This window comes from Pleurodeles waltl, chromosome 6 (genome assembly GCF_031143425.1).
Source record: "Pleurodeles waltl isolate 20211129_DDA chromosome 6, aPleWal1.hap1.20221129, whole genome shotgun sequence".
Taxonomy (NCBI): Eukaryota; Metazoa; Chordata; class Amphibia; order Caudata; family Salamandridae; genus Pleurodeles; species Pleurodeles waltl.
In genome coordinates, this window is record NC_090445.1 from 479,837,030 (window position 1) to 480,125,387 (window position 288,358).

Consider the following 288,358-nt stretch of genomic DNA (forward strand, 5'->3'; position numbering starts at 1 on the left):
ACCTTGATTCGGGTTAGCAGGGGCTCCTGTCCTCCCTGGACTCTTCTGTGCTTCTTGGACCTAGTCCCATTCTTCCACAGGTCTTTAGGTCCAGGAATCCACCCTTTGTGTCTTGAAGTATCTTCTGGTTCTTGCATTATCTTCTTTCTCATGTTCTTGTGTGTTCTAGGAAAGTTACTGTGATTTACTCCTGCTTTCCTGGGCTCTGAGGTGGGTTCTATTACTTACCTTTGGTGTTTTCTAATACTCCCAGCGCCCCTCTACACACCACACTTGCCTAGGTGGGAAACCGACATTCGCATTCTACTTTCTTAGTATATGGTTTGGGTTTCCCCTAGGCCCATTTCTAACCATTGTGATTTTCACTAATTGCACTTTTCTAACTGTTTTTATTGCTATTGCTGCATACTAGTGTATATAATTGGTGTATTACTTACCTCCTAAGGGAGTATAGTCTCTATGGTATTTTTGGCATTTGTGTCACTAAAATAAAGTACCTTTATTTTTGTAACACTGAGTATTTTCTTTCATGTGTGTGAGTGCTGTGTGACTACAGTGGTATTGCATGAGCTTTGCATGTCTCCTAGATAAGCCTTGGCTACAGCTACCCCTAGAGAGCCTGGCTTCTAGACACTGCCTACATTTCACTAATAAGGAATAACTGGACCTGGTATAAGGTGTAAGTACCATAGGTACCCAATACAATCCAGGCCAGCCTCCTCTAAACCACTGTACTATATAGGTTACTTTTTACATTTTTATTGTGATCAGTGACATTGGGTCATCCAGACAACTTGTGTAATGCCCGAATACCAGTCTTTCTCGATTTCCCCTGTTGATGTTTTCCCACTACATTTGATCTTTTATATTTTGATTGAATAAATGTATGAAACATTCCATTTGCATACTACTTTAATATCATTGTTTATGGGAATGGTGATGCATTTTATTCAAAGGACCCCTTTTCCTTTAAAGTTAGTTTACTGCTCTATTTTAGGACACTCTACTTACTCCATGACACTACGCCACACCAGTCGATGACACATCATTCTCCTTTATGCCATTAACTTTGAGCCATGCTGAATAGTAGTCTCACTAGTGTACAGCATGGCTAAAACACATTGGCAAAGGCAATAGACCTTGCATAGGCGAGACCTATTGGCTTTGCCAATGCTTGTTTATGAGGTATGAACTTCAAGGTGACTTGCAATATCCTTATGTACGCCAGGGGTATTTTACCTCATATAATACAATGGTCACACCTACAACTTTCCCACAAACCACTTAAAACCTTAGGGCATAGCTTCTGTCATTCCAAGCTATTAAAGTAGAGCAGAAGAAAGAACATTACATTTTTTGCTTTAAACAGCTGCATTAATTATGCTCTGTGACCTGATCTACCTTTTACCTTGGCTGCTAGCTCTGGCAGAAGGCACTGTAATGTCAGAACTCTACTGTAATAACCCTATCATAGTAATTTTCCGATGTCTTTTCTTTATAATCAGTGAATGTCTTTTCTTTATACGCAGTGACTTGGTGCATCACAAACAGCTGTTTCTAAAGAAATGCATGACTGCAGTTTATACAAAGTTTAGAGAATCTAAGTTTATATAGCCTGTAACTGCAAGAGCTTCTTCAGTTGAAATGCTTCTAGTTATGACTGATGTGGAGCTGAGCTGCCCAAGATCACACACAGGAGTAGAAGTGTTATTAGAACTATGGTTTCTGAGCACAGTTTACAACTCTTGTACCTAATCGCTTTTCATATCTCCAGTGCGGTTCCAATTGGCATGAGGTGAAGGGCATGGTGGGTGTGGGGCGCAAAGGGTATGTTCTTCCTTTTTACCCTCCTACCTTTATTTGTTTGGTGCATGAAGATGCAAGGTTAATCAACATGTTCTTTTCACATTTGAGCTAATTACTTTGTGAATGTAAATAACAATTAAAGATACTTTCAGACTGTGAAAACATGCCTTCCTTTCTCCCTATTTCACTTCCAATATATATGATTGTGTATATTTATCGGAGCCTGCAGTTCGTAAACAACGAGCGATTTGTATAGGGTTGATTGAAAGTCCCCAAGGCTGTCCCTGTCACCCCCAGAAATGTATTGTCTCCCACGCCCCTGGCCACATGCCAATTATTTAATTTACCTTGCTCGGGCCAAAAAGGCTATGATGGTGCAACAGTGACTGCTGCACTATTACGCAAAAGAGAGCCAGCAGTGAGTGTGTGCTCAAGATTTGTACTTGAGATACAACTGAAGAAAAACTCTGAACGCAAGGAAAACTACATAAGCCGCATGAAATGTGTAATTTCAAGGCAATCACACATCATCCACTTAGGAATGTTACACATTATTCCGCTTGACCTTGGTTTACACCTAAGTTCATTTAGCATTAGGGAATCACTTAAATCCATATACGTTTATTTGGCTCAGCATGAAAACCTATGAGTGTCTGCATCCTTCCATCCCATTTGCCTCAGCTATAGAGGACTGGCACTCTCTGATGCACAGCTAAATTGGTGTGGGCTTACATTATCTTCCTATGCATATTGTTTTTTTCACCTGAACTTGACTTTGGGTCTGACATTTGTGCCACTTTTCACCTTGAAGCGTCACCTCCTGTTGAGCGAGCTCCAGTGCAAAATTGTAGCAAATCTCGGACTTTGTGACATATGCTCTTCATTAGCTAGGGTGACCTGATCTTGAGACCCAAAAAGAGACATTTTGCAAAAATAGAAGGTCTACAATTTTACATTAACGTAGCGGTGCGGAATGACAGCTCTCTTCAACATAGGAAAAAAGAAGAGGCACTGTGAAAATAAATAAAATGTTATTTTAAAAAAAACACCATCACACCCGTTAAATACATTGCTGACTTATAACAGCGGCTAACTAGCACAGCTTTATAACACATACAAAGTGACTTTTCCTGTTTTCGGTCGACCCCGTGTGAAAACCGGAACATAAGCCAAATTTGCCGAAACCTGCCGGGACAGCTGGTAAAAAGCTGGGTCTGCCCCGGCAGTTCCGAGACGCCTGGTCAGCCTATCATTAGTCCTCATGTAAAAAGAGTTTCACCTCCTAAGAAATAGGCTGAATGGGTAGCTATAGGTCCCTGAGATTTTCCAATTACCTTGAGGTTATGCTCAACCGACTCCCTAAGAGTACATGTACCCTACAACCATCTTTTGTACTCTCACAATGGGTGCCCTTATATCGAACAATGTCCAGGTGTCAAAGCTGTGCAATATGTCACTATCTCCCTTCAGTAATAAAATATTCAGACTCTTTCTGGCTGCAGTGACTTTCAGACACGCACAGTCCACATGGGTCACATGATGAATGAGCTTGACACACTTGTAGGAAAATAAATCGAATACATGCTATTCCGTGGTTTATTTTGTATTAGAACATTCGAATGTTGGCATGTTCATTGAAGACAATGGACTGCTGCGGGCTTTTACAGGCCGGTAAAAGCCCGCAGCGCCAACATTCCAATGTTGTTCACAGCAACAGCTGTGAACAAAGCCTCACGGAGCCCGAGGGGATTTAAATCCCCTCGGGCTCCGTGAACATTTTTTTTTTTTAATAGAACATTCTGCCCTGTGTGGCAGAATGTTCTAATAGCCTTAGAACCCGCCGTAGCGGGCTCTACCGGCTATTAAAGTCCCTCTCCCTTGTTAAATGCCCTCGCCTTCGGCTCGGGCATTTAACGCGGGGAGCGGGCCTTTAATAGCCGGTAGAGCCCGCTACGGCGGGTTCTAAGGCTATATTCTGGATGCAAAGCTAATGCTTTGCTGCAGTCTGTTGAGGAAGATGCCAATTAATCCATATGTAGGCTGTTTCCCTTTATTATCATCCTTTACTTATATGTTAGAATTGTAACATTTTCGTTATTAATTAAACAGAAACATATATTGGCAAACTCAAATGTCTAGCATTGACTGCCGACCTTTTGGATTTGTCATTGGTTGTTTTGAAATGTTGTTTTCAACCATAATTATTGGGAAAACTACTAGGCCCTTTTCAATCGGAAAAACAATATGGTCAAAGCAAAAGTATTTCTTTGGTCTTAAAAATCAAACATTGTCATAGGAATGCTTGGCACTGAGGTGTACTACATTGTGTGTGAATGGGCTCATTGTGAGAGACCATAATGTACTTCTCACTCACAGTGAAGTTGGCAAAGAGCAGAAGTGGGCTGACCCACTGCCCATGCTCTATGCTCTAGTGGTTGGAAAAAAATGGAATGACACAATAGCAGACTAATTTAAGAAAAAAGTGTGTTGAAAGCCACTAAAAGTAAGCATATTATATATTCAATTTTGTAAAATGCAAAGGCCTAGACTACCACCAGTCTTAAAAATAATACAGTGTGTGGTTGTGAATATTAATCTTTTAAGCATGGGAGTCGGTTGCACACCCACTTTCGTGCATCCATTGGCCATTGACAGATGCTGGCGAGTGCTTTAAAGGAGCCCCAGGAATGCAACAAACCAGGGTCAATAATCGAAGACTCCCATTGACCATGGTTTGATTCGTTCTTGTCAGTGGCACTAGGCCCAGTCAGACAAGTAGGGTCATATTTTTATCAGGACAAGTGGAGGAACACTGGGTGAGAGGAAGTTTGTGGACTCGTGTTGAATCCAGAAGTGCACATCCCAGAAATGCAACAAAAATGTGCAATTTTAGGAAAATATAGATGTTTTCAGGGCATTGTATGTAGGAAAATATCATGGGATCCTTGAAAAGCATCCAACATTGACTCCCCCCAGGTGTCTGGTTTTCAGAAATGGCTGGGTTTAGGCTTCCCTGGGAGACCCCCAAGCCTAGCACCAAATACTACTACAGCTACAACGTTCGGGCTGTAGGCCCACCCACACAAGTGTGGTACTATTTCTTTATAGGAAGATATGGGGGAACCCTGAGTGGTAGGAAATGTGTGGCTCCCAACAGATCCCAGAAGTTTCCCTCACAGAAATGTGAGGAAAATGTGCATTTTAGCAAATTATTTAGGTTTGCAAGAGCTTCTGGTTAGGACCTGATGAAAGCCACACAAGTCATGCCATCCTAAACTCTACCAGATGTATAGTTTTCACAAACGAGCAGGTTTTTTAGATATACCTAGGTGATGACTGAGCTAGAGGCCACAATCCATAGCTACCGAAACGGCATAAAGAGGTTAGTTTTAGTGGAAAAAGTAATGTGTCCATGTTGTGCTTTGTGTCTTTTTCTGTCACAAGCACAAGGTCCTCCCACACAAGTGTATTACCATTTTCATTGAGAGACCCCCCTGGAATGTTGGGTAGTGGTAAATGTGTGGCTCACCATAGATTCCAACACTTTCCATTACAGAAATGTGAGAGAAATGTGCATTGTTGGACTAGGGTTTGCAAGGGTTTCTTCAAACCTTGTGAGAGCCAAGTAAGTCATGCCACCCTGCCCCACGAATGTCTAGACTAGTGCAATTGTGCTAGGATTCCCAAAGTCCACAGCCACCAATATTATAGAAAAGGGTAATTTTTTTGGTTGACAAGTTTGAGCTGTTCATGCTACATTTTGAGCCATTTACTGTTGCGGGCACTAGGGCCACCCTCGCAAGCGAGGTACCATTTTTATTGGAAGACTTGCAGAACTCTGGTAGGAAATGTGTGGCTCATCACAGATTCCAGAACCTTCTGTCACAGAAATATTAGGAAATTGTGTGTTTTTAAATATTTGAGGTTTGCAAGGGCTTCTGGGAACAAAATTCTGGTGAGATCCATGCACGTCATGCCAATCTAGACCCTCTAAACTGTCTAGCTTTGAGAATGTGTAGGTTTGATAGGTTTCTCTGAGTGCTGGCTGAGCTTGGGCTCAAAGTCTGCAGCCACCAACACTGCAAAAAGCGGTTGGTTTTAGGGTGGAAAAATTTGATAATCCATGTTGTGTTTTGGGCCTCTTTGTGTAGTGGGCACTCTGTCTACCTACATAAATGAAGTACCATTTTTATCAGGAGATTTTATCAGGAGATTTATGGGAATGCTTGGCGTTAGGAAATTTCTGGCTCCCCACAGATTGCAGAGCTTTCCCTCACAGAAATGTGAGGAAAATGTGTGTTTTTAGGTCCCATTCGAAGTTTGTAAGGGCCTCTGATTAAACACACTTCATTAGAACCACACAAGTCACACCATTCTGCATATACCATAGTGTCTAGTTTTTGGAAATGTCTGTTATTTTAGGTTTTTCTTGGTATCGGCTGAGCTCCAAAATCAGCCACTACCCACATTATGAAAAAAAACATGTAGTCTGCTGGCTAAAATATGATGTATTCAGGTCAAGTTTCTGGGTGCATTTTGTGGTAGGAGCTAGGCCCAGCCAGACAAGTGGGATGCCATTGTTATCAGAAGACATGTAGGAATACAGAATAGTAGAACGTTTATTTGTACTAATTACATTTCTCTGCTTTTGTGCATTTGACATGTAGCCAGTGTGCAAGAAAGGCAACACCTTGTAAAATGCCCTTTGAATAATATGCTGATATGAGTAGTCATGCATTTAAAGATGTACAAATAACCACTGCTCATAAACTCAGTATCTGGTGTACATTTCAGAAATACATAGGTTTCTTTCATGCCCATTTTACCCTCTTTATATTTTATGACTTGATTTTCTCTATACTCAGTACGCAATGAAAAACAATTATGGGATGCAGCTCAATTGTTGAGTTAGGTTCTTGGACAAACTACAAATTCTACATATCCCCACAACCAGAAGGGTCAAGCAGACGTGATGGTATATTGCTTTTGCAAATTACCCACTGTAACAAGTCCTTACAGATGAAACATTGTTACAGATGGCTGTTTTTTCCTACTCATTTTCAATATTCATTTTTATTTAATCTTAATTTCATTGGGAAAACCTTCAGGGATCTACACCTGTTTCCACTACAAACTGCAAGTAAGTTGAAAGCATACAAATTAGTAAAAATGGGGTACCTATTTGAAAAATGCCAAAACTGTGGCAACAAATGTTTTTGGATTTAGCTCTCCTTGTTCCTCAAAGCAGGGAAGATGGTGATTTTAGTACAGCCAAGTTTATATTCACATCATTTCTAGAAACAAAACAGACACTTTCTTGAGCAGCCCTTTTTTTCCCTCAAAGGGGCTCCACAAACCCCAACACTCTCTAGAATTCCCTATAATTTGGTAAAAAAAGATGCACATTTTGTGTGGAAAAATGTTATGAAGTCCTAAGCATGAAGTACCAAAATAGCCATAAAAGGGATCAACACTGGGGTGAAAAAGCCTAAACAGTTAAGGGGTTAAATAGCCTACCGTTCCAAAATCTACTTCCTCTTGGGGGCCCTTTGCATGATGCATGCAACTCCTAAGTGTAAAGAACCCCTTAATGAAGCTTTCACCCTCTTTCTCAGTGCTAAGAGACCAACATTTCTTCCCCTGCGCTTAAATCCAGTGGGGCTCCTCAAAGACCGTCATAAGGCGTTTCCTCTATAATTTTATTACTGGTCCCCTATGTTTTTCACAATGATGTTTGTCTGTCTAGCTTGTATTTGGGATTTTTCAAGAATTGCTGAAAAAAATTATTTCATACTCAACTGTGGTTGTGTATCTTACCACTTTGCCTATTCTAGCTGTAAGAAATTGGGTTATTGTTTGAAGGGAGTTAAACCCAACCACATTCCTTGTCATGGTAAAGTCACAAGAAATCCCCCAATTACCCTGTGTTCAACCTTCTGGTAGCTTGGAACAGAGCAGTCAGGCTTAACTTAGAGGCAATGTGTAAAGTATTTATGCAGTGCTTCAAACAGTAATGAGGTGAAAACACAACACAAAAAGAATCCCACACCAAATTAGAAAATTAGAGTGAATTGTAATGAATAAAACCAAAAGGAAATGACAAAGATCCAATCAGTATAACTATGAATATGCACGCTCAAAGATTTCAGTCAAAAAGACTAAAAGCACCAATTGTGGTTACATGGACGTCAATTCACCAAAATGGCAGGTGTAGCTGAAGTGACATCACAGGCCAATTTTAATCATACACTCCACTCACACACACGCTTATTCAAACTCACATACACTCATACACACAGCCTCTTTTACATGAGCACACTCTTACCTGCAATCATGCACACAACATACATTTAAAAGTGTTTTTTATTTCCCTCAGCTACCAAGGAAGGTCACATTACAGCTAACTGTACTCCATTTCTGTTACACTATTAGTGAATGATATATTATTCACTATTAGTGTATTGAAAACACTGATTGAAAACAAGGAAGTAGAGCCCCAAGCAATGTACTTAAGGACCAGATGCCCCTGTGTTCATAGCACTGATCTTGTCACCTCTGAGGCCAGGGGTTGCAGAGGCAGTGCCAGGGTTGCTAAGGGGAAGCCAGAAATTGCAGCTGCAATCCCTGGTGACCCCTAAGTGATGTCCATTTGTGGTTATTTGGTCGCGTTGGACCTGGACAAAGTCACAAGTTCCTTCTGACCTCGATGGAGCATGGAACAGCTACAAGCCCATTTAGGCCCACTGAAATAGAGTACCTTAAATCCTATTTGCGGAGTGCTGTGAGGTTCTGCATCGAGGATGTGTCTAGCAGCCGAGGCCATGCAAGGTCCTGGTCAGAGATGCAGCGTATAGTGTCAGTTCTGAGGAGTTGTGAGGCTGCAATGCAAGGTCCTGCATCGTTGTCGAGGAGGCCATCGACAACTGGGGCTTGCGATGTGGCTTACTACATTGAGGATGCTTTCCACACTGCCTGGTACCATAGAAAATGCAGGGCTTGCGATGCAAAGTCATACATCGCTGTCAAGGCTGCTGTCGACGAGGTGGTTGCAACGCAAAGGCCTGCATCAGGGATGCATCATGTGGTGGCAGTTTCTTTTTTTTTTGTAATTTTTTATTTCCACAATCCAAAACATCAGATATAGAGCAAATAATAAGCCATCAAGATGACTATGCCACGTACATCTTAAAATCTGCAAATATCACACCAAATGAAAAATAAAAAAACAGATTAAGGAATGATGACATGTAGCTGCAGATTAATGTCTTGAAAGTTCTTGGTACTGTGTATCCATATCTGGGCCAAATGGCCAACACTGTAAACAAACACAAAAAGTCACTCTAACACACGGATACATTAATACAATAGCATCTGATCATAATACAATGGCACAGATATATCGAATTGGATACCGTAATAATGATAAAACAGTGTTCAGATGTCACAGTGGTGCCCCTCCCCCCACCTTTCCCAGTAAACTTGACTGCGAACATTCCCAATAAACTCACAAACCTGCCATTCTAAGCCCCTCTACTCTAGGTAATCCAAAGTGCAAGTACTCCTTGACTGAGTGAACAGGAAGGGGGTGAAGAGCACTGAGATGTCATTCGCAAATGATAAATGCAGTGGCGGTTTCAATGAGGCTGAGGGCAGCAAGGGCGGTGAGATGTCCTTGTGCCAGGAAAGACTACACAACAGAGGTGATGAGCCAGTTCTGCTCAGGGTTGTGCCACACACAGGAGATGTGACCATTCTGATGGGTTGAGAGTGGGCTGGCAGAGCACCTTCAGGCCCACTTCCAAGGATCCAGGACTTGTTTTTTCCCACTTGGCAGGGTAGAACTCAAAGTTGTAGAGCCCAGGTGCTGGTTACAAGAGGCTAGCCCTTGGAGTCACTCTGGTAGTACTGGGTACAGGTTGCAGGACCAGTCAATCCCTACCAGGCAAGGGGGCAGGAGGTCATCAAAGCAGGGCAGCAGTCCTTCAGGGGCAGTGGTCCAACAGAGTGGCAGTCCTTTCAGCAGCACAGCTGTCCTTGTTCTTGGCAAAGTCTTCCAGAGGTCCAGAAGTGTACTGAAGAGTTGAGTCTAAGGGTCCAATATGTATACCTGGGGGCGCTTTGAAGTGTGTAAGCTTCTAGAGGTTTCCACTCCCCTGATGTGTCAGGCATCCACATTCCCCTGTTCTGGCCCCAACTTGTCTTGGGGTCACAAAAACCTAGTGACAACCCCTTTGTGAGAGTGCTAAGGCAGAGCCATTGTGATGTGCAAGTGTTGGAGGTGACAGCTACCCCTCCTCCTCCCCCTTGTTAACTCAGAGTGGCCCACCACGCCAATATTAGCTTCAATTTTCTCACAATCTGGAAGCATTACACAAAGACCGATTGTTGGGTATACCTACTCATGTGATCCAGGATCAGACTGCAGGCACCAACATGTTATGGCAAGAAAATGCCAACTTTCTAAAGATAGCAACACAACAAGATGATGGACGAAGTGCTGAAACTTTTGAAACACCCTAGTCATAGATCTGGGTTAAATCCATTGTTCTTTCACTCCTCATGCCACATCCTAAACTGAAATTGCATGGCAAGCAACAAACCTGATGAATTAAACTCAGAATTATGACTGGGGGTGAACGTTTGATTTGTTCCGCATTCTCCCCATCATCTGTTGTTTTTGCAACTTCCTAAAGGTGGCATTTTCCGAATTGTTACAAAAAATCCAACTTTAACTTTAAAGAAAACTTAAATACACCACACACTGTCTTCTGGGCTGTTCAGGTGTTCAGGGTCTAGCCTAGGGGTGACATATATATATATATATATCTATATATATATATATATATAGATATATATCTATATATATATATATATAGATACATATCTATATATATACATAGATATATATCTATATATAGATATATATATGTGTGTATATATATTATATATATATATATATATATATATATATATATATATATATATATATATATATATATATATATATAAAATATATACACACACACACACACACACTTTACAAGGAAAGGTTTGTGCCTGGGGAAAAGTTGTTTTGGCACTAGTAGCAGTTTATTGTGTAGGTCCTGGGTACATGTAGTACCACGTTTCTAGGGACCTATAAGTAAATTAAATATGCCACCTGGGTGTAAGCCAATTTCACCATGTTTTAAGGAGACAGCACGAGTCCTTTAGCACTGGTTATCAGTGCTAAATGCGCTGATCCCTAACACCCTACCAAAACTGGTTTTGAAAAAAACAGGGTGAATGCAAAAAAAGTAGGGATGACCCTGAAGAAAGGTCCAAGTCTAACAGTACTAAATTACATTAAAATGCAATAGCCCCGCTGGAGAAAAATGCTCAAACTACATTTATAAACCTCTAGGGTGATGATGTATTATTTCACTTATTTTCCTTTTTATTTTAGTTTTTTATAAAGCTCTGCTAGACCATCAAGAAGGAAAAAGCATTTTATAAAAATGGTGGTAGGATATGAACTTTCACACCACCTACAAGAAGAAGGGAAATGACAAGATAAATACATTAGTGAGGGAAATGATAGCTATAGATGTTTGTGTTGATCATTAAATTATATACGTTTTAAGTCAGCATTGATTAAACTTATACAGCAAACAGCACTGTGATAGTAAAGTATGTAAGATATGTACACACATTTGTAGCAAGCAACAGTTGTGGGAAAGAGGGAGGAGTGAAGGTCTAATTAGGACCATCTACACCCCAATATTTTGAGGGTCACACCCAGTAAACCCCTAGCACCAAAAGTAAATATCCAATTTTCAGAGAGGACAAGTGTTTCTCACGTCTCCTCAAGTAGGTAATTTTCTGCTAGGTGAGGAGTATCAAGAGTAAGACAAACATGTCAGATAATCTCAGAAGCCACTCCCTGGTACTCCAAATCAATAGACACACACAATAACTGAAATGTTACTGCTTTGTGGAAACTTATTATGCATCAGTTGTACACCTAACAAGTATCACAACCCACTGAGCAAATAATATAAATAGAATGTCAGAAGTTAGAAAACACAGTCAAATGTCATCACACATCACTAACCTGTTAGTCTATTCCTTGGCCATCTAAAAAGGCTGCATTAATTCACTAAACGGTATGATGCCAAGCCATGCATAGTTTCCCCATATACATTTGCTGTTTTTTGTTAACAGTTAGAAATTACCCCTTCAGCCTCTCTCCTCAGCAACTGGTCTATGTGCCTTAATTCTGCCTCTGAAATGTTTACCGTATATACCTATATTGCTAATTGTGTTTTATGGGGAGAGGAGAGCATAAGTCATGCTAAGCTCCTGCTTTGGTAAAAATAAACAAACAATAAAGCTGTGCAGAAGTTATGGAATCTAATGTATCTTTTTCTGCCTTCCTTTTTAGATTCATGGGGGTCATTATAACTTTGACGTACCTACCTTGGGACAGCCAAGCTGTGGGGAGGATGCCCCCTATTGTATTACAATGTTGCAGTCAAGCTGACCAGTGGGAAGTTCCTGCCAGACTGACCAAAGGAAACATTGTATTATGACGTTCCCCTGGGCTGGCAAGTTGGAACAGTGTTAGGGTATAGGTCTCGGCTCCCTTAAAGGAGCACAACAGCACAGAAACAAAAGCAGACAGTGCGCATTCTGATGCGCTGGGTACTGCTGTGACTGACAAGTCTGACTGCTGTCAACATGTCGAAAACCTTGTTCCTGGCAGTGACAGCGGTCCCCCGGCAGTCCAGGGCTGTAATGTGAGTGGTTGGACTGCCTGGAGTGCAGCGGTCTGACCACCACTGCGAGACTGACTGTTCTTGGACTGCCAGGCTTGTTATGAGACCCTATGGGGGTCATTACAACCCTGGCGGTCGGTGTTAAACCGGCGGTAAGACCGCCAACAGGCTGGCGGTCTTACTTTAGGGAATTATGACCATGGCGGACATCTGCCGGTTCTCCGCGACGACCGCTGGGCTGGAGACCCCGGTCTCCAGCCCAGCGGCTGTCACTAGACCGCCAGTGGTATTTGGACCCGGCTTACTGCTGTGGATTTCCAGCGGTTTGAACCGCCATGAAATCCATGGTGGTAAGCACTATCAGTGCCAGGGAATTCCTTCCCTGGCACTGATAGGGGTCCCCCCCACCCCAACTCCCTCCCCTACACCCCCCACCACCCCTGCCACCCCCCAAAGGTGGCAGGGCCCCCCTCCCCACCCCAACCCCCAACATCACATCACCCATACCCACACAACACGCACGCAGGCACCACCTACACACTTACACGCACACACGACGTCATACATGCCTACATCCACACACACAGTCAGACACGCACATCCACATTCAAACATACATGCACACATCCATACAGACATATCCACAGACATACACGCACTCATTCCCATACACACAACACCCCTGCAAGCATACACGCACTCACACACCCCCTCTACATACACAAACGCACACCCCCATGCGCCCACACAACACACAACACCCCCCACCCCCCTCCACTCACGGACGATCGACTTACCTGGTCCGACGATCCTCCGGGAGGGGACGGGAGCCATGGGGGCAGCTCCGCTGACACCACACCGTCAACAGAACACCGCCACGGCGAATCGCAGGATGTGATTCGCAGGGCGGTGTTCTGTTGGCGTGGCGGTGGAGGTGGAGCAACCTCCACTTCCCCGCCTCCCGCCAGTATGGCTGTTGGCGCCTTTCCGTCAGCAAAAGAACGGAGAGCTGCCAACGGTCATAATAGGCCGAGCGGAAAACCGCCACCACTGGCGGACTTCTGCACGGCGGTCCCTCGGCAGTCTTCAAAAAAGACTGCTGAGGTTGTAATGACCCCCAATGTCTTTAAGGTCATCTTCTGTTGCAAATACAGTTAGAATGCATGTATCAGAGAGGTGAAAAGCTTCCCTTCTCTGCCTTGTTGGTTTGAATAGTGTCAGAAAAACACTGAGCCCCTCATTACGAGCATGACGGTCTTAAGACCGACACACTTGCGGTGGTGGTCGGACTGCCGCCAAAGTGGTGGTCCGACCTCCACATTATGACCATGGCTAAAGCGACATGGTCCAACCGCTGACACCGCCACTTTTAGGCCACTGTAAGCCACGCTGCCCTGGGGATTACAACTCTTGTGTCCGCCAGGTTTTGCATGGAGGTTCCACCTGCATTACCCATGCACTTGGCATAGACAGTGCAAGGACCCCCATGGACAGCCCTGTAACGCTTTTCACTGCTTGATTTACAGGCAGTGAAAAGTTCAATGGGTGGTACCGCACCCAACGTACTGTAACATTATTACGAGCCAGCGTCAATGTTGGGGTGAGTTTCCTGCTGGGCCAGAGGGAAGCTCATCATAGGGCCAGCGGGCAGAAGACCGGAGTGGTGGTCTTCCGACCCAAATCAATGGGTGCGTGGCCTCCACCGCCTGCCAAACTCATAATGAGGCCCTGAATTTCCAAACTGCAACCATGGTGATTAGGCACACACTTGTTAGCATCACCATTCAAAGAGGAAGTCTCCGTTTGTAGGTCGTAGGTCCTATGTCTATAAGCATTCGCTCCTAAAAAAGTCTAGTAATATTTACATGCAATCAGACATGTAACGTAACATTCCTTATTATCATACAAAGCTTGTCACAGTCTTGTGCTTCAATCACAGGATTGACAGTTATTGCCTATACTTTGCAGCAGAATGAAAGGTTAACAAATGTAAAGCTCTCTCTCCCTACCGCTAATATAGAGTGGTCTAGTGCATAAGTTGTGCTAGTAAATATAGATCTTGAGTAGCAAAAGCAATGCTCTGTGGGTATGCACAAGCGGTTCTGGATGACTGGTATAAGAGTATTTGGCAGCTATAATGCTCCAATTGTCTCTAGGAACCCTGGTGTAAGACCATTCTTTCATAGGACAGCTCACATCCCAGAAAGATTATATTCAAAATTCAGTTTGTATCCTGACTCAGCCAGTGTTGTGACTATTCTGTCTACGTATTGAAGGTGTTCATCTATTTTATTATCTCTTCTGTACATCATCAACATAAGAAACCAAACTACATCATCTTGCAAAAATTTAATTGTTCGAGCTGAGAAAACCCCTGGGCTATTCCTATACTCTTGAGGCCATCTTGTGAAGCAACAGTTTGTTACTCTGAATGTCAATGAGTTAAAGTAATATGATTCAGGGTCTAACATTTTGATTTTTTTTGTGGTTTTGTATTTTTGTGTGAATTGGGTGAATAAACCAGCACTATGTGCATTTTGTACAGAATAATTCTTATAATTTTGGTTTAAATTGTGGTAGTTCAGAACTAAGCTCTGAGGCATATCTGACTACGAGAATTGGGGTGCTCATTGTTTATGGACAAGAGATGAAGACTCTCTGATTTTGAAATTCAGTTTGGATAATGCTTTTGCTCCAATCTACTTAGTTTTTATATCGCAGTCATGGGATTTATAAATCCCACTTTGTGATATAGTGCACCTGTTTTGAGTGGCTGTGGTACTAATAAAATAACTTCTTGGCCAACTGGGGCATCAATTATATAATTTGTGCTTGCCAATCCTCTTCCATAAATACTTTATCATAAAAATCTGCCAATTGAGTTAATAAATAATTGTGATTGTCCACTCAGTGTCCTTTTCCATTTGAATCCACATTTTTTAAAACAAATCTTTTCCATTCACATGCCATTCTGATGCTACAACCTAAAGAACGCCATTAGTCCCTCCAGGTTCAGGAGTGTCTTGAGCTGCACAAGACCTATTGTTCTTTTCACTACACTGTCTAGGACCAGTATTGCCCACTCCACACCCTAAAAAAGGATTCACATTCTGTGAAGCATCCTGTCTAATAGTAGCAGCTAACTTCTTTTCAGCATTCTACTTAGGTAATCCCAATCCCCAGAAATCCCCTCTCCCTTGCTGATAGGTCATCCCTTTGTCAGGTTCTTGAGAAAAAATGACCCCTTATTAGGACCTAGTCTCTTTTGTTCACAATCCCATGAACAGTATGATTGTCATCAGAGGATAGATTTCTCTCTGGAGCCTAATTTCCATCTGATATCTCAGGTTATACCATTCTTGTCCATCTTGCCTACACAGCAATTTGCTTTTCTTTTTCTCAAACCCACTCCAGGTTTTTATGATCTAGCTTTGGGACAATTGCATCTTTTGTTATTTCCTCTCACTGATTATTCTCATTCTCTGTTCCTAACTTTACTGAGCTTTCTGTGACTTTGTGATGCAGGTGTCTCTAGCAAGACAATGACTTCAGAGATAATCTTCAGTGACTCCACTACATTCTGATCTTGTACAGTTGTGTTAGTGCGTCAGACCTTAATAAATAATCTTACAAGGGGACGCAAATAGGTAGACGAACCTTCTGACCAACGCTTGAGATGTTCCCACCATATAAGCCCTGTACCAATGTCGATCAATAACCAATTGTCAATCATTAACATCAATTATCAAGAATAATCAATGACATTAGTAATCAATAGGCGTCAGTAATTGACGCACCATGACTTTGTAGTCATGAATGACCACACCTTTGTGTAAAAGACTAGAATATTTATTTCCCTATATTAACAATGCTAATGTTGCATAAATTAATCTCAAAATCAAATGATAAACATACAGAAACAACAGTGGCTGGCCAAAGTGACAAAGGAAACGCAATCTAATCAAGGCCTGATCTATTCTGATATTACAGTGCAAATTATTAGCAAGAATAACTGCACAAACGATATCACTTACATTTAGTTCCAGTAAAGAAGAGACCTCAAATGTTATTCCATATTGTGAACTTCATTTAGTGAGCTCCCTAACTAACATCAGATTAGAACTAGTATGTTAGGCTTCATGCAAAACAATTTAGCCAACACTAATTTGGAAAACATCTCACTATGGCTCTATCAAAATATTGTGGTTGGTACCTAGAAACAAAAGCAAGTAGACATAGCAAACATCATTACAATTAGTATACCTATCCTCAGTATGGATCAGCAAGCAGTATCATTCTTCGTCCTCAGGACATCAGTCTGGTCAGCAAGGATTAGGATTCAGCATCAAAGTTCAGAAAATGCAAGGTCTTTAAGCATTAAAGTTAAGCACGTCTCTTTTCAAGACGGAAAATGGGAAAAATGGGCTTGGGGAAAAGGCAAATGAGCAATGACAAATGCTCGAGTGGCAATGGCAATATGTTGTCTTCTCAGTGCAGTGCTGCTAAGTTAGATTTCCTAAAACTACTTCCCAGGTCCCTATTGGTGAAGGGATCACAAGTTCACTCTTTATCCAATAAAACTAAAACATCAAATCTACATTTCTACTAGTACATGGTTCACATGTCGATGATTGTCTCCTTTCGTAGTGTTCTCATCCATCCGGCTTGTTAGGTAACAATATTGTTGCAACTTATACTCCAGTCAGTATGGTTATTGTTCTCCTCCTGAGAAAGTCAGTCTTACACATGTTACATTTATATTGTTACATTCCGCAAGAACAACACATTCTAGCAAGCAGTTCTCATGAGAAAGACTTTTAGCTATGAGCACATTAGGTCAGCACAGAGGCAAATCACAATTTATTTCTCCAAGCAGACATTTTATTAAATAAATGCAGCTTGACATTGAGGCCGTGCAAGTAGGCCAAGACCTCCGCTAAGTTAAGGCTTTCAATTAATAAAGCTAATACATAATGCATAACCCTAAATATGACATATTACTACATTAATCAAACATGCGCAAAACTTTTCATGTTAATAAGCCATTAATAAGTACACTTCGTGAACATTGACGGCCACTCACGTGGTCATCCTTTCAAATGAGTGCATTATTTTTCTCTAGATTATTACATTTTCTACTCACATTCAACACTCAGGATACATGAGTGTTCATTAATAATTTCATTAAAAACTCCTGCTCTACCAGTTGCAGGCATATCTTTTGCGAATATCCAAAAAGTATGCATTGATTTCTAAGTTCCTAAGAACTATTTTAACTATGATATCAATATTGCCCATTAATTTCCTCCTCCACTCAATCTCGAGTGAAGTTCTGTGTTCCTCCTGTATTCAGCACTCCAGTCAATACACCTATGAAAGGTATGTTGTGCCTAATTACATATAAGGTGGTAAACATACTTCTCCACTAATGGTATTGCTGTGTATTTAATACTGTTTGTCTATCTGGATGTGATGTATACGTGACTCCTATTAGCCATGTTTGTCCTAGCAATGTTAACGTACTTAAGTATATAATTTGCATCACATGTGACTATGCCCCTTGAACTAGGCCCATGTGCTACATATAGATTATTGGCACCTCAAAAAAGCATATTGATCATTGTGGTCTATTTTGTGAATACACCTTCTGCATCCACAGCTCCAATTTCGGTCCAGGAGTCCAATATTTCATCAGTATATACAGGGTCTGCCCTCTATACAAATGCAATTATGCCTTCAGTTAATAGGAATCTCCTTGTTGTCAAATAGGCAGTAAATGCAGGAACTACATTCTCTGGCATTACTACTGTCTCCAGCTCTATACCCTCAGAATCTCTCACCGTTGTTCATAAAGACTGAGGAATCAGTGTTAGTGATTTGGGCAGATTCTTTGTATCTGATACGCGCTCAACAAATCTCAGTTAATCATGTGGGAATCCATTTCTGATACTGAAGAAGATCGAAAAATACCTCCAGACAACTCTGGTTAGATTTTGTGTCTGACTTCTTTTTGGGGTCCATGGACTCAAGTGGATTCATGGCCAATGCTCAATGTTGGGCACCAAGTTGTATTCAGCCCAATATTTGTTTTTTTTTGTCTGGTAGATATACTCTGCCCCAAATGTAAATACACTTTTTTCTGAGAAAAGGAAGTTTGGCCGGTGTCGCAAACCTTTCCTCTATTGGGTTATGCTGTACTATGTGATGGGTGTTAGGAGTCAAACAAACTGTTCCGAGAAACTCTTAACTGCCAGGTCACGATCCAGTGGAGCTCTGGCCTGGTGCCCCAAATCCATTAACACACATAATCATTTGTATTTTTATATCAGAAGGTTACTTATTCTCCAGTACTTGCCTACATAACAAGTGTATCAGAATGACACGATTATGAATAACCTAGAAGACAACATGCAGAAAATATGCAAATTATGACAACAGTTAAGACAGCGCCAATAATATGTTTTCATACATCCCAAACATGACTATTAAATGACCTGGTGTATTTCAGTCATACAAAGAAAAAAGGCTGTATTATTTCACTAAACTTTACTGTGCCAAGTCTTGTTTCCTTGCATACCTTATACTGCAATCGGCTCAGCAGCTGAAATTCAACCCTTCAGCATCTCCCCTCAGCAAATCGTCCATGTGTCTAACCCAGCCCCTACACTTCTGTCTTGTGTACCTTTATAGCTATTGGCATCCTATAGAACGAGTAGGGTAACTTGTGCTCAGCTCTTGCTTTGCTTCAAACAAATGTGCATACAATGCCCATTTGCTGAGGCATATGGACAATGCAAAGTTATTGCTACATTTTCCTCCTTCTTTGCACTGTGAATTTCTCCAAGGGTAGCTTACCTTACACACTCAATAGCAATTCGTGCACCATGGAAATGGAAAGTTTTCCTCCTCTGGCTTAGTAGTATGAACGATGCCACAAATACATTAAGGGGGTGATTCTAATCCTGGCGGGCGGCGGAGGCCGCCCGCCAGAATTCCGCCCCCACAATACCGCTCCGCGGTCAGAAGACCGCGGAGGGTATTATGAGTTTTTCCCTGGGCTGGCGGGCGGTCTCCAAAAGACCGCCCGCCAGCCCAGGGAAAAACTCCCTTCCCACGAGGATGCCGGCTCGTAATCGAGCCGGCGGAGTGGGAAGGTGCGACGGGTGCAGTAGCACCCGTCGCGTATTTCAGTGTCTGCAAGGCAGACACTGAAATACCTTGCGGGGCCCTCTTACGGGGGCCCCTGCCGTGCCCATGCCATTGGCATGGGCACGGCAGGGGCCCCCAGGGGCCCCGCGACCCCCCTACCGCCATCCTGTTCATGGCGGCTTTCCCGCCATGAACAGGATGGCGGTAGGGGGGGTCAGAATCCCCCATGGCGGCGCAGCAAGCTGCGCCGCCATGGGGGATTCTGAGGGCAGCGGTAAACCGGCGGGAGACCGCCGGTTTACCCTTTCTGACCGCGGCCAAAGCGCCGCGGTCAGAATGCCCTGCGGGGCACCGCTGGCCTGTCGGCGGTGCTCCCGCCGACCCTCGCCCTGGCGGTCGAAGACCGCCGGGGTTAGAATCAGGGCCTAAGTTTCCAAAGTGAATACCTGGTAATCGACCACACACTTGTTGGGATCACCATTCAAACAGTTTATAGGGCCTACTCACAAAGGTAAATTCAGCTGTAAACATTTTTTATGAATGAATTTGCCTCAGTTACACATACCAGGGCTGAACAAAGGGATTCCTGCAGGCACAAGCCCATTTATTTTTGCGGTCTGGATACCCATATACCCCACTCAAGTGCTGGGAATGAGCATATTCCAGGGTATGGTTCACTTTGAGGCTTGTTAAGGGCCATAAACTATTATGTTGGTGGGCATTCAAAATGTGTTACATTCCCCGTTCCAGCCTGAAAAGGACCAGAGATATACTCCTACTACGTGCTAGCATAAATCCATTTCAAGGGTGGAAAGTGAAATAGATCACCTACAAAATTGGTCGATGTGTAAGTGAAAGTGTTTGTTCAAGTGGAAAATATTTTCTCTCTGGAAAAAAACATTAAAAAATGTGCATTTACACAGGGGATTTAATTCTCCTTGCGTTCGTGGCCACATAGACCAACTACACAGAGAGAAATGAATCCCAGTTCATTTATTCAGAAAGTAAAATTGCAATGGCCTAGATTTAAAAATGCAACTGTTGTCATACTATTTTATTTGTGTATAGGCCAATGTGCCTTGTAGTACTATAAGTGACAGGTTTGAAACATTTAAGTACAGCAGTAGAACAGCAGTAGTGCACCAATGGGAATTTAATTTCATCAGCAGGCATGGACAATGTTTAGGTTTAATTAACAGGTAACCTTTTAGTTTGGTTTTAAGCTACAGAATGAGAGGGCAAGTCCTATATGGGTTAGCAAAGCATTGGAGGTAATAGGTTGATTTTCTGAGAAAGTGTGTTTGGCAGTAGATATTTTTGAAACAATGGCTCTCATTACGAGACCGCCAGCCTCGCTGTGGCAGTCCTACCGCTGCAGACATGGCGGTGAGGTCTGTCACATTAAGAGTTGTGAAGCTTGGCCCACGCCAGGCACCCACAACCCTGCCAGGGCCGCCGGTGCAGTCACACTGCCACAGCCGGAGGGGTACATCTCCAACGTGGCAGGACTCAGCCTGCCATCCGGATTACAAGGCTGCAAACTGTCAGGCTTTCCATGGCGGTCACTCCACCACGAAACCCTGGCGGTCACGCACCCGGCGACAGGAATCGTCATCCTGTGGCTGGCACACACATACACACATGTCCGCACACATGCACAAATCCCCCCACCCATCCACACACTCACACCCCCAACCACTCGCCCCTTCACGCATGCATGCATACACATACAAACCCATTCAGCATATGCATACGTGTACTCAGACACACCCACTCCCTCACCTTCATCAACGCAGACAACCCATTCACGCGCACATGCACGCACACACACATTCTCATTCACCCTCATACATGCATGCATTCAGCACCCCCCTCCGCAAACATGCACACATGCACCCAAACCCATAGACCCCCTTTCCCCTTTGGATACCTACTTACCTCTTCAGTGTGATGTCCGGGAAGGGATGAGTCCTGGCGGTCTTCCCTCGCCGCCACCACCACGCCAGCTGGACTCCGCCAAGCCGTATTATAGCTTGTAATGCAGCGGGACGACTGTTGGCTGCTTTCCGTCTCAATAATGGCGGAAAATAGCCAGCATTCATAAAATGGCAGTCTGATGACCACCAGCACTGGCGGTTTGGGCTTTGGTGGTCCATGAAATTGACCTCCAAAGTTCAAATGAGGGCCAATATCTTTTTAGAAGAAGCTTAGATTTATTACTTAGGTTAAGGGGAATTAAGGTGCATTCCTTTGCATGTATTTAAACCTATTTTTTAAGAGGAGTGATATTGAAATGTTAATCTCTATAGAAGTTTGTACAAGAGTAACTCTGTTGAATTTTCTTGTGTAAGTGATCAGCCTGGCTGCAGAGTGGAGGATACATTTGAGTGAGTATCTACTTTGTCATATCACATCTGATACACAGTTTGTCTTGTTATAAATACACCAGTGGATACTAGCACAGTTATTTGTGCCAGTCTATGTGTACGTCAGACAGTGAATTCTAGTTCTGGTGATGGTGGCAATGGGAAGAGAAATAATGTCAATTTGTTGTGTGAGGATTTAATATATGACTTTCATGTTATATAATTAGAAAGTAATATGCTATTTTGCATGCGGTAAGGATGAGGGGGGACCAGTATGAGCATGTGTGTGCAATTATTTGTTGCTGTTGTAAGAGAGAATTGTAAGGTGAAGCTCATCATATGGTGTTCTATCCAGTGTTGAGAGTGGAGGAACAGCAGTGATAGAATGTGGGATAGTGACACAGAGACAAATGTCCTTCAGGACAGAGATTGTCTTATGAAAGCTGAATGTAGCACCACACATTGCATTTATCTTTTGATGCAGTACTGCAAACTCAAGTTTACGGGTATCGATGAATATGAACAGACCAGGATGAACTTGACAAAACTGATGAAGTGAAGGAGTATGGCAAGAATTAAATAGTGGTAACCGGCATGGCACGGGAATGATGTAGATGAATGAATGCAGTGTTAGTTGTTGCAGGATTTGTTTCATGGGTACAGAGAGGTTCATGGTAAGGAGGGAAGTCATTACGAGAATGATAACTTTGGGAGTGTATCCATTGGTGTTAAAGACACTAGCTGAGTTGTAATATGATTTGTGGAGCAGCAGGTCAGAAGATAATTATCATCATAGTTAGCACTAGTCACTGATTGGGTTTTCATAGGATCGTTGGTGATGTTGGACACTGATTAGGTATCAGTTTGATGAACTAGGTGTTAAATTCTTTGGACAATCAAATTAATTTATGACAGGTTACCACCCTCATCCAACCCTCAGCAACATCATCTAATTATATTTAATGAAAAGCCTTGGGGCTTTTTTTTTTACTTCCAAGAGGATTCTCTGTCCTCTAGAGGCTGGCCAGTATGACCATTGTGAAAAACAGAATTGACCATTTAATTTAGCATCCTTATTTAACATTTTTGAAGGCAAACCCAAGTCTTTGATATTTTATGCAATAAAAGTCTATAATATGGCGGCAAAATAAGGGAAGGTTTTTAAGCCACTTCAAACCCACTGAAAGACCACTCACCTATGGGCGATGAATAACTATCTGGAGCTGAATGGGCCTAAAACAAACATTATATTTTATTAGTCTCAAAGAAAGAAGTGTAATTTACTCCGTCCCCCTGACAGAGGTGCCAACTATAAAAATAGGCTGACGCACCTCTGAACCTTCTAATTGTGTCCAAATATTCAGTGGCAATACATTCTATATTCAAGGCCACAAGAAGCCACTTTACTGGGTGCCATGAAAGAACAGTCATGCCATAAATAAAATAGCTCTGCATATCAACTACACAATCTGCTACACCTCCCTGCATGATCAACTATTTTACAGTCTACGACAATCACAAAAATACCATGGGCATCTGCCAGTACAATACCACCAAGACACAGCAATGGCTGGCCCTTTTACCTCTCATCAACCATTGAAAGCTACTCACCCTGGGGGGAAAACACATATCTGCAGTGTGCTGTACTGGGTATAACCTGCTGTATATGGCCAGGTAGAATGGTTACCCATAAGCTGATGTACAGGTCAGTTTCCACTTCACATTCTGCAGCTGTCTGGTGACAATAATGAACTACTACCTGGAAGATAACTTGGACAATATAAAGCTACACAGCAGACAAGATATGAGTCAATCAAAAGACACCCAACTGTCAAGCTAATCTGATATCGTGTAGCAAGGTGTATGCTATAGGAATTAGCTGTATCCCAAATATAGCTGTACCACAGATTTGAAAACAGGTGTCACTGCCATACCAGGGAATCAAGCTAAGCATTTTTGTACATGGCTCAAAGGACATCTAGCTGTCAAAGTTTCATACCACATGTTGCATTACAACCTGTAACTGTCTGTTCCACTTCTTCAACAGGTCACTTACCCACTGTGACCAGGGAGGAGACCCCTGAGACAGCCACTTTCCCCCGGATGAAGCCCTGAGTGAGGACAACACCCTGGATGTGAGGGCAAAGTGTATGATCTCTGGCCCGTCTGGGATACCTGGTCAGTCTACAACTGTCTGTCTCACCCTGCCCACATCGACTTCTCCCAGTACTGTTGCTTCTACATCCCAGGCAATCATTCACCCCCAAACCTGTGTCCCAAGGACAATTAATACCATCATGTGCCCAAATTCACCACTAGAGAACCCATACAGTGAAGGACCTGGCCCCAGTGGGAGTTTGCAAACAGTGCCAAGGCCAAAGGCATGTGAGTGTAGGGTGCATGGGAAGGATGGTGTGGGCCAGCAGATTGAGGCTGCTAGGGATAAAACTGACCAGGACATCATCTCCCAAGTCTTAGGATCCCACCAACATTCCCAAGGCATGATGGGCCAGTTACTTGCCATGATGGGGGAGATAAAGCAGCTGCAGAGGGACAACGACCAAAAAGTCATGCAAAAGTGAGAGGCCCACAATGCCTCTCTAAAAGGGGTGCTGAGATATATTAATACCACCTTGAGAGGGTTATGTCCTCAACAGCAGACCCCTTGCACTGGCCATGTAACATCAGGCCCTTCTACATCTGTGGCAGCCAGAGGAATGGAGGCATCAGTAAGCGGAAAGATATGACTCAGACACCCCAGCCTCTGTAGCTGAAGAGCCCCCCTGCAAACATGGGCATCCACCAAAACATCCAGGAGGAACAGATGCCAAGACTTCAACCACTTCCAGGAAGTGATCCTCTAATGACTGGTTCCCCTTGTGTGTCACAGATACACCTTTTTGACTGTTACAACCACTTTCTATTTTCCAGTGGCACAAGGGCACTGGACTTGAGACTCCAAATGTTGTAGCACCTACCCTGATGATTCCATCCACCCTGATTGAACCCTTCACTTTTTGCACTTTATGATTTGATCACATTCCCTACCTTTTCCCGTGCACTTGTAAATAAACACAACTAAACCACATTTCATGTTTGAGACAAATTTTCCCCTATTTTAAACAGTAAACTGTGAACATTGTTGCTTACACATGATATTCACATATGCATCAAATCTGTTATGTCACATCTCACTTGTACTGTTGAATTTGGGCCATATATATGTACAATTTTACACATAGAGACACTCCCAATCCCATTTATTGCACTTTCCTGCACATAGATTGACAAAATGCTAAGTATCACATAGTGCATTACAGCTTCACAATTTAATGCTTCAGCATAGGTGTGAATAACAAGCACCCCACAGATTAATGAAGTTAGGGACATGTCAGTCTTTGTCCGTACAAACAGAAAGATTGGTTCAATTTGTCATCAGCTAAAGCATTATCACATACCCATGCCATACCTTACCTTCCAAATGACTTTACCCCATAATACAGACAGAGGTCAGTACAACTGTCCCCAGTCATTGAACCTTGCACTTACCATGGTCAGGTATCCGTAGGCATGCTGCTCACCTATCTCAATCTTTATACACATGCACAGTGGGCTGCATTGAGGAAACACAGTTACGGCTACATGCAAGTTAAATAACAGCATCATCAAACCACAGAGAAGGTGAGGTTATGGATTGCACAAGATGACATGTATCAGAGACAGAAGACCACATTTATGACACCCTTGGACCCATATAACATGGCACACACTCCGATGTGTGAAACAGTAAACTACAGTCCCACTGTCCTGACAGTCTGGGCATGGAACTCACACTTCACCGACATGATGCCATACAGTACCTGGATCTATCCCTGTTCAGTTTACATGTCAGACTTGCAAATCCGACCAACCTGTGCCGCAATTCAGAATTGACCACATGAGGATGACCGTGTGTAGAAATCTGCAAAGTAAAATTTTTATACAAAACGTATGAACAGGTAATGGAAATGAAGGCCAATAAAGACATGTCCCAAATACAACAGTAACACTGATTGTGCAGTGTGACAAACATTAACAAAGGAGATCACCCCGATAAGCACAACTCCAAGTACAAATTTGCATGCACACCTGAGCAATGTATGCTAAGCAACTAATGAGCTGTCTGATGGTCATACAAAGACCTTTCTCAAACATTTCCAAGCCACCCAATAACCCACTGAGTCAATTATTTAACAGAACAACACATTCTTACAGTCAGTTGAAGTACTGATTTATGAGATCTTCCTGGCTATCTCCACCTCCTTCATCATCAACACTGTCTTCCTCACTTGGCATTTCTGCATTCTCAGCTGCTGGAACTGCTGGCTCCCCCTCATCTGGTATATATGGGATCTGACTTCTCAGGGCTAGGCTGTGGAGCATGCATCAGGCAATAATAGTTTGAAACATTTTGATGGGTGAGAAGAGGATGGCTCCACCACACTTATCAATGCAATAAAATTGAGCTTTTTAGGAGCCCAAAAGTCCACTCCATGACACGCCTTGTCCTACGTGTGCCTCATTAAAGCGAACTTCCCCTGGCATGGTTGGGTAACTCACTGGTGTAAACAACCAGCGACAGTATGGGTAGCCAGAATCCCCTGCAAAGAATCATTACATGTGTGCATATACAAATTTTTGACATCATTACATTTGGCAGCAGACATAAGATACTGACACACATCACATATATTACTTACTAATCAGCCAGGCCCTCTCTGTGTACTGTTGTGTCATCAGCAGTGGGATATTGATGTTCTGTATGATGAAGGCATAATGAACTGAGCCCAGGTACTTAGCACACACTTGGGAAATGTAGAGGTCTGCCAAACAGACTAGTTGCACACTTATAGAGTGGAAGTTCTTCCTGTTATGATACATTTGTTCATTGGCATTAGGGGGAAACAAGGCTACATGGATACCATCAATGGCTCCCACCACATGTGGGATATGTGACAAAGCATAAAAATCAGCCTTCAGATGGGCCAAATCTTTCCATTGTGGAAATTGGGTCTAGCAGTCCAGGTGTTTCAAAAGTGCTGAGAGGACATCCTTCAAAACTGAACTGAACATTGGCTGTGACATTCCTTCAGTTAGGGCCACAGTATTTTGAAAGGACACCGTGGCAGGAGGTTCAGCACTGATATGATTTATACAATTAGTGAAATGCTATTGGGATGACGAATGGCAGGCATCAGATATTGGCTCCAACTGATGACACAGATCCATGATTGTCTGCCTATCCTGGCGGTAGATCTGGATGACATGTCGATCCTCCATAGTCTGCAGGTCTGGTAGTGGAAGGTACACTGGAGGCTGTCTGGCCCTTCTCATTCCAGGGTAACTAGATGATGGACTATAAGAAGGTATGTCTATCAGTCATTGTGTCCATTGTGAGTGTGAAACTACATATGTCACACAGTTGGACATGCCATATGAAAAAGTAAACATGGTACACAGAACACAACTAGGGAAATAATGGCTTATTGCTGCAATGTCCATCCCCTTACCTCTATTGTGATTAGGAAATGGATACACAAGCAGCTGAAAGTCTCAGTGATAATAACATACCATGTTTCACATATAATAGGCACTAATACCATTGATCAAGTTGCCATGAGGGTGCAGACTATGCCACTAATTATAGATTGCTCACATATCATGAATATTATAACATGTCTACTAATACATGGTTATACAAAGCCAGCACTGAAAACTATGGTGTAGATATGTTTCTGAGCTCATAAAGCATTCTATTTTTACTATTCCAAGCATCTAAGGGCCTTAAAAAGGCAGATGCCTGACCTACTGTACTGGACATAAGAAAATGGCCTAAGTCCACCAGCAGAAGTTGTCGTTGCAGTGGGCCGGTACTACTGAGGTGAATATTGCCATTGGAACACATAGCTGCCTTCGACGGTCTTGGGCCAATGGCGTTGTCTGCCAGCGGTGATGGTGTCTCACATGGCTGACGTGACTGCCATTTCAATTTTTATCTCTCACTTGACTCCTGATACTGCTGTCAATAGGACCACCACAACTTGAGCGTCTGTGTACTGCCTCTGGGAGCAATCATGCCACGTCCTGAAGGTAATAAGGCCCCTGCCTTCTCCAACAAGGAGCTGGAGAAGCTGGTGGAGGAGGTCCTACCCCTGTATGAACAGATCTACGGTGCACCAGAGGAGCAGGTAAGTGTACCATGTGCACAAATATTTCCTTATCCCAACTATACTTTGTAGTATTAACCACTTTGCTGTCAGGCCTTTCCCCCCTCAGGTGCCAGGCCTTTTTTGGCTATTTGGGCAGTTCACACATCGGCCCTCATAACGTTTTTTCCACATAAGCTACCCACGCCAAATTTGTGTCCCTTTTTTCCAACATCCTAGGGATTATATAGGTACCCAGAGTTTGTGGGTTCCCCTGAAGGAGACCAAGAAATTTGCCAAAATACAGCTAAAATTTCTTTTTTTTTAAACAAATGGGAAAAAAGTGCTGCAGAAGAAGGCTTGTGGTTTTTTCCCTGAAAATGGCATCAACAAAGGGTTTGCGGTGTAAAAATCACCAGCTTCCCAGCGTCCAGGAACAGGCATATTTGAATAAGAAATACACATTTTTCAACAAAACTTTTGGCATTTTATTGGGACATACCCCATTTTTACTATTTTTTGTGCTTCCAGCCTACTTCCAGTTAGTGACAGAAATGCCACTCCATGGACAACGCCATCACTTTTTTTTTTAAACAAAAAAGAGACCACTAACTAATTACAAATAAGTACAAAACTACAAACTCAAAAGCTCTAACTAAATGCATGACAGTAATGCCAACCGTGAAACTGAACAAAAAATATAACACAAAACAGAACAGGCAGTTTTCATTCATGGTAGTTCCCAATAATTCTTTTTGGTGTGGCAACTTCTAAAACAGCCGGCCACACACAGCCCAGGCTTAGAAGGACAATCAGGGCAGTAGTTCTGAGTCTCCCTCTAGATACCTATTTGGGCACAGACTCTACATTTCTTAGTAGGAAAGTCTTTTTTAGGAGTGGGAGGAATGTGATCAGGAAAGTGGTGATCTTTCAATCTAGCCACATCCTCCACCACTGCTACTCTAGGAACTCTTGCCTGTTCCACCACAATAAGGCTCTCTATCGCAGACTCCTGAAATGCAACAAATTTCATGCTTGACTCAGGGAAACAATCCTTGAACACAATAAAGGCATTACAAATTGCTAAGTGAAAGATATGGATGGCCACATTTTTATACCAAACGTACGACTTACGAATAGCAATGTAAGGTTCCAACCTCTGGTCTACTCTATCAACACCACTCATGTGCTTATTGTAGTCTAAAATGCACACAGGTTTGGACACTTCAGCAACTTGACCCCAAACAGCCACAGGTGAAGTACTCTCATCATGTATGGTAGTTAACATGTAGACATCTCTTCGGTCTTCAAATTTCAGAGCTAGCAACTGATCATTCCGCAAGGCACTGCACTGTTCCCTCTCAAGTCTTTTACAGACAAGCTCCCTTGAATATCTTTTCCGGTTAGAGCAGATTGTGCCACACACAAAGGTGTCCACTCTGAACAATTCCTTGAACAACTGCACTCCAGTGTAAAAGTTATTTACAAACAAAAGGTGACCTTTGTTAAACAGTTGTCTACCAAGTTCCCACTCAATTTTTTCAGTAACTTCAAAAGTGGGCCGACAACTAGGGGGGTCAATACTGGAATCCCTACCAGTGTAGACCCGGAAATTATGCACATAGCCTGTATTACTTTTTGACAGCATATACAATTTAATTCCATACCGTGCCCTCTTGCTAGGAATGTACTGCTTAAAAACCAAACGCCCCTTGAACAGGACCAAAGACTCATCTACAGATATTTCTTTCCCTTGAACATAAACCTCTGAAAACCGATCTTCAAAATGATTAAGGACAGGCCTAATCTTAAAAAGACGGTCACAGTCAGGGTGAACTCATGGCAATGCGTAAGCATTTTTCAACAAAATGCAGCATCCGAAGAAGAAGCAAATACCGATTATGAGTCATGGTTGCAGGAAATATAGCCGTTGCTAGCCGGGACTAGTAGACCAGTAAGAAGCCAGCAACAGCTTCCTTATCAACACCATCAAAAAAGTCAAACCTAGGAATTTTTTCAACTCTTCCAGATTTGTGGGAATCCACTGAGAAACTCTAGACTGAGGCCTAAGTCTGGCAGCGTTGTCCCTCAAATACTGCTCTGCATACAAATTAGTCTGCTCAACAATCTCTTCCAAAAATGCATCCTCCATAAACAACTGAAAGAAACTGACAGGCAAAAAGTTTTCCGTATTGACTCTACACCCTGGGACACCAGTAAATGCAGGCAGCTGTGGTTACTCCATATTTGGGGCAATCAAAGTGTCAGGCTGCTGCACGATTCGCACATCAATGTCCTCCTCTAAAACAGGCCCTTCATCTGCACTGAGAGTGACTTCCTCATCAGAACATTCCTTTTGGACAGAAAACTCACTGCCAGAATCTCTCACTTCCTCCTCTGCCCCAGATGCAGAGTCAGTTGCATAATCATAGTCAGAAGATGACTCAAAAAGCATGCCAACAACCTGCTGAGCAATAAGTCTGCGGCTAGCCATAATCCTTTCTAAGAAGTGTAACTTGACAAAATCGCCAACAACAACCAGCGCTGTCTAAAATAAGTAATAAACAAAGTGTGGCTTTATCAAAAGAGTTATGTACTCAAAAACTATACCAGTCACGTGCCTGAAAAAGCTAGACTCACCAGCAACTACTCTGCACAGACACAGCAATCACCAACGATACCCCACTAAAAAGAAAAAAGAAAAGCAAATTAGACAGAAGACATCGCAAATATCATTATGCACAAATCTAAGAACAAATTCACACACAATCCTGCATTGAGTACACCACCTACAAACATGTCATTCATGCATGTCAACAATACTCCTTTGGAGTAAATTGCTTTAACTTACCTAAAACATGCAACTACGCAAACCGCAGGCCAACTACTGCCAAAACAGCAAGGATCAACAGGAAAGGAAGCAAATGCTTTGAACTAGAATGAAAAGGAGAACAAAACTGTCATAATCACAAATACAAATAATTCACCGGTTGACAAACACCCCGCCACCAAGCATTTAAATATTTTCCTGGGTGCCTAAGTGGTTTCTGCCCCGCTAGGGGGCAGATGGGCATACACAAAATAGTCCGAACTGCCCCCAAAAGAGGGCAGAAATGGCCATCAGTAATGAGGCCCCTTTGGGGGTCGACCCTTGCCAAAGGGGCTGCCCCCCCACACAAAACACACGCACACATAATCAAGATCCCTGGTGCCTAAGTGGATTCTGCCGTCTTTAGGGGCAGATGGCCCTAAACAAATAGGCTGATCTGCCCCCAAGGGAGGCAGAAATGGCCAACAGTTCTGTGCCCCCTTTAGGGTTCAACCCTTGCCAAAGGGGACGCCCCCCTCACAAAACACACGCACACACATACACAAGATCCCAGTGCCTAAGTTGACTCTGCCCGCTTTGGGGGCAGATGACCCTAAAAAAATAGGCCCAAATGGCCAACAGTTCTGTGCCCCTTTGGGAGGTGACCCTTGCCAAAGGGGGCACCCCCCAGCACAAAAAAACAAAGGGGAACAATACAAATAAATTCCCTGGAGGCTTGGTGGATTCTGCCCCCCTTGGGGCAGATGGGCCTAAAAATAAAAATAGGCCAGAAATGGGCAACACTAATGTCCTCCCTTTGGGGGAGTGACCCTTGCCCAAGGGGTGCCCCCAACACACAAAAAACACACACACACACACACACACACACACACACACTCACTCAACACAATCCCTGGGGCCTAGTGGGTTTCGACCCCGCCCGGGGGCAATATCGGCCAAAAACATGGCCGATCTAGCCCCAGGCAGGGCTGAAACTTATAAAAAAATATTGGCCACAGGGCAGCCACCCTTGCCTAAGTGGTCCCTGCCCTAAAACTTAATAATAAATATAATCCCTGGTGTCGAGTGGGTTTCGACCCCTTTGGGGGCAAATCAGCCAAACAAATGGCCAATCTGCCCCCAGGGGGGCCAAAACACGGATATGTTTATGCCCCAAGGGAGCGAATCCACTCAAAACAGGCACAGGGGGAAAGAAAAAAACTATTTTTTCCCCCTGTGTCTGTTTTCCCCCCTCCAAACCCTTCCAGGAGAAGGACTCACCTCTTTTTGGTCCTCTCTCACCATGTGCTGGAAGCAAATGGCTTTCAGAGCGTCACCAACAGCATTTGATAACTTTGGCGTGCTGTCAGCATGCTGATGTCATCAGATTGCCGGAGGGGGGCAGGGGTGGAAGAGGAAGTGATTCCCCTTCAATCCCTGATGGGGGGAATGGGCCGGGTGGAGGATGAGCTGGGATCGTCCTCAGCACACAGCAACCGTGGCAGAGCCCAGCTCGTCCAAGGCACCCAAGGCGTTAAGCAAAGGCTGATGAGCAATGTTACTGTTTTTGTCCTAAAGGTCTGGAGGGTAAAAATCTGTGATAGAATGGGATGGGATGAGTTCCCAGTCATGTACTTATGGTAGGGGACAGAGACACTGTGGAGAGTATTTGATGTTTGTTCCTTGACTCACCTTGTGACTGTTGCACAAGGTTAGTGGAGTTGGTATACCAGACTCCTCCCAAAATGCCATATTTGCATATGTGTTTTTGCTGTCTGGTCATATGTGATAACATGAAAGCTGGTGCTGGAGATGCATGTCGTCTGCCTGTGTTCACCTCACATCTGGCCTGATGTGCTTATCTAACAATGGAGGGGATGTTCAAGACAGTCAGTGTTGGGCTAGTTATACTAACCAGGTCGTGACCCCGCCTGTTTTAGTATGGAGCATGTGGACATGACAATCTTACTTTTTTCTATGTCAACCATGCAGGTCAACACTCATCAGAATTAGGGAATCTGGTGTGCCATCACCAATAAAGTGCGGACCCTGGTGGTCCACAGCCGGCAGAGCACCCACTGTCAGAAGAGGTGGGAGGACCTGATACACTGGACTCGGAAGACCGCAGAAGCCCAGCTGGGGATGTCCTCCCAACGAGGACGGGGGCCCGTCGGACTATGACATCCCCCCCAATGGCCCGCATTTTGATGGTGGCCTATCCTGAGTTGGATGGGTGCTTTAAGGCAGCACTGCAGCCACAAGGGGGTAAGTACAGACCTAACTAATGTTTGTCCCTTTACCAGCTGATTGAGTTAGGGAACAGTATGCCAACTCTGGCAATGTGGTAAATGCAAAGTGTCACAGAATTCCTGTGTACACTTTGATCTACTGTAGCCATCTATAGCACTCAGGTGTGCACATACCGAGGTATTTGAAGGCATGTCACTCAAATATGTAGTCCCCTCATTACAATAGCATTTTATGGTGCACATATGCCATATGACTGTGTCATATGTGAAACATTATACTGCATTTCCTACAGTGGTAATTGTACATCCCCACCAACAGGTCAATCCTCCCAATATCATGGTGGTAAGTTGTGTCGATCTTTGATTTCTGTCCTCTGCAATGTCTTTCCATGTGCAAAATAGAGGCATACATATTCTAGTCGTCTCTAGTTTTCTAATGCTTTGGGATAAGTGACAGAAGCATGTGATGCTGTGATGTCCATCTGACATGTCACATGACATACAAGGTTAACTCCTTCACACCTGTTACAAGGTTATCCCCCTTGGTAAGTGAGGGATGTACATATACATATGTGGAGTCTCATCAGAGTAGACAACATGCATGTTGAATACCATTGAGGTGTTGCAACATTTCAATAGGCACACATACATTGGTATCAAAGGCTAGGAATTTTACTACCATGGTAATGTTCTTTTAGCAGAAATTGGCCACACTTCTTTGTCCTAGGGTATATTGTACTAGGCATGATTCTTGGGCAATGATAGCCTATTCACAGTTAAATTCTTGACTGATATGTGTCAACATAATGTAGTAATTGAAAGGTTCAGTAATTGGATATAGTAATGTCTACTTGCTGTTGTTATGAAGGATGTGGGAATTGAGTCCGGTTGTTGGGGAATCTAATGTTGGCAATGACACCTATGTGTTGCAGGTGTGAAAGTTCACATAAACATGTGCGTTGTATTGTAAGTGTTTCTAGGCTTGTGGCCTGCATCAATATAGGTGTACCTGTCATGTTATCAACGCCATGTCTGATATAGATGTGGTGTTGTTTCCCCTCAGGCAGTGGCCTATTGATGGACTAATTGCATGATTAGTTAGGTCTGATTGTCATCTTTCTACACAGAATAGTAGTTTATATGTAAGATACAGTATTTTGTCATCTTATGTTTGAGTGTGGAACATAGGTCTGTACTTACTTGGCCTTTACATGACTAATAACGTGTTTTTTTTTTTTTTTACAGAAGACCAATGAGCTGGATGACTTGGTCCACATTGTAATTTCAATCCTTGATACGTCACTCTTGGTGGATGTGTGTGTGCCATGTGTTCTGACTCCTAACCGAAAATTGGGATGAATGGGAATTTGAGTTATAACAGGTTTCGATATGTCCATTGGTGTATAGTTATAACTATCTGAAATGAAGACATTATGGCTTGTCTACACTAGGCTTGCTTGCCTTTGCTTTACAACATGTATCATAGCATGGTATTTTCCATCAGAGTAAAATATTTGTATGTGTTGAGTATATGTTTTTAATTAGTAGTAGGCAAATTGACATTCCTAAACTATTGTTTGATTGGTGGTTGACTATGTTGTTGTGGATGGGGAGCCTGTATCATGTGGTAAAGTCACCTTGTCATGGTATGGTCAATGTGATTGGTCAACTTGATTCTTGGTATTGTAGGTGTCAGTTAGCTTGCTTAGCTGGTGTATACATTGAGGAACCTACTTCATATTTTGTTGTGACATGCTGTTGGCACTTAACTGCCCAGTATCATCTCTGTCTGCCACCCCCTCATTCTATCACTGCCCTCCCGGTAGCTCCCCACTCAGTTGGCCATGCACGTCCACCCAAGAGGGTGGTCCTCTCATTTTCTGCAAGCACCTCTGCTCCAGCACCTGTTAGACCTGCTGTCCTCAGTGAGGAAGCTATTGACCTCCTAAGGTCGATCTCTGTGGGTCAGCTGACCATCCAAGGACTGGCAACTCAAATACAACAGAGTAATGCGTTCATGGAAGGCATTCACAGAGCAATGGCTGGCCTACAGAGATCTTTTCAGGCTCTGGCCTCCACAGTGACAGCAGCCAGTCAGCCCTTGTCTACTGTCCCCTCTCCACCTTCCTCTTCCCAGTCCGATTCCCCCCTTCCCTGACCCAGCCAAAGCACACAAACAGACAGGCATACATCCACCTCAACGTAGCGCAGACAAACATAAGCACCACAAGACACACCACTGGCACTTACACAGACAACATCCACCTGCAGACACAGCAGCAGTCACGACCTGCCCTGACAACTCCACCACTCCCAGCATCACAGACACAACACCTGACACAGATGCAGACACCACACCAACATTCATTGATCCAGCCACTATACCTATCCTACCTGCGGACCGCACCCCAGAAGACCCTCAGACATACTCCCCAGTCACAACACCCACAGACACCACAACCAATGACACGCCTACATGCAACCTGAAGTCACCACCTCAACAGACAGCCACCCACCCACCTCAGCATCCCCCAGAGCCCCCCTTCTGCCCAAGACACAAAAATGCTCTCACTCACCAACCCAACAGACACCCACCACCCAGAAACATACCTCACACAAACACGTACCCAAGACACCCAGACCTAAACTTCAAACAACTACTCCCTCTCCCTCCACATCCAAACCCCCTTCTGATGACCATCCAGTATGTCTAAAAAGATTTTCCTTTCCAAATGTGACCTTTTCCTTACTCCTCCTCCTATGACACCCCTTAAAGGACTGTTTCCCTTCCCAAGACCATCCCTTCTGTCTCCAAGGCCTTCTCTGCCCTCTTGGCAGCACTCATGCCCCTCCCCTACCAATAAAAAGTCCACTCCTCCCAAAAAGGTCCAACCCCCTCCTAAACCAAAGTCTAAACTCCCGCTCCCAGGCCTAAGCACAACCCCCCCAAGCCTAAGCCGAAATCACTTCCTTCACCACCACCCCCCACGAATTCCAGAGGTGCCTGCCATCCCCTTTGATGCCCCTGCCTGTGGAGTTTACTGGAAGTCAGGAGCCAAGTGGGGGCACCTTTTAGCACCTTTGGTGCTGTTTTATCATGGACAATGAACTGGCCTATGGTCTTGCACAGACTTATTTTAATCACTATTATTAACATATAAATCACCAACCGGTTGTTGATTTTTTAATTACGTCTTTGTCCTGCATTTCCTTTCCAAGGTTTGAGTTGTTCCTGGATGACATTGGTTGTGTGCCAGTATATGTGTGTGTGTGCTGCCTGATGCTTCCGGTATTGTCTGAGCAGTCTGTGAGGTTGTGCACAGTGCTTTTATCCCTCAGGGATACAGTGTGGTTTGAGTAGTCGATATGTGTTTATAGTTGAAATGTTGTTGACATGGTGATGTCTTGTGTTAGTGACGGTATATGTGTTTGGGAGTGCTCTGTGGCTTGTTTGGTAAAACTGTTTGAGTCTGTGTGTTTTGTGCCTGGGATGATAGGTTTGGTGTACTATTTCTGTGAGATATTTGTGTCAATTGCTAGGCTGTGTGATGGTTTAATTGTGTGTGTTCCATCACAGATTGTTGTACATTGTGTTGTTTGTGTGTGAAGTTGCTATCCAGTGAAGGTAGTGAGTGTTTGACATGTGTTTATATTTGTGTGGTTGTGGTGTTGTTGTTACAAGATTGTATGTTGTATGTATATTTGTGAGGCTGGGCCTGTGCTGTGTTGCTATGCATGTTTGGGTGCATTTGTTGCTGTGTGTGAGTGTGTCCTGGCTGCAGTGTGTGTGCTGTGCATATGTGGGTGCCTTTGTTGCTGTGTGTGAGTGTGTGTGTCACTGCATTGTTAAGTGTGAGTGTAGCCCTCACACCCTCCTCCCTATGGTATTTTATGTTTCATTTCAACTTCATTCATTTTACATGTAACAGGTGAGTGTGTGTACGTAAGGTTGACGTAGTTCTCATCAGCGGTTATTCCATTGTCTTTCTGAGAGCAGGAGCAGCAGAATGACGTCTATTTGTGGTTCCATGGTGGCTCCGAACGAGTATGGCTTCCAGGAGGTGAGTGACTACTTTTATACTGTTAGTTTCCGCCTGGTGTTCTGTGGTGGTCGGACCGTGGCAGAAATTCTGGTGACGTGCAACCTTGTATTAAGTCCGCCGGACTGGTGGTGGCTCCAATCGTCCGCTGGCAGTCTGACTGCAATTCCGGTGCAGGAGGTGCTTTGGTAGTCTTCTGAGTGCACCACTGGCAAACTTATAATTTGGTGGTGTTGCCCGCCAGGCTGTTTGCGGTCAGACTGCCACCGCCAACATGGTGGTCCCTGGACCGCCAAACTTGCAATGAGGCCCAGAGATTGGAGTGATGGTGAAATTAGTAAACTGAAAAGAAAGACTTGGCACCGACCACCGTATCACCCAAATATCAACAAAAAGTGGAAGTGCACTGATCCGTTCGTTACTAGGATATATTCACATAACAATACACTGGTCAAAGTAACGTAAACAATCTAGAGTGTGTTTAAGGTTAAAAGTGTGCCTTGCTTGACTGGGGAAGCTATGAACTCAGGATGTGTTGACACCAACCACAATATGTTAATACTGTGTTGAAAGAACATCCTAATCCAAAGGAAATCACATGGCAACCAATATGTGATTGTTTTTTTTTTTTCTGGGAAAGTTGTCCTACCCCAACATGGAATAACCCTGGAATCATTAGTGCATAAACAATGATTGCACTATTGGTAGTGGAGTCATACAAGTTATAAACTGAATCCAACCATATCATGTGGGAGCAGGGCAATAAAATGATACGTTTTAAATGATATAATAATATATATATATATATATATGTATATATATTTATATATATATATACATATATATATATATATATAGATATAGATATATATAGAGGTAGTTATAGTTTGGACCTTGGGCCAGATGTATCAAAGGCCATTTTGCATTTCCTAAATACCACTTTTCAGGTAATCGCTATTTAGGAAATCTAAAATGGAATGTAACAAAATAGCGATTCCTTAATAGTGCATCCTACAGAGCGGCAATCGCTATTAGGAAATCACTATTAAGAAATGCAACTCCCTTCGTTCCTATGGGCCTTTAGGCCCATAGGTGTGAATGGTTTTGCATTTCCTAATTTGCAAGTCCTTATTAGGGAATCACAAATTAGGAAATGCAAAACCAAGGGTGCAGATGTCCCACGGCCCCCTTTAAAACACCCCAAAAATGAATTGTGCACATGTGAAGTGTACACATGCCCTAGTGGCATGTGTGCACCACATGGAACTTTTAAAAATGCATTTTTAATGCCTTCTTAAAAATTGCACATGGTTACCATCAACTTGGAGTTGATGAGAAAAGCATTTCCTAAATGTCCATTTCAAATTTAGGAAATGCTTGATAGATGTGCTTATGAAGTTACAAATAGGTAATCCCTACTCATGATTTCATATTTAAGGTTGCGATTCCCTATTTGGAGATGCAATTTTAGGGAATTGCGATAAATTGTGTTTCCCTAAAATGGGGCTGCCAATGCCTTTCATACATTTGGAAAGGCTATTTTGCATTTCAAATGGTAAGATTTTGCGATTTGCACCATTTGTGAATGCAGAATAGTTTGATACATCTGACCCTAGGTTTCCATAGGAAAAGCATTTTTTGTTTTGCCAATATCTTTGATGCGTTTGACAAGTGTGCACAGAATTTTACAAAACTAATTTGACAGTTAGTTAAGCTGTAGTCTTGAAAGTTTTGGGGTGATCCATCAAGCGAGGGCTGAGAAAAACAGGGGTCCCAAAACACATTTTCCCCATTCATATTTCCAGAGGGTCTTTAGATAGGCCTACAGCCCAAACTGCTGGACAAAATTACATCAAATTTGTCAGGAAGCTAGATCTTGGTGCACAGATTGTGCTCTTTGTTATTTGGATTAAATCTGTGTTGGAAAGTAGATTATTGGTAAGGGCAGGTAAATACCTACACTTAGCAATAGGCCGCTAACCTCCACTTAGGTCCAGTTAGGTCTCAATAAATTAAACCCAGGTCAGCCCTAGGTAGCTTGGCAACAAGCGACAAGGCTTAATTTAGGAGAGTGTGTACAGCATTTAAAAATCACAAAACAGTAAATAATTAAAACACAATAAAAATCCAACACCAATTTATACAATAGATTATATTCTGATCTTTAAAATGACACCAAAATGATTAAAATCAGATAAGGGGACCTAGAGATATGAATGTTTAAAGAATTAATGTTTTCTAGCACATAAAAGCAACTAGAGCTCAAAGGGTTAAAAAATGTCCCACTGGAAAGGGACAAAATCCAGATTTCAGGCCACCCACGAGGTAAAATTGTCATACTTACTTTCTTGACTCAGGAAAGTGGTCCACAACACCAGCCAAAGCTTCAGAGGCTCTGGTTTGCTTCTTGGGGTCTGGGACTACAACTCCCACAATGCACCTCTCCAACTTATGGAGTTGCTACAGACACCTTCAAACTTCTGGATCTTCTTCCAAAGGTTCCTTTTGGGTCCTTGAAGTGTCCACAACTTGATCCAAGGTTCCAGAGGCTCTGAGTTGCTCCTTGGGAGTTGGGACTACGATTCCGAGAATGCACCCGGTCAGAATCCTCAAATGGCCACTGGGCGCTGGTCAGCTGGGCTCTGCTTGCAGGACTTGATGCAGGGGACTCTGGGTAGCTCCTCTGTACCTGTAGCAAACAGGGAGTCCCTTCCTGAAGCAGTAAAAGACAGACAAAGTCCTTTTAGAACTGAAGCCCAAGTTTGCAGCTGGTACGGTCCTTCAGAGTGCAGCATCCAGGTGCAGGTCAGGGGTCAAGCAGGGCAGTCCTTCTTCATCTTTGTACTGTTCCTTGGAGGGATCTGTTAGGGATCAGAGGTGTGGGTGCAGCTCGCCATATTTATCCTTGCTCCTGGGTGGAAAACAGGGAGTCAGGTTCTCCAATCCAAGGCAGGGTCCTTCCCCCTGTGATGACAACGTCCTAGGAAGTGTGGCAAAAATTAATTCCAGGGAGAAACATTCTTCAAAAATCCATCATGGCTGAAAATCATTTTTGGAGGTTAAATCTGGCTGAGCCCACCTCCTGGTGTGTCTAAAAGTCCTAAACACACCCCTCTCCTAATCTGATCAAGAGGGCACCTAATTGTCTGGGGTTGCAGGATGTGCGGGAGATGCTGAGTTGCCCCAAATGTCCTTTCCTGCCTTTGAAGACCAGTTTGGCAGCCCTCCCCCATTCCTGCTTCCCCATATGCTGAGGCAGTTCTCCTTCCCCAGGCACATACTTTGTGTTCAGCCCAGGCCACTTCACACCTCATCAAGGCAGCCTGGTCAGGCTGCCAGAGGCTGGGCAATCAGAGAAGGGCATGACAGAGCTGAAGTTGGCAACTTTTTAGGTACAGTTTAAAACTCTTTACCTGAATTAGTTATAATAAATCCAACAATTGTAAGTTGCAGTATTTATTATAACAATTAATTTGATACCAAACTCGAGGTATCTGACACTTAAGTGGACTTTGTTATTTAAAATTAAGCCTCCCCATCTTAGCCTATGGAGGCCATTCACTACATTGAGGGAAAAACAAATGTGGCTATTTTACCTCACCAGGGCTTATAAAACAATTTTTATAAGGTCCCTGCTTATAGTTACATGGCACCCAACCCTATGGGCACATAGGGCACACCTTAAGGGTGACTTATATGTAAACACTAAGGTAGTTTCAGACTTTGGAAGTACTTATAATTCCAAAGTCGAATTTGCATATAACTTTAGTTTAAAAGCAGCCAGCAAGACAGGCCTTCCTGTAAAATGACACTGGGCGCCTCAGCAGTGCACCTATGGGTGCACTACCTACGCTGGGGTCCATAAACCTACACGCCCTACCATATACTAGGGACTTATATGTAGGTTGGCAAAGCCAATTATAAATAGCCTAATTTGCATATTCATTTTACACAGAGCACAGGCCCTGGGACTGGTTATCAGTACCCAGGGCACCATCAGTGTCAGAAAACACCAGAAAATAATGGGGGCAAAAAGGTAGGGGGTCTCTTCAATCATCCCTGTTTTCTCACAATCTGTTAAGGAGTTTTTGAGTTATTAAAGGTAAAAAAAATATAGATATCTACGGACATGCAGGCTCCGTGGATCTCAGAAATTTAATGCTGAGATCTGATTGGCTGCCAAACCTTCAGGGCAAAAAAAATGGCTAACAAAGATAAGGGGGGAGGATATGATTAACCCATCCCCCAAACCTTCCTCTTGGGGTCCCCCTGGGACCCTATCTGGGCAAGAAGTATTTTTCTTTAATTTTCGGGAAACTTCACAGAGGATCCGTGGTTCTGCAATTTTTTTTTGCTTTTTTTAGCCCCTGGGGGTATTGAGGAAATTATAAATAAATGGAGGAAGGTGCCCTCCAAGGGCTTATTAAAAGCCCCAAGGACCACCACCTCCCAGGGGCTATAAAAGTAATAAAATAACAGGGAGGCACACGGACCACCATCTCCCTGGGGCAAATACAATATCTTTGTGAGAGACTGTAAGGACCCTGCGATGCACTGGCGACCACCACCTCCCCAGGGACTTTTCAATGTTTAGAGAAGGAAGGGGGACCGCATGACACCACCTGGGCCATAAATGGCCCCTGGTACAACCATCTCCCTGGGACCAGCCCATGCATGACATAGGAGGGGGGCCCTGCTACACCACTCCTGGAGCCATATATAGCCGTGGGGACTGCCCAAAAGCTGTTTGCTTTTGCTTGGCAGAAGCTGTGACAGCAAACACTTCACTTCCAGCAAGCAGGAGCTGTCAAAATTCTCCCACTTGCTAGAAGTAGTATTTTCATATCTTTCCCAGCCCACAGACACAGGTAGAATGCTATGAGGTTATTACCTCAGATATGTACAAAACAGCAGTCAGCTATTTTCCAGATCGCTTGGTGGAATGGCAGGACCATGGGGTCCTAGATGATGATGAGAACTGTTTTCTTAAAAAGAATAATCCTAAGGTACAGGCATTCTATGTATTGCCTAAGGTAAATAAAAGTGCAACAAATCCACAAGGGAGATTAATTGTCTCCTTGAATTAGGGTTTCCTGGGAAATACTGCCATTTACATAGACTTCCCCACTGGTGAAGGCCTTACCAGCATTTTGAAAGGAAAGTGGGAACTTCCTTACGAAAATACACAATAAAGAATAGGATACCACATTCCTTATGATAACTATGAATGTGATGTCCCTGTATACTTGTATAGACCACCCCTTTGGACTACATGCATATAAGCATTTTATCAAAATGAGATCCCTTAGCTTTCTGGAACAAAACAAGGTACCTTTGGAGATGATACAGATTTGTCTAAGGGATAACATCTTTTTAAATGATGAGGTCTTCTATCGTCAACGGGTCAGGACCGCGATGGCCACCTGCTTCACCCCCAGCTTCACAAATCTCATGATGGGCTGGTGGGAGGATAACCAAGAATTTATACAGCATGTTTTAATTTGGACCCGTTATGTTGATGATTTATTTTTACTTTGGAATGGCCCTGAAGTGAAAGGCCAAAGTTTTGTGCAGAAGCTGAATGACAATTTTTATAATTTGAGGTTCACAACCACTATGAGTAGCAAGCGTATTGAGTTAGCTTATGGGTGGAAGGTGGGAGGGTATATACTACTGTACACCGAAAGGCAACTGGTGGCAACAGTGTACTACATTACAATAGCCTTCATTCCCAAAATTTGAATAACAGCACCCGTATGGGGAGATGCTCCGCCTCAAAACAGTGTGTAGCACTGAAGCAGGATTTAGCAGACAATAAGCACACATGAAAACTAGGCTTCAAGATAGCAGATATACATCCAAAGGGACTCAGTTTGGCAGAAAAGAAAGTAGCCCCACTGACTAGCGACCAATTGTTTTACCCAAATGAGAATAAAAATCAAAAAGATTTCTGAATAGGTTTCATTACAACATATAATGCCTCTTCAGGTAGAATTAGGGCACCAATGTGAAACTTTGAGACATTTAGAAAAAGGATAAAATTCTAGGTCTTGAATTAACGATGAAGCCTTCAATGACACTCAGAAGGGGAAGACCTTGGGAGATTATCTCACTCATATTTATTACACTTGGATCACAAATATTTGGTTATTTAGACATAGTGTTTTTTTATAAATGTGCCCCCTGTAAGGCTTGCAAATATATTTCTTATACTGTGGAGTTACTTACTCCAGGGGCACAAGAGAAAAATCAAACAATGTTTAACATGTGCCTCTGATTTCTGCATCTAGATCTTACAAGGTCCTTGTTCTTTGATCTATGTAGGAAGTACTATTTTCATTCTATGCCAGCGGATCTTAGAACACCAACAAGCAATGTGAAACTCAGATTTTACATACCCTGTGGCTAGACATTTCTCTGAAATGCATGATAAGGATGTGTCAAAGTTGATGTTAATTGCGATTGTAAGAGTGGAAAAGAACATAGGAGGGGGAGATAAGACAAATTGATTGAGACAACTAGAGTCCTAGCAGACACGTTTTGATCAACAAGATCTTCCTCACAGCCATATGCACCACAAATAGTGCATTATTGCCTTTAAAAACAGGCAAAAACAACAGAAACTGAAGAAATACTATACTTCTACATGAGGTAGTAACTATGGACCTAAAGAAAACTCGGAAGGAGAGTAAGAACCACTATGCTTAGAATCTTATGAAGAGACAGAAATTGGCATTGGACACTTTAGCAAAGGACCCTAACATTATTATAAAGCCGTTCAATGAGGATGGCAATGTGGTCCTATGGGACATAAATAAATAGCTACAGGAGGCTAAAAGACAGCTGACTATATCCGGTGATTATGAGTTGACTTGTCAAAGTGCACATAAACAAACCATTCTAAAATATCATGCCATGTGGGGGGATTGTTCAGAAAAGTTCTCCTGAGCTCAGAGTAATTCCAGTTTTTGTATGAACATGAGCCAGTTGCACCTTGTTTTTGTTTGCTGCCCAAAATATACAAAAATAGAGAGAACCCACGGGAAGACCAATCATCTCTGTGAATGGTAGCCTTTTGGAACCTACATCTATTTATCTTATTTATTTCCTATTACCATATGTCCTACATTTACGGTCTTACTGTAGGAACAGTACAGATTTTATCAAGAAATCAGTGACATACCTTGGAATCCAAACTATCACCATCCATGTGGTATCGTTGTACACAAGCATTCTTCACGCCTTGGGCTACGAGCCTGAAGACGTTTCTTTAGAGACAAGGCCATCCATATGTATTATCATTGGAAATGTTGAAGTTTTGTCTTGAGAATAATATTTTCTTTTTCACTGAAACTTGGCATAGGCAAAAGATTGGTACAGCGGTGGGCAGTTGTTTTTCCCCAAGTTTTGCAGGAATCTTATTGAGGTGGTGGGAGGAGAGGCATGTGTTCATAGAAGAGAATGAGATGTGGACTGTACACAGAGGCCCTCATTACGAGGTTGGTCGTCTTGAGATTTCGCCAGACACATGGTTCCCAATGGGCTGATGGCAGTTTGAGTTGTGGCCAGCCATGGTGGGGGCTGACTTTAGGGAGCTCAACCACCATTAAAAGGCTGGCAGAAAGGAAGTGCAGGAGGTCATTTGACAAATCTTTACAAATTGTTCAAAACTAGTTGGACAGTCAGTTCAGCTGGTGTGTTGAAAGTTTCAGGGCAATTTGTCAAGCGGGGGCCAAGAAAAAGGCGGGGGGCCCAAAATGCTTTTTCCCCATGCAATTCCCATTGGGATTTTTGGACACAACTACAGCCCGAACCACTGGATGGAATTACACCAAATTCGGCAGAGAGTTAGCTATTGGTCTAGAAAAGGCCCTTTTCTGATTTGGTGTAAACCCTTCAGTAGTTCTTGAGATATTAAAGGAAAAAATATATATCTTTATCTGGAGGTGGAGATCCTCTGCAAATCTGACAGTCCCTCTCCTTAAATCTGATTAGCTGCCAACACTTCATCAGGAAGTTTTGGCAGTCAATTGGGGACTCTGTCTCAGCTGAGTCCCCCCAAAGAAGTAAAAAATAAAGAAAAGTGTCAGAATAGAAATAACTTGACCTCTACCCCTAGTGCTTGGGTTCCCCTAGGACTCTGTCAGGGCAAAAAAATAATTTTTTAAACAAATTTGCCACAAAATCACAGCAGATCTGCGAATTCACAGCAAAACAAACAACAACAGGGGTTCCCGCACTTGTTATCAAAAGAACCCCCGGGTAGGCTAGGTACCAGGGGCATATGCAGTATTAAAAAAGTGAGGCGGAAACTTGTGGTCCCCCTTCTCAGCCTCCATTGAGCCCCGGGGACCACCACACCCGCTGTATCTGTATATTGAAGAGGGGGACAATATACAACCCTCGTAATGCACTGCTAATTACCCCAAATGTTACATCGCTCATGACATCTTCTATGGCATCTTGATATTATCATTGTAACATTTGCAGTAAAATTATTGATGGGAATACTGTGCATGACGGGAGTGCAAGTTACCTTAGGGCACGAGTCACAGTTTCTTGAAATAACTCTAACCATAACAGCTGATTTTCTATGGTCTTGTGTGTGTAAAATCTGAACCTAACTGTAACATTCCTTTTATTATAATTTTTTTAGTGAATTTCTAAGGTTATTGTATTCTATTTCCTATCTATAACATCCCTGAAACCTTTGTTTTTTACAGTGAAAAAATATATATATATATACATGTGTGTATATAGGTATATATACATATATATACTTATATGTCCATAGATATATATGTATATATACACACACATAAACTAAATTTGAAAATTCTGTTACATTTTACACTATTTCAATTAACTAAATAACTTTTAATCAAGTTTACAAAAAATTAAATAAAAAAATAGTTATAGTGAAGATGGGTAGTTTTTTCAAATTATTGTTCGAAAATAATATTTGTAAATGGATTTAAAACTTTTCAGTGGTTCTATCGTTTATTACAAATTTATTTTGAGGAGGTAATGTGTGGTAACATTTTATTTTATTTGTTCCAATTAAATAAGAATGATTTTACATTTTACAGTTTTAGTATACAATTAAGTAATTTCAATACTTTTAAAAATAATAATAAAATGTAATAAATGTCCGTATACTTTTCCACAGGGACAACAACAACATCAGGTCAACATATACTAGTAGTAACTTTATACTTAGAGATTCTGTTCTAGGCACTCCACTGCTGCATTTCAGGGGTGTAAACATGTAACTTGGAAGTGGTGACAGCAAAAAAGTAAAAGTTAGACCTTTGTGTAAGAGTAGATATACAAGATATTTATCTTTGTAAATCGGACCCAATGTGTAGGGCACAAACCACTATCTTTGACACACACACAGACTCGTTACTTATCGCTGTAATTTGTTGGAGTGCTTCATCTGCAATTCATGAGTGACTATTTTACATCTCAAAATATACATAATCTTCACATTGATATCACAGATGCAATGTATACCGGAAGTAATCGTTTTTTTCACTGCAATTGTTTTTTACATACTTTAGTCAGTACTAAAATGCACTCAGAATTATTGGCTTTGTCCGTGCTTGTTTCAAAGTACATCTCCTTGTGCAGCGTTTCATTGCCTTATGTTTGTGCAGTGAGATAGTGTTCCCTTGATTACCTGCATTACTCTTTTTTCGGATTGCTCGTTAAGTTATGTCAGAGGCGCTCTAATACCCAACCATATGACTGATAACGGTTCCGTGGTGACAAAGTACTAAGGCCATATTTAAACTATTTGCGCTGGTTTGCGTCCAAAATTTTACCGCCGGCTAATGCCATTCCTACATGCCATGCGGGCGCCTTATTTAAGGAATGACATTAGCCAGTGCTGCGGACTGGTCAGATTAAAAAAAAAAGACTCAAACCAGGCTGCGCCGGCATAGGAGAAAATGGGGCTTGAGCATCAAAAAATGGTGCAACTCCGGTTTGAGGCAAAAATCATGCCTCAAACCGGACCTGCGCCATTTTGTGATGCACAACCCCTATTGAAATGACTCCTGTCTTAGCAAAGACAGGAGTCATGCCCCCTTGCCCAATGGCCATGCCCAGGGGACTTCTGTCCCCAGGGTATGGTCATTGGGCACAGTGCCATGTAGGGGGGCCCAAATTAGGCCCCCAATGCTACTTTAAAAAAGAAAGGAAAATACTTACCTCAAATTTCCTGTACTTACCTGGGATGGGTCCCCCCATCCATGGGTGTCCTCCAGGGGTGGGCGAGGGTGGCAGGGTGTGTCCCTGGGGGCAGGGAACGGCACCTCTCGACTCCTTCCATGGCCAGAGACCATGGAAGTGAGCCCACATGTCCCTTAACGCCTGTGCGCCGTTTTTTAAGGCCCGCCCCCTCCTGTGCGTCAAAATGACGCAGGAGTATAAATAAGGCGCACAGGCCTTAAAGTCATTTTTGGTGCGGGAACGCCTACCTTGCATGTCATTAACGCAAGGCAGTTTCCCGCATCCAAAAAATGACGCACACAGAGAATTTTTACGTCCGCGGGCTTCAAAGTTTAAATATGGTGCACAGTTTGCGCCGAATGTGCATCAAAATATTTGACGAACATTCCGCGCAAACAGAGTATAAATATGCCCCTAAAGGTTCAGAGTAATCACACCTCAACTGGACAGTTGTTAATGCAATAGCCAAATTACCCACTACTGCAGAAGCGTAAAGGTATGCTCACCTTCTATAACAAGCCATACTATGGGTGATAATCCTGACAGAAGATCTCCTTAGTGTCACAATTTGCCTACAGAAAGGAGGCAGCAGTGATGACCACTGAATGAATGCCACTGAACGCACAGTATTATTCTCTCTGATTGCGTGGGACATGCCATCGGTGCTGGGAAAGAGATTTGAAGTCAGATCATCTGTACATTGAATGGACACTGGGCCACCTTGTGTGTAAAGCCTCGCATTCCTTTGTACCACTGTGACATCGCTTTATCCCTTTTCATTTCTCAATTATTTCCTTCCTCTATGTCATCAATTTCATTCTGACAGCAATTTTTCATAGTCTTAGCCAGTTATCCCTTGGGATGGTTTTTGAGACTGTGTCCTGCATGATGGATAGATGTGCAAGCTTGTGTCTGGCTGCTAATTTTTCAAACCCCATGCTATTGCTTTTCTTTTATACATACATATAGACCTATAAAAAAAAAATAGCTATCCAAGAAGGTATTTTAAGAGTGCCCATCATTTTTGCGCTGAGAACATTTTCAGGCACTCGAAATCGACTTCGTGACTTCAATTTCAGACATCTTATTTATTTTTAGGTTTTGTATCAACTAATTTGGATTTTGCATTTCTCACTGAAAAACGGCCCCAGAACACCATAAATAGGAGGTGCCAAGTTACATGATTAAAATAATCAGAATGCATAGGCGATTGGTGGAGACTACACAAGGCAAAGGAGTTCCGTTTAGTTTTGTCATGGATATAGTTTCAAACTACGGATAATAGTTTTAACAGAGTACTGCTATCCACAAGGTTGCATTTGTTCACTGTGCAGAATTGATACCTGTGATCTCAAATTATTATCCTGTATTACCAACACTGCCGTTGTTTCATTCACATTCTGTCCCACATTGGACCATATATATGTATCATTGATTTCCCTCTGTCACACGCACTTTGGTCCATCATTAAAAGAAAGTACTGATTGTCTGTGCATATGTGTTTTTTGCAATTCTCCCTTCGTATATGGGGGTTGATGTATCAATGTTGCAAATTTTTCGAGCATTTGAAATTATCCTTTGTGTTTTCTGAGCATGTCACTAGTTTGTTTATGTTTCTATCATAATGGGCCTATTCACAAACTGTATTTTGTAATATGCTTAGTATTATCAAAATAGTATAAGTAATGTACTACAAAATACTATTCACCAACCTCTATGCGGAGGTCTAATCTTCCACCTCCCTTGTCTTCTATGTGTGGAGATCTCTGTCCCCACAGCAGAGATCTTTGCACACATAGGTTTATACTTTAGTAGTAAATGTGAGGGGACTAGGGTATGTCTGGAAAATGGGCTATTTAATAATAAATGGATGGGTTTTAGGGAGGACTAATTAGGGGTTAGGGTAGGTTTGGGGGGGAGTTGAGGGAGAGCAAAAAAAACTCATCCACAAAAGAGTAAGTGTATTTCTGTTCACAAACCTCTCTTCTAAAATTACTACAGCCAAAAAGGACCCAAAACAGTATCAAATGTAGTCTAACTCAGACATGTAGTTACTCCCACTCATGCCCACTCACTGGTAGCACAACAACCTTCCACAGAAAATATTGGTGGCAGAGATTTAAAATTAAGCCGCATAGGATATATATATTTTTTTTAACAATTTAGTTCATTAAAACTTTTTAAATACATGTATACAATTATTTTGATGCTACACCAAAAATAAATATTCAATAGCAATTGTATTTTATTAAAAATATATATAATTACACTTTTAAATGCATAAACAAATATAACTTTAATGTAAATAAAAATAATTACATTCACTTAAATTATTCTGCTCATAACTTCTGTTAACTTTAATAATTAATTAATATATACATTGTACCATAGGCATTTGTTATTTGCTAAATCTTTAAAATAATTTTAATTTAATACACACACATGAATCAATTATTTAATTTAAAAAAGTTAAAAGTGCTGAAGCATTTTTTTAAATATTTTCTACATTTAACATAAATGTATAAACAGAATATACATTAAAAGTTAACATAACAATATTATAACTATTTTTAAAACAAATTTAATACATTTTCATAAAGTTCCCCATACTATATGATAGGGACATCTCTGCTGGAATGTAATATATAGAGGTAAATTCACTACTAATAGTGACTTTACACTTTTATCTGATGTTTTTACTGACTCCTTAATACTTGGAAGTAGTGAGTAGCCTAAAGTAGTAAAATTACTCCTAAGAGTAAGAATATCTTTATACGTGTAGATTTACTCACATGTAATCTACATTTGTGAAAAGGTCCCAATGTTTCCAATAACCTGATCTTGATTATTGGTAATTCTGAGTAGTCGTATAAAGTTCTGACTTCACACATGGATATAATTTTTCATTTTTTTTTGTGCTATAGATTGGATGATGAATACCATAATGTCTGCTGTTGCAGTCAGTGAACCAGTCTTAAATTCCTACTGTCCTCCATTTTCTTTTTTCTGTGGAAAAAAAACATAGTTACCTTAGTCAGAAAGTGGCATAAAAGGGTGCATAAAAGGAGTGAAGCACTGGTGATACAATGAAAACAGAGATCAAAAAGTGATCAATACAAGAAGATGTGTCATGCACTGTGGTAAAGGATGAATATTTACTAGTGTCAGGTGACTTAAGCCTCTAAACATCCATCACCATATGGTGGCCATGGAAATATTAAATTATTGCAGAAGTAGTATGTCATTGCATCATTCTAGACATGTCCATACCTGTGTACAAAATCAATTTAACTCAGTCACCCAAATGAAAACATCTTCTAAAAGGCTAACAATATAATCATTAAAATCAGGGTAATTCTAACTAAGGATGTACATATTAAATATATCTACCTCAGTGGAATGAATGCAGGCTGGTTCAGAAAGCTCTAGCCTGAAATCCGGAGAGAATGGGATTGATATCCTTTCACACACTTGTCCATATGAACAGACACCCATTCATAAAATTGATACATTTGCTATCAGGAGATCCCAGGAAAGGGGTATGAGATACAAAAGAGAAACAGATACTTGGAAAAACATCACTCTGACTCAGCACTCCTCTGTATGCTGAATATGAAGTGTGCAAATTTAATCTAATTTGCTATTGTGTAATTCCTTGAATTGCAAATTGGTAGAAATTGGGTCTCTAGTTGGCAGAGGTGTGCACTCTGTCCATTTTGGGAAAACAATCCTAGTCAGGGTAAGTCAGATACACAACCTAAAATAACCTGTGCTCACCCTCCGGCGGCTTGGCTCAGAGCAGACAGGTTTAACTTAATAGGCAATGTGTAAAGTATCTGTGCAACACCTAAATTACGGTAACACACTAAACATATCACACAAAGACTCCACGCCAATTTAGAACAATAGAGAATATTTAGCTGATTCGAACAAGATTAAAACAACAACAATCCAAAGTACTTTTCAAGTTATGAGCTTTTTACAGTGTAGGTAAAGCATTCACTTTTATTCGGTAATCTCAGTGCAATTACGATTCCAACCGGGGACTGGCAACAGGAATTTCTGAGCACTGGAGTGGGAAAGAAAAGCTTCACAAGCCTTTGAAGGATTAGTTTTTGGCCAGTCCCTCGAGACCGGTATTCATTACTTAAAACCAGTCGCCAGCGATGTTGCTAGGGTTGGCTGCAGAGACCTCACAGGACTTGGGATTCACAGTACCTTTTGTTGTGCAAGGCAGTGAGCTGCAGATGAGCTGCTAGCTTTGACAGCCTAAGGAGTGGGGCCACTGATGTTATGGTCTCCTCCCTGATGCCACAGCGAGCAGCACTGTGCTGTTTCCATTCAGCGCTGGTTGCAGCGAAAGGCGGACAAGGCCTCCCCTAGTCAAAGTTGTAGGTGGGGTGCGATGTTGCCCCGGTGACGCTTGGCAACAGGACGGCGGTGATCTGGGCTGATGCCCTGCAGCTAGTCAGAACTCCACTGCAGATTAGCAAAGAAATGTGGGTCCTTAGCTAGAATGACACACAAAACACTTATTGTTTGGAGATTGAAGAGCTGATTTTCACAACACTGAGTTATTTTCTTGTGCAGAGTGCAGCGCTGGTTTTCGCCGCACAACACTTTCATCTCTTAGTGTGCTGGTTTTCACAGAAGGCCATCTTACAGCAATGTAGTAAAAACAAAGACAAATTATTTGATGGCCCTGAGACTTCGAGAACAGTGGGCAAACCAACAAGCCCTTGGAGTTACTCTGGATTAATGGTTGTAGAGAGCAGTTTCAGTCCTTCTCACTGTAAGAGGCAGCAGGCTCTCAAACCAACACAGCACCGCACGCTGCGAAGTAGCAGTCCCTCCTGGTAGCATAGCAATCAGCCAGCAGCAGGCCAAAAGAGCAGAGCAGTTTGCAAAGTGGTAGTCCCTCCTGGCAGCACAGCTCCTCTTCTTAGCAACGTCTCCTCAGGACTCCAAAGTTAACTCAGTACATGGTGTCAGAGGACCAGTACATCTATCCACTTTAGTTTTTAAAGTAGGTACACTTCAAAGGGACCTTTGAACCTCAAAAGGTGCCTGCCTTTCATATCCTGGCTCCAGACACACTACAGAGGGGTATACAACTCTGTATGGGGACAGGCACAGCTCTCTTCAGGGGTAAGTGTGAGCTCCACCCTCCCAATCTACCTCAGGAATGCCCATAAGCCTGGTGATGGGCCGTCAGGATGCAAATGTCACACCTCTTCACCCTTTGTATGACTGTCTAGTGGGAATACACAAAGCCCAGCTATCACCCAACTGTGTATTCAAAGACAGGCAGAGGCACAGAATGGTTAAAGTAAGAAAAGGCCAACTTTCTAAAAGTAGCATTTTCAGACTTACAATTTAAAATCCGACTTCACCATAAGATGTGATTTTAAAATTACAAGTCCAGGGACACTAAGATCGGAATTTCTATTTGCCCAATTGGAAGTTACACTTAAAGGCTACTTAAAGGTAACCCTAATGTCAACCTAAGGGAGAGTTAGGCCTTTCAGTAGCGAAAAATGAATGTAATAGTTTTCACTACCAGGACATGCTGAAACTCAAAAGTACATGTCCATCTTTTTAATACACTTCACCCTGCTCTTGAGCGTAACCAGGGCTTACCTTAGGGATGTCTTACAGGTACTAAAAGGGAAGGTTTTGGCCTGCCAATTGGGGGCTCTTGCCAGGTCAAAATGGCAGTTTCAAACTGCCCACACAGGCTCTGCAGTGGCAGGCCTGAGACATGTTTACAGGGCTACTGTAGTGGGTGGCAGAATCAGTGCTGCAGGTGCACTAATAGCATTCAATTTACAGGCCTTGCTACATATAGTGCACCTTAGTAGGGTATTACAAGTAAATTAAATATGGCAGTTGTGGACGGGAAACATCCTTTATGCCGACTTTTTTATAACGAAGTCCTGGTTAACGAAAGCGGAACAATGCTTTCTTTAACCACGACTTCGTTATTTTGTGCCTTAACCACGCATGTCCTGAACAACGAACATGCATGGTTAAGGTACAAACAAGGGAGTCGGCTGAGGAGGACGACGCAGATGACGAGGCGATGACTCAGGTAAGTGGGGTTTTTAGGTTTTGGGGAGGGGGTTGGGGGTCGAGGGTTTTAGGTTTTGGGATGGGTTTGGGGGGTGGGGCGTTTTTGGTTTTGGGGAGGGGGTGGGGGGTCTGGGTTTTACGTTTTGGGGTGGGGTTGGGGGGGTGGGGCGTTTTTGGTTTTGGGGAGGGGGTGGGGGGTCGGGGGTTTTAGGTTTTGGGGTGGGGTTGGGGGGGTGGGGCATTTTTGGTTTTGGGGAGGGGGTGGGGGGTCGGGGGTTTTAGGTTTTGGGGTGGGGTTGGGGGGTGGGGCGTTTTTGGTTTTGGGGAGGGGGTGGGGGGTCGGGGGTTTTAGGTTTTGGGGTGGGGCGTTTTTGGTTTTGGGGAGGGGTGGGGGGTCGGGGTTTTAGGTTTTGGGGTGGGGTTGGGGGGGTGGGGCGTTTTTGGTTTTGGGGAGGGGGTGGGGGGTTGGGGTTTTAGATTTTGGGGTGGGGTTGGGGGGGTGGGGCGTTTTAGGTTTTGGGGAGGGGGTGGGGGGTCGTTGGTTTTAGGTTTTGGGGTGGGGTTGGGGGGGTGGGGTGAGGCATGCAGGATCAATGGGTCCTGTTACTAATGACTTTACCAGGAATGCCTTTACAACGAAATATCGTTGTTAAGGCATTCGTGGTAAAGGCATTAGTAGTAACAACAAGGTCGGTGTTCTGACCTCGTTGTTTAGGCACCCGTTGTTTTGTCAGTCGGCATTCCGTCGTACAACCGTTGTGGACAAGCCAATGTTATGTTTAGAGTACAGATCACCTGCACTTTAGCACTGGACAGCAGTGGTAAGTTGCCCAAAGTCCTAAAGCATACAAAAACGAATTCAGCAGAAAATGGAGGGAAAAGGCAAAAAGCCTGGGGATGACCCTTCAGAAATGGCCAGGTCCAACACAAATCTGCTATTTTTGGTATATGTTAACACATTGTGGGGGTCATTACAACCTTGGCGGTAAAAGCCACTTACCGCCGTGCAGAAGACCACCAACACACTGCAGCGGAATTCCGCCCCAGCTATTATGACCCACATCTCGGAATCCGACAAATTTCAGACACCCACACAAGTCCGCCACACCAAAGGTCAGTGATAAACTGGCGAAAAAAAAACCTCCACCGTCACACCAACAGAAATACGCCCACATTATCACGGCACATGAATCCACGCGGCGGTCTTTCAACCGCGGCATTCCATTGGCGGTACACACCGCCGTGCTCAAAATACACACACATTGACAAAACACCGCCACATTGCACAATTCGAAATACACACACCTGATACACATACACACACCACTCCCACACACCCATTGCAATATAAAACACACACCCACATCACCCACAAACCCCTACGACCACTATTACAGAGAGAAGGCCAGAAAGAGACACCACCATACACAAACTAGATGCCACAGGCACCCAACACCATCACCAACACAACTTCCACGCACAAAACACCACACACCACTACATATCACCACACTTATCACCACACACACCACCCCACACATCACCTACACCACCCCATGGCACGGCAAAGACACCCCAGGTTTTCAAAGGAGGAGCTCAGGGTCATGGTGGAGGAAATCGTCCGGGTAGAGCCACAGCTATTTGGAGCACAGGTGCAGCACACCTCAATTGCAAGGAAGATAGAGCTATGGCGAAGGATAGTCGACAGGGTCAACGCAGTGGGACAGCATCCAAGAAATCAGGAGGACATCAGGAAGAGGTGGAACGACCCACGGGGGAAGGTGCGTTCCATGGTCTCAAGACACCACCAGGCAGTTTAGCGGACTGGTGGTGGACCCCCACCTCCTCACCCACAACTAACAACATGGGAGGAGCAGGTCTTTGCGATTCTGCATCCTGAGGGTTTCGCAGGAGTCGGTGGAGGAATGGACTCCGGTAAGTCAAACCTTTAACAACCATATCCCCCACCCTACCTGCATGCTATCACATACCCCCACCCTCACCCCCACCCCTATCACTCCAACTCCTCACAAATGTACCAATATCACAAACCACGCATCCCAACACCAAGCCCTGCATGCAACAACAACGCATGGACACCCATCACTAAAGCATGCCCACTGCACATACCCATACACCCCCCTAAACCATCATCACACAAGCCCCCACACAGGAATGCCAGCACTGGGGTACACGGTCACCCACCCATTGCACACCATGACACACACAGATGCAATAATCATGCTTTTCCACCCCTGCAGGACCACTACCCAATGTCACCAGACAGGAGGGTCCAGACATCTCCACTCCACCCACAGAAGAGGCCCACAGTGATGACAGCACCTATATCCACCTGGATATAGATGACCAGCCCGGACCATCGTGGGCCTCGGGACAGTCGGTTCCCCTCACACAGGCACAGGCCACCACAGACCTTCCCCCCTCTGGTAACACCAGCACAGCACCCACCCAGCGGGCCCATACCTCCGTCCCCAGGACACGTCACTCAGCTGTGTGTCCACCACTACAGGGAACCCAGAATAACCCACCACCCCAACAACAACAGGGACTTTGGGGCAGTGGTAGTGGACACACGGTCCAGGGGACGGAGGCCCAGGAACACAGGGGAACTGGGAGGGCTGCTGTGCGACAGGGGGCGGACAGGCCAAGGGAACCCACTCTCCACGAGGCCCTCTCCTCCATCATGGGAGCATACCACCACTCCCAGGAGATGACGGCAACAGTCCTGGCCAAGTTTCAGGAAACCCAGCGCATGCAGGAGGAACAGTATTTGGGGTTCAAGGAGGAACTCAGAAGCATCAGCTCTGCCCTGGGCACCATCTTAGGGGTGCTGAAGGAAATACTCAATGCCAGGAGGGACACTGTGGCACTACAAGGGCACCTGACACTAGCATGAACGATGAACTGCCCACCACCTCTGCCAGCACTAGTGGACAGGAGGCACCGCCACAGGACCACCACACCAGCACCCCACCCCCTGCAGACAGAGAACCACCCCACAAACGGTCCCTGAGATCGAGGAACAAGACAGAGCACAATGCCAAGACCCCCGCCAATAAATGAGACCACACTGATTGTCAAGCCACTGTCCCACTTTGTCACCCTGTCCATATTGAAACTGCCCCAGCCCCACTTCCTATCCCCATATGGGCAATGCACCTGTGAGACAAATAGACTGGACTCTGCCATGGACACTCCTCCACCATCACCCCTCACCATTTGACTTCCGCCTCCAATATTATGTATGTAAATAAACACACCTAAAGCACCAAAAGATCTGCAGTCTGTCTGTGATTTCGAAATAGTGTTTTTGCAATTACAGTGACAACATTTTCAGGAAATAGTAATGTCAACATACCTATGTCACACAGCTCTAGTCCATGAGGAATCTAAGCAGATGACACACGTTGGGACCCACACCTGTGAAACCGTAAGGGAAAGTGACAACTCAGTGACCATACACTGAGTGAAATCGACAGACAGGATAGAGGTAAAAGTGTAAAAGTACTTGTAGTAGGCAGGAATGTATTCTCACCTGTGTTTCACTGGAAATATTGCTGGATGACTGAGTCCCTGTTGTCAATGTCTTCTTCCTCTGCTTCCTCCTCATCACTGTCCACAGGGTCCACAGCTGCCACAACACCGCCATCTGGACCATCCTCCTGCAGAAAAGGCACCTGTCGTCGCAAAGCCAAGTTATGAAGCATACAGCAGGCCACGATGAGCTGGTACACCTTCTTTGGTGAGTAGAATAGGGATCCACCTGTCATATGGAGGCACCTAAACCTGGCCTTCATGAGGCCGAAGGTGCGTTCGATCACCCTCCGAGTCCGCCCATCGGCTGCATTGTAGCGTTCCTCTGCCCTGGTCCTGGGATTCCTCACTGGGGTCAGTAGCCATGACAGGTTGGGGTACCCAGAGTCACCTAATAGCCACACACGGTGCCTCTGGAGTTGACCCATCACATAAGGGATGCTGCTATTCCGCATGATGTAGGTGTCATGTACTGAGCCAGGGAACATGGCATTCACATGGGAGATGTACTGGTCGGCCAAACATACCATCTGTACATTCATGGAATGATAACTCTTCCGGTTCCTGTACACCTGTTCACTCATGTGGGGGGGACCAAAGCCACATGGGTCCCATCAATGGCACCTATGATGATGGGGATATGTCCAAGGGCAGAGAAGTCACCTTTCACTGTAGGCAAGTCCTCCACCTGAGGGAATACAATGTATCTCCACATGTGTTTCAGCAGCGCAGACAACACTCTGGACAATACGTTGGAAAACATAGGTTGGGACATCCCTGATGCCATGGCCACAGTTGTTTGAAAATACCCACTTGCAAGGAAATGGAGCACTGATAGCACCTGCACTTGAGGGGGGATTCCTATGGGATGGCGGATTGCTGACATCAGGTCCGTCTCCAACTGGGTACACAGTTCCTGGATTGTGGTACGGTCAAACCTGTAGGTGGTTATCAAATTTCTTTCCTCCATTGTCGACAGGTCCACCAGCGGTCGGCACACCGGAGGATTCCGCCATCTCCTCACATGTCCCAGCGGACGGTGCCTATGAAGGACAAAAGTGAGCACAGAGTCAAACAAGTCAGAGGTATGTACCCACAGTCTACACAGAACACGATTCATACCCAAAATCTGGCCTGTATGTGTGTTAAGAGTAGGCCTAGTTATGTGTGACGCAGTTGGTAATTAGTCCATGTGGGCCCCTGAAATGGCGGCTGCCTGACCTCTAAAGTGGAACAATGGGATGTGAGGTAACTGCGCTGGCGTTGTACACCGTCGCAGTAGGCGGTCGAAGACCGCGGCGCAATGCTGCTTTGGTTAACATAGGACCCTATGGGTTCCAGGAGCCAATGACGATGTACGCCGGCGGTGATGGTACGCACCGCCGCGGACGTGACTGCCATTTTCTATCTGTTGAATCACTCGATACCTGATCTTCGACAGAAGAGGACCTACACTGCAAGTGCTGCTGTGACCTAGGTCTGGAAGAGACAATGGCTCGTGCGTCTGGGGAAAGGGCCCCTGCCTTCACATCGGAGGAGTTGGAGAAGCTCGTCGATGGGGTCCTACCCCAGTACACGCTACTCTACGGTCCTCCAGACCAACAGGTACGTACACAGGGAGCATGTTGTATGGGCTATGCCTGTGTGGAGAGGGCTGGTTGTAAGAAGGAAGGGGGCAGATTTCTGAGTGCATGAAAGACGGTGGGTGCATGTGCCACATGGCAAGGGTAGGGATGGGGGCCACTCACTTTGACGGCGCAGTTGGTAATGACTTCTCTTCTTCCCCAGTACATTTCATGTAGGTGAGCACCCACCAGAAGAAGGATATTTGGCGTGCCATCGCCAAGGACGTCCGGACCCTGGGGGTCCACCACAGATGGACCACCCACTGCCGGAAGAGATGGGAGGACATTCGTAGCTGGAGCAAGAAGACGGCGGAGGCTCAGCTGGGGATGACCTCCCAACGTGGGAGGGGTGCCCGTCGAACCATGACTCCCCTGATGTTCCGGATCCTGGCGGTGGCCTACCCGGAGTTGGATGGGCACTTGAGGGCATCACAGCAGACACAAGGGGGTGAGTACACTCTCATTCAGCTGACTTTGCGCGCAGTGGAGGGGTCTGGGTGGAGGAGGAGGGCTGTGGGTTTCCCTAGGCCAGGGCGAGTTCCATAGGCTAGGCCCCTTCGTAAGGCATGACCCTGTGGCCCCCCACCCCACCTCTGTAGAGTGCCAAGTACAGCTATTCATGCCCCTGTGTCATCTATGTGTGCAGATGTCGTCCATAGCCTTGTAGGCCATTTCCCAGGAATTGCACTGTAGAGCTCATCAGCGCGACGTAGTGCAGGGGCCTGCTGTGTCTGCCTTGTCCTCCGCCAACGGTAGCGGTAAGCCATGCACTCAACCTGTCTTTCTTCTGTCCCCCCCCCCTTTTTTGCGGTCTCCCTGTTCTTGTGTGCATTAGCATCATCAGACTGAGGAGCAGTGGCACCAAAGCACGAGGGAGCTGCATCCCACGTGGCCATGGAGGGCCACACTACGGACTCTGAAGACACCAGTGGGACGAAGGGAGAGGGGAGCACCACGGCAGTGACAGGAGCTGAAACCAGAGACACAGACTCGTCCTCCGATGGGAGCTCCCTTGTGGTGGCGGCAACATCTGTGCCCCCCACTTCTACAGGTACAGCCGCCAACCCCCTACCAGCACCGCCCTCCCAGCAGCCCCTCAGCCTTCGCCCCGTGCCCACTCACCCAGGAGGGTGGGCATCACCTTCGCCCCAGGCACCTCAGCCCCTGTCACCTCTGCTGCCCTCAGTGAGGAGGCCATTGACCTCCTCAGGTCACACACTGTTGGGCAGTCTACCATTTTGAATGCCATCCAGGGTGTAGAAAGGGAGTTAGCAAAGCAAAACACAAACGCTGTGGGATAGCGTAAGTGGATGGACGGAATGCGGAACCAATCAATCATTCACCCCCAGTCAAAGATCTGGGTTTAATCCATCCATTATTTTGCTCACCATGCCACCCCAGTTTGAACCCAGCCATATGCAAATCAGTCTTGACCCTGTTCCTCATGGGAACAGTCCAGCCCGAACTGCCAGGCCAGGTTCTCCCTGGACCGGAAACAAGCATCCTGGGACCGGTTTCGGGGAGTTGCAACAAAGCAATGCATTCCTGGAGGGCATTCATTCTGGTCAGGCGGCCCTTCATCGAACCTTTCAAACTCTGGCCTCTGCACTGATGGCAGCCATTGTCCCTGTGTCTAGCCTCCCCCCTCCAACTTCCTCCGCCCAGACCCAATCCCCTGTACCTCTGCCTATCCCAAGCACACCATCTTACCAGCCTTCACACACCTCACCACACAAGGGAAGCTCAGGCAAACATAAGCACCACACATCCCACAGGTACTCATGCAAGCATTACACACATACAGACACAACAACATACACTGCCTCCACTGTGTCCCCCTCCTCCTCGTCTCCCTCCTCCCTCCCAGTCTCTTCTACACTCACACCTGCATGCACTACCACTACAGCCACTACGTCCCGCACCAGCACACCCACCAGCACACCCCACTCACGTGCACTCACCACCCCCATTACCATTCACACATCCCGTGTCCTCTCCCAGTGTGTCTGTTACGCCCCCTCCAAAGATACACAAATGCAGGCACACACCCATCCAACATACATCCACCTCACAACAGCCTCCAGCGCATGCACCTGCACCCAAACCCACAAAACTTACACCTCCTACAACCACCACCTCTTCCTCCACTCCCAAACCCCCTCCCAGCTACCCGTCCCAGTGTCTCCAAACAAGTTTTCCTGTCCACCCTTAACCTATTTCGCACCCGCCCATCCAACTCATACATCCCGTACTAGCGCCTCAGCCACAAAATCTCCAGGACCAGTGGTGCCTGTTGTCACAGGTATGTCGAGTGCCAGCCAGTGTGTCACAGAGCCACAGCACAGCCAGTCCCCCCCCCTGTGAAGCACCAGAAGTTGGCCAGTGCCCGGCGGGAGAGGGGGAAGACTCCAGCCAGCCAAGCCACTCACAGGGGTCCCAGGGGGAGTGTGGACTCAGCTGTGACTCCTCCCAAGGTGGGGAAGGGGCAGAAGAAAGCCGCAAAGTCTGGGAGGAGCAGCACGGCGGAGAAGACTGCCATCATCCCCGCTGGCCAGGAGGCCACCGCCAGCACCATCGTCGCTGGCCAGGAGGCCACCGCCAGCCCCATCGTCGCTGGCCAGGAGGCCACCGGCAGCCCCATCGTCACTGCCCAGGAGGGCCCCGCCAGCTCCATCGTTGCTGCCCCATCGTCGCTGCCAAGGAGGGCACCGCCAGCCCCATCGTCGCTGCCCAGGAGGCCACCGCCAGCCCCATCGTCGCTGCCCAGGAGGCCACCGTCAGTCCCATCATCGCTGCCCAGGAGGGCACCGCCAGCCTCATCGTCGCTGTCCAGGAGGACCCTGCCAGCCACAGCCCAGATACCCAGGAGGGCCCGCCAGCCACAGCCCAGCTGCCCAGGAGGGCCCCGCCAGCCACAGCCCATCTGACCAATGAAAGGCCGCCAGCCACAGCCCATCCGACCAATGAAGGACCGCCAGCCACAGCCCAGCTGGGCAATGAAGGACCGGCAAGTCAAGCACCGCTGAACAGGGCTAGAACCGCCAAGTCAAGCACCGCTGAACAGGGCAAGGACCGCCAAGTCAAGCACTGCTGAACAGGGCAAGGACCGCCAAGTCAAGCAACGCTGAACAGGGCAAGCACCGCTGAACAGGGCAAAGACCGCCAAGTCAAGCACCGCTGAACAGGGCAAGCACCGCTGAACAGGGCAAGGACTGCCAATTCAAGCACCGCTGAACAGGGCAAGGACCGCCAAGTCAAGCACCGCTGAACAGGGCAAGCACCGCTGAACAGGGCAAGGACCGCCAACTCAAGCACCGCTAGCCCATGAGCGGCAGGGGCAGTGACACAACTGGGAACGTCACGGGGTGAGTGATGCACTCTGGGCACCAGTCCCCCTCCAGAACCAGTGGAGACATGCATCCACTCCGTCTGTCCTGCACAGGATTAAACACTCTGGGCACCAGTCCCCCTCCAGAACCAGTGGAGACATGCATCCACTACCTCTGTCCTGCACAGGATGAAACACTCTGGGCACCAGTCCCCCTCCAGAACCAGTGGTGACATGCATCCACTACCTCTGTCCTGCACAGGATGAAGCACTCTGGGCACCAGTCCCCCTCCAGAACCAGTGGAGACATGCATCCACTACCTCTGTCCTGCACAGGATGAAACACTCTGGGCACGAGTCCCCCCCCAGAACCAGTGGAGCATGCATCCACTACCTCTGTCCTGCACAGGATGAAACACTCTGGGCACCAGTCCCCCTCCAGAACCAGTGGAGACATGCATCCACTTGAGAGACTGTGGCTTTGCACTCCCCAGGATGGTACAGTGGGCAATCCACCCACTGTAGGAACTTGAGAGAATGTCGCTTTGCACTCCCCAGGATACAGCAGTGGGCAAACCACCCACTTTAGGGACTTCAGAGACTGTGGTTTTGCACTTCCCAGGATGCAGCAGTGGGCAAACCACCCACTGTAGGGACTTCAGAGACTGTGGCTTTGCACTTCCTAGGATGCAGCAGTGGGCAAACCACCCTCTGTAGGGACTTCAGAGACTGTGGCTTTGCACTCCCCAGGATGGTACAGTGGGAAAACCACCCACTGTAGAGACTTGCGAGACTGTGGCAAACCACCCACTGTAGAGACTTGTGAGACTGTGGCTTTGCACTCCCCAGGATGGAGCAGTGGGCAACCCACCCACTGTAGAGACTTGAGAGACTGTGGCTTTGCACTCCCCAGGATTGTACAGTGGGCAAACCACCCACTGTAGAGACTTGTGAGACTGTGTCTTTGCACTCCCCAGGATGGTACAGTGGGCAAACCACCCACTGTAGAGACTTGTGAGACTGTGGCTTTGCACTCCCCAGGATGGAGCAGTGGGCAACCCACCCACTGTAGCGACTTGTGAGACTGTGGCTTTGCACTCCCCAGGATGGAGCGGGGGGGTTGGGGAGTGTTACTGTAATGTATAGATATGCATTGGTGTGTGTGTTGTAGTGGGTGAGGGTGGGGGTGGGGTGTTGGTTGTGAGTGTCCCTGTTTTTTGCCTCCCCACTCCCCTATGTCATAGGTGCAGTATTCACTGTGGTCTTCGCCACCGGCGTTGGTGCTCCTGGTACAGGAGCAGGAAGACTAGCGCAGGAAGAACATGGAGTTCCGGCTCCATGGTGTCCTCCTTCCTCGTGGACTGTGTAGAGGTGAGCGTTTTTCCATCTAAATGCCTGTTTCCGCCGTGTTTTTATCTGCGGTGAATCCGCCCCGGAAAAGGTGGCGGATTGGCCTGTCATAATAGTGTGGGCGGTACATTGTCCTCCGTCTGTCTGTTGGCGGTGACCGCCGAGCTGTTTGTTTGTACCGAGGTGGCGGTCGGAGTGTTAAAGTGGCTGTCTTTGTTGGCGGTTTCCACCACAGTCGTAATTCCAAAATCTTTACCGCCGGCCTGTTGGCGGTCTTACCGCCTCTTTAACACCGTCCGCCAGGGTTGTAATGACCACCAATGTGTTCTTACATGAATATTTAGTACAAGGATGCATTTCATCTAAAGCACCACAAACAAAAGCCACTTGTGTTCTGTTGTTCCCATTCGTTTGCAATAAGGTTTTGTTGCAAATTGATCATTCCGTCTATTTTTTTTTACTACAAATTGTTTATATTAATGCAAAGTGGCATAATGGCATAACGTCTGAAGTTCCCCATAACAATCAGAACGTGAAATTCACAAAAGTACACAAATATTTGCCACATAACTTATTTTCACTCAGGCTTAGTTCTGACGTCTGCTCTGGTAAATGCTTATTCCCCTGGTGAGAAGGGCAATCTAAAGTTAAGATCGCCATCTTTAATAAATTACCTTTGAATTGAGTCCTCGACCTTAGCATCAGCGAATGATTTACCCCAGAAGAGCAGCTCATTGCCTCTGATTTTCTCAGACATTGGCCGAACTCTAGCATGCTTGGAACTGAAACATAAAAAGAATCTCATCAAATGATATATTTATGTTTTTCCATAACTTCACTCTCTTTATGATATAGTATTTACTTTGTGTTGTGTGAGTACGTCCCCAGTGGTTCTCCGATATTCTCAATGTTCTTTCCTAAACTGCAATATAAATGAAAATTAATCAGTATTATATATTTCACACTAATAGTAAATAATCACTTTCCCTAACATACAACAAATATAATAAATACACTGTGAAATTATCAACAGTCTTTTAAGGTGATGAGGATCCTTTATGTTTCTCAAGTAGATTAATATTGAATGTACAGCAAACATATAGTTTATAGTCCTTTAAGTCTGATGGTGCTTTAAACTATTCAAATTTGGTTCCAAAGTATGATTACATTTGCTATAATAGTCATCTGTTTTCAGATTTGATTTATAAATATGATTCCAAGAGAAAATAAGCAGTTTGCAAGATTTTTGCAATGTACGGCAACAAGGTCCTACCTGCAGTTCAAAGTATATAGACTGCCTAGCAAGCCCAATCTGAACCAGGAGGAAATACTCCATTAGGTCAAAATGGCCACCCCTCTTCAAACATCAATAGCATTATGTCAACTAACAAGTCTGGAGATGTGTGCAGTTCTCAAGAACTGCCTGCACCGAGGTTGTGCCAATCAAGAAAGAACGGGTGGTATGTGAAAAGTGTTAGCACCATCAGACAGAAGAGAAAGCAGTTGTGGAGAGCATGCTGTGTGATGGTGTCTTGCCTGTGAAATACAAGTCCCAGAATATTTGAGCTTTCACGTTGTTTGCAGATGGCAGCAGCTATACTGTTTACTCCTTATAACTTTCCTCATGTTTCACAAAGTCCTTGCTAACTAGGCAAGTTGCCGTGTTGCTGCACGCAGAACCTTTACTTCATGACATTGCTGTTCATGTTTTTGGAATGTATCTTCTTTCAAATGACTGAAGACAACTACGAATTTTGAAAGTCGACATGTTGGGGAAACTAATGATGCTAGTGATATGAATTCTTGAACTGTTTGTTTATTTATTACCAGAGGTGTTTTGAAAAAATTATTGACTTTGAATTTGAACTCTTTTGTAATGCAAAAATACGACTTCACTCTATATTGATAGTGTTATTTACCTATTGTGGACACTAGGCTATAAGTAAAGTACAGATTAGTTCTGAGTGACATCAGATAGACAACGAGATTTACCCTCGAGTTATCTATGATATCACTCAAAACCCGAGGTGAAAAACATTCCCCTAATTCACTTTTTACACATTGTATGTTATGTTTGCCCCTTCTCGCCCAAGTCATCTGCCTTTGATTCCAACAGCTACGCGGGGAGAGGGGGCGGGGGGAGGGGGGAAGTAATGCATAACATAAAATGGCCTCTCTTCCCTGCCCTAAATGTAAAAACAAAATACCTGGCATCCTGCCGGTCTCCCCATCACTCTCTGTTCCTTTCTATCTCTCCCATCCAGAAGCTGTGCTCCCTGCTCTCTAGTGCTGCTCTGGCAGGTTCTCAGAAAGCCTTGCCACAGCAGACTGGAATTTCTTTATAATGTGGCAACAGTGGGCAACAGCTTTTGTTAACAACTGTTACTACATCATAATGGTGAATTACTAGATTTAGAATCTAGCATTCAGGTAAGTGCTTCTGATTGAGTCATACATTTTTTTAAAAACATGTTTATTGGCATCTATAGTAAGAAGCACACAAAATTCCAGACATTGTATCCACAAGTCTATCTAAGCAAATTCTAACAGGCAGGTATGATGCTGTACCATTAAGGCAACGATCATATTGCACATGTAAAAACTAGAATCACCACAAGGTAACCTATAAGCTTAGAACATGTTAGTCTCCCAAAAGGTGCATGGCTGGGTACAGAGTCTTACAACAGATGTGTTGCCTGGGACTCACCTCTCCATTCCCTCCTGAAAGGGTCATGCCCGTAGTGTAACCTACATTTTGAGAAGTGTAGAGCATCTGTATGTGAAACTGCATGTGGCATTCTGGGCGGCCAGACAAACATTAGCTCAGGAGGGAGGGAAAGGGGAAACATGAAAACAAACATATAATCGAAAACCAAAGTGTCTCAGAATGCAAACTGCACGCAAACAATTGCGAGCATGGAGGGAGGTGGGCTCAGGTGATCCCAGAAGGCCAGGAATATCCATGGGTGCAGATATAATTGCCATGACTCAAGGGGGAGACTGTGGCAGGTAAGTGTGTTGTGTATCAGGGGCATGGAAGTTGATCTCCCCTATTATGTAGACTCCTCTTCCTCATCTCCCATGGTGGCCTCCAGGTCCCCCCCCTACCAAGACTTCCTGCCATTCAGGTCCTGACCCTGTGCCTCTCTCTGGATGTTCCCTGGCCTCCAATATCTCTGCCTACAGCCCCACCATCTGGCGTCATCTCACCACCTCCAGCATCCTCCCTGAGTAGCACCTTTTCTTCACCATTAGCACAAGTGATGACATCCCTTGTCATAAGGATTCTTGCAAAGTAATGAGACTGCAGGATTTGGGGAGGCAGCACCTCTGCGTTGTAGGCAACAAAGTCTGTCCCACACTAGATGCCAGCTGTCAGCCCAACCCTCCTGCCTTACTAGCAGTACCTCGCCAAAACCCGACAGGTAAAAGTGATTTGTGGCAGCCCTGCATGGACTCTGAAAACCCCTCAGGGGAATCATGCTGAAAACACGACTTACCCTTTTCTCTCCACTTACAAGTCTCTTGCACACACATAGGCAAGAAAAGAGATGTAGGACAGTTTTCATAACATTTATAAAAAAAGACTGCAATCTACAAAAAATGCATGAGCTGCAACAATTAGGATAATAAGAAATAACAACATCAGGATTGTGAAAACCAGAGATGTGAATATGAACAACCCCAACATATTTGTAATAGCATGAATATACAATCCCTATTTAAAAGCCTAATCTCTAACCTGTAAGTGAGAGCATGGCGATGTAAGCCAAATCTTTCCATACAGTGTCTATGAGAAGCACACCTCACCTCTGTTACCTTGATACAAGATCAGGCCTCCAGATCAAGATCAGGATCAGGGAGACACAAAGGCTGAGGTCAGCAGAAAACTGGCATGCAGCATAGATGGAAAATCTATCTGGAACCCCCCCCAATGCCCTTTGCCCTACATGATGTTTTTATAGGGGACATGTTTATGTTCATGCACAGAAGCCTGATGCAGGTATGTACCTAAGCACTGGAATGTTTCCCCAGACTTGGGGACGGCAATACAAAATGTTGTTCTGTGTGCCTCGCATGCCGTTCGTGTGATTCAAAGGAAAAGAACATGATGCAAAGTATGTCATCCATAGCACTGATAATGACGCTTTCGCATAGTAGCAGCTGATATTGAAATTAAAAAAATACAAATAAAAGTTTGAAGAACATAAAATCAACAGAGCATAATAACTGGGTAAAAGGGCAACGCCTGCAAGCAGAGGCTAAGCTATCACTGTGCCCAAGCAACTAACTAAAATGGACTCACAACACCCTGACTTAGGTCCACAGATTAGGGCCCACCATCGATTTCCAGGCCATTGCTATCCACCTTTTAGCCAACTCAAAGTATAAATTGAGGAACCTAGTTCCCACTTTCTGAGGCCTGGGAACAATCCCAAAGGATATGTTTCTATTGTATATTGCAGGGCGTGACTCAATGTAATGTTTAAGGTGCATATTACCACATCCCAAAAGAGCTGCAGGGTGGGTCAACTCCAGGTCATATGACAGAAGTCTGGATGTATGTGTTGACATCTAGGGCACCCACGTGGTTCTCCCTCATAGATGACCTGGATTCTGTGAGGTATCATGTAACTCATGCAGACACAGTTACATTGAATATATTTCAGCTTTGTGTTCTAAGTGACCTTTTTAGGGTATGCCAGTACCTTTCACCATTCAAAGTCAACAAGCTTGCATCCTAGTATCCCTCCACATCAATTCCTGGTTGCCAATAGGGATTTCCAAACCATCTCATTCAGTACCTTGGAAAAAATGTCACTAAGTGATGTACCAAACGAAGAGACACCAATAATAGAAGCACTGCATTGGTTGCAGGCTCCTCATGGCCTCTGGCTCAAAAGTCCTGGAAAGCCCTCAACAAGCCTCATACGTCAGAAACAGGCCCGGGATCAAGGTGTACTGGACTGTCATCTCCTCTAGAGGCAGCAGGGCACCCAATGACAGCAATATCCCACTGTCACTAGACTGGGGTCCATGCATTCTGAGAATTGTAGGACCATGAAAAAGGAAAAGGGGTCCAGATGAGGAAGTCCCACCAACTTCAGGATGGGGGCATAGAGTGGTGTTAGTCTTCAGTACACAGTGCCACCAGCATTTCAGAGTCACCACCCAGAACATTCCTGGGCGGGGAACTACCGCAGCTAGGTGGAGCAACCTTACCAGCAGTGCACCCTCATGATGTGTCATCCCCATTAGGCCAAGCTCCTCTATGTTTGCATCGTCAAGGCATGGGGTGACTCATTGGAGCTGTGCTGCCAGGAAATACAGCTCAAAGTGGGATGCCCCTAGACCCTCCTCCTCAGGCAAACGCAGGAGGATGTCAAGGGACACTCTTTGATAGCCACCATTCCAGATGATCAGTTCCCTAAGCAGGGTCTCCAGCTGCAGGAACCAAGAAGTTGGCACCCCAACCGGCAGATTATTAAACAAACAAAGTAATCACAGGAGTATCACCATTTTAGAAATAAATATCTGAACTATAATTGACATCTTGAGGGACCTCCAAAAAGGAACTCAGGATTAAAAGGAGCAGAGGGCCCTCCCCAAATTGCCCTCATGTAAGTCCTCCAGCACGTGGACTACCTGGCTGCTGAGGTACCTAAAAGATGTGGGGGACCAGGTCAGGCTCAGGGGGAATCCCTGTGGCTGATTAACTCCAGGTGTCACTGAGAACAAGCAGGTTTTGGCCTTAATGACCTCCAGAAGTTGCATCGCCTCTGCAGTGCCTGTCGACCAATCGGCTAGGTATAGCAGATGATCATCTGCATGGATGGATATTACGTGTTCATGTCTATCTACTAGTATGTTGTAGCCCATGCCCTCCGGGTGAAATAGCACCACAGGAGGTTCGATGCCCAAAGCGAAGAGGAGGGTGACAATGGGCATCCCTGCCTCATGCCTCTGTATATGTTGTATTGTTTGGAAATCGTGGAGTCCGATTTAACCCTTGCCATTGGATTAGAGTACAGTAGTTTAACCCAGTTGATCCAGCTCTTCCCCAGTCCCATCAGGCCCATGACCTCGAAGAGGAAGTACCAGTGCACCATACCGTAGGCCTTTTCAAGGTCCACTGACATAAGTGTGGCTCCTGTTATGGTAAAAATACTGCGTATTTTAGGGCAAAAGGGATTTTGAGTTAGTCCCACACCGTCTGGAAGCTTTTGGCCTGATTTCTGGCTAGCTGGAATTGTCTCACCCAAATCTAGAAAGTAAAAGTGAAGTAAAAGTGATTTGTTGCAACCTAAACATAACACTCTGGGGGTGATTCTAAGCTTGGCGGGCGGCGGTAGCCGCCCACCAAGCGGGAACCGCCAGAAGACCGTACCGCGGTCAAAAGACGCGGCGGTCATTCTGGGTTTCGCACTGGGCTGGCGGGCGACAGCCGAAAGTCCGCCCGCCAGCCCAGCGGGGAACACCCTTCCCACGAGGACGCCGGCTCAGAATGGAGCCGGCGGAGTGGGAAGGTGCGACGGGTGCAGTTGCACCCGTCGCGAATTTCAGTGTCTGCAAAGCAGACACTGAAATTCTTCGTGGGGCCCTCTTACGGGGGCCCCTGCAGTGCCCATGCCCCAGGGGCCCCGCGGCACCCCCTACCGCCATCCTGTTCCTGGCGGGAGACCCGCCAGGAACAGGATGGCGGTAGGGGGCGTCAGAATCCCCATGGCGGCCCCTGCAGTGCCCATGCCCCAGGGGCCCGCGGCACCCCCTACCGCCATCCTGTTCCTGGCGGAAGACCCGCCAGGAACAGGATGGCGGTAGGGGGTGTCAGAATCCCCATGCACGCTCCGCCGCCATGGAGGATTCTCAAGGGCAGCGGGAAGTCGGCGGTAAACCGCCGACTTTCCGTTTCTGGCCGCGGCTGAACCGCCGCGGTCAGAATGCCCAGCGGTGCACCGCCAGCCTGTTGGCGGTGCTACCGCCGACCTCCGCCATGGCGGTAATTACCGCCAGGGTCAGAATGACCCCCTCTGACTCCTCAGGGAAGTCATGAACAGATCATACCCTTTTCACTCAGTTACTCAAAAGACTCACAGATGCCAAGACACAACAAAGATGCAAAATGGATTTCAAATCATTGAAGCAATTGCATCTTATAATAAAAAACATGAACTGTAATAATTATGCACATTAAACATAATACAGAGATCATTGTTACCATCAGTGTAAAGAAGAAAAGCCACCCCACCATCCTGGTATGATCTTAAAAACCTAAATGATTCCTACATACACCATATGTCTAAAATCAAAGCATAGTGGTGGTAACCCCTCTGCCCATTCCGGTCCCTGGAACCCATACCTGAAAAGCCTGGCAAGGGTCTGCCTGCTGTCTGGATGACAGGCCTCTCACTTGCCTGAAGAGTCAGCACCACGATCAGTGAAGCTATCACTGGAATGGTGTATGTTGCAGGATGGCCAAGACTGTAATGTCATCGCCCCCCCTGAGGTCTATGTGTTTATATAATAAATCCTTCTGTATTTTAAGACGTAGCCTGACATGATAATATGTCAAAAATGGGGATAGACTCCCACGCTCCTTGAGTCGCAATACGAGTTAGAATATCATGTACCGGACATGACACCCTGGAACAGGGCACAAAGTGAAATACGTGCAAAGGGCTCATAGAAAGTGCAGTGCCAGCAACTATATCTTTTCAGAAAGAAGCAACTGATTAAATATAAACACAACAAGTTGAAAGCTGGCTGTGCTAAAAAATATGAATTGAATAAAATGTGTCTGTGTGTCAAAGACACAGGCTTCATGCCTAATGCAAAAAAGGGTGTACAACCCAGGCACTAAGGAGAACCCACAGCAATAAGACTGCACCTCTGGGTGGCAGAGTACATAATATAACTGCCTAAGACTGAGGGAGGTGTTGCAGGCCAGAATGAACCCATTTTGGTGTCCGTGGTTGTGCACCGGCATATGAGGAAACAGTTGAAGGGCCAAGCTCTTGCTGAGAATTTTGAAGTCCATGTTTAGCATAAACAGGGGTCAGAACACTGAGGGAGGAGCTCCCTGAACTTTGGTCTTGGGCAATGACATCACACCTCATCCTGAGTGGACTGAAGCAATGTTATTAACTTCAAGGATTCGGCATAAAGTGCCTTCAGCTTCGGGACCAGGTGTATATAACACACCACAGGCAAGCCATCCAGGTCTGAGGTTTTACATGTGGCCATTTCTTTGATAGCACATCTAATCTTCTGTTCTGTCACCAGACCTCCCAGTCCCCGGGGCAGCCTCCAGAGCAGACATCACTCCAGGTAAACAGTCTGTAGCCCCATTGAGATGGGCTCTGCGTGCCGATAAAGCATCTCATAATAGTCTCTAAAGGCAGCGTTGATAGCCTTGCGGAATAAAGACTCATGCTGTCTCCTGTTTGAATTTGGGTGATAAGTGCACCCCAGAACTCATGCCTAATAATGCAAGCTAGGAGTCATCCAAGCTGGCCCTCCTCATGGGCCCTAGCTACATAGTTTTTGTAGTTGTGACGTTCTAAGCAGTCCAGGGCAGCATTGTACTACTCCTTCACCTCCTGAAGCCTAGGAAATGATGTAGCATCCACTCCCAGAGCATTATCTAGCCTGTGCAGTGTGTCATCTGGGGACTGCAGTTCCCTTTCCAATTTCCTCCTGACTCTAATTGAGTGGCCCAAGCGGTGGCCACGAGTCACCACTTTAAATGCCTCCCACTCCACTCCGCCAAAATACTCCCAGTGGCCTACTGGAGTTTGAAATACTGTGATCTTGTCTTTCAGAGTATTTTGGGGAGTCCCTATAACAAATGCCTTCATGGGTCACTGGGTTAAACTGACACAGAGGAATCCCAGGCGCTCCACTACCAGTCTAAACTCTAGCAATATCGGGCTATGATCGGAAAGGGTATGGCTAAGATACTCGGCAGACACTGCAAGCTGACAGTCTGTTCAAGCATAAAAATCCGTCCAGATGAGTGTGTAGTTAGTAAATGTGAGAGTAGTAGGAATAATCTCAGTCCTTCATATGCTGGGTTCTCTAAACATCTACCAGCTCCCAGAGTTGTAACCACTCATGTATGCCCTCTGCAGTTCTGTGGGCCTGTGCCCCGGGTGAGGGGGGATGCAGGGACCTAGTAGACATCAGCAACACAATTAAAGTCCCCACCAAGGAACAAGTGGTCCATCCCCAAGTGCCCTGGAGGTGCCAAGAAGGACTAGAAGAATCCCAGTTGGTTCTGGTGTGGTGGACAGACACTTGCTAGTGTAATTTCCCTACTCAACAGTCTGCCCTTAACCAGGACATAGTGCCCCTCTTTGTTCAAAAGGTGTCCTGCCCTGATCTACATCAGTTCCCCGAGGTCATAAGTGGAGTAGGAGGTAGCATATATCTGGCCTTACCAACAATGACGCAAATGCTCATCCTCCAACCGTGAGGTGTTTTTCCTGTATCATGGCAAGGTGTACACACCAGCTTCTCAAATACCTAAGTATGCTGTGAAGTTTAGCTGCCAACCCCATCCACCAGATATTCCATGACATGAATTTGAGATCCCGTCATTGAGGTGTCATCTGATGTAATCTTGTCCAGTGATCAACCAAGGTCCACCCCACAACAAAACCTCCCACAGCAGCATGTAGCGCAGCCCCTGAGATATACAACAAAACCTCCAACCTTGAACTCCCCATCCCAAAAGCAGTCCAGCAATTGCCGGCCACCCACACTCAGAGTGTAGAAACACAGTCCTAGGTACAACTCCTCCAGCCTCCTGGCAGAGCCAGTTAGCGAGGGGCAGACAAAGATATCCAGGTACATCCAGTTTCACACTGGCCCAGTTGCCCCTTACTGTTCAGGAGGCAGGCCACAGCCCACACAGGTCATGCTGTGGTTCCCCTATTTGTCATCCTCAAGATCTCACGCCGGGGGCCCACCCCCATGCAAGCATAGGTATACTCAGTATGAGGGAACGTCAGGGCCCCATGGAAGTAAGCACCTCAAGCGGTGGGTCCTGTAAGCAGCTAATCAGCAGAGTGGGGTTCCAGAGGAACAACACCATCCCCAGTTGGCCAAAGTTCCAACTCCAACACTGAGTTGATCCACAGATTGAGGGAACACCTCCTGAAGGAAAACACCATCCACCACAGAGCTTTCCAATTCTGAATCTGCCAACTGCCGGTCAGAAATAGTACCTGTCCCAGAATCGGACATGCATGGCACTGTGATCTCAGCTTTTCCCTGGAGTCTGGCTGCCAAGTCTTGCTCAGTTTGTATTTTGGATGGTTTCTTTAGAGTCCCCCCATGTGCTGCCCCCACTGAGTGCATCCAGAGCCTGTGCTTGGGCTCGCCTGACGCAGATAGAGTCACTGGCAGAGCTGACCCCAATTTGTAAGCATCCAGCCAATTCCAAGCCACGCAGGGTCATCACAAATGTGTGTGGTGCCATCCAGCTTAATTTTCAGCTGGGCTAGGAACAGCAAACAGTCTTATAGTCCTTCTTCTCAAGGGCCTTCTGCACCACCATGAAGCATGCTTGTTTGGTCTGTACGCTAGCAGTGAAATCAAGAAATACTAACACTTTACTACTGTCCACAGTGAAAGTACCACACTTCCATACTTTTTGTAGTATCACATCTCTGTCTTTGTCGTGGAGTAGACTAGCCACCACGCACTGAGTCAGGAAGCCCGGCACATACAGTTAGGCCAGTACTCTGTTGGCCAGCTCCAAAGTAAAGAAGGGCACTAGATGATTCAAGGTGACCTCTGTCCGCAGCCAATGTTCAAGGTATGACACCATGTCCTCCCCCGTCCCCTCAGGGAGACCCACCACTCTGATATTGTTCCAACGATTGTGTCCCTTCACATCCTCCATGTGATGTTCCAAGAAGTGCACCTTATCGGTCAGGTGTGCAAGGTTTCAGCTTAGTGTCTGATCTTCTGGTTGCAGCTCTCCCACTGAGCTCTCCATGTCCGTCATCCTGTCTGCAAGTTTGCAGTGCTCAGCTCACAAGAGTCCTAGGCCCACTGAGACAGCGCTAATATCTTGTAGGAGGGTACTCTTAGCATCAGTTATGGCTTCAAAGATCTTGTCCAATTGTAGCAGTCTTGGGATCACCATGGGTTCAGATCCCTCTGCTTCCACAGTCACAGGTTGGGTGTGCTCCTCATTCCCATTTGGGTACCTGAGGGTCTGGTCCTTGGTTTCCCCATGTTTAGAATGGGTCCAATCCTATACTATAGCTCAGGCTGATCAGCAACGCACTCCTCCAGTCCACTCCTAGCTGGCCTGTAGAGGTCACCCACCCCCAGCGAAGAAGAGAGAGGGTTAGGGACACCCACTCACTCCTGGGCCAAACAGGCACTCTATGCCCTGAATAAGTGACACCATCCGAGCAGGTCACCAATAAAGTGAGGATCACAGCTACCAGACTGCCCATCTGGCTTTCCCCCCGTCTCCCAAATTCACTATGACTCATCAGGACTGTGCCTGGTACCAATCCGTGCCCAGAGCCACACCAGCCAGTCCAATAACGAATCACAGATTGACCCTCCGCTGCACACCCCTCTGTCATCCAAAAGGGCTTTAAGCTAAGAATCAGTCAGAAGGGCCCTTGGGAGGTGTCCCTAATCCCAGCAGTGTATGAATTTCAGGTTCTCCTCATCAAACAGGTCCCTCCTCAACCACTCCCTACCGCAGGCTTCTTAGTAAAAAGAGGCATATCAGTCAAACAGGGCTCAAAGGGATGTCTCCATGCCTCAGACAACACAACTCACCTACGCTAAGGAAGCAGGTGAACCCCTCCCCATCATTTGGCATGATAACTGCAGATGTCAGGCCCCACAGAGTTGACTGGGATACTGGGCAGGCCCTCCTCTTGGCCGCCACAGTGTAAAGGACATCAGCGTGGTGCTTGGAGGCTGTCTCTCATCTGTCAGCCCTGGCCCCTCTATGTAGACCGCCGCTGGGCCCCCTCATACCTTCTGTTTCTTGGAGAGGCACTCAGCATTGTGCCATCCCACTGCCAGCCCAGCAAGGTCTAATACTCCCAGCCGTTTCCTCCAAGAAATCTAGTGCCTCTGATCTCTCACTTATCCTACTCCCCTTTCTTGCTTCTACACTTTGTCTCACATATCATATTGTGTGTTGTCAGTAATTGAGTGCATTGCTCCCATTAGAAACAAGATACTAAGGCCCAGATTTAAGAACATTTTGCGCTACGTTTGTGCCATTTTTCTACGCAAAAACAATGCTAACTTAACAGCATATGAAGATTTTGATGCTAGAGCAGTATAGCGTCAAATTTTCAACTTGGTGCAATTTTTTGGGAGCGCTAACTCACCTAGTGTTGTTTAACGACAATGATATGCAAGGTAAGCGTTCCCTCCTAAAAAATGATGCTAACCTGCTTGCGCTAAATTTAGAACCTAATGGAAAAATAACGCATGCAAAGGACAGGTCCAAAAAATTACGCTAAGTCTGATTAGCTTCAAACTTTTAAGACCTGGTCAGACCAAATGTTAAAATGAGGCCCACATACTACTACATAAGGGAAACACACAGAAGGAGCATGGGAACGCAACTCGACACCACGGAAGTGTTACTCCTATAGCTCAGGACCCATAGAAGATGGCAGCAATGGCGCCAAGTACCACAGGACCACTGCAGCAACCACAAACACCACCACAGTAGCCACAAACGCAGGGTAGAAGACAGGATAGGATCTTTCGCCAGTGTGCAAATATCCTGGCTCTCTGAGAAGAGGAGATGATCTTACTCTAGCGTCTGAGACTGGAGACCATTGTAGGCCTGCTCCACTACATTGCGCCAGACATCACAAGAGTGCAGAGTCACACAGCTATTCCATCCATCACCAAACTCCTGGCTGTCCTCCACTTGCTGGTATCATGTTCATTCCAGATGACTTCAGCACAAGTGAGTGGGATCTCCCAACCATCCCTCTCTGCCTTCCTTACAAAGGTCCTGGATGCCATCATCAGACTCACACCCCACCTCATCCAACTGCAGCAGGAGACCAAGCAAGGTTTCTACCAAATTGCTGACTTCCCGCATGTGCTGGGGTGCAATGGACTGCACCCATGTCCAACTTGTCCCTCCTGTAGCAACCAAACACCTTTACAGGAGTCACAAACGTACCCACTCCAACAATATGCAGGCCATCATAGACCATCTTGGAATTATCACAAACATCCTTGCAAAATATTCCAAAAGGGTCTATGATGCTTGCATCTTCAGGCACTCCACTGTAAACCAAGAATTCCAGGATTTACATTATGGCAATGGGCTACTTGTAGGTAAGATACCAAACAAATATTAACACATATAACACACCAAACTTGTTGTACCAACAATACAAACACAACATCAAACATACATGCCCAGGGAAACACAGATGTATAGACCACAACACATATGCTACATGCCACACTACACTGCATGCAATGCACATCACCCTCACATAAGCCCATATCTACAAGTCCTTGGCACCACCTGCCTGACACATCACTGGACGAACAGGTGGAGGAATGTCCCTTATAAATAGAAAATGTGGACTCAAACAACTACATGTCTCCACAGGTTCACAACAAAATACAGATCCTTCACACATAACACTTACCAAGGAATTCTTCTGCAATGTGAATTGCATTGGCCATTCAAACGTCAAACAACTCACATATTGGCACTGCCTCACATTTATTATGCTGTAGAAGTCTCAGGCAGCACTGATATCTAGTGCCAGTGAGTGGTCCCATCACCATCTACACAGCAGCAAAACAGATATACTCATTGTGTAAAATGGTCCATGGTGTATTGCATAGTGCAACACACATTGAAATACAACATCAATGAAAGATCATGGGCAGGAAGGGACACCTCACAGCACACCAATAAACAGATCTGTAAATCACACATCTCCATACCATGATACAAGGGTACCAACAATGGACTGCAGCAAATATACTACTGACAGTTTACAGCGAGAGGCCAGAAAGGCACATGAATGAGGATACAGGGAACTTAGCAGGGCTGGACACCTGATGCAGGGCACTACTGAAAAGCACTGCATGCCTTGTCCTGTCCCAGAGCTGTCTGAAAAATCATGAATACATCACAATACATCCCATATAACTGTCCCACACTGGGCATATGAACCTCATGCACATACGTATGCCAGGCAGCAAATGCCAACAAGAAAACCTTGTGCAGGGGAGGTATTTCTAGGGTAAAGGGGTGGTATTCACATGCAACACACAGGGCCCTACACCTGTTAAATGGCACACAACACATAAATAGGCACACATGTCAACTACATCACTCTTATGCAGTTCTAAAGTGAAGGCACTAAGGGCCACATGTCAGAAAGGTTGGGCAGTATTTAAAGCAGTGCTACTTCACTTGGGCACCTTCGGGCGCCCCTATACCCAATGTGTGCTGTAGTCAACATATGGCACACCAAGCCACAGAGTTGGCACAATAGTGTCAACATGATGGATGCCATTGATGGACTGTATAGGATAAATACCAAATGTATGGTGCAAATCCTGCACAGTACATAGGGCCATATTTAAAGCAATAGTGTGCCCCATACTTACACCTGCTCTGTGCAGGCATCAAAAGTACCAGATGAAAATTACGCATTGGAACCTCTTTTATTCCACTGTACCATTTTAGCTTTTGCCCAATGGGGGAACATATCCTGTGCATACATGATGCTTTGCACAGGCATAATGTGTCGCAAAAGTTCAATAAGTGTTGCACTGCATGGGCAGTGGCACTTTGTTAACATGGCACTGTGATAATTTGCCTAGTTGACCCACAATAGTGTCTACAAAATGAGACTAATGTAGTACAAGGAGGTGCTATGGCTTTGTAAATTTGGGCCCCTGGCTCAAATATAGAGATCACCGCACACAGTTGGCATGGGTGAACTGTCTTACAAAATTTCCAATTAGAATCACCATGTACCTAAGCCACCACAGACAAATGCTACCATACATCCAAACACACAATACCAGATGTAAGTCTGATACACCACTTCACTCAAAACAATTAACTAATGTGCATGATTGACACATGTTCTCACATTCCTTTGCAGCTGACTAAGGTTACAGCATCCAGGCATGGGTCATGACACCTTTTGGAAGTCCTACAACGGATGCAGAGTGGGCCTACAATGAAGCCCCCATAAGGACCAGAAATGTTTTAAAGTGGGCATTTGGCCACCTTAAATCAAGATTCAGGTGCCTACATCTTACAGTAGAAGGATAGTTATATGCACCACTCCTTGTCTACAAAATTATCCTTGTGTGTGCCGTTTTGCACAACATTTTTCTACGCACGCATGTCCCCTGGGATGAACAAGTAGATGTCCCTGATGAGAGGATGACAACAATGGTGTACGACGGGAGAAGGGGGAACAACAATAACACTGCTGCTGGAGAACACAGAAAACAACTAATTGTGCAAAACATTTTCACATAGAACTGTACTCTTACTCTTTTACACCATCACATACCAACTGTAACTTGCCAATATGTCAGAGAGCATGACTACACCACAACAGTTGTAAACAAATTTGGGACACAGGCCTTGATTGAAGAGGACTTACTGCATCCTTGTTCAACAGTAGTGTCAAATATCTTATGCTAATGTGGCCAAAACATGCTAATGTCTAAGCAGCAGAAACTCATAGTGGTGTAAATCAGGCATTGTGCCACTTTGTAACACCTTGTGCCACAAAATGCCTGCGACAGTCATTAATTATGCAATGGGGTATACAGCTGGTAGGGGGGGGGAGCCAAAATGGTGCAGTGGAATCTAACAAAAACAACTGTGTCTTATATTGCTGCTACTTTTAACACCTGCTCATAGCAGCTGTGTGAAGGGTGCACACTATTGGTATCAATGGGATCCCGGGTATTGTTCATGGTAAGGGCCAAAATGTTAGCTCTGACCCTGAACAGTACATCGATTGCTTCAAATAACTTACATGATATTGGCCTCTAACTGTCCCATGGTGCAGAGTCTGTAAAGTACAGCATACACATGGAGGAGGTAAGGTGATGCTAAGGGGGAAAAGTAAAGTGGCCCTACACTGGCTGCACTGGCTGCTGCACCACTTTACTTGAACCTGCCTCATAGTCAGGAACAATAAACATCTCCAAAATAATTCACTACCACATGAATGTGTTGGTGGAATGTAGGCATTGACTGTAGCTAATACATTTTACATTGTCACACACATATTACACAAGGTGTTGGATTGACATATGCCTGTAGCAATCCAGGGAATATACATGGAGAATGCTGTACAGATGTATGGGCTAGGTAGGAAAAGGCTACCTGGTACCTACAATGGCAGGTTTGTGTCTGCTAGGTAACCTAGCTAAGTCTCAATGACAATATCACACATGAGTACTGATAACATGCCTCTCAGTGCCACTCACATGTATTAGCAAGATAGTGACATAGAGCGACCAATACACATAAGTATCTAGGTGTATAACACCCGATCAACTCGGAATGTGCATGTAAGTCAAGCAATGTACTAACAAGTCGCAGACCCTTGGCAAATTGTATATGTGAAGAATGACATTGAAAGCTTGATCGTGTTATTTCCTCTTCTCATAGCGGACATGAGTAATCACAGTACCAAAACACACTCATTGGGAAAGTTACATAGGTTGTAGAATGCAAATGTGAGCATGTGGCCATGTATGACAAATTATGTGAAGCCACAACAGAGCAGTTGTGAGAGAAGTTGGAAGACTTGGATTTCTGGTCCTGCTGAAATAATGTATGGATTCCAGTGGTACCTCTAAATACCAAGGGTCTGGCCATGGATCTGTTTGTGGACTATCTCATCATGAAACAGCTGCAAACATGAGAACCTCCAAACATCTTTTAGGTGGAGGGAGCCCCATGCATCCCAGATGCACCATGAAAGCCTTTTTTATACCCTTGTCCCATCATAGCAAGACTCATAAATGCCAATACTGGGATGTGAATTTTCAAGCAGCTCACAGTGCCCCGCCATTGCATATAGGTAAAGCTTGGGGTACCTTCTGATCCAATTTCAGTCTTTGGGTCCAGAGGCTACGCCTCAGTGTCCTTTAGGTGAAGAAGGTTCTGAGAGAACAATACAACAAGTAAACAATGACTTATCCAGTGCAGCTTTGATTAGTTGCAACATGCAAAACTCACTTTTTATCAAGCCCAGAAGCTGGTCTTGATCGGCTGGATTGAATTTTACGTAGCAGGAGGGTCAAGACACTGCAACCGCCTTAAGAGGCACCGTGGTGGCGGCATGGCAAAAGAGAATAGTGAAACACTTGAACTGGAGATGTGGGTCAAAACATATTACTCCTAGCCTGGGGCATCGTCCTGATCACCCGAACGGATCTTGGGACCCATGGGGAGACGAGAGGGGCTCGTGGGATTCTAAATGTGGCACTGGAGATGCACCCAGAGCATCTTGTGGGTGGGCTGGGAGCAGCAGCAATGGTCCTAGGTTGGTGATTGGGGGCAAGAATGAGACAGAGGATATGAGACACCAACTTGGTAAAGACATTCCAGTAAGGGGCTCAGTGTGGGCCAGAAGGCGGTAGTGACGCTTCCCAGTTAGCAGTATGTTTGGTTGGGCCAACTGGTGCTATGCGCAGTTGGCGAGGTGGGCAGTTTGGAATCTGCAGCGCAGTGTAGCAGGGAGGGTGGAATGATGATTGAAGAGGGGTAATTGATTAGTTGTTGTAGTTAATGTTCAGGCTAGATATATGCGGCCAGTCATTATAGCTGAGGCACACAGGATATTCACTCTCACAGTCTGACGCCAACCAGCATTGGCCCGGCACCTTCCATGTGTGGTCCATTAACCATATAGTGGGATGTTCAAAGTTACTATGTCAACCCTAAGGATAGTATCCTGAAATGTCAATGGCGTAGGTGACAAAGTAAAATGGGGAGTGGTGCTCAAGTACATCAATCCAGACACCCCTGAGATGGTTCCTCTAAAAGAGACTGAACTTCTAGGTAATACATGTCATGCCCTTGAACAATGGGGAAATAAAAAGGCTGCTAATGTGGGCCATATCACCTCCCCTAGCAAAGCAGTAATCTTTGTGAGGAGAAAGCTGCCCCACATAATTTGGCAAATATGGCCGGATCCGTTGGATCCCTATGTGGTGCTCTCCTGGACATGGGGTGGGGGCATCTTAAACATACCTTCAGTAGATATCACAATATGACTTCACCGACTCAGTACTACCAGTCCTGACCACTCTGCTACACAATCTTCCAGATGGGGAAGTGATCATGTGAGAGGATCTCAACGCAATGCAGAGTAATGGCATTCACCGACATCCCCCCAGGCCCCTGGACTCAGTCAGATGACCATTAGCAGAGTTCCTCACTGCCCTAGGACTGGCAGGTGTATGGTGTACCCTTAACCCAGCAACCCAGCACTTTATCTTTTTACTTGGGGGTGCATGATGGTCTCTCCTGAATTGATCTCTTTCTCATGACGACTCCCCAGCTGTTAAAAGTCAGTGAGACCACTAACTTAACCAGGGGCATTTCAGACTATATCCCCCTGTGCCTGGTGTATGTTTGGGGCGAGAGGCCAAACACTGTCCGCATCATATTGATATTAAATAGTCAAAATGTAGATAATGGATGTTAGCCCCAAGAGACCATTAGGGAAACAGCACTTCAGTCGAGTCTCCACTCACATTGTGGGAGGCCTATGAGACAGTATTCAAGGAGGTGGGTCTCAACATGATGGCACAAGGGGAAAAACTGACAAGGGCAAACTTGAAGGCTCTTGAATGTGAGTTTGTGTCCCTTGAGGCCAGCTTTTCTGATGAGGAGGGATCAGAGGGAGACCACATCCTAGCCCAGAAGCAAAATGAATACTGAGACGTGGCCCAGGAAGCTGCGAATATGCAGCGCAGTGCAACACAGCACCACATCAATGTAATGGGGGACACAACAGGAAAAAATATTGGCCTGGTTGGGCAGGTATGAGGCAGTGGATAAGTGGGTTCCTGGAATCCAGAAGGAGTGAGGGGAACTTGCTAGTAGTGGACAAACCATAGCCCAAATGCTTGCCCACTACTATGGGAAATTTGATTATGCAAGGTATTTCACCACAAAAAGCAAAGCAGGTGAGCTCCTGAGTGACATCCCCCACCCAAGCCTCACTACAGAGGGTAGGCAACGCTTAGAAGACACACTTTTCCAGGAAGGAATTGTAAGAGCCATCAGGGATGTGAAGCCCAGCAAAGCATCAGGGCACAACAGGATAACAATTGTACCCTATAAGTTGAAAGACACTTAGCTTGCCTCACATCTGAATCAGGTGTATGAGAAGAGCCATGAGGGGTGAATACTCATGTTACACCAGTGCCAGGCTTCCATAGTGGTCATATACAAAGAAGGGAAGCCCAGTGAGGACAGTATCAGTACCTTGGGTCTGCAGACAAGACCCAGTACCACAAATTATGAATGACCTAACCAAGCATCCTATGAATACCCACACTGATTCATGGAAAATCATATGAAACCATGGGAATTGATGAGATATGTCCTACACAAACAAGCTGCCAGTTTGCAGTATATGATAGGGCAAGCCTGACATCAAGTACCTCAAACGTAACAACATATACTTGGCCATGGGATCACAAATGTGCAGGTGTATGTCTGCAGGGGAATATGCATCGGAGTGCTGATGATCCATCATGAGGATGGTAGATCACCATCCAATGCCTCCTCATACCCCTGAGTAGGCTACATTGACACTTGACACAGTCAGGGGCCTGCTGATTGCACACAGAGAACTGAGCTAAGGTGACCACAGACAACCAGTGTTCATACATGTAGCAATAGCCCTGTATGGCCAATCAAATTGGCACAGGAGCATTGATGACTAGAGTATCATCACTGCATGAGAGCACCCCTACCATACAAATTGTATTCAGTTTCATCAATCTGCCAATAACATCTAAGCTTGAGTAAATGAACATTGAAAATGGATGTTGTTAACGCATAATAGGTAAATGTATCCACGCATGTCCCAGCTAACTGGACTGGGCCTGGTGTTGACAATATGCAGATGGACCGATGAGTACAATTTTCATTATAAGATGTGGATGTGTCACATGATAACTTACAACTTATCATGACCGGTACAATTACCCTCCCATTGTTAAATTACACAGATATGAGTACACAGCTTTGGACAATGGCCTACATACAAGATAGCTGGAATACAGATTTGGTATGTGTCCAAACCCTAAACACATCCCTGTATCATGCAGCACTTTACCAGATATGATGCATATATTTTCGAACTAAAAAGGTGTCACATATATACCTACAATGAGACATGTCAGCACTCCATCTCCAAAATTGTGCATGTATGGGGATCCATATGTTACATGTGTTGCTCTACATCATTAAGTCTGCTCCTTACAACACACCAGAGTGTGCACATATGTGCACTCACATTGAAATGGCTTGCAAGATCTTATCCCAGCCTCAGTCAACAGCATCCTTGCTAAAGATTTGTTAAGGCTATGATATGCCTGAACATGTATGGCACATTGCCTTTCTCATTTTATGTTGTGTATAGGAACGTACAATCAGAATTCTGACATAACAATGTGGTAGACCCACAACATGAGTAGCATTACACTAAGTACACATGTCACGGTTTCCGGCGGGTCTGATCAGGACTTTGGTTGGGACACGCCTTGAGGTCACCGAATATCCTAAAGAGGTAGTATACTGGGGCAGAAGAGCAGCTAAAGGCATACACAGAAAGGACAGCTATGGACAGGCATAGGGAAGTAAAAGTAGAGCAACCCTTGTGTGAACAAACAGGAAACAGATTACTAATGGACAAGCACACTGGGGTTGTACACAGAGTAAGGGGCAGAACCTCCCACAGTGACAGGGAATGTCAATGCCTCTTTGCAGTTTGCTCTTACCGATAGTCACACTGCCAGCCCCGTAGAAAGGAGGCAGCAGAAGTGATTCTGTCTCTGGGTCCTAGAGCACATACAAGGATAGTACTTATATACACACACAAGAAATGCTCTTGTGGGTCCAGCTGGAAACACAGTGGTGATTCCTGAGAAAACAGCAATAGCACACTGTCACCTTTATGCATGAAAGACAACGTATAACACTAGACAAGGATGGGGGCTGGAATTGCCTCCTGGAAACCCTAGTACAAAGGAGGACACTTATACACTGGTGAAGACTGATAGAACACTTACCAGACACAAATAACCAAGAAGAAACGGAAACAGAAGGGAACAAACTAAGAGGCAGAGGCAAGAACTGGGAATAGGCTCAGGCTGAAGCAAAGGCGGGACTAGGACTTGAAAACAGGGCGCAAACTTCTGGCTGGAACTAACAGAGATAGGACTGGGAAAATAAGAGCAGGCTCTGGCTGGAACAGGCAAGGACAGGGCTGGAATACAGGGTGTAGGAATAAGCAGTTAACAGGACTGGGAAACATAGAGCAGGTTCAGGCTGAAACAAGGCAGGAGCAGGACAGAGAAACAGGGAGCAGGCTCCGGAAGAAACAAACAGGTACAAGGCTAAGAGATAGGTAGCAGACTCTGGCTGGAACAATCAGTATCAGGGCAGAGAAACAGGAAACAGGTTCAAGCTGAAGCAGAACAGGAACAGGAACAGGACTGGAACACCATCCGATAAGGGGTCTGTAACACAAAGGAATCGAACTCCAATGCACGACGAAGGATCTTGAGGAAATGGCTGCTTATAAGTAGTTTCAAGCTGGGCTGCACAGGAGAGGTCTCAGGTGTGTGTAGTTTCATACACTTGCAAGTCCTGGAGGAGAGGATCCGGTGAAAAGGAGCAACTGGACTTCTCCCATAGAAAACAATGGGAAACAGAATCCAGGATTTCCTGACTACCAGGCTGTGTATTATGGGATTTGCAGTCCCAGGAAGCAAATGTAGTACTACACAAGTATACCATGGCGAAAAGAGAAACAAACAGGAGTCAGCAAGGGTCTCTAGATAAATGTTCAAGGTGATTCCCAGGCTACCGAGAGTCCCCTTACAGCACCCCCTAGAAATGAGATGACAGAGTCGTAACAACACATGTGTAAACATGTATGTGGCAAAGAGTCTTCATACACAGGCACATTTCCAAACTGTATCAGTCCTCACATGCATCACACACACATACATACATATGGTAATACATAACTATGCCACTGGTACACAATTAAATGCAGATGGACACACATGTAGCCATATTATGCATACTACATAGATGCATAGCCCCTGTAACAAGGAATGTGAATATGGGTGCAATGTCAGCCTTTCAACCAAAATCCATGCATGGCCATTATGCGTCAAAATAATTGATAATAAAATGCATATGGTATATCTCCATACATTGCAAATCACTAAAATGACACCTGGCACCATGTGCATGTGAACTGTCTTGCTGTCTCAGCCTTCCCTCCAAAATTCATGCATGCCCTATGTGTGACAAAAATATTGACGCATGGCATTGTCCTACAAACATCACCCCTGCACGTCAATTGCAAGTTGACAGACCTTGTCAGCCTTCATTGAATAAATCCACGCATGGCTGTCAAAAAAATGACGTATATGAGAAACGTGAGGCATATGCCCAGGAAGTGATGTAACAGGACTTCCTTACTACACACATGGTAAAGTGAATTTACTTTCACTTTTACTTTACAGACTTTTTGTCTGTGGTTTACAGAGATTGTGTGGAGCTGGTGCTGGTTGGGGAGTGGTGGTCTCTGAGAGTTTTATGCTGTGTCCTATTGATGTTCAGTCCAATTTGTTGTATTTGTAAGTTTTGTGTAGTGTTGTCCTTCATTGTATTTGTATTGTTGGCTCTTTGTCTTGGGGTAATGTAGTTTGTTGGGGTATTTGGGTTTAGGTGGGGTTATCATGTACATTTATTTTTGTGGGTTATTAGTTGCTGTGGAGGGAAACAGCAGGATGTCTGGCAAGGAAAGGGCACAGTGCATTAGTCCAGATGAACTGCACCTACCTCCCCAATATGGTGAAAATGGGTGGTCGCGTAATCATGGGCTATCATATGGAGGCCAGGAAGTTGTGCTGGGGGGAAGGTGTTGTTCCAGCTGCGCAGGAACTTCAAGGTGGAGAGCGCAGACCACCAGATCAAGCAAAGGTGAGCAGACATCATTGCCAGGGAAGGGGATCTCCTGGATCACCAGGTGGTTCGGGTTGGAAGACCTGTTGGTAAGTAAACCTGTAACATAGCAACATCCTCCATTGCATGTGCATGACAGTAGGGCATCGGGATAACTTTAGCATGTCATGAGAAAGGTGAGGTTTAAGGAAAGTAGCACTGCACCCAGTGCAGCATCCCTTTCCTTGCACCTCTTGGCAACCCCTATCGCCACCATGTGTGCCATATATCTAATATACGGTGCACCATGGCGCAGGTTAGGGGGCAATTACGTCAAATATTTTGCTATTGATGTACTGTTCAGGATTATTGCCATACATTTTCCGAAAACTCTGACTAGTACATAGTGGGCCATCCAAAAATAATGGTGTGCCCCCTTTTGACACCTGCTCTGAGCAGGAATTAAAAGGTGCAGAACAAAACCACGCAAAATGTTGCTTTAGGTTTCAATGCAGTATTTTTTCAGCCACCCTAAAGGGCAAACGCACACTTTGCATACATTATTAATTTTTGGCCCCTTAACAGGGGAAAGGCCCCCTTGAATACATCATGCATGGCACAGTCATAATGTAGAGGAAAAAGTGATAGAGTGGCACAATCCATGCATTGCGCCACTTCGTGAGCTTATAGGCAACATTATGTCTATGGCACGCATGATGTATTCAAGGGGGCCATTCCCCTGTTAAGGAAACTAAGAGAATTATTTGTTTAAATCATTCTGGCATTTTCTATCCCTGTTCAGACCATGCATCATAAGGGGGCACAACATTGATTATGATGGATCCCTATGTACTGTTCACGATTGGGCCAAAATCATGCCACTAACCCTGAACGGTAAATCAATAGCGTCCAAAATGATGACGCTATTGCCCCCTACCCTGCACCATTGTGCACCTTATCTTCAATACGGTGCACATATCATGGTTGTAGGGGGCTGCTAAGGGGCGCAAGGAAAGTGGCGCTGCACTGTGTTGTAATTTAGTAGCGATTAGATTAAGCATTAGCAGAAGACATCCTGTATTTAGCAACTATTGTGAACATGTCACGGAATCCATTTGTATTCATGGCAGCCATTATCTCTGCCACATGCTGCCATGTGCTCGCCATGTGCTCTGTCCTACCTTCCTGTTAACTACTCTTGAAAATCTGTCTAGTGACAAGTTATATTTAGCATCTCCCACTTTCGCACATGCCCAGTAAGGTCTGCAGTTGTTAGTAATTAGTAACAGACAATAATGTGTCTACTAGTCCTTGAAACCTGTTAGCCCCTCCTACCTGTTGACTGTGCATTTCCATATGACCTTATATGTGTATAAGTCTTGCTGCTATAATTGTACCACCTTCTTTTTAGCCCCTGCGTGGGTATAAAAGGACCATGCTCTCTTAGTTCAGTGTGCTACTTCAAACATTGCCGAAGGGTGCTGTTTGAACTGTAGTACCACCTCTTGAGGTTTAATAAACTTTGTCTTTTTTTTCAGTTTCTGTGCCAACTTCTTCCTATATGGTCTGAGGACCTTGTGCAGAGAAGGGTGAACCCCTTGCACTAGTAGGCCTTGCTGAGGCTTCCTTCGACAAATTGGCACCCGAACAGGGACTCATCGGCGACTCAGACGCCCAACGGATTGGTCGCAACAAAGGATTGGGATCTCGCTGCGGACGATCAATGCCTGAGGAGACCCGAGTCTTGGCAACCATGGCATTTTTCCGTTCTTTCTGATTTGACCATCCAGGTGGCGCCGGTCCTCGACTGAGATCCTTTTTGTTCATTCGTCGTGCAGTGACCATTTGGTCAATTTTTGAACTTGGCAGTTGGAACCTGGACGCCCTGTGATTGGTAAGAGCCGTTTTATGGCACTTGCTGTGGGTTTTGATGCACCACTTACTGTGGTTCTCTTGTTTGGGTGACTAGTCAATTTGTGTCCTTTGAATTGATATATAAATTGCAATTTATATAGGCAGGTAATGATGAGAATTTTCTCCAATTTAATTTTGAGTTGAACGGCACATCGTACTAGAGGTACCTTAAGTGCTACTTTGATTATAATACTGCATATTATGGGTAAACATCCTTTTTTACGACTTTTTTATTACGAAAGTCGTGGTTAACGAAACCGTAACAACGCTTTTTTTAACCACGACTTCGTATTTTTGTGCCTTAACTACGTATGTTCTGAACAACGAACATGCGAGGTTAAGGTACAAAGAAGGGAGTTGGTGAAGGTAAGTGGTGGGTTTAGGTTTTGGGGTGGGGTTGGGGGGGTGGGGCATTTTTGGTTTTGGGGAGGGGGTGGGGGTCAGGGGTTTTTAGGTTTTGGGGAGGTGTTGGGGGGTGGGGCGTTTTTGGTTTTGGGGAGTGGGTGGGGGGTCAGGGGTTTTTAGGTTTTGGTGTGGGGTTGGGGGGGTGGGGCGTTTTCGGTTTTGGGGAGTGGGTGGGGGGTCAGGGGGTTTTAGGTTTTGGGGTGGGATTGGGGGGTGGGGTGTTTTTGGTTTTGGGGAGTGGGTGGGGGGTCAGTGGGTTTTAGGGTGGGGTTGGGGGAGTGGGGCGTTTTTGGTTTTGGGGAGTGGGTGGGTGGTCAGGGGGTTTTAGGTTTTAGGGTGGGGTTGGAGGGTGGGGCGTTTTTGGTTTTGGGGAGTGGGTGGGGGGTCAGCGGGTTTTAGGTTTTGGGGTGGGGTTGGGGGGGTGGGTTGAGGGATGTAGGGTGAATGGTGCCTATTGCTAATGATTTTATCAGGAATGCCTTTACAACGAAATATCGTTGTTAAGGCATTCGTGGTAAAATCATTAGTAGTAATGACGAGGTCGGTGTTCCGACCTCGTTGTTAAGATTAGTAGTTGTTTTTAATTCGGTGTTCCGTCATATAATCCATATTATGCACTATTTTTGGCATGCCTGTTTTTAGCACACTTCGTAGGATGTGTTGCTTTTGTAATGGTACCAATTTGAGACTGGAAGAATCGAAACCGGCACCCCCAGAGGGGACGCCCAATAGAGATATGTATGTTAAACATGGTCTTTCTTCTATAATGTACAGCAAATTATGGAATAAATACACTTGTGCGGATCCTGAGTTACGTTGGCCTATCCATTGGTCATTTGATTTGCGAAAGATTGAGTATGTGGAACAATGTATGTGTAAGCAAAGGTCTAGGCAAGATATGTTTGACTGTGTACGAATGTGGGAGAAAGAAGTGCGTGGACGAGTGAAGCGTGAGCAAGCCTTGCTTGAGAAAGAGTAGTGGAAGAATGTATATGTGAAAGCATTGGAAATGAGAAAGAAAGAAATAAACGATTTAAAGGAGATAGAAGAGAAAGAACATAAATTACAGGTAACTGGCCAATACACTGTTCGGCAACCTCTCTATCCTAACGTTAATAAACCGCACAATGATTTTTTGTTACTAGATTGCCCTCCACCTCCGTATGTCGTTCCTTCTGCCCCTCATGAGTTAGCTGAGGTCTCCGGTTCGGAGCAACAGAAGATATGAGGCAGTCGCTCTATGTTGCCTGCTGACCGTGCATCTGAGCTTCGATCTATTGCTCGTAAAGCAATTTGTAGTGTTGTCTCTGCTTCTGAACTTTTAGACAACATGAAAGGGTGGACGGAAAAGGAGCAGCTATATTTTACTGTGGCATTTGGCACAGAAGTTATTGAACTATTTCGGAAATATTCTGATGAGTTAGAGCCCAATAATGTAACAGCTGATCGTAAGCAAATGCGTGATGGTCTTTTTGTTTTCTCCCAGGTGGCTGATGCAATCAGGCGTTTGGTGAAATTATGTGTTGCGGCAGTTCGTTTGCGAGAGGAGAAAAGGGCCGCAGATGTAGTTGCACGGACATCTCAGACCGGTGGGGTGCAAGCTTCCATCTTCGGAACAGATAAGACTATGATAGTTCACGCGAAACCAATGGGGGAGGCCGCGCCTTTGTATGTTCCTCCTAAAGGATCGGGTACAAGTGATGATAAAACTTCTGTTGATGCTAAGGGTTATTTTATTTATAATTGGGTGTATACTCCTCGGAATAGGGCAGATGTAATGGCACTTAAAATAGCATTACCTGACCCGCAGAAAAATCCTGCCGCATTTTATGAGGAAGTTGAAGGAGAAATGAGTTCTTGTACTATGACTTCGGCTGGCATTGATTTATTTTTCGGATTGATATTACTGCCAGATATGTGGAGAACTGTTCGTAAAGTTGATGATCGTGTAGCTTTTGGGGCGCCATGGAAAGATTTAGAACAGATGGACAGGGATAGGAAACCTGCAAAAAAGCCATATTAGTTGATTCTCGATCTTCCCGCAGCTATAGTAGTTGAGTTAAAAACGATTATTCCCCCTAAAAAGATATATTGGACTGTTTTAGCGTCTTGCAATCAAAAGGCAGATGAATCGGTCTCTGATTTCTTTACACGCTTTAAAGAAGCATTTCATGATTTTAGCGGCCAGTTATTGTCAGATGATACGTGCAGACATTTTTTCGTTGTTAAATATGTCGCAAATCTGTTACCAGGAATAGCTAGTCGTCTAAAAGCTAGTTAAAGTTCATGGACTACCTCTACTCCGGTTTCTCTTTTGACTATGGCTCAGTATTATGAACATCAGGAATTAGAAGCAAAAGGTAGCGTGGATAAAAAGATTAAAGAATTAAAGACGAAGGTTATGTTGGCTCAAGCTTATGGTCCGCCTTTTAAAGGTAGTGATAGAGGTGGACGTGGATCTTATGGTTCTTCTTACACTCGTTCGAATTTGTCTGTTGATCAGTGTGCGTATTGTAAGAAATTTGGGCATTGGGCTGCCGATTGTCCAGCACTACGTGTTCAGCAGTGTTCACGTGGTTGGGGAAAAATGAGAAATCGCTCAGGATAATCAGGGCCTAGAAGAAGCACAAATGATCATGCTAGGTTTGATGCTAATGTACGAAGGCAGGATGGGCTTAATACTTTTGAAAGACGGAACCAATACCAGATGTCTAACTATGTGCAGCCTGATTTCCAAGATTCTGCTTATGGATAGGATTGCCTACGATGGGGTAAGGAATCAGTTGAAGTTCCAGTAGATCTGAGGGGTCCCTATGTTACAGCACATGTTTTGGGCTCTACTGATCATTTTCTGGTTGATACAGGAGCTGCTTGTAGCACCTTGTCTAAACAATTGGTTCCAAGGGTTCCCCTGTCTGGCTTAACCATTACATTGATAGGTTTTGATGGAACACCTTTCCCTAGCCCATTGTCACAACCACTTGCATTCCATGTTGAGAAATGTACTGCTCCATGTCTGTTTTTGCTTTCTCCAAATACACCAGACAATATTGTAGGTCTTTATATGATCAAGTATTTCTGGGCTACAATATGATGCTCTCCTGAATGGGTGCGTGTTATTTTGAATGATAATCATCCTGTGATGGAAAGAGTTTGCCTTGTTAAAGAGGATATTGCATTAGCTTCACTCCCTAGTACTTTGTGGGCTACTTCAGATACTGATGTGGGACAAATGATTATTCCACCGGTACATATTAGTGTCAAGGAGGGAGCTGTATTGCCACGTTTGCCTCAATACAAAATTTCACAGGAGGGCGAAGAAGCACTCATACGAATTGTGCATGATCTTATTGCAGTTGGAGTTGTTGAGGAAGTTCTGTATAATGTTTGTAACAGTCCGATTCTTCCTATTCTGGAAAAGGATACTGATACTAGGATTTACTGATTCATTATTGATTTACCAGAAGTGAATAAGATTGTGGTACCACAATATCCTGTGGTATCTGACATCACAACACTTCTTACTTTGGCTCCCCCGACAGCAACTACGTTCTCTGTGATAGACTTGAAGAATGCTTTCTTTTCGATCCCTATTCATCCTGACAGCCGATATTTGTTTGGTTTTACTTTGAATAAATGATCATATAGATTTTGCAGAGTTTCTCAAGGCTATACTGAGAGTCCTAGTATTTATAGTCAAGTGTTAATACGACAACTTGATTCTTTTTTTTTGCCTGAAGGTGTGGCTCTCATACAATATGTCGATGATATTTTGTTGGCAGCTGATACCCCTGAGCAATGTGAAAAGTGCACTTTGTCCTTTCTTTTCTTGCTTCACACCATCATAAAGTATCACGAAAGAAATTGCAATATTGTAGAGCAAAGTTAACCTATTTAGGTCACCTTTTGTCTAAGGAGGGCCATGCACTTACATCAGATCGTATTCAAGCAATTTTAGATACACCAGTACCCTCTACTCAGAAAGATGTTCGTGCATTCCTTGGTCTTACTTCTTTTTGTAGGCAGTGGATATTAGGGTTTTCACACATTGTCAAACCTTTGCTAGCACTTTTGACTAAAGATACTCCAATGCCCCTCCCATGGACAGATGAATGTGAGACTGCTTTCCGGCAGCTACGACAAGCCCTTTGCTCAGCACCAGTGTTAGGTACTCCAGATTACACTAAGCCTTTTGCACTTTACGTACATGAGAAATATGGATGTGCATTATCAGTTTTAGTACAGACACATGGCGATAAGCAGCGTCCCTGTGCATATTTTTCAGCAGTACATGATCCTGTCGCTCGAGCGTTGCCTGGGTGTTTTCATTCAGTTGCAGCAACAGCTGTTTGAATACGTCAGAGTGAAGGGATAGTTTTGTCACATAAGCTGTTGGTGTTAATACCCCTTGTGGTTGATGCTCTTTTAAATCAAACAAAGACGCAACATTTAACTAGCGCTCACCTGACAGGATATGAATTGACATTGCTGGCTCCTCACATTATATTGAGGAGATGTGAAACACTAAATCCAGCGACTTTGTTGCCATATCCGGTGACTGAGCCTCAGTCACAAGAAACACATGATTGTATATTCCTTACCGAAGAACAGACAAAGGGTCATATTGATTTGCAAGATAAGCCCCTTCCAGATGTAGACGGGGAATTGTGGGTTGATGGGTCTTGTTTGAAGTTGCCAGACGGTACGACCTCAGCTGCATATGCAATCACCACAATACAGACGGTAGTGGAGGCAGCTCGCATACCACAGAAGTCAGCTCAAGCAGCTGAACTAATAGCTTTGACACGAGCATGTGAGCTTAGTAATGACTTATGTGTGAACATTTATACAGACAGCCGCTATGCTTTTGGAATGGCTCATGATTTTGGTTTGCTTTGGAAGGAGAGAGGCTTTCTCACATCCCACAGGATGCAGATAATGCACGGAGAATTAGTGCATAACCTCTTGACTGCATTGACATATCCAAAGAAAATAGCTATTGTTAAATTTAGTGCACACAAGAAAGTGACCGATAAGATAGGGCAAGGTAATGCCCTTGCAGACCGCGTAGCATGTGAGACTATGATGCAGCGAAGTACTAATTCTATGTATGTAGTGAAGTTACAAGCTGAACGTTGGCATAATGCTAGACAAGACATATTAGATATACAGAAATCTGCTTCTGTGAAAGAAGGTGAGCAGTGGTTTGAAGAAGGAGAGTTGGATGATGAGGGCTGTTGTCGTAATAAGCAGATGGATAAATGGAAATTGGCTGTAGCTTTTGTACAACCTATAGTTCAGATGGTGTCATGACCACACAAACATGCCAAATCAAATCAAAGAAATGCTTGAGAAAAGCAAAGAGATATCCTCAGTGGAGACAGCAAAGCCCAAACTGGAAGAAGGTTTGCAGAGTAATCTTGCGCTTATTTAAAAGGAAGAATCAAGAAGAGAAGATTCAAGATGGCCGTCGTGAGTCCTGAAGGTTAGTTACAGTTCTAGTCTTGCAATCGGTTAGTTGCTAGGTTACGAGCTCACAAGCTGGAAGCTTTGCACTTCAACTGAGGTCTGACAGGAATTAGCTGTGTGGAGAGATAGCGCGCTTCAGAGCAGAAACTCCTGTGAGGTAAAATTACTCTTGAAGACTATTTTACAGAAAACTTAATAAATATTGTCAAGGTTTATTCAAGGAGTTTGATAGTAGACCGTTCCAGTGGAGGTTTGGCAAGGCTACAGAGTTTAATGTATGAATAAACCTTATGTTTACAAGGTTCCTGTTTAAGATACCAAAGTCAAAAGAAAAACGAACTTTAACAAGCAAGTATTTACAAATACCAAGGTTATAAACTAAGGCCGAGTTTAACGGAGAAATGAATGTTAACAAGTAAGCATTTACAAATGCAACGGTAATAAACCAAAGCAGAGTTTAAAAGAGAAACTAACTTTAATAAACAAGCATTTACAAATACAAGTTATCGACAGATGTTGAAGTTAGAAAGGAGAAACTAACTTTAATAAACAAGCATTTACAACTACAAGTTATCAACAGATGTCGAAGTAAGAAAGAAGAAATTAACTTTAATAAACAAGCATTTACAAATACAAGTTAGCAACAGATATCGAAATAAGAAAGAAGAAACAAACTTTAATAAACAAGCATTTACAAATACAAGTATTGACAGAAGTCAAAATAAGACAGGAGAAACAAACTTTCACAAGCAAGAATTACCAATGCAATAAACGTTACTGAACTCTCTAATGTAAGGTAGAAACCAAATAACATCAGCTGATTTGGAGAATGCATTATCACCAACTATATATATACACATATATATATATAGCAACATAAAACCAATCTCTAACTAAGGTTGAGAAGTTCTTCCAGAATCAGTAATAAGCATTTTTAAGAAGAGCTTATCATTCATAGAGAGTAGCAAGGCTACAGAGAACTCAGGGTGAGTGAAGAAATAATAGAATTAAAGAGAATTAAGTGTTAAGAGTAGAAACTGTAAAACTGATGTTGTATGTCCCTAGTAATTGTGACTGTGACTCTTGCAGGTGCTGCATCCAATCTTAGACGTGAAGAGGCAGACTGAGTACTGACGTTCATCATCTCTGTGGCAGTCTCTCTACAATCCCATTCCCCTTGCCCCCTCCGGGGTACTCAGCACGAAGGATTAAAATTCGTTTTAAGTAGCTCGGGTCGGGACTGAGGAGTTATCTTCTGCTTCTAAGGAAATCGAATTGAAGTATCCTGACAGATTGAAGTGCCTTCACCCTAATTTTAGGGAAAAAACAGATTTCCTCCTGAGCAGAATGGCAGAAGGAATTGATATAAAAGCATTAGCCACCGTTTTGGAAGGGTTACAGAAACAATTAAATAACACCATAGAAGAAACAGTCCAAATAAAACAGCGAATAAATGAGTTAGGGAACACCGCTAAATCAAATGAATCTGTGTTTTCACAAATCCCTAGCCCTTCACAGTCTGCAGGTATATCCACTCAAGTAATTCAAGCGGTTTCCCCTATTATTCCTTTGGCTCAACCCGAGCTCTTCGGTGGGGATCCAAATAAGGCACAGATTTTTCTGACCCAATGCTCATTGCATTTTTTATGTAGACCAATCATTTTTCCCGAAGACCAGTCCAAAGTGGCATTTATATTGTCTTATCTGACAGGTGATGCGGCCGCATGGTCCATGCCAATAATTTCCAGAAATGATCCTGTTTTATATAATTTCAAAAATTTCAAGGAAAAGTTTTTAAGAATATTTGATCGCCGAACTGCAGCTCAAGCCACTGACAATAAACTATTGGAAATCAGGCAAGGTAATAAAGATCTAGTAGCCTATCTGGCTCATTTCAATAAACTCATTATAGAGACTGCCTTGCCAGAGTCAAAAAGAGCCATCATATTTTATCGTGGACTGAGAGATGAATTGAAAGATGCCTTACCACAAGTTCCAAATAGACCCACCGAAATTTCGGAGTTAATTGGTCTTGTGTTACAGATTGACCACCGGTTAACCGAACGAACAGCAGAAAAGAGAAGAGAATATCGACCATTTCCCCTGAGAATTGATGGTGTAAGAAATGATCATACGAGAGCCGGAGAAGGGATAACGATAGAAGAACCAATGCAAATTGGTTCCATCTGAGGTCCTTTATCTAAGGAAGAAAAAGAGAAAAGAAGAGTGAATCAACTATGTTTATATTGTGGTGCATATGGACATTTTGTTAAAAACTGTCCCAAGAAACCCAAAGCTCTTCAGTCGGGAATAGGCCAGCTTAATCAGTAGAGGGAGTTGCCCTGATGAAAGCAGAACCCAAGACAACTCCTTTAGATCAACGAGTGGCAAATACCTTACAAACCGCAGCGCCACATTTGGTACAAACAGTATTAGTTAAGACCCTTGAGAAGGAAATTCAAGGGATCTCAGTTATGATAGACTCTGGAGCTACGGGCAACTTCTGTGATATCAAATACGCTTGTAAAATGGGTATTCGATATATCAAGAAATCTACTTTGGAAGTAGTAAGAGCTGTGGATGGAACCAATCTTTCTTCAGGACCCATTTCCCATGAGACCGAACCAATTCAGATGCAAGGTTTTGGTGGGCATCAGGAGCAGATAATATTTAATTTGATAGATGTTCCACAATTTCAACTCATTTTGGGTCTGCCCTGGCTTACAGAACATAATCCACAAATTGATTGGAGCAAGAGAACGATCAAGATGAATTCCTCTTACTGCAAAGAGAATTGCTTTCATGATGGAGTGGAAGTGTCCACCAAGTCCCAAGCGGCCTGTTTATCATCACACTCTTCAATGATCTGTGCACTAAAAACAACAGAAATCCCAAAAGAATATGAGGATTTAGTTGCTGTTTTTGATGAAAAGGAGGCTGAGAAATTGCCTCCACATCGACCCTACGACTGCAAAATTGAACTGGAGCCGGGTGCGATATTGCCATGTAGCAGAATATACGCATTGACCGAAGCAGAGAACCACCATTTAAAGGAGTATTTGGATCAATATCTTGCTAATGGTTTTATTCGTCCTTCTGAATCCCCAGTGTCATCCCCACTATTTTTCATATAAAAAAAGGATGGGGGTCTTCAAACTTGCATTGATTATCGAGCCCTCAATCAGGTTACCATCAAGAATCGATACCCACTGCCTTTAGTGTCAGTTTTATTGGATCAAGTAAAGAATGCTAGAATCTACACCAAATTGGACCTGCGAGGAGCATATCATTTGATACGAGTGTCGTTTCAAGGGATGAATGGAAAACCGATTTTCCGACTCGATACGGATTATTTGAATATCAAGTGATGCCTTATGGGTTATGCAATGCTCCCACTGCCTTCCAGCATTTTGTTAATGAAATATTACGAAAATTCCTCAACCGAATTCCTGTGGTTTATATAGATGACATTTTAATCTTTTTCGACAATCTACAGGAGCACATTTCCCATGTTCGATCCATCCTCACAAGGTTGCAAGAAAACCATCTCTATGTAAAATTGGAGAAGTGTGCATTTCATCTGGAACGAGTTGAGTTCTTAGGATTCATTTTTTCACCAGAAGGAGTTAGTATGGATCCTACCAAGATAAAGACAGTGCAACATTGGCCTTCTCCTTGCAATGTCAAAGAGATCCAGAGTTTCTTGGGGTTCGCTAATTTTTATCGAAGATTCATATCCAATTTTTCTCAAACAGTTACACCCATTACTCGATTGTTGAAGAAAGGAGTGAAGTTTGAGTGGACAAAAGAAGCTGAAAATGCTTTTAATTTTTTGAAGAATTCCTTCGTCTCAGCTCCAATCTGGCTCCACCCCAATCCGGATGAGCCATATTATGTGGAGGCAGAAGCTTCAGATGTTGCCATAGGAGGTATCCTTTCCCAGCGTCATAAAGATACAGGTCAATTACATCCAGTGGCCTATTTCTCTCGAAAATTAACACCACAAGAGATAAATTATTCAATTGCGGATACGGAGCTATTGGCAGTCAAAGAAACTTTTCCTGAGTGGAGGCATTACATTTTGGGAGCTAAGCATAAGGTGACCATTTACACGGACCACAGAAATTTACAGTTTTTAAAATCAGCTTGAACTCTAACAGCTAGGCAAGTGCGTTGTTCCCTATATTTTGCAGACTTTGATTTTGTTATCACTTTCAGACCAGGAAAAGTAAATGGGAAGGCAGATGCTCTATCTTGAATTGATACCAGTGCAGTTAAAGAGCCTCCAGAAAAAGAATTGATTATTCCACAAGAGAAGTTCATATTGTATGAAGATTTAACCAAAGAAATTCAAGAAAACTTAACATTCGAAGGAATGCTGAAGTGGTCCAAAGAAGGCCAAGGAAGAGAAATCAAAAATGGTTTGCCATACTTTAAAGGTGCACTGTATGTTCCGACTGTGGAGCTGCAAGAAAAAAATCTTCAGGCTTATCATGATGATCAATTGGCTGGACACAAAGGAATTTAAAAAACTCAAAATCTGATACAATGAGAATTTTGGTGGGCAAAAATGAAAACTCAGATAAGACAATTTGTGTCAACTTGTGACAAATATCAAAGAGGGAAATCAAATAGAACAGCTTCACAGGGTCTGTTAAGACCTTGCCCACTGCACCCCATACCTGGCATACTGTTACTATGGATCTTATAGTGGACCTCCCTAGTAGCCAAGGTTTTAACACTATCCTAGTTTTTGTAGACACTTTCACTAAAATGGCGCATTTCATTCCTTTGAAAGAAATCCCTCGAGCCCCACAGGTTGCACAGTTGTTTACACAACACATGGTATCCCAAAAATTCTAGTTTCAAACAGGGGGTCCCAATTTGTTTCTCGTTTTTGGAAGGCCTTTAGTAAAAGATTAGGAATTGATTATTCGTTACTCTACCAGTTACCATCCTGAAACCGATGGGCAAACAGAGAGAGTGAATCAAGAGTTAGAACAGTATTTAAGACTCAATTTATTTGATCAAGACAAGGAATGGCCCGAGTTGATGTGGGCAGCTAAATTTGCTTACAATAATGCTGTTCATTCCACCACTGGGTTCACCCCTTTTATCTGAACCATGGTAGACATCCTAATGTAATGTTGGGTAAAGAAGATGATTCAGTGCCTGCAGTAGAAGAGATGGTGAGGGATTTGCAGACCATGTTAGTTAGGGCTAGAAAAAACATAATTCAAGCAAAAGATTCATACAAGACTCAGGCTGATAGAAAAAGAAGAGAGAGACCCATTTATTCGAAAGGAGACAAAGTTTGGTTATCCACTTGTCATTTACGTCTCAAAGGAAATCGCAAATTTCAGCCACGATTTATAGGCCCGTTTAAAGTTGACAAGATGATCAATCCAGTGGCAGTTAAATTGCAGTTGCCAGCTCATCTAAAGATACATCCTGTGTTCCATGTCTCCTTGTTAAAGAACAGTCCTCCAAATTTACGTCAAAACTCCCCTCCAAGTCCTATCCAGATTAGCTCTGCAGAAGAGTATGAGGTCAATCAAATCTTAGATTCCAAAATCCGTAATGGCAAGCTTTGTTATCTAATTGATTGGAAAGGTTATGGTCCAGAGGACCGAACCTGGGAGCCACACGAGTATGTACATGCTTCAAGATTAGTGAGAAACTTTCATAGAACATACCCAAGCAAACCTTAATTGGAGAACTGTTCCTTGAGGGGGAGTACTGTCATGACCACATAAACTTGCCAAATCAAATCAAAGAAATGCTTGAGAAAAGCAAAGAGATATCCTCAGTGGAGACAGCAAAGCCCAAACTGGAAGAAGGTTTGCAGAGTAATCTTGCGCTTATTTCAAATGAAGAATCAAGAAGAGAAGATTCAAGATGGCCGTCGTGATTCCTGAAGGTTAGTTACAGTTCTAGTCTTGCAATCGGTTAGTTGCTAGGTTAGGAGCTCACAAGCTGGAAGCTTCGCACTTCAACTGAGGTCTAACAGGAATCAGCTGTGTGGAGAGAGAGCGCGCTTCAGAGCAGAAACTCCTGTGAGGTAAAATTACTCTTGAAGACTATTTTACAGAAAACATGATAAATATTGTCAAGGTTTATTCGAGGAGTTTGATAGTAGACCGTTCCAGTGGAGGTTTGGCAAGGCTACAGAGTTTAATGTATGAATAAACCTTATGTTTACAAGGTTCCTGTTTAAGATACCAAAGTCAAAAGAAAAACGAACTTTAACAAGCAAGTATTTACAAATACCAAGGTTATAAACGAAGGCCGAGTTTAACGGAGAAATTAATGTTAACAAGTACGCATTTACAACTGCAACGGTAATAAACCAAAGTACAGTTTAAAAGAGAAACAAACTTTAATAAACAAGCATTTACAAATACAAGTTATCGACAGATGTCGAAGTAAGAAAGGAGAAACTAACTTTAATAAACAAGCATTTACAAATACAAGTTAGCAACCGATGTCGAAGTAAGAAAGAAGAAACAAACTTTAATAAACAAGCATTTACAAATACAAGTATTGACAGAAGTTAAAATAAGACAGGAGGAACAAACTTTCACAAGCAAGAATTACCAATGCAATAAACGTAACTGAACTCTCTAATGTAAGGTAGAAACCAACTAACATCAGCTGATTTGGAGAATGCATTATCACCAACTATATATATACACATATATATATATAGCAACATAAAACCAATCTCTAACTAAGGTTGAGAAGTTCTTCCAGAATCAGTAATAAGCATTTTTAAGAAGAGCTTATCATTCATAGAGAGTAGCAAGGCTACAGAGAACTCAGGGTGAGTGAAGAAATAATAGAATTAAAGAGAATTAAGTGTTAAGAGTAGAAACTGTAAAACTGATGTTGTATGTCCCTAGTAATTGTGACTGTGACTCTTGCAGGTGCTGCATCCAATCTTAGACGTGAAGAGGCAGACTGAGTACTGACGTTCATCATCTCTGTGGCAGTCTCTCTACAATCCCATTCCCCTTGCCCCCTCCGGGGTACTCAGCACGAAGGATTAAAATTCGTTTTAAGTAGCTCGGGTCGGGACTGAGGAGTTATCTTCTGCTTCTGAGGAAATCGAATAGAAGTATCCTGACAGATGGCACATGGGCTGGCACATGTTGGAGCTTCAAAAATAACAAAGTTGCTTACGCAAGTTTGGGAGCATCCAGAAATTTCCAGTACAGCTAAGAGAGTAGTACAGTCTTGTTTGATCTGTTTACAATACAATCCTGGAAAAGGGACACAAACTCCTGCGGGAGGGTTTGCTACACCAACTGCACCTTTCGAAGTTCTACAAATGGATTATATTCAGCTTGGATGCTGCAACAATTTAAAGTATGTCTTGGTGGTGGTATGTGCCTTCAGTAAATGGATAGAGGCGTACCCCACAAAGGATAATACTGCCATTACCACAGCAAAGGTGCTTTTGAAATAATTTTTCCCTAGGTTTGGTGTTTGCAGACTTTTATGGAATGATAACAGACCACATTTTGTTGGGGAAGTTATTAAGTATGTCCTGAAAGGATTAGGGATCAAACAGAAGTTCTATGCGGTTTTCCACCCACAATCAGCAGGGTTGGTGGAAAGGTATAACGCTACTTCGAAGCTGAAGTTAGCGAAGATACAGGCTTCCACATCTTTAACTTGGCCGGATGCATTACCGTTGGCATTATTGTCTATTAGGTCAGTGCCACACTCTTCAACAGGCCTTGCCCCCATGAAATAGTATTTGGAAGGCCAATAAACATTTGGGGAGTTCCTTAGCCAAATTCTGTATATGATGTACCTTGTGTCCTGGTGAATGATCATGCAGCTTGGAACCAAGGTGGCGAGGGCCAGAGCAGGTGCTCCTTGCGACAAGGACAGCAGTTCGAGTGACAAATTGAAAGAATTGGGTCCATAGTACTCACTGTAAGAGAGTGCTACCTACCTTGGTGGAACCTGCTGTGCTGACCGATCATCGAGAGATTTTGACTATGGAGAAAGGCCGTGCTATATTACCTGACGAATCTGCAGAGTTCTTCCCGGACCATACGATTTCTGGAGTGTTGCGATATAATTTGAGACCGAGGAGAGAATCTGTAGTGCTGGAGAAAACTGGTTGAGCTACCGCCCTGGGTTAGTGAAACGGAGAGCCAATGTGGCAAGGGGGGGATCAGCCATGCATTAGAGTAGTGACCCCCGTCTTGGCCCGTAATGAAGAAATCAACGTCTGCCCCGGGATAAGAGCTCCAACGATTGTTTTTAATTAATTTCTGGAAGAGTCGATTATCACTGTTGCTAAAATGAATAACAAGGTGATCATTAGTACTATGAGGTTTGTTATTGTTTTGGTGGTTATAGCAATAATCACCTGGTTTGTTGAAAAGATGGCTCCTGCTCGTGCATTTTTTGTTGCCACTACTCCAGTACCAGAGGATCACTATTACTTTACGCTCCCCTATCATGAGCAGAAGCACCGTCAATCGTACTTCAATAATTCTTTCATTCAGATGTTGCATCAGACTCATAATGCTACAAATACTACTAACTGTTGGAAATGTGGAATGATACCTGCACGTCAAAAGAAAGGAGGAACACCTTTCATTCCTCTTCCTTTTCAACACAATGGTTCTTGTCAAGCTTGGTATACGGTTTTGTTTGCATCTGGAAAACGTACAGAGGGCGGACTTCTTTTTCGCCTTAATAAAGTATGCTAGAAAAACAAAGATGGGTATCCCCAAGCCAAAGGAACTAAATGGGAATGGGAAGACTATCAACGGGACAATATTTCAATGCCATATGTCTTCACAAATATAAGAGACTCTGACAAGAAAGAATAATTTGTGATTTCTGTTACAAAAACTAAAGCAGATTTATGTATACGTAGCACTGGGCGAATTCCAGAGGGGATAAGCGATTGTACCTTGATTTTACCTATTGAGGGGGTAAATAATAGTAGTTTTACAGCTTCACATAATACATATTTTGTTTGTGGTAACTATGGATATTACCAACTACCTGTTGGGTGGTCAGGTGTGTGTTATGTATCTTTTCTATTACCCTCTGTGTTTTTGGCACCGGCATCATATCACTGAGATTTTAAACTGTTCAATGACATCATTAAAAATAGATATAAAAGGACAATAAGTACAAATGAGGTAGACCAAACGGACACTAGCCTGCAACAATATGTTGATTTTAATTTAGGGTTGTTCTTCTTTGTGGGTGCTGCGTTAAACAGTAGGAAAGTGAGACGATTGACTGGGGTTGTGGAAGCTGTTACCAATCAGGCAGCTTTGGCACTTGGGAATATTACAGAGGAGCTCCAAATTGCGAGGATTGTAGCGCTCCAAAATTGTATGGTACTAGATGTGATATTAGCTGATAGAGGTGGTGCATGTCGCATCATCGGTAGTAGTTGCTGCGTTTTCATTCCAGATCACTCACTTCAGTATATGATGCAATATCTAAATTGCATAAAATTGTTGCAGAAATTCACACAGAGACTGGTACTTGGACTTTTTCTGGATGGTTTTGGGCTCTTGTTTCCACCTGGGGCTGGAAACTACTGACTATCCTGTGTGTAATGATTGCAATATTTTTCACATGCTGTATCTGTATTCAGTGTGGTCCAATGTTCTGCTCCATGTGTATTACTGCTTGTATGCCTACCAAAAGAGATATTACTGAAATGAAAGCACAACACATGTTAAATAAGGAAATAGCTGAAATGATGAGCATAAATATACAAGATGAATATTTAGATTATCCCAGAGAGACGGATGTCTTCAGCTAATGCTGAAAGGGTCGTCTGTTGTAATTTAGTAGCGCTTAGATCAAGCATTAGCAGAAGACATCATGTATTTAGCAACTATTGTGAACATTTTGCGGAAGCCATTATCTCTGCCACATGCTGCCAGCCATTATCTCTGCCACATGCTGCCATATGCTCGTCATGTGCTCTGTCCTACCTTTCTGTTAACTACTCTTGAAAATCTGTCTAGTGACAAGTTATATTTATCATCTCCCACTTTCGCACATGCCCAGTAAGGTCTGCAGCTGTTAGTAATTAGTAACAGACAGTAATGTGTCTACTAGTCCTTGAAACCTGTTAGCCCCTCCTACCTGTTGACTGTGCATTTCCATATAACCTTATATTTATATAAGTCTTGCTGCTATAATTGTACTACCATCTTTATAGCCGCTGCGTGGGTATAAAAGGACCATGCTCTCTTAGTTCAGTGTGCTACCTCAAACATTGCCGAAGGGTGCTGTTGAACTGTAGTACCACCTCTTGAGGTAAACTTTGTCTTTTATTTCAGTTTCTGTGCCAACTTCTTCCTATATGGTCTGAGGACTTTGTGCAGAGAAGGGCGAACCCCTTGGACTAATAGGCCTTGCTGAGGCTTACTTCGACACTGAGTGCAGTGCCACTTCCCTATCATCTTCCCCTAAGCTTCAGACAATTAACAATGTCCTCTCCCCCAGTAAGTGTGACATATGAATCAGAGACATGTAAGTATGAGTCAGTCGCATTGCTATATATGTTTTTGGGTGCTGCCTATGTCTGTCTGTCCATTTGGCCGTGTTGTGCCTTATTAGCGTCATATTGATTATGCCACTAATTGGAGCAAGGCGGCCATAGACCCTCACAAATCTTGGCCCTAGTGTGCAGCTTTGGAGAGACATCATCCCCGTGACATGTATAAAATAACATAGATGCTTGCTAGGCAGATTTGTATAGACTTGGGTTCTGCCCTTTTTGTTGGCTAACTAGTTGATAACATGTGTCTTCAGAAAACACTGTTTATAATACATGCTTGTTCTTCATCTACCAAATTCAGTTTCTCATGTTTTAGCTGCCACAATGACTCCTGCCCAGAAACAAGAATTTGAAAAATGTGTTGAACATTTCTGACACTTATGCAAGGTCCAGGCTGGTTACTGGAAGATGTTTTGGAGACTTCACACAGAACAATCAGCGGGGTCGTGGAAGGCTTTCCCACATGGTGGATGAGATGAGCTCAACAGCCTTCTACTGCCTCAACATAAGTAGGGTCCTCTGCACTCCATAGAACTCCACACCTGATGGAACTCCATAGTCCATAGTGCTCCATCAGGTGCAGCACCCTCAACATCTACAGCACATCTGACACCAGCAGCACTATCACAGCCGCCACCATCTGCTACTGGATCCACCTTTGAGGCAGAAATGCATGAAGACCTGGCCGAGGTCAAGGCTGGGTTGGCCAGACTTGAAGCAGACAATGCCAGAAATTTCAAAATCCTAAAGTACATTAAGAGGAAGCTGATGAAGCTGTAGGTGTGGCCACTCACCACTTCCCAGGGCCTTCCCTTACACAGTCTTCATTGTTTAAGTTTTGGAGTGTTTTAGGGGGGTAGACATAGGTTTCATAGGATGGAGTAGCTTAGTTGTAGGATATAGTTAGTACAGTTTGGGGGATCGGATTTAGACATTGTTTTTGTTTGGGGTTATGTATAGGGGTGTATGTTAAATATATATTTGTTTAGGACATAGGATTAGTTAGTATAAGTGTAGCTTTAGTTCATGTTGTCCTGCACGTTTACTGTCTGGTGGTCGGGTGGGAGGACAATGTTTATTGAGTTAAGTTAAGTTTAGATTAGGATAGATAGCTGTAGGGTTAATTTAAGATAAGCTAGTATAGGTTAGCTTAGTGTAGGGTAGTGATTAGTTTAGGTTTTTAATAGGTTGTGTTTTTAAGTACCAATAAATCCTGTACGTTTTTGACAATTAGGTGTCCATGATGATTGACTCTCTGGGTGTTCTCATGTCTGCACTGGCCAAGTTAGGGAAATGCCTATGGGTATCCATTCAGTATTGATTTTACATGTATAACTATGTGTATACCCAATGACCAAGGAGCTGTTTGATTGGCAGTGCTATGACATCAGCTACTTAAGACAGTGTTTAGCACAGTTCCAGGCACTCAGATTGTGTAAGAATACATATCTTTGACAGGTAATGATGCCACATCAATTATCATTGCTAAAGTCTGTCACAATCATTTTAGATACATTTAGCACATTAAACACCACCTTATTGGGGGTATGGATACTGGCACAATGACAGATGACTGTCACAGTCCTAAATATGCCTCTTCTGTTACTCACATATTTGTTTTACTGGCACAATCAGAGGGAAATTTCCTGACACTTGAGTTCTGTACCATTCATGCCATAGGTCAACTTGCATGGATATCTGTTCAATACATGCTTGAGAGTCTCATTAAGTTGTTTGTAGTCCACAATGCTATTGGTCACCTTTATAATGTTTAAATCCTAGTGTGTGCCTTTGTGTCTGACAGTAAGCCACACAGGTCATTAGGCTCGGTTCTCATTGACATTGCTTCACATAATGAGGACATTTATATGAGTTGATTGAACACTGAAAAAAGAGCATGATGCAGGTGATTATGGTGATTTATTTAAATGTGCAAGTTTAGTTTCCAATGCAGTACAATGTCCAGTTCGCTGAACCCATGAGAGATCCTGAGCCATTTGATGCACATTCAGAGTCCAAGAGCAAGGGAGATGTCATGAGACATGTATAGGAGAAGTGTGCATTAGTGAAGAGGTGTCCAAATTGACAAAAGATAGGAATTAAGACAATGACACTCCATAGAAGGTAAGTCAATAGTGGTAGAGTGAAAAGGGCACATTGCCAGCTGTCATAAATCTGGCATGATCGTAAGCACAGAACTAAAGAGATACTGTCCATGTGGCACAGACTGCAGCTACCAGTTGGATTTACGTGTGAATGTTGTTCCTTCCACATTTTCATCCTCTGATGTGTGTGGCGCCTCCTGTGCCATGAGTGATGATGTTGTTGAAGTTGAGGGACTACCTGTGGCAACACATAAGGCATAATTGCAGCAAGGAAGAACTGCTGATTTCTCAACAGATCACAGTGGTAGGCAGCCCTGTTTTCCTTGAGGGAGGCCACTTCCCACTGTATGGACTCCAGGGCATTTTGTATACCACCCAGCCTGTTATATATCATGCTGCTGCCACTTTAAGGGCAATTGTTCAAGCCTCTGCTTCATGACAGCAGTAATGTCAGTCAAGGAATCCTGTAGTCTGCGCAGCGGGAGTGGGTGCCTCTGATGCAGCTGGGTTGTCTTTATTTGGACTGAAAACCTCTGCACTCTCTCCAGGCTGCCTGCCGTAGTCTCCATCGCCACCCGCAACTGCTGTGCCAGCTCCCACTGGACTCCTACCACTGTCCTCTGAAAGATGATGTCTGGGTCAGCAGAGTCCAGGGCTGTGGGAGGACTGATTGGTGCTGTGTATTGGTAGTGGGTGGTTCATGTGGATACCCTGCAACACTGTGTGTCCTCCATGTGACTAGAGGTGGTGTCTGGAAGGAAACCAGGGCATCTTGGAGAGTCTATTCGTTGATGGTTTGCAGCTGGTCATCCGTGTCATCTATAAAATCCTGAATAGGCAGGTCCGCTGGAGATCTTCTGCAATGCCATAGTGAAAGGTAAATCTTTGTCTGTAGTGGCTGTTGACATGGCTCATCCTTTACTTGCTACTGTGGCTCTGTGACATGTTACAGATCCCCACATAAAGGCACACATTTGTGGAGCCCTAATAGCACACTTTGTCATGTGAACATCATTTGTGTGTAGTCACCATTTGCACAATCTGCCAGTCTACAGTTCCCAGTGTGTTACACCCACCTTGATATTTGAATCATGGCCTTTGACATATGTACCCCTTTCATTGACTTGACTGTGTAAAATTTACAAGACGTTTGTTGTTTCAGATTTGTGCTCGCTCCACAAGTATAGATGTTCTTGGAATTTGTTCCTACAGATATTTGAGTTGTTGACTCATCAGCTACCCTACGTGTGTTGCTGGAGTGACAGTAGGGCGTGAGCTGTCCACATGCATCATCCTAGACCCTTTGAGTCATGTGTCCAGCATCCTGCATCACCCACTGTGAGATTCAACCACATTTTGTGCATGTAAGCTACAGGATTTTCTTCCTTCCTGCAAGACAATACTCATCCGTGCAACTCAGGTTTTCTTGTTGCATAGCTGCAAGGATGACTGCATTGCTGGACTGAGTGTTGATATGATGGAAGGTATACCTTCTTGTTTGCACACATACAAGATGGTTCATCCTTATGTTGTGAGGTGCAGGATGCTGAAAATTTGACTCTGGGGCCAGCTTTTCAAGGCCTTGTCACCACCAGAGCTTCACTTTTAACAATGCTCTGGTGGTGCTTTTCAGTGCTTCATCTTTTACAAGGAAGTGTATTGCTACTGGTTGTGGCATTACGCGCCCTTGTTAAAATGGGCCCCTCCAATGCAGGTTTCTGCATCAGGGGGTGTGCAATGGGTGCTGCAGTGGCTGTCCCATCACAACCTGCATAACTTATAATGGTGCCCCAGATTTACAAGTAATCCAAAATTTGTTGTAGCTGCACTTACTGACTTTAACCCTGTGTTGGATTTAACGTCAAAATGAGGAGGTATGCTTTCATGCTTCCTTGTTTGCTTTTTCCATGTGTGCAGCCATTGGCAGCACACATAGGAGAGGCACAATGCCATGGATGTTTATTGATGTATAGGAAGGGAAGGTGACCCTTTCCACACATTAACAATCAGTCTCCTCAAAGGAGACACCCTTGCAAGGATGACTGTGTTGGCGCATGCAGCTTACTTCATCGTCAGCAAAGGGGGAACTGCAGGAGTGAGCCATTTTCCTGTAAATAAGGCACATCCCCGCATTTCAAAAGTGGCGCAGAGCAGCACAGCTATTTTTTGTGCAGCATCACACTGCACCACTTTGTTGTGAATCTGGCCTAAGTTGCTAGGAAGATGTATAAGTAAAGACCACCCACTTTCATCTCTCTGAAACATTTTGAGGCTTGTTGATGCATGGATGGATCATTTTGGAACACCACAGCAAGGGTTCCATTGTAGTTGTGGTACTGAGAACAGATATTGTAGTAATCCTATTGTGGACTACTTTCAATGAGTGTTGAAATCATCGTCAAACATTGTAAGTGGCAGACAGCATTCCTGTTAGTTTCAGCAGGATGTGTTCCTTCCTGCCTATGTGCAAAAGGACAGGCAAGAGGGACACCCCTACACCATGCAGGTTGTGTGGCAATGTTGGTAAGGTCCTCATATTTTTGGGAATTACCAAGGTTAGTATAGGGATGCATTGAATATCAGTGAGAGGCACACATCCCTGGACATTAGAATTGATGCTGCGGAGCAAGCATAGATGTTGCACTGCATGTTTCTTCATCAATGGGTATTTATGAGCCAGTATATCCAGACACAGACATCATAGTGCCGTGCTCAAGTATCTAAAATTTCTGACGTGTACTTGAGTGGTTGATAGTGATAGTTCATAATTAACATGACAAGATGAAGTACCTTGCATTCCTTATCCTGGCATATTTTCCATGTGCCCCCTCACACCTAACACTGCATGTAAAAGGCATTCCATGTGTATATTTGGCAAAACGTGTGACCAACCCAGCTTCTGATGCCTTTGAAAAGGTCAGCACATTTGGATTAGGTTTAGTGTAGTCCAAGAACTCAGGGTGGTGTGGGAGTGACAAGTGGTTGTGTGACAAGTTTGTAATTCTACATGTTGTAGTTGTCTATTATGTGTTTCATTGTGCATCACACATAAGGCAACCTTTCAAGATATTTGGTGCATTGATCACACACCACCATTCTCCTTGCAGGCCCCTTCCTCCAGCCACTGACACCATGGAAGCACACCATTTACATTCCTGTTCACCATGGTAGACATTCACACAGTAGTCTAATGAGTTTTGTAACTATTTTGGTGCGTTTCTGCATATGCATCATGAATGATGGCACTAGTGTAGCAAAGCACAGGAAGGTCCATTGCATAAAATGCTTGTGTCACTTTGTCATCTGCCTCTAGCAGGCCTCACACACGAGGTATTTAGATGGCACAGTGCAACATTTGCGGATTGTCAGCCCCACTAGTTCTTCTCTCCCTTCGTAAGGGATATTTCCTTGCATACAACATCTCTGGCACAGACATACAAGGGTGTAAGGATATACAATGTGTATCAATGCAGTGATTGTGTGACTTTGTTAATGTAGAACAAGGGGAATGGGCATGGTTGAGAAATGATTGGTACATATAGGGGGGAAGGTGTGGACGCATCTGAAGTGTTGGGCCATTATTGCCCAGGTTTCAGGGAAAATGACGGAATGCAACGTTGCACCACATTTGGCAGTGCCACACTCTGCCATTTTCAATATGCTTGGATGCTTAATTTTTAAGTGTATATGGCACAACCCTGTGTTGGCTCCTGCATCAGCGCAATATTTGATGCTGAGCGCCAACTCACACAACCTTGTACCATGAAACAAGGATGGCTGTGGGGAAGATAGTTTTTGGGCAGGGGGGGACACCTTCCAGCATAATATACATTATTTTCTGGACAATTCAATAAAGCAATCAATCAATCAAGTATTTGTAGAGTGCACTACCACCATAACCACCCGTGAGGGTCTCAAGGCGCTGGGGGGTGGGAGGGTGCTGGTACTGCTCGAATAGCCAGGTTTTGAGCCGCTTCCTGAAGGTCAGTAGGTCTTCGGTCTGACATAGGGGCAGAGGAAGGGTGTTCCAGGTCTTGGCGGCGAGGTGGGAGAAGGATCTGCCTCCGGTTGTCGCTCTTCAGATGCGAGAGGGACAGTGGCGAGAGCGAGGCCGGTGGAGCGGAGTTGGCGGGATGGGGTGTAGAGGGTGGTTCGTCTGTTGAGGTAGGCTGGACCAGTATTGTGGAGCGCCCTGTATGCGTGGGTGAGGAGTTTGAAGGTTATCCTTTTGCTGACGGGGAGCCAGTGTAGGTCTCTCAGGAGGGGGTGATGTGGCTGTGGCGGTGGGCATCGAGGATCAGGCATGTGGGGGCGTTTTGTTTTCGTTGCAGTCGTTTGAGGAGTTTGGCCGGGGGTCCTGCTTAAAGGGTGTTTCTGTAGTCAAGTCTGCTGCTGACGAGGCTCTTGTGTCTGTGGGGATCCATCTGTAGATCTTGCGGTACATGCAGAGGGTGTTGAAGCAGGATGAGGAGACGGCGCTAACTTGCCTGGACATGGAGAGTGTTCAGTCGAGGACGACACCCAGGTTGCGTGCGTGGTCGGTGGATGTTGGGGCTGCTCCCAGAGAGGTCGGCCAACAGGAGTCGTCCCAGGCTGTGAGGTTGGCGCCGAGGATGAGGACCTCCGTCTTGTCTGAGTTCAACTTCAGTCTGCTGTTTCTCATCCATTCTGCGACGGCCTTCATTCCTTCGTGGAGGTTGGATTTAGCGTTGAGGGGGTCCTTGGTGAGAGAAAGGATCAGTTGGGTGTCGTCTGCATAGGAGATGAGGTTGAGGTTGTGTAGCCGGGCGACGTGGGTGAGAGGGGTGAGAGGGGCTATGTAGATGATGAATAGTGTAGGGCTGTGGGATGATCCTTGGGGAACGCCGCAGATGATCTTGGATGCTTCGGAGCAGAAAGGGGGGAGGTGGACGGTCTGGGTTCTGCCCAAGAGGAAGGAGGTGGTCCACTCCAGAGCTCTGTCCTGGATCCCTGCGTTGTGGAGGTGTGTGCGTAGGATGTGGTGGCAGACGGTATAGAAGGCGGCCGAGAGGTCCAGGAGGATGAGGGCCACGGTATCGCCATTGTCAAGCAGGACCCCGATGTCATCAGCTGCGATGAGGGTGGTTTCGGTACTATGGTTTCTGCGGAACCCTGACTGGGAAGGGTCCAGGATGTTGTTTTTTTCAAGGAAGTTGGTCAGTTGTCTGTTGACGATCCTCTCGATGACCTTGGAGCAGGGAGATCGGACGGAAATTCTTGAGGTCTCTCAGGTCCGCCATGGGTTTCTTGAGTAGGGGTTTGATTTCAGCATGCTTCCAGGTCCCAGGGTAGGTCCCGGTCTCAAAGGAGATGGTGGGGTGCGAGGGTGGCACTTGGTTTGTTAAAGATGTGGTGTCGGCATGCGTCTGACAGAGATCCAGAGTGGATAGTGCTCATGGTTTTGATTGTCTCATCATCGTTTACGTTGGCCCAGACGAGCAGGGGGTCGTGGTTGAAGGTGGGTGGAGAGTCAGCAGAGTCAGTGAATGGAGGGGAGGTCTGGCTGTTGAAGCTGTCATGGATGTTTGTGATCTTGTGGTGGAAGAAAGTGGCAAGGGAGTTGCAGAGGTCTTGAGATGGTGGGATGTCATTTGTGCTGGAGCTGGGTTTTGGCGAGTTCCTTCACGATGTTGAAGAGCAGCTCCTTGCTGTTGTGTGCGTTGCTGTCCAGGCAGTGTTTAAAGGAGGTTTTCTTGGCAGATCTGACGAGGTGATGGTGATTGCGGATGGCGTTCTTGAGGGAGCCATGGTTGTCTGGTGTCTGTTCGTGGAGCCACTTTCTTTCCATTTTTCGGCAGGTTTGCTTGGAGGCTCGAAGGTCCGAAGTGAACCAGCGACGTCTCTTGTTGGCATCTCTGTTGGACAGCTTCTTGAGAGGGGCAAGGGTGTTGGCACAGTCGTCGATCCAGCACCAGAGGTTGTGGGCTGCGAGGTTGGGATTGGTGGGTTCGGTGGGAGGTTCTCCGGCGAGGTTGGTGTTCAGCTGGTCTTGGCTGACTTTGCTCCAGTTGCGGTGGGGGAGATGTTGGGTACGGTGCTGTGTGGTGGGTTTATGAAAGGTGAAGGTGATGCAGCGATGGTCGGCCCATGGGAGTTCGGTGGTGTGGCTGAAGGTGATGTGGGGGCTAGTGGAGAAGACGTGGTCCAACGTGTGGCCGGCGGAGTGTGTTGGAGTAGTGATGAGTTGTCTGAGTCCGAGGGTGGCGAGATTATTGATTAGGGTGGTGGTGTTGGGGTCGTTGTTATTCTCAAGGTGAAAGTTCAGGTTGCCGAGGAGGATGTAGTCTGCGGAGGCTAGGGCGTGCCTGCTGATGAAGTCGGCGATGGAGTCGCAGAACTGAGGTCGTGGTCCGGGGATCTGTAGACGAGAGTGCCTCTGAGGGTGGTGTTGGGGTAGGTGTGGATCTGGAAGTGCAGATGTACGGAGGTGCTGAGGGGTTCATCGGTACCGGTCATGACCGTGATGGTGTTCTTGTGGACGATGGCTATTCCGCCTCCGAATCCGTTGGTGCGATCCCTGCGTGTGATCTTGTAGCCATCCGGAAGGGCTATGGCGATGTCTGGGGCCGAGGAGGACTTCATCCAAGTCTCCATCAGGAAGGCGACGTCTGGAGTGGAGGTGTCGAGCAGGTCCCAGAGCTCGATGGCGTGTTTGCATGCGGAGAAGGTGTTCAGTAGGATGCATCAAAGGTAGTTGCGGTCTGGCTTGGCAAGAGTTTTGGCAATTTGGAGGCTGTTGAGGCTGCAGTTCCGGCAGGTGAAGGGTCCCTGGAAGATCTTAGGGGAGGCCAGGAAGCAGGCGTGTGCTCGTCCGGTGTTAAGTGCATGGAGGGTGCTGGCAGTGTAGAGGTGTTGATTGCCATGGCAGTCTTGGGGATCAGGGGTCCTGGCGCTGGGCGCGGTCTGGACGCGGACGGCGTCAGACCGGCTTGCCTTAGGCACGCCTTTGGCTGCCATATAAGGGGAGGTGGGAGGGAGGGGCAGCAGGGGGGATGGAGCTGGGCAGCGAATGGAGTGGGAGGGGGCGGGGATGCAGGGATGCAGTGGCGGGAAAAGGCAAAAAACGATGTGGAGAGAGGGGGGCAGGGCTGCAGGGCCGCAGGGCCGCAGAGGCGGGAAAAGGCAAAAAACAATGTGGAAGGAGGGGGGCAGGGCCACAGGGACGCAGCGGCGGGGAACAGCAAGGCGGGGAACACCAATCGGGACCAAACGGATAGGGAGCAGCGGAGGAAACCTGCATGCGGTGCGGGGGAGCGACCTGCCTGAAGCTATGTGTGCTGCAGGATGTATATCGACTCAAAGAACATCCAAACTTCCCCAAACTACTTAGCTGCTGCTGTAAAATATGATTACTGAGCCACAAGTCAAAGGCAACCCACTATTATGATGAAGGCTTTGAACATCACCAAACAAGACAACATCAATTTCTAGGATACCTCTTTTATTCACAGTAAAATGTGTTATTTCAGCGTAGGCATTGACCTCTGAGGCAAAAATAATTACAGATTCAACATACAGTAAACAATAGAGACCCAATGCCCCAAGAAAATACTAATATGTGTGACTTCAGTGATACTTCTTCACATACCCATCAATTCAGTTCGCATAGCTAGGGAGTAGATCTTCATCTATGCCTATCATATCTCTTATGATCAAGTTCCCTGCAAAGAGTGCCTAAAACTGTACACATAGTGCCCTACAGTTTTGGGTGTAAATGTTGTTGTGGCAAGGTTAGTGGCAGCAAAATGGGGTTATTTACTACAAAGTGGAGTAGGAAAGGGAAAATTAAGGTGAAGTAAAGGGAGGAATATGAAAGTAGAAAAACATGCTTACAAATGCACTTGCAATTCACTAAGTTATACCCTTATCTAGTCCACTAGAACTACAGCCAAACAGGCTCTGGTATATTCCAGCCAAGAACTGGAGCGAGCCACACACCAGGCATGGCAACACGCAGGTAGTACAAGTGAATAGCATAGAAATCAATGGAGGCAGGAAAAACAATTTCCAGCACAAAGCCCGACATATACACAAATGAAATAAATGAAAAAACATTTCATATTACTTTAGACATTGAATTCACCAATAAACTTTACATTATACAATTAAAAAAAGAAACGACTATTAATATAAAGATACACTGTAAAATAAATGTATTAGACCTGTCAGCCTTAGAGTGATCTTCCCCCAACCATTTGCACTCTCCCCTGTGGTATTGCTGAGTTAAATTATGTTGCCCTTAGGACTCTGTGAACTTTACCACTGATAATTAGTGCTAAAGTGCTGAATGCTCTCTCCCTAAAACATGGTAGAATTGGCTTACACCTGATTGTCATTGTTAATTTATCTACACGTCCCTTTGAAAGTTGTATACCATATACTCAAGGCTGGTAAATTAAATGCTTCTTATGGGCCAGCAGCCCTTATTGTGCCACACACTTAAGCAGCCCATTAAAACTCGCCCCAGGCCTGCCATTGCAGCCTGTCAGCAGTTTTAAACTGCCAATTTGACCTAGCAAAATAAACCCCTTACCATACTGTGGTGCAGTGTATTTAAAAAGTTGAACATGTACTTTTAAGGTTTAAATGTCCTGGCAGTGAAAAACCCACAGTTTTTTACTACTGTGGGCTTACCTTTTATATTTAATAAGTGATAGGTTTTGTTTGAGGGCAGGTGGAAACATCAAGGGGGTTATTCTAACTTTGGAGGAGGTGTTAATCCGTCCCAAAAGTGACGGTAAAGTGACGGATATACCACCAGCCGTATTACAAGTCCATTATATCCTATGGAACTCGTAATACGGCTGGTGGTATATCCGTCACTTTACCGTCACTTTTGGGACGGATTAACACTCCTCCAAAGTTAGAATAACCCCCCATGTCGGGTATCTAACAAATATAACTTAAAATCCTCTTCAATGGTTAAGTTAGACTTTAAGTCATAATTCTGCAAATGCAACTTTTAGAAACTTGACATTTTCATGTCCTAACCATGTGATGTCTACGGACTGTTTCATATGACTAGAGGTAGGGCCATCCAAACAGGATTGGGGCGGAGCTGTGCACAGCCCTATTGCATATCAAAGATCCTGCCTTTGCTCACACACTAGCCTATTGTGCCCGCAGGCAGACTGGTACCAGGGCAAAGAGGCAGGGATTTCCAGACACTTCTGCAATGGTGGGGTGGGGAAACAGACTCCAGAAGATTTGTCCGCTTCAAACCTGGGATCAGGTATTAAATAGAATCCTCAGACCCACTTTTCAGTTCATTTCCAGAGCTGCAGAAGGACTTTCAGAGGACTGCCATGCTGATGTGGCCTCTTTGTACATGTGAGGACTGCCCTATGCCCTCAGAGGACTGTCCTGTTACTTGAGACCTGCTTTCCTTCTTGAACCCATGACTTCCAGAGTGATTCAAAGGGCTAGTTGGTTAGACTCCTTATCAGAGCTTCAGGAACAGAAAAGGCTCCAACCATCTTGAACTCAGACCTTGACCCAGCATGAATGAGTCATGATCCTCCAGGTGGTGCCCCACTAGTGTAAAGCATTGGAAGTGGTACTAAAGTTGCCTAGATAGCCCAAATCCAAAATTTGGAAATTGTTTGGCAAAAAGTGCTCTGAAAACTGAATGGAGACTGGGACATACCTACTTGCCAATCTGCCTCAGGTGCATCTCTGGCTGGCCTGCCTTCGCAACAGCTCCAGCAAGACTCTTTCCCGCAGCAGCAAATCCTGTTCAGCGACTCTTCGCAGAAGGCATATATGGCCTTATGGAGCCTTTGTCAGCTACACTCTGCAGTTTCATCCTGCTGGAGATTTTCAACTTCCAAAAAACAAACTAAGGGCTTGATTTAGAGTTTGGCGGATGAGTTACTCCATCACAACAGTGATGAGTATCTTGTCCACCAAAATATAAATCACATAGGATATAATGGGATTTAAAGTTCAGCGGATGGGAAATCCATCACCATTGTGATGGAGTAACTTGTCCGCCAAGTTATAAATCAGGCCTTATATCTGGATGGAGAAGTCTTCATCCTGACTTTGTCCAATGGCTTCCAAATGGTGATGCCTCCTCCTCAGGCACTGACAGCTGCCTTGTTCTGCTGAACATTACTTTCTCAGACATTTTTCTTCAAAAATTCTTCTAAGCCCGAAGGCAAGAGGAGACAACACCCAATCCACTTTCTGTATCCGAACCATGATCCATTGCAGTTGTCATTACTTTGCCCTGGTATCAGACAAATGGAGGTCCACAGTTGGTGCTTTGATCTTTCAGGTGCTATTTTTCACTTTAAAATTAAAACAATTCAGAACTCTGGTTCTACTAATTGGATTTTTTTATCATTTTGTTGCAAATAATCTATTAATATCTACTCTATTTTTCTAGATTGTTGTGGGATTTTTCTTGTTTTTTGTTTTCACTTTCTTACTCTTTTAGTGCTGCACAAATACTTCACACATTTTCTCTAAGTTAAGCCTGACTGCTTTTTTGCAAAGCTACCACAGGGTTAAGCAACACTTAATTATTGACTTTTTGGGTTCACCATGACAAGAATTGTGGTTGTTGCTTGAATAGGGTGTTGGACCTGGCCCTTTTTTCAGGGTCATTCCCCAAACGTTTTTCCTTCTCCTCCTATTTTTTTCAGACCCTTTTTGCTGACGTTATGACTCTGGTCACTTTATCACTGCTGATCAGTGCTAATGTGCATGTGCTCTCCCTTGTAAATGTGGTGTGATTGGGTTATACCTGATTGGCACATTTCATTTACCTGCACGTCCCTTGTACAGTTGTATCCCTATACCCAGGGCCTGTAAATGAAATGCTACTAGTGGGCCTGCAGCGCTGCTTGCGCCACCCTAAGAAGTAACCCTTCAAACCTGTTTCAGGCATGCTAGCCAGGGCCAGCATGCGCACAGGGACCTGGCATCTAAATTTATTTGCCAGGCCTAGAACTCCTCTTTTACAACATATAAGTCACCCGTAAGGTAGGCCCAAGCTAGCCCTATCCACAGGGTGCTATACATGTGCCTAGTTGTGTGACCTGTCCTGGTAGTGACAAACAACCTATTTGGTTTCTCACTGCTGTGAGTGCTGCCTTCTCATAGGATTGAATTGGAAATGTCCTACCTTTTATCTGGCTGGTATTGTCTGATCTATGAGGGGAAGCAAAGGCATGTTTTGTATGGTAGTAATGGTAGTGAGAAATGCTGCTTCTGGTGTTTTGTAGCATGACTCCAATCCACATCTGGGGTAGAGTGACAGCTGGGCTTTGTGCATACTTTTAAGACAGCCTGCACACTAGAAAGGTCGAGGTGTCACAGAGGTGCAGATACATATTGAATGGTCTTCCTGGGCTGAGAGAAGGAGAGGCAGGGCACACCTGCATTTGTAAAGGCTGTGCCCTGGCCTCGCACAAAGGGCTTGTTTATCCCCCACTGATGTCTGGAGCCTGTGCTGGAGGAGAGAGGGGACACTCTTAGAACCAGTTAGGACTGGTTGGTACCTCTTCTCCTCCCCCCTTTGTAACAGTTGTGCAAAATGAGTATAAGTACTTCCCCATGTTTTAGAGCACTTGTGGAACTGGGACCAAATCTCTGCCAGAGAGGCTACTGGACGGCGCAAATGACTCATCTGGACTGCTCTTCTGTTTGTTTCCCTGCTGTCTGGTGTCTACTCGGTGGCACAAAGGATTCAGCTGGAGTGTTTTTCAGCTTTTTGTATTACCTACCAGTTACTCTTTGAATTCGGGGTCCCTTGGGCATGGCTGGAGTGCCAGGAGGAACTGTCCCTACCTGCCTTTAGGATGCCTGCCTCTTTTGGCTGCTGCCCACTGCAACCCGAGTGCCCGCACCAACATTCCCCACGGCCTGGGTGCTGTGGCCCCTGCCCCTAAAGGTGTCTAAGTGCGAGGAAATCGATTCATCTAATTTTTGGATCTCCCCTGAGCCAGGACGTGTGAAGCGCTACACGGGCCTCCAACCATGAGCGCTGGAAGCATGCTCTGTGTTGTGTTGGAGTGTCCCTGCCCCTCCCCCAGAGAAGCGTGGAAGCTAGCACGACTGTGTGCACCAAATGGAGTGCCCCCGGGGCATAGTATAGCTGACCCCAGACCAAGGGCACTACTTATGGTGCCCCCCGGGCTCCGGCAAGCACCTGCTCTTGCGCCGCACCGCTGCATCCCGAGAAAAGGAGGTTTGCGCACCGCGTCGGGTGCGGGCATATCATCTGGAGGAGAGGAGACCTCATCAGAGGTCCCTCATCTTCGCCGGGCCCCCTTCTGATCTGATTATTGAGGCCAGCGGGCAAGCAGGAATCCTCGACTGAGGTCCCCTGCTCCCGCTGGGCCCCCTCTCCCACCTTGTGGCTCACAGGTGGGGGGTGACCTCGCTAGAGGCCCCCCATTCCCACTGGGCCCCCTCTCCAAGCTTGTGGCTCGCAGGTGGGGTGGTGGCCTTGCTGGGGGCCCCCCGCTTCCACTAGACCACTCCACAGTGTGGCAGAGCTGTATTCCCCTTACTAGAGGGGCCAGCACAAAAGATCACCTTGTTGGGTGATTGACTTCTTTCCAGATTGCCGGGTGAGGAATGTTTCAATATCATACATGCCACATAGGAATGTCTGATTTAGAATATATTCATGATGATGTCTTGCCATTGCAAATGATAACTTTGTGTTGCATAGTGCACTGTCAGCACTAATGACAACCTGACTACTGCTGATGTTGCAGGACAACCAGTAACCTATGTGTTTTTATTATGACTACTACTGGTTTTCACAGAGTACTAGTACCTGAGTAATGTTCTGACAACTGCTTGTGTTGCAGGGTATTACTGATAAATGTTTGGTCTAATGATGTTTTGTGCAATACAGTTTAATTTTACATAATTTGATGTTGAGTTCCCTTTGTGGTGTATTTATTGTGTCACGTGTGTTGTGTGTGATGTGCAAAAGCTTTACACATTGCATCTGGGATAGGCCTGCCTGCTTGTGCCAAGCTCCGAAGGTGGTGAGCAGGGGTTAACTTGGGTGTGTAACTCCCTTGCCCTGACTAGAATGGGTGGGTTCTACCTGGCTTAGGTGCATACCCTAGCCAACCAGAAACCCCATTTCTAATATAGGGTTTCACCACGCTCAACCAACAACCACATTTCTTACAAAATTGAAATATGATTTTCTACATTTCAGACACCTACACAAATCACAAGTGAATCTATGTGAAGGAAAAAAATGGTCATTAAAATTGCACAGATAGCTATGTAACTCACATTATTACATTATTTACACAACTGGACACACAAACACAATGATAGTCTGTAGCTGATGTATGTGCTGCTACTCTAGCAGCACAATGAGAAGAGGGCAACGCCGAAATTGTAGACTCAATTTATGCACTCCCAGTAGTAACATTTGTCAACTGTGTGTTTTTTGTTAGTTGAAACCTATTACTCAGTTCTTTTCCATTCATAATTCTACCAAGTGTGGACGGGCATGTCTGCCTATGCTATGTGAAACTAAATGTGGCAGAGTTATGTCTGAAACATGCCATCAAAGACATTCGTAGTTACTGTACAGTTGTAATGTGATCTCTACACACCCCACTCTATCATTCAATAGGGTGGAACACATACTCCTTTCACTCCACCCAGAGCTTCTAATTTGCATTTAGACAGAAATATACACTGAGATGCAGATGTAAATCTGCGTTTACAGACATGTTCATCAGTAACTTTACTTTTGTGAGCTGGTCCATGGGTGTCTAATTAGGGAGCGTGACCATGTCCCTGTGGTGTGCCAACACTCTAAAGCCTAAGAAAGAAAAGAGGACATTAGAGTAGATAAGCAGGCATGGATATGCCACAAGTAGCCAGCGGCACACTAGACAGAACATTGACAACACTGGGCGGGAAAGAACAAAAGCTGGTAGCATTTAATCAATGACAAGACTCCATTAACAGGCCTGCTATGTCACATGTCTGCTAATCCACCGTCAGGAATTTTGAGGGTCTTGATATGTTTTTTTACCACCCGTCCATGATCCACCGACCATTAATGCCATCTGCAACAGCCGAGACTGCAGCCTCAGACATTGTCGACTAGTAAAGCTTGGGACTTAATTCAGCTAGCATCTAAGAGAGGCATACCCTGCTTCCCTTAGATGCCAAAGCAGTGGGCAATGCAGTGTCTCTCTTGCACACCATGACCATATGAGCTCTGCAGAGGAGTCAAAGTGTTTTCACTCTTCACCTGCCACTCATGCTACCATCTTTCTGTCCACAATACGATGGCCATTAACAATGAGTCTGGGGCTCGTAAAAACGAGATAACTCCCAAAAAATGAATCTGCCTGGTTTAATAAGATGACAGTTGGTATCCTAATGTCAACGTAATGAGAACGGAATCTGTGCATGAGACGAATAGCGGAAATCCCAGGGTTTACACAAGAGTATGCTTGTGTAATAAAACTACACAGCTCTTACCTGCATCTAAAATCAGTTATTACCATTCTCTCTAGAAATTACATTTTCTTTCCCAGCTGTGTTTTTTAATAAAACTCTGTGTTTAGTGTAATTTTACTTTATTTTTATTTTTTCCCTGTTTTCCAATATCAGCAATCTAATGTATGTATCATTGAACTGACTACAAAGAGCTTTAGTTTATGCACTAAAAAGCCATATAAACGCAGACATTTCAATTTCAGCACTCCTGTAAATGGAAAATTGTATATAAATTGAGCAGAAAGGGAACTATTTCCTTCATAAAGGAGGCACTATATCTATTATGAAACCAGCAAGTCTAATAGTCAAATTACTGCTTCAAAACACTGATATTTTGTTGCATGTTGATGTTGGGTGCTGTGAATACAAGAGAAGCCCTTTAAAGCCCTTCACAAGATTGTTCAAAGAAGCCAGAGCACTGAACTGCTATGAGGAATATGCCAGTTGATTCCAGTCGCATTATGGAATTGTTTATTGGTGTTTATTAGTGCCGAGTCATGTCTACTAGTTTCACTTGGCGTATATATACCAGCAGAAGCTCCCATGCTTGTTTCACCTCACATTTGTAATCTACGGATCATTACAAACCAATTGTACCTAGTCAAATAGTGTGTTTCAAATCAAATTTCTAATTAATCAATCTTGATGTATGCAAATTTAGGCTCGTTTTTCAGTGAATGCAATATTAGTCATTCTACGAAATAAATGAGGGGGCAATGGCAAACACGTGAATCTGCAAGCAGTTAAGTTTGTAGCTACAGTAGTTAAGTAGTCCCACTGCAGCGAGGAGAAATGTTTGCAAGAAAAACAACGAGGCATGGGCATCCCCGCCTTATAATCATCTCCATTCCCTGTCAACAGCGCTGGCTCCCATGGGGGTGTGGCAGTCCGCCGATGCTGTAGGTTGTGGTCTCTGGAGCTCCTGCCTGGTGATCCCCACCTGATGCCATCCTGAATTAATTTTCAAACAGAGTTCCCCCAACATCGTCAGGAGACCACCCCCTTACTTCTGCAACATAGCTCACCCGTTTTTTGACTGCCACAGCCCAGGTATGACCAAAGCGATAGCAACCACGGACATTTACCAGCCAAGGCCCCCCTGCCTCACTTGCATAGCAGTGACCACTGCCATTCCACCACTAAGGCCAGAACATGCTGAAGTCTGTTCCAAGGTAGGGAGCAATGCCCTTCATAGACTTTTGAAGCAGGGGGGTGAGAATGGCTGTGTGCACAGTGCCCAACCATTAATGGTGACTCCTCTCGCACCCCAGGAGTTTACATATGGCATGTGCCTGCTTTGCTCAGCCTTAATACTAGGAACTCAGACTGAATGGAGCACTGACACTTTTGGCGGCAGGGTGCAAGACGGCCTGGCAAGGACTGCTTTTGATTAGCCTCATACAGGGTCTACCTGTGCATACACACCATGCCCTCACCCCAGGGCTCAGTCCAGGTATGGTACAGTGCTGTGCGAGGCCTGGACTGAGCCCTTGCACACAGCTGCTGAGAGCTGACAGGGCCTGTTGAGGGACCATAGTGATGGGAAATACTGACTGGGGACCCGACCTTGGGTCCAGCCTCTATTGCACCACTGGTTGCTTGATGGGGCCTGGGAGATTGGCGTGAGGTCCATTGATTTGAAGGCAGGGCCCTGTCTGTTTGCTCATTTCTGCCTTGGGAGCAAAGCTTTGAGCCCCACTCGCAGGCTTGGACTCAATTGCTGAGTGAACCTATACCTCCTGACATCTGGATGGGGTGCCCGCTACACTCCACACTCAGCCCACTCTACATTGCACAATCACTGGGCCCACACTCTGAGGACAGTGGCTCCCTCCCGCTCTCTTACACCGCTCATTATGACTTCCCCATCATAGGCAAAGCCATAAAAAGAAAGGGCTTGGATTCTGTAGTCCAGATCCTGACCACCAAGGCAGATTGTGCACTTGTGGATACCACCCTAATGGCACAGGTAGGACTCCACAGAGGGCCCACTCTGCAAAATATTCTACAGGCTATCATTGCACCCAGAGAGGCACTCACAATGAAGATTGACACTCTAGGGGCAGATATGACCATCCTGAATGATGATCATCGCCGCTTGACGGAGAGGGTTACGATCACAAAGTGAATGGTGGTGGATATTTCTTCAGATATGGCAGCGCGATGAGGGAGCAGCTCACACTCATGGAGAACAAGGTGTGGACCCTGGAGATCAGACTGGAAGACTCCAAAAATAGGTCACAGATTAACAAAATCTGAGTGGTAGGGCATCCCGAGCACACAGAAGGGTCCAGTATGTTAACTTACCTGGAAAGATGGCTGTGTGAAGAAATAGCCCCAGAAGGCCTTTCACCCTCCTAAGCCCTGGAGAAGGCACACAGAGTCCCCATGGTGCCCTCCTCCACTGGATGCATTCCCCAGGCCGGTAGTCGCCAAACTCCTACCTTATAAAAACCATGACCATATACTGGAGTAGGCCAGGAAAAAAGGGGAACTTAAGGTAAATAATTGCAAAATCATGATCTTTTCGGACTTCACAAAGGAAGTAAAAAAGCAGTGCTCTTCATTTCTTGAGACTAAATGTCACCTCTGTCACCTGGGCTTAAGCTATGCCATGCTATTACCGGTCAGGCTGTGAGTAGCAGCATCAGAGGGAGTGTAGTTCTTTCAGACCTCTCATGCAGTGTGGGATCGGATTGAGTCCCATCCACAGGGTGATCTCAGCCAAGAGTCCCCGAAGGGGGGCACTCAAATGGAGAAGGCTGAGGCACAAAAATGGTGGTGCCCCTGGGATGACCCCCTCAGGTGAGGAGACCCAACAAGAACAACAATGAGCAGTGGAAGTGGTGGTGGCCAAGAACGAAAGTGGAACAAGCCCGTCCACCTCATTGGGCGAATGGATGCCTATGAGTCACAACCTGACCCTGACTGTAGCTCCTCGGTACACATGGATGACGAACTGCTGAAAGTGACTCCTGAAACTGCTGATGAGCTTATTTGAGCCATAGGATGAGCTGTAAGACTTCTATGTGATGTTTAGGGAAAGTGTTCTAATGACTGCAAGGTATCAAATTGTTAATATGGGCCCCCTGGTCCTGTGATTCTACATTCACCTTCTAGTCCGGTGAGGGGAGGCTGGGCACGAGGCTTTCCACTGGTTACCAGCCCCTCTTTTACATGGAAGGTTAAGGTGGGTACACCCACAAATTAATTTCTGTTGGATGTTAGTTTTTATGGGAGGCACTAATCTACTTGTCCTGGGGATTAGGAGTTGGGTAGTTTATTGCATGTTCTTTAGAAATGTGGATGATCCCCTGAAGATCAGTTTCGTTTTTACTACAACCTGGGTGGTTCCTGATGCCTGAGATATATTGGTCCAGTGGTGCTCACTGCCCTGCTTTTGCTACACACAATGGCGACCCTCATAATCTATAAAATCCTATCTTGGAATGTCAGGGGGATGTACGAGGGGTCCAAATTGTGCTTTTAAAGGAAACACATCTTATTGCCAAAGAGGGTGCAGCCCTACAGCACAGATGGAGAGGGCAGGCCTATTGCTCTACTTACTTGGCCTAGCTAGGGGAGCTATGGTGTGGATACACCCAGGTGTTTCCTTCCAGTATACAGGTCACCTAATAGACCCAGCAAGTAGATTTGTTGTGGTTACTGAGTGGTTGAATAGTCATGACATAACTATAAGAAATATCTATGGCCGAAATGTACACTGGACAACGTTCTTTGCGGAACTCTCAAGAACCAGGTGCCCTCTTGGTAGGCTCCATCCTACTAGGGGGATTACAATTGTGTGGCTGACGTCATGCTGGATCGCTCACAACCCCCACTGAGAGATTCCCTTACTTGCACATTCATTGATTGGCAGACAGATGGGGATTGGTAGGCTCATGGCGCTTGCAACATCCGGGGGAGCAAAACTATTCCTTCCTTTTGTCTCTTCATGACCTGCATGCACGCTTAGATGTGTTCCTAAGCCCACCAGATGTCCACGTCACCGTACGTATTACAGAATACCTCTCTAGAACTATAACAGACCACAACCATCCACTACTGTAGCTCGGATGGAAGAGGGTGTGGCCTGCTATACCGTCATCGCGGTTGAAACCAGAGTCACTAGAGGACCTTGTCTTCTGGGACTCTATGGGGAGTTCCATTTGGCAATACTTTGAGGGAAATGCTGACTCTTGCAAGTGGAATGGGACCCTGACCCTTCTTGCAAGTGGAATGGGACGCCTTCAAGTCGGCAATCAGGGGTAGCTATATAGCCGAATGGACGGGGGTTAGTCAGGCGTTATTAACAGAAGTCCTGTCTTCTAAAGAGGCCCTGCAGGCCATTGAACAAAACAGGCTAAGTCACCCAGAGTTGCAGCCAACCTCTTACAGCCCAAAGAGAAGGTTGTGGAACAGGTGGAAAGGTTGCAATGCTTTGAATATAAAAAATACATGGTGCAAGCGCATGCGGAGTGAGACAGAATGGGCTCATTACTAGCATGGCTGGAGAACCTGGCATATTGGGATTTGGTCATTGTGAAACTTGATTCAGATCAGGGTCCTACAGTATAACATCAGGTGAATATCAATCAAGTATGCTATACATATTACTCCAATCTCTACAGCAGCTCCACTAACTGAGCACTCACTGATATTGAGGCCTTTCCAAGACCCTTGCTTTTACCAACACTTTCTACTGAGGCAGCTGAAGAACTAATGGACGAATTTACACTACCTGAAATCCAAACAGCCATATAATCCATGGCCTGGTATAAAACACTGAGAACTAACAGATTCATGGGTGAATTATACTCTACAAATATAGAAGATTTAGCCCCCAAATTAGTCAATCATTACAAGGCGGCTAGGGATGTGGGATACTTACCATCCTCTACGTGAGATGCCTTAATTGTATGCCTACTGAATCCTGGGAAATCAGCCCAGGATAAAAAGGCTTACTGACCATTATCGATGTTAAACACAGATTACAAAATCATTATCAAGATCCTAGCCACCCGTCTACAACATATGCCTCCACTTATCCACCCAAACTAAGTGGGATTCATCCCTGGCCGCAATATGGCACTTAATGTCTGTAGACTCCTTGCCCTGTTGGAGGCTCACACAATCAAGCTGAGGTAAAGATTTTCACAGTTGATATAGAAAAGGCCTTTGATAGACTAGAATGGCCATGCCTGTAAAATGTCATGGAACACCTTGGGCTGGGACATGCTGGGACCCCACAGCCAGGGATCACATGCTTAATATTTTTCAAAACTCTATAATGTGGGCCGAGGGACCAGGCAGGGCTGCCCTTTATCACTCTTGCTCTTTGCCCTGGTGATGGAGGCCCTGGCTTGTTGTACCAGAGCTGGAAATCTATATCAGGCCATAATGGTGCATGCCCAAACTCATCACATTGTGTTAAAGGCAGATCATCTATTGATCTTTTTACATGATACAACAGTGACCCTTGAGGGCACCCAAGATCTTCTGGAGCAATTTGGTTCCCTATATGGAATCAAAGTTAACTGGTTGATATCCTGCCTGTTCCCCACGATGGCAGCCTGTGACCCGCCAGAGGGACTGATGACATTGCAATGGGAACCCCACTGCTTACAATATCTCATGGTACAGATTTATCACAATTCTGGTGGGAAATGTGGGAAAGGCTACTCAAACACTCAGATCTAGCATCACATTTTGGAAAACTCTCCTACTATCAGTGGTAGGCCACGTTGCTCTGTTGAAAATGGTAGCCTTCTCCGGCTTACTCTACTTCTTTGTAATACTCCCAATCTGGATACCCTGAGTGATGTTCATGGAGTTAGGCACAATTCTTACAGCTTTTATTTGGAACTGGGGCCACAGGTGAGTATCCCTATCCACGTAATCGAGACAGGTGGAATATGTAGGATTGGAGCTTCCCTACTTCAAGGCCTTTTATCTTGCTGTGCAGCTACAGTGGATGATACAGTGTCTGGCGGGAAAACTCACCCCTGGGGGCCCCTTAGTACCAGACCTACAATGATTAGCTGAGTTCTTCTCAGGTGCAAGAGCCCTAGTACAGATGATACTATAGAATTCAGAATGCTGAGGAGATGCTGAACTATATGCCTGAAGAAAACACAGGTGTCAATCCCCTACCCCCCTATATACCATTGACACCTTTTGAAGTACTCCCATGGGGGGAGACCAGCAGGAGCTGAGGAGGTGGATAACAGCTGGTGCAATGAAAATTGGGGACCTCTGTGAGACTCAGGTGCTCCTCTCATTCGAAGAGTTCTGCATGGCATAGAACCTGCCTCAGAGCCACTTCCATCACCATGGGATGGTTATGACAGCAATTCACAGACACTGGGGGACAGGAATGATGGAGTGTCTCCACTCTAAAGTTGGCAATACCTTATCACCTTTTCAAGGACCTTTAAGGCTGTCATTTTCCTGCATAAAAGAATTAGAGGGGATGTGCTATTACCTCTGAGCACTCTCAGAACTAGGTGGCAAAAGGACCTGGGAATCCCCATATCAGAAGAGGACTGGGTGCACATATTAGACAGGATTCCCAAAGTCTCAAGAAACACCAGGTTTAAACTCATCAACTTTTATGTACTACATTGGACGTGTCTCATCCCCGGAAGAGGAAATAGACAGTTTGCAATGAGGGAGACACTATGTCGAAGATCCGGGTAAATAGGAGCTGAATTTCTGCACATGTTCTGGAGTTACCCGGAGCTCAGGGACTACTAGGGGGAAATTACTGGAGTGCTGGCTGAGGTCATTGACAGAGAGATCCCTTGTACACCTGGACACTGTTAAGTTGGTTCCTGCACACAGCCAAAACTAAAACTACAACTAAATTTCAGGATTTAGCCTTTGTCTTCGCAAAGCGAGAGAATAGTAGGAGCTGAAAACCTCCGAAGGGACCCTGGGTGACTGTCGGGAGACAAGAGCTCGAGAGGTGAGCAAGCTATGAGAGTATAATCCTGCTCCACAATGCCAGGTGTGAGCAAGGATCCCTAGACAAAGCCAGAGCTTGGGAGGACTTATTAGATTCGTTAACACACCCTGACCTCTCACCACCAGATGAGATGCCATGTGCCCCCGAGAATCGTTGCCAGTCTTTTGACCTAACTCTCCTTAAGAGAACAACGGCAGCGATATATACAAAGGCGGAGTTCGACTGAGGCCCACAATCACAATCACAGAGGTAGTGAGATGCTCACATACAAGAACCACCCTTCTATACCCGTACAAGAATTACCATAACAGGGCACATCCAGAGGGGCGAGGGAGGGACAGGAAGGTTATTGATGATAACTGTTTATCTTGCTGATGATATGTATTTAACATTCCATGTAAAGAGAAATTATATAGTGTGACATAACAGCAAACTGTACCTTATTATCAAATAACAATAAAGTCTGTTTTAAAAAAGCTGCTCTAGCTCTCATTCTCGCAACGCAGTGACAGCTCCTGGGTCTCACCTCTTTGCAATCTGAAGGTGCCACTGGCAGTGAAAATGGATAAATGAACAAACATCCTCCACCGACCTGCAATTACTCCTCTTATTCAGGTGTAAGGTCAGTTCAGGCGCACATTTTGTATTGTTAAAAAAATAAGCTGCTGGGCGCTGCGCCGAATGTCACAACACTGGTAAACAAGTCATCTAAGGGCAGGGCCGGCTTTAGGTGGGGAAGGGTGCAACTGGTGCGACCCCACTGGGCACTGACCTGAAGGGGGGCACTGACCTCAGGGGAGGGGGCACTGTGTTTAGCAATAATTTGCAATTTAAAAGCACCTGAAGCAACTTTCCATGTGCACCAGCTATCAGGTAACAATAAAACTGTTAAACTAACTCTTGTGGTCAGTGTTCCTGACACAGAGCGAACAGAGTTTTGTCCAGTAGCACTTTTGACTCGCCATAAAGTAGCACAGAGTGTTAATGTGCCTGCTGTAAAGAACAGATCAATATTTTATGCGAATAGCTGAGTGGGTTAGAAAAGCTAGCCTTTACCAGAGCTTTAAAACAAAGTAAATGTATGTGAGAGAGGGGCTATGGAGAGATAAAGGGCACTTTTACTGGGTGGTAGTGCGAGAATCTGAAGAGGAGGTCATGAGTGGGGGCACCAAAAATGATTGTCACACGGGCATCCACCAGTGCTAAAGCTGGCCCTGTCCAAGGGCGATGAGATATTGATAAGATATCACTGAAGTTCACAAACTGTGTAGTCAGAAAATTCAGGCTGTGCAGCTGTGGAACTCAGTTAGGCTAAACCTCAAGTCTAACTATCTAAAGCTCCACGTTGTACCAGGATTTCTTGCCATGGGATACAGTCCTTAACCTCGCTATGAAAACAATACGTGTTTTTTTCAAAGAAAACGAAAACTTTATTAATCAGGAGACACCTTTTAAATGTCATGAACTGGTCTCATCTGAGGTATGTCGCAAATACCTTAGGGAGTAGTCGGTATTTATTACAGCCGACAAAAAATACCACGTGGTTTGAAAGTTATCAGTTTTTCAGGGGAATAACATGGGGTTCTGGTGCTTTCCGCACCAAAGTTGATTACTTGACATTTTCACCCAGGTAAACTCGGGAACGATTGACCTGTCGAAATTTAACAGGGGTTCACACTTTACCAGTACTGTACATTTTGCACCGCCTATAATAAAACCCCTCCAAAAACAGGTGTTTGTACAGGGTTCACAATTCCATGTGGTGTAATCAGGCCCTTTATGTTATGTACACCATTACTTTACGATAAAGCACAGATGTATGATATTGTTAATGTGACACATTGTTATCCTGATGGTAACCTATGTCTCCTTGACATTTTGAATTTACAGTGATCTTCTCAGTTGCTAGCACCAACAGGAGTAAACATCCCTCTTATGCACCTTTAATACAGGAAATAGCAAATAACCTAATGCCTGCCATGTAGTAGCTCAGTAACATTTTAATGAGCTGGCATGTCGAGTGGCGCAACTGTATTTTACGAATTAGAACTTTGACCCTTTTGCCTGTTTGTGACGTCCATGCGTAATTAATTAGTTTTACAACTATTGCAACATATTTAGCATGCACTTCCCTTTATTACAATGCCTTGATTATAAAGATCAAAGGTTTTGTGATGTTACTTCTTATATAAAGCAAAGTCAAGGATGTGTTTATGAGATAAATAGTAGATATAACTCCCGCCACATTACTCTTGATGTTTAATGGTACATGGAAGTTGGGAACAAGCTTCAGCCTCCCCCTAAGTTCTCAGGGAAAGAGATAGGTTTCAGTGATTATGCCATCACCCATTGAAGTAGTAAGTCTGAGCTTTAACTTCAGCTTTCCCACTGAAGCACATTGCTTATTGTCATACTGATTGTGCCTCAGTTTTCCAATCCACGTAATTAACTATTGATAGTTATTTGAAAAGTGTGAAAGGTTGCATATGAGGTGACCACTACCTCATCACCTTCATTCCCCTTTTCACAGAGTCCTTGAAAGAGGACAATCTTGAAAACCCACATAACAGACAAACAATAAATCAGGGACCTCAAAAGTATCATCAAAGATAACATAAATAATTTGGGCCTCGTTTATAGTTTTGCGAATAGAATAATTTGCCACAGATGTGACGGAGTACCATGTAAGCCAAACTGAAATTCAGCTGCATTCTTTTCTTATCCTGTCCATCAATACCTTCATAAAATGGGCAACCTGTGTTCATGGTAAAAGACGATTGAATTTGTAACTTGAAATCCATACAGTGCAAGCTTCTGCCATCTACTTCCAAAACGCACAAAATCTATCTGGGAGAAAGGAGTTCCATATATTCCTTGGGTTTTGCTGAGACTCATAACAAACATCATACAGTTAAGAGACACGTGTAATGGGAATGTTCAGCCAGCAGAAAAACGGCACACTGGAAAATGGAAAGAGAACGCAAAATCATAGATGATTGGCCCAACATTGAATTGTAATCCAAACAGTCTTAGGTCTAATTCTAAGTGTGGCCTAGAGTATAAAGGCTATCAAGGTAAATTAATGAAAGGGATTGGCGAAGCCCCTACCTCTGCAAGTGCAATCCATAGAGACCAATGGGAGATGTAACATCCAATGTAGTACTTCAAGTTGACCTCCAGTCCTTGGACCAGGATGCCAATCAGATAGCCAGTCCTCTTTGGAACGGGGACATTTGTATGTTGTGTTCCTGGCAGACGATGTGGCTCTCTGAAGAATCCTCAGTTAGAATTACACCATCACCATACACAAACTCTCAGAACAGAGTGCAAAACAAAGATGTCCTGTTGTGTGTTTCCACATTGTTTGCCTTAGTACCCATCATACCTTGCACCTGTCCACCATTCCTTTATGACCAAGGGTCTCCCAATTGCCTTTTTTCAAAGGTTGCTTGCTTTTATTGTATTTACACATTACAATGTCGTGTGTACGTTGCATGTATTTGGATAGTGTGTGTTTAGCTCATATATTCCTATTATGTGTAGTTTTTTAGTTCATGCTTAGTAATCCTTCATATGTACAATTAAAGATAAGTATTCCCAGGAGATTTTTGTCACACTATTGAATTATATGTTCACTTTCTCACGGTATCCACTGAAACACTATAAATGCAGCATTTTCCTCTCTTGCATAAAGATACACATCTTCATTTCTACGGGTTTATTCATTTCTCTACTATCAAGGACCCTGCTTGATTAAATAATAGGTTATGAGTGAAGGAAGCAGGATTCTCAGCCCTCAATCAGCCTGCCATGGTCAAACAGGCATACAATTATCTGTTGCATCCCTTCTCAAGCAGACTTATCAGTATTAGGTTTTACTAGCAGTGACTTAGTAGGAAAGAGAATCATACAGAATAAAATGTTGCCTGTTTTAATATCGTTTGCTTTCTGTTTATTCTTACTCTTCACACTTCTTTTGATATTTGAAATAATATGTTTAGGTACAAGGAGCAGGTCATGTAGCAATCATGCTCATTGACTACAAAGAACCACTTTGCCCTTAAACACAGAAACCATCAAAGAATAATTGGAGGCACACAAACCCAAAACAGTAAACAACATTTCAACAATCATGAAACTCAGACAAAACCGTGCAAAGTCCCAGGGAAAAAAAGGTGTTAACCCATATAATCTAATCAAAATTAAAACCTCCCCGTCCATTTGTTTAATCACCACAAACATACCTCTGAAAGATCTTTGTATATCAGCAAATATGCAGCGTACCACAGGTGGAGACTTCAGACCAGATCAAGGAACCTAAGCCTACTAGTTCTAATTGCGACATGGTTGAACGAAGCCTCTTAGCTAAATATGGACGTACTGGTATCCAAAAACTTCTCTATAAAAAAAAAAACCTAGTGTGAACAAGCAGAACAGGTGGAGAGGTCCAGATGATCAAGAGAGATCAACTCCAATAGAAGCTCTTGAAAAGTTAACAATGCCCTTCTTTCAAATCCTTATTGGTGGAGATAAAAACAGGAGATTGTAATCCCTTAATGTTTCACATTATATACCAGCCCGAGGGCTACCGCAATTTGATCTGTGCACCAACTTGTGGAATTTATTGTGGATTAAATAATCTCCTCTGATCAAAATACGTTTGGGGGGGTGAGGGGGTGGGTAGTTAACATTCACTAGGGAGATGAAGCAGGCCAAATGAACACTCAACTATTGGAATTCTTAAACAACAGTGATCTCAGACAAATTTGCTTAATTCCAATTCTTGTGAACAGAGCCATACTAGATATCATTGAAGCACCAATGGGATAATTGTTGCAGAACCCCTGTATTGGAGTGAACTGTCAAACCAGTGCCTAAGTGCCTTCATTCCCCTCCACAGGACCATTGATAAAAGGCAACCTAGAAAATCCAAATAATTGACAAACAATGGACCAGAGTCCTCAAAAGCATCACCCAAGACATCCTAAATAACTTGGGCATCCTCTAGAGTGTTGCAGAAATAATTCTCTGCCACAGGTGTAGCAGAGTACCCTGCATGCCATTTAGAGGCAGGCAGACTGCCCTGTTTTGGCCAGTGGAGTCCTCGCTGGCTCCACAGCCTAAGCGTTACAACAATGGAATTTGGGGCCATCCAGTTAAGTGCCTCAGACCATACACCCTCTTTCAGGTGGGGGTTCTAATGTACTTGGTTTCCATTTGGAAGCACCAGGAAACCCCTGGTAGTCCAGAACAGAATAAAATAACCCACACCCCTCTGAAAAAGCTCCCAAGAGGCCTCAGTCATTAGTATTTATTTGCTGAGTGGCTGCATCATCCTTTGAAGTTGTTCAGAAAACATTCAATGCCTTTAGAGAAGCCACTGCGGTAGTGGCTCCTCTGAAGGCATAGAGATCTCCACCAGGCAAGTGGAGATTACTAAATATGGTGGGCAGTAATCTGCCAGGATGGCTGAAGTTACGATCTCCGTGCCTTGAGTATGATGAGCTGCCTGGCAAAATTATAAACAAAGCCCTTGGTTTCTTTCTCTTTTCAAGCACTCTCCCAGAAACAAGATTTCAACACACTCAAATGTTAATGTATAAATTCATTGTTTATATTCACCCAGAATCCAGTCCTCAAATGTTTTTAAAATAAAATAAAAGATGAGCCCAATTCATCATAAAAGGGCTCAGTTAAGAGAGGAAAGGCCTAAGAATTGTGAAACAAACTTTGCAGAAACACTCCTTACCAGAGAATCTTGTAAATCTGAGAACCTGAAGAAATTAAAAAGCCAAAATCTGATATTTGGAACCGATGCAACATAATCTAGAAATAAAAAAGGCCAAAAACTACAGATGGCTCTTAAAGACTGGGATACACCATAGTACACTCTTCTTAAGTTTAGAGATTAAAAACCGGAAGAAGGTGCAAAAATTGTACTAACTTCTTCAAAGAAAAAAAGAAAAATATTGAGCTCTCTCCCAAAGCAGCCTAGAGAACAATATATACAGCCTATCACAAAAATCTGTCCCAAGCTTCAGAGATGTTAATGAAACTGAAATCTTCAACACAATGGCCAAAAATAAACTATTCCCCACTTCACCGAACCCATGAACTCCACTATCATTAAATGCATTACCCACTCCCTGGCTTCTTTCTGAACTAACTTTATCACCACTCAATAGCCCAAAGATATTCCATGAATACCTAAAATAGTAAATTACAAGACACAAACAACCTTTTCCAAATCTCATACTCAATTTTTCTTGCACAGGTATGGGAAAGTTACATAGAGTCCCAACTCAAACAATGCATCAAAGGCAACAACTTACTTCATGAGTGTGAGCCAGGCTTCAAAGAACATTGCAGCACCAAATCAGACATTTTGCAATTTGTAGATTACACCCTTCATAGAAGAAACTGTAACAAGTCATGGCTTTGAATACTCCTCGACCTGTCAGCAGTGTTTGAAAAAGTAACACACTATCAACTTTCTGATTATTCTAAGTGAAATAACAGGTCTAAAGGGAACACATTCAAATGTTACCTTTAAAACAAAGGCCAAATAAAAAAAAATCACACTCTAACTTTCAATCACCTCTCCCTTCTTCTACTCATTTAAGTAAAGGCTATAATCTATTATGGACACTCTTCAACTTATCTAAGAGACCTGTAGTCGCAAAACCCAACACATCAAGAACCTCTTAACATTTTTATGATGTTGATGATCATACTCAGTTCTGCATGAAAGTCTCATGACTAAACAATATCATTTCACTAAGGCAAATACTGAAAGAAATTAATTCACGGATGCTGCCATAACATCATCCTAAACTGAACCCCTCTGATAACAATGGTTCTATTGACTTATTTAGAAAACAATGTTATTGTAGGAAAGTCAACATTTTTGCCCTGATCACCCCCAGTTCTTGACTGATGCTGTGGTTCACAGTCCAAAACTACCTTTTTATATCTTATAAGTCACCCCTTATGTCTGCCCCAAAAATAGGGAACCTTATTATAAAAAGCAAGGACAACATAAAATATGTTTTATATGCCCTGGTAAGGAAAAACAGCCAAAGTTGTTTTTCCTATTGTAATGCTGCTAACCACATGGGAAAGTTTTTATTAAACTTAGTAAAGACTAAGGGCCAGATGTAGCAAACAATTGCGACTCGCAAACGGGCAGAATCGCAATATGCGACAGTGCAAAATCGGAAATGGGATGCAAAAAGCCCATTTCCGACTCGCAAAAAGCGATGGGACCCGTTTGCGAGTCGCATCCGGTGCGACCCCATTTTGCGACCCGCAAATTGCAAGTCGCAATTTGCGAGTCGCAACCCATATGCAATTGCAACTCGCAAATTGCGACTAGTCGCAAAAAGCCCAGTTTGCATGTCCCATTTACCACTAACTCAGAGCAGGTGGTAACCATTACCAAAGTATAAAAGGGGATCCAGAGGGCATCTGGGTTACTCAAGATGGCGGAGATATACCTGATAGCAGTGAGGAGGAGAGTCTACGCAGCCCAGCAGAGGAGGAGGAGGGGCCACAGACAGGAGAAGATATATAGAACCAGGCAGACTCTTTTTCAGCAAACTGAAGAGGAGATCTATGACAAATACCGCCTTAGCAGCGCAGCCATTCTAGAATTAATAGATTTACTGAAACCACAGCTAGAACACAAGACTCTGCGTGGCTGCGCCATCCCTACGCATGTGCAAGTACTATGCGCACTGCACCTCTTGGCCTCAGGGAGCTATCAGGGGGTCATTGCCGTGGCAGGTGGGGTATCCCAAAGTGCAGTGTCAAGGTTCCTCAGGGCATTCCTAGATGCCTTAGTCACACACATGTCTCACTTCATATACTTACCAAGGAATGAGGCAGATATTAACAGCACCAAGCTGGACTTTTACCGCATTGCCCACTTTCCTCATGTCATAGGGTGTGTAGATGGGACACACATTCAAATATGCCCCCCTGCTAATCTGGAACACATTTTCCGCAACAGGAAGTGTACCCACTCACTCAACATACAGGTTGTTTGTGATGCCCATTATGTCATCACGGACATCGTAGCTAAATTTCCTGGCAGTACCCATGACTCATACATTTTTAGGCATAGTGGGATACATCAACGCCTGGAACGTGGGGAATTTGGAGACGGTTACCTCCTAGGTAGAGCCACAGACACTTGCAGACATACACACAGGTCACTGTGCACGACTATCTGGACTTCCTAACAGTGTACTTTTGTGCCCAACAGGTGACAGTGCATATGCTCTCAGGCCTTGGATCATGACTCTGTTTTTAACACCCAGAACTGAATCAGAGAGGCAATACAACAGTGCGCATAAGAGGACCAAGAACCTGATCGAGCGCACCTTCGGACTGCTGAAGGCAAGATTCAGATGCCTCCACCGCAGTAGAGGCGCCCTCCAATACACCCTCATTACCACTTTCATAATTGTGGTCGCATGCGCCATCCTCCACAACATAGCCACCCGACGTGGGCTACCTCTCACCCCTGCAGACCCAGATCCTGATGATGAAGAGCAAGAACAACCACATAGCCATCATGGGGATAGGAGTCTAGCTAATCAAGGCAGACTGAGACGGGACCACATTGCAACGCAATATTTTGGACGGTACGTGTCAACTCCCACCATACTCACCTATTAACCAAAAACTCCATTTGTTAAGTGGAACAAAAATAACTGTTTTATTAATGTCATGAAGAAACTATATACAAGTTGAAATTGTCCATGGGCAGGAAAATGCCAACCAGTCATGTGGCACATTAACGCCATGTGCCACATTAATCTGTCCTGGCTGTTATCTATGATCTCCTGCCAGCCTGGCTGGTCCCTGCTGCGTCCATGGTGCTGTGCCTACCACTCCTCAGCACCCTACTGTCAGTGGCAGAGACACTGCTCACTGTTGAGCCCTCCTCACTGTCTTGGGGTGTTTCCCCGGTGGCCCTCGACATCTCCCGTGTCTCCATAAGTTCAACTATGTGGGTGAGACGTCCCAGGCCCCTGGCAACATCCCCAGCAAAATGGCCCATCTCTATTTGCAGGCCAACTGTCCTCCTCGACAGGCCTGTTGTATTGATGGCTAGCCTGCCGATCGATGTGGCCATCCTGTCCAGTCTTAGCATTATCTGGCGATCTCTGTGCCCCCCAGCCTCTGCCTGGCCCAGCAGTCCGGCCGCCAGTTCCCTGATGGCAAGGGCAATGTCCCCAGTGTTCTGGCACATCTGGTCCATGCGTCTGTTGAGGTGCTGCATGCTTGCATGGTTGTGTCTAACAAAGCGGTGCAGCACACCACTAATCCTGCCCAATGTCCTGTTCTGCAGGCGCTGACCCCGCAGCAGATGTGCCTCACTGCTGGTTGGAGGAAGTATCCCGGATCCAGATGGTCTTGCCCTGCGCCGCCTGCACAGCGGTGGCTGCCCTGTGCTCACACCTGTATCCTCCCTGCCTGTTGCTGGGGCAGCTCCTGGCGTGATTGTTGCAGCAGGCGTTACCACTGCAGGAATGCTGCTGACTGTGCAGGTGGGGGTGCTGGCGGGTCCTGGGGTGTCCTCCTGGGCCTGGGTGGTTGGGGTGTTGGGGGTGTCTTGCTGGAGACCTGTGGGACATGGGGAACACACTGTCAGTGTCTAATATCTATTGCACAATTCCTAATAAACATTTGCCTTTGAACTGCCTCTTTGACTACATTTCCCATAATGCATCATTCTGGCTTTTTCTACCCTGAAATGGAGCTAATTTGGTTGTGCATGCACCTGTGTACATGGTGGGTGGGGTATGACATTGATAGGGGTACAGGCTTTTCACATGGTACTCACCGGTGGATGTGCTGGGCTCTGAGGTGTCCAGGTCCCCAAATCCACACACTGCCTCCTGCTCAAATGTTTCCTCAACCCTTTCTTCCAGGGGTGTGGGTGGTGGCACAGATGATGGTCCCCCTCCAGTGCCTCTCATCTCCCGGAGCCTTTCTGCCACCCTCTCCTTGGTCCGGGAGCGGAGGTCATACCACCTCTTCTTTATGTCCTCAATTGTCCTGTGGCTCACACCCAGGGAATTAATTTTTTCTTGCATGTCCTGCCAGAGTTTCTTTTTGGTTGCCTCAGGAACAGTGAGGGCTGCTCTCCCAAAGAGCTCATCATGGTGCTGACAGCATTCCTCAGTCAGCACCTCCAGCTCCCTCTCAGAAAATTAGATTTTTCTTTTTCGTGGGGTTCCCTCCATGGCTGCTGCTGCTTGTTCAGTGTGAAGACTGGCAGTTATAAAAGGGTGTGGTCCTGCCTCCTCCCAGGTGTATTTGTTAACTTCCTGGCTGTGATGTCATCATCATGTGCCAGGAAGTGTTTCCAGAGTGTTCTGGTATGCTTTCTGGAGTGTTCTGCTGCACCTGCAAGCAATTTTGAAGGTAATCGCAATTTGCGACACCCACTCGCTAATTGCGAGTTCGTTTTTTGCACACTCGCAAACAGCGACCTCGCAAACTGCGGACTCGCACACAGCGTTGCGAGTCCGGCTGCGAGTCGCAAAATCGGATCGCTTTTTTTTCTGACATTCCAATTTGCGACTCGCATTTTGCGAGTCGCATCAACTCGCAAAATGCGAGTCGCAATTTTTATTTTTGCTACATCTGGCCCTAACTTGTGATTGAAGCCAGCTAGCAATATCATTCAAAATATCAAAATAATGGTTGCAATAAATCCAACAGCTTGCCAAGGTCAGATATATTATAAATATTACTAGAAAGCAGATTTAGAACGTACTATCCTGAAGGTACCTAAAGAAGCCCTGTAGCAGTCTCTTCTGATTGGTCAGCCTTTTACATCGTGAGCCAAGCTGCCACCTGCATAGGTGTGAAGAGGCCTGAAGATGAAACAATACAGCCATTTGATGGGACAAGATTTACTTCCTGGAGTAGCCACTGAGAGGAAGGAATCTGTGGAGATAAGCAGGACTTCAAAGGCTAGAGAACAGATGTCACAGGACACAGGCTTGCCCAAAATCCCTTGATCTTCAGCTGATGGGAGCCCCATCTAATGTTATTAGGAGAGGGGATAGAAAGGGAGTATAGTCAGATGTTAGCCACACCTCTGGGTTAGTTTACACACAAAGAAACCTACTAGGAACAACATGTGAAAGTTTGGAAACCTTCTACAAAGTTTTGCTAAGCAACTCAAGGAGGAGACTGGATTGATGTTGAGAGTCAAGCTGCCATTGTTGACTTGCAAATTGGCCTGATCATGCTAGTTTAGCCCACATAAAGCTCTGGGGCTCATCACCACCAACGTCGACAACAAAGACTACTATAGGCTCACCCAGGCACTGCACTTTCAACTCAGCTTCAGAGGAACCAAGTACTCAATGTTGAGAGAAGAGCTCTAAGAAAAAAGACTTAGGGCCTGATTACGATCTTGACGGACAAGGTATCTCCGTCACAAATGTGACAGCTATCCCGTTCACTGTATTATGATTCCATTATATCCTGTGGAGCTTGTAATATGGCAGACAAAATATCTGTCACCTTTGTGATAGAGTATTCCATCTGCAAGGATCGCGATCTGGCCCTAAGTCCGAAGGTAAAATATTGACTGGGACCTAGTGCTCAACCTATCCGACCCATGCTATATCGTGATTGGCCTGAAACTTTGAATTTGTACCAGCCTAGCATTACCAATTAGTGGCAAGTGGTGCTTTTTGCTTTTTGGCGTTAGAATGCACAATTTTTGGTTTAATCTTTAAACATTCATACCTCCAGTTCCCTATTTTGGATTTTTGTCATTTGTATGTCATCTTAAAGATAAAAATATTCTCCATTGATATAAATTATTAGTTGATTTTTATTGTGTTGTGTCTTTTACTTATTTATTGTTTTGGTGATATTAAATGCTTTACAAACTGTGAAAAAAACATCAACAAATGTGCTTACCAACTTTGCAAGAGTTATCCTTAAATCCAGCAATTTTACCTTCAATGGTAAACACTATTTGCAGATACAAGGGACATCAATGAGCACTCGGATGGCTCCTTCCTATGCAAATATCTTCATGGGAAAACTGGAGGACTATATGCTTGCGAGTTCTAACATCAAACCACTGGTATGGCTACGATACATTGATGACATATTTATAATATGGAATGCAGGAAGCAGAACACTTGAGCAATTTACAGCTTTTATCAACAGTATCCATCCTACCATCAAATTCACTGGCAGCAATACTACACAGAAGAGTCATCTCCCTTTTCTGGATGTGTTACTCACCATTCATGAACACAAAATTATAACTGATCTGTACCACAACCCTACAGATGCTCATTTGTATCTAAACTGGACTTCATGTCACCCACACCACACTAAACTCAGCATCATCTACAGCCAAGCACTCAGAATAAGACGCATCTGCAGCAATGAAGACACTTGTAAAGGCCATTTACAGGAGCTTGTTAGATTATTTAAAAAGCGAGGCTATCCTCTGAATATCATTCTGCAACAACTTGACAAGTCTTTGCAGTTACCCAGGGAAGCACATAATTGGAATAACAACAGAAGAAACAAAAGTGACAGAATCCCTTTTGTGGTTGACTATCATCCATCAGCTCCCAACTACAGAAATATAATACAAACAACTTTTCCCTTACTATCTACTTGTGAAAAATTGCAAAAGCTTTTTCCAAAACCGCCAGTCATTGCTTACCGCAGAGCTCCCAATTTACGATCACTTATTGTGAGAGCTGAACTTAAACAAGCTGTAACAAATGCAGGAGTTCATTGCTGTGATTCCAAAAGGTGCATCACATGTGAATACCTTTTACAAACATCATCAGTAACTAGCTCTGTTACAAAAAGGACCTATGGAATAAGACAGCATCTCACATGTCGCTCTACATGCATTATTTATGTGATTCAGTGCCAACGTCAAAGCTGTAAAATAAAATATGTAGGTCAAACTGTGAATGACCTCAGTACACGATTCAGCAACCACAAATCGGCAATAATTAACAAGATACTTGACCAGCCTGTAGCCAACCATTTTAACCTTGTGGACCATTTACTATCAGATTTGAAGATTTTCCCTGTGGAACATGTTTTAAAGGAAGAACTACTGGACATCAGAGACAATTTCTGGATGTACCGTTTAAAATCACTGCATCCAGATGGACTGAACATCACTGACAATACCACTTGATTTCTGCATATCTGAAGAGTTCTCAGGACTGCATTGATTCCACATTCCAATTGGAATCTTCACTCATGATGCTTTTTGAAAATCCACCAGTGTCAGCTGTGCAGCCACTGAGCAAACAATCTTGTACTACCTGAGGAAGACGGAAGCTGAAACATTGTATTAGAAATATATTTTTGTTCTTTAGAGAGATCATCTGTTTGAGTCACTTCTTTCTTGGATATTATATATAATAATATATACTGTATATATATGTTTAGAAACAAAGTGGTTGAAGGGTTGCTGGGCGGCGCACTCCACTGCCGGTGCCCAGTGACAGAGAAGACCAATCTCGAAATTTTGTAATGCCGAAAAATTTCACCGCACTCCACGAGGTACAAATAAACGTGTATTTTATTGCAGTCAATAACCACCAATGTGTTTCGACTCACCAAGGAGTCTTGATCACGGTCCTCGTGGAGTGCGGTGAAATTGTTCACCATTATAAAACAACACACAAAAGAAAAACAAGCATTTACAATGCAATGGGTCTCGCATCTGCTCAAGTTAGAGCTATTAGCGTTATAAACTCCTAACCCAACTTTTCTTGCCACATAAATTGATAATTGAAAGTTAAACACTTTCACATAAGAGAGCCGATTCACAGCACCACGGCCACCATGAGAATCAGGTGAAGAGATACACAAAAGGAAAAGAAGTTCGCTCGCAGTTAAACGTAACAGCAAAAGTGCAATTAGCCATGTACCAGGGGCAATGGCCAAGGTGGTAACAAAACCTCCCCAAGGAGGGACAAAGGTAAACCATTTACCAATGTAATCAAAGGATTTTTGAAGGGCAAGCCCACGAACGAGTGGTAGTGATGGGCGTTGTTAGAAGCCCGGATCCACACCAAGTCAGAAAAGCAGTGCATGGGCGCTGCAATGCTCGACCTGAAGAAAAAAAAAAATATATATATATATATATATATATATATATATATATATGAGAGAGAGAGAGAGAGAAAACAAGACACTCATTTCACATAACTTTTTTTTTCATACATGTGTGCTTGCCCTTGGCAAAGCACACATGTATAAAAAAAAATAGCCCCATAGATGGTCGCCCTAAGTGCTGACCACCAACAATTTGTTTTGTTTTTTGTTTTTGTTACTATTTTTACCCTGGGGAGGCGATCGGCCCCCCCAGGGAAAATAACATGTTTTTTTTACCCCAGGGGTCGGCCCGTGTTCTGAGGGCCAACCCCGCCATTTTGTTTTACCTTTTTGTTTTTGTTTTTAAATGTGGGGGGCGCGATCGCCCCCCAAAACAGTTGAAATAATTATATTTTGCCCGGGGGGGCGACCCTTTTACAAGGGGGCTGACCCCCCCCAAAGAAGATCCCTGGTGCATAGTGGCGTTTCCTGGCCATAACTCACAGCCGCGCTGCGATCCACAGCCAGGAAACGGTGCCAGGGAGGCATCGATGGAAAGGGGAGAGCCTCCCGTTTCCATCGATGCCTCCCTGGCATCTCGGGAGGCCGTTTTGGCCTTTTTTTCCCCACTGGAGAACAAGAGAACGCTTTCCTGCTTCTCTTCTTCTCCGGTGGGGAAAAACAGTGACGTCAGCGCGCCGTCACAAAGGGGCGGGAGGGGGGCGGGATGGAGATGCAGAAGATCTTCCGCGTCTCCTACAGGAAAAAAAAATCCTCTGGTGCATTGCACCGGAGGATTTTTAACCTCCTCCCTGATGCCGCCCACTGGTCGTGACCCGCACCAGGGAGGGAGTGTGCACCTAAAAGGTGAAGAAAGCTGTATCCTCTGGTCAGATTCTACATTTCTCGAGCGATTTCTGTTTTTATTTTTTTAGGTTCTAAAGATCTGAGGAAGCTTTTTCACATAAATATGTGGTGGAGATAGGAAGTAAAACAATAAGCCTCTCTGTCATGTGTAATTAATTTGTTTTATAGCACCTCTCATACTGTTGTAGGCGAAGCACTTTAAAGGGGGCTACAAGGTGTACAATTCACATCATCCACACTGGTAGGCATTTTCTAACAGTGCCTAGTCTGGAGAAGCACAAACTCAGGATTCAGAACATGACAGTAGTGGTTAGCGCTGACTTTAATAATAAGAATGTATTTCTACTCAAGTAAACCTTTATTAGCAGCATAAGGAAAATGAAAGCCTGGGAAACAAGCAAAACTTTCTAATTTGTGCCATGCAGTTTGCTTGCAGATATTTGATGGCACTAGCTCACTGCACTAGATTATAATTTTAATTTATCAACTACACTGTAACAAAAGAATCTCTGTGACAAAAGCAGTAACCCATTGTACTATGCACATAAAATACTGTTCTTTGCATGATACATGTTCTTTGCAGTAGGTATATTATTCACCAGAATTACCTTGACACTTTTATTTTTGCGTGAAAAATGCTGGAGACACAACACACACGTGTTTCTGTCAGAGGCCCCAGCTGGAGAAGTGGCTTCCTGCCGGCCCAGGCCTGCAGACTGCCTGGGAATCTGTCATGGACCCATGAGGGGCTGCGGACCACAGTTTGTGAACTGCAGGTTTTGAGGATATTAGAGAACTAGTTAAAATACCAGAATTAGGGATGAAAATGAGTTGTTACAAGGCTTGTTATTTACCGCAACTATTTACCACTTAATTTTGCAACATGTCTTACAATGTGGTATTTTTTACACATTATGGTATTATAACAACTAATTTACATATTACATATTTCAGTTTCCGTGAGCTAAGATCTTATTAGCATTCCTAGTTATAATATCACTTTAACATTTGGGTTTTTGTAATGAAATTCTGTTTTTTTTGTTTTGTTTTTTAATATAAAAAAACATTCCTAACTATATTGTCACCATAACGTCACTTTAACCTTTGTATTTTTATCATATTAAGCCAAAGCCATCACTGCTCATGGCCCTTGGTCATGCACAGGGATGGGTTGTCCAAAACCTTACAGCATCCCTGCCATAGGTTGTCAACCCCCTGCTGCGCACAGCCTTTGGAAGGGCATGTGACCACCCCAACAGCAGCAAGTGGTCAGACCCTCTGTTCAACCCCCTGTGAGCAGTCATCTCCCTTCCCAATCCATAGCCTTCAGCTGGGTGCAGCGGTAATTGGACAGAGGGCCTAGGCCCACCTTAGCAGTGAGTAGTCAAACACCAATGGGGCGCAGCTGAAGCCCATGCACAGTGGGGAGTTGGTGAGAAGGCCGAGGCAGAAGCTAGGCCCTCTACCCACTACAGCAGAAGGCAGTCAACCCCTGCTGCTCACAGCATTTGGCTGTGTGCAAAGGGGGTTGACCATAGAGCAAAGGTTCCAACCAGGCCATGAACCCACCCCAGCAGTGGGTGTGAGACCATCTGCTGCAGGGCGTGAGCCACCAGGGATTGGCCACAGGGCCTGGTCCCTGGCCATACACTTCAGACAACCTCCCTCAAGGGGGACTACCTCAAGGAAGTTCTTGTACATTACTTGTCTGTATATTTCTCAGGGATCCAGTTACTTGACTAAAAAGTCCTTGGGATAAACTGGAAGGGTTCCTTTATGGTGGTATCCCTGTATGGATAAAAATAGTAATAAAAACTATCAATTCAGGACAGTAAGGGGTATAGTGGCCTCTGTAGCCCCTTATAGTACCCTGCCACCCTTATCCAACATGGCACTGGGAGTCAATTGTTTTTTCAGAAATCGAGGCATACTCAAGCCCTTCAATGGCAAAAGTAACATTCTTCTTCTGTTGTGAGCAGTCAATCAGATGACTCAATGCTGTGTCTCATGTACCACAGTACCAAAAAGGACCAAAGAAGAAAAAGCTCCCTAGGCCATTCAGGGGGCTTTATTTTTAAACATTATGGCACAGCTGGAGCCTGCCAGACTCCTGCAATACCAACCTTCCATGTATACCTAACTTTTTCAACCCCTTCAAGCTCACTCTAAGGATGTCTTTAAATGCTAACTTCTTGAAAAGCAGATTTACACCAAATTACAAAAAGAACACTTCATGAGTAAGGTACTAACATTTTGCCAAACTTGGCTTTTTCTGTTTCTTTTTTAAAGGGGGCATGCCTCACCATTGTCCCATTGCCTGCCTAGCAGTACTATGCTTTCCATATCCATCTTGGATTGCCACCTCTGATACTAATGGTTTCCCCAGTGTTGCTGACCCCACAACTCACTATCACTCATACAACCTGCATCAACCTCTTATCCTTCCTTATTTATTTATTTTTCCTTTTTAACCCCTTCGCTGCCAGGCCTTTTCCCCCTCAGGTACCAAGCCTTTTTTGGATCTTTGGGGCAGTTTGCGCTTAGACCCTCATAACTTTTTGTCCACATAAGCTACCCACGCCAAATTTGCGTCCTTTTTTTCCAACATCCTAGGGATTTTAAAGGTACTCAGACTTTGTGGGTGCTCCTGAAGGAGACCAAGAAATTAGCCAAAATAAAGCAAACATTTTTTTTTTTTTTAAATGGGAAAAAAGTGCTGCAGAAGAAGGCTTATGTTTTTTTCCCTGACAATGGCATCAACAAAGTGTTTGCGGTGCTAAAATCACCATCCTCCCAGCTTTTAGGAACAAGTGGACTTGAATCAGAAAACCCAATTTTTCAACACAATTTTGGCATTTTACTGGCACATACCCCATTTTTACTATTTTTCGTGCTTTCAGCCTCCTTCCACTTAGTGACAGAAATGGGTGTGAAACCAATGCTGGATCCCAGAAAGCTAAACATTTCTGCAAAGTAGACACAATTCTGAATTTAGCCAGGGGTAATTTGTGTTTCCTACCGAAAATAACAGCGGAAATAAAACAAAAAATGAAATTCAGGCAAAAAAACAACCATTTTTCTCCACGTTTTACTCTGTACATTTTTCCTGCAATGTCAGAGTTTTTAAAGCAATATACCGTTACGTCTGCTGGACTCTTCTGGTTGCTGGGATATATAGGGCTTGTAGGTTCATCAAGAACCCTAGGTACACAGAGCCAATAAATGAGCTGCACCTTTCAATGGGTTTTCATTCTATACCGGGTATACAGCAATTCATTTGATGAAATATAAAAAGTGAAAAATAGGTATCAAGAAAACCTTTGTATTTCCAAAATGGGCACAAGATAAGGTGATGAGAAGCAGTGGTTATTTGCACATCTCTGAATTCCGGGGTGCCCATACTAGCATGTGAATTACAGGGTATTTCTCAAATAGATGTCTTTTTTAACACACTGTTTTACATTTGGAAGGAAAAAATGTAGAGAAAGACGAGGGGCAATAACACTTGTTTTGCTATTCTGTGTTCCCTCAAGTCTCCCAATGTAAATAGTACCTCACTTGCGTGGGTAGGCCTAATGCTCGCGACAGGAAATGCAACATGGACACATCACATTTTTACATTGAAATCTGACTTGTTTTTTGCAAAGTGCCTAGCTGTAAATTTTGGCCTCTAGCTCAGCCGGCACCTAGGGAAAACTACCAAACCTGCACATTTTTGAAAACTAGATACCTAGGGGAATCCAAGATGGAGTGACTTGTGGGGCTTTGACCAGGTTCTGTTACCCAGAATCATTTGCAAACCTCCAAATCTGGCCAAAAAACACTTTTTCCTCTCATTTCGGTGACAGAAAGTTCTGGAATCTGAGAGGAGCCACACATTTCCTCCCACCCACCGTTTCACCAAGTCTCCCGATAAAAATGGTACCTCACTTGTGTGGGTAGGCCTAGCGCCCGCAACAGGAAATGCCCCAAAACACAACATGGACACATCACATTTTCCCAAAGAAAACAGAGCTGTTTTTTGCAAAGTGCCTAGCTGTGAAATTTGGGCTCTAGCTCAGCCAGCACCTAGGGAAACTTAGAAAAGCTGTGCATTTTTTAAAACTAGTCACCTAGGGGAATCCAATATGGGGTGACTTGTGGGGCTCTGACCAAGTTCTGTTACCCAGAATCCTTTGCAAACCTCAAATTTGCTCAAAAAAAGTTTTTATCTCATTTCAGTTACAGAAAGTTCTGGAGTCTGAGAGGAGCCACAAATTTCCTTCCACCCAGTGTTCCCCCAAGACTGACATAAAAATGGTACCTCACTTTTGTGGATAGGCCTAGCGCCCACGACAGGAAATGCCCCAAAACACAACCTGGACACATCACATTTTTACATTGAAATCTGACATGTTTTTTGCAAAGTGCCTAGCTGTAGATTTTGGCCTCTAGCCTCAGCTGGTACCTAGGGAAACCCACCAAACCTGCCCATTTTTTAAAACTAGATTTCTAGTGGAATCCAAGATGGAGTGACTTGTGGAGCTCTGACCAGGTTATGTTACCCAGAATCCTTTGGAAACCTCAAAATTTAGCCAAAAAACACTTTTTCCTCTCATTTCGGTGACAGAAAGTTCTGGAATCTGAGAGGAGCCACAAATTTCCTCCCACCCACCGTTTCCCCAAGTCTCACGATAAAAATGGTACCTCACTTGTGTGGGTAGGCCTAGCGCCCGCTACAGGAAATGCCCCAAAACACAACATGGACACATCACATTTTCCCAAAGAAAACAGAGCTGTTTTTTGCAAAGTACCTAGCTGTGGATTTTGGCCTCAAGCTCAGCTGGCACCTAAGGAAACCTAGCAAAGCTGTGCATTTTTGAAAACTAGACACCTAGGGGAATCCAAGATAGGGTGACTTCTGGGGCTCTGACCAGGTTCTGTTACCCAGAATCCTTTGCAAACCCTCAACATTTGGCCAAACAAACGCTTTTTCCTCTAATTTCGGTGACAGAAATTTCTGGAATCTGAGAGGAGCCACAAATTTCCTTCCACCCAGCATTCCCCTTAGTCTCCCGATAAAAATGGTACCTCACTTGTGTGGGTAGGCCTAGTGCCCACGATAGGCAATGCCCCAAAACGCAACGTGAACACATCACATTTTCCCAAAGAAAACAGAGCTGTTTTTTTCCAAAATGCCTAGCTGTGGATTTTGGCCTCTAGCTCAGTTTCCACCTAGGGAAGCCTAGCAAGCCTGTGTATTTTAGAAAACTAGACCTAGGGAAGCCTGCCAAACCTGCACATTTTTGAAAACTAGATACCTAGGGTAATCCAAGATGGAGTGACTTGTGGGGCTTTGACCAGGTTCTGTTTCCCAGGATCCTTTGCAAACCTCAACATTTGGTCAAAAAAACACTTTTTCCTCTCATTTCGGTGACAGAAAGTTCCGGAATCTGAGAGGAGCCCCAAATTTCCTTCCACCCAGGATTCCCCCCGTCTCCCGATAAAAATGGTACCTCACTTGTGTGGGTAGGCCTAGCGCCCATGAAAGGAAATGCCCCAAAACACAACGTGGACACATCACATTTTCCCAAAGAAAACAGAGTTGTTTTTTGCAAAGTGCCTAGCTGTGGGTTTTGGGCTCTAGCTCAGCAGGCATCTAGAGAAACCTAGCAAACCTGCACATTTTCGAAAACGTAGACACCTAGGGGAATCCAAGATGGGGTGATTGTGGGGCTCTCACCAGGTTCTGTTACCCAGAATCCGTTGCAAACCTCAAAAGTTGGCCAAAAAAGCACTTTTTCCTCTCATTTTGGAGACAGAAAAATCTGGAATGTGAGAGAATCCGCAAATTTCCTTCCACCCAACGTTCCTCCAAGTCTTCCGATAAAAATGGCACCTCACTTGTGTGGTTAGGCTTAGTGCTCGCAAAAGGAAATGCCCCAACACTCTATCTGGACACATCAAAATTATTAAATACAAAACTACCTGTTTTTGTGGGTGGGGCACCTGCGTTTTTGGTCCTGGGCTCAGCAGCCATCTAGGGAAACCTACCAAATCCAGACATTTCTGAAAACTAGACACCCAAGGAAGTCCAGGGAGGTGTGACTTGCGTGGATCCCCCAAAGATTTCATACCCAGAATTCTCAGCAAACCTCAAATTTAGCTAAAATATCAATGTTTTCCCACATTTCTGTGTGGGATCACTGCACCGGGACACATTTTCTACCACCCAACATTCCCCTAAGTCTCCCAGTAAAAATGATACCTCACTTACGTAGGTGGGCCAAGGGCCTGTGACAGGGAAGAGCCAAAAACATGTTGAAATTGAGGGGGAACCAAAGCGAGTCCAAAAAGGCAGTTTGAAAAAAAAAAAAAATTCGTCTGACAAGTGCAGAATTTTTATCAGTATAGATGAGACAATATTGGGTGGTAGGAAATTTGTGGATTCCTGCAGATTCTGGAAGGTTCCATCACAATAATGTTGGAAAAATGAGTGATTTCTAGCAAAGTCGGAGGTTTGCAGGGCATTGTGGGTAAGAAAATGGTGCGGGGTGCATGTGAAGCACACCAACCTGGAATCAACCAGATGTTTAGTTTTCATATGTGTTTGGGTCTTGTGGACTTTTCTACCTGGCAGCGTCCCAAAGTCAAAAAAGTGCAGCCCTCACCATTCCAAGTGGGACGATTTTGAGAGTTACCAAGCTCTCATGGCCCAAATGTAAAACCAAAACCGAAAATAATCAAATGTCTTCTTGCTTGCCATGGGATAAGATGTTTTAGTGTGCGGCGGAGAGCTGAAAGACTGTTACCCTCTTCAGTTGGGGTGGGGGCATAACCAGGCGCATACTGGTTGGTAGCCACCACCCCACTATATATATATTTTTAATTCCATGCCATCTAGTAGACTTTCTGCCCCCCTGGGGTATTGATTAGGGGTAATTTCCCCATGTGCTCACTGGTGGGCAAAACAACTTTGGCACCATTTATTTGGAGTGGGGGTATGGCAATACCCCCACCCTCTTATTTTGAAAAACAAATTCTTCCCTGGTCTCTGCTGGTCTTTGTGCCCCCCATGGGGGCACATGGGCCTTCCAAAAATAGGCTGATCTGCCCCCAAGGGGGGAAGATATGGCCAACAGAAATGAGCGACCAGTGCCTAAGGGACAGCCCCACAAGCAAAACACACACATACACACACCCCAATCCCTGGTGTCTAGTGGTTTCTGCCCCCCTTGGGGGCAGAATGGCCTAACAAAAATAGGCTGATCTGCCCCCAAGGGGGTCAGCAATGGCCTAAATACAATTTGCCCCCCAGGGGAGCAACCCTTGCCTAGGGGGGTTGCTCCCTATACATAAAAACATCAAGTAAATAAAAAAATATATATGTATCTCTGGTGTCTAGAGGTTTCTGCACCCCCCTGGAGGCAACTCGGCCTAATTACATGAGGTTGATCTGCCTCCGGGGGGAAGAAAAGGCCTACAAATATTTTCTCCCCCCCGGGGACCCACCCTTGCCCAAAGGGCGGCTCCCCTTATGCATTGGTATATATAAAAAAAAATCCCTGGTGTCTAGTGTCTTCTGCCACCTCTGGGGGCGGATCGGCCTAATATAATTAGGCTGATCTGTCCCCAGGGGGTGCAGAAATGGCCTAAAAATAATTTGGCAACCTAGGGAGCGACCCTTGCCTAGGGGGTCACTCCTCACATATAAAAAAAAAAAAAAAAAATTTAACACATTTCCCTGGTGTCTAGGGGTTTTCTGCCAACTCTGGGGGCAGATCGGACTAATTGTATTAGGCGGATGTGCCCCCAGGTGGGACAGAAATGGCCTAAAAATATTTTTCCCACCCGGGGAGCGGTCCTTGCCTAAGCAGCCGCTCCCCTTAAGCGTAAGGATAATAAAAAAAAAACTCCTGGTGTCTAGTGTTTTCTGCCCCCCTGGGGGCAGGTCGGCCTAAAAATGGCCTAAAAAATATTTGGTCCCCCAGGGAGTGACCCTTGCCTAAGGGGTCGCTCCCCACACATAAAGCAAAAAGAAAAAAACAAAATTATCCCTGGTTTCTAGGGGTTTTCTGACTCCCCCTGGGGGCAGATCGACCTAATTATATTAGGCTGATCTGCCTCCAGGGGGCCTAAAAATATTTTGCCCCCCCCCCGGGGAGCGGCCCTTGCCCAATAAATCCCTGGTGTCTAGTGGGCATTTCTGCTGCCCGATCGCAGTGAAAACGCATTTCCTTTCCTTGCATGCCTCTGCTGGCCCCCTCCTCCAGAGTGGAGGAGAAATGCTGAGCATTTTCTTTTCCGCATCTCGCTGGAGAGATGGGAGGTGACCTCTGATGAAGTCAGCACGCTCTTGTGTGGTGATGTCATCAGATGTGACTGGGGGGTCAGAGGGAGGTCAGGGTGGAAGGGGAAGCGCTTCCCCTTCCAGCCCTGACCTGGGGGGTTGGGGGATGGCCCTCAGGGGAGCAATATCGCTTCCCCCTAGGGCTGGTAATCGGACGTAAAGGTTACGTCCGTGGTGCCCGAGAGGCACAGCCACAGATGTAACTATTACATATGTGGCCCTCAAGGGATTAACATAACTGCTTAAGGATATGACAGAACAAACTATACTTTTTGCATCACCTACTGACATCCTAGCCTCCTTTCATACAACCCCTCACTCTACCTTCCCCAGTTCATGAGTCCCTTCCAAGTCCCACACTTATGGATATACACATACAACTGGTAAACTCCATCTGTGTTAAAACCTTGCTTATGTGTGCCCATTCCAGTTTGCAAACAACTTTCAGGATTTTGCTTCTTCCACCATTTTTCACCTTTACCCTCATGTTGTCTCTTCAGGGTCCTCTGAAACTCCATCTGCGATTTGGTAACATTAAAAATAGAGCACATCTAGCTGTGCATAAAGTCCTCTGATATTGCATTGCTGCAAGGCATCCACTTGACTCCATCTGAAGCAGAAAAAATGAGATGAGACCCAGTTAATAAAGTTGTCAGCAGCAGCCACACAAGACCTTCAATGCAATCTCTTTGAGGGCCAGCTTTCAGCTTCAAAAAGGGTAGATTAGCTAATCTCTGCGGAATAATATTATCAGGCAAATCCCCAAAAACATCGTCTGACTTAGAGGTATATGTTTTCAATGATTGAAGATACTGATTCTAGATTCACCGTAGGACCAACCACTTTCTTTTATATATATATAAGTGCCGCCCAGTGCAGGCCCTAAAAAGTTCATAAGGCAGGGTGTGCTGTATTTAAAGGAGTTAAGCAGCCCCTTAAAACATGCCATTGAAGCCTGTCAGCAGTTTAAAGCTACCAGTTCAACCAGGCAAGATAAAACCCTTTCCAGGCATAAAACTCCCTTTTTCATACAAATACATCACTCCTGAGTAAGGCCCTAAACAGCCCTTAGGGTGTGGTACAGTGTATTTGAAACGCTGGACACATACATTTACCTTTTTTATGCCCTGGTAGTAAAAAAACCACAAATTTGTTTTTCACTACAGTGAGGCCTACCTCTCCCATAGAATAATATTGGGTTACATTATTTCATTTACTAAGTGATAACTTTTGTGTGGGAGGAGGTGGATATGTCATGTTTGTTGTCTAAGAAATTGCAATTCGAAATCCTCTTTAATGCAAAACTCAGATTTTAAATCCCAATCATGAAAATGCTGCTTTTAGAAAGTTGGCATGTTCGTATCTCAACCATTTGGTTTCTGCAGTCTGTGTCCTGGGTCACATGGCTAGGTTTAGCTGGTAGTTGGTTTTTGTGTATTGCTACCAGTGAGACAAAGAGAAGTATGTGTTGGCAGGATGGGCCATCTATGACTTGATGAGGGGGAGGATTTGTCACCTACCAGACTTGTAAATCATAAAGGCTCTGCCTGAGCAGATTCATAAGGGTTCTGACACTAGTCTTTTGTGGCCCCAGACAGGCTGGGTCCAGTGCAAGGAGGCAGAAAAGTCCAAACATCTCTTGGGGTGGAAACCTCCAGAACCTTCTCCTACTTCAAAGCTAGCACTGGGTATAGATATTGCATCCTCAGACCGAACTGTTCAGTACACCTCAGGACCAGTGGTAGATTCAGAAGGACTGCTATGTTGGTCAGAAATAAGGGCTGCTGCTCAATTGCTCTGCTGTCCTGCTGCCTAAGTGAAAGAAATGGGTCTGCATCTTGATCCCAAGACCACCAGAGTGACTCCAAGGGCTAGTTTGTTGGCCTCTTGATCTTAGTCTCTTCTGTTCCCTTTTCTCTCTCTTCTGCTCATTTTTATGCTCCTTTTGCCTCTTTTCTGCTTATTTTTCTCTCTCTTCTGCTTGTTTTTCTGTTACTCCTCCTCGCTTCCTGTCATTTCCCTTCTTCCACCTTTTTCTGCCTCCCACCACCTAGCAACCCCCTCTTCCCCATGACCTACTTAATGGAGGCCGCAGCACGGGTGTGCAGCGGGCCCACCAAAGAAATGCCTGTCTGTGCCCATCTGAGCCTGGATCACTTGCAGTGCCAGGACCCCTGGCCCTCCCACTATCTGCCGCTACACTACCAAGGAGCTCCTGACCCAGGACCCTGGTCACCAGAACAACTGCTGCCACAAGTCCTACCCGCAATCAACCAAAGCAAGCAACAGAGGTCCGCCAGCTCACATGGAATGCTACGCTGCTTCCACCCAAAAGATCACAAACAACCACAACCAATCAATCACTCAATCAGTGGATTTTTAAAGCACAGCTTATCACCCCGAAGAATATCCAGGCATTCTGGGTGATTTACTCTGCACTGTTGGCTACTCCTCAAACAGCTGTGTCTTGTGCTTTTTTCTGTAGTCGAGGAGTGTGTGTGAAGTGAGCAATTGTGGGGGGGTCATTCCAGGACATAGTGGCGAGGTAGGAGAAGGAGTGTCCTCCACTGCATTGGGTTGTCAGGACCTGAGCGAGGGAGAGGATTGTAGAGCAAAGCACCCTTGTATGCTGGTGGAAGAAGAGTTTGTGGTTGATAAGCTTGGATCCGATGTTGTGGAGGGCTCTGTATGCAATGGTGAGGACCTTGAATTTGCACCTCTTGTGCACCGGCAGCCAGTGTAGCTCTCTGAGGTGGGGGGTGATGTGGGTCCTTCTGGGGAGGTCTAAGGCAAGTCTCGCAGCTGTGTTCTGAATGGGCTGGAGGCAGTGGAAAAGCTGGGTTTTGGAATCTGACATAGAGGGCTTTTCCGTGGTCTAGTCTGCTGGTGATGATGGCGTTGAAGACCATCTTTCTGGTTTTGATGGGGATCCATTTGAGGATCTAACATAGCAAGCAGAGGTTATGGAAGCTGGAGGAGGACATTGTGTTTATCTGCTGTTTGAAGGTACGTTTGCTGTCGATGATGATGCCAAGGTTGCATGCATGGTCTGTAGGGGTCAGAGGTTGTCTGATCATGGATGGCAACCAGCAGTCATCCCAGTGGGACGGGTTGCTTCTGAAGAGGATCACCTCTGTTATGTCGGCGTTCCACTTCAGTCAGTTGGATCTCCTCCATTCAGTGACGTGCCATGATGTTGCTGATGTTGTCTCTGGGCTTGGCATGGTCTTTGGAGAGGGAGTCACCAGCATCATCAACACCTGACCGCCTTCCCAGATGGATGGAAAAATGCAGAGGTCAGACCACCCCTAAAGAAACCCTCCGCCTACCACAGCGATCTAAAAAATTATCGACTGATTTCCCTGCTCCCCTACCGGGCCAAAGTTCTCGAGAAAGTCATACACCAACACCTCACTGAACACCTGGAACAAAACCATATACTTGACTCCTCACAGTCATCCCCTTATTGAAAGACTCTACAACATTGACATACAGAAAAATGTCCTCAAGTGGAACGCCTCTTTCCTTACAGGTTGCATACAGAGCATCTGGCTGTCTCCCTTCACCTCCCAATCCATGGGCATCATATGCAACATACCACCAGGAGCTTCTCTCAGTCCCACCCTGTCCACCACCCACATGATCCCCCTCACATCATCACCAGATCTCACAGACTCAACATATTCTTCAACAGTGATGACACTCAACTAATTGTATCACTCACAAGGACACCTCTAAATACAAAACCAACTTCCATGATGCCTTGACCAATGTAGCCAACTGGATGAGAGACTACTGACTCAAACTCGACTCCGACAATACAGAAGCACTGATCTACGGGAAAAGCACCTACACTTGGGACAACAACTGGTGGCCAGATGAACTCAGACTGACACCCATACCCACAACCATGCACGCAACCTAGGCATCACCATTAACAACAAACTGACCATGAAACGACAAGTCAACGCAGTCGCCTTCTCCGCTTGCACACCCTTCACATGCTCCACACATTCTTCTGATGGATTATTGTCAACATCACAAAAACCGTCACCCAGGCCCTCGTCACCAGCCACCTTGACTACAGCAATGCTTGCTACACAGGCATCTCTTCCCAGCTCATGAAAAAACTCCAGACCATACGGAATGCAGCAGCCGGACTCATCCTGGACCTCCCCAAATGACCCACAACACCACCTACCTCAGAAACCACCACTGGCTCCCCATCCAGAAGAGATGCCAGTTCAAGATTCTCATGCACACCTTCAAAGCTCTACACAATGAAGGACTGTCGCACATCAAGCATCAACTGAACTTCCATCTACCCTCAAGACAACTGTGTTCCTCCTCTCTTGCCCCTGCACACATCTCCTGCATTTGTCATAGCCACATTGGGGATCGCTCCTTCTCTTACATCGCCTCCAAGACCTGCCCCCACCTCTAAACAACACCCTTCCTGTCAGACTTCAGAAAGAAGCTCAAGACCTAGCTGTTCAAAAGGGACTTAGCACCCTCAGCACCCACATACCCCTAGGGGGGGACCTTGCTGTGTTTTATAAATGCTGCTTAATTGATTGGTTTATTTGATTGATAGATTTTTCATTTTGGTGTCAAATAATTTATTAAATTTCACTTTAGTTTTCAAAATTGGTGTGGGATTTTACTTGTGTTGTCTTTTCACTTTATAGCTGTTTGAAGTGTTGCATAAATACTTTGCATACTACCTTCACGTTAAGCCTGCCTGCTTTGTGCCAAGCTCCCAGAGGGTTGAGCAAAGGTTAATATGGACTTTTTTTATCTTTCACCCTAACAAGAAATGTGGTGGCTACTTGAATAGGAAACCACCCCCTCAACCAGTCATCTAATTTTCTATGCCCATTTTAATAGACATAATACTAGACTACAATATGCTGGGACATTGATGGTTGGCATACGTTAGCAATAAGTTTTAGTTCTTGTAAACAAAGATTCAAACCCAGGCTCCCTGCTTTGTGATGCCTCTCACTGCTAGATACTTAAGTAAGAATGCCCGGATGTTCCTCAGTTTTGCTCTGTCATGCATTGTATCTTATGGTGCCAGTGATGAAATGATAGTGAAAGAACACATCTAGATAAAACGTGCCATGAAAGATTTCAATAGGGTGCCCTTTTTGGGACGCTCTTCAACCAGGAGAGAGAATACTAAATGTCAGAGGAGTCACCAGCAAGCTCTTTAACTAGAAATTAAGAGAGCACAGTGGTCTTTACTCTTTTTGCACTTTGACCATGACATGAAACCTCAAGTCAAAGAAAGAAAAAGAGTACTTGAAGTTTCATTGGGAACAGAAAACCTAACTACCAGAAACATGGGATGCAGAAACACTTCAAAATTGCCCTGCACAAGTGCTACCGTACATAGACCAGGAGACCAATCCATATCCCAAACTCCTTGCCCTGTATTGAATAGAGAGAACACAAAGGTTGAGAACCAAAAGATGGAAACTCATTGCAAACAATCCCATCAATAAAAACAATTAAAGCTTAAAAGTGGCTGTTTACCATCACAGCTCCAGCAAATTTCAGTAAAAACACAAAGAAGTTCAAAATCTAAAACAAAAAACAACAAAAACATTTCTTTTGAAAGCTACCCACAAAACAGAGCAAAAATAATTGTCTGCATTAACTCTCAGACCCTGCAAAGTCACCTGTCACAGGTTGGATACAAGCCCTGACTAACAGACAGGCCGTGTAACCAGTCACTGCTATGCACAACAAATAGTTGTGCATAGCAGGTGTTAGCCACTGGTAGTTGTTTGGGACATGACCTGGCTAAAGACCAGGGATTGTGGCCAAATACGGCTGGCATTGATGAATGTGGGATAAGTGTAAGGTCAAGCTAAAGGGCAGGCCCTGCAAGTTCTCCTGCTTGGCACTGCCAAAGGTCATTTGCAGCAGGGGATGGCTGCCTCCTGAGGTTTGGCCCACAGCCTCGGCAAAGACCCTGAGTATGGAGCCAGTTCCTGCATGTGCACTAGGACAGGCCACTCATTGTGGGTTTCTGAAAGGCTGGCTGAAGGTCAGGTTCTGCTCCCAAAGCCTGCTGCAAACAATAAACCTGAGTAGATTGCATGGCTTACACAAAGGCCAGGATGTGCAGCCAAACCCTGCTGTGCGCAGCCTAAGGCTAAGTGCACAGAAGAGGTTGGCTGCCCACACAGCTTCATTGATGGATAGAGCACTTGATAAAAAAAGAAATTCTCTGAAAAGAACACAGTTTAAATTAAATATGGTTTGGTGAGACTATAAGAACTTACCATATGTATTTAAAAAAAATCTACAATTCACTCAAAAAGCACAGTGAAGGGGGTATGGATTTTATGCCTACAATGGCAGCCGTGATTTATAGTAGCTCCACACGGCACACAGAAATCTGATAATATCCTGCCATTACGCTACAGTGGAGGCACCGCCATCCTATGGGCTAAGGTACGACAAGTGCCTGCAGTGCTGTTGAAGAGTTGTGGCAGGTTGGAAACTCTTGGAGCTGATCTGTGAGGGAGGCGGACTTCAGAGACTGCTGAATGAGGCTGGGTGGCAAGAGTGCTTGCCCACGGCGGAGTGCGGAAGCAGAGCATTTTGCCTGGAGAGGTGCGGAGGTACTATGCTCCATGATGGGGCACCCCCCCTGCTGGTTTGGTGACCTTCCCTGGTGCCCTCCTTGCCTGGAGCAGGACGGGATTGGCCTGGTAGCCGAGGACACTGGAGGCATGCCGGCTCTGGTGGTGGGCCTATGGTGTGAACTACGCTGTGCTAGGAGTCCTGTAGCAGATGGACACAGATGGAGGGGGCAGCGCTGGGGTGTCTCCAGATGCAACTTGCGACCTTGGTGGTGCTAGGCCGAAGTAGAAGGGAGGCGAATCAAGTGGTAAGGAGGTGCCGGGCCCTGGTGGAAAATAGACATGATGAAGCAGAGGTGAATACCAGCCCAGGCTTTGAAGAAGCCTTGGACCAGATCACACTCCCTCCTACCCACCCCAGCACCAGGAGGCCAGTGCTTTCCAGATCTGGGGGTCAACCTAGCGGGTACAGGGGTATGTCCCAGGAGTCATTATGGACATATTAGCCCAGATTAGTGGGTGACAGAGCACCCCAGTACAGCCAAGGATAGATCCTGGAGCCCCACCTGAACACACGATGGACCTGAGCAGAAGTGGTTTCAACACATGAGGTAGTGCCTTGTGGGCCCCACATTCATTCAATTGCCCTGGCACCGCTGAATTTCTCCATAGCAGCAGGGGAGACCGTCTCAGAGACCCACATAGCATACTGCAGTTGGCATGGCTGTGACATCCAAGCGTGCCCTTGTTCACTGGATACTCCTCAGGCATGACGGAGACTCAAAGGATTGGCACTCAATGCCATCATAGGGAGCTGATGGAGCAGAGGGATCTCCCGCTCTGTGCTGGAACCCTGCCATAATAGACCCCATTAGGGGACGACATAGAGGACGGGTGCACCAGTAGCAGAGACGGTTTTGGTGCAGTTTGAAACACTGTGGGCAGCCAATCATAATTCTTCTACACTCCACCCTGTGGTTGTATCCTTACTTGGTAACCCCCTAACATTGACACAGCCAAGTGATCTGTAGTCCTGACTTCACAAAGTGGGGGTCAGGAGGGTCATTGGAGGTGCCAGACGTGCCAAGAGGTGAAGATCCAGGTCCAACTGTGCATTATGGCTAAGGACAAAGCACCAACCAGTGGCAAACAAAGCAACCTTGACAAATCTATTCAACCAGGTGGGACCTCCATGCCATTGGGGGCAGACAGTAACAATTAATCAATACCGGACAACTCTGCCCTATTAGCTGCAATCTCATAGTCATGCGATGTTCTTGATGCCAAGATAGGTGTAGTGGGCCCGGATGGCACACTGCTCTGCCAGGACCTATGAAACGCAGTGAGCTGATTACCTCAGGGATAGAGGATTCCAACACATCCCTTCAACAAACAGTTTCCAAGTCTTCCTCTAGGACTGGGGAGGGGAGGTCATGCAGTAATAACTTGAGATTCAATGGCTTTTCTGAGGGGTGTGAGTGTTCCTTGGTTGTATGGTTCCTGGATCCATGGCTCCAAGAGTTGCTGCCATTGGGATCCCTCTCCCCTGCTTTGTGATTGAGTGGGCCCATAGAGGTTTGGTGTGATGTCCTCTCCCGGGCAACAGGCCCAGACTGATCATTGCTAAACTTTTGAACAATATAGACAGACATGCCATCTATAAGCTTGCTCGGCTCCAAGAAAAACTCTTGTACCAATGACATACCACAATGATATTTCCAGACTACACTAGGCTGGGGTAGCAACAGCGTCAGTCCTTCCTGTCTTCCAGGCCACTAAGCAGGGCCTCCATGAATTAAACATTTGGTACATGCTTCTGTATTCCGCAAAAACTCAGGGGGTTATTCCAACTTTGGAGGAGGTGGTAATCCATCCCAAATGTGACGGATTTACCACCAGCCTTATTACGAGTTCCATAGGATATAATGGACTCGTAATACGGCTGGTGGTATATCCGTCACTTTACCGTCACTTTTGGGACGGATTACCACTTCCTCCAAAGTTGGAATAACCCCCTCAGTGTTATACCATTCATAGACACTCTTCTTTGATTCACTCAGGAGGTGTGCCAGTGGACTAATGTAACGATTCATGTTAAGCCTCACACCCCTCCACACATGGACTCGCCCTTTCAGGGCAAAAAATGTGTGAGACTGCAAAGACTCCAGTCAAATGCCACTGCAGGTCCTGTTTGTCTTAGAGGGGCTCTGGGCGAGCGGCCCCCAGCCTATCAAACATTAGGTGCGTGCTCTCCTAATTAGCATGGCAGGAAGCCATGTCCTAGTTGGCTTCCACAAACTCAGAAAATTATTCTCTGGGCGAATTATATATTCCTCCAGACAAGTTGTTAGTGTTGGGTAAGAGGATTCAATGGGATAGGCAAGAAAGTCTCCCTGTTCGGGGTCTAACAATGGCCTGTATCATAACAGATACTTCCAGTTCACAATGTATGGGAAGGGAGGTGTTCAGTGTTGGCTCTATTTGTAGAAGTTATTGCAACAAGATGGATATAATGTTTTTTGTGTCATTCTTGATTGTTTTCACATTTATGTGCCTGTCCAGGGCTCCTCCTTCACACACCCAACAGGTAGATAATATCACACAGTCTGGACATGATTACACCATCACAACCTGGTTCCCCGCTGACTGTTTTCAGATATGGTTGTGGGATGTGAATGGTCTGCTTGATAAAGTTAAGAGTGGAACAGTCCTGAGGCAGGAGAAATGAATGGGGGCAGGAGACTCACCTCATCGAGAACAAGGTCCCATACCTGGCAGGATGGGTTACACACAGATCTACCACTTGGAGGGGCTCAAGGGGAACAGGTATACTAATCAGGCAGATGGTTCCACTTCAACACATCAGAACATGGACAGATAGGCATGGCAGGTACACTGCAGTAGCATGTATGTTATATAGAGAAACCTTTACACTACTAAGCATATATGCCCCCCTTGGATACTCCATTATCTCTAGGGTGAACTGCCAAATGGTCTTATAGTGTTGGGTGATGACTCGAATGGAGTTGTGGCACCAACAGTGGAGGTGGCAAACAAAAGGATCACCTCCAGACACAGGAGTGACACACTTATCCTCCTTCATATCAGCACCAGGTCTCACAGATGCATAGAGAGCACACCACACTGGGGGGTTACAACTTGTTCTCTGCTTCTCATGGCTTGTACTCCTGACTTGGTCATTTCATTTTCTAGTTTCACACAACCACATACACAGTTTCAGATATTACTGTACTACCAAGAGGACTGTCAGATCATGCCTCAGTGGCCCTGGGTCTCCAAGTGGATCACCAGTGCCAGTCTTTCTGGTGACACTTATCACCAGGGCATCTTCAAGACCATTACTATCATAAGCATATGGAGCGCTCTATAGATGGTTACACTGCACACAATATAGGCACAGTTATATCCCCCCAGATGATATGGGAGGCTCTAAAACCCATGTTACGAGGGGCAGACATTAGCTGCTTTGGAACAAAATGCGAGAATTGATGCACATTTAGGCTAGGCTAATAGAGCTGGACTTACTGGGTCACCTGCAGGATGACGATTTGCACGTAGGCAGCTTTGTCTAGTGCAGCAGCAGTACCACTTTGATAAGTGAGGCGCTATTTGCCTGGCAAACATCCAAAAGCTGAATTTATCAATTGGGAGACAAATTGAGTCAAGTGCTTCATATACTATTGCAGTGTTTCCTTGACCCCCTCTATTTCCCCTATGAGTCTGGTACACTACTTCCCAATCCCAGAGAGACAGTAGATAGTTTTGCTACCAATTTTGAAGGGGGATGTGCCAGAAGGAGGTGTTGTCCCAGACACAGATAGAGGAATTCATGTGGGTGCTCCCCCTACAGACCTTCTCCACAGCAACCCACAAATCACTGGACACTGAGCTCACGGGGAAGGACCTTTCATCAGCGGTGGCTGAGAACACTGGCAGGCTCCTGGGCCCAATGGGTTCCCCAGTGAATTCTTTAAAGCCTGCATGCCCAAACTCCAAGACCACCTCCTAGGAGCGATCCTGTATGCGGAGGCCAAGGCTATCATGCCGCTGGATCGGCACCATGAAGAAATCATGGTTTTCCCTAAGCCGGGCTGCACAAAAGATGATCCTGCATTGTATCGCCCAATATCCATACTAAACTTAGACGGTAAGATCTTGGCTAAGGCACCGGAGCAAAGGCTAATAAATCATATTCCAGACCTGGCCCACCCTGATCAGTCAGGATTTATGCCCCACTGGGCGACCCATCATATTATCCGGTGTGTATATGGAATGGCACTGGGGAATAGGCTGGAAGAACCATCAGTGATCAGCCTGGCGCACATAAACAAAGCATTTGCACCCGTGAGCAGGGAGTATTAGTTTCCCCTCTTCCAGTACCTCAATTTTGTCCCATGGTTCATTTCTTATCTCAGATTGTTATATACAGACTTTACAGCATCAGTGAGAGTGGTGAGGACCAGGTTAAACACATTCCCTATAGAGTGGGGTATGTGGCAGGGCTCCCCCCCTCCCTGTTTGGTCTTGCCATGGAGCCACTGGCAGTGTGGGTCAGAATAGATGCATCGGTGTGGGGATTTGAGTGGGGGGAGGGGCTGTCAGAAGAGATAGCACTATATGCTAATGATTTCCTCTTCTTTCTCATGGCGCCGGACAACAGTGAACCCAGGGTATTGCTGATCATGCGCATATTCAGGGATACCTTGAGCCTACACATCAATACATCAAAGTTTATGGTATTTACAATTGGCGCAGGCCCCAATAGACTTGAATGGGCATAGGGACTGCGGGTTGCCATCAACAGGTTTAAATAATTGGGCATCTTCGAGTCCCCAGATGAGGCAGTAGCCTGGAATGCTACTGAAGAACTAGGGGTAGATCACCTTAAGGAAGACTCAAAGATCTGGACGGTGCTCCCCCTGTCTTTGACTGTATGGTCAGCTATCTTCAAAATGGTGTCACTACCCAGATTTCTTTATCATTTACAGAACTTCCCATATGGCATTCCGCAACATTGGTTCCGCAAACTGAATTCCATTCTAAATGCTTTCTTATTGGATGGTTGCCCTTAGCAAGTGCTTCCGGTCCAGCTACTGTGGATGCATAGCAGCAGCAGATGTTGAGACCTTTTATCTTGCAGCTCACCTCTTGATCATAACCGAGTGGTGGTATGACACACAGGATAATCCGGCATATGCATTAGGCAAATGGGTGATGGGTGATGGGTACTGCTCCTCTAATAGCATATCTGTATTGTAGAGGTAAAAGCAAAGGTCTTCCCCTAGCAATGAGAGGCACACAAAATCTATGGCACTTAACACTTATATGTCTGAAATGGTGGGGCAGACTGACGGAGCAGACTCCACTATGGCAAGGCAATCTGCTTCCACAGGTTGCAGCCTTAGTGGGATTCTGGAAATGGGACCTCATTGGGATATACACTTTAGGGATGTGATACAAGGCACTGTTCTCAAATCATTCCAGTCTCTACAGACTGAATATCAACTCCAGTGAAGTCAATTCCACAGATAACTTCAGCTGTGGCATGCACTGAACCCCTATATAAACACCCTGTCCGACCTCCCAGAATGTAATCCTTTAGCGGGAAAACATATTATTGGTGACACAGGTGACCATAAAGCTGTATAAATGTATCAGACACTCATATCTAATCAACAGTAGGTATTTGGCGCCCTTCATATGGCATGGGAGACCGGTGTAGGAGATATTAAAAATTACAAATATTCTCAGGTCCTGTGGACACCAAGGCAGGCAGCCATGGCATCCAGGCTTCAGTTGATACAATTCAAATACCTCCACAGGGTTTACCTTATGAGTTATATTTTTGCTCACGGGGTGATTGCCTCCCCGGCTTGTCTCCGCTGCGGAGTGCAAGAGGGGACATTTCTCCATACAGAATGAGGTTGTCCAAAGTTGGATAGATCATAGCAGGGAGTGACTACATGCCTTGGCAAGGTCCAGTCATGACAGATCCTTTGAGACAAAAGACTAGTCCTCGTCCATTTTACGGATGACCTAGGTGGAGATTAATATGAATTGTCCTTACAATACCGGGGACTGAGAATCACCAAACAAGATTTTGCTAGAGAGTGGAAAGTGACAGCCCCCCGTTGTTGGAGGTGTGGAAGAGTGGGATGGACCATTGCATGGGACTGGAGATATCGGTATACAAGGCAAAGGGCTGACCTCAAAAACATCCCAAAATCTGGAAAAGATGGTTGGAATGCAGGGAAATAGACACTAGACCCAGCCCGTCCAGTACACCATTTAATTGATGATGACATCCAGCGTTCCAGGGAGGTGAGAGGATTGAACAGGGGTGAGATGACCAAGCTTTCACTTGGGTTGCATTTATGTAAGGCAGCAGCGGTGAGGGCGGGGAGTTACAGGGGATCGCACGGGCAGGTATATTTTGTTTACATTGTTTATTAGTTTGTAAAATTCACTTACTTTATAGGGCATGTGGACGTGTTGGAACTCTTAAAGGAAAAATAAACAAAAAAGTGTTTTTCTTTTTAAAGCACAGTGAAAGTGCTGTTAGATTTACAATTTAAAATTAAAAAGGTTGAAAGTTGTCAGTCATTGTTAGTCCTGCAATCCAAAACTCCCACAACAGCCATGCAAACCATAACTCATATATGAAATATGACAACATCCAGAAGTCATAGGGGTTGCTTTGCCCAACTAGGGCTATAACAGCTATTTCAGAGAATAAAACCACTGCTACAGATCCAGCACCTCTGTTCGCAACCACATAATTATTGAATCAATCTTCATCGTCTCTTCCATTTTCAGCAGTCACTTATTAAGTGGAAATCATGAAAGGCACACTTGGAATCTAATACAATACTTCCACAATGTAGATGACACTGCTCAGTGCAATGCCTAGCCAGCGTTGACTGCTACATGTTCTGGATATCTTCACTCAAGACACTAATATATTGTTAAAGTGACAGAACTGCACATTTGTATATTGTAGGGTGAAAAAGTACTTTAAAAATAATTTCCACTTACACTTTCAGAAACTGACAAAGGGTTAATCATATGTTTTGGGAATTTACTAAAATTGAAACACTAAAAAAAAACTTAGAGCAGCAGCAGCAGTAGTTGGTACTCTGCTTTAACTTTACTAAAGCCAGTGTTTGGAGTAAAACATACTCGTTATTTCCTAAATAAACTTAGGACACAAATATGTATATCAAAGATATAAAATGATCAAACGTTCAGATTGTTTTATTTGTTATTAAATAAATACATGTTAGCACTAAGTTATCAAAAATTATTTTTATAACATCCAGTATTAAAGAACACTCTTTAGTCCAGCTTCCACACAATCAAACTGTTATTTAGATACTAAGCACCATAGCAACAGCCGATATCAGCAACTAATTATTTATTTTTTTTACATTGTAATGAAAACCATTTATATTTTGATACAGTTTCAGGTTCTCTCTTAGCTGGGCAGTTTGAAATCAGCCACAACTTCTTTTGAGATTTGGAAGATAAATTTTATTCAAAATGAGTCTGGTATTGTATACTGGCCAATGCTGTTGAAGGGTACCATTAGAGAATTAACAATTGTAGTCCTTGATCCGCCAAACAACAAACAAAGCATACACATAGTGGAGGTTGGTCCCTCTGGAGCACCAGAGGCTTGGGTATCACTACTTCGAACCTTTAGATGGTGGCAAGCTTAAACAAGAACATGGGGTCATTTGTCAAGAATGTGATGATCTCCTTACATATGTTAAACTTCATCAACAGTGAAATCTAAGCACAACCCTCAATGATAAGGTAACAATGAACATTACTGTATGAAAAGAGGCCTTGTGAAAAAGTTTGACGTTATTCCAAGGTTGCAGAGAATAATGTGCCGAAGATATGTGATGCAAGAAAATCAGTCAGAATAGCATTTGAAATATTGTGTAATTATTATTGTTCACAAAAGCAGTGCCACATTGAAGTTAATAACTGAACCTATACGTTAAATGAGATGATATTTAGGACACAATATTTATGTCCTGCCATATTTCTGTCTAAAACAACATAGTATACTACCAATGAGGATAAGGAAGCAGATGGCTTGCCTTTACTAAAGTGTGTGCAGGATGATAATCAGACTGGTGAAGTCTTGGAGTTGAGTGAACCGATTTCAGAAAAACCATCAGTAGTCCAAACCTCAGAGCCAGGTCCTTCCAATGCAATGATAGTACAAAGTAGGAGAAATAGTTATTAGCATTCTTGTTATTTGTATTGTGAGCTCTGTAACAGGGACTAGATAATTCGGTGGGAATTCACACACCCACTATTACATACACAACTGTACAATTCAACACATATATATTTTACACTTATACACCACTTATCCATGCATTTTACAAATAACTCTAACTTCCAAAGTTATTGGCAATGCATATGCCCTGCAAAGAACAAATGGGTCACAATTAAAACTACCCACAGGACCTACAATGGCGTGGAGACTACATAGATGGCAACTGAATGGCATAGAAGCCACGGAGGGGCGGGAAATGTGCTGCATTTTCCACAGTGGGGGTGCACGGTGAGATCAGAGCATGTTTTGAGATGTGCTATGGGATGATGAGAAAGTACGGCAAGTTTTTGTTGGAAACTTCAACTTTGAAATGTGTCTTTTCCCAAGTATGCCCTTATGATTACTTACAAAACATTATGTGGTGCATTCAAATGCCTAAAGAATATATTATGGATATTCACAAACACTCCTTTCCACTGCATACTTTTTTCCGAACAGAAATAAAGATGTTAATGCCAAAGTGAGGCGAGAAATAGTGTTGAAATATAACACTTAAGAAATACATGACCATAAAGACATATTTTCATTTCATTTTTAAAGCATAAAATTACACAGAAACATATATTTGTATGAGAATTTCTTTTTAACATTTCAAAATTCCCTAAAAGTTAAGTGTGCGAGTTAAGGTTGATTAACTGTTGATAGTAGTTTTCTCATGACAATATGAAAAAAAAAAGACATTCCCAAGTTAATGTGCTACATTCAGCTCATGTCTCTACGCCACCAAACTTCCCCCCCAAGCAAACACTCTTCACAACACCAATCACATTTTCAAAGTAAAGGTTATACACTACTCTGCCAACACCCCCACCTTCAGTCAACATCATTCATCAACATATCAAAAACAACCCATGAAACGAAAACCCACCATCCATCACATGAGTATCTACTCTTCATGAAATTACAGAGAAACCCATCCTACAGCTATTCCTGCAACATCATGTGTGGCCACACAACTACCATTCTATGTCTACACAACCAACATTATAGAATCATTCACTTCCTAACAAACAACCTTAGAGTGATGCCCACACCTGTCAACACCTGCCAACGTGAGTATATACACCAGCCATCAAATGCAAACACACCATCTTTCTACTCCATTTATAGGGACAATTACATGCTAATACACCTACCTTTATACATCCAAAGACAAGCAATAGTAGAAACAAACAGTGAAAATAATACACACACACACACACACACATCGACAACATTGAGCGACACATTGGAAGCTTTGTTTCTAATACATCAACTACATCAGGTAACGACACCAGGCAGCCTCAGGATGCCCAGTTTGGAAACAGAGTTCCTGACCCACTAATTTTCACAGTTAGTATGCCTGTCCCTCATCACATAAACCATGCTAACATGGCAACGATAGAACTGCAATACGTCAAAGATGGTTTGCCCGTTTTGTATTTTGTGAACATATTGATGCCCGAATCTAATAACCTGATTATTCATGCCAGAATTAATGTCTGGTCCAGTGCTCTCAAAAACCCGACACTTGTTAATTTGCTCAATCACAGGCACTGCTTTAGAATAATGCTGGTCTGAGTTTCAAGGCAAACCATACGCTGGCTGGAAAGTATCCTGCACGGGCCTAAATAGAATGACAGCATCAGAGAGGGTGTTATTAAATGTATTTTTATGACTTAAGTAAAGACTTTCATCTGATACCCATCTAGGACTGGTCATAAGTACAATACGTACATTATCTTAAAAGCAAACTGGGTGAGGCACCTTAAACTCTATCCAATCCATTGAGTGTTTCCTGCATTGAAGCAAACAGAAGAGGAAACCCTTGTTTTGGCAATGTTTGTTTTCACAAGAGTATCTAGAGAGTAGGAAATGGCAATGTTTACTTTCGGTGCAGCAAACTTTGATTAAGTATTTTGGCTAAGTAACCTAGAACTATGGTATCAGAGTAGCCTGTAAAACACAACAGTTGTATGGTACATTGATTAGAGGAAGCTTGGGGAAGCGACCGGGCTTTCAGCAAGACTTTGGCATCATTAGTACATTGTTTCCCCTCAATCAGTTTACCATAAACCAGTTTTTGCCGCTAATGAGTTTTTGTTGCCAAAATGATCCTTTACAAGCTGATTTGATTCAACTGGTAAAGCTTACTAAGTCCAAATACCTAAAGTTTATATTCATAATTTTGCAAAAGCAACATCCATTATGTCGGTCAAATTCCTCTGGTCAATGAAATACATAGCGTTTATTGGTTGCCCGAAAAAACACATTGTAATTTGAGCCAACAACTAAGCTTGTAATAATTTTTCACTGTGTACCAACTATGTACCAACTATGCAGCAGTTCATATGGTAAAATCTAATGAATGAAAAATGGGTATGACGAAAACCTATACATTTTAGAAATTTTCACAAGACAGTGAGTTTAGGAGAAGTGGGTAGTTTTACACATCTCAATTTAGGGTTACCCCCATTATCATGAGATTCAGAGAGCAAGTTGCAAAATGTTATCTTTCCTGCATGTTGGATAGCATTTGGAAGACAATGATGGAGAGAAATTGAGTTAATAATAATACTATTCAGCATTCCCACACTACTCTCAGTAAGAACATTACCCTGCTTGTATGATGTGGCTGAGCCTAGAATTGGTGGCACAAAAGACCCCAAAATGCAACATGGGTCCATCATCTTTTCTATTCAAACAAATAACCTGTTTTGGTGGTTCAGGCCTTGGCTGGCCACCACCAAGAGGAAGCTACCAAAACGAACAAACTCAGACTTTATTAATTATTAAAGGCTATATAACCAGAAGGTCCAGGTGGTGTGTCTTGCATCGACTCCATGAGATTTACTTAACAACAATACCCTGCAAACCTCAAACTTTGCATGACATCACTCATTTCCTTCTGATTTCTCTGAAGGAAATATCCTGAATCTTCACAGATTCTCAAAATTCTTCCCACCCAGCATGTGACAGGAATAGATCAAACCCGGGACCATGGGCCAGATATATCAAGCTCCGGTTTGCATTTCTTAAGAAATCGCTATTTCAGAAATGCAAAATGTGATGTATGAAAATTGTGAGTCGGTTATATCAATTTCTTAAAATTCGCAATCGCAATTTGCAAGTTGCAAATACCGAATCGCAAAAAATACCGAATCGGTATTTGCAAATCGCAAATTGCGAAAACAGCAACTTGGAACAGCCTGATGATATCACAACCAGGAAGTGAGTCAGTCCATGCTGTTTCCAGAAGCCCCACCCACAGGAGCAGGCAGAGAGACCCAGCCAAGCACCAGGGAGGCAGTCTTGAGAGCCAGCCAGGACCAAACAGGATTATGGCTACTGATGGGAATGTGAAGGAGAAAGGAGACAAGAAGTGCAAATTCAAATTCAGTGAGCAGGAATTGGAGGTGCTCACCGAGGAGGTGGTCAGGAACCACAACAAACTTTTTGGAAAACACTCACTACAGGTACCTGAAAATGAGAAGAGGAAACTGTGGTCAGACATCCAGACCAAAATATGCACAGTGGGTGTTGCGCAGCGCGCCGTCGAGGAGATTCGCAAGCACTGGTACTACTTGCGTTCAAGTGCCAAAGAGAGGTTAGCAAGCAGTCTGAAGGAGGCAAGGAGCACCGGAGGAGGACCACCCACCCAGACACTGTCTACACCAATGGAAGACATGGTGGAGTCAACACTGCTTCCTGAAGGTGTCAGTGGTTTCTCTGACATTGACACCTCAGGCACACCCAGCACCAGCAAAGGTAATGGCAGTAATTATGTGTTTCCCCATAAGTGCATGTATAAATGTCCCTTAGAAAATAGCAATGGCACTATGCAGTCTGATAAGTAGTCCATGCAACATCTTACATATTACACAAAAATGCCTTATGGGAGCGGTAGTCCACACCCCTAAAGTGCAACTACCAAATAAATAGCAAGATAGCGGAAAAACAAACTGAGAAACAACACAAAAGAATCTCGGTGATACTATGCCAGTGTAAATGTAATACTATTACGCAACTATTTGAGTACTAATCCAAGAATGACATGCTGCACATTGTTGTTGCAGATGTTCTGGGCCCTGACGCAGCAAAGGGGGGAAATGTGAGGGATAGCGAAACTTAGCCACAGTCCAACTCAAACACCAGTGAGACCTTCATACAAGCACCAAATAGATGCAGGGCAAGAGTGATAACCCTCCCTGAGTATGACCTGGACTCTTATGAAATGCCAGATGAAGTACACACACCAACCCTAGAGGCCAGAAGCACTGACAGACAGCAATCCTTCCCCACCGTCAGTCCACTCCCTTCAGGAGGCGTCACGAAGCAGGCAGACAGTGCACAGAGGAAGGTTTGGGCCCATCACTGTTTGGTGGCCTTGAGGCTTCCATGCTGAAAGTGCAGCACCTGCAGTGCAAACACATGAGGTCAATGCACAGACAGTTGGTGTCAATCGATCATAACATGAGCGCAATGCACAGGCAGTTTGAGTCTCACAATGACAAACTGGGATCAATGCACAAGCAGTTGGATGCACTCAATGAAAACATGGGATCAATGCACAAGCAGTTGGAGTTTCTCAATGAAAACATGTGCAAGCTGCATGAGGGACAGCAAAAAGCAGCAGAACACGCAAAAGAGATGACAAGTGCCCTTAGGGAACTCTGCACTGTGATGCAGCAAGAGCATGTCAGCCACCGTAGGCGCCATCACCAATTGATGGGCAGGTTGGATGGGTTCTGCAAATCTGTCAATTGGCTCACTACCATAACTACTTTGGTATCACGACGTGCTGTGGGCATGCAAGTGGAGATGGCACATTGCAGTCGGGATGTTGCACAGGGATTGGTGCAAATCACCAATGTTTTGGAGACAGCACGGAGTGCTACAAACAGTGAACTAGGTGGAGGGGATGGTGAGGAGCACTCTAGCCCCAGCAGTCTCACAGCCCCTGTGATTGATCCTAGGCGTCGCAGCACCAGAAAAAGTACTGTGTTTGAACCCGCAACAAGAGGTGCCACCGAGTCCACTAAGCACTCAAGTGGAGTGCGTGGACGTAGCAAGTAATGTTGAGAGGTACAGGGGACTTGCATATCATGTAGCAATGCAGTGATACTATGATGCTACTAGTGTTACACTGTAACTAGCACCTGTATGTGTATAGTGCTTACCTATGTACTAATCACACATATATTACCTGAAGTCAAAGCACTAAAGATACTACCTACAGCAATACATAAATGTTGACGTTGTGTTGTCATTACTTACATCAAAAATAGTTGCATGTGATTTCAGCACGTCTTTGTCTGCCCCCTACTGTACTGCTTCTGTCTGCTGGCTGAAGGGGTGGCAAGGGATCGTCCTTCTCATCTGAGTCAGGCTCTATGGGTTCTACTGGTTTGCCCCTCGTTGTTGTGATGTTGTGCAACATAGCACATGTAGCCACGATTTTGCATGTGTTTTTAGGGCTGTATTGCAGTAGACCACCATTCTTGTGCAGGCATCTGAAATGGCTCTTCAGCAGGCCGAAGGTCCTCTCTACAATGCTGCGTGTTATACTGTGTGCTGCATTATACCTCCTTTTGCTTGGCGTGGCAGGGTTCAGATAGGGTGTAAATATGAACGAGTGCACTGCATATGCACTGTCCCCTAGAATGACAGGAGAGTAACATAAGTAATTGTTGTCCATGACATCACATATACATCAAGGAGACATTGTCAACTATCACATTACCAAGTAGGTATCCATCGCCAAACTCCCCAGCAAGTAGTCTTGTGTGTATTCCACTGTGCCTGAAGATGTAGGAGTCATGTGTGCTACTTGGGTATCTGGCCACAAGATCCGTAATAACGTTGGAGGCATTGCTTATGACCTGTATATTCATGTGATGTGTGGTCTTTCTGTTCCGATACACATACTCTGTGGCCGATGGTGGACAGATTGTCCCATCAATGCAGCCAATGACATGTGGGAATTGGGCAATCTGGTAAAAGTTCTATTTGGTTTGTAGCAATTCCTGTGGGGTGTTGGGGAATCTTATGTGCTGATGGATTTTGCTAACCCTGGCATTGAGGAAGGCATTGAAAAGGCGTGAAAGCGCACTCTGTGAGACACCTGCAGCTGCTGCTATGACCCCTTGATAGTGCCCTGAAGCTAATAGGTCCAGGGAGCATAATACCTGCACAGGGGTGGGTATGCTATTGGGCCTGTGTGTGTTTGGCTGCAGTTGGGGTTGTAGGTCAGATATCAGGTCAAATATCAGGGCTGAGTTTAACCTGCACTTATCAGATATCTCCTCCTCTGTCTGGTCAAAAAGGGTAATGTGCACTCTAAAAATGTGCTCCTGCCTCCTCCTACCTCTCCTCAAACCTGCAAGGATCCTCATCCTCCTCGCCATGACGTAGAGTGCAGCCATTGTGGAAAAGAGGCTGAGTCATTCTGGGCCTCTTTACATAGGTTGCATGTGTTTACCACCTGATTTCAATTTGTGGTAAATTGCACGTGCAAAAAGCCATTCTGCGAATATTCGCAATTTGTGAATTTTTGATGCATTGCATAGCAAACCGGAATTTGCGAATCACAAATTCAGGTCACTATTTGTGATTCTCATTCTGCGATCCGCAAATTCAGGTTGCTATTTGCGTTTTGCAGAATGCAACCCGCAAATTCATGTCACAGTTGCAGGGAATCGCTATTTTTGCAATTCCTTATATTTTAACTGTGAATTCCTTTCATACATTGTGAAAGGCGATTTTGCATTCTCAAACGGTGAAATTTACAGATTCGCACCATTTGCAAATGCAAAATCCTTTGATACATCTGGCCCCATATCAAGTATTGACATGGTTTGGTAATGGTGCCTAAATATTTTCATAGTGCATAGTGATCTTTTTTGCCTCCCTCCCCTGAGAACCTTCAACAGTGCCTTGCAAAGAGCGCCTTTGAAGTGAAAGTTACCTCAAAGCATGCAAGCAGTTAATATCTTTCTCCTACCTCTCTATCAACTAATCTCAGTAGCAGGGGGCTTTGCTTATATTACCTGATAGACACGAGGCAGTTCCTTGCCTCATTGCCTTCTTAGACGCTCTATGAATGTTTGGTTAGGCAGTGCTCGGAGTACACTTTCTAATCTTCCTACAACTACTGTAATATTATGAGTAGTCTCCTAATATTTTTCTTAAGCTACAACTGTGTTTTTTGCAGTTTAGGTACGATGTAATTTCCATATTGGTACAGAATTCACCTTTTTGGTGAATTTATTTATAGCCTCAAGTATTTCATTAATTGTATGTGAGCAATGTAAAGGTGGCTCTTTTTTTGTGCAACTTTACAGGCATTGGTTGAAAATTAGTGGTATTTTCCTAGACTTCAAATCGATTCAGACACTACAATAGAAATTATAAACAGACTAGATCATCCCAGGGCTTCAGGCAAAGATTCTAAGAAAAATTGAAATTGTCGATCATCCAAAGATCTGAGTCTCTACATCTTGAAGGGTGTGCTTTTAAAGTTTATTTTTGCTTGGCTATTTTAACATTGGCAACTCTCCTCACTTAAGGTATTGCTTTTCAAGATTTTTCGTGGTGTTTGTTTCAGAGTGGGAAGCCACTTTACAGGCATTGCCTGAAAATTAGTGGGATTCTCCTAGACTTCAAATCGATTCAGACACTACAGTAGAAATTATAAGCAGACTATATCATCCCAGGCCTTCAGGCAAAGATTCTAAGAAAATTGGAAATTGTCGATCATCCAAAGATCTAAGTCACTACATCTTGGAGGGTGTGCTTTTAAAGTTTATTTTTGCTTGGCTATTTTAACGTTGGCCACTCTCCTCACTTAAGGTATTGCTTTTCAAGATTTTTTGTGGTGTTTGTTTCAGAGTGTGAAGCCAGTCTTTTGTTTGTGGGATATAGAACATGCAAAAACACTGTTGAGCTTAATGGATAAAGAAGTGATTCTACTTCCTCTAGTAAGGTGGTCCTTTCCAATAGATGTGTACAAGACTAACTGATTTTTGTAAGTTATTACCTGCTAAAATAATCTAATTTCCCTCTTTCGTACCCCTCTTCAATAAAGTACGCTCAACTTCTAACTAATCAGAAAACAAATACTAAAAACAACGACTAGTCTATTCAAATAACAGCAGTCCTGACTGTAAAATGCCTAAAGTTCAACACGATTGATCAACAATATGACGAAATAATCAATAGACTTTTAATGGTTCATATGAAGTGTATCTCTGGAGTAAATGCTCTACTGACTTGGGCGGCAAGAGGGTGAAGAGAACATTAAGATCCTGATTTGAGTTTGGCAGAAGGTATTTGTGCATTCAGGGTCATAGAGGACATTACCTCTGCCACCTTGATGGGCTGTCATCATAGTGGTTCCCTCAAGGTATGAAAGGTTTGTTGGATGAATGCTGTCAGTTTTGGAGGCTGTTCACCAAACGTTTAAACTTTGTTTTTCAGAAACAAACTCTCAAAGCAGACTTTTGTTTTTTTCAACAAATAACTAATAGAAGCCACTTTCTGGGAGTTTCCTCCCAGAGTGAGGGGGCATAATTAGTTTCACTTATGCTACTCAGGCTAGAAACATGACCTGGCAGTAAAGGACAGAAAAAGGACAATACATCATCCATCCCAAATAGGGCAGGTGGTGTAATGCCCTCCTGTGATGTCCCCCAGTCTGTCAGCAAGGCCGAACTTGCCATACTGGGCATCGGCCGTTTTCCCGGTAGGCTGGAAGGGCTGGGGATGGGGTGCTTTTGCTACAGTTCGAGCAGTGCAGCAGTTTTAAAAGCACTGCAGAGTTTCTTGTATACACAACAGTTTTCAGGCAACAATAAAAGTACCAAGATAACTTTGGTGATTTATGTACGTGCTAGAGAGAGATAGGGGTTTTGTCTAAGGTAGTGCAGAGTGTTAATGTGCTGGCTGCAAAGAACGTGTGCTATGCAGATTACAGAACAGTCTTTTTTGTGCACAGCTCAGTAGCATACTACTTTGCCACGCAGGTCCTTTTGTTACTGTGCAGTTCATAAGTTACAAGCATAATGTAGCACAGTGAGCTATGAACTGCCATCAAAGAGCTGCAGGCAAACTGCATGGTACAGGTTAGAAGGTTACGTTTTTTCCAGTCTATGAGTATCCTAATTTTGCAAAAAATGATTTGGTTGGGTGGAAATAAATTGTTATTAGTGAAGTCAACTGTAACTATTGTGTTACGTTCTGAATCCTGAGTTCATGCTTCCCCAGACCAAGCACTCTTAAAACGAATGCCCACCAGTATGGATGACATATGAATCCTACACCTTGTAGTCCCCATTGTCAACATTTCCTACACAATGATTTGCACACGTATGATTCACTGTGTGTGTGTGATATAAAGTGCTTCAGTACCCTAGGCTGGTAAGATAAGTGCTATAAAACAAATTAAATATGCATGATGGAGGGGCCATAGAGAGTTGAGAGGCACTGTTTGAGGATGATGGTGAGGGAATCACGGAAGAACTCCAATAAAGATTTCTGTATCCAGGTTCACTGTAAGGTCACTATTCACTATGCTTTAAAAACTAATACAATTGAATATAGATTGATAAATGTGTTGTAAAACGCACCGTTTTTGATTTTTTTTCCAAATATTTTCTGGGGGAGCCTAAGCCCCACTGTATTGGTCAGCCTTGCTTGCTATGCAGCCTATGTGGGCTAGCCTGACAAAATTTGCCAGGACTTCTTTGGGTTCCAAGAACGGCTCTGTCTGTCAGACTGTCATTGAACGTTTGCCGTCAATGGAGCAGAGCCAACGAGACCTCCTTTGACTGAAAGCTTTGAGTCAGCCTGTCTCTATATAGTTAAACAGGGTACTCCGTTGCATTTGCTATCACGAACCCTTGCTGCCAAACTCTATATTGGGTCCTTTGTCTCAGGACCCACACACCTATGGCGTGTGTTTGTTTGCGTGCATTTAAAAAGTCACCTAGAATCGGGATGGACGATTTACATCATAAAATGTTGGCAGCTTGTGTCACCGTGGCTCCTACGTGATTGTCCGAGCCATTTTTTTTTTTTGAGGAAAAAGAGAACAGTTTGACTTGTACCTGGCTTCCCAAAAAGACCCAGCTCGGTTTTACTAATCTCCAATAGGTACAGCCCTGGCTGGGCAGGTGAATGTCCTATACATCGGGTAGTTCTGGGCCTCTCCTAGCCTGCAGTGATGGTTGAGGCTAGCGTTAGGTCCGACAAACGACTGCAATTAGGACAGAGGGAGATACGGTAATCCACCCAGCGATCACGCTCGAGGAGTCAACGACCCCCTGCCCCCTCGAGGGGTGTTTGGAGTTATTTTGGTTTGTTAGTAGCATCAGATCCTAGATTGCGACACGATGTTTCAGTATCCTATAGTGCCCTGATGAAGGTGGCTCCAGTTCTATGGGATTATTAGGATTTGTTAGTCCAACTAAACGTGCGTCTCAGAACATTCCCTAGTCTGTGCAGTGCTGTATTCTGAACATTTATTTCCCTCAATCACTGGAATTAAAGTATTAGAGAAATTGTGTGCCGTTTACAAGGATTGTATGTGAAATTGTATAAATAAATAATTACATACTCTTATGATTTTGATCATGGTTGTTGAACATTATTGTGTTTATTTTTATTTGTTTGTATACATTGATGTCATTATTTGTTTGTCCGGCGTTTTTGATGTTGTCGTTTGTTTTGGTCAAGTATGTCTGTTTGTGTTGCAGTTTTATTTTATCTAAATTGAATTATTGATCTTTTTGTTTTGTCGTTGGGGAGATTTGTCGTATTACATATGTGCTGTGGTTATTTTCATTTATTTATATTTATATATGAATAAAATCATTGTGTGTTTAATACGGTGCTATTTCAGATTAATTAATACTTTAAATATTAATGGGAGAGTGATGTTTGTTTTACTTCTTTTGAGGCTAGTGTTTCATCCACCACAGAAGACTGCAGACAGCGGAGTCTCTCACAAATGTGCTGCCAAATCCTCTGTCATCATCGGCTGATACAAACATATCCTATGCTGCAGGAAGCTCGGTGCAGTGGTGGGTGGATCTAGTTTGTCATCTAGTCTGTGTGGATTGTGAGCTCCTGAGTAGCACAGAAGTGCGTTGCCAAACCCCTACAGAACCCCTTGGCTACTACAAAAATCTCCTTCCCAGTAGGAAGTGCCATAATGGACCGTCCAGTGTCTCCTCTGGTGCGGGGAAATGTAGGCACCTGTGTTCTCCAAAAGTATGTTACTCAATCCTCTACATACACCTGGCCATTTCAAAAGTCTCCACATCATTTGACCTTTGCCTCTGTTATGTTATTTGGATTAACTCTCCGAAGGGCACCGACCCACCTATATTCGGGGTACATAATGTGGGTCTTTCTGGCTAAGAATAAATGCGGTCAGAGGCACGCAGGCCCTTAATGAACATCCATACTCTGCTCACATACCAGCCCATGATCACCCACAGCCCAGCGGCCTCACATGATAATTGATAATCTCTGGCCCTCACGAGCTCTTTGCCAATCAGTGACATAGTAAGGGTGATGAGAACTTTAACGTAAGCAAGGAAACTGCTCCCTAGCCTTCTGTTTTGTGGTGAAAAACGGCCACTAATTAGGGTTTAAGTATACCGCACACAGTAGGCCATCTACCCTACCTCACTGCTGTTGGTTACGCTCCTGCTACCAGTGCACCCCAAACCTGACCTGCAGTCTTGCTAGCATTACCACATGCTTCATGACGGTAAGGACAAACTATTCCACCTATGCGCTTTGTCGATATAGTTTCGACCCACCTATCAAACAGCAAAACATTACAAACTTAACATTAATAACAAAGCAAGGACAAAGCAATATTACCCTTGCCGCCAACACCAGAAGGAAATGCTTTTCTCTGCATATATTAATCGGAGGACTTCACTACCTTGATCTGCAGCAATCCAGGTAAAGAACAATAGACATCCAAAACAAGAAGCATACCACTCCATCTGCTTTCAGCACTGAGGTAAATGCTGCAAACCTTAAACCACTGGGAGCCCAACTCACTTCCAAAGGGCCTTCTCCAGCCCAGGCACACAGGCTCAGCCTAAAATAGAAAGTGAACATTTGTTACAGTGCACCTTCCAAGATCTTGTAGGAAACGTGAAATGGAGACACGTTCAAACAGACACGGTACAGACAAGCTGAGGTGGCCCTCCTCCAAGACCGGATTGCTGCTGGCCTCGCCCTCACCACGCCCGCCCCCCTACCCCCTCCTCCCCTCCATCGAATTGCATTGCGGGGGCTACGGTGGACTAGAAAAGCACTGTCTTTAACATCTTTCTGAATTTTGTGTGATGATCTGTACATGTACAAATGTAGGGCCATATTTATACTCTGTTTGCGCCGGATTTGCGTCGGTTTTTTTTACGCAAATTCGACGCCAAACGAACTCCATATTTATACTTTGGCGTTAGACGCGTCTAGCGCCAAAGTTCATGGAGTTTGCGTCATTTTTTAGCGTGGACACCTACCTTGCGTTAATGATATGCAAGGTAGGCGTTCCCGTCTAAAAAATGACTCCGAGGCATGTGCGCCGTATTTACACTCCCGTGCAAAAATGACGCACAGGAGTGGGCGGGTCAAAAAAAATGACGTCTAGCCGCGTTAGCGTCATTTTTTAACGCCTGCTCAGGGCGTTAAGGGACCTGTGGGCTCGGCAGGAGCCCAGAGGTGCCCTCCCATGCCCCCAGGGACACCCCCTGCCACCCTTGCCCACCCCAGGAGGACGCCCGAGGATGGAGGGACCCACCCCTGGGACATTAAGGTAAGTGCTGATAAGTATTTTTTTTTTTTTTTGTGTGGCATAGGGGGGCCTGATTTGTGCCCCCCTACATGCCACTATGCCCAATGGCCATGCCCAGGGGACAAAAGTCCCCTGGGCATGGCCATTGGGCAAGGGGGCATGACTCCTGTCTTTGCTAAGACAGGAGTCATGTTAATGGCGTCTGGGCGTCAATAAAAAAATGGCGCAAATCGGGTTGAGGCGATAATTTTGCCTCAGCCTGACTTGCCCCATTTTTTGACGCCCAAGCTCCATTTTCCCCTACGCCGGCGCTGCCTGATGTGTGTCATTTTTTTTTACGCACACCACTCCGCAGCTCCAGCTAACGCCGGCTAACGTCATTGAATAAATACGGCGCCCGCATGGCGCTTCAGAATGGCGTTAGCCGGCGTTACATTTTTTGACGCACAACTGCGTTGGCGCAGTTGTGCGTCGAAAAGTATAAATATGGCCCGTAGTGCGGCAGTCCTTCCAGTTGGAGGGGGCTAGATGGGAAAACAACCTACCCTCGCTTTTATCTTTCTGACGCGGGGGACTGTGCGTGTGGCACTGACGGACATTTTCTTTTGAGTAAAAACGAAATCTGTCATTACAATAACTTTACAGCGCCCTTTCAGCTGCAATGCTCAAGTACAAGTGACCTGCAAGTGACAGGTGCTGCAATTACCCAACTCAAAGGTAGTACTTGTATTCACCTCATACGGTGAGAGGCGCCGAGCGGACGCAGATATGGGATCTACGGGTTGCAGTTCGGTACAGCAAATGTCTAAACCCACTCAGCTATGTTCTGGCGTTACCGTTCAATCAAATTAAACTTTAACATCTGTGAAGGAAAGGTTGTTAATGTGCCAGCCAGAGTGGCCATTGGTACCCTTTGTTCTGAACTCTTGGCGGTGATATACATATCATCGTAATTCAAAAATCAAATACAATTCATCTAACTCGAGAACTGGTTAATGCCCCCCTCTAGTGGCTGTATCAGGAATGAGACTCTGAGTTATAGCATGTGCAAATGTGCTCTTTCAGGTTGCAAAACTCGAATTACTTTACATCGGCTAGCTTGGTTGCCACTCACGTGTTGCTGCTTCTCATTGGTAAATGCATGGCTGCTTCACTTCTTTTTGTCTGCGTTTCTGTCTTTGCTAGAGCAAGCACCAAGTACGGATTATTTAAGTTTTCTTCTGCTGATCCTGCCCCCATTGAGGTACGTCTTTTAATTTTCCATGTCAATGTTGCTTCCTCCCAACCTTACCTGTCGTTGCTTGCCCGTCTCCCCAGCCCCTTCCTTCTTCCCTCCTTGACTTAACTCCCCACTATTTCCCTCACCGTGGCTGTTTTCTTTAAATATATTTATTTCCTTTTCTGCTTTACAGTTTCCATAGGGGGACGTGATCCGAAGTTATTGGAACGATTTACGTGCTTACCAGTTACATTACACAATGACACATGCATTTTTGTTGGCAGGAGGAGGAGTAAGTGAATTCCCCGGAATCACAGGATCAGGGGTGTAGCTTGAGGGGATTTGGGGGGTGGGCAGGAAGGGGGGGAGGGTTGTTACGCCCCACTAATAAATGTAGTTTCTGATAAATAGTTGGGGGTAGGTGCTTTCAGTCGAGTATGGTGAGATGTCTATTGGATTTAACCATTATTTTTTTCATACACCCAGACAAAAACGCACACACACACGCTCTCCCCTTCTCTGCTTTAAAAGTCGTCAAAGCTAGTGGTTATTTTACAAAATATTGTGTTTTCTTTTCTAGTACTCCCAGAAGTCTAAATTCCTCTCCCTTTCCACTTCAGGCAAGCCCCTCCCACAAATCCTGCTTGTCATATAATATATTTAAAAGTTATAAGCTAGCCTGCTTGTCGGGAAATCTGAAGCTCACCCCCATCTCACTGACCAAGCAATGCCCCTGCACAGAATGTTGAGCCAACAGACTCAAACCTGGTTATCCACCTCAGATTCGCAGTTCTGCCAATTACATCACACCCTCTCCCCCTGCTGGACTCAACCTAGTGTTTCCACCAGCCACCCGGCTAAGGGCTGGCCTCCACACTCATCTCACTCCCATCCATCTCAGGCATCACCAGTCAGGTGACCCTGCTATTAAAAGAGGCTGGGCGCACGTGCCCTGGGCCAGTTCTAATACCAAGAATGATGTGTCTGTGTCATGCGTTAGTATAGTAGCAGGAGGGCCAAGGGGCCCCAACACTACAATGGCAACAAGTGGTTCGGACCTCACTGGCTGTGCTGCCCTAAGCAAATGGTTGTGATGGGTAGAAAGGTGGTCACCATCGCAATAGCCTGCCAGGAGAAGTGTGCAAAGTACTCTATAGCGAGAGCAAACCTCTCCTTCACAGAAAGAAGACAGCAGAGAATGGTCGTCTCCCATACATCGCAGGGAAGAAGTAAATGGTAGCACGAGGGACAGAGTGCTGATGGAGGATGCACTCATAAAGGGATGTGAGGGTCTGTGCTAGGATGTGCCCCATACTGCCCTAACATGTAAATTACATAGGGTGACCACCCGTCCGTAAATTTCACGGACTGTCCGTAATTTCGCCCTGCTGTCCGTTGTCCGTGATGAAAGCTTTAACAGACTGCATTTGTCCGTAATTTTAGCTTTCACCTAAAGGGCAACGGAGGCAGGGCGAAATTAGGGGCAGAGGAGTTTCCCCAGCTGGGCTGGAAGGCAGGGGGTCTCCTGTGGTCTGAGGGAGGGAGGGGCAGACAGATAAGAATAGGCCTTCTTGCCAGGGGGTCTTCTTCCCTAAACCCATGCAAATGTGGGCAACTGGTAAATCTGCAAATACAAAGGGGCTTGAAAACCTGCATTGACTTTACTAAAAGGAGTCACTTGAAGTTTTCTGGTGGCAAAGATATTTTTTTCAGAGAGGTATTGTAATGGTGTTCCAAGGTGAGCTGTGGAGTGTGTGGTTTTAATGGAGTGTTATATATTTTTTTATCACTAGGTATAAACTGTATAGTATTCAAATCTGTATTTGAGAAGCAATTTTTATTTATTTAACTGAAATGTATTTGCGCATTTTGTAGCAGCTTTTATTATGATGTAATTGTAGTTTTCACAGTTCTTTCAGGTACCACGGTACCTCATAGTACTAACAAACATTGGCAAAGCCAATTGGCCTCATCTACGAAAGAGTTAATGGCTTAGCTAATGTGTTTTAGCCATTAGCCATGTTATACACCAGAGTAGCTGCTGTTCAGCATGGCTTAAAGCTAGTGGCATAGTGGTGTGGAGTGGAGTGGAGTAGAGTAGCATAGGACCAGTGGCGTAGAGCCCAGTGGTGCAAAGTACAGTGCAGTGGGGTACAGTGCAGTTGTTTAGAGTGCATTATTGTAGAGTGCAGTGGTTTAGAGTGCAGTGTCATGGAGTGGCAATGGACAGAGTAGAGTGGCATAGAGTGCAGTGGAGTAGAGTGGCATACAACAGAGTAGCAGAGAGAGCAGTAGTGTAGAGTGGTGCAGTGGCATAGATTGCAGAGTAGACTCACATTGCAGGGAGTGCAGTGGTGTAGTGTAGAGTGGTGCAGAGTAGGACAAAGTGCTGTAGAGTGGAGTGATGCAGAGTAGAATGGCATAGAGTGCAGTGGCATAGAATGCAGTAGTACATAGTACATTGGTGTATAGTATGGTGGTGGAGAGTGCAACACTGCAGAGTAGAGTGTCAGTGCAGTGATGTAGAGTGGAGTAGAGTGGCACAGAGCAGTGGCGTAGAGTACAGTGGTACAGAGTAGAGGGCAGTGCAGTTGTTTAGAGTGCATTGGCGCAGAGTGCAGTGTCATAGAGTGGCATGGGGTAGAGTTACATAGAGTGCAGTGGAGTAGAGTGGCATACAATAGAGTAGCAGAGAGTGCAGTAATGCAGAGTGGTGTCATAGAGTGCAGAGTAGACTCATGTGGCATAGAGTGTAGTGCTGTAGAGTGGTGCAGAGTAGAGTGGTGTAGAGTATAGTGCCTAGAGTGCAGTGGCATAGAGTAGAGTGGTGTAGAGTGCAGAGTTGCAGAGTAGAGTGTCAGTGCAGTGGTGTAGAGTGGTACAGAGAACAGTGGCATAGAGTACAGTGGTGCAGAGTAAAGGGCAGTGCAGTTGTTTAGAGTGCACTGGTGTAGAGTGCAGTAGCATAGAGTGGCATTGGGCAGAGTAGAGTGGCATAGAATGTAGTGGAATAGAGTATATTGGTGCAAAATGCAGTAGTACAGGGCAGAGTGGTGTAGAGTATAGTGGCGACCAGAGCAGTGTTGCAGAGAGTCAGCTTGCAGTGGTGTAGAGTGCATTGAACTAGAGTGCAGTGGTCAGAGTGGTATAGAGTACAGTGGCATAGAATAGATTGTTTCAGAGTAGAGTGCAGTTGCATAGAGTGGAGAGGTGCAGGGTAGAGTGCAGTGGCATAGAATGCAGTGGCACAGAGTGCAGTGGCATAAAGTAGATTATTTCACAGTAGAGTGAGGTGGCTTAGAGTGGAGAAGTGCAGGTTAGAGTGGAGTTGCATAAAGTGGCATAGAGTGTGATGGCATAGAGTAAAGTAGTGTAGAGTGCTGTGGCATAGAGTGCAGAGGTGCAGAATAGATTAGAATGATGTACAGTGTATTGATGTAGAGTGCAGGTGCATAGAGTTGAGTGTTACAGAGTAAAGTGTATTAGCTTAGAGTGCAGTGGCGTACAGTGCAGCGTTGCAGAGTGGTAGAGAGTGGAGTTGTGCGGATTATATTGGTGTTGCCTAGACTGGAGTGGTATGGCGTGCAGACGAGCAGAGCGCAGTGGTGTAGAGAGGCGCAAAGTGCGGTGGCTTAGAGTAGAGTAGTACAGAGTAGAGTAGAGAGGCATAGTGCGAAGTAGCATAGAGAGCAGTGACATAATGTAGAGTGGTTCCGAATGGAGAAGAGAACAGTGGCATGGAGTGGCATAAAGTGGAGTGATACAGAGTAGGGTGCAATTCTGATATATTCTGAAGTCTATTTAAATGTTGTCATGTGATAGAAAAAACTCTTTCCTAACCCCAGTATCCAGCAAGATTGTTGCATAAATCCTCTCACTTTGAAGTCAGAGAAAGGAAAGTAAACACTAAGTTCCCACGAAGACAGAGCCTGACATTTGACTTTGTTCTTTGAATGCACAGCAAATATGATGAGATAAGAACAAGATTTACAGGCCTGTTTACAGAAAGGGAGCACTCGGCAGGATACTGTAAATAAGGTTTTGGCAAGGGAAGGGACAAATTCAAGCTGCATGGCCTAAAACAAATAAAGCCAGCAAATTGAAAGCAACAAATTGTGAGTTACAAACAACAAGGCCAATGGCAAGCAACGGGCAGAATGCATTCACAAGGAAGCACTATGAATTTACTTAAAGTGACAGCTGTGGGATACTTTGTGGGGAAAGTCCAGTATTTTAGACCATATCTTGCAGAGGTTTGGCTACATCAATCACCCAGGTAGCATGACAAGAAGACCTGGAGTGGTTTCCATGTTGCAGGATAGGTCTGTATACCCATTCTCTCAGCTTGCCACCATTTCCTATGGTACAGAGCTTCTGGCACACCTCTTGTAGGGTTAGTGCTAGGTAGCATACATGAAATAGGGCATTTAATGATTATTTAAGGTGGTTGTAAGTAAGGAGTTGACCAGGGTGAAGATGGTAGTCTGCCACAAGGGTTTGGAAATTTAGTAGCTCACTGTTCAGAAACAAAGTCCCCAATTTTAAGACACCTGCAACATGCCACTGATAGAGTTGCTCTGAGCACAGCCATCCTGTGCGAGTGGGAAGGCTTAGCAAAGGTAGTGCAGGAGCATAGGGTTTCTTCGTGTCAGTGAGTTTACAGGTTCTGGCAAGGCAAGAGAAAGCTATGCATGATAACCCCGGATGGTGATCCATAGAAGGCTTTACTGGTAAACCCCATCTCATGCTGGGAGGTGGGCAGAAAGCCAGTGAGCCACCCATTGGACATCTGCAGCTGAATAAAAGCATTCTAAGTCCAGAAGATCTAATCCACCCGCAGTCACAGTTAGCTTTAGAGTGGAAAGAGCTCCCGATGGCGCCGCAGCGACCAAATCAGATGTGTGGCCTGTCTGAAGAAGGAATGAAGGACGAGCAGGGTTAGGTTTGCAAAATAATACTATCATTGGGGTAGCACACCATCTTCGCTAGTGCCACATGGCCTCTACAGAAAGCAGAAGAGAAGACCAAAAAGCAAACTGGGCTTGGAGGGACCGTTCGCTCTGCCGAGATTTTTATCCTGGAAATCAGTGTAAGAATGGTAGATATTAATCACTAGGTATCAAAAGGTAACTTGTTCCCAGTTCAATCTGAGGTCTAATTGTGTATGAAGGCGAAAACAGTGCCACATGTTAATGAAACACTAATTAAATTTTAAAATTTGTAAATTTTGTTTGTGCAATTTACATCCCAAATATTTTGAAGATTGTATGTGTACTTGACACTTAGGGATAACCCAGATCTCTAGTTTGGCTTTTGCTCAATTTCAAAACCATATGAAGACATGGACTAAGCGGGCAATTGCCTTGCACAACCTTGCAAGGGGTCTGGCCCCTGCTCACCCTTCACAAGCACTAACAGCGAACCATTGCACCAGAAGAGTTTGCCAAGGTGGATGGGTGTTGATTATTCAACCACTTGACAGTGCCCCTTCTGTTTCGCTCCTGTGTGAATACAACTCCCCAGGTACCCAATACCTTCAAATAGTCTTGGTGGACCCATCTTGTCTGATTTTAGGAATTGTCCCACCTTGTTCTTCTCTTCTTTATTTATCCAGTTGTTAGCAACAACCCTTTGAATTACTTGCAGTGGATCTCCCATTTGATCTCGATTTCATCCTACTCTTTTATTATCTTTGATTGGTAGTCCGGGCTCCCATTTCTGAGATAAATGTAGAGTCCCAAACATACACTCTAGTGCGGTGAGACTACAGACAAGTTATGGGTACATCACATCCTGTTATTAGGTGTGAGACTGTCACCCACACCATCTGCCCTGCCTCTCAAAAAAAAAAATAGGTTGAAAGTCCATGGGCGGTTGCGGTAAGCCAGATGTTTTTGTTCAATTTGTTTAAACTAGCATAAGGTTAATTACCTTAATGTTTCCCAAACTGTTTGCCAGGGGTTTTGAAATGTTCAGAAACATAATCAAAATGTTGCTGTTACTTTCTCTTCAGGAAAGATCGGGTAGATTTGGGTAGGGGTGATGGCCTGGCCGTGAAGGGCATTAATTTACTACTGAACAAGGACGTAATGTGACACCTGTCTGTAGCACACCAGGAGGCAATCACAAAAGGTCCACAGTGAATAAATAGTGCTATGTTGAAAAAGAGTACATAAATGCACTGACAACATAGTGAGGCATGGATCTCTTGCGTGTGTCTGTAAAACTGACGTTTGTTCTTGAATTTTTGTCCTGAATTTTGACCCTTTGTCCTGAATTTTTGCCCTGAATTTTGACCCTTTGTCCTGAATTTTTTACAGTCCTGTCCAGAATTTGCCTCAATGCCAGGTGGTCACCCTAATGTGGAATGAATGCTGCAGATGCACGTCCTGCCCCATTTGCACATGGGGAGAATATATAGGTCTCCGCTGCCGGCAAAATAACACCTGGAGCCCCCAGCCTGCCGAGGGGCAGCAGAATGGTGAGAAGCACGCTGCCAGGCACTACGAATACCCTGCAAAGCCTCACCCTGAGGCGACAGGACTGTGGATCAGCCCAGAACGGTTTTCATTGTGAGTGCTGACCCTGCCCCCGCACTGAATGCATGTCGCCCACAAAGAAGTGGTCAGGTTACTAATGTGAAATCATTTTCACACTTATAAATGCGCGCAAGCATCTTCATGACAGTGGCGGTCATTTTTAACGCAGTAAATACAATTAAAGTGTTAAAAAAAAGGTGAGGAGTGAAAAAAGAACCCAGCGTCCAGGAAGCACTTTTCAGAGCGTGGAGTGTGACAGACAGCATCGGGGGAAGAAGGGAGAAATCGCATGTGGTGGGAAGAGTACCAAGCATTGACAAAAGCAACAAACATTTGCAATGGAATGGGTTTCGCATTTGCTCGAATTCGAGCTATTAGCGTTGTGAACCCCTAACCAGACTTTTCTTGCCACATAAATTGAAAGTGAAAAGTAAAACAGTTTTACAGTAGCAAGCCAATTCAAAGCGCCAAGGCATAAGCGTGAACGAGACACACAAAAGGAAAAAGAAGTTTGCTCAGTCAAACGTATCTGCAAAAGTGTAGTTAGCCATGTAACAGGGTCAATCTCCAAGGCGGTAACCAAACCGTCCCAAGAAGGACAAACATAAAGCATTTACAAATGATAGTAAAGGATTTTTGAAGGGAAAGTCCATGAACGAGCGATAATGAGAGGCATGAGGTGGGCATGGTTAAAAGCCAAATAGACAACAACACGTCAGAAAATCAGCACTTTCAAGCTGCTATGCTCGACCTAAAAACCCGAGCAATCTATTGGCTTTGCCAGTGGGGTTTAGCCATGCTGCTCAGATACTGTGTAGAACGGCTAGAGGATAAAAAAAAAACTGTTGATGCAGAGGGGCATAGTAACTTCCTAGGCCTGCGCACCGCACCGCACCACTCCACTGTGCGCGACCACAAAGTGATAGTGGATGCTTTTGTTATATATATATATATATATATATATATATATATAATATATTTTTTTAGTTACCAATCCTAGTTGGATCAGTTATTAAAAATGCTGGGGAGGGATGAGAAAGCAAAAGAAGGGGTGCAGGTGGGGAAGCTATTAAAGGGGAACAAGGCAAGGGAAGCAGCACTTCGACAGAAACAATACAGGAGGGACAGAGAAGCACACAGCGAGGAAAGCAATAAAGAGAGAACAGAAGCGCACAGGGAGACAGGGCAGCATGGAGACAGGGATCACAGAAGCAAAGAGCATGAAAGAGCAGCACAGACACAGGGGAAGCAACATGGGGGAGGGAAACACCACAGGAGAGACAGAGATGCACATGGTGAGAAAGAGTAACATGGGGTCTGGGTGGGGGTAGCACAGAAACAAGAGAGAGAGAGAGAGCAACATGGAGGCAGGGGATCTTATATTGAGACAGAGCAACATGGACACGGGGTGCAGAGAGGCACATAGCAAGACAAATTAACACAGAGACGGAGAGCAGAGAAAAACAAAAGTAGACAGATGGAAAACACACTCACTCCTGTAGGGTACTTAAGTAAAAAAGAAAAAAAACAAGCAGTGTAAAGACACAGTAGTGAGGACATGCTTCAGGGGAGGGACAAACTCTTGACTGGGAGGTAATTGCCACGCAAGCCATCAAATAAGAGTGGCAATGAGGCTAATCAATGCTATACAATGGGAAAGCTCAAATGGACTCTAAACTGACAAAATGTGTTGCAACAAACAGTGCATGTGCTGTTGTAGGCAAGAACTAAGAAAACAGAATTGAGCAAAGAAGCAAATGTACTGCCATAGAGTGCTTAGAACAAAATAAGAAACAGAATCCCCAATTGTATGTAGTGCAATGACACAATTCATCCATTCAGAACCGTGCTGGGCCCTAATGCTCCTGGGTGGAACAACACAGCAATGGGAAGGAAAGCCTTCAAAACAACAGCAGGCAAATGAGGTAGAAAACAAATCCATCCAAACAAGAGTAGCAGGCTGAACGAAAGCTCACTCAAAGGAAATAATGGGTCAACTTTCAATTTGTTAGCCAAGACCTAAAAGTGTGGTTAATATGCTAAATGAAATCCAAATGTACAATCATAGCTCTCCATATGCGCCAAGATGTCTTCTGTTTACTGTTTTAAGCTCCTCTTACAATTTACCACAGTCAAAGATCCTCAAACTTTCTACTCAAATATTTCATGAGCAACAGGTTGTCAGTATTTGGGAGACATTTCCCCAGCAGTGGCTTTGATTTTGAATCAAATACCTCATAGTTGCCCATTCACTCCATGCTACTTAGATTATCTGAGCATTTGCATTCTATACAGCACAATGCCTGTGCAGTTGCACAAAGAAGAATACCCTGGGGTCTATTCGCAAACTACCTTTTGTATTATGATTAGTAGTATTAAAATAGTACTACTCATGTAGTACAAAGTGCTACAAACTTACCTGTATTGGGAGGTCTAAACCTCAATTTCTCCCATCTTTTCTGTGCGGCAATTTCCACCCTGATGGTGAAGCTCTCCACACATGTAGGCCTGTGTTTTAGTAGTAAATTTGGGCGGGTGGGTGGCTGAAAAATGGGAAATACTTATTACAAATTGTGAGGAGTTAAGTGATGAGTAAGGATGGGTTCCGAAAGATGTTTAAGGAGGGACATACACCCAATCCGAAAAAGATTAGTCAAATTGCTATTCACAAACTGCACTTTTACAGTTGATACAGCCAAAAAGGACCAACACTTTAGTAAATATACTTCGGATAAGACCTGGAGTAACCCATAAAGCCACTGTTACACACTTCAATACAAAATAATGGGAGTAGGGACTCAAATCAGTACAAAAACACAAAAAGGAGTACAGGGTTCTTTTATTCCATCGAGGGACAGATCTATGGTGCATCAGTTGTGCCACCAGATCCCTCGTGGTCCTCTAATGGAGGCGGGGTATCAGTAAGCTGTGGTACTGTAGAGGGTCTGGAGAACAGGGGGAGTTTCCTTTACGGACTAGGTGGTCTCACACACCATATAGTGTCATGCTTCATCATATGACCACCTAGCCCCACCCAGGTAGGACAGTGCCACCTGGGCGGACTCAACCTCACTGTTAAAGGAACAGGAGGGAGTGCGTAAATTAATTCTGGTTCTGGAAATAGAGAGATCCAGCTAATCTAAGGAATAAAAACACCTAAACAGATACCTGTATAAGTACTTAATAAAAGGTTCTGACAAAGGCGGAGCAACGGTGATTCTACCACAAAAGATGTACAGAGAAGAATGTGAGCGGCTCTTGGGTAACATTAAACATTATAAACACCTTGCCCGGGACCCCACTCCTGATATACAAGAAGAGATTTCCTTCCTGGTGGCTAAAGGTACGGAGAACAACTGGCTCAATGAACACGTGGCAGCTTTTCTAATACAGACCAACCCTAAGATTCCTTACTTCTACATCCTGCCTAAGGTACACAAAGACAGGATTCCCCCTCCAGGCAGACCTATAGTGTCCGGGATCGGCTCAGCATTAGAGCCCTTGTCTAAGTTTTTGATTTCTTTTTACAACCATTAGTGAAAAGAATCCCTACCTACCTCAAGGATACCACCAATGTTCTGCTACTACTGGAATCAATATCTTTTGACAAGACTAAAGAACTCCTGATTACTCTAGATGTGGAATCTCTATATACTAACATCCCCCAGGAGGCCACACTGGAAGTGATCAGTAATCTGTTAGAAGCAAATATGGTTGAATCTAAAACCCCACCCGAATTCATACTGGACCTCGCGCATCTTGCACTCACAAGGAACTATTTCAAATTCGAAGAAAGTTTCTTCTTACAAACACAAGGTACATCTATGGGCAGCACGTTTGCCCCCAGTCTGGCATGCCTCTATGTCGACAATTTCGAGAGACGTGTGGTCCTTCACGATGACAACCCGTACCGAGACCAGATAAAACTCTGGAAGCGGTACATAGACAACATCCTGCTGGTCTGGACGGGAAATAAGGAAGAGGCCCTTGCTTTTTCTGTCTGGCTCAATGGGGCTAACCCCTTCCTTACCTTCACCATGACCATAGGTGGAAACAAACAAACTTTCCTCAACCTTCTCATCTATGAACACGAAGGTGGCTCGGCTACAGAGGTATACTATAAACCAACGGACAGTAACAATCTGCTACAATTCCAGAGTTTTCATCCACGAGCTCTGAAGGATAACCTCCCAGTGGGACAATTCCTACGACTGAGACGGAACTGCTTGACTATAACAGATTACCGCAAACATGCTGACAAATTAGACACCAAATTACAAGCAAAGGATTATCCCACACACCTGGTCAACAGGGCTCGCAAGACAGCATGCAACAACAACAGAGACCAGTTGCTGCAGCCCGAGCAGTGAAACCAGACCTAGAGAAGATCATGTGTGTCACCACCTTTAGCCCTTTATCCAACAGGATTCAGAAGATTATTAAAGAAGATTGGAAGATCCTCACATCAGGTGGTTTACCATTCCAGCAGCCACTACATGCATATAAGAGAGCATCCAACATACGTGGCCTAGTGGTCCACACAAGACCTAAAGAGAAACCCCATCCCAGACAGACTACGCTCTGGCATCTACCACCCCCAGCAGGCCACTACCCTTGTGGCAATTGCAGCGTGTGCCGCCTAAACCTTAAATCCACCACTATTAATCTAGATCTCAAAACCCCATGGGTACAAAAATCTCTCACGAACTGCAATAGCAAGAATGTGGTTTATTTGATCAAATGTCCCTGCCAACTCAAATACGTGGGTATGACCACCAGAAAGGTCAGTACTAGAATCTGCGAACACAGGAGCATGATCCGGTGTAAACACGATGCCACTAAATTGACAAGTTACTTCCTTCTGAAGAACCACTCTCCGGATGACATGTCCTGGACGGTCCTCGAGCAACTGCCCCCCACAACCCTCAACATGTCACAGAAACTGTTTCGGGCTGAACAACGCTGGGTGTGGAGGTTGCACACAGACACTGTTGGTCTAAACGATGAAATACCCTGGTTCTCTCTTCACAATTAGGCCCTTTGCTATTGTGCCTACTGAACCAAGTTGGTCTTCCTGCCATCTTTGTCTTCTCCCTCTGTTCTGGGCCTCCGCGCCCTGTTTGTTCCCTCCACATCCACTTCTTCTGCCCTTTTTACCCCCTTTCCTTTCCCCACTCTCCCCATCCTACCCCTCCCTCTCCCCCTTCTCTCCCCTTTTTTCCCCCTTCTTCTTGCCCTGCCCTTCCTCCACCTTTGTTTCTTCTATTCTCCTTCACCTATTTATCCTGGCTCTTTCCTCTCCACCCTCCCCCTTTTTTCTCCCCACCTTCTTTCTTTTCCTTGTTTCTTCTCCTCAAGCCCCCCCTACAAACCCTCCCCCCCTTTTCCTCTTTCTTTCCCCCCCAGCCCCTTCCTCCTCCACCCGCCCCCTTTTTATTCTTAATTCTCATTTCTTTCATCCCCCTCTCTCCCTCTTTTGTTTTCCTTGTTTTCTTCCGCCCTCTCTCCTGGCCTTCATTCTTGACCCCCCGGCCCCCTCCTCCCTCTGCCCTTTCTAATTCCTTTCTCCCACTTTTGTCCCCCCTTCTCTTTCCCTTTTCTTCTCCCCCCTCTCTCGTTTTCATTTTCGAGCCCGCGGGCCGCCGGGCAGATCTGTTCTCCGGCGATCCCCGCGGGTGCTGGGGAACTACGTTTCCCGGCGTCCCCCACGGGGCCTACGTCACTTCCTGGCGCAGGCCCCCATGGAATCGCAAAGACAACGAACCGGCCGAGCCTAAATGGAAGCTCCTTTTCCGGGCCCCACGTCCAATTACCGATCGGACCACGGGCTGCGGTGGTGATTTTCTTCACCTGTTAACAATCTACCTTGGCAATTAACACTATATTAACCCGTCTCTCCCAGACCACTTTATCCAAGCGGTCCAGGGAGAGGACGGTTTAGGCGCACAGTGAGCGCTTCCTTTGATGCAGTGAGTGATTCAGCAACACCTGGAGAACACAGATAAGATTTTCATGCGCTTCCTGCTTCCTCATTCCTTTCTCTTTCTCTTTTCATCTTTTATCTGTTTCACTCCTGTTTCTTCTCCTTTCTTTCTTTTTTCCTTTTTTTCTTATCTTTTCTTTTTCTTTTGTTCTTTTATCTCCCCCCTTCCTCTCTGGGACATGCGCTTTTGTTTTACCAGAAACCTAGCAGGTGGTCTCCCACTACTGGGCCTCGCTTTTGAACTCCAGAGGCAGGTCATTCCTTTTTGGTTTTTATGTTTTGGTTTTTACCTTTATGTTCTCCTACTCCTTCTTTTGAACCTTAGTGTCTGACTATAAGGGGACACTCCCTCTTCTGGACACCAGAGGTCAGTAGCCTCTAGGGATAGGGTAAGAACTTCCTACTTACCGTCCTAGTAATACTGTCCACTACTTAGATGTGATTTTTGTCCATTATTGATATGTGATGAATGTATTTTGCACTCTGTAATTCTGTTTGTTGCATGATTATCTGCCTCACGTGTGCTGTGGTTTGCTGTGCAGTGCTGTGTCACAATGCAACTCTCCCTGTCCGTCTGTTTTATTTCCTATAGGCCCCCTCCAGGTAGTTTCCTGGCAAGGTAGGCTCCTTCTCAAAACATTTTTTACTCACCGTACCGTGTTTTTCTCATACTCTTAGCGTGAGTAGTAGGGATCCTTCGCCCTGATGAATGCCCCGAGACTTTCCAGAGCTCATTACTGAGGGCAGAAACATGTCGGCTTCTACTTCCTAGATAGGTGACCCTGTGAGTCCTTGTTCTCACAGAGGTGTCCCAATCTCCATTTTTAACCACACCAAACAGAACCTTTTTATTAAATACTTAAACAGGTATCTGTTTAGGTGTTTTTATTCCTTAGATTAGCTGGATCCCTCTATTTCCAGAACCAGAAATAATTTACGCACTCCCTCCTGTTCCTTTAACAGTGAGGTTGAGTCCGCCCAGGTGGCACTGTCCTACCTGGGTGGGGCTAGGTGGTCATATGATGAAGCATGACACTATATAGTGTGTGAGACCACCTAGTCCGTAAAGAAAACTCCCCCCTGTTCTCCAGACCCTCTGCAGTACCACAGCTTACTGATACCCCGCCTTCATTAGAGGACTACGAGGGATCTGGTGGCACAACTGATGCACCATAGATCCGTCCCTCGTTGGAATAAAAGAACCCCGTACTCCTTTTTGTGTTTTTGCAGTTATTTTAGGAGCTGAGTACGGTTGTGTTTTTCCTCCCCCCCTCTCTCCCACATACTCTCTCGTTGTGTATTGACTCAAATCAGTACCCCATAGGATATAATGTGAAGATAATGACATTTATTTTGACATTTAATAATATGTGTAGATTTAATTTAATGTAAACATATAGTGAAATGTATATTTACTTTCCAATATTTTAAACACGTTTTAAATTTAAAAATGAATGCAACTTTAGTTTTGAAATAAATAAATTCATTTAAATTAACTCCATACATAACTAATGTTTGCTAATGAGTAACACATAAATAAACATAATTTTACTCTAGGTAGTCTTTTTTCTATAAATCGTAAGAATAATATTTTCATTTAATTTAATATATTTAAGTTGCTGAAATATTAAATGCTAAATTAAGGTAATAGTGATGCAACTTTTTATTTTGTTCAACATTTAAAATAAATATGTAAATCAAAATGATTTTACTATTTTTTTAAAGTTTAATAAAGATTTTAACTTTTCCATACACTTTACCATTCGAAAATCACCACCACGGTGGCGGAAACCTCTGCCTACGTGTGTTAAGTTACTACAAGTATCTTTGCACTCGTAAATTATGCTCTGTCCCTTATATTTAGAGGGTGGAGACATGTAAGTCTACACTTTGTAGTAAATCTACACTCATAAATGATGAGTAGGCAAACGTAGTAAATTTATCCCAAAATGTAAGAATAATTTTACACATGTATAAGTTTACTTTTGTGAAGAGGCACCCCAATCCTAATTTGAATGACTTATGTACCAAAGCACACCTAAATGGATGATTGTGGCCATATCTGTTGATGTACAGAACTGCATGGTTTGCTGTCTCATAACTTCTTGACTATCCTTAAAGTGCAAAGCTAGCAAAACTTTAGAAAAAGTAGTGTTGACTTCAGTGGAGAGCAGCAATTCTTCAATGGAAGTCTCTCATTAGAGTTCAGTGCCCTTGCACAACCCCTGCACCATGCCTCATCTGGGCCGTAGCCACCGGTTGGAGGAGGGCGAGCGGGGCCCGGCCTTCCTTTGGCTTGCCCTCCCCACCCCCAATTGAAAGGCCACAAACTGTCTGTTGTTTAAAAATTGAGTTAAGTTTGACAGTGCACATGAACCGTGGCATCTGTCTTGCCTGCTTTCCAAAACTGAAACTGAAAGACTGTCGAGAGTAAGACATCCAGGCAGAGAGAGAGAGGCCGAGGCATGGAAAGTGGGCCGAGACTGCCGTGTGTGGTTGCACTGAATGATACAAGTATGAGGTATGAGTCCTCATAAGTTTGTGGGGACAGACTAATAGCTGAAGACTTTCTCCCATCAATGACTGAGGGCAGGACGCTGCAGCAGGGTGACGTCCCATGAATACACTGCTTTCGGGTCTCTTAGCTGCGTAGCATATATCTAGTGTCTGCAAGGACATGAATGCAAGGTGAGTGATTTCTGTGCTAGACCTCTATCCACCAGAATTTTAGACACCTGTTTTGCTCCAAATATGAATGTAGTAGTGCACAGTGCAGCAGTGTTCCAATCTTTCTCTGCATCTGTGCCAATTACAACTGACTACCATCATCAGCACATGAAAAAGGCTGCTCCAAAGGAGAGCACTTCGTGCTAGCCAGATGTATGTCCTTGTTACTGGCCTTGAGAAAGTGACCAAACAGTAAATGATCCAACCACTGTGAGGTAAAGAGTAACCACTTCATGACCTGTGTTTCTTTCCCACTACCAATGGACTGCTTGAGTTCCTTAAGTGTTGCCTATTCCAACCCTCTCACCCACAAAACTCTCTACTCCTTTTGCTGAATATGGCTGTTTTCTAGTAGCCATTATTGCAAACCAGATAATTCATAAAACCCTTTGCGTGTCTCAAAAAGAACAGCGTTGTTTAACAATCATGGTAAAGACTCAAAGGGGAGTGAATAGTTAGTAACACCTTACACCAAAGGTGTCCAGCCTCTTGTATGCTGCTCAAAAGCTTAGCATATGCTCAGATACGTTGCTATCCGTGTCTTGGATATCATTTAGCCTGTCCCACGAGGTTGCATGCAGATTCTGTGCAGCAAACAGATCTCTGATTTAGAACTATCAACTTAACATGTTCCATGCATGAATTGCCTTTGCATTTTCGTAGTTACAGTATAATCCAACTTGGAATTGAGACTACAAGTCCCAAAATGCAAGAGAAAACCTACTGGACGAGGCACTCATGCAGGAAACTGGAAAGCTTCTGAGCACTGGTGTAAAATAAAAGAAAAGAGAGTGCCCCTTCCCCAGGCAACTCTGTACAGCCAATCTGCAATGATGCAAGATATTTGTTATGTACATGATCACCAGCCATTGGTATGGCACTATCACACTTCCTGGTATGAGTGTCCCGCATAGTGAGCCATTAGTATGCATAGCTGCCAAGTTTCACAAGTCCATGCATAATGTGCTGCTCCATTCCAGGTTTTTTCTTTGGATTCTGGAACTTGCAGGCCTGTTTTATAATGGAATAAACACAACTGCAAGTACCAGAATTCAAAGAAAAAGAAGGGACTGGAGCAACAGATCGGGCATGTATCTTGGAAACTTGGGAGGACTGATTATAGCATAGTTGCTCCATAGGGCACCGAACTGCCTTTTGCAATTTGCTAGTGTGGCGATGCAGGCCAGTTTTTAGAATGCAACTATGTTTACTAGCAAACTGCTTTTAATCAATGCATTTCGAAAAGAGATTGCTCCACCTATTAACACAACTCTCTCCTCGGCCAAGGCATTCACCACGTCCTAGGGGCTGTAAGGGGGGGGGGGCTAAGAAGTGTTCTCTCAGTGTGAATGAAGCACTCTCCTCCACACTAGAATATGTGGAACAGGAAGGAGGGTAGCACACTACCCAGCCATGGAGACGACTGGGGAGCACCAAATGCAGGAAAAGTAGCAGAAGTCTAACACATAAGGCAGCCAGGCAAAGTATTAGTACCCTCTGCAGCACAACAGGCAGCGGTCCACATGGTGGTTCCTTCCTGGTAGCACCATAGTCCTCAGGTGCAACATGTCCAGCCAGCACCAGACAGCAACCAGTCCCATACAGTGTCTAAAAACATGGGGACTTCAGTCCCTGTATTATCCTCAGAATGTCTTTGATCTATGGGGAACTTCAAAAGGAACTTCAGATGTGCATAACACCCCCCTTTTAACTCCAGCATTGGCTCCAGACATCTGTAGGGGGAAAACAAGCCCTTTGTCTGAGAGCAGTACACAACTTATACAAATGTAAACGCACCCTGTCTGCAAAACACCCAGCTCAGGAAGACCATTCAGTATGCAGATGCAATTGTGTCACACCTTCACCCTCCCTATGTGATGGCTGTCTGGCAAGTATGCAAAAAAACAGCTGCCACTGTACCCCAGGCGTGGATAGTAGGCAGGCTGCAAAGTGCAAGAGTCATAAGCACAGTGAAATGCCCACTCTCTAAAAGTGGCATTTCCACAATAGTAATGAAAAACCCACCTACACCAATAAGCAAGATTCATCACTACCATGCCAAACATACTAAACATGCCTACGCTACTCCTCATGTATCAGAAATTACCACTTAGACATATATAAGGAAATACCTAATGCAAATCAATGAGAGGGATAGCATCATAGCAGTCAAAAAACAAATAGGCTGTTTGTCACTACCAGTACATGTCACACAATGAAGGCACATGTGCTACCTTTTACTTACATAGCACTCTGCCCAAAGGGCTATTTAGGGCCTACCTTGGGGTCACCTATATGTAGTAAAAGCGAAGTTCCAGGCCTGGCAAGTAATTTAGATACCAAGCCAATGTGGCAGCAAACTGTGTATGCAGACCCTGCAGTGGTAGGCCTGAGACAGGTTTGAAATGCTACTTCTATGGGTGGTACAAGCTGCGCAGCAGGCCCATTTGTAACATTTCATTTTTGGGCCCTGAGTATAAGAGTTGCCACTGTACAAGGGACTTACAGGTAAATTAAATGTGCCGATCAGGTGTAAGCCAATCATACCAAGTTAAGAGGGGCGAGCATGTGCACTTTAGCACTGATCAGCAGTTATAAAGTGCCCAGAGTCCTAGAGGCAACAAAAAGAGTGTCAGAAAAACAGGAGCAGAAAGGCAAAAAGTTTGGGGATGACCCTGCAAAAAGGGCCAGGTCCAACACAACCCTCCCCAGTCTAAAGACAGGGTAGACCAATCATTACCTTGATGGGCTTTTCTGCTTAGGGTGATAGAACATGGTCCCTGGCCCTCAACTGCAAAGGCACATTCCAGTTCTATGCCAATCTGAACCCAGTTGGATTCCTCTGTCTAAGCTCCTCAGACAACCTAACCTAACCCATGGAGGCACTTTAGCTGATGGTAGCCAGCGCCAGGCCCCAGGCCATCCAGGGGCCTATGGTCTCTGAAATCTTACTGAGTGGGGGGTGGTAGCACCAGGTGTATAGCATCCTCTCTCCACTCCACTTCCACCCCCTCTCACCTCTCCATCTGGCACCCTGCACCCTTCACTCTGGAGTGGTATTGCAAGACACCAGGACTGGTGGGACACTAGTGAAGGCATTCCCCCCAAGTCCACCTGACATTATGGGGTCCACGACAGCAGATGGCCTCCCGGTACAAACCAAGTTCCCTTTTGGGGTCCCCTTGGGGTACTCTCCAGATTCGGGGCCTCGGCATAGTGCATCCTGGAACATCTCCAACCCCCATCTCTCCTCCTATCCCTAGAAGGGACTTGGGACCCTCCAAAAACCCACCCCACTCCAAGGGGACCTGTCTGGATCACTCTGAACCTCCCCCACCCTCTGGTGCAAGACTCCTGAGCCACTCAAGTAAGGATCACTCCCAAATGCCTTTCCAGACCCTCTGGCAATCACCCACAGGTCTGCTTCCTTTGCAAGTTTCCTGGGGTCAGTGAACTTACTCTCCAACAGGTGTTGGAGCAGCCCTGGAATGAATGAAACATGTGATCTGTGAGAAACTCCTCCCAAGACTGGTGAAACAGTTTTCTACTGCCCCTGAACCTCAACCTATATTCTTTGGGGTTGAAGCCATACTTCCTTATCAGGGCCTTCTTCATGGGGGAATACCCCTTCCTGTCACTCCCTTCTGATGGATCTTGTGTGCTACCAGAGCCTCCTTATATTCCCGCAACCACTGATTTATGACCCCTTCTTAAACCCAGGCGCCAAGTCTGTGGGCATGTGGGGATGGTGCTTGACACAACACTCTAAATTGCTGTTACTACTGGAGTGCTGGTGAGCCCAAAACTCTCAAACTAAACTCAAGAGCAAGTTTTTCCTTGGAAAGGCCCTCTCAGCTTCCGCCATCCTCTCCTGGACTAAGGCCTCCTCCACCTCAGCCCTCCTCTCCTCCACAGCCAGCCGCCCTAGCTGGAACCTCAGGTCCCTCTCTTCCTGTCTATCTCTGAGCTCCTCAGGGGGCAGGAAGTGGGAGGTGACACCTCTCCTGGCACTGGACCCAGCAAGGGATTCTCTATCAAAGGGGTCCTCCCTGTCCCCGCCCGGTCATTCCCTCCCTCTTGGTCAGTCTCTTCAGGGTCACTGCCCATTAGGGATATGGTCTGGGACCTTCACTACACTCAAGAACTTACTCTGGTGCTTTCACTACACACTGCCATTAGTTAAAAAGGAAATATTCTTTGTGTCTTTGCGCATGTTTAACTTGAAGGGTTGTATGCACTCTTGTGAGTGTCGAGGCACACGAAAAGGAGAAGAAAACTAGAGTAAAATGTTTGAGTGCAACACTTTCTGAAGAAATGCATGAATCCTTCAGGCTAATGAGCTCTCTTCTGATGCACGGTAGACAGGTTGACACCCCAGCACCATCCACGAGGTGTGACAGAGGGGCGAATGGTACTCATAGTATACAGACGTTTATAAATTTAAATGTTGTAAGAGATTGGGTTATTAGTTCATGGGGTTGAGAACCCACCTCAAATAATAAACACAGTCTTTGTCAGGGTGAACAACAAAAATCACTAAATAAAGCTATGCTTATCCCTATAGTAGGTTCACACAAATCAGTCAAGCTTTTCTTAGATGCAAAGTCTAAAGTATTTATGCAACACAAAATTAGTATTAAAGTGAAAATACAACACAAATCAATTTAGAATAATAGAGTACAATTGAATATATACAAATACACTAAAATGACAATGATCAATAAGTAGAACTGGAGTTATGAATGTTTAAAGTTTAAGGTTCAAAATACTGCTAAAAAGTGTTAACCTGCAACCAGGTTTATCTGGTTGTTTTTGATTGGGGCAAAGTCAATAGTTTAGGTCAACTGTGATGGAGTGTGGATCAGAGAGAGAGACCAGGTTCATACAGGTAAAATGGCTTCCCTGTAACATAATCTATGGAATGGAAGTCAAAAGTCCTTAGTGGGACTATGGTCGAAGAGAGCTCCATGTCATTGGATAGCCACTGAACGAGGCTCAGTGTAGCTCTTAACTTTTGGAGGAAAGCTCAGAGCAGGACAAACCTGAATTTCATGCCCACAGAAGGTCCTCGCCGGTCAGAAACCTTTTGTGCTGTTGACCATATCTCCACCTTCTGACTTAGTCACTTTTTTTAAACTAAGATTCTTCCAGCAGGGCAAGGCTGCAGGCTGTAGCCAAAGAGGGCTTTACTTGGACAGACACCTTTTCTGTGAGGTCCCGTTAGATTTGCTTTGCTGCTGTGGTGAAGAACGCAGTGGGAGCAACCTGAAACTCTGGCCCAGCGGTGATGCACCTTCATTGGATAGGTTAGGTATATTGGTTTTGGTCTCTATTCAGTTCTCAGAGCAAAAATGTGGCATAAAGTTTCAAAGTACCAAGTTTTAGGAAATTTCAGGAAGAGTACACTTTGACACCAACCAAGGGCCAGGACCTTAGGGACAGCACTTGGATGTCAAGACTCACTCCTCCATAGGCCAACAGCAAGGCCTCGGGCAGGACCAGTTGTAACTGGTCAGGTAGGAATATCACAAAAAAGCCCTCATGCATCTTGTTGTGTCCCTGTTGTGTCCCTGTAGCCTAAACAGGAGGTCAACCTTATGATACTTTGAGTATACTTCTTTGTCCTGGGTACAACAGGGACAGCAAGTCCAGTCTTCAGGGCTCTTCTAAGGTCACAAGCAGCATATCCAGTCCTCTTCTGTTCTTTCACAGGTCTAGAAGTGATCTGAGTAGGGTACTAAGGATGACACATTTATGCAAACATCCAGAACGCTGCCGCCAGACTGGTCTTTGACCTACCCAGACACTGCCACATGCCACAACACCTACGTACACTGCACTGGCTCCCCATAGAGAAAAGAATCACTTTTAAGATCCTCAGACATGCACACAAAGCCCTCCACAACACCGGCCCAGCCTACCTGAACCAGAGACTCAACTTCCACGTACCCCACAGGGCCTTACGCTCAGCCCAGCTCTCTCTCGCCTAAGTGCCCCACATCAGGAAAACCAGAACAGGAGGACGCTCCTTCTCCTACCTCACAGCCACCGCCTGGAACACCCTACCTATCCACATCAGACAAACCACATCCCTCCTCAGCTTCACAAAGAAACTGAAGACATGGCTTTTTTAAACCACCTCACTGGTATACGATACACTCCCCCTCCAAGCACCTTGAGACCCTAACAGGTGAGTAGCTGCACTTTACAAGCACCGATTGATTGATGCTCAGTGTCAGCCTGTGGGTGGAGGAACCATCTGTTCAATCACTAACCAATAGGGTAAAAGTTCCCACGTGACCCTACACGCTGTTGCAAAACTTCCCAGGTGTTTTTCTGTAAACTATCCAGCTGTGCCCTCTTTACCTAAATCCATCATGACAGAACTGTTCCTCTAATGGTCAAAGCTTCCTGTTCCCAACCAGAGGAGTAGCTATGACAGTAAGAAAATCCTTTCTTGTGGTCACTCTATACAAGTTCTGAGGCACCCTCTCCTCTACTTGGTTTGGAGCCAAGTTAACTAGGAAGAAAAAGAAAGGCAGGCATAGGTGTGAGCTACATCTGCCTATGACAGGTTCACACTGCTCATGAAAAAAAACACCTGTCCACACCCAAGCCTTTTGTCCACAGTCCACTGAAGAAAAACACCACTGTTCCATAACAGTCAGGTGACACTTGCAGATAGACACATTCGGCTTAGGCACACAAATCACAACTTTCTAAAAGTGTAGTTTCTAAAATAATACTTTAAAATTAGACTTGACAGTTGGTTAAATTTGATATTACTATGAAAAAGAGTTTTTGAATCATAGTTTTAGCTGTTCCCAAACTGAAACTAAGCATTACAAATTAGTATAACTTTACCTATTGTTTTCTTATGGGAGGCTAGCCGCGCCACAGTGAAAAATGACTTTTGAGGTTTTTCACTGTTAGGACATGCAAACCATTAAAGATACATGTCCTACATTTTAAATGCTATGCACCTTACAGGCTTTTAGAGCCTATCTTAGGATTGACCTACAGGTGTTAAAAAGAAGGCTTTACATCTGCAAAGGGTGTATTTTACCAGGTTGAAATTGCAGTTTAAAACTGCACACACAGGCTGTGGTTGCAGGTCTGGAGACATGTTTTAAAGTGCTACTGTAGTGGGTGGAACAATGAGTGCTTCAACCCTCCTGTAGCATTTACATTATGGGGTTTAGGTACAAGTAGTACCATATACTAGGTAATTATACACAAACTAAATGTGCCAATCAGGTGTATACCAATTTACCTATGTTTAGAAGGGACAGCACAAGCGCTTTACCTTTGGTTGGCAAGGGTAAGGTGCACAGAGTCCTGTTGCTAAAAAAAACAATTTCAGCAGCACAGCAGTCCTCTGAAGTACAAGGCAATCCTTCTGGGGGTCCTCTGCAAGTCCTGGAGTGAACTGAAGTGTTGGTCTGAGGGTCCTGGTGCCAGTCTTTGAACTTCTAGAATCCCTTCCCAACACATCTGGTTCTGGAATTTCCTTCCTTCACTCCCCAGGCTCGAATGGGTCTAGACCAACAATGGACCGGTGTCACGTTCTTTGTGATTGAGCTGAGGTAGCCCCTTTGAAATGTAAATGGGGCAGCCAACAGTTCCACCCCACCCCAATCCTGGCAGCATGGCACATCCTGCCAAAAGTTAGTCCCTCTTTGTCTCACTGTCTGGGAGGAATACAAATAGGCCAACTGATAACTACACACAGTCATGTGACACAGGACACAGGCAGCAGGCACCAAGGGCCAGATGTAGCAAAGAGTTTTACCCATTCTGTGTCTATGGAAAAATGTGTTCTTACATATAGCCCCAAAATGACTAGAACAAGACAATGTCAACTTTCTAAAAGTGATATTTTCAGAATGGTGACTTAAAATCTGACATTATTATTAAAGCAGATTTTAAATTACAATTCATTTGAGTGTGAATATTACATCCCTACCTGCTCCCAATGAAAAGTTATCACATATTAAATGTAATAAGGTAATGCAATGTAATCCTATGGTAGAGGTAGGCCCCACAGAAGTGGAAAACAAATTCAAAGAGGTTTTCACTACCAGGACATATAAAACTTAAAAGTACACATCCAACATTCTAAATATTCTGCACCCTGCCCTATGAGCTGTTTAGGGCCTATCTTAAGAATGACTTATATGTAGTATACTAAAAAGGAAGGTTTAGGCTTGGCAAAAGGTTTATTTTGCCGAGTCAAATTGGCAGTTTAAAACCTCACACAGGTTGCAAGGGCAAATCTGAGACATGTTTCAAACGGCTGCTTGAGTAGATGTTACGGTAAGTGCTGCAGGCCTACTATCAGCATTTAGGGCCTGATTTATACTTTTTTGGCTCTGCATTTGCATCACTTTTTTACACAAAAGCGGCACAAACGTACAAAATAGAATTTAATTTTGTAAGTTTATGCTGCTTTTGCGTCAGAAAATGACGCAAAACCGGCGCTAAAAAAGTATAAATCATGCCTTTAATTTACAGGTACATGTTGTACACTTTACTAGGGACCTATAAGTAAATTAGATGTTCCATTTGGGTGTAAGCCGATTTTACTATGTTTAGAGAAGTGAGCTGTACAAGCACTTTTGTACTGGTTAGCAGTGGAAAAGTGCAGAGTTCTAAAGCCGCCAACATCGAATTTCAGCCACAGGAGGTGAGTACCCAGGCAGTTTGGGGGAATACCACCCTAAGGGCTGTCAGGTCTAGCAAAACGCTTGCCATATTTTGCCCTTTCAACCAGAAGCCAAACATAAACTTGTGGTACGTGCTTTACTTTTATCAACATTAGGTTATTGTCATCAAATATATATGGGACATCCGGAATCGTTGCTTGATATCTTGCAGCCTCTGCAAAATGTAGCGATCCAAATGGCTTCTAATGTGGGCTCTAAAAAGTATACCTCCCTAGTCTTCAAGATACGAATTTATTGACTACTAAAAAATCAACAGTTTGCATTTAAGAATATATGCATAGTACAAAAGACACTTTATAAAGTAGGTCGGTAGTTTCTAAGAGACGTTTTCTGCCGAAATGGCCCTGATTTTAATTTGAGATTTGCTTGTGCTGTCTTTGCTAGTTTCAGGAAACCTATTGTGGAGGTACATCCTTCTAGGTATCAGTTTCCATCTGGCTTACCTTATAAAAATCCACGTATTCTAAGGACAGTCAACAACTGTTACATTAGCAGACTCACCGCTGCAATTCACGCAACAAACATAGAGCTGGTGCCAGTGGAAGGAAATACTGAACAGCAATAAGGTACCACTAGCAGGGATCGTCCACTGCCACTACAAGCAGCTATGGAGCACGGGAGCTTTGGGATGAGTTGTAAAATAATATGTTGCCTGCAGCATCACAGCTCATTTCACCACACTTGCAGAAAAAGCAGGGGAAAAGCTTCATGTTACATTCACGAAACGTATTTAAAATGAGTTAGTTGATGAACTGCCTTCTATCTAATGTGTTCCAAAATGGTTTTTATGCACTGCCGAGTATGTACCCTCCTTTATGCATCCTTCGCGTTTCGGTATTAATTAGTCTAATTTCAAATTTGGAAAGATTCCCAAAAAAAAAAAAAACGTTCTTTGAAGATTAGGAAGAAACCTCCCATGCTTTTATAATACTCATTAATGGAATAACACTGTAATTTTCGTGCTAATATTGAGCGCAGTTTATATTGAATATTAAAAACATTTGTAATTTTTATTGGATTTTCATTTGTGGTGATGAAGAAAGCTATAGATAGGGAGATGCTGCCTTTGGTAGTTAGTCCAAAACATTGCATACGAACATCAGTTTAGGGCATATTTGTGCAAAATAACAATAATGTAGAGGGTGTATTTTTTGCGATGCTCATTTTTTTTTTTACATCTGATATTTATTGCCGCTGGCAACGAACTAGAAATTTAGCAGCTTTCATTCCCACCCACACGAACTTCAGGGTTTGACATGACAAATATTATGATTCATAATTATTTCTTTTTAATGTTTGTGTGTGGGAGTGCTGGAGTGAGATTCTGTGCTAAGCAATGACATAATCTAATCTACCAGGGGGCTTAGGGTCTTGTGAAGGGAACATCTTCCCTTTAAAGAATAAAACGATATTTGTTGATAAATTATAGCATTTGTTGGTGAAAGTGGGCTTCCTGCAAAGGTGTTACAAAAGATTGCTTAGACAAGCGAACATTAAAAAATGAAAATAGAGAACGACATCCAAAATACAGATGCAGGGGTGGGTAGCAATAAAAGTCGCTGCTAGTCTCCTTCACAGAGTCCTTACAGTGTGTTTACAAAGCCCCGCCTTCAGTACTTGGGCTGAGCACTAGGGGGGGGGTTCTTCATGTCCAGTAGTTAGGCTTAGCTCTATTGTGTGATCCTGATCCTGGAGAGGCATGAAGTAGACATTAGTGTTTTGTTCTGCATCCCAAGAGCATCCCTGATCCTTCCTGGTGATCTCTAGCTCACAATCCCTTTTTTGAGCCCCCCCCCGCACACACATAAACAGATGCGAATGAGGCACAGGATACAGCTATCGGTCTGGAATAGGAGGACTAACAACTGTGAGACCTGCCTTCCTTTAAAAGGGTACCTACCTCTGCGTTCCGCCTCACCAGCATGTCAAGGTGTCCATCTCTTGGCATACCCATCCATACCTTGTACCATGACATACTGCTAAGACCTTTCTCTCTTAATTCCCAAACAGCAGATTGTGAATTCCAAAAGATGACAGCAGTTACACATCTGTCCTAGGAGAGGTACGCTCTATTTGTTCGTCTTGTGAAAATATTTACTTTCAGGATAGCAAAACTATTAAAGGAGTTGGATCTATGTTATCAGCCTGAGTAGTGTATTTCTATGTGATTCCTATGTATGTTGCGGTTAAACCATGCAAATATAAATAGGCTGAATGTGCTATCTTGCATGTAACTCTAGCTTAGACTGACTGGAAGCCAGTGCAGTTGTCTACTTCCCTGTAATATATGGTTCTTTTTAGTTTTCTCATAGCAATGTTTTAGTGGCACCAGCAGCATACTAACATAATACTACATCACTAGTGTTGAAAAGATAAAGTCAACACTCAGCATTCTACTTCCTTTCAGAGGCACTACAGTACACGCATTGGAGTCCAGGTCAAACTGAATGCAAGAATGTTGGAAATTCAGGTATCAAGAAATATGGACAAAGCTTACAAATTGGTGGGCCAATCCATCACTACTTTACATTGTAGTTGAACTGCACAATGAAAAATGGCTACAAGTAAGACACGCCTCTGATAATGTTCTTTCCACAAAATTGTATACCAAAAATGGAATTAAACAGGAATGTATCCTGGCCCCTTTTAAAATTCTTTATACCTTGCTGACAAGTAAAAGTTTCTTAACCCGTAATATGGAGTACCACCAAATTCAGGATCACAAGGGGTGACACATCTGGCTTCTAAGGACGATTTGGTGATTTTGTCACAAACTCCAAAGGTTCTACAATATTATTAGATTTAAAGGAGTTAAGTTTGGAGAGCGGCTAAGTGCCAACCTATCAAAAATTAAGATAGTGGAATTTGGAAAGAAACAAATGACTACTTCCTGGGTTTTAGTGACATCACATTTGAAACAGTCAGTCAGTAGAAGTATTTAGGAGTTATGACTGATACTAGGTTATCATGGACTGACTATCAATCGACTGGAAAGCTCAATTCCAATATTAGCACCAAATCAGTAATAACATTCTCTAAACTATTTGGTGGGAGGGCAATTAACTCATCCCTAAAAGTCCTAAGAAGTAAGCGCATTCCTTACCTGCGTTCTGTCTCGTCCATCTTATCCAATAAGGTCCTACTCAAGTTGAGCAAGGTGTATCTGCAGAGTGTACACAAACTTTCAAATCTCTGCTCGGACACTCCTCATTGTTTTATCAGTTTAGAGTTGAATTTAAAATCCATAATGTCACTGAATATTAGGGTTACTTTGAACTACTAATGTGCTTGTGATAATGCAGATCCTACAACTATCAAATCCTTAATATATTCAGAACTTTAAAAAAAAAACTCACAGAAGGATATGGAGCTAAATATTGCAAAATTAAGCAAGGTTTTAAAGACAAAGGGGTCTATTTGCAAGAACCTGACACATCGTCGTCGACGCGTCAGATTTCTTGCGCTGCCCTGCTTATCCTAGCAACGCCATAGTAGCACTGTATTTACTATACAGAGTTCCATAGCTATATTTACTATACATAGCTCCATTGTTCACAGATGCATCAGAAATTCTGATGCATCTGTGGTGCTAAAATGACACATTGCTTGACTAGTCACAAAATAATGACACTATTCAAGGAATGCATGGAAAGCCCCCATTCTAAAAAGCCTTGCTGTCATCTTAACGCCTGCTCTGAGCAGGCATTACATTTTTGATGCTGTGAAGCGCAGAACCACACAATGCAATCTTGTAGATTTCACTGCACCAATTCGGAATTGCTTCTAATGGGGGAACGCCTACCTTGCATACATTATACCTGGCGCAGGTATAATGTGGCGCCAGGCTTTGCAAACTTGCACAGTGGTGCCATTGCACCAGTTTGTAAATGTGGCACACTGTATGGGACTGCTTTACGCCACCATTGCGTCACAAAAATTATGCAACGGTGGCACAAGTAGTTTGTAAATAAGGCCCAAAGGATTCACCAGATTTGGAATCCCTGGACAAATTGAATCGAGCGACTCGTAAATGTATCAGGCAAATATCTTTATTCAGTAGTCAGAGGGAGAATGATATGGTTGTGCTGCAGAAATACAAACATAAGGAAGTCGTTTCAGAATGTTATTCGATAACGCATCAGTGTTACATCAGCTCGAATTTGCCAGACACAACTGAACTGAGATATCTAAAATTTAGACTCCTTTACATTCCTGTTTTTGAATTTGAGGGGTCGTGGAACCAGCTCCTACAAGAAAAATCTGCTTGTCGACTTTGTGGTTACAAAACCGAAGCCCATAGTCATGTGTTATGTATATGTCCAAATGTATCATATTGGAGACGATTTTACTTGCGATCGATTTGTAATGACGCAAAAGTAAGATCGACTACCAAGGCGTCAGGCACTCTTTTCTTACTAAAGAAACACTTCTACCATAAAACTAACAAGATTTTTAGGCCACGCTTATAAAGCGTTAGTATCATGTTCATAGGGTAGTTTAACCTTTTTATATGTTTTTAATAATGACCATGAGAATAATGCAATAAATGTGGTGCTTACGTACTACTAGTGGAGAGGAACAGTACCTTGGGACACACAGTGGTTATTATGGTACAGATACAAGTTAACCACCAACATGTATCATAATATTGTCAAATGCTATCAAAATGAGGTTGAATATCTTCAGTACAGTGCCATATTCTGCATGCAGTGAGTATATTTATTGCCTATTGTTGAATTAACTGTGTCCTGCTGTATATTCCATTTTAAATTGACTGCTCTGTACACTTCTAAATTGCTTAGTCTAGATGTTGTTATCGTCCTACTTCATATTCCAATTTGCAAGGCGTTGCCTGTTTCCTTTTAACTGTGATTTTATATATGTGGTGATTTCACCCTCATTGATTCTCCCTCTGTATGAAGGGCTCTTGGCAGTAGTGGGCACTCAGTGTACCACGGGGTCGAGACTAAAGGTTGCATTGTACCTGCAATAACGTGTGCCTAGCTGCATGCAGAAATCTGTGCCCTACTACATGTTCTACTCTACATATACATCATCCTGCACTGGGTTACAGAAAAAGACTACCCTGATGTCTTTAACCTGCATTATACAGTATTAGTAAATATTCAAAATAATTTACTGCTTATAAAAAACGGAACGAAGAGCCAGTTGCATCATTTTACAGATCACAAATACTGTAATTTGCCACCAGTATTTTGGTGACCAGTATGAACGTTTTCTAACTGACCTAAGTATAAATACGAGAGTTTGTAAAATTCCCATTCATACTGGATCCCAGTCTGACCCACCTAATATTAATTAGATAGGTCACATATTGCGACTGGATCTGGTTAGATACAATGTAAGGAATGGTGGTCTAAATATAAGCAAATAACTAAATAAAAATGAAAAAAGCCAGATTACCTTAAAGGAAATGGGGTTGGTTAAAAAGAGTTTTCTTTTCTTGAAAGTTTTTTGAGAACTGCCAGTAGTTCCATAGACCACTGCCTACGTCCCAGATGTTTCCCACAATTCACAAACATGAAAGAGTCTAAACGCGGCCACTTTTGAAAATAGGCTACCGACCCAAATTGGGAAAACCTATTTTGCTTTCTCGAACACAACAACTGTGTAATTCAGAATGCTTGTCACCTAAAAGAAATTAGTCAGTCTGGACCTAAGTTACTTAGGATTCCTTTACCTTGCATTCAATAAAATAACTGATTACATTACATTGTACACTGTTAAAAAACGATTGTACTTCATACTTCACACTGCATTAGATTACAGAAGACTCCTCTCTTTCCTTTACTGTGTTCTAATCTGTATGGAATGCCTCTTTTTGGATGGTCACCCCCATTTTTTTTTAGCTGTGCTTATGACTTTTTAACTCTGGGCACCTGGGAACTGCTCACCAGTTCATGTGCACTAGCCTATAAAAATTGTTGAATTTGGCTCTATTTCTAATTGGCCTACTTAACTATAAGTCCCTAGTCCATGGTATCTAGTGTACTCAGATCATACAAGGTTAAATGTCACTAGTGGACTGCAGCACATATTGTGCCACTACTAAAGTGACACTGAAAAGCATGCCTCCAGGCCTGTCCCAGCAGACCAGTGGTACAGTTTGAAAACTGCCAATTTATCTCACAAAAAACCTTTACCAAATCTAAATATTTATTTTTAATACTTACAAGTCATCACTAGGGTAAGGCCTAAATGCCCTTATGGCAGGGACCATGATATTTAAACGTGGGACATCTATATTTTATGTTTCTCATATACTGACAGTGAAAAACCTTCAAATTACTTTTTCATTGTGACAAGGCTGGCTGTCCAAGAGGAAAGCATGGGTATTATTATAACATCTTCTAATGCTTACCTTTAGTTTGGAAGTAGCTAGAAAGCCGATTCAAGGATTCATTTTAGTAGCATTTGAAACTCTCAACTGGTTTTACATTACTACTTAGAAGCTCACACTTTTAGAAAGTTGAAATTTTCCTACCTGAGCCAAATGTGTCTTTCTGTCATTGTTCAGTGTCACCCAAAAGCTAAATAACTCCCTGAGTAGGTGTGAAGCAACTCATAAAACAGACAAAGGGAGAGGGGTTTGTCTTCCCCTGACAGGATGGGCATCTGGGCTGTGCCCAGGAACCTAATTAACTTCAATGGATGCCTAACCTGTCACAGACAGATGTAGCTCACACCGGGGGCTGCCCTCCTCTATTCTCATGCTAGCCAGTGAGCTACCAGTCATAGATGGAGAGGATCAGCCCCAATAACAGGTTGTGAGTGACCACAGATGAAGGTTTGCTCATGTTCCTGGTCAGACTTCTAGGTTGGGCACAAGAGCTCATCATATGAAAAGCAAAGTTCTGCCATCTTGGTTTTAAGAAGAGAGGGACACTGTTGGAATCCATGCAAAAGGGTAGACAGGAACTGCTGCAAAAGTGGGTAGGGTTATCCCTGGAAACCTTTTCCCTATTGATCAGGGTATTGCTAGGCATGAAAGTGACACCCCTTGTGATTCTCTTCAGAACACTGCTAAACATGTCTAAAAGAGATGATGGACTATATCTGCTGTTGTGACCTATGCAGAGAACCCTAAGGGCTGGACCTGCTCCAACTTGTACCCAGTACCAAACAGTGGACCTAAATGTCAGTTGGCTGACCTCCTGCTAAATTGCAGGGACACAAAAGCTGCAAGAAGCCCACTTTTCTGAAGAGCGCAGATGACCAGTTCTAAGTTGACGTGCCCTGGACCCTGCTGATAGCTTCTTTTGGAGTGAGTCCTGAAGCTTCACCACAAAACTGCAAGACCTGGGACGCTGCTCGGATCCAAGATGCTAGTTTGCCCACTTAAGGAGGTCTGACTTCCAAGAAATGTTCTTGGTTTGAACATAGAAGGCTACACTGAGAGTGATGCAGAGCTGGAGCTGATCAAAGTCAAGACATTTCTGGGCATAGACACCAGATTTCTTATGCTCTGAGCTTTTTCACGTATGTCATTGACAGCACTAGGATACCACTCTTCCACTACCCATCGTCAGCGAACTCTGACCTGCATCCAACTCGAAGATTACCCCACTGATGAGGGCCGTAGAGGGCGACACTAAAGATGGCCATGCACTGAATGGGCTCCTGAGGCTGCAGCTATAAAATCCTTAAAACAATCCTGCAAAACAACAGCAATAGCATCCATACATGTGCAACCTGAGCAACAGCTAACATTTGGCGTGGACTATCTTGCAACAGGCTCATGAGCTTGTTGGGGGGTCCATAAATTGCACCGGAGGAAGAGAGTCAGTGGGGCTTCAGCGAGGGCCATGGTGTAGCCTGAGGCACCTCTCCTGCTGTGAACTTAAGCCCTCACTCTGGAAGAAGCATTGTGCCTGGCAAGCCATCCATGACTGTGGCACCTACAGAGGGCTGACGCTTGTCTCTAATTAACTGGGTGAGCTGTGCTGCAGGACGGATATACCCCCTGGAGGTGTGTACAGAGGTACTGTGGGAATTGGGTCTCTTTGGACTGGCTTGCTGTGATAACTGGCTGGTGTGGGCCTACTCCTCCCCCTGCTGTGACTCCTCCACAAGATTCGACCAAACACCTGGCTCTCGCAGGCTACTCTCAAATCTTGCTGCTGGGCTAAACCTCTCCTTGAGCCCACTGGAGGTGGACTGCACTGCGAGTGGGGCACATACCACAGCAACAGGAGTGCTGCATTGGCTGAACTGCCAGCTTCAAATGGGAGGCACTGTACATACCTGTTCTCAGTAAACTGTGCCCAAAAAACCTCCCCAAATTACCTACTTGACCTTCCAGGCCCCATGAGTGCCTATGAGTCGAATCTGAATAGTAGTGGCCTAATTTAGATCTTGAAGGAATAGGTCCCGCCTTTGATTTTCCCTCAGATATCCCACCCTCTGCCTTGACAGCCCACCCCTCTATTTAGATGTTGGTGGGCTCATAGATGAAAGTCCATCAGTGAACCTCAGCCACCATCAGAATTGATCACCCGCATCAACAGCACCATAGGTAAAAGTACCCTCAGCACGACCACAGCCAGTGTTACCACTGGGGCAAACACGATGCATCAAACATGATGTAACTGGCGGTTAAACCTCCACATTTGAGTTGGCGGAAAGAAAGGCATATAAGCTTGAAACTCACCTTTTTTCACTTTTCTCTTTCCTCACCACCATGAACCCGACTGTACAAGTTTGGCCTTTGCTGCTGCTACTGGAACATAACACAAAATCAACCCTGTCATCACCGGAACCAAAGGTAAGTCACTGTTTTACCTGTTGTCAACGCAAGTGTCTGTGTACATTAGTTCTGGACTCTGTTTAAAAATACTTGCAAGCAATAGTACAATGACATGCAGTGCATATGTGTGTAGTGTGGCATGTAAAAAAAGTTTTAGAAAAACACATCTCTACATATTATTCACACTCACCAATTTGGTACTAACTGCATTCATGTCAGTGGACACCTACACAAAATTTCACATTAATCACTAATTCGAAATGTGTCCATACAGGTGTGTGTAAGAATTTCCCCTAAACTACCATATCAAAAACATAAACAGAACACTTCATTCTAACTCCATATATCCAAGATAATGCTGTGATTGCAATAAACAGTGCAACAAGTGGGTTCAAACAAAATGTGCATCCAATGTCACCTCTGAATTGTAAACATGTCCTAGATGTACTAAGGTAACATTTCCCCTGGTCTTGTGCAATTTCAGTAACTCATTTAATTTCTTTTAACTCGAAAGTTCCATCTTCCACGTGAAAGGCATATATCACTTTAGATAAACACATTATCAATGTTTAAATAAACAAACCTGTATTCACAAGTTTAAAAAAAATAATAATAATAATGTTGGTGTCTGTCCAGTTTAGTGATGAATACGTACACCAAAATCAGCATGTCCATCACAAATGTCCAACACTAATGTATGCACTACATAAATATGTCTAAAATTAAGCCAGTCTTTGTTACTGTTAGAAATGAAAATAACTTCATGTCAAACACATCTGCAATAACAATAACATTGTCATCAGTCAGTTAGTAATATTTCTAAAATAAAGCCAGGGAAAACGTAGTGAAAATAAATTCAAACGTAATCACAGAATGAGATACCTCTCTCATTTGTAAACAAAAAATACATTGAAAAGATGGATATGTCCACATCAAATGTGGGTGTCAAGCCAGGAACTCGCCTCCTAAAAACACTGCAAAGTACAACCTCTTCAGTAAAGGGCATCTAGTAGGCATAGCAGGCACCTCAATGATGTTTTTTCTTTATGGCGGGCTTGGGTCTGACAGGGGTCAGGGACAGTGCAAGAGTAAAAGGGTGTGGAGGAGAAGGGGTAGAAGGTGTGTTAAAGGATGGGGTTTGGAAGGTAGAGGGAGCTGGAATGGGAGTTGTATGTGCTCCTGTCTGTTGTGTATGTGGGTCTGGTGTATGTGGTGCATGTTTGTGTGTGTGTGTGTTTTAGAAGGTGTGTGGTGTTCAGGTGAGTGTGTTGTGTTTGGTGAGTGTTGTGGTGTAGATGCTTTTCAGTGAATGTGCATGTTTGGATGTGTGTGGTTTTGTCGCTGTAGTGTATTCCAGTGATTGTGGGTGTCCTGGTGGATGGTGTGGTGGTGGTGCATGTGTCTGTGGTGGTGGATGTTGTGGTTGTGGTAGTTGTGTCTGTGGTAGTAGGTGTAGTGGTGGATGTTGTTGTGGTGGGTGTTGTGGTGAGTGTGGTGGTGAGTGTTGTGGGTGTTGAGTGGGCAGTTTGTGTATGTTAGCTGGATGCCTTCTTGTGTTTCTTTGTGTGGTTGTGTTTATATGTGTGTGCTGCTTGTGTCATTGTGAGTTGATGCATGCAAGAAAGTGAGTGTGCATGGGACAGGGCTGGGAATAAAGAATTGGGATGGGGAAGGGGCAGTAATCGGGGCTCAGTTTTGGGTAGGTTGGCAGGCTGCAGTCAGTGAGAAGGCTACACCTTGAAATGACCTCTGTATGCCAGTCATAGCACTGTGAATGCCCTCCAGGTATGCTGCCATTTGTTGCAAACGGCAACTAAGTACCTGGATGGCATTCAGGAGTTCAGTCTGGCCTACAGAGATGTTCCGTAGGAGGTCAATAGCCTCATTACTCAGAGCAGCCTGGAGGATAGGGGCTGAGGGTGCTTGCAACTTGGGAGACAACACCCCTTTTGGGGGTGGGTACAGCCAACTGAGGGGAGGCAAGAGTGAGTTTTAAAAAGCCAAAATGATTTGTCCTCAGTTGAACATTGTTCTTAATTTATTTATCTACCTATTTTTATATACAAGTTTTATGATTACTGCGACCAATCTGCGGCTGATGGTAATAAGAACTACAGTATATGAGATATCCCAAGTTGCATATAGGACGCTGATGAGAGATAGTTCTCCTAATCACCAAGGTGTTAGACAGTTTCCTGTGGTAGTACGTTAAGGATTACATGTACATATGGTTCTTAATTATTTTTTATTTGTATGTTTACTGTCTTTTTTTACCCCATTTTTATCTTTGTATTTATTATGTATACACTACTATTTTATCAGTTGTGATTTTTTATCTGCTTTGATGGTTAAATATGACCAAATAAAGCTTGTCTGATGATGATGACAGATACACCAGTTTTATTGTCTCTGTGTAAATAAAACTCATCATGAACTTTGATCAAAACACATTTTCTAAGTTTTCATATTTCACCTGCTTCAAGACTCTCAGACTTTGTTTTTTTATTATCTTGATCTCATTCATGTAGGAAGCATTTTCAGAAACCATTTTCACAGTTCTGTAACTCCCTATAATTGCTCCCATATATTATTTGATCTTGACTCTCAAATCCATTTGTAATTCTCTGTAGGAACTATTTAATACCTCTGAATGTGTGGACTTTCTTGTTTAGAATAGTGAACTTATGTCTCCAAAAAGGATGTAAACCAAGAATACATCAGTACAGTGTGTTTGCAAGCCCTACAAATCTGCAGTATTTTCAGTCACGAAAAGTAACACATGAATCAATTTTTGTCAACAATAACTGCAATGTTGTTCCAATATTTGTATAAACTGAAAGCCTCTTTCCTATGGGCACTTCACAATGATAACACTTATTTCAAGTAACTAACGTATACTAAAATTTTAAAAAATATCACATGGATTCTGTACTACAATAGCTTATTATTGTATCTCACATTATGTAGATACCTATGCTGTTCAAGAAACTGAGAATAATATTTTGTGGTGCATTGACAAATGACTCACACAGCATAACTGAATACATAGGCCAAGATTTATTTCTAATCCGCTTCAGTACAGAGAAAACACATTTTCACATTTAACTCCTAAATATCTCTAATTATTTGAAGTCTGTTTTAACATTGTTTCACAAAATATGCTGGCTTTCACTTTAGACACACATTTTTACATCATCCCAGTAAATATTGCATAGACTGATTCATATATAATTTGTTCATAAAATATTCGCATGCAATGTTAAATATACTACAGATTATACCAAGATGCATTTATACATTTTCAAAATGAGTCATAATTTGGACCTGACATTGGGGTTTCCAGATGGGATACTCCAACATATATATGATGGAACTTTCCATCTGCAAAAGTCTCTTTAAGTATCCCATTTTCTCCATCATTGATTTAACATCTAGACATTACAAAGGACATCGTAAAATGGTGAATGGTATGTGGTACTCTTGTCACACAGTCCTATCTGTGTTGTACCAATAAATGTATGCCTATCACAGTTATTATGCACATTTGTGAAGGAGTAAGACATCATGGAAAACCTGTCACTTTTAAAATTAATGTAATAGTATTTTTTGTTTTAAAATACATCTGGGATATGTTTTGAATCAAGAATGCAGCAATTTAACCTGATTTTCCTAGTCATTTTGGTTCGCATGCTCACTCTTGCTTGATTATAAAACCAACTCACCAATGTGATGTTTGGGGCACCCACTGTATCATAATAGGATTGTATGCTATGCCACCTGTAACAGGGCTAATGTAACATAATTCACAAAAGTGAAGGAGCATCCCAATGACACAATAAAGACCAGCGGCCTGTTTAGTACTACTGTCCCTTATAACATCAAACTACCTGATGTATATTTGTTGTTGAGGCAGGCATATGTCTGCTCAAACCAGGCGTTTTGTAGTGAACAAAATCAGGTGATGTCTATCCCCAGAATTTAATCTACTAAACACATCAAAACATGCACCTTCAAGACCTTTTCTTCTGTGTTGGACATGTCAAACTTAATGTTGATGGCAAAATGAGTTGCCTTAACAAAAATTGAACTCACACTAGACCTTATACCCTTGATGTTGCTGTTGGGCTCTCAACTGCCCATCAGCATCTGGATAGGCCACTGCAAGTATGCAGACTATTAAGGGGGTCAGGGTGCGATGCACGCTCTTCTAACGTTGGGAAGATTGGCAGAGCTGGACTTTGGATCACTTTCTTGTCCAGGATCGTAGGTCCTCCCACCTCTTACGCCAATGGTCTCTGCTTGTAGACCCCCAGAGTCCACACCTTCTTGGAGATGGCCTTCCATTTCACCTCCTTCTGATGGCTGTTGACCTGTATGGATAAGAAAAACATTTGTGAGGTTTTGTTTATCTTTATTGGTGTGACACAATTTTTTAACACCCCTCACAAGCATTTCTAAAAAGTAATTGCAGAATATTTACATTTTATTTATACTAGGAAATACTAATTGTAGTGTTCAATGTCCTCATGTTGCTAATCGAGGCCACAAACATCATCAAGGCTAGGGATCTTAAACCTTTCCTGTAGTGATAGCCATTCTTAAGCAGTACACACAATTGTGAGCTAGTTCAGGCTAAAAAACGTGTACAATGTTAGCACACATCTCCACACACAGTTACATTGGCTTAATGCCAGTTTTTTTTAGAGCCAGACATGATCTGAAGACACAAATAATGACTGAGGGTAGTATGGAAGGGCTACCATGGGTGTCAGTGATAGCATGTTTTTTTGGTGATGTATAAACACATGTGTGTAGTAATGGGTCACACTTGTATTTGTGATTGAGAGCCTGGGTCATTTATATTTAGAGCACAGGATATACCTTTCCCCATATGTGACACCGTTGCATGCCTAAAACACACAGACTCTCATCATTCAAAAAATGGGATGTAGTTTAAATTGAAACAAAAACAACGGCCAACTCCATATCCTGAATGTTCCTACTTGCACTTTACATTGCTCTCATTTTGACATTTGGCTGTATTTTTCACTTATACTACTGGTACAGTGTCTACTGGCTACTGAAAGTAGAGGGCATACAGTTTGTCAAATGAAATCTGGATTTGTGAGTAAAATGAACTGAAAAGTCAGCTTATGTATTCAGATGACTTTTCATTTCAATTTGCAGGCATTTAAAATATTGACAAACATCATTATGCACCCTGCTAAATTATTCAGTTCAGTACAGTCCTATCACATCAGTTTACTCTTGAACAAAAAGGGACAAATACCCTGTGTATGAAGAAGAAACAAGTTCCTGTTCCTCTGGGTTCCCATACAGCTGGCTGTACAGGTACAGGACCTCTGTGGTGAGGAGGTCCAACTCCTCAGAGGAGAAGTTAGAGGATCTGTCACCTGCTTTTCCTGGCATCCTGGCTCCCACAGGTCGGTAACAGCAACAAAAGTGAAGAAGCCAAGTGAGCTTTTTCTGAAATGCAATGTACAAGTACACGACGTACGTGATCCGCAATGGAGGCGGACACAGACATTGGCTTTCATGCTTAGCCGTCACAATTGTTAGCCTATAGCTGTGTCCGTTGTGGAGTGTTACCGCTACTATATGGTCAACTTGTGGCAGCACATGTGGGAAAGCCAGTGTCCTGACATCAATGTCAGGTGCCCGCATTTTAGGATGTGAAGCAGTGTATTTTTTAATTTGATGTGTGTCATTATCTCCCAAAATAGTGGCTAGTTTGTCTACCAATGTGAGTCATGTACAACACAGCTTTTTTCAAAATTTGACACATTAAAATGTAAACCATTACTGTGTTGAACATCGATAGTGACATAGTGTATTTTATACATCCGTTGATGGATTAAAAATAATAATAATAATAATAATGTGCAAGTAATTAATTTCAAATGTATTATATGCACATTATTTTTAAAAAATATCAGACATGTAAAAAATTGTTATTCAAAGTTCCAACAGAGCACAAACATGGCGTGTACATATATGTCACAAAAGATATGTATTTTTTCAAAGGCATGAGATGTGTGTTGATTATCTAAGTATTTTAGGACCATTTGAAGTGATCATTTATTTTTCTTAAGTGCAGACATATGAACCAATGAGGGGCAGACGACGACAGCTTCAATTCTTCAGATGTTTTCCAGACCTTGCCACCGTGGAGGAAAGGGACATCATAAAAAAATTCTGATTGAATAGGCAAACTATTCTGGATTTATGTCACCACCAGGAGCCTGTTCTTCTGCCTCACAATAGGTATACAACAGCAAAAATACCAATAATGAAAATCATGGCAGTACTTCATTTTGAGATCACAGTATCTTTGCAATACACTGTGGCAGTACCTGGAGGCATGTCGCAACCAGCTTTCAGTGGTGTGCTACAAGAAGTCCTTTCTTCAATGATGAGTTACATCAACAGCTTCATCTAGTTTCCACAACATTAGGATTTTGCCAATGTGAAGAAATATTTTTATGCTTTATTTGGCATAACACATGTGGTTGGAGCAATTGATGGCACACATATTGCCTCGGTGCAATCTCACACCAGGGAACAGGTGTACCACAATCAGAAGACCGTCCTTTCACTCAATGTGCAAGTTGTCTGCTTACCTGATTTATACTTCTCAAGTGTGTATACCATGTTTCCCAGGGTCAACACATGGTTCCATTGTACTATGGGACAGCACCATAATCCTGCAAATGTCACAACTTGGACCTGAGAGGGTCTGGGCTGTAGATAAGTACAATATGACATGAGGGGGCGAGATATTTTTGCTCAATATATTTTAATATAAGAGACAGATCCTAACCAACCATGGTTGTTAGCACCACTGAAGAATTCATTGAGGCCCATGGAGATTTAGATGTCTGGGCAAGACCGGTGGGGACCTCCTCTACTCACCCAATAAGGTGTGTCACATCGCAGTGGCTTGCTGTAAGTTGTACAACATAGCCCTATGACAGAACATCCCTATCATTGCAGAAGATGGAGACCACGAAAAGTTACTAAGGGAGAATGTTTAAATGTCAAATGAAGATTCCAGTGGTGAAGAGAAAAGAAATGACATAGGTCAAGTTGTTATTGAGTATATGTATACTCCTAGCTTACCATTTGAGTCAATTTTCTTATGTGAAATCATCAATTTTCTCTTGTCATTCTGTTTTAGGATCCTTCACCATGTTAACTTCATTTGGTCCTTTCAAAGTTGTAACATTTGCAATGATATGTTGCTTTTGGAATGTACAAAGGGATCATGGGTTGATCCTGGGACAGACACACACTTTAGATGTACAGAAACAACTTGCACAGTGATTGCATGGAAGTTCTTGAGAATGTATTAGACCTGTTTTCTGTTGAATGTTGCCACCAAGCCAATATGTGCTGCTTAACTTGCTCTAACCACATGTATATGAAAAGCTATAGAATACTGATCTCCCTTCAAATTGGCTTAGTCTTCAATTTGTATTAAGTGTCTGAGGCTGTTGATGTGTCTCATCATTGGTAAAATAACTTTTTTTGTAGCACACCAATTAATGATTGTTGTTACAGGCCTCCGGATACTGCCACAGGGTATTGAAATGATCCTGTGGCCACAAAATGCAGTACTGACAAGATCTTGACTATTAGTGTAATTGATGTGCAATTCATATTGTGAGGCAGGATGTCTGGCTCCAGCTGATGACATGAATTAGTAATAGTTTGCTTATTTAATATGTTTATTTTGATTATTTCTTACATGGTGTCAAGGTCTTGGAGCGTCACATTCTAAATGTCACAGACTAATTGGGTTATGCTTGGGTTGTAAAAACTATCTAAAGTTTATACAGAGAATCTTTTCTAAACATTTTTTTTAAATGGGAAACATATCCCCTAATTGTTATCTTTTATTTTTGTGTGAATCTTATTGATTAGTAGTTTTTTTTAAATGATGGTTTAAAGAAGACATAAAAAAGGAAATACCACAATAAATACACTAGTCTTTCACATTGTGTTATGTGAATTTATTTTATTAATACAAATTAAACAAAAATAGTTTGAAACATCAAATAAAATAAAATAAAAATGGAAAAAGGAAAAAAGTCCATAATGGTGGATGAAACTATTTTGACGAACTACAATTTAAGACTTATGTACATATATACAACTATCCTAAAAATGTAAATGTGTCAATGAAATAGTCCACAGAGTGAATGGTAGATACACACTGTAGGAAATTAGGTTAAGCATCTATTAGAGGTGGTGGTAGAGGTCTTACCATCTTCTCCTGGTAGTCAAGATGAACGTCCCCTCCTGGGTGGGGGGGCAGAGTGGTCCACAGCAGGGACTGGGGTTGGTGGAGCAGTTTTCAGTTTTGGCAGGGCCTCCCCATCCGTGGCTGAGGCAGGTGTATTTTGTCCTGATGTTGAAGGACCACAGGCAGTGGTAGACAGTGCTGGAAAAACTCTGCACATAAGATGGTAAATGTCAAACTTCACCCCAGGCAAGGAACCCAAATTTGTGTTGTGATTCTGCATCTCTACATTGTGCTCCCTCTGCACCTGCATCATGTCCCAGAGGTCTGTAAAGTCCTGGGCCATCATGTCTTGGGAATGCTGTAGTGCTCCCAAGGCCCAGTGGATGGAGGTCTGGGTGACAGTGTTCCAGTGGCCTCACTTTGCTGGCCCACAGATTCCCTCCCACAACCCCTACCCCCACTACCCTGTGCTCTTGAGGCAGTGTGTCCCATCCCACTGGGTCCTGGCAGAACTGGAGGTAGTGGCGGTGTTTTCTCTCCAGCAGCCTGGATTGGGGGGAACAAGATAGTTGTAGTATTTCTTTGGACCCAGGAATTGGAGGTATCCATTGGCTGAGGTGTTGTTGCAGCTGGGGTGGGAGATTTAGGTGTGAGCCGAGTAAGACTCAATGGTGCTGTCTGCTCAGACACATGGAGTGGTGTCCTCACTGAAGGCTTGATTCCAGTCTGGAGTTGAGGTGTCTTCCGTTGCAAACCGTGGTTCACTGGCCCTGGTTCTTGGACCTAAAATGAATTACAGTGTGAAATTAAGTCTGGGTTGTACCTCAAATGTGTCTTCAGCTACAAATGAAGCAACCTAAAAGTGAGAATTATGATTAATAGAAGGATTAGGCCTTTGTGGGATTGTTATTAACCTACACTTGCAGGTTATTTTACACAGATGCAAACTTCAGTAAAAATCTTGAAGAGATGTCCGGGAATGAACAATGTTATTTAGAAAGTGTACATTATGTGTACCAGACATCCAACCCAACAGAGTAGAGAGGAGGTTTGAGAACTAAACCATTCCAAGGGACAGCAGAATAAAAAATGACTATCATATAGCTTATTCAAATTGATGTCCTTGGTTATCATATGAACACTGCAAAGTAAACTGTGTATCAATACTAGTTATATTCAGCATGCCACAGAACACAACTAGAAATCTTCGATCCAACAGACTATGAATTATTTAAGCAATTACATCAATTCAGTGGAGTAAAATTTAAGGTGACAACCTACTAGATCAGTACAACTAATTACATTTTCATACATAATATGAAATGGTGAATGACAAATGCATAACACTTTGACATATGTGCATATATGGAAGAAAATGGTGAGCAACATCACATTGAACTATTGTTTGCAGGGACAAAAACAGGGTATCATGGTAGTTGTAGTCATTTGTAACCACCATTGACAATACTTGATTTCATGTGAGTTGAACATACCTATTTAAATATCTGCAGTGAAAATGAACACACATTCACAATATGTACACACATATGTAAATAGGTGAAAAAACACTTACAAGCACTATTCTTTCATGTGCAAATAGATAGAGTTTGGAACCAGTTTTTTTTAAGTTCAACAACATACAACAATATGCATTGAAATAAAGCAAGGAACTGGGCAAATGCAAGGAATGATCCATGGATATGTATATGAAAAGCTATAGAATACTGATCTCCCTTCAAATTGGCTTAGTCTTCAATTTGTATTAAGTGTCTGAGGCTGTTGATGTGTCTCATCATTGGTAAAAGAACTTTTTTGTAGCACACCAATTAATGATGGTTGTTACAGGCCTCCGGATACTGCCACAGGGTATTGAAATGATCCTGTGGCCACAAGATGCAGTACTGACAAGATCTTGACTATTAGTGTAATTGATGTGCAATTCATATTGTGAGGCAGGATGTCTGGCTCCAGCTGATGACATGAATTAGTAATAGTTTGCTTATTTAATATGTTTATTTTGATTATTTCTTACATGGTGTCAAGGTCTTGGAGCGTCACATTCTAAATGTCACAGACTAATTGGGTTATGCTTGGGTTGTAAAAACTATCTAAAGTTTATACAGAGAATCTTTTCTAAACATTTTTTTTAAATGGGAAACACATCCCCTAATTGTTATCTTTTATTTTTGTGTGAATCTTATTGATTAGTAGTTTTTTTTAAATGATGGTTTAAAGAAGACATAAAAAAGGAAATACCACAATAAATACACCAGTCTTTCACATTGTGTTATGTGAATTTATTTTATTAATACAAGTTAAACAAAAATAGTTTGAAACATCAAATAAAATAAAATAAAAATGGAAAAAGGAATAAAGTCCATAATGATGGATGAAACTATTTTGACGAACTACAATTTAAGACTGATGTACAAATATACAACTGTCCTAAAAATGTAAATGTGTCAATGAAATAGTCCAGAGAGTGAACGGTAGATACACACTGGAGGAAATTAGGTTAAGCATCTATTAGAGGTGGTGGTAGAGGTCTTACCATCTTCTCCTGGTAGTCAAGATGAACGTCCCCTCCTGGGTGCGGGGGCAGAGTGGTCCACAGCAGGGACTGGGGTTGGTGGAGCAGTTTTCTGTTTTGGCAGGGCCTCCCCATCCGTGGCTGAGGCAGGTGTATTTTGTCCTGATGTTGAAGGACCACAGGCAGTGGTAGACAGTGCTGGAAAAACTCTGCACATAAGATGGTAAATGTCAAACTTCACCCCAGGCAAGGAACCCAAATTTGTGTTGTGATTCTGCATCTCTACATTGTGCTCCCTCTGCACCTGCATCATGTCCCAGAGGTCTGTAAAGTCCTGGGCCATCATGTCTTGGGAATGCTGTAGTGCTCCCAAGGCCCAGTTGATGGTGGTCTGGGTGACAGTGTTCCAGGGCCTCACTTTGCTGGCCCACAGATTCCCTCCCACAACCCCTACCCCCACTACCCTGTGCTCTTGAGGCAGTGTGTCCCATCCCACTGGGTCCTGGCAGAACTGGAGGTAGTGGCGGTGTTTTCTCTTCAGCAGCCTGGATTGGGGGGAACAAGATAGTTGTAGTATTTCTTTGGACCCAGGAATTGGAGGTATCCATTGGCTGAGGTGTTGTTGCAGCTGGGGTGGGAGATTTAGGTGTGAGCCGAGTAAGACTCAATGGTGCTGTCTGCTCAGACACATGGAGTGGTGTCCTCACTGAAGGCTTGATTCCAGTCTGGAGTTGAGGTGTCTTCCGTTGCAAACCGTGGTTCACTGGCCCTGGTTCTTGGACCTAAAATGAATTACAGTGTGAAATTAAGTCTGGGTTGTACCTCAAATGTGTCTTCAGCTACAAATGAAGCAACCTAAAAGTGAGAATTATGATTAATAGAAGGATTAGGCCTTTGTGGGATTGTTATTAACCTACACTTGCAGGTTATTTTACACAGATGCAAACTTCAGTAAAAATCTTGAAGAGATGTCCGGGAATGAACAATGTTATTTAGAAAGTGTACATTATGTGTACCAGACATCCAACCCAACAGAGTAGAGAGGAGATTTGAGAACTAAACCATTCCAAGGGACAGCAGAATAAAAAATGACTATCATATAGCTTATTCAAATGAATGTCCTTGGTTATCATATGAACACTGCAAAGTAAACTGTGTATCAATACTAGTTATATTCAGCATGCCACAGAACACAACTAGAAATCTTCGATCCAACAGACTATGAATTATTTAAGCAATTACATCAATTCAGTGGAGTAAAATTTAAGGTGACAACCTACTAGATCAGTACAACTAATTACATTTGCATACATAATATGAAATGGTGAATGACAAATGCATAACACTTTGACATATGTGCATATATGGAAGAAAATGGTTGAGCAACATCACATTGCACTATTGTTTGTAGGGATAAAAACAGGGTATCATGGTAGTTGTAGTCATTTGTAACCACCATTGACAATACTTGATTTCATGTGAGTTGAACATACCTATTTAAATATCTGCAGTGAAAATGAACACACATTCACAATATGTACACACATATGTAAATAGGTGAAAAAACACTTACAAGCACTATTCTTTCATGTGCAAATAGATAGAGTTTGGAACCAGTTTTTTTAAGTTCAACAGCATACAACAATATGCATTGAAATAAAGCAAGGAACTGGGCAAATGCAAGGAATGATCCATGGAGAATAACATACATTCTGATAAAACATGTTGAGCATTGTTAAAAGAGAGATGATTTGAGCAATATGAGGTTTCGATTACCTAGTAATAATCTACAGAACAATTCTTGTTCAGTTTCCCAGTCACAATTGCCAAAGTCATTAGTAGACCAACAACAGAGAAGCCTGTAGCAAAAATTGAAGTCCACTGAAATGGAAGATAAATCAAGATTGCCTCTAAAAATCTTAAGTTGGAACATAGCGGGCCTAAAGCCCAAAATGGAGGACAAGACTGGATAGATTTTATTAAACAACAAAATGTTTGCTGCTTCCAGGAAATATGGACTGTTAATGCAATTGACCTAGATGGGAATTCCACATTTCACTTACCAGTAATCAAATGACAAAAGGTAGGCCAGCAGGGGGCTTGACCATTTGGATCAGAAAACTCCGAAGTAACCCATACTATATTAAAAAATAATGGCTATACCATCACAGTAAGAAATGAGGCTTGGGCATTTAAAGGTATGCTTTCCACCTGAGAGCGGTGCCCAAGTTAAACCAGATGTTCGGTTGCTCAAAGATCACCTCCTGAGGAGAAGATATAGAGAACAGTTGAAATTACTTAAATTCTAAGCCACATTGCATAATGGGGAATGAGCCAAAAACTGAAGAAGATAGTGTCTGGAATATCCCACACTCTCCCATGAAGTGATGCCAAGGTACAAAGAAAGGTGATTAATCTTTGAAGCTTTAATAGAAGGTGGAATCCACACTCTAAGTGGAAGAACCAATTCAGATATATTATTGAAAACTACATTTCGAGTTGGAAATAGGCAAAGCGTAATAAACTATATTGCGATAAACATCTAAGCATGGCACTACAATAATCGCCCTGAGGCCAAAGAGGAAAAACATTATAACAGTTGACAAGTGTGATCCAAAGCTACACCTCTAGCCAAAAGTGGATCATATACCATTATCTTAGATACCTGATAATGAGTTGTCCCAGCTGTTTCAAAAGTTCAATGATTTGGTAGTAAAAACATCAATCGAAAAAAATGAGAGCTCCAGCATTTTCCCTAAAAACCTGCCACCTAACAACCAAGGTTGGTTTGACGGTGAATGCCAAGTTGAAAAAAGTACTATCACAAGCCCTAAAGAATTTACATTTGAGTAATAATAACATGCAACAATTCACAGATTGCCGGCAGCAACATAAAAAACTGTTAAGGTATAAAAAGAAGCTCTCTCCGCACAAGCTCTGGGGAAATCTTCTAGACGCAACCTCCGTGGGAAACTCAAATAATTTTTTTTAAATAATTAGGTGGTGCTGTGGAGGCACTCCAAAAAAATAGGAATTGAATATTAGCCCACAACTCTGGGTTTATCATTTCACTGCACCAAAAGGCTTCAACAATTGAGCAGGTCAAAATCAGGTGTTGAACGGGGGAAACTACAACTCAAGTGAGATAATCTCACCAGTAACGAACTGTGCTATAATGACTCAGCTGCCCGAGGTGATTCTATACGAAACAGCTGATCGGTTAATTTTCATCAATATAGCCCAGGTAATGTTCCCCCATAAAGCCTATGGCATGTCCTGCGCCACAATGATATTGCATGAATTCAGTGAAAAGGAAGTCGCCCAAGCTGTCCTCTCGCAAAAAACACATAAGGCAGCAGACCCAGATAGATTTCCATCAGATGTCTACGCCACCACCTAGCCTTATGGCTACCAGTCTTAACTTGCCTCTACAATACTATTTGGTCCTCCAAAGAAATTATTTCATCATGGAGAAAATCAATAATTGTTGCCATAAATAAAAAAGGATCTCGGGATATGGTATGCAATTATAGGCCAATCTCATTGCTTGACAGTGTGGGAAAAATCTTTGTTAAATTGATACTATCTTGCCTTTATCAGTGTATAGAAGAAGGAGATCTAATATCACCATTTCAAGCTGATTTTAGCAGGGGCCAGAACACAGTAGACCAACTTTTCAAGATGAATTTAATTTGTTCTAAATATGTCTTTTAAAAAAAAATTATTGGGTGTTCCTGGTATTTGTCGATCTCCAACCAGCATTTGACATGACAGCCTTGATCGTCCAGTATTATGGAGAATCCTGATGGAAATGGGCATTTCAGAAAAGATCCTGAAGTTAATAATCTCATTGCACACTGGCAATACTACGAGGGTCAGATATAGCATGAGAAATGACTACACGTCAGGGATTCCGATCCATAGTGGGTTTTTGCTCCAACCCTGTTTATTTGCTACATAAATTAAGTTCTTCAAATCCTGAAGGATTTAAACCTCAGTGTGCCGAAAATATCCAATGAGAGCATACCAATATTGCTCTTTGCTGACAAGGCAGTGCTACTGGCAAGAACAGAGATATTGATGCATCACCTACCAAAAGGTTTTGAGTCCTTCTGTGCTTCCAGACACTTGAGGATTAATGCTGGCAAAACAAAATGTATGATTCTTAACCCAAGACAGAAGCTGACAGCAACCTTCAAGGTCAAGAACAGGCCTTTGAGCTGAGTAACCATCTACAACAACTTGGGGTGCTGTGTGGACGGAAAATTAGTTTTGACCTCACAGGCACATAAAAGCAACATCTCCTTGGCCCAGCAAGCTGGTGTGGTGTTAAGGTTTGCAAAATCTACTGGAAACCATTCTGTGAGATCGGCACTGCTGGCCTATAAAATGAAAGTAGGGGCTGCTGTACTCTACAGCGCCGAGATCTGTAGATGCAAATGCAAAAAACTGAAAATAATTTTATAATACGACTGCTATACTTGGGCTGTGGTACACCGATGGGTGCTATAAGAACAGATCTGCACATTGGAAAAATTGAATACTACATTGCATTGGCGCTAATAAAATAGTGGCTCTGCATTTGGTCCAAGAAGGAATTAACATCAAATAGAGCAGCACTAGCAGATCTTATGAAATTCCAAAATCACCAAAGGCTGCAATGGCTCACCCATGTGTCAAATGTTCTGGCTGCCATTGGCCTAGAAGAATTCTGGTACCATCCTGAAAAAATCACAAAAGCCAGCTTATCTGTGGTCACAAAGGCACATTGGGATCATAACAATCTGATGATTTGCAAGCAATCCGGTCCCCTACTAGAACGTTATTGTTCCTTTAATCAAGAACATAACCCAGCCTTTTTGTCATTGATAAGGTTCACCCAGCAGAAAGAAGATCTCTTTAATTTAAATTCCACCAAAAATGTGACACTAGCTCATTTCCTCCTGTTATGCCACTTTATGTCTCATCTCCTGAAGCTGTATCTACAGCCACTTTTTAAAACACATGGGGTTAGGAAATGTAAGGTGACTGAAGCTTTGTGTATGCTACCTGATGATAAAGACATTATGATGACTGTTTCAGCATACATTTTATACAGGCATGCAAATTAAGAGCACTCATTCATCAATAGTCTTTAGCGGTAATATAATAACGGGCATGACAAAATATTAGTAGCACAACAGTGTCTTATGAGCTGGTCATACCATCGGGTCAAGTGGTGTGGGAAGTGGTGCACAAAATCAGTATTACTTCGATCTTAATCTTAATGATGCCACCAGAGCTCTTAAGCTAAGAAGTAATTATTGCTAGCATGGTAGAATTAGAATTAAATGGGAAGGTGCTCCAGGCTGCTAGCATTCTGGGAGCTCTCTTTACATGGGTACCTTCCAGATTAGCCTCGGGACTGTTATGTCATGCACTTAAGGTTAGTATTCCCTGAATAATATCTATGTACAACCATTTTGTACATTTTCAATAACAAGAAAATAACTATTACATTTGTAATGAGCTGATCAGAGTACCTTGTGACAAAGCAATTGAATGAAGTGGTTGATAAAGAATTTATTTAGGATTTTTGTTTAACATTTATAAGTTTTTATGCTACATACTTCACAAGGTTTGCACATAAATATTTTAGGATTTTTTTGTACTGTGTGAAGGTTTAATTGAACAAATTGGTAGCTAATTAAATTGTACAGGGCTATTGATAAAATAACACCATTACCAACGTGAGGCTATTTTTACGGATTTTGCTTTGACGTTTTAATTGGACATTATTTAATTGTTATGGATGGTTAGGCTGAAACAATAAATATTTGAGTCTCTGAAAAGAGAGATACACCCATGGGGCTAGCAATTGGAATCAAAAAGATATTTTAATGAATGAAGTTTAGATTTATATGGTTTGATAAGGGTCTTAAAACATTCTGAACAGCTAACTTAAGGTCAACAACTACATTTGTAATTAGTGAGACATAGGAGAGTTCAAAGTACCAGTCCCCCATCCACACCACCATGGGTTTCCTGTCAAGCCAGCAGGATGTAGAATCTGCTACTTCATAAGGCCAAGGGGTCTGGCCACTACTGTCTACATAATATGAACATGTGTGCCACTTCATAAATGCGTTGTCTATCATATACTTTCTACATTGTTCAGGCCATGATGCTCACTAGCATACCTCTGGATGCCAGAATGTGGTTGTAATGTTAGTGTTACTTTCTTTAGCTTTGATAGGTAGGTTGGGGTAGCGCATCAAGATGTTGGTAATTAATGTAGAAGAGGTGGGAAGCAATGGTTTATCAGATGCACAATACAACTATGACACACCACATTCGCTACAAATTATCTCTTCTCAGCACTACACATAACCAGCAAACATCACATTTGGAATGAATTCCCAGCCCACCTCCCCATCCCCTGTTAATTCTTTGACTACTAAAGTGAAATGTATGGCTTGGACTACATGGAGGTTAAACAATCCCCACAAAGCATGTCTGCTTTTATCATATCTAGCATGCAGTCAATATTGCATCCCTCCAAGAAAACCACATAGCGAACTTCTATGAGTAGACCTGCATGTAAATGGAGCTCATATCGCTAATTCTCATCCTTGCGACACTAGTCAAAAAGGTTACACCTCAACTTGACACACGATGACCAGGGACAATATGTACAGGTGAAAGGTACACTGGGAGTAGCACATATTTCATTATTAAACACTAGTGGACGAGCATAGACAATCCTGGCATCTTTTTAGAAATTGGTCATGATCTCACGGCAGTGGCACCTTGTCGGTCATATGAGGGTGGGGATTTTATTATTACACTTCAGCCAGCGCTAGACCACACTGGTTCCATGCAAGGCATAGCTTCTCTCGGACCAAACTATTGCATATCCTACATCAATTTAAACTTTTGGACCGCTACAGAGTAAGATGCCCTACTGCTTCTGACTTCTCCTTTTACTCTGTGGTCACAGACTCCCACTCCAGGCTCAACTTCTGGCTGGGTTCCAGAGATGTTATGGGATGGAAAGAATGTATTGCATACATGCCAGAATTCTTTCTGACCATTCACCAGCTACACTAATTCTACAAGTGCCTGCCACCCCACACACTCGGGGAATGTGGAGACTTCCACCATCGGAACTATTAGACCCAGTCTTTACCGCAGATATCAGTGTAATTACAAATAGAGTATAGTTAGCTGGAATATGCCCTTCCATGGCAGCTGAGGTAAGTAAAAATCACTTTTAAATATATATTGTGCCCATGCTTGCGAGAGTGTGTTTGTGTGAGATAAAGTGTATGTAATTGTGAATTTGTGTGTATGTATAAGTGTGTGTGTTTGTGTGTGTGTGCAAGTGAAAGTGTAGGTGAAAGGGTCTGTGATGTTACTTCTGCTACCCCTGGCATTTCACTGAATTGATGTCCATTAGGCCTGGTCCTGCTATGCTAGTAGCTCTGAATCTAAATCTGATGGTGTTTCGGGAGGAGGCTGAGAGGGAGGTTAAATTCCTCAACAAATACATAACAGCTATACTCTATGTGGAGGGTGACATACCTGGTAGAACACTGGCAGGTATGATAAGGCTACCTTGAGCAGTATCTGATGTAATACAGATAGATTCACCAGATGGTGGGATATATTACCAACCCACTGATATCCTGAATCAGTTCAGAGAGTACTATACCAAACTTCACACAACCAGAATTAACCACCCCAAATAATCTATACATGAGTACCTAAATAAGGCAAACATAATCTATACATGAGTACCTAATTAACGCAAACTTAGCCTGACTTGATTTTTTATGATTGGGAACCATTGCATCAGCTGAATACTGTGCAAGAAATTAAAGAGGTTCTACAATCTATGAGCAATGGTTCCCCCCGGCAAAGAAGCATTCATTGTTAAACTCTATAAAACATATGAGGGATTGTGACCAATACCAGTAGACATTTACAATAAGGCCTTTTAGTCTGCCACTCACCCGTCAATGATCAGAAAGTCCATTATGATCTCTCTCCTAAAACCAGGCAAACCTCCAAACCTCTGTGAATCCTACTGCCTGATATCACTAATAAAAGTATATAATAAAATTCTCACCGGGGTTCTCACCAACTGGCTCCTTCCTTTATTATCCGGCTAGACTGGACCAATTGACATTTATTCCTGAGAGTTTCACCTCCAACAATCTAGGCACATTGTTTGCTCTTACTCATCAAACTGACTCTGAACTATCCATGGCAGTGGCTTACCTTCACATGGGCAGAGCATTAAACTCAACTGAATGGCGTTACTAACAGAAAGTGATTACGAGGGTGGGAATAGGCAAGGCCTTCTTGAGAGGGGTTGATCTTTTCTATTCTAAGCCATCAGCTAAATTTTGAGTGAATACATTGTATCCCCCCCTCTCCTCTTTGGCAGAGGGACCTGCCCTAGGTGTGGAACGTGGTGTGCATACTTAGAGAGTATGACCACCAGCAAAGTATACAACTGAACACACACAGGTTACTCCGGTTTTCTATTAATTGTGAAAATCCCAGTGGTAAATCTAACACTGATCATAAATGAGATCATAACATTCCGCACATGGTTTGGTTTACATATTCATTGGATAAAATCACCTTTAATGCCCTTGACAATAAATACACAACAACCCGCCTTAGTATCCCCATTACACTGGCAGACAGAGCTTGTGAACCACTACAAGCATTAGGTAAGATTGCCACCCCTAATTTCAAAATAAATTACTTTGTGGCACAGGCACAATTCGCACATCACTGGATACGTAATAAAAGACATGCACTGCACCTGAACCTACAGGTGGGACAGGTAGCTCACATACCCCTTCGCCATGCACTATCCCTAAGCCTCACCTGGCACTGGGAAGAAATACACATGTTTAAATATATGAAAGGTTGTGGTTCAGATGTTCCATACTTACCAACACTATAGAGGTATATTCCCCATTCCTCCCCTAGAGCTCAGTTGAAGATGATGTGCAAAACTGGGGCGGTAAGGCGACTAAGTGCCAAAGACCTACCCACCATCGGGAATCTATTTGTCGATAAACACTTCCTGACATATGCTAAATGCCTGGGAGATAACCTTTGAACCCATTGCATACATTAACATATCATGGCCTCCGTTATTCTTTGAGAGTTATGCCCATCCTTTCCAGTGGAACCACCTAACTGACTGCTGCTTAAAATGCTTCCCACTAATCCCTCACCAGCCAAAATAGTTACCCATATGTACAACACAAGCATTCATGCCCTGCCGACTACTATCCTGAACATGAGGTCTGGATGGGATCAAGATCTGGGGCATGAAATAGATGACGAACATTGGGTATACTACTAGAAGCAGAAAAAAATATAATTTTCCAATGGGAAATTTAGGATTATTGATCTAAGGTTTATTCAGAGGGCACACTATACTTGTATCACAGAGATGCGGTGTGCCCTATCCAATGATGATTATTGCTAGAGGTGTGCTGCCCCGCAGGTATGTATTTTACATATGGCCTGGACCTGTTGCAAGATTCACTCCTATTGGCAAAAGCTTTGCAAAGAACTCCAAAGGGGTGAATGCTGATACAAGCCCCGTCTTTGAAGGCCTCCTCAACAATAATGCAATACCTCATATTGCAGATACCTGGAATTGACGCTGTTTGATGCATCACCAACACAAACCTTGTATCCCCTTGGCTGCTCTACACATCCTTGATATGGGCCTTTGCAACGCTTTGCAACCAGGCCTTAAGGTAATCTTGTTCAGTGGGCCTAAGTGGGTTCCTGTAGTCCATTGCTTTTGAGCTGAACTTGTGACTTTGTCCCGGTCCACTATGACCAAATAACCACAGATGGCGCTTTGTGCTATTTTCATCAAAATGTTTGAAATTGCATATCTCTAGTTCTACTGATTGGATGTTTGTCATTGGATGTTTGTCATTCAGGTCTTGTTTTATGTATTAGAATGTACTCTATTTGTCTAAGCTGGTGTGGGATTCCTTTTGTATTGTTTGCACTTTGTTGCTGTTTAAAGTGTTGCACAAATACTTTACACATTGTTTCTAAGTTAAGCCCGAGTGCTCTGTGCCAAGTTCTGGAGGGTTGAGAACAAGTTAATTTGGGATTCCCTTATGACTTCACCCTAACAAGGATTGTGGTTCCTGCTTGACCCTCATCCCCCAACCAGTAACCCAATTTCTTATAGTGCATGTACACCCACCCTCACTAATAATCTACTTTCTCACACAGGCCATAGTAAATTGCGTTGCTTGTTTTATTCTGCAAAAAGTGGTTGCTGTGTACTTTCCTTTTTGTTAGATTACAAAAATATATTGCTCAGACTACTTTGGGATGCATTAGATTAGAGACAAAGATTATTTCAATTGCTTTCCCCTGCATTGTGTTGCAGAAATAGACTTCTCTGATCACAGTTACCTGTATTTGATTGCATGATCAGATTGCTACAATTGAATGACTACAAAATTACAGAAGATTCATTTGATTGGTTTACTCTGCATCAGAGGTGTTTGTTATAGACTGCAATAGCTTTAACACAGAGATGAATCCTAAACATTATCCTTCAATTACTTCACATTGCTTTTGGTTACATCATTTTAATTATGCTGATGGATAAGTTATATTACTTAAAATCTGTTTATCTGTCAACAAGGATCATATCAAATTCATATTCTCTTTCAGGTTAACAGGAGTGTATCACTGGATGGGGCAAAGGTTTGTCAAATTCAATCCAGGTGAAAAAGAGTGTATTATAAATGGGATGAAGTATCCCCTGCCATACATTTTGAGGATATTACAAGTTACAGAGGAGTTCCATGATAATGTAAAGGAACAAGTCCTTTAACATATGGAAGCGGGTACTGTATTACTCATAGCAGATGGTCAAATCATCACACTAGCCACAAATAGCTTAAACACTTGGGGAATCATTACGACTTTGGTGGTCTCGTACCGCCGACAGATGGGCGGTGAAGACCGCCAAATTATGACCATGCAGTCTTCCCTACAGAACAAAGCCAAACTACTGCCAGTACCACCAGTGTGGTCAGGCCGTCGGGGACGGTGGTAAGCACCTTTAGACCTACGGGTACCATGCTTCCACCAGAGACATTACACGGTTGCACACCGCCAAGGTTTCTGCTGCGGTAGCACTGCCACCAAAACCCTGGCAGAAACCAACAGAATAAAAGGAGACACTCAACTTCGGAAGCCATACCTGTTCAGAGCCGCCATGGAACCTGAACTCGAAGTCATCCCACTACTCCTGCTTGCACAACGACTCTAGAACTAGCGACGGCAATGGAGACAACAACTGTAAGTACACCCACCTAACACACACTGGAGGGAAAGGCATTAGCACACACAACATACACAGCTGGAACTGCTTGCAACGGCGACACACACACGTAACCACACACCCACAAGAACACACACACACACTACATATACACATGCACACACATATTACACACATACACACCCATAGCACACACATCACAGCCAACACACACGTGCCATAAACACACCAGCCTGTATACACACATCACCGCCACTGTCTAACACAATCATACACAACACCACTGAGTCACACAACAACATCACAACCACAACTACACAACCTCTTTGGCAAGCAATGTCACTACACAACTACACATGACAACACATATGTGACAGATCGAACAATATACAAATGACGACGAGATATGCGTTTAGTTTATGGTGGGGTTTATTCTAAGATTAAGGTGGAATAATGACAAAAGTTGTAGTATATAACCAAGCGGGCGGGTTTCCTTAGGGTTTTCGGTGCTGTTGTTCAGTTTCCTGTATTGTGGATTTAGTCTTAATTTCTTTTCCCGGGTGACTTCTGGCGGATCCCCTCAGGGGGATTCCCGGATACCGGAAAAACAAAGGAAAACAACACCCGGGTAAGTATGGGGTTTTAACCAACGTTATTTCACTCTTTCTCTGTGCATGGGTAGGAGGTTTAAGGAGGGGTGGGTGCCTGTGAGGAGTTGGGGAATAAGTGCTCTCAATCTTTAGTTATAGATTCGTGGGGTGCTCATATGTGTTCGTTATCGTGCCCCTTTCGATTTCCCTCCCTTTCCTCCTCTATCTTTCCTCCCCCCCCTTCCCCCTAGTCTGATATGGCCTTTGTTTTGGTCCACAAGGACCGTACCTTGGTGAGCCACGATCCTCCTGGGTCGTGGCTGGCGTTGTGGCGTTCCTCTGCTGCGGTTTCTTCTCCTGCGGTCGTTTCTGAGGTCTCCCTCTCCTGGGCTCTCCTCTCCTGCTCCTCCGGTCTCCTCTCCTGGGTTCTCCCCTCCTGCTCCTCCGGTCTCCTCTCCTGGGCTCTCCTCTCCTGCTCCTCCGGTCTCCACTCCTGGGCTCTCCCCTCCTGCTCCTCCGGTCTCCTCTCCTGGGCTCTCCCCTCCTGCTCCTCCGGTCTCCACTCCTGGGCTCTCCTCTCCTGCTCCTTCTCCTGGGCTCTCTTTTCCTCCTTCTCCTCCTGGGTCCTCTTCTCTTCCTCCTCCGGTCTCTTCTCCTCGGGTCTCCTCTCCTGCCCCTCCTTCCTCCGTCCGGTGCCGTCTTCCCTTTTGTTTACGCCGTGCCGGGAAACCCATCCGGTTTCCCAGGCAACGGCCTTCCCCCTGCCTCGCTCGTATCCTGTCGCCCCAGCAACGGGGTGACGCGGACATGACGCATCGGCCTGGTCCGATGCGTCATGACGAGCCGCGGTTGCCGGGGACGCCCGGTCACACACCCCTTCCCAAGAACGGTCCTGATCGAGGACCGAGGTAGAGTCTGGGTATCTGGAGAGATAATCAGCCGGGGCCTGCTGGGGACCAGGGATGTGACGGACCTGAAATGAAAAGGGTTGGAGTTCAAGGAACCACCTCAAGATCCGTGAATTCGTATCTTTATGAGCCGACAACCAAGTGAGGGGAGCATGATCTGTATAGAGAATAAAAGGGCGACCCAATAGGTAATACTGCAAGGTCTCTACAGCCCATTTGATGGCCAAACATTCCTTTTCGATCGTGGGATAATGGCGCTCCCGAGGAAACAGTTTCCTGCTAATATACACTATCGGGTGATCCCCACCGTCCCCATCGGGCTGGGTCAGTACCCCTCCTAGCCCGACATCAGAGGCATCTGTATAGAGGTGGAACGGTTTCGAGAAATCAGGGCACCGTAGGATGGGCTCCCTAGTCAGAAAGGATTTTAGCTGTTCAAAACTAGTCTCCTGTTGATCTGAAAAAGGGGCTAATTGATTAGGACGAGATTTAGCCAGAAGATCTGTAAGGGGGGCGGCTAGGGTGGAATAATTGGGAATGAATCTTCGATAGTAGCCGACCAACCCTAGGAAGGAACGCAAATCTTTCTTCGTTGCAGGGCTAGGTGCATTGAGAATAGCTTCTACCTTCTTAGATTGTGGCTGGAGGTTCCCTTGACTGATTTTGTATCCTAGGTATAATATGTCAGGCTGCCCGATAACGCATTTTTTTGGATTGGCAGTTAACCCTGCCTGTCTCAGAGTATGGAATATCTGTTGCAAATGCAGTAGATGATCATTCCATGTTTCACTGAAAATAACTATGTCATCTAAGTAAGCAGCTGAAAAATGTCGAAAGGGGTTTAGGAGGTTGTCCATTAACCGTTGAAATGTCGCTGGGGCTCCATGCAGTCCGAACGGTAACACTGTGAAGTGGTACAGACCTGACTGCGTGGCAAAGGCCGTTTTCTCTTTATCTTCTGTGGCTAGGGGAATCTGCCAATATCCTTTAGTTAAATCTAGGGTGGACATGTATTTTGCTTTTCCTAGTTTTTCTAATACATCATCCACCCTGGGTATCGGATAAGTATCAAACATGGAATGTTCGTTGAGTTTCCTGAAGTCGATGCAGAACCTAATAGTACCATCAGGTTTTGGTACCAGGACAACTGGGGAGCACCAGGGACTAGTAGAAGGCTCTATCACTCCTAATTCTAGCATCTTTTGGACCTCATCCTCCATAATCTGTTTCCTGGCCTCTGGTATACGATATGGCCGTAACCGGACAATTGTACCTGGTGTAGTCCGTATTTTATGGGCAATCAAAGAGGTTTTGCCTGGCACTATGGAAAAAAATGATCTGAAATGTTCCAGTAAACTGAATACCTGTTCCCTCTCTAATTTTGTTAATGAGGCGTTCACTGTGGGCAGATTCTCCTCAATAGTGGTCTCGGTCGGGCAAAATTCAATTTGAACCCTCCCATTGGGACATAGGAACCGGCCCACGGCTTCGGTCGAGTTAGAGCTCTCGGGTTCTTCCCATTTCTTTAAGAGATTTATGTGATAAATCTGGGTTTTCTGCGGCGTGGTCGAGATTTCAATTAGGTAAGTGACCGGGGAAACGGCTCGTAGTACTTTATGTGGGCCCTGCCATTTTGCAACCAATTTGTGTTCAGACGTGGGGCGCATTATAAGTACCTGATCTCCTGGGAGTAGAACCCTTAATTTACTCCCTCGATCGTAATACTGTTTTTGGTTCTGTTGGGCATGTTCCATATTTACTCGGACTGTGTCCCATAACCCTTGTAACTGAGACCGTAAGTCGTGGGCATATTCTAACAAGGGTTTCCCCCTTCCTCCGCCTCCTCTTCCCAAGCTTCTATGGTCATGTCCAGCAGGGATCGGGCTGTCTTCCGAACACGAGTATAAAAAGGACTGTGTCCGGTAGACGCCTGTTCATGTGTACGTATAGCATACAATACCAAGGGCAACTTTTGATCCCAGTCTCTACCTGACTCCTCTACTACTTTCCTTAGCAGGGTTTTTATGGTACGGTTGTACCTTTCCACCAGTCCATCGGTCTGTGGATGGTACACCGAGGTGCGAATTTGGGAAATGCCTAACGTTTTGCACACCTGCTTCATGAGTGTAGACATGAAAGGAGTTCCCTGGTCAGTGAGTATTTCATGTGGAAATCCTACTCGAGAAAATACATTAATCATTGCTTGGGCTACTGTTTTGGTTGTCATACTTTTTAAAGGAATGGCCTCTGGGTATCGGGTGGCATAATCTACCATGACTAGGATATATGTGTGTCCTTTCGTGGAGGGTACTATGGGACCTATCAGGTCCATTCCCATCCTACTAAATGGAACGTCTATGATGGGTAATGGCATGAGAGGCGCTTTTCTAGGTCTACCGGGTTCGGTAAGTTGGCACCTGGAACATTGGGAGCAAAATTTTCGTATGTGGGCGAAAACCCCCGGCCAATAAAACCGCCGGAGGAGATACTCCTCTGTTTTTTCCCTTCCGAAATGACCTCCTCCTGGTTGACAGTGGGCTAAGGTTAAGACATGTTCTCTATAGTGCTCGGGCACTAACAACTGTTGCTTACGGTCCCCGGAGCGATTAGTGGTTATGCGATATAAGAGGTTTTTTCTAATTAAGAAGTAGGGACCCACCTCTTCGGTTTCTTCCGATTTGGCCGATTTCCAAGCTTGGGCGAGAGAAGGATCTTCTCTTTGTCTTTGGGGAAACCCGATAGGCACCTCATGTGTCTCGGCAATCAGACCTGAGGGTGTGCTAGGTGTCTCGTTCTCTCGGTGGTTTGCTTTTTCTACACGTTTCTCCCTACGTGACAGTTTCCTACGGGTAGAGGGGGGCTCTAGGTTGCTGTCAGAAAAAGGGGCATCCCTCCACCAATCCTGGGTCAGGGTTGGTTGGCGAACGTGGTCCAGGATCTCCTGAAAATGTTCGTAATCCGTCCCAATAATACATTCCTCTATCAGATCTGACATAATACCCATAGGAAGGCTGTCCCTGTAATTCCTCCACTCTACTGTCAGGGCCTGTAAGGGGTACCTCTCCTTATTCCCATGAATGCAGCAAATAGTCACCCAATGTTCGACTTCCTGGTCTGCTAGGGCTAGGAGCTCCTTCCTTATCACGGATTGACTGCATCCGGAATCTATAAGGGCGCAAACCACTCGACCATTGACGTTTAAGGACTGTTTAAATTTGGGGTTGCCCCGTCCTGTACACAGCACCCGTCGTCGGGTAACTCCAACCTCCATGGGTTCACTAGTGTCTTGTTTCCTGGGACACATACGGGCAATGTGTCCCCATTCCCCACAGTTATAACACTGAGGACCCGGTACTGGTGGATGCTCGTAGGTTCTGCGAGGTATGGGTTCTTTGGGAAGGACTCTGGGAGTGCTTTTTGGGGAGGGGAGCCCCGGTTTTATGCTGGGGCGGGTTGGCATATTTCGTACATCCACCGAACGATGGTATGCACATGCTAAGTCAATTGCCATCTCCGTATTCACCTTGGGATGTTGACGGATCCAGTGTTTTGTAGCCGTAGGCAAGGCATCTAAATATTGTTCGAGGACAATTGTTTGGATTACGTCTTCCCGGCTATTCCCTGACGGACCCAACCATTTTAAAGCCAAATCGTTTACCCGATAGTAGAAGGTTCGGGGATCCTCGTTCGGTCCCCATTTGATTTTCCTGAATTTGATTCTATAATATTCTGTGTCATGGCCCACCCGCTCTAATATACTGGTCTTTATTTCGGAATATGGGGTTGTTCCCCCGGGGTTCGCTGCTTGATATGCGGCTTGTAGGATTCCTGTAAGCAGGGGGGCGACATACTGGCCCCATCTATCTTCCGGCCATTGTGCGGTTGAGGCCACCCTTTCAAAATTAGTAAAAAAGGATTCGGGATCATCCCCTTCTTGATATTTTTGCAAGACGGAACTTGGAACATTGGGGTGTACCTTAGTGGTAGCAATAGTCTCCGTTAGTTTCTTCATGGCCGTCTCGTGGACCAGTTGATTATTGGCCAGTATGGTTGCCTGACTTTTCAAAGCCAACTGTAAGGCTTCACGGTCCTCCTTAGCCTCCCTCTGGTGGGCCTCCCACACCAGTTGTAGGTGTCGTTGGCCCTCGGCCAACTGTTTTATCATGTCCTCCAGAGAGGGGGCGTCACTCATTGTGTATCCTGTTCGATTGTCGAGGAGGATCTAGAATCTGATCCCACTTCTGACACCACTGTGACAGATCGAACAATATACAAATGACGACGAGATATGCGTTTAGTTTATGGTGGGGTTTATTCTAAGATTAAGGTGGAATAATGACAAAAGTTGTAGTATATAACCAAGCGGGCGGGTTTCCTTAGGGTTTTCGGTGCTGTTGTTCAGTTTCCTGTATTGTTGATTTAGTCTCAATTTCTTTTCCCGGGTGACTTCTGGCGGATCCCCTCAGGTGGATTCCCGGATACCGGAAAAACAAAGGAAAACAACACCCGGGTAAGTATGGGGTTTTAACCAATGTTATTTCACTCTTTCTCTGTGCATGGGTAGGAGGTTTAAGGAGGGGTGGGTGCCTGTGAGGAGTTGGGGAATAAGTGCTCTCAATCTTTAGTTATAGATTCGTGGGGTGCTCATATGTGTTCGTTATCGTGCCCCTTTCGATTTCCCTCCCTTTCCTCCTCTATCTTTCCTCCCCCCCCCTTTCCCCCTAGTCTGATATGGCCTTTGTTTTGGTCCACAAGGACCGTACCTTGGTGAGCCACGATCCTCCTGGGTCGTGGCTGGCGTTGTGGCGTTCCTCTGCTGCGGTTTCTTCTCCTGCGGTCGTTTCTGAGGTCTCCCTCTCCTGGGCTCTCCTCTCCTGCTTCCGGTCTCCTCTCCTGGGTTCTCCCCTCCTGCTCCTCCGGTCTCCTCTCCTGGGCTCTCCTCTCCTGCTCCTCCGGTCTCCACTCCTGGGCTCTCCCCTCCTGCTCCTCCGGTCTCCTCTCCTGGGCTCTCCCCTCCTGCTCCTCTGGTCTCCTCTCCTGGGCTCTCCCCTCCTGCTCCTCCGGTCTCCACTCCTGGGCTCTCCTCTCCTGCTCCTTCTCCTGGGCTCTCTTTTCCTCCTTCTCCTCCTGGGTCCTCTTCTCTTCCTCCTCCGGTCTCTTCTCCTCGGGTCTCCTCTCCTGCCCCTCCTTCCTCCGTCCGGTGCCGTCTTCCCTTTTGTTTACGCCGTGCCGGGAAACCCATCCGGTTTCCCAGGCAACGGCCTTCCCCCTGCCTCGCTCGTATCGCGTCGCCCCGGCAACGGGGCGACGCGGACATGACGCATCGGCCTGGTCCGATGCGTCATGACGAGCCGCGGTTGCCGGGGACGCCCGGTCACAACATACTAACAACAACACGTAACAACACCACACAACCAATCAACGTTATTGCACTGCCATACAATGTACCATATTTCACACCACACCTACACAACACATATGCCATAGCCATCACCACACACTCAGACACACAGCCATCACCACACACACGGACACACAAGGGCACATAACACCACCATAACATATGGCAACGCAAATAATACACAATTTAGCTACACACATGCATGTACCAAACACAAACATATCCTACACACAATACACAGCAATGACAGTGGGACTAATGGCAGGGCCACACACACACAAATGCAGCCCAGGCACAACAGATAGCACAACCCCCCCACACACACACAGACCAAAGCCCACCAACATTAAACAGCCATGTAGAATGAAAGGCAGAAAAAGTATGTTTCCATCAAATCCAACATCAGGTTGGCCCAGACGCACCAAGAAGGTGAAATGGAATAAAAATAACTAACTATTTACAATAATAAGGCCATTGGCCAGTCCAATATTCATGCTGCTAATGGCACAAATGGCACTTCAGTGTGTCCTTACTTGACTCCTGCCTGCAAAATGACCTCCACAGGGTAGGGGCATCAAGGGGGTAGGCAGGCACCTCAGTGGTGAGTGGGAGGTTAAGGGGGGGGATTGGCCTTGGGAGGGGGGTCCTTGGGTTTGGGTTTGGGAGAAGGGTCCTTGGGCTTGGTAGGGGGGTCTTTGGGCCTGGGCTTGGGAGGTGGGCCCTTGGGCTTGGGCTTGGGAGGGGTAGATTTCTTGGCAGGGAGAGGGGCATGGGCAGGACTTGGAGTTGGAAGGGCTAGACTTGGGAGGGACACAGAGCACTTGGGGGTATCACAGGGCGGGAGAAGGGTAGGGAACAGGGAAATCTTTGAGAGGAAATGATTCTTAGACACACAGGGGTGGTCATGACAAAATGGTTTGGGAGTGGAGGGAGTGATTGTAGGATGTGTCTTTGTGGATATTTTGGGTGCAAGTGTGTGCGTGGAATGCTTGTAGGTGCTTTGTGAGTGCAGGTGTTTAGGTGTTTTTGGAGGAGGTGCTGTGAGATGCTGTAGTGGATGGGTGACCGTCTCTTGGGGTGGTGTCTGCAGCTATGGTACATGTGCTGTATGTGGGGGTGTTGGTGGTTGTGGTGGCTGCGTATATGGTGACTGGGGTGGATGTCTGCGGGTTTGCTATTGTGCTGACTGTGGGTAAGATAGGATTGGTGGCTGGATCCGTGAATGATGGTGTGGTGGCTGCAGGTGTGTCTGGTGTAGTGTCTGTAAAGGAGGGGGTGGCAGGGGAGTCAGTGCAGGGAGTGGATGTTGGTGAGTCTTTAGGTGGCTGTTGCTTGTGTGCATGCTGGTGGTGGGTCTTGTGGTGCTTCTATTTGTCTGAGCTACCCTTGTCTGTTGAGGTGGATGCATGCCTGTGTGTGTAAGTGTGATTTGGATGGGTATGGGGAGAGGGGTGTGGGATTGGGAAGAGGTAGGTGGAGGGGGGACGGAAGACAAAGGGACTCTTGCTACCATCAGAGTGGAGGCCAGAGCCTGAAAGGATCTCTGTAGGCCAGCCATGGAACTGTGAATGCCCTCCAGAAACTCATTGCTCTGTTGCACTTGAGCTGCCAGTCCCTGAATGGCATTCACGATGGTTGACTGACCTACAGAGATGGACCTCAGGAGGTCAATAGCCTCCTCACTGAGGGCAGAGGTGTCTGCGCAAAGCAGACACCTATCCTCTGGGTGAGTGGTCATGGGCAACTGCATGGGGAGCTACATGGAGGGCGGTGGTAGTAAAGGGGGTGGCAGACAAAGATGATGTTGGGGTGGTCCCAGATGGGTCCACCACTGCCAGGGAGTGTCCGCCGGAGGAGAATTCCAAAGAAGAGATGGTAGATAAGGTCTCCCCCGTGGCACTCCCCTCGGCCTCTGTCCCACTGGGTCCCTCAGCCTCACTGGTTCCAGCTTCCTGCGTCGCGTAGGCTGCTGCTTCCACTCGCATTTGCCCCTTCTCCTTCACCAGAAAATGCTGATGCACAGAGAGAGAGAGAGAGAGGGAAAGAGAGAGAGACATATGGGGGGTCAACATATACCACCCATACACACAACTAAACATGCTCATCTGTGACAATACATATCATGGCTAGGCAATTGCATTTGCCAATACACATTACCGATATCATGTCATTACATGTCACTACTAACCACACCTGTATGCTAACCCTCACACCTACATCAATACCTAAGTAGGACTGCACTACTAGATTCATCCCATGATGACAACCAAAGCCATTTTAGCTGGCACAGGATGCACTGGATGTTGTATCAATAGTATGCCTGAATACACATCTTACCTCTCCATACCCATTTCACCCATTGGTTATGCAGCTGACTGAACACAACACTTCAGGCCTCTACAGTAACAACACCTGATTAGTTCATGTCCTCTGTAATATGTCAATTACAGTGTAGACAACTCTACTCACAGACCACAAAGCACGTACCTATTATAGTACATGGCTGGCCACCCAGTACAGTGATACCATTATGGAGAACAACTCACATTTAGCCAGTACAAGTCAGACACCTAAATAGTTCACATCTGATGTGTACTATGTGAATCTGTGGTATAGCCATGTGATCAGTCAGACCCTATCACATAGCCAGAGCAGCTAGCACCCAACACATATATCATTACTCAGCATACTGCTAAGTGCATCTACAATGGGCCATGTACTACATATCACACATCCAAACACTTCCACTGAGTGCAGTGTCACAACAGATGTACATCTAGAACACACATATCACATCATGGACCACTTCCAATGCTACCACACATGCAGGTACACCAATTGGACTACACACCATGACAACTCCAGCCTCACACACACTATTCCACAAATGGCAAAACCTGTCACTGAGCCCAGACAGCAGACATCTTAGAGGGGACATATTTGCATTCATTAGACACACATGGACAAACACCCCTGGCAGTACACCAATTACACATCCCACTACCACATAAGGCAGCCTGAGGAGACTGAATTCAAAATGTCAATCACATCAACATGCAATACCAACACCACTCCTAATCTGCCACTACCTATTACCCAAGTCAAGCTGCAATAGTCACAGGTCATCATATGTGCCCCCAAATCTCCAGTATGACATGATGTAGGCAGTTACTCAGAATTGCAGAATAGGAATTGCTAGGGCTTTGTCATATATGCCATATACACACCATGGAGACAAATTAGGGATCTCCCAGGGCACCTACCACCTAGCACCATCCAATAGGTCTAATGACCACACCCCCACTAGCATAGCTCCTATGAATGCATTATCTGTGCAATCAGGCCTCATAAATTCTACATGTATCAGTATCTCAGTTCGGCTACCCACACATACCCTACAGTCAGCAGATCACCTATATATGTCTAGTCATCTGTGAGGCCAATACTCCTGTCCCATGAAGGCCATTCATGTGGTGGAACTGTAATGCCAACCCCACAATCTGTCAATACCAGCTACAGTACATGATGTATGTGGTCCCAGTGATAGGCAGAGACTCACACAGTAGCACATACAGGTAGGCTACAGAGATGGGAGTGGACTGACACCTCAGAGCCAATAATGCAGATGGATGGAGCTGGTCATACACAATGCTTAGGGTGATTCAAACACTCACATCCATTGTATGGCCAGGATGGAGTCACACATGTGCCTATGTCATTAGTGCATCTCCACATTACAGACATGAAGAGGTATGGAAATAGGAGATGTACATCCGCTGATAGTAAAGCATGGACATACATCTACAAAAGATATTCTGACAGGGTGCCTAATACCCATTTTCAATTGTTGATAAACATGTAACATAAACGACAATGTCACTGTCTGCAGTAAGGTACCCAATCCTATCTAAGGCTAGTCAAGTCGCAGGATACAGTCAGTACTCACCCTCTTGTGGCTGCTATTCTGCCTTCAAGCTCCCATCCACCTCACGGTAGGCCACTGCAAAAATGCAGGCCAATAGAGGGATCATGGTGCGACGGGAACCCCTCCCTCGTTGGGAGGACATCCCCAGCTGGGCCTCCGCAATCTTCCAGGCCGAGCATCTCAGGTCCTCCCACCTCTTTTGACCAAGTGTGCTCCACCAGCTATGGACCCCCATGGTCGGCACTTGCTTGACGATGGCACGCCATACCCCCTTCTTGTGATGGGCGTTTACCTGCATGAGTGACACAGACAGAAGGAGAAAATTATGTAAACTAGCACCATACCAACAGCAGTGAACTATAAACATCAGACTCACCGAATGCCCACACATACCCATTGTCACGGTCCAAATGCCTTAACTTCATGCCCCCTACATGCATGTACTCCCTGACCGGTACACTTATGCCATTCACCCTCACACACACCCCTATCACACATGACAATGGCATTGGGCTCACCTGCTACTCAGGTGCCCCACACAACTGTCCAAACAGAGGTAGGACCCCTTCCACCACATTCTACAGGTCTTCTTGTGAGAAGGCTGGGGCCCTATCACCTGCTGGATGGGGCATGATGGCTCCCAGAGACAGTAAAGAGAAGCTCACGTCATGGAGGTCTTGTTTGCAAGAGTGTCAGGAGTCAAGTGAGTAAGCCGGCAGCAAATGGAGGTCACGGCCACCGTTTACAGGACCATCATGGCCGGCGGTGATCGCCATTGGCCCCAGTCCCCCATAGGCAGTAATGTTAACCAAAGAGAAGTTGCACAGCGGTTGTAACCGCCGAACACCATGATTACATATGCCGGCTGTCAACACCAGAGCAGTAAGCACTCTATTGGTGACAAAAATGCAAAAACCCAGCACTCTCAAAACAACGTAATTTATGCATTGTGCTGATATGTTGTGGTTTAACCTTTTGCATTGCAGAGTTCAATCCTGAAAACTTATTTTTAATATGCTTACAAATACTGTTCCTTTGCAATGTATTGCTGCAGGTTTTTTTAGAGTGTGTTAGGGTGTGGACCCTTTCCAGGGCCTTCCAGAGACTTTCCATACAACATGCCTGGGCGTGGTTCTGGTCTGGGCCAAGACTCTATAAAAGAGAGCCAGCTCAACTCCCAGTGTTCACTATTCAGAGGTCCCGGTGCAGAGCAGCAGCTTCTTCCTGAGCTCCTGTCCCAGCGGCGTATTTGGATCTTCCAGTCTTCTGCCCTTCATCCTTCATTGGTGATCATTGTTCCAGACGGTGGTTGGACTGTTCCGACACCGTTATTGAGAATTTTCATATTCTTGGTTTAATTCTTAAATGAGTAACAGATTACTTGCGCTCTACCATTTCTTGACATTTATATGGTAGTATACAAATAGACAAGATGCGCAATTTGTTTCATAAAGGTTTGACTTTGTTATTCATTGCGTGCTACCATTTCTTGACATTGGCATGGTGGCTTAAGAATCGGCAAGATGCGCGATTCGTTTTATGGTGTTTAAAGATTGTTGTCCATTGCGCGCTACTATTTCTTGACATTTACATGATGTTTTACGAATTGGCAAGATGGGCAACTCGTTTCATGAGGATTTTACTTTGTTGTTCATTGCGCGCTACCATTTCTTGACATTTACATGGTGGCTTAAGAATAGGCAAAAGAAGCGCGATTCATTTCATTGTATTTTGATCTTGTTATTTATTGTGAGCTGTCATTTCTTGACATTTACATCGTGTTTTACGAATCGGCAAGACGCGCGATTCGATTAATGATGATTTGACTTTGATATTCATTGCGTGCTACCATTTCTTGGTATTTTACATGGTGACAAACGAATCGGCAAGACGCACGATTCTCTCCTCGAGTTTATTTCATGTTGTTTATTGTATGCCACTATTCTAAGATATTTATTATGTAATATTCGAGTTGACAAGTTGTGTGATTTGTTTCCTGAATCCATGTTGTGTTATTCATGGTGCACAATCCTTTTGTGGTGTTTACTACATATATATATATATATATATATCTGCAATATGCGCAATTTGTGTTGAATCATTTTAAGAGTACACAGAAGGCCAGAGTTTCTAGATGCAATATTGTATGGTCCTAGTATACATTCTCAAAACAGGATTTATATGACTGGTTTAAAATTTTGTCAGAATGTTTTTGCTAATTCTCATGTAAAGGAAAGTACTTGAATAAGAAAGTTTTCATTTAATTCATCTTGATTCCCTTACAGGTATCCGGCCATCTTGAAACTTTGTCATTTTAAACTTAACCCTTAGATTGTTCATGTTTTCAGAGTGACTAGGCTTAGAATCATAGTGTAGTATTGATTTCAGGAGATATAATTTTCATATTGTGTGTTGTAACCTTTTTCTTACTACAGGTCTCCTTCCCAGCTGTTCCCTTCCTAATCCCCTCTTCCCCTCTTGAACTCTCTCAGTCTCTGTGATTTATCTATCAGAGTCTTGGAGCTGTTCAGTGGTGGACGTGTTGGGAACGTGCACAGACCCCGAGGATCTGGTGACTCTGATAGAACAGTGAGCCCACAAATTATTATCCTCCTGGCTTGTTTATGTTCTCAGCATGCCACGCTAGACGAGTTGGTCAAGGTTATCACCCAGCTCCAAGCAGAGGTGGTATCATCCAAAGAATTGACAACTAGCTTAGCAGAGAGAGTGAGTCAGTTGCAAGATAAGGTAGAGAAGAAGGAACAAAGTCCCACAGGTGGGTCTTGGGCAGGTACTTCTTCTCAGGCTTATGGAAGTAATCCGAATTCCTTAAATGTTCCTTCTGCAATTCCTTTAGCTCCCCCAGAACGTTTCTCAGGTGACCCTTTAAAAGCGCATTCTTTCCTGGTTCAAGTGGAACTACACTTCACCTGCAGACCAAACACTTTCCCCGATGCCCTGTCCAAAGTAGCGTTCTTGTTATCATATCTGTCTGGGGATGAAGCTACTAGGGCAATTCCTCTTGTGCATAAAAATAGTCCCTTGTTGTACAACTGGTGAAATTTGGTTCGTGAATTTGACAGAGTTTTTGATCGTAGAACTGTAACACAGTCAGCAGATCATGAATTATTAGATCTACGCCAAGGAAATCAAGACCTAGGGGGTCATTACGACCCTGGCGGAAGGCGGAGAACCGGCTGTAAGACCGCCAACAGGCTGGCGGTCTTACCTTGTGGAATTATGACCATGGCGGTTACCGCCATGGTCATCCGCCCGTTCTCCGTTCCGACCGCCGGGCTGGAGACCTGGGTCTCCAGCCCGGCGGCTGTCACTATACCGCCGGTGGTATTTGGACCCGGCTTACCGCCGTGGATTTCCAGCGGTTTGAACCGCCATGAAATCCATGGCGGTAAGCACTATCAGTGCCAGGGAATTCCTTCCCTGGCACTGATAGGGGTCTCCCCCACCCCGACTCCCTCCCCTACACTCCCCACCACCCCTGCCACCCCCAAAGGTGGCAGGGCCCCCCTCCCCACCCCGACCCCCAACATCACATAACTCACACACACCCGACACGCATGCAGGCACCACCAACACACACACGCACACACTCCAACATACATGCCAGCATCCACACACACAGTCAGACACACACACCCACATTCAAACATACACGCACACATCCATACAGACATACCCACAGACATACACGCACTCATTTCCAAACACTCATCACCCCCACAAGCATACACGCACTCACACACCCCCTCTACATACTCAGGCATACACCCTCCATGCACGCACACAACACACAACACCCCCCCACCCCCTCCCCTAATGGACAATCGACATACCTGGTCCACCGACTCTCCGGGAGGGGACGGGAGCCATGGGGGCAACTCCGCTGACACCACACCGCCAACAGAACACCGCCACAGCGAATCACAGGATGTGATACGCTGGGCGGTGTTCCGTTGGCGTGGCGGTGGAGCAACCTCCACTTCCCCACCTCCCGCCAGTATGGCTGTTGGCGGCTCTCCGTCCGTAAAGGGATGGAGAGCTGTCAACAGTCATATTAGGCCGAGCAGCAAACCGCCTGTACTGGCGGTCTTCCGCACGGCGGTCCCTCGGCAGTCTTTAAGAAAGACCGTCAAGGTCAAAATGACCCTCCTAGTGTTGTATTTAGCCAACTTTAACTGGCTGGTTGCCGAGACATCCTGGCCTGAAGAAAAACAAGCGGTCTTGTTTTACAATGGACTCAAAGAGGAACTAAAAGATATCTTAGCGCAAATCGACCCACAACCTACAGACTGTCAAGGATTAATAAATCTTTTCTTGAGACTTGATCATCGTTTAGCAGAACATAAAGGAACATGCAAAAAGATTGAAAAATATTCATGGTGCGTTCATGATAACAGAGACTCAAGAAATCCAAAAGAAAGAACGCCGGAACCAGTGGAAATTGGAACCATCAGAAGACCTTTGACCAAAGATGAAAAGGACCTACGCAGAAAAAATGGACAATGTCTTTATTGTGGACAAAAAGGTCATTTTGCCAAAGATTGTCCAATCAAATTAAAGAACAAGCAAGGTCCAGTTCAGAAGGTCGCAGCCAATGCACCAGTCGAGTTGGAAAACTAAAAAACCCGAGATGCAGAGAAGGGTTGCTCTTGGGTGTCACCGGGGACCCTTCACAATCTAGACATCTCAAACTGGAAATAAGAGTTCAGGTCAAGAAAAAGATCTATTTAAAAAAAGCTCTAGTCGATTCTGGGGCTACTGGGAACTTTGTTGATGTCCAATTGGTTCGTGCATGGGGGATCCTTTTTTTTTAAAAGAAGACCCCAGAAATCATCCAGGCAGTCGATGGAAAACTCTTGAATGGAGGTCCGGTAACTCTTCAGACTATCCCCTTGTCGATGATTTGTGAAGATAAGAATCAAAGAAAGAAACATAAAGAGGAAATCATCCTTGACGTGATCCATGTCCCCAATATGGGATTATCCTCGGCTTGCCATGGTAAACTCATCACAATCCGGAGATCAATTGGGCAGAACGAAAAATCGTGTTCTCATCTGCGCTATGTAACGAACAATGTCTCCAAAAGATTCAAGTACCAAAAGTTTGCAACTCTTACATAGCTACTGCCGCAGAGAAAGAAATTCAGCTGCCCAAACAGTATTCATCTTACAAAGATGTATTTGATGAGAAAGGAGCAGAGACTCTACCTCCTCATAGATCTTATAACTGTCAAATTGATCTAGCCCCAGGTGCGATACTTCCCAACTGTCGTGTATATGCCCTGTCAGAACATGAAAATCAACATTTACGAAAATACCTAGATCAATTTTTGGAGAATGGCTTCATTCGCCCCTCTAAGTCTCCTGCAGCTTCGCCTTTGTTTTTTGTTCCAAAAGCTCATGGAGAACTTCGAATTTGCATTGACTATAGGGGTTTGAACAAAGTCACCATCAAGAATAAATATCCTTTACCCCTAATTCCGGTCTTATTGGAACAAGTAAAGAGAGCAAAAATCTACACGAAGCTTGACCTTCGAGGTGCTTATCATTTGGTCAGAATGTGAGAGTGTGACGAATGGAAAACAGCGTTCAAGACAAGATATGGCCTTTTTGAATACACCGTCATGCCTTTTGGTCTGTGTAATGCTCCAGCAACATTTCAATTTTTCTTGAATGATGTTCTTAGAGAGTACCTCGACATATTTGCCATAGTCTACATCGATGACATTTTGATCTACTCAGACAATGAAATCGAACATGTCCAACATGTCAAGAAAATTCTTGCAGCCCTTCGAAAACACCATTTATATTGCAAACTAACCAAGTGTGAGTTTCATGTTACCACAGTTGAGTTTTTAGGGGTTATTCTTACCCCTCAAGGTATGGTGATGTCAGAAAAGAAAGTAAAAGCCGTATCTGATTGGCCCACCCCAAAGACTGTTAGTGATGTACAATGTTTCCTGGGGTTTGCAAATTTTTACCCGAGGTTCATAAATCATTTCTCCCAGACAGTGGCTCCAATCACTAAGCTACTAAGAAAGAAAGAAAAGTTTGTATGGTCCCCAGAAGCTGATCAAGCCTTCTCGACTTTAAGGAAGCTTTCTCCACTGCCCTAGTCTTGACTCATCCTGATGCGAATCAACCTTTCATAGAGGAAGCTGATGCTTCAGATGTAGCAATAGGAGCCGTCTTATCACAACGAAATAAAGACACTGGTCAACTTCATCCTGTAGCTTATATGTCTCGTAAGTTGAACAAAGCCGGACAGAACTATGTCATTGCTGAAAAAGAGCTTCTGGCGATTTGTGACGCCTTATAAGAATGGAGACATCATTTGTTGGGTGCCAAATACACTATCACAGTATATACTGATCATCGTAATCTTCAATTAATGAGTTCCGCCAGACTTTTGACCCCACGGCAATTACGCTGGATGCTTTTTTTTTTGCCGAATTTGATTTTGTAGTAACCTTCCGGCCTGGTAAAGATAATCGCAAGGCTGACGCATTGTCCGTCAAGAGTCTACCATGTTGCCTGCATTTCAAGCCTCCAGAGCTATCATTGCTCCTGATAAGGTTCTATGTATCATAAAAACTGAAGATTTCTTTGAAGAAATTCACAACTCTTTCACTGTTGAAAAATGGCAAACATGGGCCCAAGCAGATCCCAAAAGGTCAATCAAGCAAGGTTTACCCTTTCATGACGCTCATTTGTTTGTACCCACTACCAAACTTCGTAAGATAGTGTTTCATTGGTTGCATGTTATACCTACGGCAGGTCACCCAGGTACTCCTAAAACCCTTGAACTGATCCAATGCTATTTTTGGTGGCCTACCCTAACAAAAGATGTTAAAGCAATGGTAAACAACTGTGAAGTTTGTGCTCGCATTAAAACAAGTCATTCAAAACCAAAAGGATTGTTACATCCACTTCCAACCCCAAGTCGTCCATGGGAGCACCTTTCTTTAGACTTTATTACCTGTCTGCCAGTGGTTCAACAGCATTCAGTAATTCTGGTGGTAGTAGATAGTCTCACGAAATATGGACATTTCATCGCCTGTAAAAAATTGCCCACTTCTAGTGAATTGGCAACTATTTTACTGAACAGAGTGGTTCGTTAACATGGACTGCCAAAGGTTATCCTCTCCGATCGGGGTCACAATTTTCCTTCAATTTCTGGAAGACATGGTGTAAAACACTCCAAGTGACATCTACGCTATCTACTAGTCACGATCCTGAAACAGATGGTCAAACGGAGAGACTAAATCAGACTTTGTAACAATACCTACGTGCCTATGCTGAAAAGGCACTTAATTCTTGGACATCTATGCTCTGGTTAGCTGAGTTAGCTTACAATAACTCATCCCACACTTCTATTGGCGTTGCACCCTTTTTTGGATTATTTGGCTATCATCCTGACACCTTGCCCATCACAATTCCTCAAGAAAGTTCTCTTACTCCAGCTGTGTCAGAAACCATTCAGCATTTACATCAAACCCAGAAACGGATTCAACAGCATTTAGAAAAAGCCAAACAAAAATATAAAAGGCATTATGACAAAAAACATTGTGAGGGACCGCAATATCAACCAGGTGACAAAGTGTGGCTTTCCACAAAACATATAGACTTCAAGAAGAAGCACATCTTTAAACCCAAATTCATAGGTCCTTATACTGTCCTTCAGCAAATCAATCCAGTGACCTATAAAATACAATTGCCCAGATCCTTACGGATTCATCCAGTGTTCCACACTTCCCTCTTGAAAAAGGCAGTCCAAAAGGTCCACCCTCATCCAGCTACTGTTCTAGTACAAGGGGAAGAAGAATACGAAGTCAAGAAAGTGTTGGATTCTAAACTGAGAGGGGGTAATCTATGGTACTTAATCTCATGGAAAGGTTATGGTCCTGAAAGTAACTCATGGGTTTCCGCATCTGATGTTCATGCTCCAGTACTTGTGAGATGATTTCATTGTCTTAATCCAAGCAAACCAGGCCCTAGAGCGCTTCTGGGAGAGGGGAGTACTGTCAACACCAGAGCAGTACGCGCTCTATTGGTGACAAAAATGCAAAAACCCAGCACTCTCAAAACAACGTAATTTATGCATTGTGCTGATATGTTGTGGTTTAACCTTTTGCATTGCAGAGTTCAATCCTGAAAACTTATTTTTAATATGCTTACAAATACTGTTCCTTTGCAATGTATTGCTGCAGGTTTTCAGAGTATGTTAGGGTGTGGCCCTTTCCACGGCCTTCCAGAGACATTCCATGCAACATGACTCTATAAAAGAGAGCCAGCTCAACTCCCAGTGCTCACTATTCAGAGGTCCCGGTGCAGAGCAGCAGCTTCTTCCTGAGCACCTGTCCCGGAGGCCTATTTGGATCTTCCAGTCTTCTGCCCTTCATCCTTTATTGGTGATCATTGTTCCAGGCGGTAAGACTGTGGTTGGACTGTTCCGACACCGTTATTGAGAATTTTCATATTCTTGGTTTAATTCTTAAATGAGTAACAGATTACTTGCGCGCTACCATTTCTTGACATTTATATGGTAGTTTACAAATAGGCAAGACGCGCGATTTGTTTCATAAAGGTTTGACTTTGTTATTAATTTCGTGCTACCATTTCTTGACATTGACATGATGGCTTAAGAATCAGCAAGACACGCGATTAGTTTTATGGTGTTTAAACATTGTTGTCCATTGCGCGCTACTATTTCTTGACATTTATATGATGTTTTACGAATTGGCAAGACGCGCAACTCGTTTCATGAGGATTTAACTTTGTTGTTCATTGCGCGCTACCATTTTTTGACATTTACATGGTGGCTTAAGAATCGGCAAAAGAAGCGCGATTCATTTCATTGTATTTTGATCTTGTTATTTATTGTGAGCTGTTATTTCTTGACATTTACATCGTGTTTTACGAATCGGCAAAACGCGCGATTCGATTAATGATGATTTGACTTTGATATTCATTGCGTGCTACCATTTCTTGGTATTTTACATGGTGACACTTGAATCGGCAAGACGCACGATTCTCTCCTCGAGTTTATTTCATGTTGTTTATTGTATGCCACTATTCTAAGATATTTATTATATAAAATTCAAGTTGACAAGTTGTGTGATTTGTTTCCTGAATCCATGTTGGGTTTTTCATGGTGCACAATCCTTTTGTGGTGTTTACTATATATATATATATATATCTGCAATATGCGCAATTTGAGTTGAAACATTTTAAAAGTACACAGAAGCCCAGAGTTTCTAGATGCAATATTGTATGGTCCTAGTATACATTCTCAAAACAGGATTTATATGACTGGTTTAAAATTTAGTCAGAATGTTTTTTCTGATTCTCATGTAAAGGAAAGTACTTGAATAAGAAAGTTTTCATTTAATTCATCTTGATTCCCTTACAGGTATCCGGCCATTTGAAACTTAGTCATTTTAAACTTAACTCTTAGATTGTTCATGTGTTCAGAGTGACTAGGCTTAGAATCCTAGTCTAGTATTGATTTCAGGAGATATAATTTTCATATTGTGTGTTCTAACCTTTTTCTTTTACAGGTCTCCTTCCCAGCTGTTCCCTTCCTAATCCCCTCTTCCCCTTGTGAACTCTCTCAGTCTCTGTGATTTATCTATCAGAGTCTTGGAGCTGTTCAGTGGTGGATGTGTTGGGAACGTGCACAGACCCCGAGGATCTGGTGACTCTGACACCGGCACACTTAGGTCACTTCCATCTGTCCAGTGCATGAAGGACAGGCAGCTGTATTTTTTATTTAGATATCATGCCTTGCTGCAGCAAAATCTGTGTGCCATACATGTTTTTTGTCCAGAATGCAGAACAGGCCTATGTTGTGCCATCATGGTTTGGCTTATACATGTGACATGCATGACACAGTGATGTTATATGGCTGGTTGTCAGATGAAGTTCATGCCCAGATACTTGAAGCCTTATATGCGGTGTAACCATATAGGTATATAGATGACTACATACATGATCAGTGCAGGACAGGTCTGTGTAACACATGTGGAACATTACACATGTGATGTGTGTCACTAACCATTGATCAGGGCCCGCAATGTGCAGAAGGATAGTGTCCATGCCGTGTCAGCATGCCCAACATAGCATGTGTCAGCAGTGCAAGGCATGTCTACAGTGTTAGGTGTGTGTGATAAAGACATGTTCAGCTAACATTTGTGGAGTGCTTTTCACATTGTATATTCTCCCCTCTCCATCCTAGATACCCTGTCATGAGAAAATTGAGACATGCACCGGTGTACTGTCAGCCTGTTGACCTTGCCACCCTGGAGGACATGTATATCATCATGACGTATTGTCTGAATCATCAGACTAATCAGACTATCATGGATCTATGTACACAGTTGGAGCAAGATCTATTGCTTGCCATACATAATCCCTATGCCATCCCTCCCACAGTACAAGTCCTGTCAGTGCCACAGGGTCCTTTCAGAATACAGTGGTATTTGGCAGCAGGGATGTCACAACTCATATTCAGGCTTGTGCTGAAGAATGTACTGTGTGCTTTATTGAAACTCATGGACAGCTACATCAGTTTCCTCAAGTGTGCAGATTTGGCCTATATAAAGGCAAACTTCTATAATATGGGACACATCCCTCATGTGATAGGGGCCATAAATGGCACCCATATTGCTTTGGTCCCTCCCAGTGCCAACAAACAGGTGTATAGGAACATTAAAAACTACCGTTCCATCAATGTTCAGGTGGTATGTGTGGCAGACCAGTACATCTATTAAGTGACAGCCAAGTTTTGAGGATCTGTGCATGACTCCTACATCCTGAGGAACAGCAATGTCCCCCACATGATGGCATGACTACACAGAGAGAGGGCTTCGCTCATTGATATGTATGCATTTGGACATGTGTGTTTCTGTTATGGCACCTGTCATCACTATCTTCCCTTTGGCTGTATATGTATTGTAACAGGACCTACTTACGTGCACACAGGTGACTCTGGCTATCCTAACCTTACCTGGATGTTGACACCAGTGAGGTGCTCTGCCACCGAAGGGAAACTTTGTTTTAATGAGGCCCACAGCAGGACGAGGCATGTAATTGAAAGGACATTTGGCCTACTGAAGGCCAGATTCAGGTGCCTGGATGTCTCTGGAGGTTCCCTCCTCTACACTCTCCAAAAGGTATGCCAGATAATAGTTGCCTGCTTTATGCTCCACAATCCTGCCCTGAGACATCAGATACCATTGTTAGCTGATGATGGGGAGAAAGCTGGACCAGTGACTGGTGATGCAGACATGCAAAGGGGTGATGAGGCAGATGAGAAAGGTGCAGCTAACTCTACGACGGGGCTCTTCAATCAGTACTTCTAGTAACATACAGGTATGTTGTGTGTGTATTTGCAGTGTTGTATTTTCACATTGATTGGTGTCAATGGTCCTCCTGATTTCGATCATCAGTGGTGGTGTGATGTGTTCTTATCCCTATGTGTGTGTTGTGGGAAGTGACTGATTGCATGTAATTGCTGAGTTATAGCTCATCTCTAACATGTGTACTCTATGCAGGTTGCAAGAATCACATCTCCTATGAACAGGCCTGTATTGTGCTATGTGTCCTGCATTCTTCTGTATTCATGTCATTCCAGGGAGTAACTGTGCACTGTGTATCTTTGCCTCTCCTACCTATTGCTTGAGGCATTCATGTTCATGAGCCTTTGGTAACTGTTTACAGAGTAGAGTTTTGCCCAAGACAGATGGAAGCTACAGTGCTTTGTGATGTATTTCCTGAGACTACTGATGTATAAGTGACATCTTTTGTGCCTTGTTTAGTTGGCAATGTACACTGGGCACGACAACTATGAAGTGCATATGTGCTTTTTGTGCCACTATGCCTACTATCCTGATGGAAGTCTCTGTCATGGTCTTTTTTGCAGGTTGGATACGTGGATATACTCTGGTGTGTGCCTGGACTAATGACTCTCTTACCTCTGCCCTGGGAAATGTCTGTTGTACTGTGTCTCCTGCAGACGATGCCTACCTCTGCTGTCCTGTTGGTTTAGGGGGTAATACCCACATAAAGTGTTGCTGCCTAAACGTATGTATATGTACAAATAAAGACACATATGCATTTGCTGTGATCTACACTTTTTATTGTGCATACAGTGACAAATAGGTGATGAGTGTGGTCATGTTGGATGAAATCATATGAGTAGGTGGCACAGCTGTAGGTAGCACAGGTCCAGTGTTCAAGGGCCATGGGAAAATGGAGTAATGTAATTCAGTCAATAGGGTGTCTCAGTGGCACACAAGGGAGAGAAATCAGGAGAGGGTCACTTTCTGGCAGGGGGTTTGGTCTTGGCATCTGATCCAGCCGGATGTCAGGGTGGACGTCCACATTTGTGTAAGGGTTCTTCTGCAATAAAGGGAAGGGTGCCTGAGGGCTGTGGTTCCCCTGGCAGGGCCTCCATTCCACTAGCTGCCACAGATGTTGGAAGGCTCAGATGTGATGTGGCTAGTGGAAGGGGCTTGGTGGTGGGTGGAAGAAGCACATGGTGTGGTGTTAATGTCCCTGACCACCCCTGCAATTGAGGTCATGCTGGCATTGTGAGCCTGCCACTTCTGTATGACCTCTACTGCCTTAGGTTTTCCCCCAACATGTCGATGATCTGACCCATCCAGTCCTGGGATTGATGGTATGCTCCCAGGATGTGGGTTATGGCTTTCTGGTCAGGTGATTCCCTTGAGTGCCCTCTTCCTCTAGCCCACAGGTTCTCTCCCACACCCCATGACCCTAAGTGCCTGTGCCCCTGGCACGGTGTGCCCACTCCCAATGTCACCAGGACCTTCATTGCCTTGGGCATGAGCGAGCAACTCAGGTCCCTGTACTGTGGGGCACACTATTGATTGAACAGTCCCTGGGACACAGGTTTGGGGATGAAGGTTTGACTGTGATGTTGGTGCCACAGGGTGGTGGGTTTGATGTGGGCAGGGTGAGGCAGGAAGTGGTAGACTGACCTGGGGTCCCAGATGGGCCAGGAAGATCGTCACTGTCCAGACATCAAGCAGCATTGTTCTAATTGAAGCCTTCATCCTGAGAAGGGCTGGCAGTCTCTGGTGTCCTATCCATGGTGGCATTGTTAGGGGTACCTATGGATGAAATTAGAGAGGGTTAAATGGTGGAGGTGTGAAATGTTGTATCTTTCTCTGATTCATACAGTGGATGGACTTGATTGCCAGCAATGGCAATGACAGGTGCAGCACGCTAACACAGTTTACGGATAGTGGATAGTGACATATGCACTATGCTCCATAGGGTTTGTGGTCGATCAGGCTTGCTAACCTTTGCTCGGTGGGTGGGTTCTGCACCTGTGTGATGGTTCACATGACAGGTGTGCCCTGTTAGCAGGTGGCAGTTCGGGCTTGCTAGACGTGAGTAGGTATGACTGTACATTGTAGCATGATTTCCAAGTGGGTGAAGGGTATATATGTATGAAGGGTTACTTGCCCTGTCTGTGCAGGTTGTGCATGGAGTATACCTTCTTACTTTCAAGCCCATAATCAGTCCATTTCAGGGTTGTTGATGTGGATAAGTGGCCCTTAGGTTTGGTGACAGTGTTGTGTCTGTGTTTGGCGTTGTTTGGCATTGTGTGCTGCTATAGCATTGGTGTCATTGCCATGTAGTGGTCCTCAGTCGAAGCATCCAGTTGGTGCAATAGTCATACATGCAAGAGATGTGATGTGCACATTGCAGGTTTTGATGGTGATGGACAGGTGCATTGTGGGAGTAGTAGTGATTGTAATTGACAGTGCTATCCATGCACTTGGCAGGGACTCTGTGGTCATTGGTGCTATGTGGTGGTGCGGCATGCAGGAGAGGGGAATTGGGTGATTAGGTGGGAGGTGTACTGGAAGACAGGGTGAATTGGGGAGTGATTGGGTGATGAGGAAGCATCATGGACCTGACGATTTGTGCCAGGGGAGTGTTAGTTACTAACCAGAGTCCAGTCCTCCTGGTATTCCAGTCAAGACCTCTGGATGCAGGATGTCCGAAACCTTCTCCTCCCACAAAGTAAACTCTGCATGGCAATTTGGTATTGTGATGCCATGGAACGCACCTTCCCCCTGACGTCATTCCACCTCTTCCTGATGTCCTCCCTTGTGTGTGGATGGTTGCCCACTAGGTTGACCCTGTCGACAGTTCTGTGCCATAACTCCATTTTCCTGGCAATGGAGGTTTGCTGTTCTTGTGCTCTAATAAGTTGTAGCTCAACCCTGATAATTCCATCAACCATGACCCTCAACTCATCGTCTGTGAAACATGGGTGTTTTTGATGAGACATGGTAGTTGTGTTGAGGTAGGGGGTGGGTATTGAATGTGTAGGGTGCAGTGTAGGGTGCTTAGTGGGGTGGATGTATTTGGTTGTGTGTTTGGTTGTGTGTGCTGGTTGGTTGTGGTGTTTGTGTGCAGTACTGATGTGTGTATAGTGCTGATCGTGCAATTGTGTGGAGTGTGAAGAGTATATGTGCCTATGGTGTATAACTGCTAAACAATAAGTTTGTGGGTCCTCGCTGTCTGTATGTGGTTTTTGTTGCAAAGGATTGTGGTTTGTGTGGGGGTGTGTTATATAGTGCAGTGAGTAGGTGTGTGTGGTGTGTGTATGTGTGTCAGACGTGAGGTATTCAAACTGTCCAATGTGGTGTTGTGTTCTGTCTGAGCGCGACATTTCAGACTGCCAATGGTTTTTTGCCATGGAAGAACCACAGTGCTATTTTATGGCTCGTAATTTGATGGGTGGATTTGTGTCGGGCTGGAGGTGGTAGTGGTGGAACCGCCTCTTTCCTGCCCTCCAGTGTCCTGGCAATGGTGGATTTGTGTCTGTTTTCAGTTTGTCTCTTAATACTGCGGTCGGAATACTGTCAACATGGCCACCAAAGTCGTAATGAGGCCCTCATTGTCTTCTTCTTTCATGCTTGCTGCAAACATGAAGAATAAATGCTAAATAAGTACTACAACAGTGAACACTCCAAAAAGCAAATAGTAACAATGTTCTGGAATCAGTTTGATGTACATCAGAGCCTAAAGAATGGTGTGGTGCAGATTGTGTATAAACATGCAGAGATTTTCAATAACACCTTGTGGCATGGAACAATAAGTTGCATAAATATTTCCCTTTTCCTGATAACTTTCTTTTAATGTGATAAGAAGTAAATGTCAGTTCTTAGTTTCTTTGTTGAAATTTCAGCTGTAATGATGCTCCATGAACTGCTTTTCACCCTGGCTATTTGCTGAGCAGGCATTGTGATGTTGGATATTAACTGAAATTGCAGTCATTGCCATTTTTCTATTACAGATGATTAGATACATCATAGCTCAACAGTAATAGGGCAATTAGAGGTACACTTTTATACATGGATTGCAGTCTCCTATTATAGAAGAAATTACATTGTTTTTGTAAGAAATTAAGGTGGTCATTACAACCCTGGCGGTCGGTGTTAAAGCGGCGGTAAAACCGGCAACAGGCCGGCGGTAAAAAAAATGGAATCACGACCGTAGCGGAAACCGCCAACATAGACAGCCACTTTAACACTCCGACAGCCACGGCGGTGCAAACAAACAACATGGCTGTCACCGCCAACAGACAGGCGGAACACAATGTACCGCCCACAGTATTACAACAGGCCAATCCGCCACCTTTTCGGGGGCGGATTCACCGCGAACAAAAACACAGCAGAAACAGGAATTGGAAGGGAAAACGCTCACCTCTACACACCCCACGAGGAACCGGGATGCCATGGAACCAGAACTCCAGATTCTCCCTGCCTTTATCTTCCTGCTCCTCTACCAGGAGCATGAACACTGGTGGCAACGACCACGGTGAGTACTGCACCTATGACCCAGGGGAGGGGGGAGCATAAAAAGAGTGACACACACATGCAACACCCCCACCCACACCCCCACCCTCACCCACTACAACACACACACTGATACATATTGATACACTACAGTTACACCCCCCAACCCCCGGAAGAATGCAAAGACAAAAGGAAATTATTTGAACGTTTGTAATCTATTAAAATCCAGTACTCAAAAATATATATACACTACAAACAAATATATACACCAAGAATACAAGTCCAGGTATTGCACCATTAAAGTCCGTGGGCCACTGGGCCCAAAATGCATGGGCGAGGCCCACACTCATTACCCGATCAAAACGGAGAGAACACTGGAGGGGCATCAGATAGAAATACAACAGGCACCTCAGGGGGAATGGAAGGGGGGGGCACCTCAGCCGGATGAGTGCACGACGCCAGATCCACGAGGGGGCTCCATGCCCACTGCTGTATCCTGGGGAGTGCAAAGCCACAGTCTCACAAGTCTCTCAGTGGGTGGGTTGCCCACTGCTTTATCCTGGGGAGTGCAAAGCCACAGACTCACAAGTCTTTTCAGTGGGTGGGTTGCCCACTGCTTTATCCTGGAGAGTGCAAAGCCACAGTCTTGCAAGTCTTTTCAGTGGGTGGGTTGCCCACTGCTTTATCCTGGGGAGTGCAAAGCCACAGTCTCGCAAGTCTCTCCAGTGGGTGGGTTGCCCACTGCTTTATCCTGGGGAATGCAAAGCCACAGTCTCACAAGTCTCTCAAGTGGGTGGGTTGCCCACTGCTTTATCCTGAGGAGTGCAAAGCCACAGTCTCTCAAGTGGATAACAGTCTCCACTGGTTCTGGAGGGGGCTCTGTGCCCAGAGTGCTTCATCCTGCCAAGGACAGAGGTAGTGGATGCCTTTCTCCACTGGTTCCGGAGGGGGCTTTGTGCCCAGAGTGCTTCATCCTGCCAAGGACAGAGGTAGTGGATGTCTTTCTCCAATGGTTCTGGAGGGGGATTTGTGCCCAGAGTGCTTCATCCTGCCAAGGACTGAGGTAGTGGATGTCTTTCTCCACTGGTTCTGGAGGGGGCTTAGTGCCCAGAGTGCTTCATCCTGCCAAGGACAGAGGTAGTGGATGTCTTTCTCCACTGGTTCGGGAGGGGGCTTTGTGCCCAGAGTGCTACAACCTGCTCACGGCGGACTCAGTAGCGTCAGAGCTTTCTGCGCTCATTGACCTGCGTTGCTGGTGGCGGTGGTGTCCTGTGAAGTGGTGCTGGTGGCGGCGGTGTCCTGTGAAGCGGTGCTGGTGGCGGCGGTGTCCTCTGAAGTGGTGCTGGTGGCGACGGTGTCCTGTGAAGCGGTGCTGGTGGCGGCGGTGTTCTTGGCAGCGGTGCTGGTGGCGGCGGTGTCCTTGGCAGCAGTGCTGGTGGCGGTCTTGTCTGCCGTGCAGGTTTGCAGCGACTTGCCTTTCTTTCTGTGCCCCTTCCCCACCTTGGATGGTGGCGCAGATGTCTTCTCACTCCCAACTGTACTGCTGGGAGAGCCTTTGGTGCCAGATGTGTTGCCTTTCTCCCGCCGGGCAGTGACCAACTTTTTATGCTTCTGAGGTGGGGGATTGTCCGTGGTCTGGCTCCTTGGCACACTGGCTGCCCTGCGGCTTGGCGCACTCCAGAAGCCAGTTACTGCTGGCACCAATGTTCCCGGTGATGTGGTGGCTGAGGTGCTGGGTTGGGACCTAGAAAGGTGGGCCCTAGGAGACTGAAGGGGTGGGGGAGGTGAGGGGAAGAGGTCAAGGTTGGACAGGAAAAGTTTTTGGGACACACTGGGACGGGTAGATGGAGGGGGTTTGGGAGTGGTGGAAGAGGTAGTGGTTGTAGGAGGTGTACGTTTGGTGACTTTGGGTGAAGGTGCATGAGCTGGAGGCTGTCGTGAGGTGGATGGCTGTTGGGTGGGTGTGTGCCTGCATTTGTGTAGTTTGGGATGTGGGCTCACAGACACACTGGGAGAGGGCACAGGGGATGTGTGAATGATAGTGGGGTGGTGAGTGCACGCGAGCAGGGTGTGGTGATGGGTGTGCTGGTGATGGACGTAGTGGCTGAAGATGTAGTGCATGCAGGTGTGAGTGGAGACGAGACAGGGAGGGAGGAGGAAGACGAGGAGGAGGGGAACACAGTGGAGGCAGTGGATGTTGGTATGTGTGCATGGGTATGATGCTTGTGTGAGTGCTTGTGGGATTGTGGGATGTGTGGTGCTTATGTTTTCCAGAGCTTCCCTTGTGTGTTGAGGTGTGTTGAGGTGTGTGCATGCTGGTCTGATGGTGTGCTTGGAATAGGCTGAGGTACAGGGGATTGGGGCTGGGTGGAGGAATTTGGAGGGGGGGAGGCTGGACACAGGGACAATGGCTGTCATCAGTGCTGAGGCCAGAGTCTGAAAAGCTCGCTGTTGGGCTGCCTGACCAGAATGAATGCCCTCCAGGTATGCATTGGTCTGTTGCAACTGCCTCTCTACACCCTGGATGGCATTCAAAATGGTAGGCTGCCCAACAGTGAGGGATCTGAGGAGGTCAATGGCCTCCTCACTGAGGGCAGCAGGGCTGACAGGGGCAGGGGCTGAGGTGCCTGGGGCGAAGGAGATGCCCACTCTCCTGGGTGAGCGGCCACGGGGCACATGCTGAGGGGCTGCTGGGAGGGCAGCGCTGGCAGGGGGGTGGCGGCTGTACCTGTAGATGCGGGGTGCACAGAGGGGCCTGCCACCGCAAGGGAGCTCCCATCAGAGGAGGAGTCCGTGTCGCTGGTCTCAGCTCTCGTCCCCGCCGTGGAGGTCCCCTCGCCCTCCGTCCCACTGGTGGCTTCATACTCTGTTGTGTCGCCCTCCAGGGCCATGTGGGATGCAGCTCCCTCCTGCTCCGGTGCCACTGCTCCTCCGCCTGATGCTGCTAATGCACACAAGAACAGGGAGACCACAAAAAGGGGGGGAAAGCAGAAGAAAGACATGTTCAGTGCATGCAATACCGCTACCGTCGACGGACGCTACAGACACAGAAGCCCCCTGCACTGCGCCATGCACTTTGAGTACCCTAATTAATCATAGGGACATGGGTTACAAGGCCTATGCCTCATTGCTGCACACATTTGGAAGTCACAGGAGCCTGACTAGGTGTAGTTGCCTCTGAACACAGCTGGGGGGGAGCCACATGGCCTGCCTTACGAAGGGACCTTGCCTACTAAACACGCCCTGGCCTAGGGGAACCCACAGCCCACCTCCCCCACCCAGACACCTCCAATGCGTGCTGAATCAGCTGAATTAGAGTGTACTCATCCCCTTCTGGCTTCTGTGATGCCCTCAAGCACCCATCCAACTCCAGATACGCCACCGCCAGGATCCGGAACATCAGGGGGGTCATGGTGCGACGGGCACCCCTCCCATGTTCGGAGGCCATCCCCAGCTGCGCCTCCGCCGTCTTCTTGCTCCAGCGGCGAATGTCCTCCCATCTTTTCCGGTAGTGGGTGCTCTGTCTATGGTGGACCCCCAGTGTTGTAATTTAGCATTGATTAGATTAAGCATTAGCAGAAGACATCTTGTCTTTAGTAACTATTATGAACATTTTGCGGAATCCATTTTGTATTCATGGCAGCCATTTTCTCTGCTACATGCTGCCATGTGCTCTGTCCTACCTTTCTGTTAACTGCTCTTGAAATATGCCTAGCGACAAGTTATATTTAGCATCTCTTACTTTCGCACATGCTCAGTAAGGTCTGTAGCTGTTAGTCTTTGGAAACTGTTAGCTCCTCCTACCTGTCGACTGTGCATTTTCCACATGACCTTACATGTATACAAGTCTTGTTTTCATAATTGTACCATCTCCTTTTAGCCCCTGCATGGGTATAAAAGGACCATGCTCTCTCAGTTCAGTGTGCTACTTCAGACATTACCCTAGGGTGCTGTTTGAACTGTAGTACCTCCTCATGAGATTAATAAACTTTTGTCTTTTATTCCAGTTTCTGTGCCAACTTCTTCCTACATCGTCTGAGGACTTTGTGCAGAGAAAGGTGAACCCCTTGCACTAGTAGGCCTTGCTGAGGCTTACTTCAACAAATTGGCGCCCGAACAGGGACTCATCGGCGACTCGGATGCCCAACGGATTGGTCGCGACGAAGGATTGGAATCTCGCTGCGGACGATCAATGCCTGAGGAGACCCGAGTCTTGGCAACCACGGCGTTTTTCCCTTCTTTCTGATTTGACCATCCAGGTGGAGCCGGTCCTCGACTGAGATCCTTTTTGTTCATTCGTCATGCAGTGACCATTTGGTCGATTTTAGAACTCGGCAGTTGGAACCTGGACACCCTGTGATTGGTAAGAGCCGTTTTTACGGCACTTGCTGTGGGTTTTGATGCCTGTGTTTGGTAATGTAGTTTAGCACTACTTACTGTGGCTTTTGTGATTTGGGTGACTAGTCAATTTGTATTCTTTGGATTTGATACATAAATTGCAATTTATATAGGCAGGTAATGAGGAGAATGTTCTCCAATTTGATTTTGATTTGAACGGCACCTTAAGTGCTACTTTGATTATAATATTGCATATTCTGCACTATTTTTGGCATGCCTGTTTTTAGCGCACTTCGTAGGATGTGTTGCTTTTGTAAAGGTACCAATTTGAGACTGGAAGAATCGCAACCGGCACCCCCAGAGGGGACGCCAAATAGAGATATGTATGTTAAACATGGTCTTTCTTCTATAATGTACAGCACATTATGGAATAAATACACCCGCGCGGATCCTGAGTTACGTTGGCCTATGCATGGGTCATTTGATTTACGAAAGATTGAGTATGTGGAACAATGTATGTGTAAATGAAAGTCTAGGCAAGATATGTTTGACTGTACGAATGTGGGAGAAAGAAGCGCGTGGACGAGTGAAACGTGAGCAAGCCTTGCTTGAGAAAGAGCAGCAAAAGAATGTATATGTGAAAGCATTGGAAATGAGAAAGAAAGAAATAAATGACTTAAAGGAGTTAGAAGAGAAAGAACGTAAGCTACAGGTAACTGTCCAATACACTGTTAGGCAATCTTTCTATCCTATCCTTAATAAATCACATGATGATTTATTGTTACTAGATCGCCCTCCACCTCCGTATGTCGTCCCTTTTGCCCCTCATGAGTTACCTAAAGTCTCCAGTTCGGAGCAACAGAAGATGCGGGACAGTCTCTCTATGCTGCCTGCTGACCGTGCGTCTGAGCTTAGATCGATTGCTCGTAAAACAATTCGTATCGCTGTTTCTGCTTCTGAACTTTTAGACAACATGAAAGGGTGGACGGAAAAGGAGCAGCTATATTTTACTGAGGCATTTGGCTCAGAAGTTATTGAACTATACCGGAAATATTCTGATGAGTTAGAGCCCAATGATGTAGCAGCTGATTATAAGCAAATGCGTGATGGTCTTTTTGTTTCCTCCCAGGTGACTGATGCAATCAGGCGTTTAATGAAATTACGTATTGTGGCAGTCCGTTTGCAAGAAGAGAAAAGGGCTGCGGACGCAGTTGCACGAGCATCTCAGACCGAAGGGGCGCAAGCTTCCATCTTTGAAACGGATAAGACTATGATCATTCACGCAAACCCAATGCGGGAGGCCGCGCCTTTGTATGTTCCTCCTAAAGGATTGGGTACAAATGATGATAAAACTTCTGTTGATGCTAAGGGTTATTTTATTTATAATTGGGTGTATACTCCTTGGAATAGGGCAGATGTAATGGCACTTAAAACAGCATTACCTGACCCGCGGAAAAATCCAGCCGCCTTTTATGAGGAAGTTGAGGGAGCAATTAGTTCTTGTACTATGACTTTGGCTGACATTGATTTATTTTTCGGATTGATATTAGCGCCAGATATGTGGAGAACTGTTCGTAAAATTGATGATCGTACAGTTTTTGGGGCATCATGGAAAGAAATAGAACAGATGGACGGGGATAGGGAACCTGCGAAAAAGGCATATCAGTTGATTCTAGATTTTTCTGCAGCCATATTAGTTAAGTTGAAAACGATTATTCCCCCTAAAAAGATAGATTGGACTGTTTTAGCGTCTTGTAAACAAAAGGCAGATGAATCGGTCTCCGATTTCTTTACACGCTTTGAAGAAGCATTTCATGATTTTAGCGGTCAGTCATTGTCAGATGATACGGGCAGACATTTGTTTGTCGATAAATATGTCACAAATCTGTTACCAGGAATAGCTAGTCGTCTAAAAGCTAGCGAAAGTTCATGGACTACCTCTACTCCGGTTTCTCTTTTGACTATGGCTCAGTATTATGAACGTCAGGAATTAGAAGCAAAAGGTAGCGAGGAGAAAAAGATTAAAGAATTAAAGACGAAGGTTATGTTGGCTCAAGCTTATGGTCCGCCTTTTAGAGGTAGTGATAGAGGTGGACGTGGATCTTATGGTTCTTCTTACACTCGTTCGAATTTGTCTGTTGATCAGTGTGCGTATTGTAAGAAATTTGGGCACTGGGCTGCCGATTGTCCAGCACTACGTGTTCAGCAGTGTCCACGTGGTCGGGGACAAATGAGAAATCGCTCAGGATATTCAGGACCTAGAAGAAGCACGAATGATCATGCTAGGGTTGATGCTAATACACGAGGGCAGGATGGGTTTAACACTTTTGATAGACGGAACCAATACCAGATGTCTGATCATGTGCAGCCTGATTTCCAAGATTCTGCTTATGCATAGGATTGCCTAGGATGGGGTCATGAATCAGTTGAAGTTCCAGTAGATCAGAGGGGTCCCTATGTTACAGCACATGTTTTGGGTCTTACTGATCAGTTTCTGGTTGATACAGGAGCTACTCGTAGCACCTTGTCTAAACAATTGATTCCGAGGGCTCCCCTGTCTGGCTTAACCATTACATCAGTAGGTTTCGATGGAACACCTTCCCCTAGCCCATTGTCACAACCACTTGCATTCCATGTTGATAAATTCACTGCTCCATGTCCATTTTTGCTTTCTCCAAATACACCAGACAATATTGTGAGTCTTGATATGCTCAAGTATTTCAGGGCTACAATACGATGTTCTCCTGAAGGGGTGCGTGTTATTTTAAATAATAATCATCTTGTGATGGAAAGAGTTTGTCTTGTTAAGGAGGATATTGCATTAGCTTCACTCCCTAGTACTTTGTGGGCTACTTCAGATACTGATGTGGGACAAATGATTATTCCACCGGTACATATTAGTGTCAAGGAGGGAGCTGTATTGCCACGTTTGCCTCAATACAAAATTTCACAGGAGGGCGAAGAAGCACTCACACGAATTGTGCATGATCTTATCGCAGTTGGAGTTGTCGAGGAAGTTCTGTATAATGTTTGTAACAGTCCGATTCTTCCTATTCTGAAAAAGGATACTGATACTAGGATTTACCGATTCATTATTGATTTACGAGAAGTCAATAAGATTGTGATACCACAATATCCTGTGGTATCTGACATCACAACACTCCTTACTTTGGTTCCCCCGACAGCAACTACATTCTCTGTGATAGACTTGAAGAATGCTTTCTTTTCGATCCCTATTCATCCTGACAGCCGATATTTGTTTGGTTTTACTTTGAATAAACGATCATATAGATTTTGCATGGTTCCTCAAGGCTATACTGAGAGCCCAAGTATTTATAATCAGGCGTTAAAACAACAACTTGATTCTTTTGTCTTGCCTGAAGGTGTGTCTCTCGTACAATATGTCGATGATATTTTGTTGGCAGCTGATACCCCAGAGCAATGTGAAAAGTGCACTTTGTCCTTACTTTCTTTTCTTGCTTTACACCATCATAAAGTGTCACGAAAGAAATTGCAATATTGTAGACCAAAGGTAACCTATTTAGGTCACCTTTTGTCTAAGGAGGGCCGTGCACTTACTTCAGATCGTATTCAAGCAATTTTAGACACACCAGTACCCTCTACTCAGAAAGATGTTCGTGCATTCCTTGGTCTTCCTTCTTTTTGTAGACAATGGATATTAGGGTTTTCACACATTGCCAAACCTTTGCTCGCACTTTTGACTAAAGATACTCCAATGACCCTCCCATGGACCGATGAATGTGAGACTGCTTTCCTGCAGCTGCGACAAGCCCTTTGTTCTGCACCAGTGTTAGGTACTCCAGATTACATGAAGCCTTTTGCACTTTACGTACACGAGAAAGATGGATGTGCATTGTCAGTTTTAGTACAGACACATGGCGATAAGCAGCGTCCCTGTGCATATTTTTCAGCAGTACTTGATCCTGTCGCTCGAGCGTTGCCCGGGTGTTTTCGTTCAGTTGCCGCAACAGCTGTCTCAATACGTCAGAGTGAAGGGATAGTTTTGTCACATAAGCTGTTGGTGCTAGTACCCCATGCGGTTGATGCTCTTTTGAATCAAACAAAGACACAACATTTAACTAGCGTCCGTATGACAGGTTATGAGTTGACACTGTTGGCTCCTCACATTACACTGAAGAGATGTACGACACTAAATCCAGCTACTTTGTTGCCATATCCAGTGACTCAGCCTCAGTCACAAGAAACACATGATTGTATATTCCTTACCGAAGAACAGACAAAGGGTCATGTTGATTTACAAGATACGCCCCTTTTAGATGTAGACGGGGAACTGTGGGTTGATGGGTCTTGTTTGAAGTTGCCAGATGGTACAACCTCAGCTGCATATGCAATCACCACAATACACACAGTAGTGGAGACAGCTCGTATACCACAGAAGTCAGCTCAAGCAGCTGAACTAATAGCTTTGACACGAGCATGTGAGCTTAGTACTGATTTAAGTGTGAACATTTACACATACAGCCGCTATGCTTTTGGAGTAGCTCATGATTTTGGTTTGCTTTGGAAGGAGAGAGGTTTTCTCACATCCCACGGGATGCAGATAATACACAGAGAATTAGTGCATAACCTCTTGACTGCATTGACATATCCAAATAAACTAGCTATTGTGAAATGTAGTGCACATAAGAAAGTGACCGATAAGATAGGGCAAGGTAATGCTCTTGCAGACCGTGTAGCACGTGAGACGGCGATGCAGCGAAGTACTACTTCTATGTATGTAGTGAAGTCACAAGCTGAATGCTGGCATAATGCAAGACAAGACGTATTAGATATACAGAAATCTGCTTCTGTGAAAGAACGTGAGCAATGGTCTAAAGATGGAGAATTGGATGATGAGGGCTGTTGGCGGAATAAGCAGATGGATAAATGGAAATTGCCTATAGCTTTTGTACAACCTATGGTTCAGATGGCACATGGGGTGGCACATGTTGGAGCTTCAACAATAACGAAGTTGCTTACACAAGTTTGGGAGCATCCAGAAATTTCCAGTACAGCTAAGAGAGTAGTACAGTCTTGTTTGATCTGCTTACCATACAATCCTGGAAAAGGGACACTTACTCCTGCAGGAGGGTTTGCTACACCAACTGCACCTTTTGAAGTTCTACAAATGGATTATATTCAGCTTGAACGCTGCAACAATTTAAAGTATGTCTTGGTGGTGGTTTGTGCCTTCAGTAAATGGATAGAGGCGTACCCCACAAAGGATAATACTGCCATTACCACAGCAAAGGTGCTTTTTAAAGAATTTTTCCCTAGGTTTGGTGTTTGCAGACTTTTATGGAGTGATAACGGACCTCATTTTGTTGGGGAAGTTATTAAGTATGTCCTGAAAGGATTAGGGATCAAACAGAAGTTCCATGCGGTTTTCCACCCACAATCAGCAGGGTTGGTGGAAAGGTATAATGCCACATTGAAGCTGAAATTAGCGAAGATACAGGCTTCCACATCCTTAGCTTGTCCGGATGCATTACCATTGGCATTATTGTCTATTAGGTCAGTGCCACACTCCTGACTTGGCCTTAGCCCCTATGAAGTAGTGTTTGGGAGACCAATGAATATTTGGGGAGTTCCTAAACTAAAATCCGTATATGATGTACCTTGTGTCCTGATGAATGATTATTTGGCACAATTAACCGACAATTTGGTTTCTATTCATCAACAGGTTCGAGAAGCACTTCCTGACAGATCTATAGGTAAAGGCCATGAACTCCGACCTGGTGACCAGGTGATGATTAAGTCTTTTGAAAGATCAAGCAGCTTGGAACCAAGGTGGCGAGGCCCAGAACAGGTGCTCCTTGCGACAAGGACAGCAGTTCGAGTGACGAACCGAAAGAATTGGGTCCATAGTACTCACTGCAAGAGAGTGCTACCTACCTTGGTGGAACCTGCTGTGCTGACCGATCATCGAGAGATTTTGACTACGGAGAAAGGCCGTGCTATATCACCTGACGAATCTGCAGAGGTCTTCCCGGACCATACGACTTCTGGAGTGTCGCGATATAATTTGAGACCAAGGAAAGAATCTGAAAATTGTTTTGAAAAGACTGGTTGAGCTACCGCCCTGGGTTAGTGAAACGGAGAGCCAATGTGGCAAGGGGGGTGGATCAGCCGTGCATTAGAGTAGTGACACCCGTCTTGGCCCGTGGTGAAGAAACCAGCGGCTGCCCAGGGATAAGAGCTCCAACGATTGTTTTTAATTCATTTCTGAAAGGGTCGATTATCACTGTTGCTAAAATGAATAACAAATTGATCATTAGTATTATGGGTTTGTTGTTGTTTTGGTGGTTACAGCAACAATCACCTGGTTTTTTGAAAAGAAGTCTCCTGCTCGTGAGTTCTTTGTTGCCACTACTCCAGTACCAGAGGATCACTATTACTTTACGCTTCCCTATCAGGAGCAGAAGCGCCGTCAATCGTACTTCAATAATACTTTCATTCAGATGTTGCATCATACTCATAATACTACAAATACTACTAACTGTTGGGTATGTGGAATGATACCTGCGCATCAAAAGAAAGGAGGAACACCTTTCATTCCTCTTCATTTTTCACACAATGGTTCTTGTCAAGCCTGGTACATGCTTTTGTTTGCATCGAGAAAACGTACGGAGGGCGGACTTCTTTTTCGCCTTAATAAAGTGTGCTACCAAGACAAAGATGGGTATCCCCAAGCTAAAGGAACTAAATGGGAAGCGGAAGAGTATCAACCGGACAATGTTTCAATACCATATGTCTTCACAAATATACGAGACTCTGACAAGAAAGAACAATTTGTGATTTCTATTACAAAAACTAAAGCAGATTTATGTATACGAAGCATTGGACGAATTCCAGTAGGGATAAGTGATTGTACCTTGATTTTAACTATTGAGGGTGTAAATAATAGTAGTTTCACAGCCTCACATAATACATATTTTATTTGTGGTAACCATGGGTATTACCAATTACCTTTTGGGTGGTCAGGTGTGTGTTATGTATCTTTTCTATTGCCCCCTGTGTATTTGGCTCCTGCATCATATCACCGAGATTTAAAACTGTTCAATGACATCATTAACAATAGATATAAAAGGGAAATAAGTACAAATGAGGTAGACCAAACGGATACTAGCCTGCAACAATATGTTGATTTTAATTTAGGATTGTTCCCCTTTGTAGGTGTTGCATTAAACAGTAGGAAAGTGAGACAATTGACTAGGGTTGTGGAAGCTGTTACCAATCAGGCAGCTCTGGCACTTGGGAATATTACTGAGGAGCTCCAAGTTGCGAGGATTGTAGCGCTCCAAAATCGTATGGTACTAGATGTGATATTAGCTGATTGAGGTGGTGCATGTCGAATCATCGGTAGTAGTTGTTGTGTTTTTATCCCAGATCACTCACCTTCAGTATATGATGCAATATCTAAATTGCATAAAATTGCTGCAGAAATCCATACAGAGACTGGTACTTGGACTTTTTCTGGATGGTTTTGGGCTCTTGTTTCCGCCTGGGGCTGGAAGCTACTGACTATCCTGTGTGTAATAATTGCAATATTTTTTACATGCTGTATCTGTATTCAATGTGGTCCAATGTTCTGCTCTATGTGTATTACTGCTTGTATGCCTACCAAAAGAAATATTACAGAAATGAAGGCACAACATATGTTAGATAAGGAAATAGCTGAAATGATGAACATAAATATACAAGATGAATATTTAGATTATCCCAGAAAGACGAATGTCTTCAGCTAATGCTGGAAGGGTCGTCTGTTGTAATTTAGCAGTGATTAGATTAAGCATTAGCAGAAGACATCTTGGCCCTCATTCTGACCCTGGCGGTCGGTGATAAAGCGGCGGCCAAGCCGCCAACAGGCCGGCGGTCTAAAAAATGCAATTCTGACCCTGGCGGGAACCGCCAACACAGCCCGCCAACTTAACACTCCGACCGCCACAGCGGTACAAACAAACAGCGCGGCGGTTCCCGCCAACAGCCCGGCGGCAGACAAAGTACCGCCCACCCTATTACGACCCACCAATCTGCCACCTTTTCCGGGGCGGGAGCACCGCCGATAAGAACACGGCGGAAACAGACTACGAACGGGAAAACGCTCACCTCTACGCACTCCACGCGAGATTCCGGCAGTATGGAGCCAGAGTTACAGGTCATCCCCGCACTCCTATTCCTCCTCATATACCAGGAGCACGCCCGGCGGCGCGGAAGACATCGGTGAGTACTGCACCTACGACACAGGGGAGGGAAAAGATTACCGGCACACAGCCACCCACCCACACCCACTACAACACACACATCAATGCATTCCCACAGATCACTGTCACAACCCACAAACCACCCCCCTCCGAAATAATGCAAAGACCAAAAGAAGAGATCATAAACGGGCAGATATATTGAAATATGGACACCAGTAATCCAAATAAATAAATAAACTATGTACAAAATATATACAGCTACTAAATGTAGTCCAACCACTGTCCGTGGATCACAGGGGTCCTGTGCAAAGGGGCAAGGCCCAGTCCCACGACAAGAACTCCACGGAGAGAACACTGCAGGGGCATCAGAAAGAAAATAGGACAGGCACCTCAGGGGGAAGGGAAGGGGGGGCACCTCAGCCACTTGAGTACACGACGCCAGATCCACGAGGGGACTTCATGACCACTGGCCCATCCTGGGGAGAGCAAAGCCACAGTCCATACAGTCCATACAGTGGGTGGCCTGCCCACTGGGCCATCCTGGGGAGAGCAAAGCCACAGTCCATACAGTCCATACAGTGGGTGGCCTGCCCACTGGGCCATCCTGGGGAGAGAAAAGCCACAGTCCATACAGTCCATACAGTGGGTGGCCTGCCCACTGGGCCATCCTGGGGAGAGCAAAGCCACAGTCCATACAGTCCATACAGTGGGTGGCCTGCCCACTGGGCCATCCTGGGGAGAGCAAAGCCACAGTCCATACAGTCCATACAGTGGGTGGCCTGCCCACTGGGCCATCCTGGGGAGAGCAAAGCCACAGTCCAAACAGTCCATACAGTGGGTGGCCTGCCCACTGGGCCATCCTGGGGAGAGCAAAGCCACAGTCCAAACAGTCCATACAGTGGGTGGCCTGCCCACTGGGCCATCCTGGGGAGAGCAAAGCCACAGTCCATACAGTCCATACAGTGGGTGGCCTGCCCACTGGGCCATCCTGGGGAGAGCAAAGCCACAGTCCAAACAGTCCATACAGTGGGTGGCCTGCCCACTGGGCCATCCTGGGGAGAGCAAAGCCACAGTCCAAACAGTCCATACAGTGGGTGGCCTGCCCACTGGGCCATCCTGGGGAGAGCAAAGCCACAGTCCATACAGTCCATACAGTGGGTGGCCTGCCCACTGGGCCATCCTGGGGAGAGCAAAGCCACAGTCCAAACAGTCCATACAGTGGGTGGCCTGCCCACTGGGCCATCCTGGGGAGAGCAAAGCCACAGTCCATACAGTCCATACAGTGGGTGGCCTGCCCACTGGGCCATCCTGGGGAGAGCAAAGCCACAGTCCAAACAGTCCATACAGTGGGTGGCCTGCCCACTGGGCCATCCTGGGGAGAGCAAAGCCACAGTCCATACAGTCCATAACAGACCCCACTGCCACTGGAGGAGGCAAGTTGGCCAGAGGACATCCTGCAGCCCTGCCCGAGATAGATCCTGCCCTGCCACGTCTGCCAAAGGGCCAGCGGTTCTTGCCCTGAAGGGCCCAGTTCAGCGGTTCTTGAGACGGCGGGGCCCAGTTCAGCGGTTCTTGAGACGGCGGGGCCCAGTTCAGCGGTTCTTGCCTTGAAGGGCCCAGTTCAGCGGTTCTTGCCTTGAAGGGCCCAGTTCAGCGGTTCTTGCCTTGAAGGGCCCAGTTCAGCGGTTCTTGAGACGGCGGGGCCCAGTTCAGCGGTTCTTGAGACGGCGGGGCCCAGTTCAGCGGTTCTTGCCTTGAAGGGCCCAGTTCAGCGGTTCTTGCCTTGAAGGGCCCAGTTCAGCGGTTCTTGAGACGGCGGGGCCCAGTTCAGCGGTTCTTGAGACGGCGGGGCCCAGTTCAGCGGTTCTTGCCTTGAAGGGCCCAGTTCAGCGGTTCTTGCCTTGAAGGGCCCAGTTCAGCGGTTCTTGAGACGGCGGGGCCCAGTTCAGCGGTTCTTGAGACGGCGGGGCCCAGTTCAGCGGTTCTTGCCTTGAAGGGCCCAGTTCAGCGGTTCTTGCCTTGAAGGGCCCAGTTCAGCGGTTCTTGAGACGGCGGGGCCCAGTTCAGCGGTTCTTGCCTTGAAGGGCCCAGTTCAGCGGTTCTTGCCTTGAAGGGCCCAGTTCAGCGGTTCTTGAGACGGCGGGGCCCAGTTCAGCGGTTCTTGCCTTGAAGGGCCCAGTTCAGCGGTTCTTGAGACGGCGGACGGTCTATGGCCAACTGCTAAATGCCTGGTGGTGCCCTCCTGGGCAGCGGGGATGGTGCTCCTTCACTGCCCACCTGGGCTGTGGGTGGTGGGGCCCTCCTGGCCAGCTGGGCTGGGTCCTCCCTGGGCAGCGGCTATGGGGCTGGCGGGCTCTCCCGGGGCAGCTGTGCCGGTTCCTCCCGGGGCAGCGGCTATGGGGGTTGTGGGCTCCTCCTGGGCAGCAGGCCTGCTGCCTGACCTCTCCAACTTGCTGCCCTTGCCCTCCTTAGTCGTCGGCCTGTGGCCCTTTCCTCCCTTTGGAGCTGTGGCTGGTGACTGTCTCTGGGTGGTGTCCGGGGGGGATGTAGAAGGCGGGCTCCTGCCGGGCCCCTTCCGCCTTCTGCTCCTCTTCCCAGGGGGTGGGCTGGCTGTCCCCTTGCTGCTGGGCGAAGATCCAGACATGCGGGCTGGCGGGCTCCAATACCCCTGCACCCTTGTCAAGGGGGCTGCAGGGCTGGTGGTGGCTGAGGTGCTCTTCTTACCCCGACGAGAAGGAGGGGGGGGCTCAGGGTCAGGAAAGAAGTTAGTAGTGGCGAGGAAGAGCTTCTTGGGACAATGGAGAGTGGTAGGTACAGTGGGAATGGGAGTGGAGGGAGAGGATGTGGTTGTAGGTGAGTCACGTTTGCTGTCTTTGGGTGCAGGTGCAGGAGGGATAGGCTGTCGTGAGGTGGATGGCTGTTGGGTGGGTGGGTGGCTGCGTTTGTGTGGTGTGGAAGAGGGGGTGACAGACACAGTGGGAGAGGACACAGGGGACGTGTAAATGGCAGTGGGGGTGGTGACTGCACGTGTGCGGACTGGAGTGGAGGGTGTGCTGGTGATGGAAACACTGGCTGATGGTGAGGTGAATGGAGGTGTGAGTGTAGACGTCACAGGGAGGGAGGAGGGAGACGAGGAGGTGGGGGTCACAGAGGTGGTAGTGACTGTTGGCATGTCTGCATCGGAATGTTGCGTGTGTGAATGTCTGCGTGATCTGTGGTGCTTATGTTTGGATGAGCTTCTCTTGGGTGTTGAGGTGTGTGCAGGCTGGTCTGATGGTGTGGGTGGGACAGGCAGAGGAACAGGAGACTGGGAGGAGGGAGTTAGTAGAGGCAGGCAGGAGACAGGGACAATGGCTGCCGTCAGTGCTGAGGCCAGAGCCTGGAACGATCGCTGATGGGCAGCCTGACCCGAATGAATGCCCTCCAGGTACGCATTGCTGCGATGAACCTCCCTCTCCACCCCCTGGATGGCATTCAAAAGGGTAGTCTGCCCAACAATGAGCGTTCGGAGGAGGTCAATGACCTCCTCACTGAGGGCAGCGGGGGTAACAGGGGCAGGGCCTGAGGTGCCTGGGGCGAAGGAGATGCCCGGCTTCCTGGCAGAGCGGGCACGGGGCGAACGCTGAGGGGCTGCTGGGAGGGCGGAGATGGTGCGCTGGGTGGCGGCTGTACCTGTAATGGCGGGGGGCACGGATGGTGCCACCCCCGCAAGGGAGCCCCCTTCCGAGGACGTGTCCGTGTCGCTGCAGGCTCCAGTCGTCCCCGTCGTGGAGCTCCACTCGCCCTCCGTCTCACTGGTCCAGTCTGACTCTGTGGCATGGCCCTCCTGGGCCATGTGAGATGCAGCTCCCTCCTGCCCCGATGCCACTTCTCCTCCGCCTGATGATGCTGATGCACACAAGCATAGAAAGACAAACAAAAAGGGGGGGGGAGAGAGAAATAAAGGGATATTGATTACATGGATCTCCGGTACAGTTAGCGGACATGACAGACACAGATGCCCCCTGCACTAAGTTGCGCACTTGGGGTCCGCTACGCATTCCGTGGAACATGCCCTACACGCCTAGAGTTGACAACTGCACCCATGGATGACACGGCCCAGGGATGGCTGTACTGACAAACTACTGAGGGTGGTGGCTGGGGACACAGGGGCTTACGGGGGTGCCCAGCCTACAGATATCGCCCTGGCCTAGGGGGACCCACAGCCCTCCTCCCCCACCCAGACACCTCCACTGCGCGACAACAGAGTAGATAATGCTTGGACTCACCCCCTTGTGTCTGCTGTGCTGCCCTCACGCGCCCATCCAAATCAGGGTAGGCCACCGCCAGGATCCGGAACATCAGGGGGCTCAGTTGACGGCAGGCACCCCGCCTACGTTGGGAGGCCATCCCCAGCAGAGACTCGGCGGTCTTCTTGGTCCCGCAGCGGATGTCCTCCCACCTCTTGCGGCAGTGGGTGCCCCGTCGATGGTGGACCCCCAGGGCCCAGACTTCCTTGGCGATGGCACGCCAAATCCCGATCTTCTCATGGGCGCGGACCTATGTGACACGTACAGGGAGGGAGAAATACCACGTTCAAGTTACTCAGCATTTTCCTTTCCAGTGGCCCAACGCCCCCCATCCCCGCCAGGCCCCCCGCCAGGCCCCCCGCCATGCCCAACATGCCCCCCATCCCCGCCAGGCCCCCCGCCATGCCCAACATGCCCCCCATCCCCGCCATGCCCCCCGCCAGGCCCCCCGCCATGCCCAACATGCCCCCCATCCCCACCAGGCCCCCCGCCAGGCCCCCCGCCATGCCCAACATGCCCCCCATCCCCGCCAGGCCCCCCGCCAGGCCCCCCGCCATGCCCAACATGCCCCCCATCCCCGCCAGGCCCCCCGCCAGGCCCAACATGCCCCCCATCCCCGCCAGGCCCCCCGCCATGCCCAACATGCCCCCCATCCCCGCCAGGCCCCCCGCCAGGCCCCCCGCCATGCCCAACATGCCCCCCATCCCCGCCAGGCCCCCCGCCAGGCCCAACATGCCCCCCATCCCCGCCAGGCCCCCCGCCAGGCCCAACATGCCCCCCATCCCCGCCAGGCCCCCAAGCCAGCCAGTGGCCCCAAATCCAGATTGAATTAAACTCACTTGTTGGTCTGGAGGACCGTAGAGTAGCGCATACTGGGGGAGGACCCCATCCACAAGTTTCTCCAACTCCTCTCCAGTGAAGGCAGGGGCCCTTTCCCCAGTCGCAGCAGCCATTGTCCCTTCCAGACCGAGGTCACAGCAACACTTGCAGTATAGGTCCTCTCCTGTGAAAGTTCAAGTCGCAAGTGGATAAGTAGATAGAAAATGGCGGTCACGTCCGCGGCGGTGCGTACCGCGGCGGTGCGTCCCGCCACCGCCGGCGCCCTTCGCCATTGGCTCCTGAAACCCATAGGCTTCAATGTTAACCAATGCGGCTTCGCGCCGCGGTCTTCGCCCGCCGCCCGCCGCGGTGTGCCACGCCAGCGCATTGACCTCACATCCCATTGTCACACTTCACAGGTCAGGCAGCCGCCATTTCCAGGGCCCACATGGCTCAATTTCAACTGCGTCACACAGGCCTAGGCCTTGCATAGCCACTCAGACACGCCATTCACTGCATAGAGAATCGTATACTGTGCTAGCTGTGAGTACGTACCTGTGGGTTGCCTGACTGTGTGCTCCATGTTGTCCTTCCTAGGCACCGTCCGCTGGGTTGGGCGAGGAGACGGATGAATCCTCCCGTGTACCGACCGCTGGTGGACCTGTCGACAATGGAAGAACGCCACATTATCCTGACCTACCGTCTTAACCGTGCCACTATCCATGAACTGTGTGCCCAGCTGGAGCCCGACCTGATGTCCCCCATCCGCCAACCCACAGGGATTCCCCCTTTGGTGCAGGTCATGTCAGTACTCCATTTCTTGGCAAGTGGGTCATTTCAGACAACCGTGGGAATTGCTTCCGGGATGTCTCAGCCCATGTTTTCAAAGGTGTTATCCAGAGTGTTGTCTGCCCTGATGAAATCCGTGAGGAACTACATCATTTTCCCTGAGGTGGGCGAATTGGCTACAGTGAAGGGTGATTTCTACGCCCTTGGACATATTCCCAACGTAATTGGTGCCATTGATGGGACCCATGTGGCTTTGGTTCCCCCAAGAGACAGGGAGCAGGTGTACAGGAACAGAAAAAGTTACCATTCAATGAACATCCAGGTGGTGTGTTTGGCTGACCAGTACATCTCGCATGTAAATGCCAAATTCCCAGGGTCAGTGCATGACGCCTACATCCTGAGGAATAGCAGCATCCCTTACGTGATGGAACAGCTACAGAGACACCGTGTATGGCTAGTGGGGGACTCTGGGTACCCCAACCTGTCGTGGCTACTGACCCCAGTAAGGAATCCCCGGACCAGGGCAGAGGAACGGTACAATGAGGCCCATGGGCGTACTAGGAGGGTGATCGAACGCACCTTTGGCCTCCTAAAGGCCAGGTTTCGCTGCCTGCATATGACCGGTGGATCCCTAATGTACTCACCTAAGAAGGTGTGTCACATCATCGTGGCCTGCTGCATGCTTCACAACCTGGCTTTGCGCCGCCAGGTGCCTTTCCTGCAGGAGGATGGTCGAGACGGTGGTGTTGTGGCAGCGGTGGAACCTGAGGAGAGTGACGAGGAGGAAGATGACGGGGCTGAAACAGACAACAGGGACAGAATCATTGAACAGTACTTCCAATAGGACACAGGTAACATTTCAAAGATAATTTAGTAAATGTTAACTACTCTGCAGCATCTCTGCTGCCTGTCTATTTGCCCCAGTGTATGATGACTGAGTTTTGGCTTTTCCCTCCCTATTTCAGATCTGGGGTCCCCACTACGAGTCCTGTGCTTCGTTTCCCCATGGACTACAGCTTTGTGGCAGCTGTTTGTTGACTTCACCATGTACAAGGACATATTTGCACTGTCATGTCAATTACAATCTATTGAAATCACAGCCAGACTCCTGATATTTTGGTGCAAAATAGGTGTTTATTGAAGTGCTCAAAATGGGATGGGTGGTTTCAAGTGGGTGGGGGCTATGGTGAAGGAATGTCCATGGCAGAGTCCAGAGTAACAGTCACACAGGTGCATTGTCCAGAGGCCTGTGGAGAGATGGAGCATGGGCAGTTCGAGGATGGACAGGGTGACAATGTGGGACAGTGGGATGACATCAGGTGGTATCCATTGCTGGCGGGGGTCTTGACATCCTACTCTGTCTTGCGAGATCTCAGGGCCCTCTTGCGGGGTGGTTCTTCTCCTGCAGGAGGTGGGGGTCTGGTGGGCTGCTGCTGTGCGGGGGCCTCCTGTCCACTAGCGCCGGCGGAGGTGGATGGCTGTTCTTGGTCCAGGCTAGTGGCAGGGGCCCTTGGGTGTTGTTCAGTGTCCGCCCTGCTGTTTACGAGGTCCTGCAGCAGCCCTACCATGGTAACCAGGGTGGTGTTGATGGCTCTGATGTCCTCCCTGTACCCCCGATAGTGTTCCTCCTGCAGCACCTGGATCTCCTGGAACCGGGCCAGTACCGTCGCCATCGTCTCCTGGGAGCGGTTGTATGCTCCCATGATGGCGGTGAGGACCTCGTGGAGAGTGGGTTCCCTGGGCCTCTCCTCCCCCCCCTGTCGCACAGCTGCCCGCCGAGTTGCCCTGTTTCCCTGGGCCTCTGCCCCCTGGCCGGTGTGCCCACTACCACTGCCCCCAGGTCCCTGTTGTTGTTGGGGTGGTGGGTTATCCTGGGTGCCCTGTAGTGGTAGACACACCGCAGATTGACGCGCCCTGGAGACAGAGGCATGGGCCCGCTGGGTGGGAGCTGTGCTGGTGTTCCCAGAGGGGTTAGGGTCTATAGTGGCCTGTGCCTGTGTGAGGGGAACCGACTGTCCAGAGGTCCCCGATGGTCCGGGCTGGTCATCGGTGTCCAGATCGACAGAGCTGCTGTCATCGCTGACGGCCTCTTGGGTGGGGGGTGTGGATAATTCTGGCCCCTCCGCCGCGGTGTGTTGACGGTCGGGTCCTGCAGGGGTATAGAGGTATGGTTATAGTTTCAATGTGTGGCATATGGGTGTATCTGTGGGTTCCCGTGTCCCCAAGTGCTGGCATTCGTGTGTGGGGGCTTTGGTGAGGGTGGCTTGTGGGGGGGATGTGTATATGCATTGGGCATGCTTTGGTGATGGGTGTCCATGCTTAGTGGACGCATGCAGGCCTAGGTTTTGGGATGTGTGGGTTGTGATGGTGAGACATTGGCGGGGAATAGGTGTGCTGGGGGTGGGGGTGAGGATGGTGGTGGGGGTGAGGATGGTGGTGGGGGTGAGGGTGGGGGTGTGGATGGGGGAGGGGGTGAGGGTGGGGTTCGAGGATGGGGGTGAGGGTTGGGGTCTGATTTGGCATGCAGGTGGGGGGGAAGCAGTATTGAACTTCAACTTACCAGTATCCATTCCTCCGCCGACTCCTGCGAGGCCGTCAGGATGCAGGATGTTCAAGACTTCCTCCTCCCATGATGTGAATTGTGGGGGTTGAGGTGGGGGTCCTCCGCCAGTCTTCTGCACGGCGATGTTGTGCCTGGATACCATGGAACGCACCTTCCCCCGTAGGTCGTTCCATCGCTTCCTGATGTCTTCCCGATTTCTGGGGTGCTGTCCCACTGCGTTCACCCTGTCGACAATCCTCTGCCATAGCTCCGTCCTCCGGGCAATGCTGGTGTATTGTATCTGTGTGCCGAACAGCTGGGGCTCTACACGAACGATTTCCTCCACCATAACCCTGAGTTCTTCGTCTGTGAAGCGGGGTTGTCTTTGGGGTGCCATGGGGTGGTGTGTATGATGTGTGGGGTGGAGTATGTGTATTTAAGTGAGTTGAGTGTGGTGGTGTGTGTTGTTTTGTGTGTGGATAGTGTGTGGGTGATGGTGTTGAGTGGCTGTGGCTGTTATGTTTTTGATGCTGGTGTCTCGCTCTTGTCGTCTTTACGAATTTTTAAGCGTAGGGGTTTGTGGGTGATGTGGGTGGGTGTTTTATATTGTATTGTGTGTGTGGGAGTGGTGTGTGTATGTGTATCAGGTGTGTGGGATTCAAATCGTCCAATGTGGGTGAGTTTTGTTCGTTTGTGTGTATTCTGACCGCGCCGGTGTGTCCCGCCAATGGAATACCGCGTTTGAATGACCGCCGCGTGGATTCGTGGGTCGTAATGGCATGGGCGTATTTCTGTTGGCGTGACGGTGGAGGTTTTGTCACCTCCACCTTTCCGCCGACCGCTGGTCTGGCGGTCTGTTGTGGCGGTCGGATTTTCGGAGGTTTGCCTTCTGCGGGTCAGAATGACCGTGGCGGGTTTCCGCGACCGCGGCGGGATTATGGAGGATTTCTGACCGGCGGTAGGCGCCTTTTACCGCCGAGGTCAGAATGACCACCCTTGTCTTTAGTAACTATTATGAACATTTTGCGGAATCCATTTTGTATTCATGGCAGCCATTTTCTCTGCTACATGCTGCCATGTGCTCTGTCCTACCTTTCTGTTAACTGCTCTTGAAATCTGCCTAGCGACAAGTTATATTTAGCATCTCTTACTTTCGCACATGCTCAGTAAGGTCTGCAGCTGTTAGTCTTTGGAAACTGTTAGCTCCTCCTACCTGTCGACTGTGCATTTTCCACATGACCTTACATGTATACAAGTCTTGTTTCCATAATTGTACCATCTCCTTTTAGCCCCTGCGTGGGTATAAAAGGACCATGCTCTCTCAGTTCAGTGTGCTACTTCAGACATTACCCTAGGGTGCTGTTTGAACTGTAGTACCACCTCATGAGGTTAATAAACATTTGTCTTGTATTCCAGTTTCTGTGCCAACTTCTTCCTATATGGTCTGAGGACTTTGTACAGAGAAAGGTGAACCCCTTGCACTAGAAGGCCTTGCTGAGGCTTACTTCAACACCAGGGTCGGACTTACTTGGCGATGGCACTCCAAATATCCTTCTTCTGGTGGGCGCTGACCTACAGGAATAGTACAGGAGAAGATATAACCGTCCGCACCGTCACAGTCATTGGCCCGAATCCCTACCCTTGCCATGACGCACATCCACTCACCGTCGTTTCATGCACGCCTCATTCTCCCCCCCATGTTGCCTCCACAGCACTCCACACCGGCATTGCCCATACAGCATGCTCACAGTGTACTTACCTGTTTGTCTGGAGGACCGTAGAGTAGCGTGTACTGGGGTAGGACCCCATCCACTAGTTTCTCCAACTCTTCTGTGCTGAAGGCAGGGGCCCTTTCCCCAGACACATGAGCCATTGTCTCTTCCAGACTGAGGTCAAAGCAGCACTTGCAGTGTAGGTCCTCTCCTGTCGAAGATCAGGTATCAAGTGAGTGAACAGAGAGATAGTGGGGTCACGTCCCCGGCGGTGCATACTGTCACCACCGGCGTACATTGTCATTGGCTCCTGGGGCCCACAGGGTCCAAAGTTAAAAAATGCAGGATTGCGCCGTGGTCTTCGACCGCCTACCGCGACGGTGTACAACGCCAGCGCAGTTACCTCATATCCCCTTGTCTCACATTACAGGTCAGGCAGCCGCCATTTCAGGGGGCCACATGGCATTAATTTTAAGTGCGTCACACATATCTAGGCCTTGCATACACACTAAGACAGGCACATAGCAGATTTCAAAATTTATGGAATAAAGTTGTGTTTTCGTACCTCAGTGTTGGCTGACTCTCTGCTCACTCTTCTCCTCCATAGAGCACGTCCGCTGGGGCAGGTGAGGAGATAGCGGAATCACCTACAGACTGGCCCGTGCCACAATCCAGGAAGTGTGTGCCCAGTTGGAGCCAGACCTGATGTCAGCTATCCGCCATCCCACAGGGATACCTCCTCTAGTGCAGGTCCTGTCAGTACTCCATTTTCTGGCAAGTGGGTCATTTCAAACAACAGTGGCCATAGCATCAGGGATGTTCTCCAACGTGTGGTCCAGAGTGTTGTCTGACCTGCTGAAACACATGTGCGGCTACATCGTTTTCCCTCAGGTGGAGGATTTGCCGACAGTGAAAGGTTACTTCTATGCCCTGGGACATATCGCCAACATCATTGGTGCCATTGATAGGACACATGTGGCCTTGGTTCTCTCCCTGCAGGAGTGAACAGGTGTACAGAAACCGGAAGAGTTACCATTCGATGAATGTGCAGATGGTGTGTTTGGCCAACCAGTACATCTCCCATGAGAATGCCAAGTTTCCTGGCTCAGTGCATGACGCTTACATTCTGAGCAGCATCCCTTATGTGATGGGGCAACTCCAGAGGCACCGTGTGTGGCAATTAGGTGAGGACATGGACCCTAAACAGTGTGACTAGGTGTCTGGGTCTGGGGATATCCCTGAGAGTTAGTGTGTGTCTAACAGATTTCCCTCGACATTTGCAGGTGACTCTGGTTACCCCAACCTGTCATTGCTACTGACCCCAGTGAGGAATCCCAGGACAAGGGCAGAGGAACGCTACAATGAGGCCCATGGGCGAACTAGGAGGGTTATAGAGGGGACCTTCGGCCTCCTGAAGGCCAGGTTCAGGTGCCTCCATCTGACAGGTGGTTCCCTATTCTACTCACCAAAGAAGGTGTGCCAGATCACCATGGCCTGCTGTATGCTTCACAACTTGGCTTTGCGACAACAGGTGCCTTTTCTGCAGGAGGATGGTCCAGATGGAGGTTTTGTGGCAGCAGTGGAGCCTGTGGATACTCTTGTTCTACCTCTCATCTGTCTGTCACTTTCACCCAGTGTATGGACCCTTAGTTGTCACTTTCCCTTTTAATTTCACAGATGTGGGTCCCACTGTGAGACATCTGCTTTGTTACCTCATGGACCAGAGCTGTGTGACATAGGTATGTTGACAATACAAAGGATATAGCAGTTTTCCACAGTTATTGCAAATACACATTTTCGAAAGCACAGACTGACTCCAGATAGTTTTGTGATTTAAGGGTGTTTATTTAAGTGCTAAATAGTGGAGGGGGTTGTAAAATGGTCAGGGGTGATGGTGGAGGAATGTCCATGGCATAGTCCAGTCTATTAGTCTCACAGGTGGATTGTCCAAAGGGGCATAGGAATTGGAGCTGGGGCAGTTTAAGGATGGACAGGGTGACAAAGTGGGACAGAAGGATGACAATCAGAGTGGTCTCATTTTTGGGTGGGGGTCTTGGCATTGTTCTCTGTCTTTGTTTTGGATCTCTGGGACCGCTTGCGGGGTGGTTCTCCATCTGCAGGGGGTGGGGTGCTGGTGTTGTGGTGGTGTGGCAGTGCCTCCTGTCCACTAGCGCCGGCAGAGGTGGTGGGCAGTTCATCATCCAGGCTAGTATCAGGGGCCCCCTGTTGTGCCACAGTGTCCCTCCTGGTGTTGACGAGTTCCTTCAGCACCCCTACAATGGTGCCCAGGGTGGTATTGATGGATTTGAGTTCCTCCCTGAACCCCAAATACTGTTCCTCCTGCAGCCACTGGTTCTCCTGAAATTTGGCCAATACCGTCGCCATCGTCTCCTGGGAATGGGGTAGGCTCCCATAATGTTGTAGAGGGCCTCATGGAGAGTGGGTTCCCTGGGCCTGTCCTCCCCCTGTCACACAGCAGCCCTCCCAGTTCCCCTGTGTTTCTGGGCCTCTGTCCCCAGAACCGTGTGCCCACTGCCACTGCCCCCAGGTCCCTGGTGTTGTTGGGGTGGAGGGTTAGCCTGGGTTCCCTGTAGTAGTGGACACACTGCTGCTTGACGTGTCCTGGGGACAGAGGTATGGGCCCACTGGGTGGGTGCTGTGCTGGTGTTTCTAGAGGAGGGAGGCTCTGTGGTGGCCTGTGCCAGTGTGAGGGGAACCGACTGTCCTGAGGTCCCAGATGGGCCAGGCTGGTCATCTAGATCCAGTTGGACAGAGCTGCTGTCATCACTGTGGGCCTCTTCTGTGGGTGGAGTGGACATGTCTGGAACCTCCTGTCCGGTGACGTTGGGTAGGGGTCCTGCAGGGGTGTAAAGGCAAGAGTATTGCATCTGTGTGTGCCATGGTGTGCAATGGGTGGGTGACCCTGTACCCCAGTGCTTGCATTCTTGTATAGGACCTTGTGTGCTAAATGTTTAGGGGTGTGTGTGTGGGTATGTGCAGTGGCCATGCATTGGTGATGGGTGTCCATGCTTTGTTGTTGCATGCAGGGCTTGGTGTTGGGATGTGTGGTTTGTGATAGTGGGACATGTGTGAG